Raw genomic sequence first — 233,862 nt, forward strand, 5'->3', positions numbered from 1 at the left:
TTGTTGAATGGAACATTACTGCCTTTAAAGAATTAAACTTAATTCTTAAGATAAGATGGAGTGGCATAAAACAATGTAATCAAAAAACTGTAGGATTGAAAAAGATGGACCAGTCATGGGGGCAAGATCAAGGGATAGCTGGCAGCACATATGATTTACTGGAATTCCTTCAGACACAGGGAAGTCAAGGAGGGTCCCCAGTACCCTGGCTAGGTCACCAGTGACATTTTTTGTTGTTGTTGTTGTTGAGGCAATTGGGTTTAAATGACTAATGTTTGAGGTAAGATTTGAACTCAGATTCTCCTGATTTCAAGGCTGGTAATCTATCCACTGCACCATTTAGCTGCCCCCCCAGTGACAAATTTATGGGAGCATATGAACAAAAGTTGCACAGAATGATCAGACATGGATGAATTGCAATCTCCATCATTGGAGAAAACATCCCTATCAATGAGAGCCCAGATCCATTTGAGTGTTCTTAAAACAGTTCCTAGAGCCTCTTCCTCCTCATCATCACCTTCTAATTCTCTTGTCTTCTAAGTTTCAGCAAAATCTCATTTTCTGCATGAAGCCTTTCTAAATTCCCTTTAATAATAGTGCTTTCCCCCAGAAATTATCTCCACTTTATCCTGTATATAACTTCTTTGGTCATAGTTGTTTGCATGTTATATCCCCCATTGGACTCTAAGCTCCTTAAAGTTTAGGATTATTTTTGCCTTTCCATGTAACCCCAGTGCTTAACAAAGTATCTGGTACATAGTAGGTACTTAGTAAATGCTTGTTTACTTAACTGGCCCCAACTCAGTAATATATAGGGGCTGTGCATAGAGGCAGAAGATAACTCCTCAAAAGAGTAGCCCATGGAAAATGAATGGATGCCCATCAATTGGAGAATGGTTGAGTAAATTGTGGTATATGAATGTTATGGAATATTATTATTCTGTAAGAAATGACCAGCAGGATGAATACAGAGAGAATTGGCGAGACTTATATGAACTGATGCTAAGTGAAATGAGCAGAACCAGGAGATCATTATATACCTCAATAATGATACTGTATGAGGATGTATTCTGATGAAAGTGGATTTCTTCGACTAAGAGACCTAACTCAGTTTCAGTTGATCAAGGATGGACAGAAGCAGCTACACCCAAAGAAAGAACACTGGGAAATGAATGTAAACTGCTTGCATTTTTGTTTTTCTTCCCGGATTACTTATACCTTCTGAATCCAATTCTCCCTGTGCACCAAGAGAACTGTTCAGTTCTAAACACATATATTGTATCTAGGATATACTGTAACCTATTTAACATGTATAGGACTGCTTGCCATCTGGGGGAGGGGAAAAATCGTAACAGAAGTAAGTGCAAGAGATAATGTTGTAAAAAATTACTCTGGCATGGATTCTGTCAATAAAAAGTTATTAAAAAAAAAAAGAGTAGCCCAGGGCTTCTCCTTCTCCTCCTTTTCCTGGTACCCTCCCCCCTTTCCTCTCACTTATGTGGGAGACGAGGCTACTTTAGCTGCTGCTACAGATTGCTCTGTCTCCAGCAAGACAGACAAAGGGATGAAGGACTGAGCAGGTGCCTTGGAGGAGAAGACTCAGGTGGAGACCTAGAGTTGCCAAGTGATATCATCTGTCCTTTCCTTCTATTTTCCTGCCCCTTCAATTATCAACAACTGGAAAAGGAGAGAGGGAGACAGAGACAGAGAGACAGAGAGACAGAGAGAGAGAAGGAAGGAAGGAAGGAAGGAAAGGAAGGAAGGAAGGAAGGAAGGAAGGAAGGAAGGAAGGAAGGAAGGAAGGAAGGAAGGAAGGAAGGAAGGAAGGAAGGAAGGAAGGAAGGAAAGAAGGAAGGAAGGAAGGAAGGAAGGAAGAAAGGAAGGAAGGAAGGAAGGAAGGAAGGAAGGAAGGAAGGAAGGAAGGAAGGAAGGAAGGAAGGAAGGAAGGAAGGAAGGAAGGAAGGAAGGAAGGAAGGAAGGAAGGAAGGAAGGAAGGAAGGAAGGAAGGAAGGAAGGAAGAGAGGGGAGGGAGGGAGGGAGGAAGGAAGGGAGGGAGGGAGGGAGGAAGGGAAGGAAGGGAGGGAGGGAAGAAGAGAGGAAAGGGAGGGAGGGAGGGAGGGAAGGAAGGGAGAAAGGGAGGAAGGGAAGGAAGGGAGGGAGGGAGGAAGGGAAGGAAGGGAGGGAGGGAGGAAGAGAGGAAAGGGAGGGAGGGAGGAAGGGAGGGAAGGGAGGGAGGGAGGAAGGGAAGGAAGGGAAGGAGAGAGGGGAGGGAAGAGGAGAGGGAAGGGGAAAGAGAGGGAGGGGGGAGGAAGAAAGATTGGAAGAATATAAATGCTATTCCAGAAAATTTTATGACTAAGATGTTTGAAGTCAAAACAAGTCAATAATGAATAAATAACATGCCACAAAAATACTGGAAAACAAAGTAAGCCTTTATCAAAGCAGAAAGGAAAAAAATTAAGATGGACATATGATAGCCTTGAACCAACTCCTAGATGCCAAGTTTGAGCTGTTCCACTTTATTTAGAGGACTTGCATGGACCTTCTCAAAATGATTGAACTGCATCAGAAGAGGATGTGTTTCTTGTCACAAGAAAAAAACAAACTGGTGAACTTTTTCCACTCCCAGAGGCCCCAGGAGAAAATGTAAGCAGGGGAAATGATGCAAACAACAGAGCCTCTGCTACTCTTCTCTGCAAAGTCTGGCCTTGCAATCTTGTGTGTTAATTCTAACAGAAAGTGCAAATATTCTGGTATTAGTCCACCTCTGAAAGCTGGCTAATCATAAAGTGCAGTATCCTAAATCATAAAGTATTGGACAGAATTCATCCACAGGATGAAAGACATGTTTCAAGAGCTTGGCTCAAACCTTTTCAAGCAGATGGCAAAGTTTCAGAAGATCCAAGCCCAAGTGTGCCATGCAAAGCTCAGAGTGACAACAGACCTTGACAATCTATCTTGAGCAAGAAGATGCAATTTCCTGTCTCATGCATTAATAAAGTATCAGACTACCTTGTTTCTTTTCTGGAGAAACTCCCATGTATCATGACAATGGACTATGAAGAGTTACAAAGTTTACTGTGTTGAAAAGCTTATAACATCCTTTAAATAAACTAATTGAAAATGTCAAAATGGAGAGAGCCTGGAAGGAAAGCACAGAAAGGGAGCCAGAGCAGCCAGAAAAACGCCTAACAAGAAATCTATATATTTTACCAATGATGGAAAGAAAGCTTTTTTTTTTTCCATTTCAGAAGGGGAATGTTGGACACAAAACTGATAAAGACACCTTAAAGTCAGAAGTGCCTGACAAGTGGGACATGCTGAATGAAATTCTCATTGTACCTTCTCTGTATAAAAGGGACTCCAACCAAGAGTGGACAGCCATCTTTAGGAATAAACAGAAGAACTTAGACTCCATGGCCCCATCTGCACCTGGAAATACAGAACCCAAGCCACCTTCATCAATAGGTATCATCCCTTCAAGAATTCTAGACAAAAATATGCATGACTTAGTCACCTCTACAAGGCTAGAGAAAGAGCCCAAACAGCTTCCATCCCAAAAGCCAGTAATGGCTGCTGGCCAGCTCCACCCCACTCCCCTTTGCCCCAGCAGCCAGAGAAGCACCAGACCATCTGTAAAAGAACCTGAAAAGAATGCTTAAAGCCAGGTTCAAACCATTTTGTCAATCTCTTGACCCATTGTCCAACTCAGAGAAATTGAGAAAGCAGCATAGAACACAAATTTCTAAATTTTTAAGTCTGAAATAGATAGTATTTTGCAAGACATTGCTGTTACCACTTGCCACTTTTACCCAAAAGGCAAACCTCAGTACGCTCATTGTAAAACTCATGCTAAAGAGACGCAAAATGAAAAGGAGAGATCATTCACACAGAGGACGAACCTTAATAGCTATCATAGAACTTTGACAGAATAAAAGTCCTTTGTATAATTAATACAGAAAGGGTTTCAGACAGATTAGATATATTATTACACAATAGAGAATTAATTCCGGAGAGACACTGTATGTAACAAATTTAGAAATATCTTCCATGGGAGGGGATACCTCCTTGCATATTAGAGAACTTATACTGGAAAAAGCACTAAAATGTAATAAATAGAGTTGCACAAAAAAGGGGGTGTGTGGAAATAACACAATGCTTCTGTGCCAGTTGGCAGTGAGATTGGGCCTGTGAGAAACTGCTATTCTGGCCAAGATAGGAAGATTCAGGTTCAAATAAAGAAACCTATAATAAGGAAGGCAGTACCTTGAGGAATTTTAATTCTATTAGAGAAATAGAAGTATAATTACATAATTATAATTATAAATAATTAGAACAAATAAAGTTTCAATGTAGCAACCCAGAGATTCAGTTTGGGGAAGAAGTAGCTAGAATAACTATTCTAGGTTCAAGATACACTGAGGATGCACCCATCATATACTGGAAAGCATGCTGGATTTTCAGGGTAAGAATCAAATCCTAGGTAAAACATTTTACTATCTGTGTGACCTTGAGCAAGTGGCAACTTCTCTAAACCTTTTTCTTCATTTATAAAATGATGAACATGAACTGATGATCTTTAAGACCTTTACCTCTAATCTTATAATCATCCCCAAACAATAGTTCACAAGTTCCCACCAATGTGCTTACTTTTTTCCCCTAGTCATCCAGAGAATGCAATTAGTTCAAAGTAAAGATATTTCATGATAGAAATGGATGGCTTCAATTTCCTTGATTAAGTGTGAGTGTGCCTTGTATAATTTTGACTTTGATAGTACCTTGAACATAGTTTTTTTTAATAATCGTGAATTGAATTTAACTGAATTGTATTGAATATAGGTTGACAGGGGAACAATGTGGTATGAGTAAATGTGCAATGAAATATACCTAGGGTATATATGTGTGGTTTGTGCAGGGTTATGTCTGGCCCAAATTGTCCAATTTAAATAAAAGAAACAGCTCCAAGCCAATATAACTTTATTAAAATGTCTAGACAGTCCCTTCTAACTGAAATGGACTTCAGATTTTCCTCACCCTCTGAGATGTTCCTTCTCTCTGAAGTCTCAGTTTCATAGTATTTGATACCCACATGATACAGAAGAGGCAAAGTAAAAGATATAGCCTCAATGGTTGATAGACCTATATTTTGACCTTCCACAAGAATCTTGAATTCATGTTTAGAAGAGAAGTGATTATTTCTTTCATATTAAAAACCAATTATTAAATTAGGACTAAGGTTTTCTTTTTCTCTTTCCCTATTTAGAAATCAACCCTATAGGTTATTCAGTCAAGCACATTTTGAGTGTCATTTACACTTTGCATTAAAATTAGAGAACTGATGTTTATAACAGCCATTTTGATTATATTTGTAAAATATCTGCCCCTGTAACATAGAAGAGACCATTCTGTTTGATCATTAGTTATCCAGGAAGAACAAATGGGGAAAGCATTTTTATCTAATTAACCCATATTTTGAAGAAACACAAACCAATTTGTCCTCTTGTAGAATTTTTATAGATGAAACAAAATCAATGACTGGGAAATTTGAGGGCATTGTCCCATGTATTAAAACAATTAATATAAATATTGTGTATAATACATTCACAAACAAGTTTTGATACAAAAAAAGAATGCCACAAAAATGGAAAAGTATGTTAGATAATGCTGTCAAAATAATTAATTGTAACATAAAGATCCACTAAGTCTTAATTGCTTACCATTTTATGCAGAGATAGCCAATGAGCAAACAGAGTTGGTAGGTGGTTCTCTCATGTCAGCATTATTACTTATCTACATGAATTAAGAAAAGAGTTAATTATCTTACTCACTGTCCATCTTTTTCATCAGAGTAAATATTCAAGTGATGTGATATGACTACAAAGATGAACATATTTAGCAAATATCTTTTTAAAAAAATTTTTTCCAAAAGTAACAAATTCAATATATCATTACAGGATACAAATGCAAACATATTCAATGTTCAAGACAAAGTAAAAAAATATGATTAAGACACTAAAATTTTGGAAACACATAATTGAGAATGGTACTGAATGCTTTGTGATTCTGCATTATTTTTTTATTAGAATAGGAATTATTTTTGGATCAAACTGTCAAGAAAGAAATCAATGATCATCTCAAAGTTTTAGAAGTGACTTTTAGTGAGTATTTTCCTGAAATTTTTAATAAATTAAATTGAATTTGTAAGCTCTTTGAAATGTCTTCAACATTAGCTGCTAAATTAACAATGAATGAGAAAATAATATTTACTTGATATATCAATGAATATTGGACTACAAATATCACTGAAATATCGCAGCTTTGTAAATTTGGGAGTAAAATCTAAAAATGAAATTTTTCTGTAAGAGAGCTTATAAAATTATTTTACCATTTTCATCACATGTTTGTATAAGCAAGCATTTTCATTTAATTTTTTTTTTAACTTTCATCTCAAATCCCTTTGTACATGACTTTCATCATTGATAGATTGATGCTTCACCTGTATGTGGAACAGAATTGATTAATACTTAAGAAAATAGGTCTTAACTCTGAGATACCACTACATACCTGTCAGATTGGCTAGAATGACAGGGAAAGATAATGTGGAATGTTGGAGGGGATGTGGGAAAACAGGGACACTGATCCATTGTTGGTGGAATTGTGAACACATCCAGCCATTCTGGAAAGCAATTTGGAACTATGCTCAAAAAGTTATCAAACTGTGCATACACTTTGATCCAGCAGTGTTTCTACTGGGCTTATACCCCAAAGAGATCATAAAGAAGGGAAAGGGACCTGTATGTGCCAAAATGTTTGTGGCAGCCCTGTTTGTAGTGGCTAGAAGCTGGAAAAGGAATGGATGCCCATCAATTGGAGAATGGTTGAGTAAATTGTGGTATATGAATGTTATGGAATGTTATTGTTCTGTAAGAAATGACCAGCAGGATGAATACAAAGAGGATTGGTGAGACTTACATGAACTGATGCTAAGTGAAATGAGCAGAACCAGGAGATCATTATATACCTCAACAACGATACTGTATGAGGATGTATTCTGATGGAAGTGAATTTCTTCGACAAAGAGATCAGTTTCAATTGATCAAGGATGGACAGAAGCAGCTACACTCAAAGAAAGAACACTAGGAAATGAATGTAAACTGCTTGGATTTTTGCTTTTCTTCCCGGGTTATTTTTACCACCTGAATCCAATACTCCTGTGCAACAAGAAAACTGTTCGAGACAATTCTTAGACGAAGATGCTCCAAATCATTATTAATCAGAGAAATGCAAATTAAGACAACTCTGAGATACCACTACACACCTGTCAGATTGGCTAGAGTGACAGGGAAAGATAATGGGGAATGTTGGAGGGGATGTGGGAAAACAGGGACACTGATACATTGTTGGTGGAATTGTGAACACATCCAGCCATTCTGGAGAGCAATTTGGAACTATGCTCAAAAAGTTATCAAACTGTGCATACCCTTTGATCCAGCAGTGTTACTACTGGGCTTATACCCCAAAGAGATACTAAAGAAGGAAAAGGGACCTGTATGTGCCAAAATGTTTGTGGCAGCCCTGTTTGTAGTGGCTAGAAGCTGGAAAATGAAAGGATGCCCATCAATTGGAGAATGGTTGAGTAAATTGTGGTATATGAATGTTATGGAATATTATTGTTCTGTAAGGAATGACCAGCAGGATGAATACAGAGAGGACTGGCGAGACTTACATGAACTGATCCTAAGTGAAATGAGCAGAACCAGGAGATCATTATATACCTCAATAACGATACTGTTTGAGGATGTATTCTGATGGAAGTGGATCTCTTCGATAAAGAGAGCTTTAATTGATCAAAGATGGATAGAAGCAGCTACACCCAAAGAAAGAACACTGGGAAATGAATATATACTGCTTGCATTTTTGTTTTTCTTCCCGGGTTATTTATACCTTCTGAATCCAATTCTCCCTGTGCAACAAGAAAACTGTTCGGTTCTGCACACATATATTGTATCTAGGATATACTGTAACCTATTCAACATGTAAAGGACTACTTGCCATCTGGGGGAGGGGTGGAGGGAGGGAGGGGAAAAATCGGAACAGAAGTGAATGCAAGGGATAATGCTGTAAAAAATTACCCTGGCATGCGTTCTATCAATAAAAAGTTATAAAATAAAATAAAATAACGATGTCAGCAAGTTAGAAAGCTGGGCTAACTAATAAAATTTGGAGAGAAGGAATCGAAAGAAAAAAAAAAGAAAAGTGTTCAGTTCTGCACACATATATTGTATCTAGGATACACTGTGACATATTTAACCTGTATAGGACTGCTTGCCATCTGGGGGAGGAGGTGCAGGGAGGGAGGGGAAAAGTCGGAACAGAAGTGAGTGCAAGGGATAATGTTGTTAAAAAAAAAAATTACCCAGGCATGGGCTCTGTCAATAAAAAGTTATAATAATTTAAAAAAGAAAAGAAAAGAAAAGAAAAGAGGTCTTGATCTGTCTTCAAAAGAGAAAACAAATAGTTCTGGGTACTCTTCAAGGAAAGATTGGGAACAAATTAATAAGAATATAATCTCTCTTGAAGCTGGAAACCAGAATACCAGGATCTTTCTTCTCCCAAAATCTCATCCATTCCTTTCTTCACAAGCATAAAGCAGCAAACACTCTCTACAATAAGGAGAGTTATGCAAATGAGCTTTGAGCTGAGAGTTACCCTTGTTTTTAAGTCAAAATATGTAAATTAACTAAAACAGAGACAGATTTAAGATAGTGCTTGATATTGAGGCAAAAACTGTAAATCTTTGTTCAAATAAAGAATCCAACATTGTAATTAAGTTTATATATGATTATATTCAATATATATGATATATTCAATTACACATATATATATTACATATTATATTCAAGCTTTTAGGCTATAACATTTAATTTTAAATATTCATATTCAACAAAACTTGGAAAATAAATTTGCTATGAAGTTGCAGACAATGCTAAGAATATGAAGCCTTATTAGATTTCTTTTTTTTAATTCTTACAGAATGTATCACATAAAATATTTGTAATTATTATATAATTAGAGTGGACAGAATATTTGCCCCAGGAGCAGGAAGACCTGAATTCAAATCCCAGCTAAGATACTTATTAGCTATGTGACCCTGGGCAAATTACTTAAACTCTCTCTGCTTTAGTTTCCTCAAGAGAAAAATGAAGATAATAATAGTACATTCTCCACTTGTAAGAATCAAATGAAATAATATTTGTAAATGCTTAGCACAGTGCCTGGGATATAATAGGTACTTAATAAATGCTTGTTTCCATCCTTCCTCCCTTACTGGTAGAATAAAAGTTTAATTTTATCATCATGATTAGATAATGTCAATTTTAATTCAGAGCTTTTGGGGACAAAATTATTATAATAATAAATAAGTCTAAAAGAATATTATAAGTAATATATTAAAATGCCCTAAGGGTTCAAAACACTTTTTTGTTGTTGAAAGAAGTTCAAGAAACAAGAACTATTGGGAACCACTCAACTGAACAATTTCTAAAGGCATCCTTCCAGTTCTGAAGGGTGAAAAATGAAAGAAAGAAAGAAGAAAAAAGAAAAAAGAAAGCTCTACTCAATCGAGTAGGGTGGTTGAGATGCCATCAAAATCTACGAAGGATGACATTTGGATGATCCTCTTAGAGGAACTCTAGATAACTCATTCTGCTCTTGGGAAATCTGTGGTAGAAGTGGCTGTAATTTCCATATGTACCACTAGATGGCAGACTGACACTGATGGGTCTAAGTAACTTGAATAACACTTCAGTTTTTGTCAAGAAAACGATGAGAGAGAGAGAGAGAGAGAGAGAGAGAGAGAGAGAGAGAGAGAGAGAGAGAGAGAGAGAGAGAGAGAGAGAGAGAGAGAGAGAGAGAGAGAGAGAGAGAGAGAGAGAGAAAGAGAGAGGGAGGGAGGAAGGGAGAGAGGGAGGGAGGGAGAGAGGGAGGGAAGGAGAAAGGGAGAGAGGGAGGGAGAAAGGGAGGAAGGAAGAAAGGGAGGGAGGGAGGGAGGGAGAAAGGGAGGAAGGGAAGAAGGGAGGGAGGGAAGAAGGGAGGGAGGGAGGGAGGGAAAAAAGGAGGGAAGGTGAGGGAGGGAGGGAGGGAAGGAGGGGGAGAGGGAGGGAGGGAGGGAGGGAGAGAGGGAGGGAGGGAGAAAGGGAGGGAGGGAGGGAAAAAGGGAGGGAGGGAGAAAGGAAGGGAGGGAAGGTGAGGGAGGGAGGGAGGGAGGGAAGGTGAGGGAGGGAGGGAGAGAGGAGAGAGGAAGGGAGGGAGAGAGGGAGGGAGGGAGAGAGGAAGGGAGGGAGAGAGGAGAGAGGAAGGGAGGGAGAGAGGGAGGGAGGGAGAGAGGGAGGAAGGGAGGGAGGGAGGAGGGAGGGAAAGATGAGGGAGGGAGAATGGGAGGAAGAGAGGGAGGGAGGGAGGGTGAGGGAGGGTGAGAAAAAGGGAGGGAAGGAGAAAAGGAGGGAAGGAGGGAGGGAGAGAGGGAGGGAGGGAGGGAGGGAGGGAGGGAGAGAGAGAGAGAGAATCCTACCCCAAAAAGAGTTGAAAATTACAGGAGAAAACTTGGTCTTTATATAGTGTGGCCAGCTCCCTAACCCAGTGACCTGTGTTATGTTTGAGTGGAGGTTAGAGAACCACTAAGGATCTTCGAGGCTGTCTTGTCTAACTCCTTCATTTTATAGATGATTTAACTAGAGGTTAAGTGACCTGCCTCAGAATCACACTAATAAGTGTCTGAGGTAGGATTTGAATCCAGGTCTTTCTGAAGCTACTGAGGACTTAGGCATTACTTAACTGTTTGGACGAAGATGAAGGATCAAGAAATCACTTCTAAATCTGTGAGACATTTTTATCTTCCTTTCTATGGACCAGGAAATATTTATCAAGCCTGCTTCTTGCTAACTAGTTCCTACCCTTTGGTGTCCAACCTGGCTCAAAGGGGAAAGCCCTCAGGGCCAGGATTCAGGATATGGTGTGCATAGGAACCACTCTTTCTGGAGCTTAACGCACAACAGGCTTGGTTACTTAGAAGCACTCTTGGACAGAGTTGGTTTCTATAGGACAGAAGATGGGAATCCTTCTCCGTGTTTTCTTTCCTTTGAATTTTACAATAGTTAACACTTATAAACCTCTTCCTCAGAGGTCATTAAGTCATTAGATGCTAGAGTTGGCAGGAATTTTAGAGTCTAGTTTAACCCCCTTATTTTACATAAGAGGAAATTGAAATCCCAAAGGAAGACATCCCTTTTCAAGGTCCTTTTTTTTTGCCTGAGGTCATGGAGACTCACAGGATTGAAACAACTCAATAACAACAAAAAGTCCACGATCCTGAGCATTTTTCAGAATTCCTGTCTGAGTGGAGAGTAGATTGTGGTCATTTAAGGACCAATACCTGTTGTTCTAAGATTGAGTGAAGAGGAGTGTCTAGACTTCTTGAGGAACATGACACTAAATTCCTGTGGAAATATTCTCATTCTTTTCTGTGGATTGGTTTCCTGTTTACCTTCTCCATGCCTAACCGTCCTCCCAGCCTAAGTCCAAAACTCCAATAAACTCTAAACTGCCAACTGCTCCTGGAATAAACAACAGAGCCATTTATAGCCTAAGAAATCCTGCTGCAGACTGCTCCCTCTCAGACTGGACTGGAGCTTCCTTATTCTCTTTTGTTGGGAATCCCTCTCAATCCCTGTATCCCATCTGCCACCTTCTGACTTTAAGTAAATTTTTATTGTGATCTTTTGTTTTTGTATGATCTAAACTTCCCAATATATCACTGCCCTTATAACAAAGAATAGAAGAAAAAAGAGAGAAAAGACAGTTCAACAAAATTAACCAAGACATCAAAAAAAGCCTAACATATTTAGTGTCCCATACTATATTCCTCTACCAATGACTTCTTATAGGACTCATTTAATTTCAGCCCATCTAATTAGATCAACCCAGATATGAAAATCAGCTTAAATCCATAGTCACCACTTTATGTATCTTCTTCACTTCCAAATGAGTATTAATATTAAAGAAATAAAATCATGGAATCCTTGTAATCAAAATGAGTAGATACTCCCTCCTTCTTCCCTAACTGCCTGCTCTTCTCAATGGGATTATGCCTGGTAAAATGGTAAAATATAGGCTAGTTGGCACATCCTCTATATCTTCAAATGAAGTTACTTTGGCTTTCTAGTCTCTCTGCCTCTACCCTTCCCAATTAATTTGAAGAGTAACAGCTTAGGGATAATAGATGTCCAGTGGGATATAATCTTTAAGACCTCCTAAGAATGAATATGTTCCCTTGGGCTTCTCCTTCCTCCCCTGTAAATGGAGTTAGACTAGAAGGGCTTCCAAGATCCCTTCCAGAATTTATTCTATGATCCCTAAATTTCTCCCCTGCATGCATGTATCAGGGCATATGAAATTAACCCAGTTGGAGTTAAGACTTGGAAAGCTGCCACTGTTAAGAAATTTTTCCTTCTAAGGGCAGTTTAGTAGTGAAGAGGACAGCTGGGTATTTAACTACCTTTGTCACTTACTAGCTATGTGACCTTGAGCTGACAATCATTTCTTCTCTCTAAGTCTCAACTTCCTTCTCTATAAAATGAGATAACACTCCTATTACTTATGCCACAGTAATTATTACGAAGATTGTTATGAGGAAAATGATATATGTATACATATTATGTATACACACATTTATTAATAGGATGGAGCAACTAGGTAGTGCAGAGGATGGAATGCAGGCCTGGAATCACAAAGAACTGAGTTCAAATCTAATCTCAAACATTTATTAGCTCTGAGACACTGGAGAAGTCCTTTAATCCTGTTTGCCTCAATTTCCTCATCGGTAAAATTTACTGAAGAAGGAAATGACAAACTACTTCTGTATCTTTGCCAAGAAAACCCATAATGTCATAAAGTCAGAAATACTGAAACAACTAAACAATAACAAGCAAATATATTTCATAATTGGGTTGACCCATTAGCCCATTGCTATCTTACCTGGGAAGACAGTAATGGAATAGGGCTCTTGGGGAATAAATGAGTAGCTAGAGGATGTCTGGATTAAAAAAATGTGAGGGGTCACGATGTGGTGAACAAAATCAAGAAGAGTCTGCTATATCTATTGAGATTTGAGCAATGAAGAATAGCCTTAGAATATCTAGCTGAATAACCTTCCCAGTAGAGGGCCTATGGTCAAGAGGGAGAAGCATGGGGACACCACGGGAAGATTAAGGGAATCAGAGCCTTCCAGTGTCAGATTCATGAGTTGAATTGGTCATATATTCTCATACATATGTGCCTTACTACTAGTATACTTTCTACATGTTCTCACTTTTTCCACCAATGCTATGTATATTTATGGGAGAATGTACCCCAGAAGGGAATGTTTTAATTGCAACTATTTTTGTGATTCTTTACTTTACCTTACTTTCCTTTATTCTGACCTATTTGTGTCTACTAGCCAATTATTAAAGGCAGACTTACTTGTGAGAACTCAAAACTTAGAGTTTTAGGATAACAGAACTACAGAATACCTTGAACCTAAATCAGCAAGCCCCAGGAAAACTGACCTACATTATCTAAGTGACAAGTTGGAGAAGTATTCTAGAAAGTATGCTATAAAAACCTATATGAAGAAAATATAAGAAGGGTATGTGTGTGTGCATGTTTAAGAAAAAATCTGCAACTGAAGGGGGATAAGGAAAGACTTAGAATAGCAAGTGGTACTTGAGCTAAGCCTGAATGAAATGGCTATGGGTTTTTAAGAGATAGAAGTGAGGAGGGAGGATATTATAATCATGGGCCAACTTAGACTAAAGCACAATGACAGGATTTGGAATATTATGTAGAGGGGACAATCAGAAGGCCTGCTGGACTAGAATGTAAGGAAGTAATGTTTTTCCACAAGGCTAGAAAGATAGGGTGGAGTCAGGTTGTAAAAAGTTTTAAATGTTTGTGTGGATCCTAGAGGCGATTGGAATCTTCTTGAGCAGATCATTGTCATGATCAAGTTTATACAATTGACCATGAGAAGAATGGATCAGAGAGGGGAAAGACAGGAGACAGGGAGGTCAGTTAGAAAGCTCTTGCAATAGTGACCAAAGTCTGAGCTAGATGGTAACTTTGTCAGTAGAGAGCAAGGGTTAGAAGTGAAAGATTTGAAGGTAGCAATTCTAAGTCTTGGCATCTGATTGGATATAGACGCTGAAGGAAGGAGAGGAGTCAAGCATCATTCAAAGTTTGAAAATCTGGGTGATTAAGAGAGTGGTAAGCTAGGGGCAGATAGATTGCACATCGCATAGAGCACCAGCCCTGAAGTCAGGACTACCTGAATTCAAATTTTATTTCACTTCCTAGCTGTGTGATCCTGGGCAAGTCACTTAACCCCAATTGCCTCAGCAAAAAAAAAAGATAATTTCTTTAAAAATAGTAAAGTTGGGAAAAAAACATGTCCATTTTGGATATGTTAAGTTGGAGATATCAACGAATAGGTTGATAAGCTAGTGCCTAACTTCTGATTATTTCCAGTTTAGATTGTATGATTTGTTTGTATATAGTCCCTCCTGTTATATTGTGAACTCCATGAAAACAAGTATTATTTTTTGCCTTTCTTTATATCCCTACTGCTTAGCACAATGCTTAGGATGCAACAGATGCTTAATAAATGCTTCTTGACTAATCCACTTACCTCCTGTATCTGAAGTATGCAGCCAGCCAACTATCTCACTTTGATGAGGTCTAGATTTGGGGTACCTAAATGAAATTAGGGTTTAATTGAGGTCTAGTGGCAGGTTTGGGATACAGGGAGTCAAATAGAGCTCCCCTGCAACTCCTTTGGATTCAGCACAAGGGTGGAGAGTTAAATGAGGTCTAGTAGCGGCTCGAGAGTCCCCTGTAAAGCAATTTACAGACCCCAAAATCTAGATTGATAAAAGAGGTTTATTATGGGGTTTGGAAGTAAGGTTAAAGTCTAGTTAAGGAAATAGGTGAAGGTAGAGATAAGAGGGCACTGGAAACAGGATTCCAGTGGGCAGAGAGTCCTTGGGATGCCAAGCATGGAATAGCTGGCATGTTTCGACCCTCTGCAAAGAGAGGACTCCAGCTTGGCTCTTTTATAATGAGACATTTATATAGAGGGGCCTATAGGTGGAGTCCCAAGTTGGTTCCTTGATGGGTTTCAGTGAGGGCTTGAGTTTGCTTGGTGGAGGTTGGGAAACCTGAGCAGATCATTAGAATGGGGGTTGTGACAGCCCAAGTTGGCTCAGATCTGATGGGGGCTGGGAGAGCCTGGATATTGAAATCAAAGGGATGTGAATCAAAGGTCCTAGCTTCCTGAATTGACAAATCAATCTGAAAAGACTAGTTCCTTAAAGGGACCACAACCCACATGAATTTCAGATTGGATTTCCCAAAATTTCTGGCTTTATACAAATAAATCTGTCAGAACAAAAGGTGGACCTTGAGCTCAGTTTTAAAGGAAGTTTAAAAGATTTTAATAGATAAACGTAAAGAAGGTGGGTATTAATACTTTCTTCCTCACAGAATTATATGCATAAAGGGCAGCATATCTAATTCAATGTGTCCATTAGACAGCTAGTGGTACATGATTAGAACCATCCTTTTCCATGATCCCTTTAAAGTCACTTTCTCATTCATCCTTACAAAAAACAGACTTTTATTACTTTAAAAATTATCTTTTAAAATTATTTTTGTTTCATATCACACTAAAATTCAAATATATCCTTCCCATTTCTCAAATTAAAAGATAAATAGTAAAACTAAACAACACATCAACTCTCTGACAATATATGCAATTTTGCATACACATAGTCTTCCACCTCTGCAATAAAAGGACAGAGATGCCTTCTTCAACTCTTTCCTGGGACCAAACTTGATCATTGTAATTATGCACTCAGATTTTTTCTTTTTATTTTATTAGGGACATTGTACATTTTGTACTTCAGGTTCTGCTTACTTCATTTTGTATCAGTCCATATAGGTCTTCCCTCTTTGGATTCTGAATATTTGCCATTTCTTATAGATTTTTGTTCAATGCAATTCAGTAAACATTTATTAAGCATCTACTATGTGCCATACATTGTGAAAACCACTGGAGACCACAAATAAGAAAAGGAAAGACAGTCCCTGCCCTCAAGAAGCTTATCATATAATGGATAATATACATATAATATACAAAAGGAAGCTGAAAAATAGAAAATTGTTGGCATGAGGAACCAGGAGTTATGGTATTCCTTGGAGTCAAAACCAAGCAAGGTATAAGTTTAACTATGTCTCTCCTCTGTTCAACAAGTTTTAATGACTCCCTATTACTTTTAGAAGAAAATGTAAGTTCTTTGGTTTGACATTTAAAGTTTTTTGCAACCTGGTTGCATCCTATCTTTCCAAATTTGTTATATATATATATATATATATATATATGTTATATGTTATTTCTAGTCATACATTCTAAAATCTAGCCAAACTGGCTTTCCCCCCATCCCTCACATGAGACATGCCATCTCTTGCCTCCTTTTCATGTTTCCCCCAATGCGTACAATTCTGTGAGGAAGAGAGTACTAATATCTATCCTCCTCACCTTTGCCAAAGAAGGCATGCCTCCTACCTTCCTTTAAAACTGAGCTCAAAGTCCACCTTTTGTTCTGGCACAGATTCATTTGTACAAAGCCAGATATCTTGGGAAATCCAATCTGAACTGAGATAGTTAGCTGGCTGCACACTTCAGATACAGGAAGTAAGTGGACTAGTCAAGAAGCATTTATTAAACACATGTTATGCTAGACATTGTGTTAAACACTGTAAAGAAAGGTAAAAAATAATCTTTATTTTAATGGAGCCCACATTGGAACAGGAGAAACTATTTCTAGTTCATCCTATATGTGATTTGTTTCTATATATAATCAGAGGTTAGGTGCTAGCTTAATGGAGATTGGCAAGTCTTCTCTCAAAAGGAAGAATTTTAGGTGGATGTGAAGGAAGCTGTGAAGACAGGACACAGAGATGAGGAGAGAGAGAATTTTAACAGTCAGAGAATATGCAGAGTTGGAAGATGGAATATTTTATGAGAGGAGGAGAAAAAAGGTCCATATCACTGTATTGCAGAGTTCATGGATGGGAGTGTAAGTAAGAAGACTAGAAAACAGGAAGGGACTAGGTTATGAAGGATTATAAACCCAAAGAGAAGATATTTAAGACAATACTCAAGGACCAAAGTAACCTAGTGTTAGATAGGACCCCAGCTTCAGGGATAAGAACTTACTATTTGACAAAAATTGATGAGAAAACTGGAAAACAAAACAAATAGGATACAAATCAAGATAAAGTCACAATTTAAACAAAAATATAATCAAATTAAAAGAATAAGGAATAGTCTACTCTTTGGGGAGGGGAAGAATTCAGTACCAAACAAAAGTAGAGAGCATTACAAAATGCAAAATAGATCATTGTGCTTATACTAAATTTAAAAGCTATTGTACAAACAAAACCAATGCAACCAAGATTAAAAGGAAAGCAGAAATCTAGGAAACAATCCTTCCAGCAGATGTCTCTGATAACAGTCTCATTTCTTAAATATATCAAGAACTGAATTAAATTTATAAGAATATAAATCATTCCCCAGTTGCTAAATGGTCAAAGGATGTGAAGAAGCAGTTTTCATATGAAGAAATAAAAGCTTTTATCGGCATATGATGAAATACTTTAAATCACTTTTGATTAGAGAAATGCAAATTTATATATATATATATATATATATATATATATATATATATATATATATATATATATATAAAACCACCTCATACCTATCAAATTGGGCTAATATGATTAAAAAAAAAAAAAAGAAGTGCTAAATGTTGGAGAGAATGTGGGAAAATTGAGACAGTAATACACTATTGGTGAAGTTGATGAGGTCTAGATATGGGATACCTAAATGAAATTAGGGTTTAATTGAGATCTAGTGGCAGGTTTGGGGTACAGGGAGTCAAATAGAGCCCCCCTGCAACCCCTTTGGATTAGGCGCAAGGATACGGAGTTAAATGAGATCTATTAGCGGCTCGAGAGTCCCCTGTAAAGGAATTTACAAGCCCGAAAATCTAGATTGATTAAAGAGGTGTATGTATTATGGGGTTTGGAAGTAAGGTTAAAGTATAGTTAAGGAAAAAGGTGAGGATAAAGAGAGAAGGGCACCGGAAAGAGGCATAAGGCTGGCATGTTTCGACCCTCTGCAAAGAGAGGACTCCAGCTTGCCTCTTTTATAATGAGAGATTTAGCTAGAGGGGGCCATAAGTCCCAAATTGAGTTTGCTTGGTGGGGGTTGGGAAATCTGAGTAGATCATTAGAATGAGGGCTGGGACAACCCAAGTTGGCTCAGATCAAGGTGGGGGCTGGGACAGGCACAGATCTTCTATTGGAATTCTAAGGGATGCTTTTGACCAGGATTTGTGAATCAAAGGTCTTAGCTTCCTGAATTGATAATGCATCAGCTAGGAGGGGTTGGGAATCAGAAAGGAATAAATCAATTCTTAAAACCCACATCAGAGTTACAAACTAATCCAACCATGAAACCATGTCCAAAGCACAACAATATCATTACTAGGTTTGTATCTCAAAATGATCATAAAAAAGGGAAAGGGACCTACATGTGTAAAAATATTCATAGCAGTCCTTTTAGTTGATAGCAAAAAAATTGGAAATTGAGGGAATGCCCATTAATTGGGAAATGGCTAAACAAGTTGTGATATATGAATGTAAAGGAATAATATTATGCAATGAAGAAATGATGGACAGGTAGATTTTAAAATAACAATAACAACCTGAAAATATTTGTATGAACTGATACAAAGTGAAATGAGCAGAACGAGGAAAACATTGTACATAGCATCAGCAACAACGTATGTTGATCATCTATGAATGACTCAGCTGTTCTCAGAAAAAGCAATGATCCAAGAGAAACACAGGAAGAAAAATGCTATCCATATCTAAATAAAGAATTGATGGATTCTGAATACAGATTAAAGCATTTTTTTTCACTTATCTTATGAGGTAACCTTATGAGAAAGATCTCATGGTTTTATTTTTTCCTTTTGATCTGTTTTATTCTTTCAGAATTGTAAAGAATATGGAAATATGTTTTATAGATAATAGCTGGCTGCACACTTCAGATATAGGAAGTAAGTGGACTAGTCAAGAAGCATTTTTTTAAACACCTTATACTAGGCATTGTATTGATGGATATTCATGTGTTAATGCACATGGATAAACTATGTCAAAGTGCCTGCCATCTTTGGAAGGGGGAAAGAAGTAGAGAGAGAAAAAAATTTGGAACTCGAAATCTTATAAAAATAAGTGCTAAAATTTTTCTTGACATGTAACTGGGCGGGGGAAGGGGGAGATAAAATACTATTTATTAAAAAATAAGATAAAAGTCAAACAAAACTATATTTCATCTTAGAAGTAATAGGTTGCCATTAGAGTTTATTAAATGGTGGCTGAGTTGCTATGATGAGATATGTACTTCAGGAAGATCAGTTTGACAGGTGAGTGGACAATGACCTGTAATAGGGAAGAAGGAAGGGCAGACCAATCAAAACATTATGATAATAGTCCAGGTGTGAAGTGATGGGAGTTTATACCAGGGTGGTGGTGATGATACTAGAGGAGAAAGAAAATAGCTATAAGATGTTCCATAAGTTGAATGGACAGGCTCCAGCAATTTAATGGATATGGAGTAAATGACAAATCTGCGAAGACACCTGGGTTATAAGCCTCTCTCATTGAAAATGGTGGTGCTCTCCACAGTAACAGGGAAGTTAAGAAGAGGAGAGGGTTGGGGGATGGGGGGGGAAGGAAGATAATGAATTCAGTTTTAGAAATTGAATTGAGTTTATGATGTCTTCGATATCTAATTCAGGATGTCTAATGCAACCTTAGCCTAGGGGGTAGTTAGCTTTTGTTGGCTGGGTGTGGTGGCAGAGACTAAAGGGCTGTCTGCCAACTCTTATCAGGGAAAGGCTCTAGCTATTATATTCTAGCAGACTGGAGCCTCTGAGTAGGTAAACTCCAGTAATTGATAGATATGAGAAATGTAGACTCTGGGAATAAAAACCAATAAAGTAATTTGCCTAGTGGAGACAACACATACCAAAGAAAACAGCTCCAGTTGAAAACTGCTGAATGACATAAACATAATATGTCATCTTTTAGTTTTGTCAAGGGCCTGAATTGCCATTCAAGATGTGTGCCCTAGATACCTATGTTTCCCATGTGTGTCACTCTATGAGTATCCACTCTTCCCAGTAATAATACATATTTCTTTTGGAGAATGTGCCTTAGACAGACTTTAACGCAGCCCTGCGGCCACATCCTGCAGTTCGGGTCTTTTGCGGGGGCAGTTACAAATCCGCACGGCAGCGGGGCACAGCCTGGGCAGCCTCTAATCGGCACAGTGCGGGGCTTGGCCTGGGGCAATAGAACTTCCCCAGCAGACTGTGCTTCCCAGGCAGACACTTCCTGTCCCTGCAAACCCATTCACTGCTCAACTGCTAACACCCACAGCCCCAGGGCAGGATTTGCTTGGGAAGTAAAACTCTCACTGCTCAGCATCTAGCCCCAGGGCAGTCGTTATCTCACACAGCAGGGGTTCTTTGCAGGGCACTTTCCCAGCTCCGCCCTGCAGGCCTGAGTTACTCCTGGGTGGGGAACTCTTTCCCAGAGCACTCCAGTATCTCCCTGCTTTTTGTAGCCAGCTGGCAGGACAGCTACCCGCCCATACACCTTTCACTGCTCTGCAGAGGAAGCTGGAAACCTCCTGGCTGTGAAGGCAGACCTTACAGGCTTTAACAAAATGAGTAAAAAAATCAAAAGAACGATTGATAGTTTCTATATAGAAAGAGAACAGCTTTTCAACCCTGAAGAAACTAATAGCAGACAGTCTCCAGACAATTGTTGGTCCCCAATACAAAAGGCTCTCCTAGAGGAGACTATTCAAAACCTTAAAAGAGAGCTAGAAGAGAAATGGGGAAAGGAAAGAGAAGCTATGCAAGAGAGCACAGAAAAGGCACATAACTCACTAAAAGAAAAATTTGACAAAGTGGAAAAAGAAATCAACTTCCTGAAATGTGAATTGGAAAAGGTAAAAAACTCCCAAGAAGTGCAGGGAAACAGAATTTATGAACTGGGAAAAGAAAATAACTCACTAAAAAAAAAAAAAAATAGTGAAATGGAAAAAAATTCCACAGAGCAAAACAACTCAATTGGACATATACAAAAAGAAGTAAAAAAAAGCTAATGAAGAAAATAACTCACTAAAAATCAGAACGGAACAAATAAAAATGACTGATTCATTGAGACATCAAGAATCAGTCAAGCAAAACCAAAAAAATGAAAGATTGGGAAAAATTGTCAACTATTTACTTGGAAAAACAACAGACCTGGAAAATAGATCTAGGAGAGAGAACCTGAAGATCATTGGACTACCCGAAAATTATGATGAAAAAAAGAGCCTAGATACTATTTTACAGGAAATCATCAAAGAGAACTGCCCAGAAGTAATGGAACCGGAAGGTAAAATAGGCATTGAAAGAATTCATCGAATACCTTCTGACAAAGACCCTAAAATAAAGACTCTGAGGAATATTGTGGCCAAACTTCAGAATTTTCAGACTAAAGAAAAAATTTTACAAGCAGCCAGGAAAAAACAGTTCAAATACCGAGATGCCACAATAAGGATCACACAAGATCTGACTGCCTCAACATTAAAGGATTGAAGGGTCTGGAATCAGATATTCTGAAAGGCAAAAGAGCTTGGAATGCAGCCAAGAATAAACTACCCAGCTAAGCTGAGTATTTTTTTTCCATGGAAGAAGATAGATATTTAATGAAACAGAGGAATGACCAGCAGGATGAATACAGAGAGGACTGGTGAGACTTACATGAACTGATGCTAAGTGAAATGAGCAGAACCAGGAGATCATTATATACCTCAACAACGATACTGTTTGAGGATGTATTCTGATGGAAGTGGATCTCTTCGATAAAGAGAGCTAATTCAGTTTCAATTGATCAAGGATGGACAGAAGCAGCTACACTCAAAGAAAGAACACTGGGAAATGAATATAAACTGCTTGCCTTTCTGTTTTTCTTCCGGGGTTATTTATACCTTCTGAATCCAATTCTCCCTGTGCAACAAGAGAACTGTTTGGTTCTGCACACACACATATTGTATCTAGGATATACTGTAACCTATTTAACATATAAAGGACTGCTTGCCATCTGGGGGAGGGGGTGGAGGCAGGGAGGGGAAAAATCGGAACAGAAGTGAGTGCAAGGGATAATGTTGTAAAAAATTACCCTGGCATGGGTTCTGTCAATAAAAAGTTAAAAAAAAAAAAAAAAAAGAGAATGTGCCTTAGATTCGGGAATGATGGGGATGAGATTAATCTAGGCATTTCATGCTAAACTATTTAAATCCCCTTTCTTTGAAGCAGTTGTATACTTGAGCTGATAAGTGGGAAAAGTAAACATATCAGTAGGGGCTCATGAACTATGGTGTTTATTGGAGGTATATCTAAAAAGAACTTTGAACCTAGGGTAGCTATTCTAGGATCTCATATATGGGAGGAAGATATCCTAGGCTATACTTAGTTCATTAGACAGGAAACTGTTGAGGTCTAGATATGTGGTATCTAAATGAAATTAGGGTTTAGTTGAGGTCTAGTGGCAGGTTTGGGGTACAGGAAGTCAAGCAAAGCTCCCCTGTAACTCCATTGGATTTGGCACAAGGATACAGCGATAAATGAGGTCTAGTAGTGGCCCAAGTCCCCCAATAAAGGCATTTATTGGCCCGAAAGCTAGATTGATAAAAGAGGTTTATTATTGGGTTTGGAAGTAAGGAGATAGGTGAAGGTAGAGATAAGGAGGGCATTGGACAGAGGGTCCAATGGACAGAGGATCCTCACATAGCTAATATGTTTGGGATTTCTGCAAAGAGGAGATTCCCAGTACGGCCCTTTTATAATAGGAGATTTAGGTAGTGGAGCTTTTTGGGTGTAGCCCCAAAGTTGGCTCAGATCTGGATGGGGCTGAGACAGGCTGGGATCTTCTATTGGAATACAAAGGGACCAGGATTTGTGAGTTAAAGGGTAATTACATTAACTAAGGAGGTTTGGGAATCAAAGATAGGAATCTTTCCCACATCAGAAACCTTTGCCCATATTGGGAGGAGGGAAATGGGAAGAAAGTTTTGTTCAGTATTGTGACAACTTAAGTCCTCTTCTCTTTGTGGGTCATATGAGAAATAGTGGCAAAATCACTCAGACTTTTTGTAATGTCGAAAAAACTGAACAAGACAGAGATTAGAGACCAATTCAATAATTTATTAAATGGAGAGAAATACTGGGACCAATGGATCCATGTTTAATCCCAGGGCTAGCTGAGACTAACATCTCAAAGAGTCTAGCCCGAGTATCGGGACAGCAAGCTTTTTATAGAATAACAAGAACAATGACATAATGGAGGTACCTAGGTATCCCCACCTAGGTACAACCTAATGGAGGGAGGTTACTGATATTCTAATGACATCTAAAATAGATAAATCTTTATCTAGTCAAACATTAAAAAGGAATATCTATAAAACCTTTATCTCAAACATTAAGAGGGAAAGCTTATAACCTAAGGCAGAATAACTACATAGGACAATTGGAGAAACTGAGTCACAACATTAAAAGGGAACTTTGGCACAACATGTTGTCTTCTTAATCACCATCATCCAGCATGATCTTCTTTATGACTGATATTTCAGGATTCTAAGGACCTGGATTGGTGCTTTGATAGCAATGAGATGTAAAGGAGAAGGATTAAGCAATATTAACCTGCAGACCCTAAAGATGTACTCCCTTTATGATGTAGTACTCTAACTGAGGGTCCCCAACAAATAAATTACTTCCAGAGAATAATTTTCAACCCATATCAACCCAGAATCACAGACTAATGAAAAAATGAATACCTCATATTTATAGAAACTCCAAATATCAGAGTTGAAAGAGACATAGCAGATCCAATCCTCTCATTTCGTGACTGGAGAAACTGTGACCTAGAGAGAGAAAGTTACTTGTTCAAGAGCACCCAGCTCATTTGTCTTTTACCTTTTTCCAAGAAGCAGATTCTAGAAGGGAAAGGCTGGGAAGAAGCTTTTAGCAATGGTAAGTTCCAGCATGGTGGGAGGCTTCTTGAGTAGCCAAGGAGGGAATAAGGACATATAATGGGCTACTTCTCACCTTGGGTGTCAGCTACAGAGCTGCAAGTATTCAAGTTTGGCTCTCAGAAGGGTGCTTGGGCATGGGAAGCCCTAGTAAAATGAATTTCCAAGGTATTCCTTAAACTCTTCAGGAAACGGGGGATGTCACATGAATGAACAGCTTTATCCCTGTGAGTAAACATACCTAAATGCCAGGTCTGTCTTTTTGAAAGGGTGTTTTTACCATTGACATAGGAGCCTGTGTGTGTGTGTGTGTGTGTGTGTGTGTGTGTGTGTGTGTGTGAAAATAAACTTACACATAGAATGATGGAATATGCAAGAATAACTCTCTATTTGGAGAAACCTAGGTCTCTATAAATATATGGACACAAGAAAACACTCAGCTGCCTCGTGGTATCTCACTCTATATCAAGATACAAAAATATTTCTCTGAACATCCCAAAATAGTTGCCTTTATAAAGAAATGTGTATATGTACGGAAAAGAAAATCTCAATTAACTAGAAGGGAATGTATGTAAAATACTTTGCATATAAATATGAGCTATTATTATAGAACCATGAATGAATGAGGACATCTTTGTGCTCAGCTCTAAGGACAAAGTAATAAAGGTCAATAAATCAGGGTTAGATCAAAGATTTACTAAAAACAAAAACAAAAAACAAAAAAGTCCAACTTCCAGAGAACTGCCTGGGAAGCCTTCCAGGTCTTCAACTTTCTACACCAGGGGTTCCTAATGTTTCTGTGTCATGGTTCCTTTGGCAGTTCGGTGAAGCCTATGGAATCCTTCTCAGAATAATGATTTTGGTTTTGGTTTGGGGCTTTTGGAAGCAATGGGGTTAAGTGACTTGCTGGTGACATAGCTAGTAAATGTCTAAGACCAAATTTGAACTCAGGCTGGTACTCTATACACTACAAAATGTTTTGAAATGCATAAAACACAAAGAATTACTAAGGAAATGAGCTATACTGAAATGTTATTGAAATAGTAAAAACAATTCCCTGAAATCAATCCTCAGGGATCCCAAGTTATGAAGCCCTGTTCCCACTATTTCCTTCCTCTCCTGCCTCTAATCCAGGTCCACCAGACCCTCAGCAATAAATTTACAAATAGTTACTGAGAACTTGTTGTGTGTGCCCAGTCTTGTGGAAGGACCTACTGCAGGGAAGGGAGAAAGACACAAAATCTTCTACTTCATCGAATTTATGGTTTCTTTGGGGAAATAAAACACATACATGCAGGAACAGAATGACTATCAATGCCAGGCAGTAGGGACTAAGTGACACATAAGGATTTATAGACAGGACCACAGAACAAAGAAGGAATGAGGGGTGTGGTGGGGAGAACATTGGATTGGAAACCAGAAGTTCTAACGGTTTATATCTTAGCTCAGTCACTAGCTACCTTTTTATTTTTTTAAATAATAATAGCTTTTTATTTTTCAAAATACATGCAAAAATAGCTTTCAGCATTCACCCTTGTAAACCTTGTGTTCCAAATTTTTCTCTCTCCTTCTGTACCTCACCTTTCCCCTAGACAGCAAGTAATCCAATATAGGTTATACATGTGTAATTTTTCTGAATATATTTCCATATTTATCACACTGCAAAAGAAAAACCAGATCAAAAAGGGGAAATAAGAAGAAGAAAAAAATCAAACAAACAACAAAAAAAAGTGAAAATACTATGCTGTGATTTACTCTTAATCTCCATAGTCCTCTCTCTGGATAGGAATGGCTCTTTCCATCACAAGTCTATTGGAATTGTCATATATTATCTCATTCTTGAAAACATCCAGGTCCATCACAGTTGATCATCACATAATCTTGTGGTTGCCATGTATAAAGTTATCTTGGTTCTACTCACATCATTTAATAACAGTTTATGTAAGTTTCACCAGGCTTTTCTGAAATCAGTCTGTTCATCATTTCTTATAGAATAATAATATTTCATTTCATTCATATACTATAACTAATTCAGCCATTCCCAACTGATTGGTATCCACTCACTTTCCAGGTTCTTGTCTGGATATAATCTTTTAAAAATATACCTGCCCATGTCATTTCCCTCAATCAATTAATCAATATTTATTTAAAAGCACCTACTTTGTGGTGCTAAATGCTGGGGACACCAAAGAAAAGACCTCAGGGAGCTCATTCTGATATGCAGACTGAAAGAGACAGAGAGAGAGACAGAAAAAGGGAGGGAAGGAGGGAGAGGTGTAAGAAGACTAGAAAGGTAAGAGGCCTAGGTTGTAATGGCCTTGAATGTCAAATAGAAAATTATATAGTTGATCCTGGAAGTGATGGGGAGCCACTATAGTTTATTGAATTATTGAAGGGGACAGGTCCCTTAATTTAAGAAAATCACTGTAGTGGTTGAGTAAAGATTGGACTGGAATGCAGAATTTGTGGTATAGAGACTCATGGGCACGCTGCTGCTATGTCTAGATGTGTGGAAGTGAGAAGAGAAGAGAATGTATTTGAAAGATGTTACAAAGGAGATCATGGCAACAGATTGGATATGTTCCAAAGCCTTTAGTGGTTCCCTACTAACTCTAGGATAAAATTTAAACTCATTTAAAGTCCTTTATAATCAGCCTCTGACCCTCCTTTTCAAACTTGTCACAATACTTCCTTTCTCACATTACATTAAAACCAAAAGGAAGCTGCCCTTCTACCAAAGGTGACATATTTCCTTTCTCTCCAATCACATGAGTCTTGCTCTCATACCATGAAGGTACTTCCTTCTCCTCCTCTCTACTTTACAGAATCCTCTTTTTTTCAAGGTTCAGTTCAGATGCTATCTCTTTGGGGTAGCTAATCTTCCCAACTGAAAATGTTCTGTCCCTTTTTAAATATTCCCAGAGCACTTGATCTGGATCTCTTCTTTGTCCCTAGCACTCTATATCTTGCATTACATTTATCTATGTAATTATATTTAAAATGCTTTGAAAATCTTATAGTGATATATTGTTGGTATTAGTATTGTTGTGGTTGTGACTAGAAATAGTGGAAGAAGTAATAACAGTACAAGTAGGGTTGTAGTATCTTATTGGGGAGAAAGCCAACATCCAGTAAGATTTAAGTTTCTTGAGGACAGGGCTCTATTTAGAGTTTCTTCAGCCTTTTAATTCCTAAATGTTTAGTACATGGCAGGCACTTTAGAAATATATGTTCAATTAGAATTTGTTGACTGTATAGCAAAAAACAATTGGATTAGATTGTTAACTAAATCTTTTTTGAGTTCTAAAAGATGTTTGCATCTGAGGAAGGCTTCAGGAAGAGATGGAGTTTGATCTGAGCCTCTGGGGATGGAAATCTTCAGATCGTTTCAGAAGATTGGGGAAGGAAAACTATATGAATATGAAAAAAACTATGATGAGAATGGTGAGGGTGTTGGGAGAGGGAGGGGAAAGATCATGCCTAGTGTAGGAAGTAAGTGTAGGGCTAAGAGTCTAAGCAAAGAAAAATCCACCCAAGTAGGAAAGTGACTAATAGACTTTAGAAAGATGTACATCAATAAGGGTGGAAACAAGAATGATGTAGGGGTCAACTGTCACCCAGAAAATCAATTAAAGCAGCACTTCCCATCCCCAAAGGTCAGTTAATACAAGTTTACCTACACTGTATATAGTATCCTGTGTACGTACAGACGTGGATATAAACTTGTATGTATAAATATATTTGAGTTGCACACCAGTGTGTAGTTTTTAGTGCTTTGTAAAAAATTTTATTCCTTCTTTGAGGAGAAGGTGCTCCTAAGGAAAGAGACGCCTGGACTTGCTTAACTTAATTACCAAAGACAAAGCTAATTGCCTTTACACTAAAGAGGCCCCAGGCAGCTATTCTGACCCGGTTTTACCAACCGTGAGGCTTTGGGCAGCAAGCCACACGGGAGGAATCTGTGTCATCCTCCAAGCTTCTGGCGGCAAGAAGATGCTGAAATCCTTCCAAGGAAAAACAACTACAATAATAATACGCCCCCAAACAACGCCCTTGTCTTTCCTATTTCTCTTGGGATCTCAGCATTTCCTTAATGTGCGGAATGAAGCCAGTACCCTGAGCCGGCTTGAATTGTACACAATAGACGAAAGGGTAGCGGAGAGTTACGATCTACCTCACCGTGGGGCGCCCCTGCAGGCTGGGGTGCTGCATGAACTGGGCCCAACCCACCCCTCGGTTTCGCTGCGTCTAGTCAAAGACTAGTGTATTCTTTGAGGTCGGCGGCGCCAGCTATTGCGAGAGCAACCTCGGAAGAACCCGCTTGCCAGAGGCGAAGGGTGGGCACACAGCTTTGGGTCCACCAGGAGTGCCCGGACCTGGAGTTGCCTTCCGAAGAGGAGCGTTCCTGCACCGAAAGCGCCCGGGAGCTCCGGTTGCGAACCTTCGGAAGTAGAACACTCCTGCCTCGAAGATTCGGTGTGACCGGAGGCGTGCCAGCTGTGGAGGCTTGAAGCCCCAGAGGTGTGCCAGCTGCTCGTACCGGTGTGGGGCAGACGAACCGCTTCAGCCCGGGTTTGGGAGCTCAACTGAGTCCCCTTAATCCCCCCCAGGAAGCGCTCCGCCTCTCCCTCGTTACTTCCCTCCTCTCCGACCCCCCTCCCCCAGCTGTGGGAGGAGCCCGAGCCACCGCCCGGCCCAGGAGAGGAGGACCGGGTCCCGGAGCTGGAGCAGGACTGGGGTTGAAACTAGGAGGCTGAGCGGTTATGTGGGCTGCGGCGTGAGCCCCGTCTCGGGCCAGAGCCGTGGCCGGGCGTCCCGCGGGCTCCTCGGGCCCGGAGGGAGCAATCCCCTCGGGGATGCCCCAGACGCACCGGTTGGGGGTCGTGGTGATCGCTCGGTGAGGCGGGGTCGGCACTCCGGACCCACGGTGTCTGCTGCGCCCGAGTGTAATCGGGGCTCGGAGCCAAGGAGCGGTAAGTCCAGGCTGGCCTGTCTCGACATTACTGGAGAGGGAGGACAGGACGGGACAGGACGGGACGGGACAGAACGGGACTGGGCTAGACGAAGCGGCATTGAGCTGAGCGGACTAGAAGTTTGGGCCCGCTATCCACCTTATCTCCAGGCCAAGGTCCGAGCTCGAGGGTGCGAACTAGGGAAGTGGAAACCCCTCCTTGAGTGGGAACTGTCCATAGGAAAAGAAACCAACCATGTCTTGGAAGTCCCCAGTACTGGAACTGAGCCCTGGCTCCCATATCCACCCGAGAATATTTTCTCCCTGTATGTTTGGTGATCTTGCTCCGGCCCCGCCACCGGAGGGCGCCCTACTTCCTCCCAAGCAGCGGGATTTACGAGGAGTGAGTTAGGGAGGTGTCCCCTCTAGGGATTCGGCCTCTTCCGAAGCCCCAATCCTATCATGGACTTGACTCTGAGCCCCTAGCGGAATTGGATATAGCATTACTTCTGACCTGTAAAAGGGGGAATCTGGGGAGAGGAAAAATGAGCACAAAAGAACCGGGCTTCCTTCACCCCGTATTTTTGGTTTGGGGTTTGTTTTTTTCTTGCGTGATGCCAGATCTTTGCTGTTCTATTATCCAACTTTCTCCACCCCCCACCCCACCCCACCAGGAATTCTCAGCTGTATTGAAACTCTGGAATCAGAATTCCCTGATTATCTTGATCCTCACCCCCTCCCCCGTCCCCAGCAGAGGCGGGAATGGGTGGAGTCCACGTGGATGGGGGCCGGACTGAGGGAAGGGGTGTGGAGCTTGATTTTCACTCCGAAATCAGTTGTTTGCAGACTTGTCTTACCCTCGCCACCCTTCCCCCCCACCAAAAAAAGAAAGCATCCTGGCACCCATTTATTTTAAAACGGGAAGGGCAATAGAGTCCCGTTTTTCCTTACCTTTGCTCTTTTCATATGGCGCGTGTTCTGCAGAGAGCTCAAAACAGTTCTCCCACCCTGTTCATCCCTTCCTCCCATCTGATAATATCTGATAACTCCCCTGTGAAAAAGGGAGAAGGTTTTGATCGGGGATGGCTTCAAGGTTTGGATATTAAAAGGTCCCAGGATGTTTTATTGAGATGTTAGAGGACAGTACGATTTAGAGCTGATTCAAATCCCAAATTGGAGCTGCAGTTTTAAAATTAAACCCTAATTTAATGGCATACTTTGTATGGTTGTAATGCCTTGTTGGTCAAAGTCGAGCCTGATTTGACACCTTTGTATTATGTTCATATCAAATTCCGGGCTGAAATGTTTAGAGAAGACGAAACATAGGATGAGGGAGGAGGAGAGAGCTGAATAGGGGGATAGTAGTAAAAATCACCAGAATTTATGTGCTTATGCTTCGGGTTGCAAGGATAAAGGAAGCATCATTAGGCATTGTTATTGGCTTTCTCGGGGAGGCGGAGCTGTTATTGAGGTCTGAGGCCTTCTGGCCTTTGAGTTTCCATAAAAGTAGTATCATACATCTGTCTGTGAGCCCCAAGCCTTGTGGTGAAGTGGAAAAAGCCTTGTGGTGTAAATTATCTGGGCGCCTTTCTGCAAATCACAACTTTAGAGTTGTGGGGTCAAAAAGAAGTAGTAATCCTTGTCCTTGTCTCTGGGAAAGATTTGAGGATGAAAGCAAAAAAGGTGTGAAAAAGTGTTTTGCAATACTTATGTAAAGTATTATAGTAATTTTCCCTACCTTGAAGCCCTGTACTTGTGGTGATAAAATGTGGGATTGGCACTGTGTGGTAGTCAGGTAAATAGGACAAATGAGATGCCTTATTGGAATCACATCTTTTTTCTTTATTGAGGACAGACAATGAAGGGGAGTGACTTGAGACTCAAATTCCACTCTAGGTACGTTTCTTAGGATCTTATTCTTGTTGCCCACATTCTCCAGAAGTAGCTGTGAAAGAATCATGGGTACCTCAGTTGTAGAATCCAAATAGCTGTTTGGTAGTAGGAACAAGTGGACCAGACTTAAGACTGGTGTCAACCCATTTTCCCCCTCTTTTACTCCTTCCTACTTTTTAAGACCTTTATTTTGCTAGGCTGAGAGGAGAATGATGGTAAGTCTTGGCATCTATTCCATATGGCAGCTTTGAAGATATGACAATTCTGACATGAGTCCTAATGAAATTCTCTCTTTACCCCAGCCTCAAAGTTTAGTAATTGATGTGGGTTTGCACTCATTCCTTTTACACACAGAAACATACACACACACATACACACACACACACACACACACACACTCCTACCCTTTCCTACCATCGTTATCATTGTCATTGATAATACATGCAACTTACTTATGCCCACATTTATCTCTTTATTGCCCTCTGGGTAACCCATTATTTATTTTTAAAAGTCTGTGATATTTTGAGATTTGTAGCTTATGGCATCACCAGAAGAATATTGAAATTTTAAAAATAAACTTTTGTTTTATGAAGAAATTTGGGAATCATTGAAGGCATTCCACATTTTCCTAAAAACAAAGCAGCCTGCTTTCTTCCTTTTGTTAATTTCTGGACCCAGTTCATTGTCCATCTTTGGGATCCTTCCAAATCTGAGAGACCAGCTTTGTAGGTTGTATGTCCTACTGCATATTATAATCTGGAAAATAAGCAGTTTTTATCCACTTGTTTTTTCCTCCCATACCGCTATTTATGCCAAAATCTTTTGAGTGATTTCATTTAGGAGGCTCTGTATTGTTACAGGACTTGCTTGATACAATCGGCATAGTGTCATCTTCATTAAAAACCTCATCTTCTATGGAAAATTTTACTATTTGAACTTTCAGGTAGACATCTTCCATTACAATGGCATATACATTTGCCAAACATCTATCTTCTTGTTTTATAACTCATTTGGTATTAATAATGAGAGGGTCAAACAAAATTATCCCTGTTGTTAAAAAAAAATCTTGTCTTCCCTATTCCATACAAATATTTAAAAAAATCCAGGAATCTTATCAATGTGGGTACTTTCTTCAATCTTGCAGATTTCAATTCATTCATGACTGCAGTAGTCATATGACTTTTGGCAGGTTATTTAACCCCTATGAATTTCTGTTTCCTAATCTGTAAAATGGTGATCATTTGGCAAGCTTGAAAATGTTATATAAATGTTACTCTTATTGCTCCAAGTAGCTAGTACAATATTCTATCCCTTAATCTCATGATATAATTGAAAGAATATTGAATTTGAAACCAGCAGACCCAGTTCTGGCTATATTATTAACTTCTGTATGAACTTGGTAAATGTATTCCTCTATCTGGACTCCATCAATAAAATATGCTGATCTCTAAGGTCCTTTCTGGAGACTGATAGGACCATGCATGGAAGATGAGTGAATCAATTTCAGACCTGAGTGTCCTTTTGAAACCATTCCAGGACTATTCAAATCCAGCCTCAGACATTTTTCAAGATCTTTTTTCAAGCTAGATCCCAGGATATTCCCTTTGCCTCCTAAACCTTGAGAGAGAGAGGTATGAACAGAGGAGGCTTCACCATCACCGTGACATTCATGGATTCATAAAATGTTAGCACGCTCTTGATAACCAGGATGATCAGTCAGGGAGTGTCTATCCTTCTCTAGTGGTGTTAGGATCTAATTCCCTAATATAATAAAAATGACAATGCTACCTAAATTAATCTATTCAGTGTCATGCCAATCCCAAGAAATTATTTTATAGAACTAGAAAAAAATCATAACAAAGTTCATCTGGAAGAACAAAAGGTCAAAAATTTCAAGGGAATTAATGAAAAAATGCAAATGAAAGTGGCTTAGCCATACCAGATCTAAAACTATATTATAAAGCAGTGTTTACCAAAATTACTTGGTACTGGCTAAGAAATAAGAATAGTGGATCAGTGGAATAGGTTAGGTTCACAAGATACAGTAGTCAGTGACTGTAGTAATCTAGTATTTGATAAACCCCCGAACCTCCAGCTTCTGGGATAAGAACTCACTATTTGACAAATTTTGTTGGGAAAATTGTAAATTAATATGGCAGAAACTAGTCATTGACCCACACCTAACATCCTATAACAAGAGAAGATCGAAATGGCTTCATGATTTAGACATAAAGAGTGATATTATAAGCAAATTAGAAGAACAAAGGATTGTCTACCTCTCATATCTGTGATGAAGGAAGGAATTTGTGGCCAGAAAAGAACTAGAGTACATTATGGAATGCAAAATGAGTAAATTTTATTATATTAAGTTTAAAAGTTTCTGTACAAAGAATACCAATGCAGACAAGATTATAAGGGAAGCAGTAATCTGGGGGAAATTTTTTTGCATCCAAGAGTTCTCATAAAGACCTCATTTCTAAAATATATAGAGAATTGACTCAAATTTAAAAGAATTCAAGCCATTCTCCAATTGATAAATGGTCAAAGGATATGAACAATTTTCAGATGAAGTTAAAACCATTTATAGTGATGGAAAGTGTTCTAAATCGTTATTGATCAGAGAAATGCAAATTAAGACAACTTTGAGGTACTACTACATACCTCTTACATTGGCTAAGATGACAGAAAAAGATAATAATGAATATTGGAGGGGATGTGGGCAAACTAGGATACTAATATATTGTTGGTGGAATTGTGAAATGATCCAACCATTCTGGAGAACAATTTGGAAGTAAGCTCAAAGGGCTATCAAACTGTGCCATACCCTTTGATCCAGCAGTGTTACTACTGGGCTTATATCCCAAAGAGATCTTAAAGGAGGGCAAGGGACCCACATGTGCAACAATGTTTGTGGCAGCCCTTTTTGTAGTGGCAAGAAACTGGAAACTGAGTGGATGCCCATCAGTTGGAGAATGGCTGAATAAGTTTTGTCATATGAATGTTATGGAATCTTATTGTTCTATAAGAAACAACCAGCAGAAGGATTCAAAGAGGTCTGGAGAAACTTACATGAATTGGTGCTAAGTGAAGTGAGTAGAGCCAGGAGTTCATTGTACACAGCAGTAGCAAAATTATGTGATGATCAATTCTGATAATCTTTTCAATAATGAGGTGATTCAGGCCAGTTCCAATGGTCCTGTAATGAAGAGAGCTATCTGTACCTAAAGAGAGGACTGTGAAAACTGAATGTGGATCACAACATAGTATTTTCACCTTTTTTTGTTATTGTTTGCTTGCTTGTATCTTGTTTTCTTTCTCATTTTTTCCTTTTTGATTTGATTTTTCTTGTGCAACACGATAATTGTAAAATATGTATGGAAGAATTGTACATGTTGGATTTATACATGTTGGATTGCTTTTTGTCTGAGGGAAGAGGAAGGGAGACAGGAAGGAAAAAAATATTTGGAACACAAGGTTTTGCAAAGGTGAATGTTGAAAATTATTTATGCATATTTTTATCATCTTTATTATGTATATATTCAGAATAATCCATTATACATTTTTTCCAAACTAGATATTACAAGAATAGTGTACAACATTTTTTTTACTGAGCAAATGCTCACTACAGAAAATCATTTTTTAGAAATATATTTATTTTCCTTTAAGAATTATGCATATATTTTGAAAATAAAAACTTTTAATAAAAACAAAGGAATTCAGTTCCCAAATAAGAGGGGGCTTCTGGGATAAAAGACTAGAATTTACCCTTGGCCTTTACTGAATTGGGAAAATGAGTTATTGAGGAAATAGCATTTGACTTAGGGTCAAACCATAGAGGTTCAAATTCTAGTTTTGTCACTTTGTGACCTTGGAAAGTTATATTACTTCTCAGGGCCTCAGTTTCCTTCTTTGCAAGAAGAAGTCGATAGGATAGCTTCTCTCTCAATTTCTTATCCTCTACTGATCTTTCTTTCCCCTTTTTTTGGGAGGGCCTCACAGCAGAGCCTTCTTGCAGCCCTGGCTGTGATTAGATTCCATATATCACTCTCTTATTTCCCTAGCTACCCTTTACCTCCTCTGCTCCAGCTTGCTACATCTGTGTGATCAGCTTTAGGCATAACTGGCTCCCTGGAAGGGGAAATAACTTCAGGGAGTAAATGAACTGTTGAGTGGTAGGGATTAACTCAGACTGAGATCTCTCCTTCATATGCTTGAACCATGATTTTCCTGCCTGAAATCACAGGTTCAGGTTCTTTTTCTTATTGTGACAATGGCAAGAACACAGGATTTGGAGTCAAAAGAAACCTAGCTCTAATATTTGGCCTCTGGCTCTAATATTTTACTAGTGAGTTAACCATGGACAACCTGTTTGAACTTGAGTTTTCTTATCCCTAAAAAGAGATTATTCAGTATCTATCTTGTTAGATATTCTGAGGAAAATACTCTGAATGCTTTGTATATGAATTGTCTTTCTTGTTATTATCCCCTCAGTAAAACTTTCTCATAGGGACTTTTAGCTAAATGTTAGCAAATATATAGTGCTTTAAGGTTCACAAAGCACTTTACAAATATTATCATATTTTATCTTTACAATCACTATGAAAAGTAGATGCTATTATTATTCCCATTTTACAGATGAGTAAATTGAGACATAGTGATTAGTGAATTGGTTACTTGATTAGTAAGTGTCTGAGACTAGTTTTAAATTTAGATCTTTCCTAAATTCTAAACTCCAGATCTAGAACTGTATCCATTACTAGCTGTAATCTCTGTTGACAGCAACAAAGTGAACTATTAAGTGTTTGCTGTGTGCAGGGAATTTTTCTAGAGAGTTGGGAGACACAGAGTCTACCCTAGACCTGGTCCCTGACTTCATGGAGCTTCTACTCTAACAAGAGGATAATATGCTGACAGTGAAGATTAGTCATTAGTAATAGTCTCTTCCTTCTAGCCACAGGGAGACTTTAGCCTTACTGAATGGGAAAAATCGGTTTCCCATTCCCAGGACCAAAAGGTCCTGAGATCTCTTGACTTAATTAATTTTTCTTGGCCCAGAGGATAGCAATAGAAATTGTGGATTGAAGATAGCAGGTTTGGATGGGTATGATCACAGTTTTCCTTATAATTAGGGTTATTGAACAATTGAGGGGTGGGCATCTGGGAAGATGCTGAGTGAGGTCCTTTTCACTGGAGGGCTTTGGGCATAAGTTGAGTGGCCTCTTGCTGATTCTGCAGCAGGAATTCTTCAGCAAGAATAGGATGGATGGAAAGGCCTCTGAGATTCCAGCCAAATCAGAAATTCTATAATTTTATGACAAAGGTGAAAACACTTCAAGGGTTCCATAGGAAGAATGATCATTCCCTTGAGAGTCAGGCACAGAACTTAGACCTGCCTGATCATAAAGAGAAAATTAACCTCTGGAGGCTATATGTGGGTGAGTGGAAGGCAGCTTCAGAATACCAGTGCTAGCCTTGGAGTCAGGGACATTTCAGTTAAAATTCTAGCTCAGGCATTTAGCCGTTTTGTCTGTCTCCGACCTAACTGTAAAATGGGGATAATTGCACCTACCTCATAGGCTTGGTGTGAAGATTGAATGAGATAAAATATGTAATAATAGCTAACATTTATCTAACACTTTAAATTTTGCAGAGCAACTTATTTATATTATCTCATTTGAGACTTGCAACAACTCTATGAGGTGGGTTCTATTATTGTCCTTGTTTTACAGATGAGGAAACCAAGGCAGGCAGAAGCTACATTTGTCCAGAATAACAAGACTAATAAGGATCTGAGGGAAGACTCAAACTCAGATCTTCCTGACAACAAGTCCGTCATTATCCATTATGTTGGCTGTTGCTGTGCAAAGTGCTAAATGAATGTTAGCTATCAGACTCATCAGTTCTGCTTAGTAGAACATATTCAATAACACATTTGCCATTCTTAGCTCCTTAATCTTTATTCTCAGATACTAGGGGGCAGAGCTGGATTTTTAACCAGTAGCTGGAAACCAAGCAGCCCAACCTCATCAGATATATATACCCTTCTGCTACAGCTCTATGTGACCAGTGTGAGTGAGTGCTAAGGGGTGCTGTTGGCAACCTAGTTAGAAGGGAAGGAAATTGGAAACTGATTTGGTAAATATTTTCCTTGCCTTAGACTAAACCTGGGTTCCTTTACCCCTGGAATCCTGAATGCAGGTTTGGTTTTGAGCCATGAAGAAGAGGAGAGGGTATATTCATTTCAAATCAATACACCTTTATTAAACACATACAGTATATCAGACATTGTGTTAAGTGCTGGAGATACAAAGACAAAAACAAGACAGTCCTTGTCCTGAAGGAGTTAATATCCTAATAGGAAGATAAAACATGTACAGAAAAGTAAATACAAGCTAGATGCAAAATCATACAGGTCATTTTTGCTAAGAGAATTGCTACGAGACCTCATAGAAGGTGGCACTCAATCTGAGCTTTGAATGGAGATAGCACTTCTAAGAGACAAAGGGGAAGAAAAGACAATGTTCCAGGTTTTGATATATACCCATGAAGACATAAGAATTGTACATATATGTAGAATAGTAAGTAGTTCATTTTAATTGAGAGGGAAAATAATGAGTAATTAGCTTGGAAAGATAGACTGAAATCATACTGTGAACCTTAAATGCCAAATAGAGAGGTTTGTTTTTTAATTTAGAATAATACAGAGAGATATTTAATGAGTCTAGGGGATTGATGTGGTCAGATCTGTGCCTTAAGAATATCAATTTGGAAGCTGTGTGGAGGATGGAAGATAGAAAAGAGGAAGATGGAGGATAGAAAATGGAAGGCTGGCTTGGGAAAACCAATACTATTATAGTAGTCCAGATGGGAGGTGATGAGGGCCTGAATGAGGGAGATTGTTGTGTGATTGGAAAGAAGAGAGCAGGTGCAAAAGATGCTATAGAAGCAGAATAAGTGAGACTTGACAAGTGATTGGATATGAAGATGAATGATATAGAAGGTATGGAAATAACTTGTAGGTGTTGAATTTGGGTGACCGGAAGAATGATGGAGGGAAGTTAGCAAAAAGGGAAGGTTTAAGGGGAAATATGAGTTTCCTTTTGTATATGTTGAATTTGAGAAGCCTATGGGATATTGACGTTGGAGATGAGAGTTGTTCAGTCCTTTGATTTTGAAGACGACCTATGACGACACAGTGGTATTTTGTGAGTGAATTGCATTTAAGTAAGTCAGAGAGTCGAACCAAGTCATTAGCCTCAATTGTTTTTCTAGAGTCACCCAGATCCAGTGGTGGGACAAAAATCGGGACAATGGCCCAGAATGCAGTATAACCCTTGTATCTTGGATGCCTGACCGTGCTCTAACATCTGCTTCAGCCATCTTTGTGGCCCTTGGAACAAAATGTTCTCATTGGTCTATTTTGCTTCATATTCCTGCGGTAGTCACCCCCTTAACTCATGGTTTGAGGCTTGTGATGATAAAGTGAGGTACATATGTAGATTTGGGACTCACAGACAAAGTCTGCATAGAAATAAAAGCAGGTGATGGTGCAGTGAACATTGTACTAGGCCTGAGGAAGACCTGACTTTAAGTCTATCCTCAGACACTTATTAACTGTGTGACCATAGGCAAGCACAACTTCCATTTGTCTTAGTTTCTTCAGTTGAAAAATAAGAGCACCTACCTTGCCAGGGATATGAGGAGCAAATGAGATATTTGTAAAAAGCACTTTAGAGCCTAGCCCATAGAAGGCACCATTTGAATACTTATTCCGTTCCCACATGATGATGGAACCCATGGATATCAGGAAAGAGGTAGTATAGAAAGAGAAGCGGTGAGGTCCCAGGACTGATCCATGTAGAAGAAAAAGGACATGGATGATCCATACGGCACAGCAAATTGAGAAGGATTGGTCGAACTGGTAGGAAGAGAACTATGGCAGAACAATATCACATAAACTAGGAAAGAGAGGATCCAGTATGAAGGACTAATATATAATCACTGTTGATCCAGAAAGTTGGATTGATAAAAAGGAGACCTCCTTGGCTGAGTAAGAGAATGACTCAAGTTTTTAAAACCAGGAATGGCATGGAAGTGGGTAGTCAGAGGGGAATTTGCACATGATCATCTCTAGAACTTGAGCATTCTAATGAAGCTTAATAGGAGGAAGTTTTCTGGCAGAAAAAGAGGTAGACTTGATTCACAAAGTAGAAAGTAAACTTAATAACTCATTTCCCTAAGACAGAGGTTTAATCTGGAGCTTCCCTTCACTGACGTTGACAATTTGTCTGCAATTTATAGTCTTAGAGAATTGCTCAGAGAAACTGTGAAAGGTCAAAGGACTTAGTCATGGGCATGTAGATGACATCTGTCAGGAGCAGGACTGGAACCCAAATTTTCTTGACTTCAAGGCCAGCCCTCTATACTTTCAGGGAATATAGGCTGGAAACAAATCATAGGTCACAGGCATTTAGGAGTCTCTAAAGCAGTGTGGTAGAAAGGAAAGAGCCCTGGATTCAGAATGAGAAGGTGAGGGTTCAGATCTTAGCACTACTATTTACTACCTGTGGGTTCCTGTATAAGTCACTTAATTCCCTTGGCTTCAGTTCCTTATCTATAAAATGAGGAGGTTGGGGTAGATGGCCTCAAACATCCCTTCCAGTTCTAAATTTAGTCCATCACCTTCATTTTATTTCTTTTTTTAATTAAAAATATTCCTTTTAGAAATAAAAAGAGCTACACTCATTTCTTGATATATTTCATCTTTTAGTAACAAATTAAAACAAGTAAGCCTGACTCACCAACAAAGTAACCAAGTCTGGCAATTTGTGTGATATTCTGCACCAATGGCCCCCCCATCTCTCTAATGGAATGAAGGCTGTGTTTGTTTTGTCCTCTATTTTCCTGATCTAAAATTATTCCTTGCAATTAATCCAATTTCATTTGCTTTTTAGTATCTTTTTTTTTCTACCATGAAGAAGGCTGTTCTGAACAAATTGTTAAGGAAAAGAAACAAACCTTTGTTAGATACCTACTATGTATCAGGCACTATTGAATCCTCACAACAATCCTAGGAGGCAGGTGTTATTATTATCCCTATTTTACAGTTGAGGAAGATGAGAAAGGCTAAATGAATTTCTAGGGTCATAGAAGTAGTAAGTTCCTGAGATCAGATTTGACTGTAGGTCTTTCTGACTTTCATTATGGACTTCTTTGGGGCATATTTCAATAGTAGGTCCAATGAGTTCAAAATTATAAGTAGCTTAAAAATTTCTAACATAATTCCAGCTTGTTTTTCATAAATAGTTGTACTAATTCACAATTCTACCAACAGAGCATTAGTGTGTCTGTCTCTTACAATCCTTCCAAACACTGAATACTTCCATTTCAAGAATTACCATTGCCAATTTAATGACAATTGCTTCCAAAAAAAAGAACCTGAAATCCAGAGAGTTAGTGACATGGCCAAGATGACAGAACTCAAACCCAGAACTCCCATCTTCTAAATTCTGTCCACTACCTTCATAGTGGCCCTAAGCAGGTTCAAAAAAAAAAAAAAGGTTAAAGTAAATAAACTCTTAACAGATTATTAATGGAAATCTAAGATGTTTAACTTCTCCTGGGCACCCACTTTCATCTCTTGCTTCCCAGATTGCTAGGTTAACCCACCTTGGTTCTCTAAATCTAATAAATGAGTGAAGTTAGTGAAGTAGCCAGGTTCAGGCTGAGTCAGTGTTAATCAGGAAATAGATTCCTCCTCCTTTCCTCTGGTTGGGTGGTTTTCTTGGCAGCAAAGCCTCTGGGGGCTGAAGTAGGAAAATGATTTGGACATAGTTTTCCAAAGCACCAGAGAAAAGAACTTTTGTTCCCAAAAGGAGCCTCTTGGAACTTCTCCAAAATTCTCTATCTTGCCTCCATTCATCTAGCAAGCATTTTTAGAGCACTCATTATGTGTCAGATCCTGGATTGGCCACTGAAAAAACAAAGACCAAAAAAAAAAAAAAAAAGAAAAGAAAAGAAAAGAAAAGAAAAAGCAAGCAAACAAACAAAAAAAGGAAACAATTCCTACCCTGAGAGAGCTTACAATCTATTCGAATAATGATCACCACCCACCTGTACAACTGTAATAGCCTTCTTATGGGAAGCTGAGGTGGCTCCAATGGATAAAATGTTGGCTTGGAGTCAGGAATTTCTGAGTTCAAATGTGGTCACATATCCTTACTCTAGCTATGTGAACAAGTCACTTAACTTCTGCTTGCCTTAGCTTCCTCAGTTGTAAAATGGTGATAATAGCTGCTTTTATCTCCTAGGGTGTTAGGATTCTTACAAGGTACTAAATCAGTGGAATTGATGAGATAATGATTCTCTAATTTACATGTACTTAGTACTTACCATAATTCTACAAGATTTACACCTTTAAGGGAACATGTATAAGGAGGAGCTGTCAGGACCAAGAAGGACAAGTCCACTAGAAAACTCAGAAGAGGAGACAGATTCATTCCATCTTCCACCTTTGTGCTGGCTGGAACCAGAAGGAAGCAGAAACCTTTGGAGTCTGGGAGATTCAGAAGCCAGGATTTAGTCCTGGAGATTTACAAGCAAGAGAAGGCAGCTTAAGCTCTCGGAACCGAGACTAGAGAAGGCCTCAAGAAAAACTAGCCGAGCCCCAAGTGAAGGAGACAACACTTTAAAGGAGACAATAAAGGATTTGGATTTTAATACCTGGCTGCATTTGGGGTAATTACACTGAACTGAAAGGAAGGCTGCTCCCAGAAGCCCCCCAAGAAACCTGCTCCCAGAGAACATTGTATTTTAGAGAAGAATATTACACTAGGGTTTTAGTGAAGATCCAATGGTTTATGATGATGTTTATGAAGCTTTTAACACAGTGCTTGGTACATAGTGTTTCTGATGAGGTTTAGATTTGGGGAACCCAAATGAAATTAGGGTTTCTGGTGATCATGGAGTTAAATGAGGTCTAGTGGCAGGTTTGGGGTTCAGGGAACCAAATGGAGGGGTTTGTCTTCCCTGCAACTCCTTAGGATTCCCCACAAGGGTAGGGAGTTTTAGGGACTCCCTTCTGGTGGCTCAGAGATTCTCTGTAAAGGAATTTACAGACCCAAAAACCTAGATTGATAAAAGAGGTTTATTATGGGGATTGGAAGTAAGGTTAAAGTCTGGTTAGGGAAATAGGAGAGGGTAAAGAGAGGATGGCACTGGAAAGAGTATTCCAGGGGGGCAGAGGCCCTTGGCGTGCCAAGCATAGCATAGCATGGCATGTTTGGAACCTCTGCAAAAAGAGGATTTTAGTTTGGCTCTTTTTATAATGAAAGATTTAGCTAAAGGGGGCCCATGGGTGGAATCCCAAGTTGACTCCTTCCTGGGTTTCAGCTAGGGCTAGAATTTGAATTGAATTTAGTGAGTTTCAGGACTGAGCTGATCCCACCCAGATAACAAAGATGAAACTGTCCTTAGGAGTGGGGTCCCTCACTGTGGCAGAGTTGAAGATTTTCTCCTTTAAGGATTTTCAGAGTTTCAGGGTCCCCTCTTCATTTCTTCTTTTCCCTTCCTTTCCCCTTTTCTGCTTTCATTTTACTACCTTCCATCCATCTTCCAAATGTTTAAAAATCTTCATTGGTTCCCTATTGCCTGTCAAGTATAGCTTAAACTCTTTTACCCAGCATTCAAGGCCTTTCTTTCTAGCATTATCTCATAGTATCTCCATGGAACTACTTTAAACTCCAGAAGAAAGTTGACTTTTCTTTTGTCTTCTGAACATTTGAACATCCCTGATTGCTAGTTTTTGCTTACACTGCAAAATTTCCTCAAATGCCCTCTTTTCCCTCTTCATCTGTTGAACTTCTTCCCAGTCTCTAAAACTAAACATATATACTGGCTCCCAAAACACCTACTCTGTAAATAAATTGGTCAGTTTTCTCCTCCTTAGGCAGCAAATAGCACTTTGTACCTCACTAATGTATATTTTATTTCTTATATAGTGGGGTTTTTTTCCAGTTACAGGACAATTTTTAACATTCATTTTAAAATATTTGGAGTTCCAAATTTTCTCTTTCCCTCCCTGACCTTTCCCCTCCCTCAGATGGCAAGCAATTTAATATAGGTGTTTTATATATATAATATACATATAGGTATACACACATATTTACATATATACACTATTTGTATATGCAATCATGTAAAACATATTTCATATTAATCATGTTATAAAAGAAGAAACAGACCAAAAGAAAAAAAATGAAAAAAAAGAAAGTGAAAATAGTACTTCAATCTGCTTTCAGACTCTATTAGTTTTTTCCTTGATGTGAATAGCATTTCCTATCAAGTCCTTTGGAATTGTTTTAGAACATTGTTTTTTTGACAATAACTAAATCATTCACAGTTGATCATTGTAAAATAATACTGTTACTGTGTACAATGTTCTTTTGGTTCTGCTCACTTCATTTAGTATCAGTTCATGTAAGTCTTTCTAGGTTTTTCTGAAATCCACCTGCTCATCATTTCTTATAGCACAATAATATTTGGTTACATTTATTTACATCTCACAACTTGTTCAGCCATTCCCCAATTAATGGGCATCCCCTCAATTTCCAATTCTTTGCCAGCATAAAAAGAGCTGCCATAAATATTTTTGTGCATATAGGTCCTTTCTCCTTTTTTAATGATCCTTTTGGGACACAGAGCTAGTATTAGTATTGGTGGATCAAAGAGTATGACAGTTTGATTGGCCTTTGGCATAGTTCCAAATTGCTGTCCAGAATTGTTGGTTCAATTCACAGTTTTACCAACAGAATTAGTGGCTCAGTTTTCTCATATCCTCTCCAATATCTAATGTATATTTTATGTATAGGGGTTGGAGTCATCCTCATATTAGACTGTGAATTTCATAATTGAGGAACTATGTCTTATTTAAATATTGTCTCTTTTTTGCTGTAGACCTCTTTTCACAGTCAATTCTTTATAAACATTTGTTGGGTTGGTTTTCTGAACACTAATAGACTTAAAATGCTCATTGGGGGTGGGCTGGGCTGTTAATTGGGAAGCAAATGGATGACTAATAAGTCAACAAGAATGACCAGTAGCAGAGTCTAGGGTAGACCTGGACTTTTCATACTAACTAGGTAATTGGACTTGGTCACTCCTTCCTTCCTCCATATTACCTTTTCCCTAGCTGGAGCGCAGCCTCCTCTCTCCTCTATTTACATCAAGTTTCTGTTCTGAGGCATCTTCTGAAAGGATTGAGTGATTAATAATAACTCAGATTTACATAGTACTTTAAGCTTTCCAGAGCATTTCATTTGCAGATTAAGAAGCAGACAAGTAAGACTCAGAAAACCTGGGTTTGGAATCAAAGGAAGTGTGTTTGAATTACATCTCTCCTACTTAGTACCTGTTGGACAAGTTAGACAAGTAGCTTGATCTCTGTGAGTCTCAGTTTCCTCATCTGTGAAATGAGGAGTGTAGGCTAGGTGAGCTTCAGGGTTACTGACCCTTACTAACCTTAAATTTATGATCCAATGAAATGACTTTGACATGCTCAAGCTACATTATTAAGTACTTGAGGTGCTTTTTGACTCCCAAATTCAGTGCTTTGTCCTCTGCCTCTCTAATCTCATTCACTTAACTTTCTTTTAGTTTTTTGAGAGATCTGCCTGATCAAAGAAGTATATTATTTCATCCTCACTTATGTTATATGAAATCACTTTCACAACTAGTTGCATGGATCCTTTCTGCCGAGAGCTACCTCCCTAAGTTTAAGTACTAAATTGCCTTCATCTCTGTAAACAATGGACTTGATTTTCTAAGACACAACTGAGCACTAATCATTTTTTTTAACCCTGTACTTGTTCCTAAAACCAACTGTCCCCTTTCATCTTAGAAAACCTACTTGGGTCTTAATTCCTTTGAGGCAGGGGTTGGGGGATAATGTGCCAGCAGACTTCGAAATGAAATCATCAGAGGCTAGTGTAAAGTAATGCAGGAGCTGAACCCAAAAGATGGATCGTTAGGAAAGAGGAAAGGGTAAATCTGGTATTTGCATATTAAGTGGAATTTCTTTGTCAGTTATTATGTTCAAGATTCTTTTCATTCCAGCTGTGCGTAAGGGAGAGGGCTTGAGAATGAGGCTGATGAGGGAGAAATGGAGCTTGGGCTAATTGTTAATTCTGAGGAGAGACAAATGAAAAAGAAGAGCTGGGGAAGGATGGAAGTCGGAATGGGCAATAGGGAACTCACTGGGCAGCTAAAGCAATTTGGAAATCTTTGACATCTGGCTTAGCTCCCCAACACTCATTCCCACATAGAATTGAGCCCTTGAGTAAAGCTGGGAGGGGATTTCACATCTGACAGGTCTCTAAGTAGTCTTTGTGTCTAGTGTGGTTACATCATTTTCATTTTTTGTGTGCTTGCTATATGTATAAAGTGCTCTGCTAGCTCCATTCTACCTTCTGAAAAAGAGCCAGTAGGATAGATTCTCCAAAATACCTTCCTCATCTCACCCCCAATGTCATTTGCCTATGCATCTTAAATACCCTTTTATGTCATCTCCACTTCTCTCAATTCCATTAGCTTAGATCATTGAAAACGGCCAGCAAAGTGACCTCTCACATTTCAGCTTGCTCTCCTCCAAAGCTTTTTCATGGGCACTTTCTTGCTAGAGCCCAATCACAGTTCTGGAAGAAAGTTGAGGAAGAGAGAGAGCTGAAATTGGGAGAGACGCGGTTCCTTGCCCTATGTCCCATCATGAATGAATATGCTAGTCAGGAGTAGAACTAAGATCTTCTGAGTGCTGTGATGTGTTTCTTACTGCACCATAGGTCTCCCAATACCCTGCAAATTTGTTTTAACTAAGTTTTTCATGTAATGTTGGTTCAGTATTCTATTTTTTTAAAATAACTTTTTATTGACAGAACCCATGCCAGGGTAATTTTTTACAGCATTATCCCTTGCACTCACTTCTGTTCCAATTTTTCCCCTCCCTCCCTCCACCCCTTCCCCCAGATGGCAAGCAGTCCTTTACATGTTAAATAGGTTACAGTATGTTCTAGATACAATATATGTGTGCAGAACCAAACAGTTCTCTTGTTGCACAGAGAGAATTGGATTCAGAAGGTATAAATAACCCGGGAAGAAAAACAAAAATGCAAGCAGTTTATATTCATTTCCCAGTGTTCTTTCTTTGGGTATAGCTGCTTCTGTCCATCCTTGATCAATTGAAACTGAGTTAGCTCTCTTTATCGAAGAGATCCACTTCCATCAGAATACATCCTCATACAGTATTGTTGTTGAGGTATATAATGATCTGCTGTTTCTGCTCATTTCACTTAGCATCAGTTCATGTAAGTCTTGCCAGTCTCTGTATTCATCCTGCTGGTCATTTCTTACAGAACAGTAATATTCCATATAGGTTCAGTATTCTAAAGATGGGCACTGATTTTCTTAATAATACCATTAATTAGATTTCTGTATCCAGAAAGTGAGGTCCTCCCCTGCATCTGCAATCAATGCTAGGAAGAACTGAATGGGTGGAGGCAAGAAAGGACCTAGGGAGAGAGTAGTTCCCTCTAGTCATCATCCATAGCCAAAAGCATTAAGTCTGAGTCTATATTTATCCCTATAATGGTCTGACTGTAAAAGAGTGAGTGTATTGGCTTGTGAGTGCAGCAACCAGCAATGGTAGTTAAGTGTTTCCAGCTCCTCTTAGTTTCTCCTTCCCCTTGCTGTTAGGTAGTACCTGCAAAATATCTACCTAATTCCTGGAGTGATGTACAGTCTTGATGGAGCACTGAGCCTAGAGAACACAGAGCAGAGATCATCCATGCTTTTCCCATAGGGAGGAGGGCAAGCCATACTTTTAAGTATGCCTGAAGAAATCCCCATCGGATTATTTGAACAGAGGCAAGATAATGTTATAGAAATTTGTTTATTAGGTAGGAGGTAGAGGTAAAGGACCTGAAATTTTTTAAATAGTATTTCATTTTTCCAAATACATGTAAAGATCATTTTCAACATTCATTTTTGTAAGACTTTGTGCTCTAAATTTTTTTTCTCCCTTCCATATCTCCCTTCTCCCCAAGATAGCAAGCAATCTGATATGGGTTAAATATGTGCAATCTTTCTAAACACATGTCCATATTTGTGATGTTGCACAAGAAAAACCAGATCAAAAGAGAAAAAACACCAGAAAGAAACAAATGAACAGACAAAAAGGTGAATATGCTATGTTGTGATCTACATTCAGTCTCTCTTTGGATACGGATGACACTTTCCATCCCAAATGTGTGGGAATTGCCTTGAGTCACTTCATTGTTGAAAAGAGCCAAGTCCATCAAAGTTGATCATCACATAATATTCGCAAGTTTTATTCTAATATACTAATAGCTTTGTGTTTCTTTTTTCCCATCCCCTTCTCCATAATAAACAATTGTCTCTCTCTTCAGATCAACCTTTCTATCTCTTACTTCTTTATCCTATTCCACAATCTTCTTCCCATCCTAACTTATAGGGAGTTCTTTAAGGATTCCAGGAGCCCCTTGTCCCCTAAGAGAAGAACTGGGGGCTGAAATTTTAGGCTCCTAAGGACTTTGTGAAACAGCCCAGCTCTCCTTTGATCTTTCCCATCAGAAAAATAAGTTTCCCTCACATATTAGTATATTTGAAGACTTAGTTGGAAAAATAATTAATTTCTGGTTATTTAGCATATTTTGAGAAATAGAATGTTCTGGTTAATCTTGTTGCTAGTAAGTAGAACACACATAGACAACTATTTGTCAGTGTCATAGAATATAAAAATGTGTACTTTAGTGAAACTTGGACATAATTTATTATCTTATTTTTATGATGCTTTAAAATTTATATCCTAGGTTATAGGCAGTGCAAATTTCACCCTTCCCATTTTGCAGATGAGAAAATTGAGTCGAATAAATGATGAGATGTTCATGGATACACAGCAAGTTAATAGCAGAACTATAAGATAGAACTAGTCTCTTGTCTAGAAAGCTAACTTCACTTACTTAAAGGAAGCTGCAGGTCATGAGGCTGCATCTGGGAACGAAAAGCAGCACACAGCTGGCTGAGGTTTCCACCAATAAGGTTTCTTCTCCAGAAATGGAAGTTTTTCCTGAACTCCCTGAAAGGAGGAGCAAGTACTTTGTGAATCAGACTGAAAGAGTGGAGGATGAAGGTAGAAGACATTTTGTGACCTTGGGTTATTGTTAATTGAGGTTTGTTAATAGAATATTGGATAACCAACAGTTTGAAGGAGATTCCCACACCTCTGACTCCTGTTTACTTGAGCCTCCCAAGATAGATGACTTCCCTCATCCCTTCTTCCCATGCTATGTAAACTTTTCTCAGTGAAGAAGAGCAAGTTTCTTCTTTTAGTTTGAATGCTGGCCAAAAGTCTAGGGGAGGTTGATGAGACCCCAACGATCACTGTCCTGTTGGTCCATCTGATCTCTTCTTTTTCTGTCTGATCTCTCTGATGTCTTCATCTCTCTGTTCTCTCTGTTTCTTTGTGTGTGTCTCTTTCTGTCTCTGTCTCTCTTCCTCTCTCTGTGTGTTCTTCTCTATCTCTGTGTGCCTTTCTGTTTCTGTCTCTCTCTCCTTTTAGAATGCTTAGTCATTTCCATATCTTGACAAATGGATCTACCCCTTTGGGATATGGCTGCAAGTTGAATGGGACTCAACATTGGAATGGAAGGTACAAATTCCTTCGTTGGGCCTGGTGAGAAGGTGAATGTCACATAATTACCGAGTACTGGGAAGGACACTTTTGCTCAGTCTTTGAAGGATCCCATCTGTGTTTTGCTGTGAAAAGAGGTTCCATACTCAATAATGAACTGAACCAGTTATGCCCAGTGAAAGAACTCTGGGAGATGACTAAGAACCATTACGTTGAATTCCCAATCCCTATATTTTTGTCTGCCTGCATTTTGGATTTCCTTCACAGACTAATTGTACAATATTCAGAGTCCGATTCTTTTTGTACAGCAAAATAACGGTTTGGTCATGTATACTTATTGTGTATCTAATTTATACTTTAATATATTTAACATCTACTGGTCATCCTGCCATCTGGGGGAGGGGGTGGGAGGAAGAAGGGGAAAAAATTAGAACAAAAAGTTTGGCAATTGTCAATGCTGTAAAATTACCCATACGTATAACTTATAACTAAAAAGCTATTTAAAAAAAAGAAGAAAAGAGGTTCCATGGGTAGCACTAGTCAGGGCGAAGTTAATTCAATTTTAACCCCCTAAAAGGGCTAGATAGCAAAGCAGGGAAGAGTTTGGTATAGTTGACTAGAGTTGGATAGCTCACTTTATTTCTTGAACTTTGTGTTAATTTCTGCTTTCTTGTTTGTTCATGTGTTTTATGATGTCAATAGACTATAAGCTCTTCCAAAGAAGTGATGCGGGAAAGCTTGCTTTCTAGATTCCCACCCTCTCCTAGTTAATAATGTAAATTGCCCTTTAACTCACAAATCCTGGTCCCTTTGAATTTCGATAGATCTGACCTGTTCCCAGCCCCACCCGGATATGAGCCAACTTTGGGACTACACCCGAAAGCCCCTCGAGCTAAGTCTCCTATTATAAAAAGGCCATGCTGGGAACCCCTCTTTGCAGAGATTCCAAACATGGCTACTATGTGAGGACCCTCTGTCCACTGGACCCTCTGTCCAGTGCCCTCCTTATCTCTACCTTCGCCTATACTTTACCTTTGCTTATCTAATAATAAACCTCTTTTATCAATCTAGCTCTCTGGGCCAATAAATGCTTTTATTGGGAACTCGCGCCGCTACTAGACCCCCTTGCGTCGAATCTGTACCCCAAACCTGCCACTAGACCTTAACCCTAATTTCATTTAGGTACCCCAAAGCTAGACCTCAACATTTGGTTCCCTGACTGGGAACACTGGAAGCTAGATAATTTGGCGATCAAACTGGACCCCAACCTTTTCGGGGCGCACTCAGAACCAATCTGGGTTTTGAGCTGTTCAGGCAGTATTCTTCTGGGAAGAATCTGCATTCTTTCTTTGGTCTCACTCTATCCCTAAAGGTAGTGGGGAGAATATCTGTGTTCTGTCTCACCCTACTTCCATTTCAGGTGAAAAGGCTTCTATTTTGATCTAGACACTCCCCTGTCTCTAAAGTCTTTCCTGGAGCAGATGCTTTGCTTGAGGAAACTCCCTCTGTCCAAATCCTTTGGAGAGAGAAAGGCCCTTCCTTTGCATCTCAATGCATTTCTAATCTTTTTTTTCCAGTCACCAGATAGTCCTGCTCTCCAGCAGGAACTGTTGAGACACGAGAGGAAGTGTCTCTTTAACACCACCCCAGACCAAAGAGTGGTCATGTGGCCGTTCTGGGGACCTTACCCTTCTCGGGAATCCCAGGCCAGCGCTCTCTTTGCTCTGTTCTGGGGAGATAGCCGGAGAAACGTAAGAGGAGCTGTGTTTGAGCCCTTCTCCCATGCCACTGTTAAATGCAATGGAGTCTCTAATGGTCAGGCTGTAGCCACGAGGAGAAAGGTCACTGAATTGGGGTGAGTTTAGAGAATGTCTCTGCCCATGGCAGCTGCTCCTGGACAGGGGTAAGTGGTCTTCCCCTCAGGTTTTGCTCTCTCAGCAAGATTTGGGGGCTTAGATGAGCTGCCCCGCCTTCAAGTTCCAGCGTGGAATCTCCAGAGGAGCCCTCGCCATTCAAGACGCACTGCGCTGGGTAAGATGGCATCTCTTCCTCCCCCACCCTCGCTCTGGCCTTTCCTCCCCCTTCTTCCATGGAGTGGGGAGTGTAGAACTCGAGGCCTGGTTCGGACCTCTCCCATGTGGCTTGGCAACCTGCCGTTTAAATGCTCCTATCCTGCCCCCTCCTTGGGGTTACTGTACAGTGGGGAGATTGGGGACTCAATCTTAATCTTCTCAAATCTCCGGAAAAGTTGTCACCAACTTTTAAAATAGAAATTTGCTAGTAATTTGGACAAGTGGGCCTTGCCCCTCCCAGACCTTTACCTGGCTCTTAAAGCCGCAGCTTCCAGACCTCAGGACGTGTGCTCTTCCCATACATTTTAAACGGGACTCAGTTTCCCTGATTTGGTCATCCTGCGTTAACTGTAGAAGCCTCAGAATTACGCTTTCGCATGCTCACAAGGCTGTCTACAAAGATGGGATTTTAAACTGCTCTCGGTTTTTTTCTTAGCCTCAGGGCACTACTTAAAACCATTTCTTAGCTGCTTGTGGAGAGATAACCTCGGTAAACCAAGCTAGGTCTGTTTGTCTCACACTTTCCTACCTAACCCTACAGGTGGGAACTCTTTTGCTCCTAATTTTCTTAGTCCTAAGACCTTTTTCTCTTAGCACACTTGGTTCTATTCTTTTCTGGATTGGGGTTCTATGTCCCTGCCAACAATTAAAGGTTTGTTTCTGGGCTCCAACCCTGGCCAGGTTGCAGCTTCAAGAAAGACCTTTGGAATGATGGCTGGGAATGAAATTTCAGGTCAAGGCAAATTAAATTCTTTGGAAGATGGCTTTTTATTTCTTTTCTCCCCTCATTCCTTGACTGCAGCAAGAAATGAGTTAATGAGAGAAACTGAAGCCATTTAAGAATTCGGTGAATACCTTTAGGAAAGAAGTCTGTCTTTCCCGTGTGCTTTTCTATGTTCTCTAGACTTGTTCCCTGTTTTCCCTCCCCCATTCTTTGAGAAGTTACTGAGGGACTAAGATGGGATAGTTTACCTTCCTACTTAGATGGTGTGTTTTCTAGAGGTATTGGGTAATTTGTAACTGAGTTATGCCTTAAAATTTGTCATCTCTGTTGGGCAATTATAAGTTATATGAAATTTGGTTCAGTTACTTGTGAACTTCAAGATCTGTGTAATGTTAAATTTAAAACTGTCTACTTAGATAAGAAAGATAGCTGTAGAAGCTGTAAACCCTTTACTGTGATTCTTGAACTAGATTCATCTGAAGTCCTTGATTAATGATAACTGATGTAGAAGATAAAATCCTTTGGGACTGCAGCTAATATTTGCTGGGAGTTTTGAGTTCAGGTGTGACTGCATAGACCAGAAGTAAAACTGCCTTAAGTAGCTATTGTAATTTGTGGCTACACTATGGTTGCTGCTGAACTTTTTACTTCCTGGGGCTAGAGTTTCTTTATCTAAAGGTTTACTTCGCCCAAGTACTTGGGGCCACTCCCACCTTGCCTTTTGAGAAAGAGGGCCTTTTACACTGTATGCTGATGGAAGGCAGGGCTAGGCCCCTGACTTGCTGCTCAAGGAGCCCAGGGCTATGCATACTGTCTAGTGTTAAGAGAAGAGCTGTTGAAAGGAGAACACACCCACTCCACATCTCTCCTTTGCTACCTTGCCCTCAATGTTGGTGGCCCTCTTAGGAGGTTTCCACTGAGGCAAACCCACCATGTCATGCTTCTATAACGGGGGCGGCTCAAATGCCCGGGCTAATTTGAGCTCGCTGGGAGACTCTTGGCAGTCTTGGGGGGATTTGTCGCTCATAGGACGCTGTGAGGTTGAAATCCTGTTTTTTTTTTGGCAAACGGTCCTCTGGGAGGGCCCTTTGTGACACCTTCTAGAGACGTCTAGGAAGGTTACGTTATAGAATGCGAAAGTTTTCGGGTTTTGCCATGAATTAGCTTTCTTAATTCTGGACAAGATAAAAGACTTTTTTTCCTTCCTTATCTTGCAGTGGACACCCAAAGCCCTCGGGTCGGGCTTGGGTCGTCGTTGGGAGCTCTAAGCTCTGGCACAATTCTTTAGGAATTGCTGCGGATTGACAAAAGGCCTTCTTTTGTCGGCTCCATCTCTTAAGAGATACGAGGGAGGCTGCAAGGATTTGGAAGAATAAAAGTTTTTTACCTGTCCACACCCCATCCCTATGGAGATTTTAAACTGTCTCTTAATGCAGAGACACACTGGGCTTGAGAAAAATGCCTCATTCTCAACACCTGAACTCTGAATAGATTAGCTGAATTCCCAATCTCTCTGGACAAGTACATCCTTTAAAGTTTTTTTCTTTCTAATCCTGGGACTGATTAACACTTATGTCCTCAGGCAAAAGCGGCCAGCCAAAACACACCCAGCACTCTTGTCTCTTTAAAAGCTGACTCAGCCTAGTGAAACCTAGGACCCACCCACCATCTCAACTTTTTCGGGGTCCAAACCTCAATGTTTCTTCCATTCTGCTGCTAACAGCTGTTGGTTTCCCTTTAACTCTAACCTGAGACACTGAGCTCTTTTCTCAGGGCAACTTCTGCCTCCTGAAAAATATTTGGAGCGGAAGCGCCGTTTAATACAAATCTCTCCCAGACTTAGGCCCGAAGGTGCCCTTGAAACTGTCCGAGGAGACCCTAGTCTCTGTCCTGAGTTCGAGCAGGAGGAACTACAGAAAAACTGCGTCACACCACAGGGGCTGAATTGGCCCCCGGCGTCCTGCTCCCCGGTAGGGAATTGGGGTCTGGCCCTGTTTCCCTTTTTATCCCAGGACAGTCCCAACACCTCAGGGGCCGGTAAGCTGGGGTGGCAGTGCTGAGATACTTTGCATTCCCTCTGACTCCTTCCACCCCTCCCCCATAAGAGTGGGGAAAGTGGGGGGGAAGGCTTAGAATCTTTGCTTATTAAGGAACCAACTCTTTTTAAAGAAAGGCAGCACAGTTAAAAGATTTCTAAGAGCTTAAATTGCATTCTTATTTTGATTAGATATATAGGCCTCCAGTTTTCTCCTGACTTGTTAGTCTACACCCTGGACCAACACCAGGAGAAATTAGCTTATTTCCTGGAAATTAAGAGAGAAAGGGCTAAATTCGAGGCTACTTAACACTTTTTACTATAGACAAATAATCTTTTGCTCCCAGCATTTTCTCCTTCCTTCTCCTTGTTAGATGGGCCATCAGCATTTTTATAGGCAGCCCACAGAAGGGATCTGATGTATCTCCTGCTGTCGTCATCGCCACTCTGGTTGACACCCCGGTTTTAACCTGCTCCCGAGATCTGGGCTTCAACCTTTGGACTTTTCAACCGCCCTTCAGCCTGGAGAACATGGGACAACTGACTGGGAATGACTGACTGGGACACACACCCCTTAGATGCACAACTGTCATCCCCAAACCCCACATCTCATGCCTCACCTCCTGGCATGAACCCCCAAATCTCTGACCCTTGCCAGCTCGAAGCAGTTAAGAGGAGATCGGCGCCCCTTTTCCCACATGCCTTTGGAGGTGACTGCTTGAGGGGGGATGAAGAGGGGACCCCAAACCTGGAAAATCCTGGAAGGAGAAAATCTTCAATTCTGTCTCAAGAGACTTTGCCCTATTTCTTTTTCCTTAAATGAATTTAAGTTCCAACTGCTTGAGGGGGGAATGATGCGAGGAAAGCTTGCTTTCTAGATTCCCACCCTCTCCTAGTTAATAATGTAAATTGTCCTTTAACTCACAAATCCTGGTCCCTTTGAATTTCAATAGATCTGACCTGTTCCCAGCCCCACCCGGATATGAGCCAACTTTGGGGCTACACCCGAAAGCCCCTCGAGCTAAGTCTCCTATTATAAAAAGGCCATGCTGGGAACCCCTCTTTGCAGAGATTCCAAACATGGCTACCATGTGAGGACCCTCTGTCCACTGGACCCTCTGTCCAGTGCCCTCCTTATCTCTACCTTCGCCTATACTTTACCTTTGCTTATCTAATAATAAACCTCTTTTATCAATCTAGCTCTCTGGGCCAATAAATGCTTTTATTGGGAACTCGCGCCGCTACTAGACCCCCTTGCGTCGAATCTGTACCCCAAACCTGCCACTAGACCTTAACCTTAATTTCATTTAGGTACCCCAAAGCTAGACCTCAACAGAAGGACTATTTCATTTTTGGTCTTTATATCTCTGGCATGGTTTCATACACACAGTAGGTTGAATTTAATTGAATTGGAATACTATGAGTCTTTTAATTAATTCCCCTACCTACTCTGCAAGATATATTTGTTTTTTCCATTTTCATTAATGGAAAGACTGAGGCCCAGAGAAATTAAATTTTTCATATGAAGTTTCTTTGTAAAATAGTGGAAGAACCAAAAATATGAACACCTGCCTTAATTCTCTGTCACTTATTTTGTCTAATAGATCACATTTACACAGCAGCTTTTTGTTTGATTTTTGTCTATACCTGTCATTTCATTGTATGGTGAAGTCCAAAGGAAAAGGAAAAAACTCCCTCTATCAAAGTAGATCAGGAACTTCTTTGCATTTTACAATATTAGAAAGTTCCTTGGAGTACTGAGAGGATTTTTTGTTTTGTTTCATTTTGGGTTTTATACTAAAAGATTAAGGGACAGGCATACAGTCAGGGTGTGTCAGAGACAAAACTTGAACCCAGGTCTTTCTGACTCTGAGAAGCATGCTCTGTCTTGGCTCTTGTATGTAGTTTACTAAAATGCTTTCCTTGTAACAACTCTGTAGGATAAGTTGTGCCCTACTTTAATCTGAAGCTTAGAGAGATTTGTCCCTGGTTCAGTCATTCAATCGGTGTCAGAAATCAATCTTTTGAATTCAAATCTAGTTCTTTGTTCACTATGCCCCTCCCTCCCCCCTCCCAAAGGATCATGAATGAAGAATTGGAAGGTACTGGAGAAGTCATCAAATTCAACAGGGAAAGGAAGGGAAGAGTTGTCTCAGCTAGTAAATATCTCAGGCAGGATTCACACTCAGGTCTTCCTATTCAAAATGTAACACACTATCTACCATGTTTTGGTGGGAAACTCAAGTAGAAATGGATTCCTGTGAGCCACATGTTGACTTAAAAAAGCATAAATATACATTACCTATGTTGTACTGTATTTTTAATTTATTTTTAAAACATTTCCTAATTATCTTTTTAAGAGAAAATTTCAAGTTAAGTGACTTGCCCAGGGTCACACAGCTAATGTTAGAGGTCAGAGTTTAACCCAGAGTCCTTTTTGACTCTGGGGCTCTTTCCATTGTTCCCTCGAACAATGTTCCTAGATGTTCCCGATAACATTTTCATCAGGTTCCAGCTGCTTGCTGCTAGCCTAGATTTTGACACCTCTGTAACTTCTCTCTCTCTGACACTCGCTGTCTGTCTGTCTATCTGTCTGTCGTCTCTCTCTTTCTCTTTCACTCACTCTCACTCTGTCTCTCCCTCCCTTCCTGCCTCTGCCTCTCCTGTTCCCTCTCTCCCCCTCCCTTTCTTTGTCTCCCCTCCTTCCTCCCTCTCTCCCTTCATTTCTTTCTTCCTTTCTACCTCTTTTCCTCTCTCCCTCTTTCCTTCCCTCCCCCTTCATCCCTCTCTCTCCCTTTCTTCCCTTCCTCCCCCCATCTCTTTTTCTCTGTTCTTTGTCTCTCTCTCTTTCTAACTCTGTTCCCTATCTCTATCTCTGTTCTTTTTCTTTCTGTGTCCCTCTTTCTTTCTCTTTCCTTTTTTTCTCTCTTTTCTCTCTCTTCTTTCTCTCTGTCTCCTTCTATCTTTCTTTATTTCTTTCTCTCTGTCCTCCCTTCTTTGTCTCTCTCCCCTTTTTTCTTCTCTCAGTTCTTTCCTTCTACCGAATATTATTTTTCTTCTCAGCAGTTCTCCTGTTCCCCTTGCCATCCTCTAGAGTCTAGACACATGACCTCTTCCCCATCCCTACTCAGGCTCCATTCTGCCAGAAATGGTCCCTGCCTATCCTGTTTCAGGTGTAGAGGTCTCAGCATCCTGGCTATGGGCCACTAAACCTAAGGGAAGATATATGCTCTCCTGCCCAAGTTCTCCCTCCCCAAACTGGGATTAGCCAAACCCCAAATTGCCTGCTGGGCTGCTACAGGAGGTGATTATGGGCTTGGGCTACATTAGGCAGAGTTTCCATCTGGGCCAGGAGGTTCTCTGCAAATGACATCTTGTCCAAGTAGGGTGGGTGTTTTTTTTTCCATTGCGTCAGGCCCTCTCTTCTCTGTGTTCAGCCCGCCCTGTTGGCATTCACAGTGTAGGGGCCTGAGGGCCACAGTATTTGCTTTGCCCCCTAGCCATCGCTCAGAGCCCCCAGGAGCCATGTGCTCTTTGTTCAGATTTCGGAGAGCTGTCCAGGTGGAGGGTGAGTTGTGGGGTGGGAGGTATCCTCTGGGCTTTTGCCCATGATGGGAGTGGGAGTGGGGAGTTGGGGAGGATGGCACACTTCTTAGATTATATCTGCAGGATTCCAGCTTTCAGGTGAGTTCTCCTTCTCCCCTCCCCACACTACAAGTGCCACACTTTGGAAGTAAAGGCTTTAAGGGGTCTCAAGTTGGAGAAAGGTCCATGGCTAGCTTCATCAGCTACTTTTTCCTTGTTCTGGGTCAGGAGTTGCTGCCTCAGTTGGGAAAGGGTGGTAGGTTCCCCACTTCCCATCCTGCCAGTATCTACAGCCTGATTTCATGGCCCAGAAGAGATTCCCTTCCCCCCAGTTCAGAAAAATGTTGGCCATTTCTAAAATGCTATCTAGGGTGGTATTTAACGAAGAATTTTGAAATTGTTTCCACCTTCCTTAATTGCAAGTCCTCCTGTCTTCTCCCTAGCACTGGGTTGCCCTTTCCTTATTTCCATCACTGATGAAACTCCTTCGATTCTGGGCACTTAACCATCACTCTTCTGAGCACTCAATCTGCCAATATTTATTTTTATTTTAAAAAATTTGTATTGATATCTTTTGTTTGGACATTATTAAAATTTTTCCTAGCAATCTTTTCCCTTCTCTCTCTCTATAAAATCCCATATAAAAAATAATATATTTTTTTTAATTAAAAGAGGAAGAAGAAAAAATCAGCAAAACCAATCAATAAATCAAGATAACAAAACCAATCTGAAAATATGCGATGCTTTATACCTGTAGATCCCTCACCTCTTCAGAGGAGGGGAGTGGAGGTACCTGCTTATAAATCTTCCTTTGGCTTTAGTTTGCAAAAATCACTTTTGACTGTTGTATATTTGTCTTTCTTCTTTGTTTATATTGTTGGAACTGCTTACTTCACTATAGATCACTTCATGTAAGTCTTTCCATGCGTCTCTGTATTCATCATATTTGTTGTTTCTTACAGCACAGTGATGTCCCTTTATATTCATCTTCTCCAACTTATTAAGCCATTTCCAATGGACACACTCAAATTTCCAAATCTGCTAAATCAGTGTTTAAAGCACTGGCTATTATCTTGCCCCTAGCCATCAAGAAATGTCTTTAATTAGGTCATAGATGAGACAGATAAGCTTGGGCAAAGATCCTCATGTATCTGTATTCTCTAAAGAGAGAAGACAGAATCCCCCTAGAAGACAACATATAATGAGAAATTGGGGGGAGGAGAGGACATAAGCATTTCTAAAGCACCTACTATGTGCTGGGTACCATGCTGAGGACTTTTTACAAACATTATCATATTTAATCTTTATAGCAGCCCTGAAAAATAGGTATTGTTATTCCTGAGGCAAAAACAGATTAAATGATGTGGTCAGGGTATTCACTGTACTACCTAGCTTCCTAACTGGAGGCATTGGAGATTGCCTCCTGAGTCCTTTCTCAGGGGAAATTAAATAGTCAAAATCCCAGTTCCTTTCCCCTTGTCTAAAGGATCCTTGGGGATGCTCTTTTTTATTAAGATCATCTGTTTAAGTGGGACTAAAGGATTTAGAGCTAAAAGAGAAGAATCCTTAGAGACTAGAATAGGCATGTATCTTGGAGGATCATTTTTCTATTCTCACACAGTTAAATATTAAAAATCAATCTCTCTTCCTTTCCCTTTCTCTTCCCCTCTCTCCCTCTCCTTTCTCTCTTCCCTCCCCCATCTCCACTCTTTTTTTTCCTCTCCCTCTCCTCTTCCCCTATCTCTGTCTCCCCTCTTCCTTCCTCCTTCTAACCCTCTCCTTTTTCCCTCTCACTCTCATCACCACACTCACACTTTTTAATAGCATATATTTGTGACTTTTTTTTCCATGATGACACTACATTGTTGCTTTGTATTCTTTTGACCAACTATGATCCCCAGTCTTTGGATGGATATTGGTTTAGCCATTATTTTTCCTCATATTTAATTTGTAATCTTTTCTTTGGAGAGGGGGTACTAATTTCAAGACCTGTATATCTGTAAGGGAAAGACAAGATCACATGTCAGTTTGAAAATTGCTGGAGAAGGGTCTGTTTTGGCTTTGTTGATTTCATTCTCCGAAGAGTATTTATTAAGTTTTTCCCACGTATAGTGCTTTTGGGCTGAGTTCTAGACAGAAACTTTGTTTAGAAAAGATGGGGTGCCCCTGCTTTCAAAGAGATTAGCGTCCAGTGGGGAAGGGGATACAATGTACACACAGATGCTTTTGATGTGTTTATCCTGTAATATTATTTATAAGAGAAGTGCCAAATCTGTGTGAAGTCTGAGGGGGAAGGGTATTTTATCAACTTTGAAAGGAACAGAAAAGGCCTCCTAGAAGGAAAAATGTTTGAATTGTCTTTAAAGGGTAGGAATTGAGGAGGAAAAGAAGGAGGATGAAAATCTATGCACAGGGAGCAGCATTGAATAAAGACCACACACAGGGGAAGAAGAGATCAGTCCAGCTTGTATGGGTTCATTTGTTGTTCCTGAGAACTGTGTTTTCTGCTCAGATTTGGTACCTGGGGATCTTGAGGGAGCCCCCTGAATGGGAAGAAGAAAGTTGGTAAGTGCCATGGTAGAGGTAGGCAGGAATGGCTGGTTTTATAGTACGTAACATCTTTGCTTTAAAATAGTCTTGAAACTAAAGCCAAAGTACAGATCAACCCAGTAAAAGAGTCTATGTTACTCTAGGCTGCTTTTACAAGCAGAGTTAGTCGTGGGGATTGATCTGCTTTCAGGAAGGAACAGGGTAAATAGGAACTAATTGGGGAGGGGTAGTACATTTGGAAATATTTCTGGTCTGGGTATACCGTGTGTGTGTGTGTGTGTGTGTGTGTGTGTGTGTGTGTGTGTGTTTTCACGCGTGCGCACATCTACTTGAGATCAGAATAACCTTGTTTATCTTGGCATTGATGGGGAAAATAACATAAATGCAGTCTGGCATGTAGAGACTGGAATGAACAGGAAGGGAAATTAAGAGTCTTCTTCCTGCTTTGCTTTTTCCATCTGTATGCTTTGTCTTTGTTCTTTTCACAAAGGACACCAGACTTAAGATTTGTCCAAGTCATATTCAGAGCACTACCCACTGCCACTGTTAAATTATTATCGCCACGACTGTCATCATCATCAACTCCTTCACTTGTATAGTTTTATACTTCCCAAAGCCCTTTTGCATCTATGCCCTCATTTGATCCTTGAAACATCCTTATGAAATAATCAGGACAGGGATTATTCTCTCTGACACATAAAACAGTTGATGTGCGTGAAGGCTAAATGACTTGTATGGGGTTATACCGATAAATAGTGTTAGAGTCAGTCCTAGGATTTAGGGCTTCTGGTCCTTTTCTAATGTCTTCCCAATGTTCTACTCTCATGAGAGATGAAGTAGGTCTTTAACTCCACATAGGAGAATATATATATCCTACTCTGTAATCTGTGGGAAAGGTCTATGCTGCAGGAATCCCAGACCATTTTCCCCATCACTCACTGTCATGTAAAACAAACACTATTAGCTATTCCTGGGATGCCTGTGTTTTAGGTTACAATGGTAAAGCCCGTGAAGCAAGCAAGGGTCTGGTGTTGTTGCCTATCTCTTGTAGTCAAAGATACAGCATGGTCTTGGCCTGTCAGTGTCAAAATGGTTGTCTGGTCCTGTTATTTTTTTTTTCAGATCTTAATAAATTAAATTATTAGAAATTTAGTTTGAGCTATCAATACAAACAACCAAAGTTAGGAATTATATTCAAATGAATCAATATTGCATAAAGTATCATGATACCTTTTGAGTCTCCTTCTCTAAGTCCCCAGTTAGGATCCTTTGTCCATTTGTTCTCATTCGTTTTTCTTTGTATAATCATAGTGTCTCTCTATTCTTCAGGTTCTGCTTTTTTTTTCCTTTTCATTATTTCCTGAGAGCCTGATTTCTTTGTATTCCTAATCATGCTTGCCTGTCTTAATTGCATTATAATATTCTATTGCATTAATATACCACAATTACTCTAACCATTCATCTAATGTTGGACATTTGGATTACTTCCATTTCCTGCCCCCTCTCAATTTCATATAAAGCTGCTACAAAAGCTCTGAATGAATAGCTCTTTTTTGTTTTAAATAATACTTTTAGGGTGGGTTCTGTAAATTCTTAAAATGGAAAATCTAGAGACTCAAAGGAAATGCTTTTTGCCATTATTTGCTCATGTATCTCATTTATTCACTTACTAAATTATCTCTGACAAAATGATGAATCCCATATGAATTTCTTTCTTTTCACCCTTAGCACATTTGGCTGTTCTTCCAACATTATTCTATGTGTTTGAGAAATTTAGATTCATTATGAGATCTGCCTAAGCCTCCCAGAATAAAGAAAGGATGATCACAATCAAAAGAAATATGTGATACTTCCTAAAACTGATGAACAGTGGTAGATTTCTTTTTTAAAAAATCAACACTGTCTTATTCATGCCACTACTTCTCTCTATTAGCCCTGAAGCTTAATTATGTTGGGCCTAAGTTAAGTTAACATAAATTTTCAAATCCTAGTATGGAAATTGATTATCTTACATGGCAGGATAAGTCATGCCTGAAAATTATGCTGTGCCAGTGTGCATTGTACTATAAACCCTATTAAAGTCAGAATTGAAATTCTGAATACACTGAGAAGGATAGGTTGGTTACAGCTCTTAACTGAGCAGTGGCTAGTATTGGCCTTTGAATAGAGGAAAACTAGACTTTTGTTATCATTGTTCAGTTGTGTTCCAACTCTTTATGACCCATTTATGATTTTCTTGACAAAGGTACTGAAGTGATTTGCCATTTCCTTCTCCATTTCATTTTTACAGATAAGAAAACTGAGGCAAATGGATTTAAGTGACTTGGCTAGGTTTCCAGGGTCATATAGCTAGTAAGTGTTTGGAGCTGGATTTGAACTTAGGTCTTCCTGGCTTCAAACTGGTTGATCTGTCCACTGTGCCACCACTTCAAAGTTAGACTTTGCATAGAAGCTAGAATGGATTTCCATTCTGCTCTCTAAACCCACACTGTGCCCATATTGATCCCTAGCTTGTAATGTTCTTTCAATTGTTAAATAAATACCTATTTAAAAAAATAAATTTCAAGGATAATTTTTGCCTTTGCATCACATATAATTTCTCTTTGCATCCCTCCTCATCTCTCCTAGAGAGCCATCCCTTGTAACAAAGAATATAAAAGTGAAGGGAGCAGGGTATGGAGAGGGCAGAATAAGTTTGAAATACTGAAAAAGTTTGGCATTTAATGCAGTATTCCACACTCAGTGCTCCACTTCGACAAAGAAGGAAGGCAGTTGGTTTCTTATTTCTTTTTTAGGGGGTCAAGCCTAGTCATTTTCACAGCATTCAATTTTTATTATTGTTCTTTTCATTTATATTATAGTCGTTGAATATGTTTTCCTGTTTCTATTTACTTTGCATCAGTGCATGTTCTTCCATGTTTTACTGAATTCATCTTATATATTGTTTCTTGTACTATGGTAATATTCTATTACATTTAGATACCACAATTTCTTTAGCCATTCCTTAACTGATGTGTATCTACTTTGTTTCCAGTCTTTTGCTAATGTAAAAAGTATTATTATAAATATTTTAGTGTATATAGAACTTTTCTCTTATCATTGATTTTGGATTTATATGTAGCAATGTAATCTCTAGGTCAAAGAACATGTACATTTTATTTACTTTGCTAGTATAATTGCAAATTGCTTTCCATAATGGTTGGACCATTTCACAGCTCCACCAACAGTTCATTAGTGTGTCTGTCTTTTCACAATCCTTCCACCATTAGATTCTTACCATTTTTTGTCATCTCTGCTAATTTGTTAGGTATGAAGTAAAATATCAATTATTTTTATTTCTATTTCTCTTATTATTATTGATTTGAAGTTTTTAATAATCTGTAGTTTCTTCTGAATTCCTATCAGGTTTCAAAAGCCCAACTCAAATGTCATCTGTTCTTATGTCTAATACTGCTATGTATATACATTTTTGTTGGTTTGTTTTATCTCCATGTGAGTTTCAGAGACTGTCATTTCCTTTCTTTGTAGCTCCAATGCTTAGCACAGTGCCTTCAACATAAGAAGAACTTAAATACTTATTGACTACTTGACTAACTGCTCCTTGAAGAGTTCTTACTCAGTTCTGCATCTTTCTGTAACTCTCTGCCACATTACGATTTAATAAATATTTGACCCATTGTTGGTGGGATGCACAATTTGAGCTGTGTCTGACCATGTGGATGGCCTGCACTGAGCCATATATAACCTCTCACTCTCTGCTGCTTGTGACTAATGGCCTGCATTTGTAAGCAATGTGGACCATATTCCATTGGTCATCAATCATTGTAAGACTAACTGACCAATATGGGAATTGAAGCTATGACCTCGGCCTCCTTTCTATTTGCTTCTCTAAGCCCCTAAGCTCTAACTACCCCAATGTTATTGGTTTACACTGATGATTAAAAGTTTTTGGCTCAAAAGACTGTAGCTAAACGGTGTCACTCTGGAAAAAGACACCTGATTGTCTTGGCCACCCCCGATATGTCATCCTTTTCCAGTCTTAGTCCTAAAATCTTTTATTAAGTACTAAACCGGTTCACAGTGCTGATGTGGTACCAGAGAACTTTCAGGGAGCCAGTCTCTGCCCTTCACGAGTTTATAACCCTACTTAGACACATGTATGGAGCATATAGATAACCAAATCCACATTAAACACACACACGTGACAATGAGAGTGGATTAGGGGCCATTACAAGCAGTTTTGCCATAATTCAACATTTACATTCTCAAAAAGCATCATGCTATGCAACTCTAGCAATAAAAATTGGTAAAGAGGTTATAAAAATACTGTTTAAAGTAGTTACTCCATTCATGGCCTCAGGCTGCTGCTTGACCTGTGCCCTGTAACTGACCTGAGGCCTTGGAACAGGGTAAGGTAGTATAGGCCAGTCCTTCTTTGCTCTCACCTCCTACTGTACCAGAAGATATTCTACAAATGTAGCTCTTTACCTTGACAGAGATCTGAAGTTTGCTTATGGAAGTGGACATCAGAAGGCTTCCAGTTTTTGAGTTATTGTGAAGTGGAACAATTTTCAGCATTCTTCCTATTTCTTGAAGAAGAAATCCCTTTAAAAACCAACTTGAAATTCCGGTTATATTAAAAATATTCCCTAATATGTCAGTTACATTTGAATAAATGTGCATTTTCAAAATTTGTTTTGGCAAAATTATTTGTAATTGGAGTGAAGATTAAGGGGTGATTTGTAGATCCAAGATTTAAAGAAAACCAAATGCTCTGAAAAGTTGGAGGGGTTGTTGTTTTTGCAGAGCCTCACCTTCCCCTTCTTCTCTTCCTATAGATTGTCAGGAACCGCTGCTGCCCCCAGCAACCATGGCCTACACAATGGGCGCCAGCTCCCCTGCAGGGCCCATAGGGTCCCAGTACTGCGTATGCAAGGTGGAACTCTCTGTCTCTGGCCAAAACCTGTTGGACCGAGATGTCACTTCCAAGTCTGACCCCTTCTGTGTTTTATTCACTGAGAACAATGGCAAGTGGTATGAGGTGAGTCTCCCGTCCTCCCAGCCCAAGCACAGGTGGAGTCAGGATCGGGTGGGGATAGAAGAGAGAGAGGATCATTGATCCTTCAGGTCTGGGGATCCCGAATGAAGGCCATGAAAAAGTGTTGTGGTGTGGAAGACTGGATTTGGAGCCAGATGACCTGGCTAGTTATTCAATTTTGAATAAGTTACTTCATTCCCTGGGCTTGTTTCATTATCTGTAAAAAGAAGAGGTTGGACTAAATCATCACTCAAACTTTCTAGCCCTAAATCCTGGAAGTTTCCAAAGAGCCTGAAATGGCTCGTCACTGACACCAAGAGCCACAAGGCTGTGGTCATTTCTATAAAGCCCCGATTTTGTCAGGAGCTGACAGATTCAGCCGCGCCATAGCTTTAGAAACAAGAAGCAGAATAACTTTACTCCCAACAGCTACGGATTGCTTTTCTTTGCTGAGCACTATCCTATCTACTCTGCTTGTAATCTGCTCCATTGCCTTTCCAAGGAGGGCAGAGCATTGTTCTCTTCAGAGTGGCCTCCTTGAGATCACACAGGCAGACTATTCAGCCTGACTAAGAATGGAAGTACATAATTTCCAGACCCTGATACTCAGAAGCAAAGGAAAACAGGGGACTAGGAGTCAGAAGAACGGGCCTATTTGGATTAGTACTTTGAGTCTGCCTACCTCTGACTAGCTACATGACCTTGAATAAATTGTTTAAATTCTTGGGATCTCATCTTTTCATCTGAAAATGGGAGTCATGTTTGCACTATGTATGTACCTTGCTGGATTGTCTTGAGGATCATAAGATTATAGATTTACAATCAGAAGGGACTTTAGTATCTGCTACTGAGTCCAACCCTCTTTTTGCAATTGAGAAAATGAAGCAAAAAAGTTAAGATCCTTGCCTAGGATTACACAACTAGTATATGAGGTAGAATTTTTTTTTTAACTTTTTATTGACAGAACCCATGCCAGGGTAATTTTTTACAGCATTATCCCTTGCACTCACTTATGTTCCGATTTTTCCCCTCCCTCCTTCCACCCCTTCCCCGAGATGGCAAGAGGCCTTTACATGTTGAATGGGTTGCAGCATATCCTAGATACAATATATGTGTGCAGAACTGAACAGTTCTCTTGTTGCACAGGGAGAATTGGATTCAGAAGGTATAAATAACCCGGGAAGAAAAACAAAAATGCAAGCAGTTTATATTCATCTCCCAGTGTTCTTTCTTTGGGTATAGCTGCTTCTGTCCATCCTTGAGCAATTGAAACTGAATTAGCTCTATGAGGTAGAATTTGAACTTGCATCTCCTTGACTCTTAAGAAGTGTCTCATCTACTATGCTCTCCTGCCTCCTGAACATCAACGGCCAAACTTCAAATTAGGTGCAAATACACACACACAGAGTTTCATAAATCTTGAGCCACTCTGTAAAGATGAGTTATTAATGTCTTTCAGTTTCAAGTGGATCATCAGACCAGGAAGAGACTTTGAAATCTTTAGATTTAGAATCCTTAGATTCCTTAAACATGGAATGTCTGAACTGAAAAGGATCTTAGAAATCATCCATTCCAGGCCTCATTTTACAAAGTGGGAACTGAGGCCCCGAGAAGAGATGTGCCTTGCTCAAAGCTGTATAATTCGACTAAACTGAGTGTGAAAACTGGGCCCGCTGACTTCCCCTTCCAGTGCTCATTTCACATGTGGCTGCTCAGAAGTCAGGGTTATGGGCCATCTGGGTGAACAAACCAAGTGGGTTTTTCCCAGCCGGTTTCCAAGGCCTGGATTCTCAGCTGGAGAGTTTCAGCTCTTGGCCCTGGGTCTATATTTAGCCGTGGTGCCAGTGTTAGTGAAAGGAAAGATTGTTAGGGAGGGAGGGCCGGGGTTGCAGTGTTTACTGCTAAGGTCACAGGTGGAGCTGGTTCCCTGGCGTGAGCTGGGCATGTTTAATGAGAGCTTTAGTTCCTGGAGGCTAGGATTTGGGGAGGTCCTGCTGGAAAAGACTCGGGTGCTCGGGCTGGCCTCTTGGGCCAGCCTGGATTGGCCTGTACTGAATGGGAACCAGCTGGACCACACATGTGGATGCTGCTAGAGATGAGACGGTGGGGCCCACACTACAGTAACAAGTCTTGGCCTCCAAGGGACCCTAGCAGTCAATCTACCTGTGCCTCTGCCTCTAGGCAAGATGGTGCCTGAACCATTGCAGGCAAATCACAAATCTTCATCTGAGACTATCAGATTGGATAGTTTGTAGCTGTTTCTGATTATCAGCAGGCTCGCATCTGGCCCTGTGGCCCAGCAAAGCCCTCTGTGACAGCACAGAACCATTCAGTTGTGGCAGTTTTTTGTTTTTTTGGTTGTTGTTGTTTTTGGTAAATAAGAACCCATGGTGCTCTCTCTTTCCCCAACATTAAGATTCCAGGCGGTGAGGGGATTGGAGGGGTGTGGCGAATGCCATGGCCAGCATTCCATGGAGGATCACAAGCTCAGGTTACAGGAGCAGAACCACACTATAACTAACCTACTTGGTATCACACCACAATTTGCCAACTCTGGCCACAGTTGTGGGCTCTGATACAAGCAGGGGAGGGACCACCGGGGACCAGCAGCCGGATGATACCAGGAGTGCTGAGTAAGGCACTGCAATGGGAGAGAGTGGACAGAAAGCCCAATCTCCGTCTCTTGGGAGCTCCATGGTTTATGAGAGAGATTTGACACATACGTAGGAAATAAGCCTAAAAATGTGGGGAAGCTTCACATATCATCTAGGGCTGTGAAGTAGCTCACCACTGTGCAAAATGTCTTTGTCATGTATTTCATGCTCCAGCAAATTCTACCCCCCCAGAATTTTTTGTTCCCTCCTCTCTCAATGAAGCACAAGAAAGTGTGGGTCTTAGGGTCAGCTGTTCCATGTTGGGAATAAGTCCTTGTTTTCCTGGTGATGTCGGCATTCCCCTGGGATTGGAGTAGTTATCGCCAGCCTCCTGGTCTGCACTCTTGCTTTCCTGGGCGGGAACCACTGGTAGAGAATAGCAATGGCCAAGGATTCTGGGGCAGCAACAGAACATAGTTGATTGTGTAATATTCATGTGGGTTTTGATGTCCATGTCTAATGGAGTTTTGATTTCTGAGGGTGACTTCAGGCTTTGGTTTCCAATGGCTGTTTTGGTTTTTGATTAATGATGTTTGATTTCTGCTATCTGGTTTAATTTTTCTTTTCTTATTAACCATGCCTCCTTAGCCACTCATTTTATCCTCTTCACTACTATGTTCTCCCAGTTTGACAGGACAGAAACTGCTATCAACAATCTGAATCCAGCATTTGCCAAGAAGTTTGTTATTGACTATCATTTTGAGGAAGTCCAGAAGCTCAAATTTGCCCTCTTTGATCAAGACAAGTCGAGTCTGCAATTGGATGAGCATGACTTTTTGGGCCAGTTCTCCTGTACTTTGGGAATGGTATGTGTATCTCCACATACTCTCATATAAGTTTCTGTCCCTTTCCCCCAAATATAAAACCATTTTCCTCTGAGAAATATACTCAATGATTATAGTCTTCCAGTTCTTAATTAAGAGAGTAGGTTCCGAGGGTTTAAAACTAAAAAGGTACACTCAGAGATCACGGGGTCTGACCAATCCCTCTAATTTGATAGATGAGGAAACAAGGGTCCAGGAGATAAAAGGATTTAGCCAAAATCACATAGTTGTTAAGAGCTAAAGTTGCAATTTGAATCTCACTCTGCTGATCCTAATAGTATCCTTTCCATTACTGCTTTTCTCCAGTCTCTAAATTCAAAGCTCAAGTAATTTTGCCATATACATGCTTCTTCTTCCTCAGATTCAGGGCCCTGAGGGTCAATTCCCCAAATTATATACTTCCTTGACCCCTTGAGTTTCAGGTCATTCTGGGTTATTAAACTATTCAAAATTCTTACTCCTATGAAGCTAAGAGTAAATATGGAAGATCCTTGTAATAGAAATTATTTCCCCCCATTGGACATTTCAGAGAAAGCTCATCCTGTTTCCACCTCCTTATAACCTAGCTAGTCTCTCCTTATTTTGCTATTAGAAAAATCTCCCAACTGATTCCTTGGGGGTCCTGATTAATCACAGAAACCCAATCCTAGCTTGTCACCTTCAGTTCTGTGGAGGCTTCCTTTGCCTCCATCATTGGGGCCCCTCAGGATCAGAATGCTCTAAGAAGAATTTAGGTTATGTGATTAGTGGTATAGCTGAGTCCTTTGTGGGGCAGGGAAGAGGAAGAGAACAGCAAGGCTGTGATATTTTTAGGGATTCGTAAATAGGACAGGATATCCTTTCTCTAAAAATCTTATCTCCAATCAATTAATGAGCATTTATTAAGCACTTAGTATGTGCCAAATATTGTACTAAGAGTTGAGGATACAAAGGAAAACATAACCCCTGCCCTCAAAGAACTTATACTCTAATTGGGTAGAAAAAAATGCAAATAAGTATCAGTATACCTGATATATTTAATAAAGATGGAAGATAATCTGAGAGAAAGAACAGAAAAGATTTCTTCATGTGCCTCCTATAAAAGGTAGAATTTTTGCTAAATTTTGAAGTCAAGAAATCTAGGAGTAGGAAATGGGGATGGAGAACATTCTAATTATGGGGGACAGTCAGTATAAATACACAGAGATGGGAGATAAAGTGTCATGTGTGATGAATAATGATAATGGTGATAGCTAGCATTTATATAGTGCTTTTAAGGCTTGCAAAGCACTGTACATGTTATCTCCTTGGATCTTTACAATAACCCTATGAGGTAAGTACTCATTATCCCTATTTTATAGGCCAGGAAAATGAGATACAGAAAGATTAAGTACTTGCTTGGAGTTATATAGTCTGAGACAGGATTTGAACTTCGGTCTTGCTGATTACTAGTTCATACTTTCCACTGTTCCACCAAAGAAGACCTATGTAGCAGGATTGTAAACTGTGTGGAGGGCGACACATATGACCACTTCAGGGATTCATTTTTTACTGAAATCCAGGCTTACGTAAAGTGTAAGAATATGGGAAAGGATAGGAAGGTTCTATTGGAGAATACGTACAACCAAGAGGAATGGGACCTGTTGGGAATTGTATAACTGTCAGCGAGAATCTATAGGGACTGGAGATGGGGATCAGGGATAGAAGGCCAAACTAAAATCAAAGGAATGTATTAAACTATTAATGTAAATTGTTCCTTGATAGCTTCCTAGGCTGCAGATTTTGGTTTTTATAACTTTTCAGGCCTATATAGAATCTATGGCTAGTCAGCAACATTCTGTGACAACTTAGGCTAGGTTAGTAAAGCATTTCACATGCAAGAAAGAGTAGAGGAAGGGAAAATCATTCGATTGGGAAAGGGGAGATTTCTGGGAGAATATTTGCCATAAAATGGCAGAACTTGTCATTGGAATAAAAAGACATTCCTTGTTCAAAGATAGGTCACAAGAGGAGATGATCAGATATTTAAAATAATTATCAAAGAAATCCATTTAGACAATACTGCAAATGTTTTTTAGTTGTTACAACAGTGGATGAAAACATCTGCTTTGCTGTATCTTTGTATAGGTTAGTATATTTGATTACTTCTCATTAGTGGTTGGAGCCTTTCTATTATTAGGTCACCAAATAACTGAGAGTCATATGTTGTAAAAATAATTGTAGTTCTTATTTCTCCCCTAACAGGGTCAGGTTGTGAGGTACTCTAAATGCCAGATAGAGAGTTTTGTTTTTGATCATTTAAAGTAGTAGGGAGTATCTTTTGTGAGTGTCTTTATACTACAATCATTTCCCTTAAACCCCACTTCCTCTATAGAATCCTTCCTCATAACAATTATATATGTGTATGTATATGTGTACACGTGTGTGAAATCTCTTACTTATACTCTATAAGTATATATACACATATATACACATACACATATATACATATACACACATGCATACGCACACACAGAGCTCTGCCATTTTATGGAAAGATGTGTATACATGGAGAAAGAGACTGAGAGAGAATCTCAAGAGATGTATCTTCTGCCAGTTACAGTGTATGTGATCTTGAGCACTTCCTCATCCATAAAATGAAAAGATTGAACTTGACAACTTCTAAGGTCCCTTTTTCAATATTAAGTCCTATAATGATCTAAGCTTTTAAAGTTCTTTTTTTAGTGTTTTCAATTAACAAGTATTTATTTTCTCTCTCTTCCAATCAACTGCCTCACACCTCACCAAAGAACAAAATCTTTGTAACAAATATGCTTAGTGTTATAGAGAACAGTGAACTGTGTGATTAGAAAAGAAGCTCTCTCTTTGATCAAAGAATCACCCAGTTTTAGAGGTAGAAGGGGCAGAGCAGTTAGCAGTCTAGACAGGGACCCCAAAAATCCTCATAACAATATGCTAGATCAGTGGTCATCCAGCATCAGCATAAAGGCCTTCAGTGAAAAAGAACCCACCATTTCTGCAGGTAACCCATCCTGTGGCTGTCCTTTTTAAGGAGCTTTTTCCTGAGCATAAATTGGTTTCTTTGAGAGTTCACCTGTGCCTCCTTGTTTTAACGCCCATACCAGAGCTGTCCCTAGTGCTACATTGTCTCAAGCTGTCTCCCCAGGTGAAAGCAGGCAGCTCTAATTACCAGGGACAGGGCTGGCCATCACTGAGTCTTGGAAGCTCCCTGTTTTTGCAGGGATGTGGACATGGGCTCCTGAGAACCTGACCTGGCTGTGTGATTAAAACAGCTTCTTTTCTTCTCTCTGACCTGTGTTCCCGGTCTATATCTGTGTGCATATAAGCTCCTTCAGGGCTTGGATTGTTGTTTTGGGTTTTATTTTATTTTATTTTTTTGTATCCCCAGTGTTTCTTATGGAGCTTGCTACACATGGTAGGTACTTAGTGAACACACACACACACACACACACACACACACACACACACAAGTAAAACAAATTCCCTCACTTTCCATGCCCCAATATATATTCTTATTCTGCATTTTGAGTTCCTCTTCTATCAGAAAGGAGGAGGGCATACTTCATTTTTGATCCTCTGATATCACAGGCTTTTTTTTTAATTTGATGATCTTTTTTTTTTTTTTTTGCTGCTATTCCTGCTGTGATCCTGCACAAATTATTTCTCTCATCCATCTCATTTCCTCCTCATACCTAATGTTCTCACTTTATAGGAACAATGCAAAAAAAAAAAAAAAAGAGAGACATCCAATTCACACATAAACATTAAGAGGCAGGATAGTTTCTCTCTCAAGAACCCTCAGTGATCTCACTCCGGCCTTTCTACTTATACAATTCTGTGATTTTGCGAAGGAAGGGTCCCAGACTGGCCATTCTATGTTTTTCTATACAAAGATAACAAGACAAGTTCACCTGCTCTCAAGTAGCTGATAGTCAAATGTGAGAAGATTCAGAATAATACTTTCATGATTTAAAATTCTGGCTTTATTTAAGAGGATGGGGCTACTTTTGACAGTATTTGACATCCAAGCTTAAAAGCACATTTTTTTTTTTTTTTTTTTTTTGTTCTTTCCCTCAGATCGTCTCCAGCAAGAAAATCACCCGGCCCCTGGTCTTGGTGAATGAGAAGCCAGCAGGGAAAGGCCTGATCACGGTATGACAATTTCTCTGGGCTCAGTGCTCTTTCTTGTTTTTTGATTCTCTATTCTGTCAAAAGTATCATTCTCCCAGTCTTCCCCTTTCTGAAGTCCAGCCTAACATCAATGAGTTGTCTCCCTAGCACATAGATAATCATCAGCTTTGTTTATAGTAAAAAGGAGAGAATTTACAACTTAGCAACAGATCTCTTAGCAACAAGCACAAGCTCTCTCAGATGATGGTATTCCCATTATTGATATATTTTGCAGGTTTAAAAAAATATTCTTCCAAAGAAAGCAGAGGAAGGAGGGAGGTGCACTTAGCTCCTTCCAGCTCCCTTTGTTATCCACTCTGAGCATCTGGAAGCCTCTAGTAAATGCCTTTCTATGGTGGTTCTATGGTGGTGGGACACTGCACATAGAATTAATCTCTGTCCTCTTGAAGCTCACAATCTAACACTCTTCCTAGCTCAGATGTTCTAGGAAACATTAGGAATGTTGTGGTTTCCATATTGGATTTCCTGAGACAATTTTGGTTTAGGGGGTCAAGGTGGGTGCATAAAAGGATAAAAGGAGGGAAAACATTTTATATCAGTTGATCAGTAGATGTATCAAGAAGTCTGAGAATGGATTTCAAATGGTCTATGAATTAGAGATTTTTTTTAAATAGCTATTTCAATATAATTGATTTCCCTTTTTAATCCTATGTATTTAATTTCATTCTTTTAAAAAATATTCTGTGGTCCATAAATTTTGATCAGACTGCCAAAGTGACCAAGATACAAAAACAAAACAAAACAAATAAAAATCAGGTGAAGAACTCTTATCTCTAGAGCAGGACTGCTTTTCATTCAAAATATTTTTTGCATGACCCTAAATATATAGATATATAAAGCAAACATTTGCTGGTAACAAATCATTATTTCATGGTCCCTACCACATTTAATTACACAACCTGTTTAAAGCTGGTTTAGGAGTCAAAAAGACTTGGATTTAAATTCTGCCTCATGACATTATTATTGAAATGACCCTGAGCATTTAAATCACTTAACCTCCTTAACCTGTTTCTTCATCTACAAAATGAGTGAATTGAATCTGATGACCTCTGAAAGCCTTTCCACCTCCAAATCTATCTTCTTTCCCATTTTCTACATCTTCAGTGGTGAAGATCCTACTCATTCCTTCAAGACTTAACTACAATGTCATTTTTTTCCATGAAAGCATCCCAGGTTTCTTCCAGTTCTTCTGCTCCTACCCTGATACCCTCCGCTCCCCATGTCATTTGTTTTTCTTCAGCATGTCCTTGTAGTACCTTCCACCTCCCTCAAGAATACTTAATACCCATTGTCCTGTATTTGCTTATGAGTGTCTTATGCCTATCCTAATTATGGGACAAGGGATTGCAAAGGGCTTTGGAAAATAGTCAGCCCTCTCCATGTGTATCTACTTCCATGCCAGAGTTTACCACGTCTACTTCCCCAGTCTCTCTGGCATATTTCCCCTGCTCTCCAGAAGGTCACCACCTTAGTTCAAGCCCTCATTGCCCCTTGCTTCGACTATTGAATAGCCTTCATCTCTCTTGTCTCAAGTTTATACCCAATTCCTCCACATAACTACCAAAGGGATTTTCCTGAAGTGAATGGCTAATGATGTTATTCAGTAAACTCAATCGAATCCCAATGATTCCGTATTGTCTTAAGAGTTAAATAAAACCTCCAATGTGTAGCTTTTAAAGCCATTCACAATCTGACAACAACCTATCTCTCCAAGCCTCATTATACATTATTTCTCTTCATACACTTCATTCCTGCTCTTGTTTCATCTCTCATTTCTGCCCCTTTGCTCTTGTTGTTCTCCAACAATATACTCCCAAAGCACCTCTACCCTATAGAAATTCTTATTTTTTCCAAAACTTTCCTTAAGGACACCTCCTACAGGAAGCCTTTCCTGATTTCCCCTTCCCTTCTCTGCTACTAGTGTCTCTGCAGTTTAAATTTAAATTAAATACATTTAACTACACATTAAATGTATATATTTCACATACATTTAGGTACATGTTGTCCTCCCTCATAGAATATAAGCTCATTTGAGGACAAGGGTAGTTTTATTTTTCTCTCTTTGAATCCTCAATGCTTAGCATCGTAACCTGGTACATAGTAAGCACTTAAATGCTTGATGATGGATTGGTGGATCCCAAAGATCTCCTGCATGCCCTCCTCTATCTTCTATTGCTTATTACTTTAATGTTTATTCAGGTCTTAGTGTTTTTGTTGTTTTTCTCCCTTCTGTTAGCCTGGATGGACCATCAGGGTTGGTTATGTTTGAAATCCATTTCCATTTATGTAGCCAGAAAGCATTACAGGGGAACAGAGGACAAAGACCTAATTGCTAGGGTGACACTGAAATCAAAGCAAGGGCTTCTTAGAAGCCTGTCCAGTTGAAAGGCCTGGAGAAGGCTTCTTGGATGAGAGGAAACCAAGTTATTTTTCAGCCAAATGATGTAGTAGAAATGGGCTGCTCTATAACCTGAGATCAGCTCAAGAAAAAAGGGGAAAGTAGGGGTTCCTTATAATAAATAAAGATCATCCATTAGAATGTAAACTCTTTGAAAGTAAGCTTCTATTTATATTCATAGTACCTAGTGTAGTACTTAGCATGTGGTAGGTGCTTAATAGATGTTTGTTAGTGGATTCGTTCTCATCACCATCATACCAGCTGTACTTTTTTGGTATCATAGAACCCACAGACTATCATAGCTGAAAGGGACCTTAGGATGCTAATCTAATCTCTTCATTTTATAGAGGGAAAAAAGTCCCACAGAATGAAAATGGCTTGCCCAGGTCTCAAAAGGAATTAGTGGCAGAACTGGGGCTAAAAGGTCAATTCTTGCCCTATCCATTCAGTGCTCTCATTAGAGTGCCAGAGTATCTTTCCTGGGCAGTTAAAAGACTAAAAGGGAAAAAAGTTGAAAGTGCAGGCCCTAATGAGGGCTGTGATACACTGGGAGATTTCCATGATGCTTGCTTCCCCACAGCTGCCTTAGAAATGAAAAGCTCTCTTTCTTCTCTGGTAGGCCTGGCCTTTGATTTTCAGATTGCTGAGCCAGGGAGGGAGGGAGGGAAGGAGGATGGGGAGGAGGAAATGAGTGATTCTGTGGTTCTGTGTTTCACTTCAGGGGCACTTTGATAAAACCAGCTCAATACTCAGACCTCATTTGAAGTTTTAATCCTCCCTTTGCAACTCCCTAATGCTCTCCACAGCAACTAGCTGTGATGTCATAGAGACTGGATGATGAGTGTTCTGGGAAGTAACTGGGAGAACTGAAAAGTTACACCCAGAGTGGGGGAGAGGGGAAGAAAGGGGATGCAATCTTCTCGTCAGTGCTGTTTACATCATCATCTGTGCTTTCTACAGTTGAAAGAAATTAACTACAAGACAATTTAAGAATAAATGATTTTTAGAAATTTATAGGATCATAAACTTAGTGTTGAAAGGACTTTAGAGAACATTTAGTCCAATCACCCTCATTTTACAGTTGAGTAAATCAAGGCAGACAAGGAAATAACCTAAAATGGGTTACTTGACCCCATTTCACAGAAGGGGAAGATGATTCTCACACATGCACACACATACACACACATTCTGACAAGTGAGTAGGAAAACTAGAATCAGGTTTCCTGCCTTTTAGGTCAAAGTTGTATGTAAGAATGAGTGAGTGTGATGATTTATGAGAAGTGACTTAAGAGTCCATTGCTGGAATCTTTAGCCTTTAGGTCCCTTACTTCCTGGGGAGCTTCTTGTCCAAAGCATTTAGGCTCTGCCTTTCAGAACAGTGAGGGACTGATTAGAGATGAGGCATACCAAGCTGCTGCAGGGCTGGGCTATGTCTTTCCTACCCAGGGGCTAGACTCACAATGCTTTCTTTATATGATTCAGAAAATGTTCTGATCCACAGAGCGCTACAGCAGTAACCCTCTTACCCCAGACATAACTCCTTGACTGTGTCCCCTCTGGTCCCTATTCTCTCCATCAGACATGGTCATCTCCCTGAAGCTTTTCAATCCTTCCTCTCCCCTGCTTAAAAGCAATCATTGTCAGTGTCTTGCAGCGTGACTCCATACCTGCACTATTCGATTTGTCATCAAAAGGTCTTCATTTTAGTCCTAGCTTTGCCTCTTTTTGCAGTGTGACTGGTCAAGTCATGGAACCTCTCTGAGCCAAAGGGATTGAACCAGGTGACCTGTAAGCTCTCTTCCCACTCCAGATTCATGATCAAAGCTTAATCTTTGGAGAGAGTTATTCACATTCCTTTGTCCATACTCCCTTGTGATTTCATTGGAAATGTCCAGACTTGGTAAATCATTGCCAAAGATAGTAGGCAGGGTCATGTGAAGGCCTGTCATGTCTGTCAGTCAACAAGCATTTATTAAGCCAGGCACTGGACTGAGAGAGAACTGAGGATACAGAGTTCCTGCCCTTAAAGGTCTTACATTCTAATGTTGGAGAAAACGTTTCAAAAAAAAGTTTCAAAACATGAAAATATATACAAAATGAACAGAAAGTAATTTCAAAGGGGAGGTACTTGAACTGAGTCTTGAAAGAAGCCAGGAGGTGGGATTAGGAGGGAGAGTATTCCAGATATGAGGGACAACTAATACAAAGCAAAAGAGTTGAGAAAGTGAATGTCATGTGTGAGGTACAGCAAAAAGACCATCAACAAACATGAACATGCTTCATCTTTGCTTTTTATTGCTCCCTTCAGTGATTCCTCATTCCCCTGAAGACTCTCTGCTCTATGACATATTATTTTAGATATTTGCTTCAAATAAAGACCTCTCTATTCTTAGACCCCAGAAAAATAGAGTTAGAAGAAATGAAGCTATTTTTGTCTTTTGGTTATTGTTGCTAGCCAGAGATAACAGTAGAAAATCCAATAGTCACACCTATATTTCTGGTCCCAGTAGATATTTGGATCTGTACTGGAAAGCTTGTACTATTCCACCAAAGCAAAGGGTGATGAGACTAAATATAGCCCATCAAATCTATCACCCTGCTCCCTGGATAGAATGGTAGTTAAGTCACAGGCAGATGAATACTTTGCTTTTATTCTTTCAGATAGCTTGGGAAGGAGAGGCTGCAAGCTCATTTTAGTAAATGGATATTAAGTAGAGCCCTGGGTTAAGCTCTAGGGATACAGAGATGAAACTAAATAGAGTGCCTCCCTCAAGGAGCTTACTGAGTAGAATACAACTTGTGGGCAAAGGAATGAGAAACAAAGTGGAATTTAATAGGATAAAGACTTTTTGAAAAGGATTTTAAGAAAAAAGTTGGGGAATTAGGGAGCAAAGCAATTAGGGTTAAGTGATTTATCCAAAGTCATATAGCTAGTAACTGTCATATGTCTGAGACCAGATTTTGAACTCAGATCTAATGACTCCAGGGCCAGTTCTCTATCACTGTGCCACCTAAATGCCCTGGAGTCTAAGAAAATTAAAGGTGGGAGAGGATATAAAATTGTGGGGATTATGAAGGAGGCTAACTCTCAAAGAAAGAGAAAGATCTTAGTAGGGAAAGGTAGGGGCCCTTCACAAATGCACTGAGGTAGAAGAAAACAGAACAAGTCAAGAAATAGCAAGTGGTCCAGTTTGGTTGGAACCTAGAGGCAGTCAGTCATCCAGTACTTATTAAGTGCCTATTATGTACTAGACATTCTGCTAAGAGCTGGGAATACATTAACAGCAAGAATGTGCAATGATCAACTTTGAAAGACTTGGTTCTTCTCAATGATTCAGTGATCCAAAACAATCCTTATAGACTTTGGACAGAAAATGTCATCTGCATCCAGAAAAAGAACTAAGGAGACTGAATGTAAATCGACACATGCTATGTTCACTTATTTTTACTGTTTTTTTTTAAATCTCTCCCATGGTTTTTCCCTTTTGTTCTGAGTTTTTTCTCCCAACATGATTCATAAAGCAATGTGTATCCAAAAAATAGATAAATAAATTGCTACAAAAAAAAAAAAGATTTGGGAATACAAAAAAGGGCAGAAACAGTCCTTGTTTTCTGGGAAGCCCCCATGCAAATGACAATGTACATGCATGATACATTTATATATTTATATATACATATAAATGGAAAGTAATTTCAGAAGAATCTTAGGGGTAATTAGGTGGTGTAGGGGATAGAGCACTTGGAATCAAGAAGACATCTTCATGAGTATATATTCAGCCTCAGACACCTGTTAGCTGTGTGACCCTGGACAAATCACATGCCCTGTTTGTCTCAGTTTTCTTTCCTCTGTAATGAGTTGGAAAAGAAAATGGCATACCATGCCAGTGTCTTTGCCAAAACAAAGAAACAAACAAAAAACAAATGGGATCACAAATTGTCGGACATGACTGAACAACAGCAGATAGCTCAGAGGAAAAACTCTAGCACAGGGGTTATGGGGTGGGGATGAAGATCAGGAAAGACTTCCCATAGAAAGTGGGATGAGTTGAGTTTTAAAGTTAGTCAGGAGGCACTGGATAGAGCATCGGTTCAGGAGTCAGGAGAACCCGAGTTCAAACCCAGCCTGAAACACCTAACATTTCCTATTGTGTGACCCCAAACGCTGTCTTTCAAACCCAGTTGTTCTGCAAAAAAAGTAAAGAGAGGAGGTGAAGATTAGGGGAAAGAGCTTTCTAGATATATGGAAGAGCCAGTATTAATGAAATACACAGTACATAGTCAGAAGATGGAAGTGTCCTGTGTTCAACAACCAGATTATTGTAACTGTATCATAGTGTGTAGCAGGGAGTAAATGCAAGAAGACTGGGAAGTTAGAAAGGGGCCAGATTGTGAAGGACTCTTAAATGCCAAAAAAAAAAAAAAAAGGCATTTTATATTTTATGTTGGAGGGAATATGGAACTATTGAAATATGGGTGTGACATTAGGGAAATCACTTTGGCTGCTGAGTGGAAGATAAATTTGATTGGGGTAAGATGAGGCAAAGGAAACTAAGTCAAAGGTTTTTGCAGTAGTTCAACTGAGAGGTGATGAAGGTTTGGTGGCTGTGGATTGTGGAGACAGGAACAAGATTTGGTAAAGAAAATGTAAATATGGAGTGAATCAGATTGAGAACTCAGAAATGACACAAGAGTTGTTAGCCTGGATGACCAGAAGGATTATAATGTTCTTGAGAGTAATAGAAAAGTTGGGAATAGGGAAGACTTTTTGGGGAGAAAGAAAATGAGCTCTATTTTGAATATGGACAGTTTGACATGTCTAAAAAGGCAGAGGGTGATGTGGAACTAGAAGTCAGGAGAGATATGGCTAGATATATAGGTATGAGGAGTATCAATATAGGAATGAAAATTGAACCCATGGGAGTTGATGAGTTCACCAAGTGAAAGAAAGAAGGAAGCTCAGGGTAGAGCCCAGGAGGATACTAGATATCATTTGGATGTTATTTGTCTTTTGTTCCTGAAGAGAACCGTGACATCAGAAAGGTGATATCTTTTTTTTTTTTTAAATAATAGCTTTTTATTTTCAAAATACACGCAAAGAAACTTTTCAACATTTTCAGCATTCAACAGTCACCCCTGCAAAATCTTGTGTTCCAAATTTTTCTCCCTCCTATTCCCCACCCCCTCCTCTAGGCAGCAAGTAATCCAATATATGTTAAACATGTGCAGTTTTTCTGTACATATTTTCATATTTATCATGTTGCACAAGAAAAATCAGATCAAAAAGGGAAAAAAAAACAAAAGCAACAAACAACAATAAAAAGGTGAAAATACTATGCTGTAATCCACTTTCAGTCCTCATAGTTCTCTTTCTATTGGACTGAATCACCTCATAGTTGAAAATAGTCACATCCATTAGAATTGATTGTCACATAATCTTGTTGTTGTGTAAATCTTCTCTTGGTTCTACTTACTTCACTTAGCATCAGTTCATGTAAGTCTCTCCAGGCCTCTCTGAAATTATCCTGCTGGTAGTTTCTTATAAAAAGGTAATATTCCATAATATTCATATACAACAACTTATTCAGCTTGCAAGTGAATTGGATTTAAGATAAGTCTGTGCAAAGTCACAGCCTCACTACTCCTCCAGAGTCATCTGATTCCAGTGGCAAATTATAGGTCAAGACCACAGGAAATGGCCCTTGATGCACCTTGACCTTTTTAAGCTAAGTTCTTTTACCAGGTCTCTATTGTGGTCTGAGGCAACACCCATTCAATAATCAAAGCTAATCAAAGTAATCAAAGAAATAAGGCAAAAGACAGCCTCTTTTATTTACTCAAAAAAAAAGTCAGTCTGGGACAGAAAGATCCTCCAACAAAGGAGACTGAGTTATGATCACATAGACAGGAGAACCAAGGGAAAGCAGTGTCACAAAAACTCAAAGAAAAGAATGTATTCAAAGACAGTGTCAGGGATTGCAGAGAGGTCCAGAAGAAGCACTACTGAAAAATAGTCATTATACTGGGCAATTAAGAGATCATTGTTTTCATTATTACTTTAGATTATTTGGAGAGCAGAGTTTCAGTTGAATAATATCAGAAGCTAGATGGCAAAAAATTTAAAAGCAGGAGAAGAGGAAGTGGGGGCATTTGGTATAACTGACTTTCTCAAGTTTAGCTGAAAAGAAGAGGAGAGATAAAAGGATGGTAGTTTGAAGGAATCAAGTGAAGGGTTTTTTTTTTTAATTTAAAGATTTAGGAAGAATGAGAGTGTTTGTAGACAGCAGGAAGGGAATAAGTAACTGGGAGAGCTTGAAGATTAGAGAGAGAGTAGGGGGTGATCATGAGGCAAATCTGCTGGAAAAGACCAGAGGAGATAGAATTACAAGTGCATATATAGAGGAATTTGCCTCACTAGAGAAAAGGGCTTTATTTAAAACAGGAATGAAGGAGGAGATAGTGGGGGAACTGTCCAAGTGGTATGAGAAGAGTAAAGAGGGAAAAAAAATTCAGTAAAAATTTTAAGCAGGAATTGCTATGGTAAACTTAAGCAAGAATGAAAAAGTTTGTGATGAGTATGCAGAGAACACTAAACGAAGTGGTAAGAAAAACTGAAACATTGCACCATACTAGGTTGGGGAGGGACTTAAAGCCCAAGTCTGATTCTTCTTCTTTAGGCAATAGGGAATCACTAATAATTTTTAAACGGGCCTAATAGGATCAGATCTGTGCAGTAGAACCTTTCTTGAAAATTTACCTTAGAAAACATTCTTCTGCTGAATTTCAGACTAACCCAAATCTTTCCCATTCATTGCTGGCTGATTAGATGTTACATAAAGTTACTATTAGTTGATTTTGTGACCTTAATATTTGTGCTATATAGTGTATATATATAGTCTCCTTAAAAAGATTCAATGAGATAAATGCCTGTCCCTCCACCTTCTTTTCTGATAATATAAATCTTTCAAGGCTCAACTCAAGACCCAGCTCTTCCATGAAATACTCTAATACAATTTTTTTAAAGTATATTTTGTTTTTCCCTTAATTACATGTAAAAACAATTTTTAACATTTGGATTTTTTAAAAACATTTTTTGTTCCAAATTCTCTCCCTCCTTTTTTTTCTTCCACCTTCACTGAGAAGGCAGGCAGTTTGGTGTCTACCACCACTTTGGATCTATAGTTCTAAGTGGTCTTAGATAGTTTCTCCTGAAGTCCCCAAACCTTTACTCTCTGTATCCCTCTCTTTGTTTTTGCATTTGGCTCATAAAATCTGATATTATTAGTTATCTTTGTGTTAAACTAGTCTGAAATATCCTTGAGAGTAGGGATCATGTCATATTCTTCTTTGTATTCTTTACAGGGATGACATAAATAACCAAAAATAATAATAAAAATAGTTATTGCTCACACATCTAATGTTCTGTCCTTATAAAATTTATTAGGCATATTGCAAGTATTATTGTATCCATTTCACAAATGAGGAAACAGAATCAGAGTGATGAAGTGATTTGCTTAGTCAAAAATCTAGTAAATGTCAGGGCTGAGAATTAAACCCAAGTCTCTTGAGTCTAAAGCTTAGTCCTCTTGACAGTAGAGCATGATGCTTTCTTGTTGTTTTTAAATTTTGACTTTTTATTTTTATTGCTATCCCTTGTTTTTATATCACCTTGATTTCTAAATATATATCTTCTCCTACTCAGAGAATCATCCCTTGTGAAAAAAAAAAAAAAAGAATAAAAAAAGAGGAAAAAGCAGTTCTCCCAAACTAACAATGCACCAACTCAGTCTGATAGTATAGAATCTGCAGTATCATACCCATAGTATCTTATCTCTCTAAAGAAAGAAAAGAGTAAAGTATAAAAAAAGAGAAAGTATTTTTTTCTCATCTGTTCTTTAAGATGAAGCTCACAATAATTAGATAACATTCAGTTTCTTTTTTTCTTTCTTTCCAATAACATTTTTGTAATTGTAATGGTATTTCTTGTACATTTTGTTTTCACAGTTCTTCATTTGTTCATATGTCCTCTTGTGCTTTTCTGAATTCATCATATTTATCATTTCTTATAGTGCAGTTATATTCCATTACATTCCAGCCCAGGTGGAAAAGGAACAGGTCAGAATTTCTTGACCAATCACTGCACTTATCATGAATAATTATTTCTACCACCTTCCACCCCCAAAAAAAGTTTAATGTCAGTTTTTTTTTTTGTTTTTTTTTTTTGGTACAACTATGCCTCTGGCTTTGATTCTTTCTTGTGAGTACTTTCCCATACTTTCTTTATTCTAGACTGCTGGGTCCCATGCTGGGTCCAGTTGGGTTTACTTAACCTCTTTTTCTCAGGACATTGTGTCCATAATTTCAGCTATCTCCCTAACATTCCAGTCTTTCCCCAGAGTTGCCCTTCGTATGGGACTGGGTCAGGAGAAGGTGATCAAAAATCATTCCTCATTATGCCTTTCCCCTTCTTACCTGCCTCATAGATCACTGCCCAGGAACTGTCCGACAACCGAGTCATCACACTGAGCATGGCAGGCAGGAAACTGGACAAGAAGGTATGAGGAGGGCTGCATGGGGAAGAGGTCTTCTGGGTTCTGGGGATATACCACCTGTCCAACCCCTGACAAGTAGGAGTCCTTTTCTTAAGCAGGCCAGATCTCTGGCCAGAAGAAATGTACTCTAGGGAAATGACGAGGGGTCATGGTTAGATTCTCTTCCACTTTCACAAAAAAGAAAAATTTAACCATCTAGCCTTGTTCCATATTCTTGTCATTCTTTGTCCTTATGATCTTGACATCTCTTGGACAAAAAAAATCCAGCTACCTGTCATGTGGTCGTTGTTGCCTCATCTATCCCAGATGCCTCTAAAGAGAAAGGAATTTCTAAAGAGTAGCATTTTCTTTGTCCTAGTCCATGCCCTCCTGGGATTTCCAGTTCAGTTCCCACTCTATGCCCATCTACTACCGAGAATGTTTTTGACATAGGAAATATTGGTAACCTCCCTCTTTTCTCCTTATAGGACCTCTTTGGGAAATCGGACCCCTTTCTAGAGTTTTATAAGCCAGGAGATGATGGCAAATGGATGCTTGTTCACCGGACAGAAGTAAGTGACCCTTCCTGGAGTATGTGAATCCATCTACCACAGACTCATTCATGACCTTGAACGAATGATAGTTCCTGTCAATCTCTCAGTTTCCACTGATGTAAAATGAGTAGGATTAGATTATCTTCCAGGTCACCGGTAGTTGTATGAGTCTTTGAAATAAGTCAAGACTAGTCATGAAATCAGGCAGGGAAGGACAATTTCTCTTAGGCCTTACCTGAGCAAAACTCAGGTTTAGGGACTTTTTCTCACTGTCATTTACGGGCAGTCCCAGTCACAGTAGGGCTGAGTCCTAGTAGGACTCAGCATTGATACCTCATAATTCCACGGTGGGTTTTAGGTGTTGAAGTGCATTGAACATTGGAAATGGAATCAGGAACAGTTCAAATCACCTTACTCCTGTTTGCCTCAGTTGCTTCATCCATAAAATGGAAATATTAATAGTATCTAGCTTATAAGAATGTTGTAGGTATGAAATATAATATTAGTAAAGTATTTTGCAAACCTTAAAATGCTACATAAATGCTAGCTATTATTATTATCATTTCAGTAGACAGAGAAAGTTAATGAGTATTTTTAAGGGCCTATTGTGCCAGGTACTGGGAATAAAATCAAAGCAAAAAAGAAAGAGCAACTCTGCCTTCACAAAGTCTAAATTCTAACAGAAAAATGAGCTGAAAGAAGAAAGAGAGGCAGTGGGAAAGTTGTCCAGATAGACATGTACAAAAATATTTGTAGCGATATTGCAATGGCAAAGAATTGGAAATTGAGTGGATGCCCATCAGCTGGAAAATGATTGGACAACTTGTGGTATATGAGTGTAACTCATACTGTTCTCACACTTTTCAACTATTATGCTATAAGAAAGGATAAGCAGGCATATTTTTTTTTTAAATTGGAAAGGCTAACATGAACTGATGCTGAATGAGGTGAGCAGGACCAGGAGAACATTGTATATACATTTTAAAAAATTTTTTATTTTATTTAATAATAACTTTGTATTGACAGAATCCATGCCAGGGTAATTTTTTTTACAACATTATCCCTTGCACTCACTTATGTTTCGTTTTTCCCCCTCCCTCCCTCCACCCCCCCCCCCCAAGATGGCAAGCAGTCCTATATATGTTAAATATGTTGCAGTATATCCTAGATACAATACATATTTGCAGAACCGAACAGTTCTCCTCTTGCACAGGGAGAATTGGATTCAGAAGGTAAAAATAACTCGGGAAGAAAATCAAAAATGCAAATAGTTCATATTCATTTCCCAGTGTTCCTTCTTTGGGTGTAGCTGTTTCTGTCCATCATTTATCCATTGAAACTCAGTTAGGTCTCTTTGTCATAGAAATCCACTTCCATCAGAATACATCCTCATACAATATCGTTGTCGAAGTGTATAATGATCTCCTGGTTCTGCTCATCTCACTTAGCATCAGTCCATGTAGGTCTCTCCAAGCCTCTCTGTATTCTTCCTGCTGGTCATTCCTTACAGAGCAATAATATTCCATAACATTGATATACCACAATTTACCCAGCCATTCTCCAATTGATGGGCATCCATTCATTTTCCAGTTTCTAGCCACTACAAACAGGGCTGCTACAAACATTTTGGCACATACAGGTCCCTTTCCCTTCTTTAGTATCTCTTTGGGGTATAAGCCCAGTAGAAACACTACTGGATCAAAGGGTATGCACAGTTTGATAACTTTTTGGGCATAATTCCAGATTGCTCTCCAGAATGGCTGGATTCGTTCACAACTCCACCAACAATGCATCAGTGTCCCCGTTTTCCCGCATCCCCTCCAACATTCATCATTATTTTTTCCTGTCATCTTAGCCAATCTGACAGGTGTGTAGTGATATCTCAGAGTTGTCTTAATTTGCATTTCTCTGATCAATAGTGATTTGGAACACTCTTTCATGTGAGTGGTAATAGTTTCAATTTCTTCATCTGAAAATTGTCTGTTCATATCCTTTGACCATTTATCAATTGGAGAATGGCTTGATTTTTTATAAATTTGAGTCAGTTCTCTATATATTTTGGAAATGAGGCCTTTATCAGAACCTTTAATTGTAAAGATGTTTTCCCAGTTTGTTGCTTCCCTACTAATCTTGTTTGCATTTGTTCTGTTTGTACAAAGGCTTTTTAATTTGATATAATCAAAATTTTCTATTTTGTGATCGGTAATGGTCTCTAGTTCATCTTTGGTCACAAATTTCTTTCTCCTCCACAAGTCTGAGAGATAAACTATTCTATGTTCCTCTAATTTATTTATAATCTTGTTCTTTATGCTTAAATCATGGACCCATTTTGATCTTATCTTGGTATATGGTGTTAAGTGTGGGTCCTTGCCTAATTTCTGCCATACTAATTTCCAGTTATCCCAGCAGTTTTTATCAAATAATGAAATCTTATCCCAAAAGTTAGAATCTTTGGGTTTGTCAAACACTAGATTGCTATAGTTGACTATTCTGTCTTGTGAACCTAACCTTTTCCACTGATCAACTAATCTATTTCTTAGCCAATACCAAATGGTTTTGGTGACTGCTGCTTTATAATATAATTTTAGATCAGGTACAGCTAGACCACCTTCATTTGATTTTTTTTTCATTAATTCCCTTGAGATTCTCGACTTTTTATTGTTCCATATGAATTTTGTTGTTATTTTTTCTAAATCATTAAAATATTTTCTTGGAAGTCTGATTGGTATAGCACTAAATAAATAGATTAGTTTAGGGAGTATTGTCATCTTTATTATATTTGCTCGGCCTATCCAAGAGCACTTAATATTTTTCCAATTATTTAAGTCTGACTTTATTTGTGTGGAAACTTTTTTGTAATTTTGCTCAAATAATTCCTGACTTTCCTTTGGTAGATAGATTCCCAAATATTTTATGCTATCAACAGTTATTTTGAATGGAATTTCTCTTTGTATCTCTTGCTCTTGGATTTTGTTGGTGGTGTATAAAAATGCTGAGGATTTATGGGGATTTATTTTGTATCCTGCTACTTTGCTAAAATTATGAATTATTTCTAATAGCTTTTTAGTAGAATCTCTGGGGTTTTCTAGGTATACCATCATATTATCTGCAAAGAGTGATAGTTTGGTTTCCTCATTGCCTACTCTAATTCCTTTAATCTCTTTCTTGACTCTTATTGCGGAGGCTAGTGTTTCTAATACAATATTGAATAATAATGGTGATAGTGGGCAACCTTGCTTCACTCCAGATCTTACTGGGAAAGGTTCCAGTTTTTCCCCATTGCATATGATGCTTACTGAAGGTTTTAAATATATGCTCCTAACTATTTTAAGGAAAAGTCCTTTTATTCCTCAATGTTTTTTTATCAGGAATGGCTGTTGGATTTTATCAAATGCTTTTTCTGCATCTATTGAGATGATCATATGGTTTTTGTTTGGTTGGTTGTTGATATAGTTAATTATGTTAATAGTTTTCCTAATATTGAACCAGCCCTGCATTCCTGGTATAAGTCCTACTTGGTCATAGGAACATTGTATATACATTAACAGCTACATTGTGCAGTGATCAACTATGACTGACCTAACTCTTCGCAGCACTACAATGATCCAAGACAATTCCAAAAGATTCATGATGGAAAATGCTATCCACTCTCAGATTACTTCCCATTTTGTGGAAGGGAGAGGGGAAGGAGGGAGGAGAAACTCAAAATCTTATTTTACATACTTATTCAAATGGAAATTTGTTTCATGGAGAAATTCACCCATCAGAGGCTGAGGTTGCAAAAGTGAAGGCTTTTCCAGTGTGAAGTCACTGGCACAGAAGTAGAAAATGCTAGAAGCCCAGAGCTGATTGAGTTAGAAGTGTATTGATTGGTGGCCTCATTTGTATAATTATCTACCATAGGGGTCCTCAAACTACGGCCCACCGGCCAGATGCAGCAGCTAAGGATGTTTATCCCTCACCCAGGGCTATGAAGTTTCTTTATTTAAAGGCCCACAAAACAAAGTTTTTGTTTTTACTATAGTCCGGTCCTCCAACAGTCTGAGGGACAGTGAAGTGGCCCCCTATTTAAAAAGTTTGAGGACCCCTGACTACTGTATTAGAAGGAAAGCTTTAATCCCTGATTGATTCCCTCCATTTTCAACACTCCCAATGTATGTGCACATCCATATCTTTTTTTTTTTTTACCCTTTCCTTTACTCTAGTACTTCCTGCCTTTATATTTAATCTTCTTGCTAAACTGTAAGCTCTTTGAAAACAAACACCACTTCTTATTTCTGTGACCTCCTTCCCCAGAGTTTAGGTCTGTACTTATCAGCTAACAAATAAATAAATTTGAATGATACATCTTTCTTAAAATCTCACTACTGTGTCACTGAACCTGATTGCCTAGCCAAAAAATATATATATATATAAAATCTGTTCCTTTTCTTGCTAATTCCTCCCTACCTGATTGGGACAGGTGCATCTCAGAAATACACTGACTCTTCTTCTCCTTCCCTGAAAAGGCACTGAGATGATAGAACTCTCTCCTTCCTTTCTAAAGGTGATAAAGTACACTCTGGATCCTGTGTGGAAACCATTTACTGTGCCTTTGGTATCACTATGTGATGGAGACCTGGAGAAACCTATTCAGGTAACATATCTGTCTCTGTTTAATGCTTGTGTTGCATCCTTTCCATTGCCTGTCCAGTTGCAACAGTTATCTCCTTGGGGAGGGAGAGTGACTTCTTTCCCTCTGAGGGTCCTAAAATCCATAGGGCAGAGATAAAAATCCAGTAGTCTTTATAAAGTAGGCTTTAAGAAGTCTTCTCTGGGCTGACTTTAAACCCATTCTGATTCCTCAGGTCATGTGCTATGACTATGATAATGACGGTGGCCATGACTTCATTGGTGAGTTCCAGACTTCAGTGGTGAAGATGTGTGAGGCTCGAGATGGTGTTCCGGTGAGATGGGGTAAAGGGAGTTGGGCATGTGAGTCACCAGTTTTACATTATTTGGATGGGAGGGAAGACTTCTGCAGAAAGTAGTAGGACTTATTTTTCAGGAGGCTGGGGAGAAGATGCCTTACACTAGCAGCACAGTCATCAGTAAAACTTGGGGAGCATATAGAAATAGGACATTCTGCCATTATCTTCAAGCCTTGTCTTGGTGGAAAGAGAACAACCTCATTAATGGGGACTATGCAAAATGAGTAATCAGGACCAAGAAGTACCTGAGTCCTGGAGTCTTTGGGCCAATGGCAGCACATTGCAGGTGTGTAGATGAGAGAGCTTTAGGTTGGGAAGCAGAAAGGGAGAAAGCATTTTAGGTTAGGGGAATAACATGAGAGCAGAGACACAGTCTAGAAAATAAGTGTGATATGGAGGCTATTTTTAGAAGACTAGGTGGGTTTTTTTTTTTTTTAAGGAGATCTTGTTAAAAGTTTAGTTGGGGATGTGGTGAAGAGAGAAATCGTGAAGATCATCAACTTTCTACTTATTGGGGCTGAGGCTCTGGATGGAGTTAATCCAGTCCTACCTTTATTTACCCTTTTTCCTTTGCTTCGTTCCCAGCTAGAGCTAGAATGTATCAACCCTAAAAAACAGAAGAAGAAGAAGAATTATAAGAATTCAGGCATCATCATTATTCGTTCTTGTAAGGTAAGAGGATGGGTGCCTGGATGTTTGGAGGGAGTGAAGAACAGAATATTTTCAATCTGTTATGTGATCAAATAGTCAAGAAATCTACATCTATACCTACTTCTAGGATCCAGTTTTCTGGGGGATAGAAAGGTAAGTGTGATCTAGTGTGGAAGCAGGGAGTAGACTCAAATGATCTGCCAGCTGGAAGAAACTGTGGATCACTGAGTGTTCAGAGGTTTATGAGGTAGAGCCACAACAAGGATGTTTGCATGTCCAAAAAGGATGGTAGAGGATGCTGGCTGAGAATCACAGCCATGCTAGAGATGGCTCTTGAGAACTAGAGTCTTCCTGCTCCCTCACTGAAGGGCAATGATGTTGTACAAGGAAGAAACATCACTAACACTGCATTCATTGATACTTCTCAATTTTCTAAAATATTGTCATATTTTGTGGTCTTTTTATGATCCTCTAAACACACTGCAGGGGAAGTGAGAAAGAAATCATTAGCTTTACTTTACAGGTAAGGAACCTGAATGTCAGAGAGAGAAAGAAATATGCCCATTGTTTTAAAGCAATGGAAAAGCCTGAACTTAGGTCTTCCAATTTTGATGTTTTTAATATTTGCTTGAAATAAACATACCTTAGATTGGTCTTGAACAACATGTTATTTAGAGTTTTAGGTTGTTTAGGTAATAAAACTTATTATAGTGAGATTGTATTTATATAGCGGTTACATAGGGTGGCCAATCACTACATAGCCCCTTCTTATTCTACGAGTGTGGATATTTACTATCTGGGTTGGCTCATTTATCCCAACTTGCTCTCACTGGTACTTCTAGGTTCCCAGAGAGGGACTACCACCAATTGGTTACACTCAAATTCTCTCAAGGTCCTAGGGCTAACCCGCTTTTGGGAGAATATACTCTCTCCAGTCACCATTTTAGCTCTTGAGCTTCCACTGATGTGCTTCTATTAACACAAAACTCACAATAATTTTTTTTAGGTCTGAAATGTAACAATTTCCTTAAAAATAAGGCAAAAATGCTATAGGTACTCAGGTAATATAGCAAATCAATAATAAAATGATCATAATCCATACATAATCATTCTCTCACTAATGCACTTATTATCTCTGAGTTAGAGAAATCTGGTAAGAAGCCATATGAATGAGGAAAATCCATTTACTCTGGATAAATCATAACAAAAGAACTATAAACTTGGGAGCTGTTTTTCTACTTCAGGAGTTGTCCATAAAGGTTCCTTCTTGATCACAGCTTCTCTGTTGAAGGGATGCTTCCACTGATAAACTGAGTTGAAACCGAGTGACTTGTCTGATTCTCTGCTTCCAAGCTGTTCCTCTGCTGAGCCAGACTTACTCCTCAATAGTAACTAAGTATTTAACACTTCTAGATTCAAACTTAGCTGATGCAGTTTTAAAATCTATTCTTCTCTTTTCTCTTTTCTCTTTTCTCCTTCTCCACCTCCCCTTTCTTTCCTTTTCTTCTACCATCTTTTTCTTTTTGTTTCCTGGGTTCAGACTCCAGTTTCCCTCTCCTAATGATGTCATGCTTGTTTAGTAACAAAACTAATTTTTCTATACCCAGTTAAATCACATTTGTCCCATAAACATAAAGCCGTTCTTATGTCCACATCATTGTAGTGTACTACATATAGCTTGTCACATTCAAAATTACCAACAATTGTCTCATAACTGAGGCAGAGTAACTCTGAGAAAACTTAACTCGGGAGCAAACTTCCCCATAAAAAAAAGGAAGGCATTAAAAGGAGAGTACTTGGAACTAATTTTATTCTCCTAATGCCATTATTCATTAATAGGTAAAGTGGGAATTGTTATCCCCATCCTAAAGACTATCCCCTGAATACTTAACAAATCTCTGAGTACTAGACCTAGAAGTGAGGACAATATATCCATTTAGAGAGTCAGTCAACAAGCAGTTATTAAATACTTACTATGTACCAGACACTGTGCAAAGCACTAGATGATACAAGTAAGTAAAACGGCTCCCACCCTCAAATAAGAGACAACCTGCACACAATCATTTGCTTACAAAAGTCATGTTCAGTTGGTTGTATCCAACTCTTTATGGCCCCATTTGGAATTTTCTTGGCAAAGATTCTAGAGTGGTTTGCCATTTCCTTCTCTAGTTTGTTTTACAGATGAGAAATTGAGGCACACGAGGTTAAACTAATTTGTCTGGAATCTCACATCTAATACATAATGTTTGAGGCCATATTTGAACTTAGGAAAAAGACTCTTCCTGACCTGAGCTCCAGCATTCTAGCTACCTGCAAAATATACACAGAGTAGATAAAGGTAATTTGAGAGTGAAAGGCACTAGCGATGTGGAGTGGTAGTACCTGAAAAGCTCTCCTGCCAAAGGTAAGGATCTGAGCTTAAAGAAGACCAGAGAAACCAGTGGTTGAATGTGAGGAGAAAAGCATTTCTGGCATGGGTGGCAGATATTGAAAAGGCACAAGTTCGGGAGATAGAATGTCATATGTGAGGAACAACAAGAAAGCAGATGTTGGTGAATTGTAAAGTTTGAAAAGGGAATTGTTAAGAGTTTTAAATGCCAAGCAGAAGGTTTTATATTTGATCTGAGGTAACAGAAACCACTGGAATTTAAGAAAGAAGGGAAGGCATAATCAGATGGAAATCACTTTGGCAGCTGAGTGGAGGATTAATTGGAATAAGAAGAGACCAACCAGAAGGCCATTGCAATAATCTAGGTGTGGGTAGACTGAAGCAGAGGAGTGGCGTTGTCAGAGAAGAGAAGAGGGCACATATATGTTGTGAAGGTAGAATTGACTGGACTTGGCAATAGGTTGACTAGGAAAAGTGAGAGGGAAGATTTAAGGAGGGAACCTCCTATTCCTTCCTCAATCCCCATCCAGGTTGTTAGAATCTGAAGGGATGCTGGTGCCCTTAACAGCAATAAGGAAGTTTGAATGGGGAGTTGGGCTGGGGGAAAATGAATTTTATGTTGGATCTGCTGAGTTTGAGATGCATATGGGATATTCAGTTTGAGATGTACAAAAAGGAGAGTGGAGACACTTGTGTCTATATACAGCTTTTTCAAGGAATTTAGCTGAGAACAGAAGAGATATGTACAATAGCTACCGGGATTGGTAGGATCAATGAGAATCTTTAAGGATAAAGGAGAAATGAGTAGTTCCCTCCTCCCCCCCCCAAGCAATTGGGGTTAAGTGACTTGCCCCGGGTCACACAGCTAGGAAGTGTTAAGTGTTTGAGATCAGATTTGAACTTAGGTTCTACTGACTTCAAGACTGGTGCTCTACCGCTGCCCCAACATGAGTATTTTGGTTAATAACAAGGAAATAGCCAATACATAGGAAAAGACTGAAGATTAATGAGAGAGTGGGGATGATAGCTGGAGTAGGATAGTGACAAGGATATATGTTTAAGTTGTTTATCTTGGAAAGAAGGACCAACTCTTCATGAAAGACAAGATAAAGGAGGAAAAATACAATATTTAAGTGATCTGAAATGAGTTTTTTAATAATAGTTTTTAATAGCTTTTAGTTTTTCCAAATACATGCAAAGATAGTTTTCAACATTCACTTTTTTTTTAATTTAATTTTTATTTAATAATTACTTTATATTGACACTCGTTTCTGTTCCGATTTTTTTTTTCCCTCCCTCCCTCTCTCCACCCCCTCCCCTAGATGGCAAGCAGTCCTTTATATGTTGGATATTCAACATTCACTTTTGCAAAACCCCGTGTTCCAGATTTTTCTCCATCGCTTTCCCTTTCTTCCCTCCTTAGACAGCAAGCAGTCCATTGTAGGCTAAACATGCAGTTCTTCCAACATATTTCCACACTTGTCACACTGCACAAGAAAAATCAGATCAAAAGGGGAAAATATAAGAAAGAAAAAACAAGCAAACAAATAACTTCAACAAAACAAAAATGAAAATACTGTGCTTTGATCTACGTTCAATTTCCATTGTTTTCTCTCGGTGTGCAGATAGCTTTTTCCATCAAAAGTCTATTGGAATTATCTTGAATCACTTCATTGCTGAAAAGAGCCAAGTCCATCACAGTTGATCCTCATATAATATTCTTGTTGCTGTTTTACAATTTTCTCTTGATTCTACTCATTTTACTTAGCATCAGTTCATGTAAGTCTTTTCAAGCTTTTCTGAAATCAGCCTACTCTTTGTTTCTTGTAGAATAAGAATATTCCATTACATTCATATACCATAACTTATACAGCCATTCCCCAGGTAATGGGGCATCCACTCAATTTCCAGTTCCTTGAAAGGCCTCTGTTTTTTTTTTTTTTAAGTGAAGTGTGTGATGTGATTCATGGGATGCCAGAAGACTTGAAGAGGGAGGAAATGGTTTGCATAGCTGTGTATTGAGTAAAAAAGTGGAAAAAAATTTGCCTTTCTGTAGTGATGGTCCTGTTGAGATTAGTAACAGAATTTTGTAGTAGACTCAATCATTATGGTTTGGTGTTTTTCTCCAGCTCCTTTCAGCAGCCTGTGAATAGGAGTGAAGGCAGCAGATTGTATGAGTAATACAGGACTAGGATTTGGCAAGGTATCATCAGTGCTGACACCCGTGTAGGACAAGCGTTGGGAGCAAGGCATTGTAATTTAGAAGGTAGTATAGACTCAAATTGATTGAAGGGGAAAGGAACCTATCTAATACAGGAGTGTTGGCCTGGGAAAGCAATGAGAAATGGAAGAATAGGAGGTCATTATAAGTACAAAGAAGAGTTGAGGTTTTAAGGAGGATGTTAAAAGTTTATGATCAGATAAAAAAAAAAAAACTGGAGTTTGTGCACATGGAAATCAAACATTTATGGTGGCAAAATCAAGTTTTTGTATGACCATATCTGTATAGCTGAGATTGAATGAAGGAATAAATTATGGGAACCGAATACATTGAAGGGTTAGAAATTTAGGAGTAATTAGTATACTAATTCTTGGATTCTCTTCTTTCAGATAACCCGGGATTATTCTTTCCTCGACTATATCCTTGGAGGATGCCAGCTTATGTTTACTGTAAGCATTTCTGCTTATTCTTCTGTTCTTTCCAGGTCCCAGTGCTATGTGAGCCTTTCTTCTGAGATCCTACACAGACAAAATGAACTGACACTGGAATAGTAGGAATTTGTAGTAGACATTAGGAACATCTTCCTGACAGCAAGTGACACAGAGCCCAAGAAATTGAGAATATTGTCAAACAAAGAAGAAAGACCCAAATTTATTGTGGTCGAGTTAGTTCCAAGGACCTCCTCCAGTTAGGAAATGTAGAATGGAAACAGAGATTTGATTTCTTAAAGAATTGAATTTTTTAGGTAGAAGGATCTTAGGCTGAAGGAAGCTTGAAGTAAGGAATTGGATTCCTTTAAATCACCATTTCAAAGGCCCACAAGTAGAAGGAAAACTTGATCAAGTTTGGTCCTTATTGAGGATAGGTATTGTTGAAAGGAAAGGAATTTGGAAGACAGAGCTTGACCAAATGAGTTCACAGCCTGGCCAACTGGTCTGCAAATTTTCCAGTCATCATCTCTATGGGATTCACCTAACCCAAAGCCCCTTCTGGAATCTCATTTTGGAGTCCCACTAGATCTTAAGAATAGAGCATGTGGTAAAATCCACAGGTATTCTTAAGAAACTTCCCATCCAAGCACCCTTTTTATGCTCCCAAATTCCTTTCATTTTCTTTTTTAAAAAAATCTTTAAAAAACTTTTGAACATAACAATCATCAACAAATAGGAATATTTTAGCATACAAAGAGAATTGTATTTAAAATGAACTTTTTTATGTGTAGTTAGTGGGTTTTGGTTTTTTAAAGTCTACATTAAATTGAATACAGTAGTAACAGCACTGCCCTGTTTTATGCCCTTTTTAAACTTTTTTGTTTTCTTTTTTATTGATGTTATTTTCTCCCCTCTCTCTCTCTCTCTTTTTTTTTTTTTTTACCATCTCTCTCATTCTTCACACATTCAGTCACTACCCACCCAAATAATAGCTTTGGTCATAAATTAGTATTAGTGAAACTAAATACATCAAAGCATTGGCTGTGTCAGAAAATGTATATTTTATTCTTCAATTCCCTATTCCTTAGAACTCCCTTCCCCACCATCCCTGCATCAGGGGAGACGAGCTAGAGAAGGGAGGGTGAGGATGAAGGGAGAGGAAGCCATAGTATTTTAGTCCCTATTTTGTTGTCTTTTCATAAGGGAAAAAGAGACAGGGGGGGAAGGGAAGAGTTGCCATGGAAACTGGAATGGAGTGCAGGAGTTTGATTTTTTTTTAAATTTATTATATTCTTTTTAAGTGATGTGTGAAGAGGCCTCAGGGTAGAGGGTTGGTTTGGGTAGAGGCCTCAGGGAAGGAGGGATAATGTGGTAGATTGCCTTAATGATCTTTAGAGGCTGAAGGTAAGTTGGATCTTTGAGCTAAGACATACTCTGCTGCATCTTCTGTATAGATGTCCATCTTTTTCCCTACAACTAGATGATGAGGGTTTTCCAAGTAGGGACTGTCTCATATGCTTGCTTATATTCTCCACCTCTCTGCAGTACCTAGCATAGAATTGGTAATCAACAGATTGTTTTTGTTTTAAATTTTTTTATTAAAGCTTTTTATTTACAAAACATGCATGGGTAATTTTTCAACATTGACCCTTGCAAATCCTTCTGATCTAAATTATCCTCTCCTTCCCTCCACCCCCTCCCCAGATGGCAGGTAGTCTAATACACATTAAATATGTTAAAATATATATTAAATCCAATATATGTATACATATTTATACAGTTATCTTGCTGCACAAGAAAAATCAGATTAAGAAGGGGAAAAAAAACTGGGAAAGAAAACAAAATACAAGCAAACAATAGAGAGTGAGAATGCTCTCAGTTCCCATGGTCCTCTCTCTGGGTATGACTAACTCTTTTCATCACTGAACAATTGGAAATGGTTTGAGTCATCTCATTGCTGAAGAGAGCCATGTCCATCAGATTTGTTCATCATATAATCTTGTCATATAATGATCTCCTAGTCCTGCTCATTTCACTCAGTTTCAGTCCATGTAAGTCTCTCCAGGCCTTTCTGAAATCATCCTGTTGGTCATTTCTTATAGAACAATAATATTCCATAACATTCCATAACATAACCACAATTTATTCAGCCATTCTCCACCTGATGGGCATCCACTCAGTTTTCTAGTCCTTGGCCACTACAAAAAGGGCTTTTGCACTTTTGCACATGTGGGTCCCTTTACCTCCTTTAAGATCTCTTTGGGATATAAGCCCAGTAGAAACACTGCTGGATCAAAGGGTGTGTACAATTTGATAACTTTTGGGGCATAATTCCAGATTGCTCTCCAGAATGGTTGGATCTGTCACAACTCCACCAATAATGCATCAGTGAACCAGTTTTCCCACATCCCCTCCAACATTCGTCATTATCTTTTCCTGTCATTCTAGCCAATCTGAGAGGTGAATAGTGATGACAGATTGTTTTTGAATGAATTAGAACTATCTCCCCTACCCTGGCCCATTAAATATACTCACTCTTAGCAAGTATTTTTGGGAGCATTTTCCTGTCTTATCCTTTCCCTTGGGGAGAGTAACCCCCTTTTACTTGATAGAAAACAAAATTTGTCTACCTCAAGTCTTTCCAGTGGCTTGAACCCATGGCTTAGATATTGTCTTGAATTCAGGGTTGGAAGAGTCCATTAATGTCATCATGAAACACCTTGCAGAATCCCTTCTAGTTCTGTGAGGCTGTGATCTTCCTACCACATCATCATGTCCTGGGGGTGACCCCTGATTGAGATTTTGATAGAAAAAAGCATATCTTATCAAACTCCAGATTCTAGAATGTCTTAAGATGAAGGGGAATCATCTAGTCTAGTACTATCATTCTATAATATTGAGGCTCAACAAAAAGAAATGACTTGTTCAAATTAGCGTAGTAAATTTACTGGCAGAATTAAGACTAGACTTCAGTTTTTATGATTCTTGGGCCAGTGTGTGACTATGCTAGACATTAAATCAGCAAGCAGCTGACAAGCTAAACCATGTGCATAGCATTGTACCAGATGTTGGGAAGAATACAAAATGATATACCATTCTTGTCTTCAAAAGAGTTATAGTTTAGTTGTTTTGATAATAATTGTAAATAATACCAGATAGGATGTGCCAAATGTCCAATAAAGGGCATAGCTTCTTTTTTTTCCCCCAATGGTATTTTATTTTTCCAAATACATGTAAAGAAAATTTTCAACACTCATATTTGCAAAACTTTGTGTTCCAAATTTTTCTCTCTCCCCGCCTTCCCCTCCCAAGACAGCAAGCAATCTGATATGGAATGTATATCAGCAGTTCTTTTAAACATATTTCTATATTTGTCATGTTGGGCAAGAAAAATCAGATTAAAAGGGGAAAAGAATATGTGAAAGGAAAAAAAAAAACAGGAAACAAACAACATCAAAAACAAAGTGAAAACACTATGTTTTGTTCCACATTCAATCTCCATAATCTCTCCGGATGTGGATGGCATTTTCCATCCCAAGTCTATTGAAATTGCCCTGAATCATCACATTGTTTAAAAGTCAGGTCCATCACAGTTGATCATCACATAATCTTGTTGTTACTGTGTACAATGTTCTCTTGTTCTGTTCAATTCATTTAGTTAGCATCAGTTCATGAAAGTCTTTCAGACTTTTCTGAAATCAGCCTACTGGTCATTTCTTATAGAACAAGAATATTCCATTACATTCATATACCATAACTTATTCATCCATTTCCCAACTAATGGGCATCCACTCAATTTCCAGTTCCTTGAAGGGCACAAATCCTAAGGGATATAGGAGTCAGAAGAGGGAATCATTGCCCTGCGCTAAGGTAGATAGGGAAGGCTGCCTGAAACATAGTAGGACTTGTGCTGAACCTTAAAAAATGAATAGGACGTTGATCATTGTAGGGAAGGGGGAGTAAGGATATTTCAGATACAGGAACAGTCCCTTGAACAAAAATTACGATTTAGGTTACATTGGAGGCATATTGGTGCAACGATAGGGAGACAAATGTGATTGTAATAGATATGAAAGGGGACAGTGGGAGCTAAAGTTAGGAGAAAGGGTCCAGGATCAGATTGCCCAAAGCCTTAACAACTAAGCTGAAGAATTTGGACTTTGTTCAGTAAACTCTAGATAGAAATCACAGTGAGGAAATGACCTAATTGGGATTTGCCTACATTCTAATAAGGGAAAGAAATTATGTCCATTCAAATTATAATAATGATCAATCTGAGGAGTTTTAATGGGATGGTTTCTTTTCTTCTTTTTAATGGGATAGTTTCTTTTCTTCTCTGGGACTGGAAGGCGTTGACTGAGCTGAGAGAAAAGAGTCCAGTGATGGAACAGGTATGCTTCAGGCTATGTGTCTCAGTGCCAATGCTTTCTTACTTTTCCCTCCAGGTTGGAATAGACTTCACAGCCTCCAATGGGAACCCTCGCGATCCCTCCTCTTTGCACTACATCAATCCCATGGGCACCAATGAGTACCTGTCAGCCATTTGGGCTGTTGGACAGATCATTCAGGATTATGACACGTGAGTTAGGTCCCTTCACTCTACGCATCTGCCTGATCCACCAGATGGACATGTCCCCTCAGGGTACCTCCTACCATATGCACTCCCCTTCTTTGTATCTAAGGTACTGAGTATAAAGCAGATGCTCAACAAAAAACGAGATAAGCCTGGAAGCTCTGACTGCTAAGGATCACTAAAAAAATTGTGGGACCTTGGTCAAGTCACTTACTACTCTTGGTTTCAAGTTCTTTCCTCTATAAAGTGAGGAAGGGATGGTTATGGGAACCAGCTGAGACCATGGCTTCATCCCCTGTGCTTCATCAACTGCCGAGGGCTTTGGAGAGTGTAAATGACAGTATAGGTGCAATCTGTTTGCAATGAGTATTTTCCCCTAAGTTTCCCAGCTGAAGGCAGGAACCCATGAAGAAGCCAGGGCCAGAGAAGCCTGAAGAGCAGAAAGTTGGGGCTTAGGGGCTAAGAATGGCAATTTTTTGATACATTGGCAAGAAGGGGGCATTGTAGCAGTTCAATGGAGATCTGTTTCTTTTGGCTTAGACATTACCATCTTCCCAATGTTAGGTGAGAGTTAAATTCAGGGCTCGGTTCTCTCTATAACCTTTATCACTCTGACAAAACACAAGAGAACCTCCTTGGCCTGGGTGCCATTATTGGCCTGGACCACTTAGCAATGCTTTCTGCCCCCAAGAGAAATCAGGCAGAGATAATGAATCTAATGAAGACTTCCAGTGAGTTCCTCCCCCCTTCCAATTTTTCCTTCTTCCCTTTCCCATCCCATTTCAGCTAGAATGGATTTCTTAGGATCTTCTTATTCTCTTTGATTATTTAGGGACAAAATGTTCCCAGCTTTGGGATTTGGTGCCCAGTTACCCCCAGACTGGAAGGTAAGGACAAGTTGAATGTGTGTTTTCTGGTATTGATGTGGTACTAGGGAAAGAGCTTTGGCTTTGGAGTCAGTGATCTCTGATATTTATTACATGTTTGATTGAAAGAATACAATTAATCCCCCTGGGCTTTAGTTTCCTCCTCTTGAAAGTGGAGAGAGGGTCAATTAGATGACCTCTAGGTCCCTTTCAGCTCCAGTTGTTATTTGCTTTGTTTTCAAAGAGGACCATGATAATGGTAATAAAATGGAGAGGTCATTTAAAAAAAATTTAATCAACACTTATTAAATACCTATTATGTACAACAAAACAAGGCAAAAGAAAGCCCCTGTTCTCAAAGGAGCCTAATGGGAAAGACAACAAGCAGAGAAATACATCCAAACAAGTAATGGATAGATAGGAAATACTTAATGGAGGAAAGGCACTAGAATTTGGGAAAAGCTTCCTATAGAAGATGGGATTTTAGTTGGGACTTAAAGGAAGACAGGGAAGTTAGAAGATGGAGATGAGAGAGAGCATTCTAGGCATAGGAAACAGCTAGGGAAAGTGTCCAGAGCTGAGATATAGTGTCTTATTCATGGAACAGCCAAGAGACCAGTGTCACTAGAAGAGTATGTGTTGGGTATAAGGTGGCTGGAAAAGTTATGAAAGGGGCCAGGAGCTGAAGGATTTTTAATGTCCAATACATTTTGTATTCAATCCTGAGGGTGATAGGGAGCTACTGGAATTTATTGAGTAAGGTGGATAATATGGTCAGACTTTTTCTGCTTGGCTAATTGAACAATCAGTATTTCAAAGACATTTAATGTAAGCCCAGTCCTGTGTTATATGCTGTGAAGGATATTAAAGGAGGAGGTAGGTCCCTTTTCTCAAAGAGATTTCATTTTAGTTGAAAAAAAATTGCTGTACACCTGATGGAGAGAAGACATCTTATTCAGTTTGAAAAATCTTTGAAAGCAAGAGGTGGTACATGCTTGTGACATGGAGTTTTGCCCAGAGCTAACTTCCTGACTTATCTATCCCTGGACCCCAGGCTTCGAGTGGTAGGATTAGACTTTTTTTTCCTCTGCATCAGTCCTCCTCTGCCTTCTAGTCCTAAGCTGCTTCCAGACTGAGAATGTCCTTTCCCTAATTCTGAAGAAAGAGGTTTTCACATGTTACTTTAGGGATCAGACATCAGTTCTTCCTAAGCTCTGTGGACCAGGATAGCTTCCTATCTACGTGTGTTGGGAGGGAGGTAAGTAACTATCAGCCTTAACTTAATTGCCCTAGGGGTGCCATTGCTGGATCAGGCGGTCCCTGGTAACAAAAGCCAGACCAGGGATATTGTAGAATTCAACCCACAATGATCTCTCAAGATAAGAGCTACACAAATCATGCTGGCAGCTCAGGATGTGCTGGTTGCTAGGCTACCACCCCATGCTTTCAAAGAACTGAGCTGAATAAGATGTTTTTTAGCACACACAAGTCTCATTGGAAATGTCAATGAACATCTTGCAAGGCAAAGAGCCCTGTGAGCCACAGGGCCCCCAAAAGCCCTGGAAAAAGGGGGGGGGTGCATTCTCAGGGAAACTGTTCAGCAGGGTTGTCATTTGGTCCACTGACAAAACAACAAATCAGTGTGTCTTTCCTGAGCACCTGCTTTATGTCCTGCCCTGTGCTAGGCTTTGATATGGGGAAAGAATGAAAAGACGTAGAAAAGAATGGAACCTGAAGAGTATCTAGTTGAGGAGATGGACGCAAAACCTTGAGAAAACATGGGGTGGGGTAAGGAGAGGAAACAAGATCATCAATCATATTCAGGGCTTTGTGGAGAAGAGGGAATAATTTGTTTTTTGTTTTTGTTTTGGGTTTTTTGGTGTGTGTATGTGTGTGATTCCAAGAGCTGATACCCAATGGGAAGCAATCACAAGGGGTTAGATTTGGGCTCAAAAAAAGGGACAGCTTCCTGTCTATTGGGCCATTTCAAAAACAGAAGTAGTAATGAGCTTCAGTGGATATTTTCAAATGGATGTTAGGTAACCAATGGTTGGAATGGAGAGAAAATTCAGTCGGAGAGGGGAAGGTGAGACTACAGTTAAGCTAGATGACTTTTGTAGTCTTTTTATCAGGCCCTAGACCCAGAATTGAAAGCCTCCTCAGACCATTAATCTAGCCCCTTGAATTTAAAAGGAAAAGAAACTAAAGCCCAAGGAATTGGAATAATTTGTCCAGGCTTAAGTGGCAGAGCCAGGATTAAGACCCAGGGCATTACCTTCATTGGAAGATCCCATTATTTCTTCACCAGCATGGATGCCTCTGATAGATTCCAAACTCCACTGCCCCTTGGAAGATCCTAAAGGTCATAGATATAAAGTTGAAAGAGAGACCTCACAGGTCTAGGACTTAGAAAGGTCAGGCGATTTAGCCATTGTCCCAGAGATTATAAATGGCAAACAGGCTTCAGTTCCAGGTAGAGGGGAAGCATCAGTACTTAAGATAGCTAAGGCTCAATCCTTTGAATAGTAAAAAATAGTGGTTACAAGGGTAAATAGGAGAGAAAAAAGACCCAGTGCTGGCTTTTAAGAAACATTTATTCCATTGGGCATAATTGGAATTGTCTTAGAATATTTGAGCTAGAAGAGCCCTTAGAACATGGAATTCTAGAGGATAGCATTTAGAATCTGGAGGGAATTTAGAAGCTGTCGGGTTCAATCTTCCTTCATTGCAAGAATCCCCTTCATAGTTTCCCTGTAGGGTACTTGTCTAACCTCTGAGGAATAGGGAGCCTATTAATCATCCGCAGAGCACAACTTGACATTTTGCATATGAATTATCCCCTCTGGGGGCATAATTGTGGCTAAAGTTGTGGGCTAGGCTGGTATGTGATTGTTCTCCCCTTTTCCCTTCAATGGGCCTGGAAAATAGATTCACTTTGTCCTAAATTCAAACTTGGGGAAAAAAAAAAAGTTGGCACAAGGAAAGTCCTTGCTAGATAATTGTTTTGCCTGTCATCCAAGAATTACCTGTTATATGAGAACTAAGTCTTATCAAATCTGGGATAGCTAGTATCACCCCTTCTGATTCCCCCCCTCATCTTAAAAACATGACAAATCCAGCTAAAACCTGGACATACCCTCTGTCCAATTCATAACCAGAAACCTTTTCCAGGTAGATGGACAGACATCACCCTCTCTATTCTTAGGGCTTAGAAAAATCAAAACTTATATAACTCACATACCAAGGAGACCCTGGCCCAGTGTAAGAGGAATGGAACCATTAATTGTCTAGAGTCAGCAGGAAGTAACTCTGGGATAAATTCTCCATGGGACATAATCAGCTTGGCATGGAAGGCAGGAGGTTGAACAAGTTTGATCAAGTTTCCCAGGTAACCCACAAGCATACAAAGAAGCATCTGATTAGGTTTCTAAAGTCTGAGCCTTCCTCTCTCTGCCACATTCTCCCAGCCAAGGAAAGGACTTTTCACTTTGGGGGTTATGTGTAGATGGAGTTCTTGGTCTTATTAAGCGGAGAGATGGACAAAATTACTTTTCAATGTTACATCTTCCCCATTCTCCCCCAGAAACAGAGGAAAGGAATCAAGAGGAAAAGAAAGTAATGGAAGAATATTTTAAAAAACAGGAATTTTGATTTTTTTTCCCCCTGTTCACATATTTCAGTTTGAATTGGGTTTTATATTCCTCTTATTTTCTGGAGAAGTCATCCTCAGAGGTGCTTTACTCTCCTGTTGGCTATTTCCCCTCTTCTTGTTTCCTTAGTATCAGTGTCATTCCTTCCCCTGAATTGGTTCCTAAAAGGTTTATGAGTTATCACAGTAAAGGGAATGGGAAATGGACTGACTCCTAATGACTTTCCTAGGTGGCCTGAACATTTTTCGAAAGCATGAGGGGGTGATTGTCACTTGCAGAATGGCCATTGCCCAATGAACTAATCCTTTGCCTCAGCATTGCCCATAAGATAATGACCATGACCCCTGAGGAGGACTGGGCTTTCAACTACATAGATCCTTCTGCTCCAAAAGAAATGGCTTGGATTTGAATCATAACAAACCTCTGGGGACTAAGACACTTTTAGAACACGTTACCATGGTATTTAATAAGGAGATACCGTTGAAGGGAGAACTTTTGAGTGTTAAATTTTGGTTATTCCCTTCCCATGGATTACTAGTCACCTCTTCTTAGAGAGCAAATCCCCATGTACTTGCTAGATCTCCATCTCATGTGGCTAGGGGATAGGCCGTGGGAAGTAGAAAGGGGAGGGGCTACATTAATAGCATTTTTTCCCCTGGGTTTCAGGTTTCTCATGAATTTGCTATCAACTTCAATCCCACCAATCCCTTCTGTTCAGGTAAGTCCTGGTGACAGGATCAAATGAATACAAGTCCAGTTTCTTAATGTTTTATTGGGGGAGGGAGTTTTTCTGGGTCCTTCCTCTTCTTTCTTGTTGGATTCTCTTCTTTATGTCTCTTATCTGCCTGTGTCTCATACACATTAAGTGCCTGTTGTGTACTGAGATACCATGCTAAATAATCCAGATAAGACACTTAACTTCTGTCCACAGGGAGATTACAGCCTACTTAATCTGGGTGAGACTTTAGGCAGACAGCAGCTGACATTGAAATAGCCTTTTAAGGGTTACAAGACATTTGACTCCATGTGTTACCCTCTGGATCACCATAGATACCCTTTGAAGTAGATTCTACAGGTAGTAATCCCATTTTACAGATGAAAAAGCTAAAGCTTAAGGAGTTTGTTCTTTGATGTGGTCTAAAGGCTAGTGAAAGATGACTTAAATCCATGTGTATCTTGACCCCAGGGCTAGGGTTCTTTCTACCACATGCTGCTTCTACACCCCCCTTTCTACTCCACTATATTCTATTCTGCGTTAATATCTCGGACATTATTCTGTTCTTGAATCTCATTTCATACATGATGAGACTGAGTAATACAGAGGAGTAATGATTTGGTCAGGGTTGCATGACTTAGACATAGTCAGGAGCAGAACCCAGATTCCTTTATTCCCAGATCGTTTCTCACATCATATAATGATGCTTTATTCTGGGTGCCCCTACTATGTGCACAGATAGTACCGAACCTTCCTTCTTCCATTGTTTTCTAAAACCACAAACAGAGCAGTTTTGCCTGGCATGATTCAGGCAGAAATGACAATTGTGTCTGTGCTTTTGAGAGCTCTGAACACCCCCTGGGTGTGTCCTGTCACTAGAGGATGAAGACTTTTGATGAGCAAGACAGGCAGCTGGAGAGATTGGTGCCAACTAGAAATATTCTGTTCCCGTCTCCACCTCCCTCTCGGGATCTTTCATCATTTTGTCCCTATTTCCTCTGTTCAACCCTGTCAATTCTAAGCTATCCAAAGTTCCCAAATCCCTGGAGTCCCTAAGAAAAAGGAAACCTGGACCAGGGATCAGGGGAAATAGCAAAAATAATCCTATTTTCCAGCTCATTTTAGCACCAAGTGCAGTACTGAGTAGATGGCAGTTAGTACTTAATGTTTATTGAGTTCAATAAGTATTTGTCAAGTGCTTACTATGAGTGGCCAACTAATGAAGCATATTTTTTTTTTAACATTCATAGTGTACCACTAGGCACTGGGCACACAAATATAAAAGTGAGAGTCCCTGCCTTTTGTATCAGATGATATTGATATAGTTGGTCTTTGTGGAAAAGATTAAGGACAGCCAAAAAATCCTTTTTACATGGACCACAGAAGCTAAGTACCACTAAGAAAACTATTTTGCCTGCATATGGTAAAGTTTAACTCATCTTAATTTAATGCTCACAAAACACCAATGAGATAGAATACAGCAGGTAGTATTTCTCCCTATTTTGCAGATGAGGAAACAGAAGTCCAGATATGTAACAGGGCAACTTGGTGCAAAAGGCAGGAATAGAAGCCAGTCCTACCAGTTTCTGTGGCAGTGTTCCCCCTACAAGGTAAAGCAGCCCTTCTCTTCACTAGGTCTCATTTTCTCTGTAAGAACTGAGAAGGCAGCACAAATAGTATAAAGGGCTTTGAAATTATAAGACTTAGTTACAAATATTGGGCTTAATATCAAGAAAGTCACTTTCCCTTCTGGCTTTCAGGTCTCTCATCTATTAAAAATGGTTGACCTAGATGATTCTTAAGATCCTGTTGCCCTCTCCATTTATGTCTCTATTTCTATCCTTATCCTTAAACTCTTTTCTTTGATTTTTATGATTCTTAAAATGTATTAATGGGTCTCATTCTAGAGACTTAGCACAGGTACCCCTGGCATCTCTTCTCTGAAGGACTTCCAGGGATACACTTCAGAGACCAAGAGAGGAAAAGGCAAGAAAGAATATGGAGGGACAGGAAGGTCATGCAGGAGATTGAACCCTGGAACATCAGATGATGGTGGGTTTCAAGGTGAAGGGATATATAATAGTGAGCTTGACTTTCTCATAAGCAAAATTGTACTCTCTCAGAGAACAATTAATCATGACTAATGGCTGTGGCCTAGAGAGAATAATAAAGTGAGAACCTTTATCATTTCTTAGGATATATAGGTGGGAAAATGTCAGTCCTGGCTTTGGGAGAGGGGTGGGAAAGGCAATATCCTGAAGTAGAAGCACTGGACTTTTGGAATCTGGAAGACTTGAATTCAAATAACACTAGCTATGTGTCATCGGGCAAATGAGATATATGAAATAGAGCATTATTTACATGTCAATTATTATTGCTGTTATTTAAGGCAAGCTAGATGGCCCAGTGGAGAGAATACTGGACTGGGACACTTAAGACCCTGGTCAAGTCACTTAAATGCTGTCTGCCTCAATTTCCTCCTAAGAATTTATGAGGATCAAATGAGATATATCTGTAAAGTGTTTTGCAAGCCTTAAAATGCTGAATTATAATTATCTCTGTGCCTCATTTTCCTCATCTGTAAAATAAGGGTTAAAGTCAAAGGGATTCTAAGGTTCCTTTTGTAGCTTTAAATTTATATTCCTGTAATCTTTAGGAAAGAGGGAAGGGTGAGAGTATGTCTTACTCAAGCTCTCACAAATAGTAAGTCATAGAGCCAGAATTTAAATCCAAGATACAAATCGAGTGTTCATTTCGCTAGACCATGCTTCCTCTTTCTGCCTAAGAAATTAAAACCCTTCTAACTCAGACAACTCAAGTGTTCCTGGGGTTGGGCTTAGTTCCCATAGTAAGGAAGAGTGTTACTTATCTGCTAGGCGGGTAGAAGACCTGTCAGACTGTTCAAGTGTGCTTAAATAGCACACCCACACCAATGACTCCCTGGCTGTTTAAGCTGAACAAAAGCACTGTTAAGTATCCAGCCAGTTACATAACCTTATGTGTATGTGTATTTTTCCCAAATTGCCAATACCTCTCTATCATTTTCCCACAGTGTGTGTCGTTAGGGGGGTTGGTTTGGCACATAATGCAACTGCCTATCTTCCCCAGAGACTACAGATTGAGGCCATTCTGACTCTATTGTCTGCAATCATAATAGAAATAGAAATGCTTCCCAACGTATTTTTTGGGAAATGATCTAACATTGAAACCTTTTGTATTTCTCAATTATAAACAGTCTGCTGCCAGAATTAAACTTCTGATTTTGAGTTAATTTTCCTGGGGCACAAGGTATCAGTTTGCTTGATTTAATCTTGTCTTTAAAATAGGAGAAGGGACTAAGGAAGCTCACAGAGCTGTGTACCATAAAGATTAACAAATTTCAATTTGGAGGTGGGAGACTGAAAACCAGAGATAAAGTGACTTACCTAAGATCACATAATAGCAAGTAAATGTGAGATGCAAGGCTCAGTCCATGGCTTCTGGCTCTATATTCAGTGTTTTTTCTCTTGAACAATCCAGATTATTGATAACCTCCTACATCTAAAGCCTTTCTTTATTAGGACCTATAGTTAGTATAAATCAGAAATCTTCCAATCTCATCCCAAGGCTGCACTGATACAGAAGTTTCAAGATGTACATTTAAACAGATGTATCCATTAAGTAAGTTGTGCTTGCATTGGGTGTCAGCAGTGCCGTGAAGTGCACTTAGTAATTTAAGTGTAAAAGAAGATGGTTTTGGCTATGGCATGTAGGATGAATCGGAAGGAGCAGCGACAGGTAGGAGGCAGTACAGAATGTATTTTGACAGCCTGAAAAGCAGCTCAGCAAGTAGCCACTTACCAGGAGAGAATAAATGCTTGGGAAAATATAGGGGGATGTGACCAACTTGACTGGCATTCTCTTGCAAAAGTTGAGATCACTTTTATTTTTTAATTCTGAATTTACTACCACAAAAGAGACTATTTCCATATACAAAGTAGAACAGAAAAAAGATCACATATGAACCAGTGAATCTATTACATAAAGCTTGTTTTTTTTAAAAAAAAAAAATAAAAGTATATGATAGATTCAACATGTTTCAAGAGTTGTTCTACTTGCTTGTGTTTCTTTTAAACTTCCTTCTATTCAATGTATCTTTAGAAGACGTTTCAGTGACTCTTTTTTCCTTCTTTTTCTGGAGGGAATATTACTTCGAACTCCTTCTCTTCTCTCCTCCACAACCAAAGATAGAAAAACACTAAACTTTGTTGCAAATAAACATAGTCAAGCAAAACAAATCCACACATTCACCATGTCCAGAAACTCATGTCTCTTTCATTCCATTTTCCTTGTCAGCAAGTAGGTGGCACACAATACTCTGGAGTTATGATGGCCATTCCATCAAAGTTAATAAATCTTTCAAAATTGTTTGTCTGTTTAAATTGTTCCTCTGGCTCTGCTCACTTCACTCCATGTTTATACTATATATTTTTCCCAGGTATCTATAAGAAAGCAGAGCAATCTTGGAGCTCAGTGGGAGGACTTGTAATGATGATGTCCTGATATGACTATTCCTCTTGGTTTTTATTTTCATAACCTGGGAGTTAATCAGCAGCACAGCATACTCATTCATTCAGTCCACAAGCATCTCTGTTACAGGCATTGTGCTAAGCAGCAGAGAGATTGTCACACACACACACACACACACACACACACACAAGCTCTTCTTTCTCTCTCATTGTCTCTGTCTCTCTCAAAGTTCCTGTCCTGTACCTTCTTACAGTTTTTCACCATAGGAGAAAAGACCAGTCTCGAGTCAGGAATATTGAGTGTAAATCTTGCTTCTGACCCGGTTAGCTGCATGGCTGAGAGTAAACTACTTAACTTCGTTGTGCTCCATGCATCTCTCTAATTGAATTGCTAACCTATACCAGGATGGGCAGTTTTTACAGTAGAAGTTCCCTTCATTGATAAAATTAGGTCTGGATACAAACATACAAATTACAGAGAAAAAATCCTAGGAAGACCTTATTTCACTTGGCTAACTCTCTGGCTAGCGTGTTCTTTCAAGCCACAACGACCCCAGTGATCCTGAGGTGCTCGTGTCTTCCATAACGAGGCTCTCTGTTTTTCAGGTGTGGATGGTATTGCCCAGGCATATTCAGCGTGCCTCCCCCACATCCGCTTCTATGGACCCACCAACTTTTCCCCCATCGTCAACCATGTAGCTCGATTTGCCGCCCATGCTACGGAGCAACGGTCAGCCACGGTAAATAGTCGACATACATTCTAGTGTTAGGAAAGGAGGAGCCAGGTAGGAGGGGATCTATTCTACCCAAAGACTTGCCCCTCCCCATTTCCTCTCCTTGCAGACTCACAGGCACCAGGGAAGACACAATCCAAACTTACAGCATTAGCCTAGGTGCTGTGCAATGAGAAGCCAGAGCTGTCATTGTTGCTCTAGACCAGTAGGGTCACCTGGCAGGTGAAGGACTGCAGACAGAGGCTCCAAGATCCATCCCAACTTTCCAGGGGAATGAGGACCCTGAAGGCTGGCAGGGCAGCCATGTCCATCTTTTCAGCTACCTTTGTCATTGACAAGCTTGTGACTTTGGACAAGTCATTTCACTTCCCTAGGCCTCTCTAAAATGAAAGAGTTGGAGTAAATCATTTCTAAGCCATCAGTCAGCATGCATTTATTAAATACTAACACTATGCTAAATGCAGGGAATACAAAAGCAAAGGATAAAATACCTACTTTCAATGAGCTTACATTCTAATGGAAAACACAATAACATGTAAAATGCACAGCATATATGTAAAGTGAATATAAACAAATATAAACAAATGAAGGAAGCAAGGGACACTATGGGGTGGCTATAAGGAAGAAGTGATTATAGGCATGTGTTAACAGCCAGTGCAGAGGCACAGAGAGTGGAGATATACAGAAGCCAGTTTTTGGCTAGGCTGCAGTATTACTTAGGATGCAGAAAGGGAAGTAATGTACAATAAAGTCTAGAAAGAAAGTCTGAAGCCATATTGGAAAGGTCTTTCTGTGCCAGACAATGGAATTTACATTTGATTCTAGAGACAATAGGGAATCACTATAGTTTATTGAATAAGGGGATGACATGGTCAGACTTGTACTTTAGGAGAATTACTTTGGCCACCAACTGAAGGATGGACTGGAATAGAAAATATTTGAATTAAGGAGTTCAAAACTATCAGGCCGCTACAATGATCTTTGTAAGAAGTGATGAGAGCCTGAACCAAATCAACAGCTGTGTAAGTGGAGAGAAAGGGTTGGATTCCACAGATATTATAGCAGTAGAAACAGCAAGATTTGTCAACTGTTTGTATGTGGTGGGGAGGAGTGCTCTAGAATAATGCCAGAAATCCAGGAGAGGCTGGTCAGTAGCATCAAATGCAGTATATGAACCAAAGGTGATAAGAATTGAGAAAAGAACACTGCATTTGGAAATTCACAAATTGATAACTTTGGAGAGAGCTTTCAGTTGAATGATGTTGGAAGTCAGTCTGCAAAGGTTAAGATCTGAGAAGAAAGGGGAAGGTAAATATAGACATCCTTTTTCAAGGAATTTGGCTAAGAAAAGAGGAGATAAAGAATAATGGAGGTTAAGAGTAGATTATTTAAGGATGAGATAGATTTAGGCATGTTTGAAGGTTTGAGGAAAAGAACTAGTAAGTAGAGCCTTTTATGCTCCAAGGATGAACTAGCTTTAGGTGTCCTAGCTAACAGCATGACTTTTTTCTGTCTTCTTTCCAAAAAGGTCTGATTCTAGGCTCACAGATAAATGGTTCATGAACATAGCTCCTTTAGGCAAGGAGGTTTTTTTTAACATTTTTTGTATATGTCATAGACCCTTTTGACAATCAGGTGAAATCTTCTAAGAATGTTTTTAGATCCATTAAAATACATAGGAATTCAATTTATTGAAATAGTTATCAAATACTAAAATAAAAGTTCATGGATCCCAAATTAACTTCTGCTCTAGGTCTCCTCTACCACCCAGGTTCTACCACTGGTCGGTCACTCCTCCAATAACAAATCAGTCTCTGAAATATGGATTTTTAGTAACATTCAAACCAAGCTCTTTTACAGAACATAGAAGATGATGGTAGAATGGACCTTTAAAATCATCTAGTCCAGTTCTCTTTATTTTGCAGACAAGGAAATTGAGGCCCAAAGAAGGGAAATCAGTCAACAAGTATTTATTAAGTACTTATGTGCTGGGTACTCTGCTAAGAAAAGCAAGAACAGTCCATACCTAAAAAGAGTTCACATTGTGATGGAAGAGACATGAGAGAGAGCATTCTAAGCTTGGGAGACAGTCAATGAATGTTTGGAGGAAATACAGTGGAGTACTTTGTTTGAGAAAAGACAAGAAGCCAGTATCTCTGCATCAGAGTATGTTTGGTATGAGAAAGTGAAAGGGGGACTGAGAAATGTCTCTTGAAAAAGGTAGGATTGTGAGCGCAGTTTTGAAGGAAGTTTGGGAATCTAAAGAAGCAGAGCTAAATGGGGAAAAGTATTTCTAGCAAAGGCAAAGTTGGGAAACAATATCATGTGAGAAAGAGCAAGTAAACCCGTGTAATCAGATGATAAAATGCATAGAAGAGAATAAAGTGTAAGAAGTCTGTTCCTAGAAGTAATAAAAAGCCATTAGAATTTATTGAGTAGGTGATGGGGCTGTTATAATCAGATCTATATCGGGTCTTTAGAAAAATCATTTGATAACTGAATGTAAAAATTATTTGCAAAAAAGAAGACAATGGAGCTAATGAGATCAGGTGAGGCAGGATCAAGGGAAAACAGAAGAAGGCTAAGAAGAGCTCCTAAAAGGATTCTCAATGGATATGATATGAAAGAAGACTGAGAAGGTTCAGATAGACAGGGAGAATCAAATGAGAGCAATATCATGAAAAAAGCATTATCAAGAAAAGAGTATTCAGCAGGAAAAGGTGATCAGTAGTCTCAGATGTTGAATGACATAAAAAGAAGACTGAGTAAAATCTAAGTCTCTTGATTGTAATTCTGCAATATTGATTTTTAATCAAATGATCTCTTTGGGGTATATACCTAACAGAGTAAATTCTGCATCAAAAAGTCACATATATTTCCAGATATATCCCTTTCCACCCTAGACAGCTATCCTGGTACTAAAATTAACAAAAACAAAAAACAGTCCAGCAAAATCAACTGAAAACAGTGATTTATGGTGGCATATGTATTCCATAGTCTCCCACAAGTTTTTACATTTAAATAAATGCATTATTTGTATACATAAAATATTCTAATTCTTTAAGTTTCTACTGGGTTTCCTTGTTCATCTATTCTCACTTTTCCTTTTCTGTGTTGATTATTAGTATGATAGTTAGACCTCTTCTTCTAGATCTGCTTTTTGAAACTTTTCATTATTTTATAAAAGTCTTTGCAGATTTCATTATATTCCTTGTTTAATTACAATATAACATCCCAGTGTGCATGTTTCTCTGTAACTTGGCCAGTGCTCCTTTAAAAAATCAGTCATTTTACAATAGCACTTCCTCTTCCCTTACCTTCACACTTCTCCCTTATAACAAAGAAATATGGGTAAGCAAAGCAAACTAACACAGGTTATGCTTATAACTATATACCACATTTATTCCACATATATATTCATACCTTTCAGGTAAGTGAAGTATTTATGCTTCATTACAGGCTGCTTGAGATCAGGTACCACGTTATTCAGAGTTCTGATGTCTCCCAGTATTGTTTTCCTTTATATTATTGTGGTTATTTATGATTAACTATCTAAAATGTTCTTCTAGTTTTGCTCACCTCACTGTGCATTACTTAAGTTTCAAAATTCTCTGAATCCATCACTTTTCTCTATTCTTCTGGCATAGGTAGGTTCCATTATTCATGTATCATTCACATACCACAATTTATTCAGCCCTTCTTCAGTGGCAAGAAATCACTACGTCCAATTTTGTGGTACCTACATTCAAAAAGTGCTGAGGATATTTTTGGTATATATGGCATAGGAACATAGATCTAGAACTTAGAAGGGGCCTCATATAGTGCAGCTCCTTGATTTTACAGATAAGGAAACTAACCCAGGAAGGTGATTTGCCCAGAGTCAGCCAACTAGTGAGCATCAAAGATAGAATATGAAACTAGGCCCTCTTGACTCCAAAGCCAGGACTGTTTTCCGTGCTTAGCCTCATACAGGACTTTTCGGAATTTAATTTTCTTAGGATATGTGCCTGCTAGTGGAATGTGCAGTTCAAAAAAGTACAAACAGTTTGGTGACTTTTCTAGTATAATTCCATTTTTTCCCCCAATATGGTTGAAGTTGATCCACCAGCAGTGCTTCCCACAGACCCTCCAACCTTCATTTTGTTTTACGTCTTTGTTCATTTCATAGATATGAGATGAAACCTCAGCGCTGCCTGAATTTGCATTTCTCTTAAAATTAGTGACTTCTGGTATTTATGGTTGCCGATAGCTTACATTTCTTCTTCTGAAAACTCAATTTGAGTCATTTTTATCCTTTCCCTCTCTACAATCTTTTATCACTTCTATCAGATGATTGCTTTTGTTTTTGTGTATTTCTATCAATTCCTCATGTTGCCAGTGCTCTTTCCACTATATCAGCCTGATTCTCACTTTACTTCATTCACATCTCAATAGGAATTTCAAAAAGGGTTCATTCAATATGATTATGTCTATTTATGCCTGAGGTTTTAACAGGTCAGAAGGACTTGGAGGAGAAATATCTGATGTAAATGTAGTACTGACCTAGTAAATTAAGAGGCACCCTAATTTGATTGTACAAAGCAGGGGCACTTTGTCTCTGAAGCCCAAAGGGACTGGGTATGGGTGAATAAAGAAGGCTCCAGGAGCCAATGGATCTTAAGAGACTGACATAGTTAACCTCTAAGGATTCAGCCTCAGGCAGAGCTGAGCACCATTTCCGAGATGAAGCCTTACAAATTGGCAACAACCAGTGACCATCTGTCAATGAGATGGCTCAGCTACATCTGTTCCTAGGGCCTCCGGCAAGATGCCTGGGATGTTAGAAGGGGTGGATAGGGTTGAGGAACATTCTCTCTTGTCTCCAACTCCTTCTAATCCTGTCCCACTTAATTTTCTTCCTGATCCCAGAAAGCTTTTTTTTTTTTTTAATCTTTCTCAATTGACAGCACCATTTTAGAAGCCTTCATACTAGCATCCCTTTCATTACAGCCATACTCCTCATTACTAAGTAGCAGAGTCAGTGGAGCTAGTTCAGCCCCCCTCAACAGCTATTTCCTGACTGGGGGAAGGAAGGGAAGAGGTTTTGTTATGGAATCAGAAAAGTTTGGTTGGTGTAAACAGCAACTCAAGCTGTAGGCTTCCCCATTTCATCCCAGCCCAGGGATGATAGGGAATCAAGGGAATAAAGGAAGCACTTGATGAAGGCCATCTGTGGTGGAATGTAAAGAGTGTTGTAACCCAGTCCTTAGTGCTTCTAGTCCAGCTTTACCACTGACCTACCTGGATCATTGAATTTCAAATATACAAGAACTAGGCCACACATTACCTTTGATAATTTAAGAGGCACTTTTGAATATTTGCATGATCTCAGAATCATCACAAGCATCAGTTCTCCTTATGCTGATGCAGCACAGGATGCTGCTAACAATCCTTAGAACAGTGTTGGGTACATAAGGTATCCAACATGTGGCTCAATTAACATTTGTTTATTATGTAATTAAGGGAATAACCTAAAAGAGAGTGTTCATTTGAATTAACTGAATGGATAGTTCTGATTGAAAGAATGCTGGATAATATGCCAATTATGTTGCCTGTTTCTTTGGGATCTGTGTGTATGTACAATGCATGTATGTACACAGAGAACATTTAGTTGGTTTCTTGAAGAATACTTTAAAGTGAGTATTTAATAATAAGGCAATTTTCATTGCTCTTCTTCATCCTCAGCTTTGCCTTAATGATCACAGGCCCATTGGGAGCAGCCATGTACCACAGCCTACCTAGTACCAGATACCAATGCAGAGACATTCTAGAAATGCTTAATGAATTTAATTGAATGATATAGGCTTGTGAAGCAATCCAGCATAGATAGTAACAAGAGAGCCTTGGTTTCCTTTCATTTAACTGTAACAATATAAACAATTTGTTGCTATGGACTTGGAGGGAAATGGTCTAAATTGATGGGCTGGCTCTGTGGTACCTTTCTGCATGATTCTAAGTGTTCTCTAAGACTCCCAAGATTCTAAGATGATCTCTAAGACTCCTATTAATTTTGCCATCCTAAGATCAATTATGTGCTGCTAGAGAATTAATAAAGAGTATGTAGAAAAGTCAGGAGAACAACAAATTTCTTTCTACTTAGTACCCAAACAATGTCCTTCAAAGACTCGGAGGCCACTGCTCCTTCCTTTTAGAACTACAGATCAGCTAGTCAACAAGCATGAAACACTTACTTTATGCCAGGATTTGTGCTAAACATTCAGTACACAAAGAAAGTCAAACACACACACATACACACAAATGGTTCCTGCTCTCTAGGTGGTCATTTTCATATTTCAATGGGGAAAACTATGTAGGAAAAAACTCTACATATTTATAGATATTGTTGTAGGTACACTGACTTATATTTATCTATCCATATATAAGTGTGTATGTGTATGTTCTGCACCACCTTCTGCAAGAGGCCTTTCCCAGTCTTCCCCCATCTCTCTGTTTATTGTAAATAGAAGGGGGATGGCACTAGTGGGAAAGGCCTCCTGCCAACGGTGGTATTTGAGCCAAGTGCTGAAGTAAGCTAGGAAGTAAAGGTGAGAAGGGCCAGACCAGCTATTAGGAAAATGGAGTGTTTTGTTGTAAAGAAAAGCAAAATAGCCAATGTCAGTGGATTGTAAAGTGTATTGAGGGAAGTATCAAACTGGAAAGGAAAGACAAATCCAGGTTGTGAAGGGTTTTTAAGTTTTTAACTGGAGTTTGTTGGTAGGGGAGGGGAGAATGATATTAGGAAACTCAGCTGATTTGGAGTGGAGACAACTTGAAAGGCAAAGAGACCAATTAGAAGACTACAGCAGTAATCCAGGTGAGAAGAGGTGCTGGGACTTTTACATAGAAACTGTGTGAGTGGAGAGGAGACAAAAAGGAAAGATTTGGAAACAGCTTTGAAATGTGAAGAAAGAGTCAAGGCCTGAGTGACTGGGACAATACTGTATACTCAAAAATAATAGGAAAGTTGGAGGGGAGAAAATAAGTTAGGTCTTAATATTTTATTCATTTCCTCCTTGGCCAAAGGGATAATAGAAATGAAGTCTGTTTGATTACAAGAGTAAAGACCTCAGACTGGAGCCAGCTGAAACCCTAGCTTCATGGGCTCTCCCATTCCAGTTTTCACCACTCCCTGCTGGATACTTAAGCAGCTGTGGTTGGAGCCAAGCCAGAATCAGCTCCACAGCTGCCCAGGAAAAGGATCCTTACCAGCTGCAGCTGCTAAGTATGGCCTCAAGGATGGTATGCAGACAAATTCAAAGTTCTATGATTGGTTTAAGGACCAATGAGAGAGAACTCTTACATATGGAGGCTGTCCTAAGTTCAGCTGCTTCAGTCATGCCTGACTCTTAACCAAGAAAGCTCCAAATGACATTAAAGACACTGGGGTGTCTCTTTGGGGTTTGCCATTTCCTTCTCCAGCTCCTTTTACAGATGAGGAAACTGAGGCAAACAGTGACTTGCTCAGGATCACACACAATAAATTCTGTTGTCTGACTCCAGGCCTCTATCTACTGCACCACATAGCTTTAGATTGCCCATACCTAGAAGATGAGTATCCTTTGATTGTGGATATTGTAAAATTGAGGCAATTTTCCCCTTTTCTCTTCTGTCATTTTTTTTCATGTTAGTTGGGATGAGTGACTTGCCCAAGTTCACAGCTAGGAAATATTAAGTGTATGAGGTCAGATTTGAACTCAAAGGTCTCCCAACTTCAGGGCCAGTGGTCCATCCACTGTGCCATCTGACTGTCCCTCTCCTTTTCTCTTAAAACATTTGTGCATTCCCTGCTACTACAAATAAAATGTTAAGAATAAGCATATTCATATTCCTTTTGTTAGCAGGAAGGATGTAGCATAATTTTTGAGAATACAACTCTTTGACTTAACTTGCATAACAATGATTTTGCCCTTTACCTTAAAAATATCGCAATTATGTATGTATATAAAATTTATGCTGTTTATGTATGCTTCCTTCAAAGTATAACTCTAAAGCCAAAAACTTCTGGGAAAATGCATTCCTACCCCTGAAACTAGATTCTATTATATGTGAGATCCTTGAAAAATCCTTGAGGACGAGTACATCTTATCCAAACTCTATGGGACCTAGCACAATATTTTATACTCATGTGCTTAATAGATATTTGTTGAATAGAAGTTAATGAAGTGATGACTGTCTTAGCAGCAACAGTAATAATTTGACCATCTAAATGGACCAAAGTTAACTGAATTTGTGAAATTTGTATTTGTCTGCGGACTTGGTCCTCGTTCATGGCCCAGTTTCCTGAAGGTGAAAGCAATGTGGTATAGTGGAAAGAGCATTAACTTCAGAGTCAGAAGGTCTGAGTTCAAATTCTGGACATTCTAGCTGTCTGACTTTAGAAAATTACCCTTCTTCTTAGGACCTCAGATTTTCATGATCCTCCAAAAATTTCTTCTAGCTCCAGATCCCACAATTCCAGAACCAATTCCAAAACCTGCCAAGCAGCTCCTTTGTTAAAGAAGCTGCTTTCTTTGCCTAAAACTTCAATGTGAAGTGAAAACAGTGAATTAAGGAGCCCTAAAAGAAAAGGATTTAGAAGGGGGTAACTAAAGGTTTCCACCTTTAAGTAGAAAAGGTCCAATGACATCAGTTCTCCTGGCTTCTTTCACAAACAAGATACTTCCATCTCTTAGTATATTCTCTGACTGTAGAGAACACTCTCCTCCTTATCTTCTTTAGGAAGCCTTTCCCAACTTCTCTCTGAGGTTTACAAGTTATCTCCCCAATAGAATGTGAGCTCCTTGAGGGCAAGAAACTGTCTTCTGCCTCTGGCACACATTAAGTACTTAACACATATATTGACTGACTGATCTTTATGTATTAAACAAATCACAAACAATCTGGTCTCTGCCTACAGATAAAGATGATTCAATTCAACCATCTACACAAGTAAGGCACTAAGCTAGACAGGTATGGAGGATTCATAAAATCCTCTAGTGTGTACACAGATAGGGAGATAGAAGGTAATTTGAGGCAGGATATGATCTCAGTGACCTCCAGTTTCTCAGTCTCTTAGCAATTTTATCAAGCTATCCCTCAACTCATGCATTGGCTATACTTCTCAGTCTTGATCCTTTAATTATCCAGTTCAACTCTCCTATTAGTTTCCCTTATTCTAAAGCTACTCATGCCCTGCCAAATCCCAATTGGAAAGGAACTGATGGAAGCCATACAACTGTGCTGACTGCATCCATTATAAATGTATGTTAATCTAATCTCAATTCATTAAATGATTCTGTCCCACTCTGCTCAGATTCAGTATATATGTCTGCCTTATTTCACAACTCCCTGATCTCACCCCCCCCCCACCACCACCTTCATTCCATTCTGAAGCCTTTTACATAGTCCTGATTTTCATTACCTCCAAAATTATGCCTTCCCCAGTCTAATATTTAATCTCTATTTATTGACTTCTGGCCTATTGCCTACAATCACTCCCAAGTCTCTATCATTTAAAAAACAAACTCACGGCCAAACTAGAAAAGATATCTGTGCTCATTTTCTGCACTTCCACTCATTTCTTCTCAATTCTCTGTAGTCTGACATTATACTTCATCACTCATCTAGAATTCCTCTCTCCAGAGTTACTAATGATTTTTTAAGATGCCAGATCTCAAAGCCTTTTCTCAGTCTCATCCTTTGACTCTGACTGCACTATCCTCTCTGGGTTTTTGTGAACGGCTCCATTCTAGTTCACCTCTTGTTTTTCTATTCCTTTTCAATCCCTTTTCATGAATCATCATTCATATCATATCCCCAAGGCTCTCTCCATGCTAGATCTTCTTTTCCTTCTCTATGTACTCTTTTTTGATGGAATCATTAATTCCCGTGATTTTAAATATCTCCATGCAGATGACTTCCAGATCTATACATCCAGTACAAAGTTCTCTCCTAAGCTCCAGTCCTATTATCATGAACTATGGGATTTCCCAACTAGATGTCTCATAGACACCCCATATCCAGCATATAACCAAAACAGAACTGTTCTTCCTCTAAATCACTCCTCTTTCCTATTTCTGTTGAGGACATCAATCAGTTGCCAAATTTTATTATTTCTAATTCCACACTATCTCTCACATGCATTCCCTTGCCATTACTCAGAAACCATCATGTTAGTTCAGGCCCTTTTCATTTCTTATTTGTACTGCAAAAGGCTGGTCATTAGTCTTCCTGTGTTGAGTCTCTTCCCACTCCAGTTCATCCTCCATATAACTGCCATAAAGATTTTCCTAAAGTGCAGGCTTGAATGTGTCATTAAACTCCAGTAGTTTCCTATCATCTTTTAGACTATTTGTAAACTCTTCTGGCATTCAAAGCTCCTCAACTTAGCCCTTTCTAATCTCTTCAGCCTTATACATACTTCCTTTCAACCCAGCCAAACAGCCTTTTAATTCCTCCCTGCTTCTCCCAATTCCATGCCTGAAATATAATTTCAATTTTTGAAATCATTTTCCTTTAGTTTCCCCATAAAAAGATAGACACACTCACACACACACACACACACACACACTCTCTCTCTCTCTCTCTCTCTCTCTCTCTCTCTCTCTCTCTCTCTCTCTCTACTTAACAGAATATAAGTTCCTTGATGGCGGGGTTTGGTTCATTTTTGCCTTTGTGTCCCCAGTGTTTGGCACATGGTATATGCTTAATACTTGGTTGACAGGAAAGTACTAACAACTTGAAGGATCAGGAAAGACTTCATGGAGGAGATAACATCTGAGTTTTGAAAGATAAGCACTTTGACATTTAAAATGGACAAAAAATAGTCTTAAATTATGGGGTTCAGGCAATAGATGCTATGGAAAGTAAAAAAAAAAAAAAACTATGTTTTAAAATTGTCAGAAAGTTTCATAGGCAAAGTAAGATGATGAACAGTTGTCCCACCTGGAATGAAAAAAGACAAAAGGTGCTACACCCAAAGAAGGAATACTGGGAAATGAATGTGAACTATTTGATTTTTGATTTTCTTCCTGAGTTATTTTTACCTTCTGAATCCAATTCTCCCTGTGCAGCGGGAGAACTGTTCGGTTCTGCAAATATGTATTGTATCTAGGATATACTGCAACATATTTAACATATATAGGACTGCTTGCCATCTTGGGGGGGGGGGGAGGGAGGGAGGGGGAAAAGCGAAACATAAGTGATTGCAAGGGATAATGCTGTGTAAAAATTATTCTGGCATGGATTCTGTCAATACAAAGTTATTATTAAATAAAATTAAATTTAAAAAAAAAAAAAAGAAAAAGAAAAAAGACAAAAGGTGGGAATGGGTTTGGCTGTGGTAGGGACTGGATCATATTCCTAAATAACCAAAGAAGCATGAAAATACAACCAATTCCAGATTTTGAGTAGGATGAAGGGATAAGAATCTGGGGAAGAGGCAAATTGGGGAAGTTTTAACTGTCACCTCATTCCTTGACCTATCTTCCTTGCAGCAATATTTCATCCTCCTCATCATCACTGATGGTGTTATCAGCGATATGGATGAGACCCGTCATGCAGTGGTACAGGCTTCCAAGCTGCCCATGTCCATCATTATTGTTGGTGTGGGCAATGCTGACTTTGCTGCCATGGAGTTCCTGGATGGTGATACTCGTGCTCTGCGTTCCCACACTGGCGAGGAGGCAGCTCGAGACATTGTGCAGTTTGTACCCTTTCGGGAATTCCGTAATGTAAGCCTTGGGCTGGGAAGGAAGAGGGGTACCAAAGCAAAAAAAATGTATGTATAGAAAAATAAGATTCAGACATAAATCTTGGGGTTTTCTACAGAGCAGTAGGTGTTCAGTCTTGAAGAGCTGGGTTCAAATTCCTTTTCAGATACTTACTAAGTATACAATTTGGGAAAGTCACTTAATGCCTCTCAGCCTGAAGTTCTTCATCTGGAAAATAGGTCTAACACATAACTCACAAAATTCTTATGAGGATCAATTGATAGAATTTATGTAAACTGCTTTATAAATCTTAAATTATTTAATTTAATTTGATTTAATTATTGTCATTCCCGCTCTAAACTTATATGATTCTATTTGGCCCAGTTACAAAATGTCTCACCTAAGAATCTATCTAAACTAACCTAATTATATAAATGGGGAAATAAAGGCTCAGAGAAACAGAGAGACTTGATTAAAAGTCATACACAGTTAAAAGCTAATCACTGGCTGAGCTGGAGCTAGACCCCAGGACTCTGATTTCCAGTAACTAATGCTCTCTTATACACTACACTGTCAGGCACTGAATTATTAACTTTATAACCAAAATGGACCATTTTGTCTAATTTCCTCAATTTACACACGAGAAAACTGAGACCAAGAGAGGCAATGTAATTTGCTCAAGTTTTCACAGGCAGCATGGAAGCTCTACTGTGTTCCAAGAGGCCTTGGCTGATAAAAGAAATATTAGACAGCTTACCTGCAAGAATTAAGGCATAACTTTGTGAAACATACACATAACACCACAAAAGTATTTTTAAGCACCTACTGTGTTGCAAAGACAAAATGGAAAAGTTCCCCTCCTCAAGAAGTGCTCATTTTCCTGGAGAAGGGAAAAGAACACGTTATAAATAAGTATGTATATGATAACTTGAAGTAGAAAGGAGGGGAAAGCGTTAACGACTATGATAAATGATAAAAGTATTAATTGCATGATCTAAACAACAAGTAAGAAAGAAGTTAGAAAAAGTAATTGATCCATGTGGTCTGAAGATTTCTTAGAGATCGGTCTTGGAAGGATAGGAATCTGGATAGGCTAAGGGAAGGGAGAACACACCCTCCTCCCCACCCCCACCCCCCTTTGTTGAGAACAACATGAGCAAAGATATGGACAGAAGAGCAATTCATGGCATACTTCACTGGAAGGTATGTAATAAAGAATAGTAGGATGGGGCTTCATAACAAAGTGTATGAGGTAGTATAGTATGGCTTGTAAGTTATTCTCTTGAGGAAGATGATCATCTCCAAGAAAGCTTATATACTATATACCGGGAAGAGTTGAGTTTGATGCATAAAAATGTTTCACAATCATCAAAGTCAGAAAGGTGACCAAAGGGCTGTGAAGACTATAGATCTAAGAGAAGGACTGAATTAACAACAGAAAGGGATGGCATAAATATAGTGCCATATTTGGGTGATGACTTCTGAGACTCCTTTAAGATGATAGCTTATTTTGCTCTCAGAAGCCACACATTAAAAGAACCATCCTAACACTGCTTTTCAGGTGACACTCATATGATATATATATGGTATAATACATATATGTGATATAATAGTGGTAGATGACCTTGGGATCCTTGTCAAACATGAAGTAGAATCCCACTGAGTTAGGGTTCGTGCCTAGACTCCTGCCTAGAACAGTGGCAAAAGTCTTATTTCACATAGCAAGGTACTCTGCTGGCCAAAGAGACCAACAAGGAAAGCTCAAAAGTGAAACTTTTACTGTGCTTCCCCCCCCCAACCTCCTATAAAATGAGGTTCCTATTTAGTGAATAGGCCTTACGTGAGTGACTAAGCACCAAGTCCAGCTTTCCTAGGACTTACTTGCCAAGGTATAGACCAGGGGTCCTCAAACTACGGCCCTCGGGCCAGATGCAGCAGCTGAGGACGTTTATCCCCCTCACCCAGGGCTCTGAAGTTTCTTTATTTAAAGGCCCACAAAACAAAGTTTTTGTTTTGTCAGCCCTCCAACAGTCTGAGGGATAGTAAACTGGCCCCCTATTTAAAAAGTTTGAGCACCCCTGGTATAGACCTTTCCTTCTAGGTCCTCTCGTCTTTGTGTTGTGCACAATGGCTGGGGATTCTCCTTAGGAGATTTAGAATGGTCAGCGGAATTCCTCTAAGATGCTAGAGGTGGGAAGGAAAGGAATAGGAGTACAGGCAAGAAGTAAACATTATTTTGTCTTATCTTTATGGATATCATTAGTTTTTACATCACCTTAATTCTCCAATATAGCTGACCTCATCTCCCTGTCACCTCTATAAGAGAGAGAAAAAAAAATACAATTCAACCAACTCTGACAGTGTAGGTAAGATTTCCACACCCATAGTCTCCCGGCTTCTCCAAAGCAAGGAGGAATATTCTCATATTTATTCTTTAGGACTAAACTTGGTTATAATTTTACAGTTTTTAAGCTTGTTTTCTTTTGTATCATCATTTCATGACATTCTACCAGAGTAATCATTAATCCTGTCTTTTCTCTTTTACTGTTCCTCCAGGCACCTAAAGAAACCCTGGCTAAAGCTGTACTGGCAGAGCTGCCCCAGCAAGTCGTGCAGTATTTCAAACATAAAAATCTGCCACCCAGCAACTGTGAACCTGCGTAAACTCCTGCAGCCTACTTTCCCCTCTGACCAGCATCAGCATGTCAACCAAACCTCATTTCAGTCCCCAAGGAAAATGCACGTGCAACATCGGCTTCCTCACTGGTGGCTAATTTTTTTTTTCTTTTAAACAAATCGGCCTTTTCATTTTTTTTTTTTTTAAATAATGGACAGTTCTCCCTGCTCTCTCCCAAACACAGCTGGACTTCCTTTGTCAAATTTGCCAACCCTGATGATACTACCAGGCCACACAGGGCCACTTCTTTCTCCTCTCTACTATCATTTTCAAGTATTGAATGTACTTTGTATAATTTTAGTGGAATAATTATAAAATAATAAATTTTTACAATCAAAACTGGCTTTTTTCCAAGCAACTATCTGTGATTTAAAAAACAAAAAGGTGTATCCATTATATATTTGTGTTAAGCTTATACCTCTCATGCTTTGTTCATTTTTATACTATGTACATGTTCTATTTGTTATACTCAGGTTAATAAAGAAACTCAGACATTCCCATGAAAGCTGCTTTCCTTGGATAAAGCCTGGGCAGTTAAATATATGAAAAATCAAAGTTTCAATATAACTTGTTTTGCTCTATTCAAACCCTAGTTTGAACCTCCTTATTCTTGTTTGTATGGAGTCTCTCTGTCATAATTTCTGCTTGAGGAATATATTCAAATGACTAGAACTGCGAAATGGACCCATTATCAGCTCCACGACAATCACTTGGACACCCAAATTGTAGAAATAGTAAAAGTACCATGCAAGCTTCTACCTGCAAATGCTTCAGTCATTCTGAGGCTGGTTCTGGGGGAGAGGGAATCTGGTAGCCTGCTGATAAATTCTGAGGAACGCCACATCCACGCTAGCATGTAAAACATCTCCATCCTACAAAACAAACCTTTTGCTTCCATAACTCTTACCCAGGACTAGAGCTTATTTTTACCCTGAAGAGCCACCAAGTCCTGATGGTGAGGCATCTTGAATATTCGAAGAGGGTCCTCAGGAGAGACAACTATGGCTAGCCTGCTGAGAAGGAGATGCAGCACTTTAGCGCATGGGGCAGAAGATGAGAAGAACTCATCTGTAGCAATGGGCTATTTGTTTGATGATCAGACTTCCCTTAAGATTGTTAATAGAAATATGTACACAACAGTCATTGTGTACATCTACTTACTGATTATGCAGGCTACTTGGGTGATGATAGTTCTTTAGGAAAACTACCTGGCCCAGAAAATAGATCATAGCTTTCTTAACTACTGGTGTTTCCTGCAATTGGTACTTCCTGCTTATGCCCACCAAAGCCTAGCAGAGCCTGGTGGAAGCTCCAAATAAATCAGGAGGCCAAACCACAAAGCTGAAATAAAGACACCATATCCAGGACAGCTGAGAAAATCTTAGCTGTAAGTTAACTATCTTACTGCTTACTGACAACAGACTACAAGATGAACTAGAAGACATGACAAGATCTCTTTGGTGCTATCAATGAAGACATTTTTCCTAACCAATACTTCCTGATGAGGAATGGAGGCTGTGCCTATATATATACATTTCAGGGGTCTCTGATTATATGTTACAGAGGACAAAATTAGGAGTAATAGGAACAAGTTCTACAGGACAGCAAAATTTCTGAAGCAGGAGGTTCTGTTATTTTATAAACTATGGAGGCACACACTCTTTCAACTATGTGCTAAGGACACAACACAGCATACTCCCCATCAGAAAATCACTTGTCAAAAGTTGTTGAATTTTTAAAAATACTTGACAATTGTAGAGCATTTTAAAACTTACCAAGTGGTTGGCAGACAATCCCGTAGACACAATTATATCTCTTTCACAATGACCCACACTGACTGCCATTTTCTAACAGCAATTCTTTAATGTCTGGTAGGATATAAAGCTGCAATGGCTTCCTATTAGAAAACGTAGGCCTAGTATGATCACATTCATGTTACTCATAGAAATTGATGCTGAGAGAAGTGAAGAGCCTTGCCAGTGGTCACACAGACAAGTAAAGTTGCCCTTCTGGTCTTCACTACCCCTGCCCAGGATCAACTCAAGCTATGGATCTCCAGGTCTGTTACTTCTGCTGAGGGAGCCACAGAGGGATTTTGTTCTTGTAAATAAACTATTTGTATTGCAGTTGTACTTTTTGGAGTAGTGAGCTATTGTGTATTTTCTTGACAGAAAATGTGGCCAAATTTTTAATATAAAAATAAAGTCAGTGAAAAAAAAGTAAAAGGAAAGAATCTGAACCCAATTTTTCCTGACTCCTCTCCTGTTCCTCTTTCCACTCGGTTCTCTTTTTCTGTAACTAAATGCTACAGAGATTTATTTATAGCTCACTCAGGACTGAACTATAGGATCTTTAAAGTTTCTTCTAATTCTGTGATTCTTCAATTGTGGGGAAGATTTAGATTTAAGTAAAAGGTGGGAAATTTGGGGAGAAAACCTCATTTATTCTCATCCATATCCCTTGGATATGGAATATGGAATTCTCATTCACCCTTTTCAGGCTGACAGGTAATTAATAGGGCTATTTTAACTCCAGCAACTCCAATCCTTGCTACAAAGGTAAGCAGCAAAGCGCCAGTCTTGGCCAGTGTCACCAAAGTTGCACATAACTGTGATTATAGGCAGAAGGCTAAATTTCCTGCCTCCCACTAAGCTTCTGCTCTTAATTCCATGCTGCTCTCAGACCTAAGTGGGCTAAGTGCATAAGGAAATCAAGAAATAACCAAGTCCAAATGACAATGCAGAGCCAGCAAGCTTTTATGTTTTTGTTTTTCCAGAGGAGTTTAAGGCAACAGCTGAGCCACATACCCACAGCCACAACACAGAAGCCACAGAACTATGTGTCCCAAACTAATTAACATTTAGCTCAGAAGGCAAAGAAGTAGAATAAACTGGTCAATTTTGCCCTTTGCCATTTTCTAACAGCAATTCTTTAATGTCTGGTAGGATATAAAGCTGCAATGGCTTCCTATTAGAAAAGATCCACAGCCTGTTATGATGGCTCATCTAAGAATTTGTCCAATCTCTGAATTAAGTAATTTCCCCTGTTAAATTCAGTTGAGGAATGGGGATAGGGAGAATTTCCTGATCTACTGCACTGATGGGATTAACAACTTCCCTGTATTATTTCTTTCCTCAGAGGGTGTGAATCTCACACTAAAGTTTTTCAAAAAGACAAGTCTGAGATACAGATATCTAAATTTATTAACCAGGCTTTTCATTTCTAATTAGTGGCTGAGTAGGATTTGAACATGCACTGTTATTTGCTGATTGTCTTATAAAGTTTATGATTTAATCATCAAGATTAAATCATTAAAGATTATTTTTAAAATTAAAGGTTAAGATTAAATTAAATTTTAATTTAAAAATTTAGAGAGATTATGATTATTTATGATTAAAAGGCTCCCCCCCCCACCTTTGGCTTTTTCCCCACCCATTCATTTTAGAATGAATCAAAATCACAAGATAAACTGGACACTTATCAAGGTTGTTTAAGCTAACCTCACTTGCTATTAATTGTTATTACAAATACTGTATTTTGGTCCAAGATCAAGAATGTGCTTAATGAGTAGAGGAAAAATATAAAACATAGATAATAATTTTATAATCTCTTAATATTATCAAGAGCAAAAAAAAAAGCAGCAGGAAGAATTTTCTTTCTCTTTACACTCGTTTCTTTCATCAAGTTAGAAAATGTTCTCTCAAATGCTAAGTATATATTCAAATTAATGTATTATTTTTAGCAATTGTACTGATCTCTAAGCTTCCTCTAAAATCAAAAGCAGATCCTAAGTATGGGGAGATATCTTAAAGGCCAAACTAGATAGTAACTCATTCTCTAATCTGGCTGGTGACAACTTTCCTGAGGCTGTAATCAGGGCAGTACTACATAAGAACGATGAAATAAACAAAGCAGAAGGTGCCTACACACCATCTTACCTAAACAGCTGTTTATTAAGACAGGGCAGCCACGCCTATGCTGACAGCCAAGGAACAAATAGCACACTGCAGCTCTGTAGAAGGAAAGAGAAGGCATTTACAAGAAGCCAACTTATTGATGAAGAGGAGTTGCCATCTGCTAATGGAAATCAAGAGTGCCATTGTATGAAGAGGGGGGAAATTGAGGGGGTTGCTCTATCCACATCAGAATTGAATGACTTTTCTACCTGTCAACACTGAAACATCAGTATACAATGGGAGTGTGTGTGTGTGTGTGTGTGTGTGTGTGTGTGTGTGTGTCTCAGTCCAACATTTAAAGGAGAAATAATTCACATAGACTAAAGCAATGGTCCAGATTCTTTATGGTTACTCCTCCTTCCTTAGGGCTTCCATAACCAGCGTAATAAATCACTGTAATCACAGAGATTTTCTGATAGGGAAGAGAGTAAAGCAACAGTAGCTGATGTAGTCAGTGATATACTAAACATCAGTACAGGGGAGGGTTAGGGCTAAGCCTTCAGGAATATAAGTCCTAAAAATATCAACAGTTGAATGCCAAAACTAAATCTCACATCAAGGAACTGCTTCAATTGAATCACATACCATTTGTTCACAGTCTAAGCACATGCACCATTTGTGTTTAGCCTTTTAGGGTTTGTTGGATTCTATGAGCTCCTTTAAATGAGCTACTTTTTCAACAGGATTATAGACAGCTTTCATTATTGGGTAAAACTGAAGAAGTTCTATCAATCAATCTCCATGCTTAGCACAGACAGTACCTATTACATAGTGAGGTACTTAATAAATGATTGTTTATTAGGGGAAAAAGTTCTATATTACCACTAAATCCTTTCTATTACAGTACTAGCTAAAAACATTCAAACATACCTCAATTCTGATCTTTTAGACAACAGCCTTCATGAAGTCATTGAACTCCCTAGTGAACTGGGTACTTTGGGGTTTGGGAGGAGGGATAAGATAGGAGATAGAAGGAATAGCTAAGTATAAGGAAGAGCTTGAGAATGAACAATAAATGAGTGATAAGAGCCACCCACTACAGAAATTAATTTAGAATCTTTATTTAGTTACACAACATCAGGAATTAGTTAGTGTCGGGAGACTGCTCCATTTCATCACCTGGTTCAGTTCTCTTCCTCCGCACACTCCAAAATGCAGTGTAACAAAATGATGCTGTAAAATTGGCCTTAACAGAATATTCAAACAATAGCTGTTCAATAACTGTCTTTGCCTTAGTTCTGCTGGGGAAGGAAAAAATAACCAAACCCTCTGCAAACCAGCAGATGTCTTCTGTTCGAGGAGATGCTTTCAGCAGGTCTCTCACTTGCCCTGCCCCTTACCCAGCTGAGTAGAGTGAAAAGACAGCACAACAGGTACAGTCTCCTGTACCAAGAGTGGGAAATGAAAACAAAACATCTAGCTCCCATAGCTAGGATTCTAGCATATTCTTAGACTAGGTTAAAGACGTAGCTGTGTGCACAGGAAGCAGGCAAAGAGGTTTTCAAGGAAAGTAATTCCAAGGGCAAAATGAAGTGTCCAAACCCCCCCATGGGGGAGGAGCCTCCTGCACTGGAATCACAGGCAGAAGGAATTATGGAGCCTCAAGGAAAGTGTTGGTGCGGAAAACCGAAGACACAATCTTCCCAGTAGAGTTAATGGTGCCTTCACTGTCTGAGCTGGACTCAGAGTCACTGCTTCCAGAGTAGGCCCCGAGGCCTGGCAGGATCCCAATGCAGACAGCAGCAGAGGGGCAGTGAATGGCAGAGCCACTCAAGGACCCGCTTCCAAGAGGCACACAGGATGAAGTGTCTGTGGAGAGAGACGCATTAGGGATTGTTACATTTGTTTTGTTTTGTTTCTAAAGTACAGAAATAAATCCATACCCCTGACTTCACCCACCTTCACTCAACACTTCTGTGGGGAAGAGGAGATAAGGACTAGGCTCTGTCTTACCTCTACATTCCCAACATGTCCCACAGTACCTGCCAGGTGCTTTGTGATACTGCATCAAACTGACTTAAGGATGAATTGAGTGAAATAGAGATTAGGAGATTTACTCAAATCTTATGAACCTGGTGAGGTTATGTGGCACGAGTATTATTAATTCTATTTTGCAGATGAAGAAGAAACTGGGGCACAAAGGTGTGGTGACTTTGTATGTAATATTAACTGCAATTCCTCAACATACTCATCTATCCAATAAATTTTATTAATCAACCTATATAGCTATTACTTATATGTTCTCCTAGCCACAGTCATTAAAGTAATATTCTTTATTACAGGGGCAAAGAATTAGAAATTAAGGGGAGCACTCACTGATTAAGGAATAGCTGAACAAGTTATGAATGTAGTAGAACATTACTGTCCTGTAAGAAATGATGAAGGGTTGGTAAGACCTGGAAAAGCTGATATGAACTCATGTAAAGTAAATTGATATAAACCATGAGAATAATCTAGACTATAATAATAATAATATAAAAAATGAACAACTCTGAAAGCCTTAAGAGTTCTGATCAATGCAAAGGCTGTCCACTATAGTGATTAGATACTCTTGCCTATCTCTTGAAAGCTCTAAATATGCAGAATGTAATACACATTTTGGACATGGCCAACTGAGGAATTGGTTTTGCTTAACCATGAATTTTATTTTCTGGAGTTTTGTTTTTCTTTTTTCCAGTGTGCAGTGAAGGCAGGTAAAGGGGAAAAAAAGCCCATTAATAGAAAAAAATAATCAATTGATGGGCAAACACCTTTAGTGTTTCTCCATAGGGGAAATGGGCAGTAAGGAGATATATGGCACTAACTTTCTATTACTGGAGAAAATGAGGCAGATTAAATGACTTTGCAAAGAAAGATAGCATGTTTCATCAACATGTTCTAATCATCCAAATTTAATGGCTTTCTCAAACCTCATCCTTTTTGACTTCTTTGAATCTTTTAACACTGTTTACTATCATTTTTTCTTTGATACTCTCTTGGCTTTAGATTTTCATGACACTGCTTTCTCCTCATTCTCTTCCTGAGCTGACAAGTCCTTATTATATTATTTGCTATATCTTCATCCAGCTTACACCAACTAATCTCTATGAAGATGATTATTAATTCTATTTATCTAGTTATAACCTTTCTCTTGATCTCTAATCTCATTTTTTCAACTACTTGCTGGACTCCTTAAGTTGAATGTCCTATATCTCCCCCTACCAAAAAAAAAAAAAAAACCTTCCTTTATTGGTAACTTCCTTATTGATATATAGTGACAATACCATATTCATAAGCTCATATAAGAGAAGGCTCATAAGCAACCCACATATTATTTCAACTATTCACTGTTTTATCCTTATATTCAATCTACTGCCAAAGTCTACCTTCATGTCTGGTCCCATTTTCTCCTCTGCTTCTGACACACTGGTGATGAAGTGCAGATCCTCATCACTTCGCACCCACACTATTATAAACTTCTCTCAGGTCTCTCTGTACTCCATCCTCCATTCAGCTGTTAAATAAGTGTTCCTAAAATGCAGGTCTGACTACGTCAGCCTCCTATTCAATAAACTCAAAACATAAAATCCTGTTTGGCTTTTAAAGCCTTCACAACCTGGCCCTCTCCTACCTTTCCAACTTTGTTAAAAAACAAAAACAAACAAAAAACTTTAACATACCCTATACATACTCTGATTCAGGCCTCTTTCTTGTCCTTCATATAAGACACTCCATCTACTGATTGTACATTTTTCTTCTTCCTTATCTCTCTATCCTTATAATCGAGTGTCTTACCCCTGAGATTATCTCCAGTTTATTCTGTATACTTTAAGTGTTTGCAGGATGTCTCTTCTGTGAATTCCTCAAGAATAGGAATCCTTTTTGCCTTTCTTTGTATCCCCAGAATTTAGCATAGTGCCTGGTACACAGAAAGTGCTTATGTCTATTGACTCAACTTGATACAGCCCAAATGAGAATTTGTGGAATTTCCCCCTTCTTTCCTCCTTGTCTCCTAGAAGCTACACTGTCTGTCTCAGAAAGGAAGCCATGATCTACACTGAAAGAGTGAAAGGAAAATTGGATAGCAGAAGTAGGATCATTTTAACTGAAAACACCAAACTCAAATAAATTCTGGATTTGGATTTAGAAGACTTGTTTTCAAATCCTGGCCACTTACTACGACTTACTATCTGTGATCTGGGCAAGTCAATTTATTTCTCTGGAGTACAATTTCTTCATCATAAAATGTGTGGGTTGTTGGACCCAGTGACCCCTGAGGTCCCTTCCAGTTCTAAAATCTAAACCAAAAACATCCCTGATGGACTGAGTGGTTCGTAAAGCAAGGGGCAGATATATTTAAGTACCAATCTGAATATCATTTATATCACCAAACTTTTCAAGAAATGTTATCATGTTTCAATTGATCAAAGATGGGCAGAAGCAGCTACACCCAAAGAAAGAACACTGGGAGATGAATATAAACTGCTTGCATTTTTGTTTTTCTTCCCGGATTATTTATACCTTCTGAATTCAATTCTCCCTGTGCAACAAGAAAACTGTTTGGTTCTGCACACGTATATTGTATCCAGGATATACTATAACCTATTCAACATGCAAAGGATTGCTTGCCATCTGGGGGAGGGGGTGGAGGGAGGGAAGGGAAAAATCGGAACAGAAGTGAATGCAAGGGATAATGTTGTAAAAAATTACCCTGGCATGAGTTCTATCAATAAAAAGTTATTAAAAAAAAAAAAAAGAAGAAATGTTATCATCTAAAGAAGGAGTCAGCAAAATATAATCCTCCAGCCAAATCCTGACTGACTAGATAACAAAACTGGTTTTCATATTTTCAAATACAATGTAAAACCAGTTTTATTATATTTTAAAATGTAAAAAATCATTCCAATATTTGACCTTTAGGCTGTAGTTTGTAATCCTTATCTAGGTTTTAGTATTAAATGCAGTAAATACATAATTCATCTGGAGACCATTTATTTGACTACTTCAACTACAGCATAAAGCCAAGATTTAAAAAGTGAAGCCTCTAAGTACCCAAAACAAATGCCAAAAAGCCTACACAGGTTTTCTGTAAATGCTATATATCCAAAGAGTCATGCACTTTTACTTCAGGCTTTCACTCAAGATTACTAATTAGTCTATTAAGGCTTGGTTCTAGCAGAGTGGAAGCAACAAGTTAGCTGATGGGCAGGAGGGATAAATAGAGGACCACTCAGAGGTAGACATAATGATATCAGTAAGAAGTTGCAACTGAAGTGACAGGAGAGACTGAAAAATCATGAAAAATGGATATTAGAATTCAAAAAGCACAGCAGGCTGAGGTCATTCAGTGTAGGAGCAAACAGTTTCTCACATTTCAGTAACACAAGTGAATCACTATGTTAGAGTATAGCAATTAAATATATATAATGATAACTTTGACTCCTCAACAAAAAGCTAAACTATCTTCAGCAAATTCAATCGATCAACAAGCATTCATTACGTGCTTTATTATGTGCCTAGTATTTAGAGAAACAAAGACAAAAATGTCAAACCTCCAGTCTAATGGACAGGACTGTATGTGCAAATATATACATGCAAAATATATGCATACTAAACTAAAAGGAGGGGAGAATATTGGGGAGAAGCAACCCAGTGAAGGCCTCATGCAAAAAGGTAGTGCAAGATACAGGTCTTGAATGAACCTAGGTGGTCAAAGTAAAGACAGGAATATATGCCAAGCACAGGAGACTACCAAAATAAAGGCACAGAAATGGAAATGGAGTGGGCTATCTGAGGAACAGAAAGAAGGGCAGTTTTACTAGACCGAAGAATTCAAGGAGGGGAATAACATGAAATAAGTCTGAAAGGAAGGAAGAGAATAATTTTTAAATGCCAGACAGACAATATTTAAAAAAATAAATAAATAACATTTCAGAAAGATTCCAATCTAAAATGTTTTTTTAAAGGGGCAGTGGGGGGAAAGGGGGAGAGCTAGATGGTGTAGTGGATAGAGCACCAGCCTTGAAGTCAGGAGAACCTGAGTTCAAATCTGACCTCAGACACTTAACACTTCCTAGCTGTGTGCCCCTGGGCAAATCACTTAACTCTAATTGCCTTAACAAAAAAAAAAAGGGGGGGGAGGGGTCGTAAATGGGGGGAGAAGGAATTTGAAACTTAGTAAGGTAAGCTTTAGGTTATTTGGAAATCACCTACATGGAATGCTTCCCAGACAAAAGAAAGGAATATCCGTCTATCTATCAACAAGATCTTGGACATAATGACACCTAACCCAACTAATTTTGAGATTCCATTAATACAATAAAAGGAAAAAACCTTTTGTTTCCTATAGACAGAATAGTAAGAGCCAAATGAATAGCAGCCAGTCATCAAAATTTAATAGCATATAGACTAAAGTGACAATGCCATGAAATAGAGCTTTTGAAAAATGGAAAGTAAGTTTCCTACGTCATCTAGAAAGTTGCTAAAAGGAGGGTGGGGTGGGGAGAGGGTGGAGAGAAAGGGTAGTTAATTGCCCAGAAAGAAATCTGCCCTCTTATCTTGCACATTTGGATGTGCCTCCTGTCAGCTTCCCTCATTTGTAGAACTCATTGTAAAGCCAAATTAACACTGAAAATTACTAATAAAGAGTATGCTCTTGGGATTCAGAGGGATGCGTGACTTGAGAGTAGATGGAGCCAACTTTTGTATTCACTTGTTCTGTTATAGAGCTAAGGAGCCTGAGCACAAAACAGCTCCTGCCTTTAGCTGTAGGGCTCCATCCATTGCTCATGCTGACAAGGTCCTGGTTAGAAGGATTTATCTCCAAAAGATTCAGAAATCAAACAACAATGACTAAAACTTTAAGGCAGTTTTTAGGATGTTTTATTCTATGTTTCCTTCCCAAGTCCTATTAGAAAGAGCTAATGGGTGGAAGAGGAATGTAGTTAGACCAATACAACTATAAAGCTGACTTTGTTATTGGATTTGCAGTTCCTCCTACATTATTATATCTGATGAGTTTTTATACCAGGTTAAATAAGTGGTCAGTACTTCCTGATACTGTGCTAGATGTTGGAAATACAAAGACAAAAAAGAAATTGTCTATAAGGACTTTACACTCTTCCAAAGGAGACAACACATACACATATTAGTATAGTACACAAAATAAAGAGAAGGAAATTATAGAGAGAGACACTAAGCTGGGTGAGTCAAGAAAGGTTTCTGGTAGAAGATGGCCATGGAATATAGCTCTGAAGGAAAGTTCCAAGGAGGGCAAGCATACCAAGTAATGAGGACAATCAAGGCAAAGGCCCAGAAACAATAACAAGGACAGTCTGGTTCTACCACACAAGGCATAAGGAGGCTGGAATTGTCACCTGAGGTTAAGTTATGAAGGGCTCTAACTGAAGAAATTTGTACTTGATTTTAGAGGCAATACAGAAAGGCTAGAACTTATGGGCAGGGGAATAATGTGGCCAGAGCTGTGCTTCAGGAATCTAGCAGCTATGTGTAATTTCTCTTCCAGAGAAGAGAAATGAGATGTAAGGAAACCAATTAGAAGATTATTGCAATATTACAAGCAAGAGGCGCCAATGGTGCAAACCAGTGGTGGTCAGGGAAATATGGAAAGAAGTCAGTCAACTAGTCCAATCTCCGAATTTTAAAGCTAAGGAAACTGAGAAAACACAAGTTAAGTATCTTGCCCAAGATCACAAGCAGCTGTGATCCCTGGGCCCCTGATGCCAGGACTGCGCCTGCACAAAGTGTCAGAGGGCAGAAGTTACATGAGACTAGCACAACCCTGGGCAGGCGACACTTACTGGCTGATGGTGGGAAGTGCCTTGGTTTCCTCTTCTGTCAAATCAAGGTGATAAGAACTGTGCCCTTACTCAGAGGGTTGTTGTGAGGAAAAGATATAGCTTAGAAGGGCTAGAAGAATTATTGTTGTTATTAGAGTGTGATGGCAGCCTGGGATGGTTTAAGGAAGCCACAAAGATTTCATTTATAGCTGTGCATGTGTCTGTGGCTGAACCTACGATTTCACCACTGCAGGAAACACCCAATATGGAAACTCCCTCCACAGATGCAGACTGCCAATTCTTTTGCATCCTACAGAGTTGGTAGGAGAGGTGAAATGACTTTCCTATGGTCACACAGCCAGAATGTATCAGAGGAAGGACTTGAACCCAAGTCTTCCTGAACCTGAGGCCAGTCCAATGCTTTATCCACTGTGCTACTGAGTTGCAAGCACCAAAAACAAATGAGTCACATTTAATAGAACTGTATAATCAGATAAAATGATGAGAGAAGAGAACTATTTAGCAATCCTGTCAGCTCTGCAGTTGTACTGGTTCTCATTAAATCAGCGGATTCACCTACCAGAAAACCCCAAAATGCTGTAGACTAATGCTAGACACATTTCCACTCAATACCAGATATGGGCACAACATTTCCCTGATGGACAGTAAGAGAGCCATCTTTGGCGATTCATTATTTTTGAAGTATTTTATATCACTTTGGGGCTTGACATTAGGGGAAAATATTCAGTAAAATAGAACGAGCTATATCACTGGAGATCATTAAGTAAAACTTAGGTGACCACTTTTAGGGATATTACAGAAAGGATTATTGTTTAAATACGAACTAGTTCAGCGACATGACCTTTGAAGTCCTTTACAACTCAAAAATTCTATTTCTACTTAGAAATAAAAGTGGGACTTATCAATAAAGGCTTATAGATGACTTCTATGATTAAAGGCATGTGCATCATTATCATAAGGAATTAAAGAAGTCGTAAGTAGAAAATGAGAAATTATTTCCAATTCCTGACAACCACCAAAGCACATACCTTCATTTGTAATCACATGTGACTTAAAAAAAATTTTCACCAAATAAATAGTAGCCAAATTAAAGTTTTACCAAAGAAAATATACTGGGAACTACACTAAAGGCAGAGGTTTTAAGTGATAAAATTCAGACCCAGACAAATATTCAGAAGCACTTGGACATTCTACTGCCAAATGGTTGTAATACAAATAGAAATTACAATTCTTGACATTTAAAAAAAAGTAGCTTGCAAATTAAGCTATGCAACCAATACTGGGAGACCACAAATGGTATTTCTCTGCTCTAATGGTCTAACATTTTTTAGTAGGGCAGTTATCAAAACATTTCAGTAAGTTATAGGTCTGTTTATAAGCATCATACTATTCTCAATATATCCTTATGGTATAAATGTGCTATAAGTAAAATATTTATGCTAATACACACCTTGATTCTGGTCATCTTGTTCAGTGTCAAGTTTCAGCCTCTTCACGTTGTTGCTGCCCTCTGAACTGTAACAAGAAAAATGGAGACTTCGTGTTATATCAGTACAAAATGATCATCTGTTCCTGAGAGAGCAATGTTTCAGTAACTATATGAATAAATTGTGATGAAGTTTCAAAGAACCAGGGGTGGGGGAAGGGAAGGATATTTTATTTGGCACATAATTGTGCAATCTCTGGATTGCATAATTATTAATAAAATTGTTCTTCAAAAAACTAATAGGTATATTAGTTATATACAATATAATGGGTATAATATTATGGAGGTATATAAAAATTTTATACCTTTAATTTTTGTTCAAATTCTTGATTATTTAAATGGTTATCAATGAGAAAATTTTGATTATGCCTAAAAGTAGGCTTTAAAGAATATCTAGACCTACTAAACAACTATTCAAAGATGAAGTGTGTGTGATAAATTCTACAAAAAACACTGACTTCATGTCACCAGAAAATGAGGTCGATGTCCTCATTTATAGCCTGCAAGAAGAGGTCATAAGAACTCCAAACACATATATGCAGTTTTTTGAAAAAACAGGACCACAAAGAAATGTTACCAGTACTGCTACTGCCCCAAAGCATAGTGTAAAAGTAAGAACCATAACCCAATGTAAATACTCCAAAAAATCCTGGTCACTAGTTGAGTGATTTGTAGGAAGAAGCATAGGTTCTTACCCTTCTTAGCAAAGATAAGAATGAGAAATGTAAAAATATGGCACATAATAACAACAGACTTTTTTTGATGTGCTGGTTAGCTTTGCCAAACTGTTTTCTTTCTTTTTTTATTCACTGCTAGGAAGAATGGAGAGGGCAGCGATATATTTGAAAATGTAGATTATATTAAAAAGATATACAAAAATGTATCTTAAAAATAACCAGTGCAGACTCAATGAAATGCAAAAGGGATCAAATTAATTTTCCTACGGTAGCTTCAACTTCAGGCATCAGTGAACAATTAACAAACATTTCCCAGGCCCACAGATTTAGAGCTAAAAAAGACCATGGAAGCTTTCTTTTCCAATATGCTCATGTTATAGATGAGCTTGAGAAAGTAACTTTAATAATACAAGTCATAAGTGACAAGAGGATTTGAACTCAAATACTTTGACTCCCAATCCAACACTCTTTATTAGAACATACTGGCTCCTCTAAGATTTGATAAATATGACTGATTCAGTCATAATTACTAAGAAATAAGAACATGAATCAATTGCTGATTTTATAAGGAAAAGAATTATACTGTTAATTGCAGATGTATGACCACCATCAGTTTAAAATCTTTAAACGTTAAAATTATTCCTTAAGCAATCTCATCTTCATGGCAAAAAACCATAATTAACCACATTCAGTATGGCACACAAGCTAGAAAAAATTATAAATGTTTAAATAAACTCCATCAACCACAAAAAGAATAAAACAAAAGGTAGTCACTTACATATACATTATTTACATATACATACACAACTTTACATTAATTATCCCTGCCAAATTTCACAGACAAAAAAATAAGGTGAAATTTGGTGAAAATATATAATTTGCTAGGAAAGAGATGAGGTACATGTTAATTCCTACTAAAAGTACTATTTGCTATTCTAGATAAGATAATCACACTGAAAGGGGATAGAAATAGAAACCTGAGTTGATCCCCAAAATAACATTACTCAAAGAGGTAACCAACAACTCTGAAGGGTCAACTTTCTAGGCTCTTCCCTACTTAGTTTTGCTTTTAGATTGTTCATATAGTTTGGGTATTTTGTGAATTTTACTTGATCAATAATTTTACCTTTAAATGGAAGGCACTCTTTTTATATTATTTGAATTATACAGTATGATTTATGGATATAAATGAATTTCTATTTAGTCAATTTTTTTTTAGATTTGAAGATAAATGATTTTTCAATATTTCAGTTTCCATTTCATTACCAACTTTTATAAAATGTAGTCCTTTTCACCATATTTTAATAAAATACATCAAAAAATAGTCACTGATAGCCTCTTTTTGAAAACAATGAAGGAGATTTAGAAGCCATATAATCAGACTTGTATTTCACATAGTCCCTAAGTCCTCATCATTATACATGATTCTTCTACCACATTTTGCGGCAGAATAGGGATGCCCAGAGTTAAGAACTGGGTTCAAACCAGCATCATAGCATCTTCCAGAGGGAACTAAACCTTTGAGTCAAAATCCAGAGCTCCAACTATGGGGTTACACAGAAAAGATATGGGACTTGCCCAACCAAGATCAGCAGCTATTATGATGCTATGAATGTCCAAGAAGCAAACCCAGAAGAGAAGAATAATTTCCAAACACCTATAAACAAATCCTCAAAAGAAAACAGCTTGGCCACGAGTTCAATTAGAATTCCCAGAAGAAATGATGAAAGGATTTTTTTTTTTTAAGTTTAAAATGATGTGAAATAGAGCTCTAAATGAAAGAATTAAAAAAGAGATGAGATCCATAGAAAAGAAACTTGGAAAACGGACTTAGCTTAGCATAAAAGGTATAAAATCTTAACTAAAAGAAGCTCTAAATATTAGAATTGGCCAATAATAGCTTAATGATATCATGAGATAACAAGAAATATTAAAACAAAATCAAAATATTGAAAAAAAAGAAAAGAAAATGTAAGGTACCTTATATTAAAATACAATAGACATGAAACAAATCAAGGAGAGATAATTCAAGAATCACTAAACTACCTAAAAGCTAGAACCAAAAATAAAGGGGAGAGGGCACTTAGATATATTTCAAGAAATCATGAAATAAAATTGTCCAGATCTCTCACAGAGAGAAAAATAAAAATACAATCCACTGGTCATTCATCTCCTAAAACCCCCATATGAAAACTTCCAGGAAGATCATAACCAAAATTCATAGTTTCCACATCAAAGATATAATAGTTAGAAAGATTAAAAGCACAGTTAGAAAGTAAGAGTACTAAAGTACTTTTTAGTACTAAAGTACTAAAGAGTAACAAGCCAAGAAGATTAAGCAGCTACAACAATAAAGGAGGAGCAATATGACAATCCAAAAGGCAATAAGAATATAGCAAAACTGAATATAATGAAAAAAGTGGACTTCCACAAATTCCTGATAAAAAGACAAGAGATGAATGGAAACTCTAAGTTGCAAAAATGAATGTAAAGAAAAACATAATAAAGGTAATTACAGGTAAACATTAGGAAAGACAACATAAGGAAAAAGTGTTTAGATTTTAATGGGAAAAATTGGGACAAGGGATCACAGAAGCATCTCCTCAGAACTATAATGCCATAGAAGTCAAGAGTCAAATAAGATGGAGAGCCTGAGAATGATTTCTATGATATTTTGTGATTTTTTTTAAAAGGGAAGAGAAAAAAAGATATACTAGGGAAGAAAAGGGGGAAAATGGGAAAGGGGCTTATTACCTTATATATATATTACATGTTACTTTATATAATTGGGGGCACAAGTAGAATTTGTTCTCACTTTCTTCTCAACTGGTCAAAGAGTAAAATATACAAATACAATACCATAATGAGTTTGGTATAAAAATACATTTGACTCAATAGTAACAAGAAACAAGAGGAAAACTAAGTACAAATGAATTCAATGCAGCCTAACATTAGAAGGGAAACAGATAACTGAGAGGAAAATTGCAAAAGATTTCTCTGGTAAAGGTCTCATTTCCTAAATATATAAGGTAGAGAATCAAACTTATTTTTAAAAAAAGTCATTTTCCTCATTTGATAAATTGATAAAGGATATGCTATCAAGTAGTTTTCAAGCGAAGAAAAAGCTTCTATTTCCTTATTTTCAAATGTTCCATATCACTCTACCTCACACCTATCAGACTGGAAGTGATGACAAAAACAAAGATAAATAAATGTTGGAAGGACTATGGGAAAACAAGTATAAGGATATACTGTTGATTTAGTTGCAAATTGGTACAACTGTTGTGGAAAGCAATTTGGAATTATGCCTCAAAAGTTACTAAACTATATATATATATATATATATATATATATATACCTTTTGCCTCATCAATATCACTACTAAACCTATTCCCAAGGAGATCAAAAAAAATTTTTTTTAATTTATATACTTTTTTTTTAGCAACTTGGTGGCAAAGACCTGGAAAACTAAGGGTAAACATAGCAATTAGGGCTGAACAAATTATGGTACATTAACATACTGCAACAGTATGCTGAAAGAAGTATGGAAACATGATTTCAGAGAACTTGGGAAGATGTGTATGGACGAAAGCTGAGCAAAGCAAGCAGACCTGGGAGAACAATCTATAATATCAATTTTGCAAAAGGAATAATTTTGAAAAATTTAAGAACTCTGATTAATATAATGCTCAATTATGATTCCAGGGGGACAAAAAGGAAGTATAGGGGGTGCTTACCCCACCTCTTGAAAGGGACACATTTTTGGACATAGCCAAAAGAAGATTTGTTTAGCTTGATGAAGCTTATTTATTACAAGATCATTATTTTTCTTTCTCCTTTTAAAGTAGGAGAAGAGATGAGAGAGGGAAGGAACAGAAAAGATAAATTATTGATATTTGAAAAAAAAGTTTTACTTTAAAAAATTAAAAAAGAGGGCTGGACAAGATTCCTTTCAGCTCTTGAAAAAAGTGAATTCTACTAGACTCAAAGAATTATAAATTAACTATAAAATTAATATTTTAATTATATTAATACATAACAAATTAATTATAGAATCTATTCATTCTGGCCAAGTAGGCCTAAAGTTGCACCTATAAAATATGGAAATAAGTATAATATGTCAGGTACTAAAGGACATCCTTCATAAAGCTAAAAAGTTTCTCTTGTCAACACAACTATCAAAAATTCATGTACTACTTCATACAATGGATAGATTTTTCCCTATCCATCGAGAAGTTAAAAGCATACAAAAAGCTGTAAACTACAGATGTCAAACATGGCCTAACTGCATGGCAACACTGCAATACTTCTGAGTGCAGGTCCAAATTAGATTTAATTGGGAAATATTTAACAAAATAATTATAAAATAAAACACAGATAACATTACATTTTAAAACTTAGAATAGGTTTTTTTTCTGAGTGTGACACCGCTGCTCTGAAAACAACTAGCAGACCAATTCCCAGGTCAAGGGAATCCATGCTGTATGAAGTATTCTTATTGAAAAGGGAACAATATGCAAAGGGCTCGTTTCTTTGGCACATCACTGGGGATATTTTCCATTTTGCATCAAGCAAAAGTAAGATGAGTCCTTTTGAAAATTTTTCCATAGGGCCCAAAAATTTTGAAATAATTCATTCAATGAAAGCCATTCCTCTTATTTCTAGGGGCTCATCATTATGAGAATACTGTAAACAATCCAAAGATCCCAGAAGCAAAAGTAGAGATTAATCCATTACCTATAGCAACAGAAAGTACCCTACTATGAGACACAAAACAGTTATGAATGAAGCTCACTTAAAATGAATTCTCTCCCAAATTAGAATTATGAATAAACAATAAAGATTCAGTTAGTTTGTATATATACCTAAATAATGAAAATTCACTGGTGATCAGTATGTTATAATCTAAACACAACAGTGATGATATGCTTTTTCTGATATGCTCCTTTTGTTCATTGACATCAGCTTCAAAAAATCACTCTAACATTTTTAAACCTTAGAAATGCTGCTATGAATATTAGATTTTTTCCCCCTAGAAAGTTCCTTCCACTTCCTTCCAACATGTGATCAAATGGCAATACACATTAATTTATAAAATAGACAAAATAGAACTTAGCATCATCGTACTTCATCAGTACTTTGATTTATCAGGTTGACATAACCTAATAATCAGTCACCTTAGTGTCTAAAGTAACACATTACAGATATCAAAGGATCTTTATTTTGCCTTACTCTGTGGATAGACGGTAATACTATTTTTTAGGATGCAATTCTGCTATCCTGCTCCCAAGTAGTTACAAAGGCTAGGTATCTAGTGGAGCATGATGTTAGAGGACCAAAGATCAAGAATACAATTCCAAGAGCTATTGTTCTTGCATAGAGTCTGGAGGGAAGATAAAGAAATTCAGGGGACAGACAGCATAAAAGGCTAGCTTGAAGTTAACTGTCACTCTTGGTCTCCATCTGTGAAGTCAAAGGAACAATTTGTAATACGTGCAAATCCCCATACCTTTTGTGTTTTACAGCTCCCGCCAGTAACTTTGCCTGAGAAAACTTGTTCTTGGTTTCTAATGGCTTCAGAGACAATTTTTTCTCTCCTTCCTTTTTGGTATCTGAAGATACTCCAACTTTGGCAAGAGTGCTGTGAGTTCAAGGTTAAGGATCAAATAAAAAGCAAAACAAACAAACAAAAAATCCCTGATGACTTTCAGAAGATTGATCCCTCTCCTTCCCTCCCCTCTCATCCTAGTTGAGTTTCAAATGGTCTGATACCATATAACAACTATCTGGCCTGACAGAGTAAGAAAGAAAAAGAAAAAAAGCCTTCCCCCTTTTCACTCTAAACTATTCTCATATCACCATTCCACTTGGTTTTAAAAAATAGAACCAGAGGGGAAAATTACATAAAATCTAAATCCTACCTCAAATTTCCAATCATTAACTACTGAGTAAATCCAAAGTTACCCCCCAAATCCCCAAAGATACTTAATGCATGACACTTAGAGGTCTTAGCAATAAAACACTTGTGGGAAGGACACTTTTTTTCTTGCTAAGTCACAGAACAAATGATTTTTCCTAAAAGAGCCTCCATAGACAAGAGGTAGAATTTAGGGAAACTAGATGTAGCTGAATTCTTTTATAAAAACTAACATATTAGCCAGAAGACTACAACAATACATCACAAAGATTATACATGGTGACCAGATAGTGATGAAGAAGTACAGGGAGGTTTAACATAAGGAAAACTATTAACATAATCAATTATATCAATAACAAAACTTAACAAAAATCTTATTATCAACAGATGCAGAAAGAGTTTTTGACAAAATACAACACTCCTTCCTACTAAAATCACTTAAAAGCTGAAGCATAAATGGATTTTTCCTTAAAATAAAAAGCATCTATATAAAACCATCAATAAAACCATTATTTATAATGAGATCAGCTGTGAAACAAAGTTCCCATTATCATCAATATTTTTCAATATTGTATTACAAATGATAGCAATAGCAATTACAAAAGAAAGAGAAACTGAAGAAATCAGAATGGAAAATGAGGTAATAAAACTCTTTTTGCAAATATGATAATATACTTGGAAAATTCTAGAGATTCAACAAAAAAAATTCGTTACAACAATTTTATCAAATTTAGCAAAGTAGTAGGATATATAATAAACTCACATAAATCATCAACAAAACCTTGCAAGAAGAGATATTGAGATGCCCCATTTAAAATAATGCAGAATGCAGAAAATAACTGGGAGTATAACTCCCAATACAAACCCTAGAACTAAATCTGTAAAACACTTTATATACAAATAAAGTCAGATTTAAATAGGAAAATAGTAATTTTTGTGTGTAGGCAGAGCAATCCCAATTATATTTATTAATGCCATCCATCCCAATTATATTACTTAAAAAATTATTTTTCCGAGCTAGAAAAAAATGTTTTAAAAGTTCATTTGGAAGAACCACAGAGCAAGAATACCAAAGGAATTAATAAAAAATGTAAAGGAATGAGGTTTAGCAGTACTATATAATAAGTATGTTGTATAGTTATTAATTATATAGGTAATAATTATGAAAATTATCTGGTACTAACTTAAAAATAGAAAAGTGGAGCAGTGGAACAGAGTAGGCATACCACATACAGTAGTATGTGGTTATTATAATCTTGTATTTGACAAATATAAGTATTTAAGCTTTGGGGTTAAGAATATACTATTTAGAAAACATTGTTTGCAAAACTAGAAAGTAGACTGGCAGAAATTAGATATGGATCAATATCTTACACCATTTACCAAGATAAAATCAAAATAGATATAAAGACATGACAGATATAAAGGGAGATATACGAAAATTAGAAAAACATGGAATGCATTACCTATCTGACTTATGGATAGGAGAATTTATGACTAAGCAAGAAAGAGAGCAAGCATTGTGAAATATAAAATTAGTAATTTTGAATATAATAAGATTTTTAAAAAATTGTACAAATATAAACAATGTAGCCAAAATAAAGGAGATTGGCAAAAAAATTTTACTGACAGTTTCTGAGATAAAGGTTTCATTTATTAAACATATAAAGAACTTTGTACAATTTGTAAGAATAAGTCATTCCCCAAATGATAAATGGTGAAAGAATATGAATAGGCAATTTTTTCAATTAAGTAATTAAAACTATATTTACTAATAAAATGCTTTAAATCATTATTGATTAGAGAAATGCAAATTAAAACAACTTTTGAGACATCTCTCATCCATCAGATTGGATGAGAATGACAAACATTGGATGGGATGTGGAACATAATACTCTTGGTGGAATTATGAACTGTTCCAATTATTTTGGAGAACAATTTGATGTTATAACCAAAGAGTTATAAAACTGTATCTACCTCCTTTGACTCAGCAATACCATTGTTAGATCTGTTTCCCAAGATGATCAGGAAAAAAAATAAAAGAACCTCTGTTCTAAAATCTCCCTACTAAAATCTAGTATCTCCCTTTGTAATGGTAAAGAACTGAAAATTGAGGAAATATCCATCAATTATTGAATGACTAAATAAGTTGTGGTATATGATTGTGATGGAATACCATTGTACTTGAATAAGTTGAGTGATTTTAGAAATACATGGAAAGACATACAAATTAATAAACAGTGAAATGAGGAGAACCAAAAAAAAAAAAAAAATACACATACACACACACCACACAGTAAACAGGATTATTATTCAAAAAATAATTCTGACCAACAATAAAAAACCTATGAAAGAAGATGCTATCCACTACTGAGAAAGAACTGATAAAAGAAAGTATGCATTAGTATGATTTTGCATATTTATTAAGTTGTGTTAAATGGTAGCTTTCTCTAGTGTAGGGTTAAGAGAGAGGGAGACCATTAAACACTTAAAATATAACAAAATAATTTTAATTTTAAAAAGGAAAAACATTAGTTTATAAAATATCATTAAGTCTAGCAAAATGTACATTCATAAATGTTTATAAAGCAAATCTATAGACTATTTCTTGCCTTTAAACTACAAATCTTCCAGTCATAATGCAGCAAGTTTTTAACATTAGCTACTTGATAAGTGAAATGTTTATGTTTTCCAGAGAACAAATCACAAATATTCTTTAATTTTCTTTCTGCTCTCTCCCAGAAATTATTTAGCTAAATCAGTTTTATAGAATGGAACAATAGTGACATCTAGTGCTCAATACACAGATGAAATTCATCACTAGGGTTATTTGCTTAAGTTCATTACAATTAACTTCTTTACTGAGAATTATATAGACTACATATATGAATCTCCTAACAGTAAATTAGTTCTATTGCTAAGAGTAAAGAAAAAAAGTAAATATGGTCTATTCATAACAGGTACACTAATTCTAGTTGCTCTAATTCTCTGAGGCAGAGTTTGTATTTAATTTCATTTTTATTCTTCAATAATTACCCAAATAATATGAACACATCCAAAAAGGAATATAAAAAGTAGATTGCACATGAAATTCTGAATTTCTATTATTTACAGTTTGCTTTTTCCTTTTATGTATATAATAAAATCAACATGTAAATGAAACTTTCAAAGTTGTCAAAAAGAAAAAAAACAACAAATTTGTCCTGTCTGTGTTTCCTTCTGTTGTCTTCTATGCCTTTTTAAAAAACTGTTTGAATGATGCTCTTTTTTTTTTGGAAGAATGGGATGGGCCTACCCAATTCTAATCCTTTCACTCTCAATGAAAAAAACATTGTAACAAATATGCATAGTTAATAAAAAACAGAATTCCCACACTAATTGTATCTAAAAAAGTATGTCTTATTCTGCAACTTAAGTCTTTCTCTCTCAGTCAGCCTATTTCACCACGGGTCTTAAATAAGAGCTCTTAAGTCTTTCAAAGGTTTTTTATTTTTTATAACTTTATGATTCTACTGGTTCTGCTCACTTTACTCTGCGCATCAGTTTATGTCTTCTCAGTTTTCTCTGAAACTAATTTCTTTTTGGGGGGAGAGAGAGGAGACAATTGGAGTTAAGTGACTTGGGGTCATACAGCATAGGAAGTGCTAAGTATCTGAGGCCACATCTGAACTTAGGTCTTCTGACTTTGGGGCCGGTGCTCTATCCCCTGTCCTCATCATAGCTTCTAATAGCACAATAATATTCCACTGCTCATAATTTGTTCAGCTATTCCCGAATTGGCAGGCATTCCACTAATTTCCAAATCCTTGCTATAACAAAAAGAATCGCTATAATTGTTATTGTACATAAGAGTTCTTTTCTTCTTCCTTTGATTTCTCTGAGGGTACAAGTCTGGTATCACTGAGTCAAAAGGCAATTTAGTGATTTGAGAAGCAGAGCTCCAAAACACCTTCCAGAATGGGTAGACCAATTCATAGCTCCATCAAAAGTACACTGTTTCTTTTACTAATACATGGATGTCACAGGCATTAGCTACCACAAGTCTTCTCATTTATAAATAAGAATTATATATGACTTCAGATTTCAAATTAATTGGTTGTTGTCCCTCATTTTCAGAGAGAACCAAAATGACATCAATATGCTGGAGTCAAGATACAAGGTGTGTCTAGCTGATCAGAACAATATAAGCCTGGAAGGCTCTACCACAGTTCAGGAACAAATAATCCATATGAACATTTGGAATAGAGATGCCTCTAAATTTACACAACAATCTAACTTTTCTTTGGAATTACTACAATTCTGCTTCAAAGAGCACAGCATCTTCTTTGGTACAGGGATGCCATACTGAGCAGTCCTTTGTCAATGTCTCCTATGTCAAGCAGTTGATTCAAAAGTTCTTCAGAGACCTTGAGTGTCCTTGTATTGCTTGTGACCTTCATATAAGTCTTGTTTGTCTTGTCTGAATTCTCTATAAAATAAGTCTTTTAGACAAATGTACATTTGGCCACAACATGGCCTCCAACAGAATTTTGCTCTCTGCAACAGTGTTTGAATGCTTGGCAGTTCAGTTGAAGAAAGGATCCCAGGGTCCATTATTTTATCTGATTGATGATCTTCAGAATCCTCCTAAGACAATTAAAATGGAAGCAATAGTGCTTCTTGACATGGCGTTAGTAAGACAGCCCAGGTTTCACAGGCATATAACAATTGAGGTCAGCACAATGGCTCTGGTAGACTTTCAGTCTACAATATATTCGATAATCTAATACCTCTTCTTCCTTCAGAGCTTCCTAAACACTAAGCTAGCTCTGGCAACAAGTGCAGCAATCTCAGAATCTATGTAGATATTTCTGGAAAGTCTACTGCTAAGGTAATTAAACTTATCTACAGCATTCAATATTTCTACATTTGCTATAATCAATGGTTCCACAAATGGCTGGTATTATGCAGGCTAGTGTGTGTTTCCTTGGTCAAATAGGCCAAAATTAGCACAAGCAATAGAGAATCAATCCATATTTTTTTGCAACTAAGTCTCAGAAGTTGCACTGAGTGTGCAAACACCAACTCTTCCTCCTTTAGTCTTGGCTTATAGCCTTCTCAAGTTAAATAATTTATTGTTCAGTGCAGCAGTTGACTTGGTTGCTGTTTTTGTCCTCACTGATAGTGTATAACAATATTACAGAAAACATCAAGCTACAAAACATGTTTGCCTCACTCTATTGGTGACTGGGAAAGTGCAAGAGCATCATCCGTTCTCCAGAACTCACACAAACATGCCATTGTGAAAACTGAGGTATAACACCAATGAACTTTTCTGGGCATCCAAATTTTACCATAATTTTCTACAAAGTCTAACAACAACTGACAGCATCAAAAGCCTTGCTCAGATCAATGGTCATTGTGAACAGATCTCTGTTCTGCTCCTGGCATTTCTCCTGAAGTTGTCATACAGCAAACATCATATCAACTATTCCTTGGCCCTTTCTAAAGCCACTTTAGCTCTCAGATAGATGACCCTTTTCAGGTGAAGGATCAGCCTATTAAGGAGGACTCTTGCAAAAATCTTGCTGGCAGTGACTAAGAGAGAGGACCCACTTCTTTCTCGCCTCTTCATCATACAATCTATCTCCATCTTTATAGAAATGGACAATGCAGACATCTTTGAACTCCTGAGAGATATCTTTTCTTGCCATGTAACCTAGAAGATTTCAGTTAGCTTTTACATGAGCAATGAAACCCTGGCAAACAAAGGCCAGTTTAACCAAAGTCAGACCTAGATACATGTTTCTCTGGAGTGGCCGTAATGAAAGGCAGCACTGTGAAGATGGTGAAGGTTACAATTAAAACTAATCTAGTCAACAAGTTTGTATGCCTACCAAAAGAAGCGAATGACAGGCCCATAGTGATATGACTGCCACTTGCAGGAACACACCACCAGCTAAGTGTATATGCTTCCACCATGATGAATCCTGATGAGGTCAAAGAAAAATTTATCAGAGACCCTAATCATCAGTGTCTAAAGAGGATAAGCTTATAATTCTGGATGACTTTAATTTAAAAATGCAGGCACAGACCACAAGACATGATAACAAACCCTTGGGAGAAATGGAATCAGAAACAGCAATAGCAATGGTCACTTACTACTAAAAACTTGTGCATCTCATGACCTCATTACCAACACAGTCTCTCCTAAACACAATTAAAAACTTTGTAAATACACCCTGCAGCAAACACTGGCATTTAATAGACTATATCAATGTAAGGAGAAGAGACAGATTGTAAAAATGACAAAAGTAATGTGTAGTGCTAAGTGATAAGATTGATCATAGACATCCTCTCCAAGCTAAATTTTCACATTCAACAAAAAAACAGACACCCCAAGATAAAATGACAACCAGAACACAATGTCAACAGACTAAAGCACTTCTCCAAGCAGGAATGAGAAATTGCTAACTTGTAGGGAAAGCCAAAACAACATACAGTTGGGCAGCAGTGGAGCAGAAAAGAAGTGAGTAGCTTTTAAAAATTTGGTGTATCCTATCATGTCTACTTCTCTACTGGTTTGCTAAAATGATGGGGAAATTCAGAAGTTGCTAAAATTAAAACAACAATTCCACAGGGTTTACTAGCAAGATAGTTCATAAATCTCTAAGAAGAAAGCATTTAACACCATCAAAAGGAAGGTGCAAATGACGCTTACACAGATATAGGATGCTTGGGTCAGTAAAAAGGCCAATGAAATCCAGTTAAACACTGATAGTAATAACCCAAAGCACTTTTATGATGTCATAAAGGGTATTCATAGCCCAAAAACCTATGCCATCTCAAATACTTTGTGCTGAAGATCCACACTGATAATTGTAAGGAGATGATCCTAGAAAGATGAACTGAACACTTGCATAGTATTTTCAACAGACCTTTTAAAGCAGGTGTTATCTCCATTTTATTGATGAAGAAACTGAATTTGAGGGGGCAGCTAAAAGAGAATGAATAGGGGCAGCTAGGTGGCACAGTGAATAGAGCACCAGCCCTTTAGTCAGGAGGCCTTGAGTTCAAATTTGAGCTCAGACACTTAACACTTCCTGGCTGTGGGATCCTGGGGAAGTCACTAACCCCAACTGCCTGAGTAAAAAAAAAAAAAAAAAAAAAAAAAGAGAAACGGAAATTGATCTTGCTTACTGTTCCCAGCAGAGCTTGAAATGTTTGAGGACTATGAATGTAGTATTATAATACGAAGATACTATGAGTGCTAAATGTATAAGGCAGGACTTGAATTCAATTCTTAACTTTAAGGCCAATGCTTTATCCATTTACAATACCTAATTAACAAAGTAAATACCCCTTACATTTTTATTGTTGTTTGGTGGTCTCAGTATAATCTGCCTCTTTGTGACTCTATTTGGGATTTTTTTGGCAAAAATATTGGTTTGCCACTTCCTTCTCCAGCTTGTTTTATACATGAGAAACTGAGACAGAATTAAGTGACTTGCCAAAGGTCACACAACTAATAAATGTCTGAGGATAGACTTGAACTCAAGAAATTGAGTCTTCCTGATCCTAAACCCGATGCTCTATCCACTGCATCACCTAGCTATCTTTAGATTAGGGGACGCCTAAAACAAATTCTGTTATAAGAAATTAATGAAAGCAGCTACATGGCGCAGTGGATATAGTACCAGCCCTTGAGTCAAGAGGACCTGGGTTCAAATTTGACCTCAGACATTTAACACTTTTTAACTGTGTGACCCTGGGGCAAGTCATTTAACCCCAATTGCCTTGTCCCCCAAAAAATCAATGAAATATCAATATATCATAATAAATGAATATGGAGAAATTTACAAAGATATGAACTGATTAAGCATTATACATATTATTCACTATAAATATAGAAATGTAAATGGAAACAAAAAAAAAAAGAAACTGAACACTATAATTATAACCAAGCTTGGTCCCAGAGACTGAAGTAAAAAACTATGGGGAGCAATTTCTCTATTATCTTTTTTAGTTGATGTATTAAATGATATTGCCAAACTGTTTTCTTTCACTTTGGAAATGAATATAAAAGTAAAAACAAATGATACCAATAAAATTTTAAGATAAAAACAATCACTCTTAAATAAATATAATACCATGAATTTTTTTTCTCCCAAGCTAAACAAATTGTTTTATGTAAGAACATATCAAAACTAAGGGAAATTACTTATAATCTGAATTATTAGGAAAAGTGTTATGAAAATTATCCAAATAAATAAAAAAAAACCTCTTAATTTAGAGCTTTGATAAGCAAATGTCTACTCTTCAATTCCTATATCAACATCTATCCAGCTATGTAAGTGTTTTAGTATTAATGTAATATCTATGAGCTGATTGAAAAATCTGCTTTTCATCCCTTTCCTAAACAATCAGAATTATCCAAAATACCCATCAAGAGTAAACACCCTTAAAGCTTCCAAAGTATGTTTCCAAACAATGTCATAGAATTAGATATCAATTCTTTTGTATCTTGTTCATTGGGGACCGTATTATATCTCTGTCATTTAAATTTTAGTTCACAGTTTGGCAGATACAATACCACCAGTGATTGGGAATGTCACTAAAAAGAGGTCTTAAATGATTCACTAACAAAGTATGTAAAATACATTTCACAACTACATGTATGAGTTCAACTTAGCCACAGTGAGGTCTGAAATTGTTACCTGTTCTACCACAATACCATATCGAGATATCAAGAAGCCTCTAAATACTAATGTCAAACTAAAATAGATCTTTCATTAACTAGTCTAAATCCCTCCTGGGGAAAGTGAGCCCCAGAGTTAAGGAAATGGTCTTTTTGGCTTTCCTAATTTCTTAGATACAGCTAGGATGAACTCAGGTCTTCAGATTCCCAGACCAATGTCCTTCTCCACTACTAATTATACAAAAACTTTTGAAACTTAAAAGACATTATTTTCTGACTCCTTGAGACTCGAGGCTCAATAGTTCAACATTCAGTATAAAGGATATTCTGTACTCCTTCAGTTCTTTCAGTTCTTCTTCCCTCCGTTGTTTTTCTATTAGCTCTTGCTGCCGAGAAACCTCATCAAGGAAGTTTGTCTCATCTTCATTTAAGCCTCTTACCATGTTTTCTGAGGAAATAATTAGAATGAGGCACATTTAGTAAACTAAAGGGAAAATATTATCAACTAAAGCCTTTTCTTTAATGAACAGCAGATTCTCTAGAGGAGGAAGTAGTAAATGACTGTGTTCTCTGAATAAAAAAAAATGACACAAAAACATTCTATTGCTCCTTTATTACCAAATATAAGTCCAGAAACATGATAGAATAGAGATTAAACTGGACTTCTTGAGTTTAAAACAAAAAAAAAAGTTTAATACTGTATGAATGGCAAAGGCCACAAATTTCATTTCCTTCTAAATGAGACTTTGAAAGCTGTAAAAAACTAGTCATATAATATTATGGAATCTCTGATGCAAAATATCACATGAGGCAAAGAAGCACAAGACAATGACCAAACCTCATGAGTTACGTAACTTTCTCAGACTTACTGAATTTAAACTGTTCCTCATATTCCTGCTGCTTCTTGTCCTTTTGTTCCTGGAGTCTTTCATACAGAGATCGAGGGTCATATACCTCCTCAGGGCATTCTGAAAAGAGTGAAGGAAAAATCCAAAGGTACTTTACAATTTCTTAAGAAAAAAAAAATGATTTCAATGCTCAAGGAAGCTCTTATATAGAATGGAGGTGACATTAGTCTCAAAGGCCATGCTATGGACATCTAAGTTCTGAAAGATCCCAATAAACTGGAAAGGCTTTGTATATAGGCCCAGAAAGAAACTAGGTTTCTTTCTAATGACTAGTCTGTTGGAGAGACCAAGGGCTAGAAAGCAACAAAAAGGTCTTCACTCCTTCACTCTTATCATGGTGACAATGGAAAAATGCTACTTGGAGAAAATCTACTAAATGTTAACATAACTCTTCATACTTTCAATGTTCACTATATCCAATGACCAAACTGATATATTAAAATCAATGAACATTCTGTGTGTGTTGGAATGTGCATTGGATTTGGAGTCAAAGGACTTGGGTTTAAAAATCCAATTGGTTTCTCACTAATTAATCTAGTGATCTTGGGTAATGAAATAACTTTCTTGGGCCATGGCTTCCAGTTACAGGACTAGACTATTAAGTGATCTCTAAAGGTCCCTTTGGTTTTCAATCTATGATTTCTACTGCTGAGATTCCTGCTCTAAATAAATATAAAAGTTAAAAAAACTAGCTAAATGGAAATGACTTGTGAAGGGATCTCCTTGAAAAAGTATACACTGAAGTGCCAGTTTAATCATGCACCTGAAAACAACAAGAAAAAAGTGATTTTTGGTCAATTTACCTAACAATGTTCAAGATAAATATAAACATTCAAAATAACTGTTAAGATTATTCTGAACCTTACAGATCAACATTTTTAAAATAAGAAAATAAAGAAGTTCTGTGAAGAACCAGGCAGAATCTTGTAAGAAGGGAAGGTGCTTGGGGAAGCAAAAAGGTACAGTAGAAGAATGTCCTCTTTTGGTCTCAAGTTTTATCATCTGTAAAATAAAAGGATTGGACTTGATGATATCTAAGATCCCATCCCACTCAGATCCATGATACCATGGATCTATGATCTTTGAATAACTTCAAGATATATGACAAAGACAACAATTACATTGGAAAACGGAATCTATGAAAAAGTTGTTTAATAATCTCAAATCATCAACAACTATCAATCAATCAAGAAGCATTTATTAAGAACCTACCTGAACTATATGAAAAAATGCTCCAAATCACTACTATTAAGAAAAATAGAAATTAAAACAACTCTGAAGTTTCACTTCATATCTTTCAAAGGAACAAAAATGATAAATGATAGAAACAGTGCTGGAGGACTATGAGAGAACGAATACTTTGATCTGTTATTGATAGAGCTGAAAACTGGTTCAACTATTTTTGAAAACAAGTATTTGTAATTGTGTGAAAAAAGTTGTTATACTGTTTGATCTATAATGTTAATGACTGGGCATGAACTCTAAAGAGATAAAAAAACAGACTTAATTTCCATATATACCAAATATTCCTAGCAACATTTTTGCTACAAAGAAATGGAAAGAAAAATGCCCATTAATTGGAGAATAGCTGAACAAATATATTAAAGTAATAAAACATTACTATTTAATAAGAAGACTATAAGGAATTCAAAGAAACAAAGGAAGAATTTACATGAATTTGTACAGCAGAAAGAAACCAAAAGCAGACATGCCTGTATATGATGTGTGTGTGTGTGTGTGTATACATGAATAATTACTTGTAAAATATATAACTATAATCATACAAAGAACACTAAAAGAAAGCTGAATTTAGACTTATTCTAAAGTAATGACTAATATTGATTCTTCCTTTGATTAGAGAAGTGAATCACTCATTGATGCTGAATGATGCATAATTCAACAAATATGGCCAAGTTGATTTTTTTTTTATTCAGCAGTTTTCCTTTATGAGAAATAGTGCATGTGGGTGGCAGGAAGAGGGTAACCAGGAGATGTCTGTGGTGTAAAAAACAAAAGGCAAAATAAAACTTATTTTAAAAAACAAGACTCAGGATCAAGGAATGACAGAGACCAAAGTCTCACAATAAGGAGCCTCACATCTGTTTGTATCATGAATAGTTTCTTTTAAAAAAAAAGATTAGAGACAGTATAATATAGCTGTATCCACTATTCCACTACCTCTCATGGTAGTGAAATCTCTTACAGAAGGAATTCAAAGAAATATAGGAAAGCTTATTTGAAGTAGCACAAAGTTAAAGAGAAACAAAGAATATATATAGTGACTTGCTTTGATAGATTTCTGATCTTCATAGTGCTATACTTCTTCCTTTGGTACAGACTGAAATACCTTCAAGGCTTTTCACAACTCTTCCAATTCCTGTCCACATCTCTCTTTTCAGGATGAGATCTACTTACATGCTAGGAACGTTTTAGATTCTTTGCACACATAACAAGGCAGAAGATAGGGTGGCACAGTAGTAGAGCGCTGCATCAGTAATAAGGAAGACAAGAGATAGGTTTCCCTCTCAGAAAACCACTAGCCATGTGACTCCAGGAAAAATACTAGAATTGGAAGTTGCAGAAAAGGTGATGAAGTAGGGCATCTCATAACCACTACATTTTGGCCCAACCTCAACATCTTCATTTCACACCCTGAAAACATCACTGGCTCTAGAATCAGAGAACCAGTTCAAATCTTCCTTGGCACTTTATATTTGTGCGACCTTGGCTTAGTTTTCTAATTTATAAAAATAAGGTAACAAGTTTGGATTCTAGATCTATAATCTTAAAACACAACCTTTCTGACCTAGTTTCCTCATTTATAAAATGAAATTAACAATAGCCCCTTCCATATTTCATAGCGATGTTGAGAAGCATTTGAGATAATGTATGTCAAAAAATAACAACAACACTCTGCAAACCTTAAAGTAATATATAAATATGAGTGATTAGCTAATATTATGAGTTCCTCCAGATATTCCTGTTTGTGAATGACGGACCTGGTTGTGCTGTGCCCCAGAACTTTGCAGCATCTCCTGCAACAGACTGCTCAAAAGAGTTTAGCCTGATCATCCACTAGGAAAGGTCAAGTGGTTGAAGGATATCTATTTGTTTGGATTATAGCATTATGACAACTCTAGAGAGCTTATCCACCAATGTGTTCATTTAGGACCAACAGTCAAACAGAAGAGTTGGAGCCACAATTAAATACAAGGAAAAGAGCAGCTTGGATTGACTTCAAGAGATTGCAAAACTCTATAAAATAAAATTTGTCAAAGTGTGCTTGGTTTTTGGTTGTTGTTATGTGTATAGATTACTTTCAAAGACTCTTCTAAGAAGAGAAAATAGATATACTTAATTGCCTTTTTTTCAATAATATATCATACTCCAAATCTAATGATAACTAAGAATAAATGCAATGAATGGCACCAACACAATTACTTTAGCCTATAAAGTTTTCCACAACATGTACAAATCTAAGTCAATTAAAAATGGTATCAATCCTAGTGGTTTCAGAAATCTTAAATCTTTTAAACTGTATCACAGAATCACACAAGAGTTTGAAAGGGTCTCAGAAGCCAATTAGTCCAATCCATACCTAAAAAAGAATCCCTCCTTCAGAAACCTTTCAAAGTAGTTATCCAGACATTTAAAGGCTTCCAGGGAGAATGAACCCAATGGCTCAAAGTATTCCATTCTGTTTTTGAATAGCTGTAACTGTCAGTAGTTTTTCCTTTTTCCTTATATCAATCCTAAATTGGTATCTCTCTGCAATTACACCCACTGTTCCTAGTTCTGTCATCTGGAGTCTAGCTGAACAAGTCTAATTCCTTTTTCTATGTGAGAGCCTTCCAAATATTTAAAGATTATCATGTGCTATACAAAAATATTTGTAGCAGATCTTTTTGTGGTGGCAAGGAACTGGAAATTGAGTGGATGCCCATTAATTGGAGAATGACTGAATAAGTTGTGGTACTTGAATGTAATGGAATACTAATCTATAAGAAATAATAAATAAGCTGATTTCAGAAAAGTCTGGAAAAAACCTACATAAACTGATGCTGAGTGAATTAAGAAGAACCAGGAAAACATTATACACAGTAATAGCAAGACTGTGTGATGATCAACTATAACAAACTTAAGTCTTTTAAGCAATACAGTAATCCAAGACAGTTTCCAAGTATGTTGGAAAATGCCATATGCATCCAGAAAAAGAACTATGGAGACTGAATGTGGATTTTAAGCATACTAATTTTTTTCCCCCTCAGGGTTTTTTTTCCCTTTTGTTTTGATTTTTCTTTCACAACATGACTATTATGGTAATGTTTAAAAATGATTATACATGTATAACCTATATCAAATTGCTTGCTTTCTTGGGAAGAAAAGGAGGGAGAAAAAAATTGGAACTCAAAGTCTTATAAAAGTTAATGTTGAAAACTATTTTTATATATAACTGGGGAAAAAAATACTATTCAGAGAGATTATCATATGCTCTCCTAATTCTTCTCTTTTGCAGATAAAAATATGCAGTTTCTTTAATTGATTCTTACATGATATATTCTCCAATCTCCAATCCTCCCCATCCTGATCACTTTCTTCTGGACATACTCCAATTTTCTTTATTTTTTCTTTTTTCTAAAAAGTGGTACTCAGAACTGAAAATTATGCTAGCTGTAATTTGATCAGGGCAGGACAGTGGGACTATTACTTCCTATGTTCTAAATCTCTACTTTTTTCCAGGAAGCCAAAGAGAAGACTATTGTTTAGGCTTTTATTTCAAACTGCTAACTCAGGAAACTTACAAATTTACCTTTTTTATAGAAAATGTTTTCTAGCCACAACTCCTCTATTTTGTATGTATGGAGCTGTTTTTTTCAACTCATGTAGGACTACATTTGCCATTGCTAAATCTCATCTTATTATCCTGTCATTCTCACCTTAAAATTTTTTTGAATCCTATCTGTCATCCAACATATTTAGCTCTCCTTGGCTAGCTTTAGTCATTTGCAATAAAGTCAATGACAAAAATATACCAAGGACAGATTCCTGAAACATTACATTTGGGATCTTTCTCCAAGTTAACATGAAATTATGTTCTGCATTCTGTTATGCCACAAATCACAAACTAATAGAGCTGGAAAGGATCTTAGCAACAATTAAGACCAAATTATCATTTTACAGATAATATGAGTCACCAAGAGTTAAAGTGATTCAACACAAAGCAATACTCAATGAGCTGGTAGCTAGCTTCCCAGTCAGATATCAAACCATACACTTCTGTACCTTCTGGATCCTCAGGTTTTCGAACTTTTTCCCATTCTTCCTGTCTTTTTTTACGCCGTTCATCTAATTCTGCCTCAGACACAAATCTCTTTTTGATAACAAGATTACCATCATCTCCTCCATCCATACTGGAACAGCCTGTGCAAAAACAAGAGAGAGAATCTGTGCTGAAATTCAAAAGATTTACATGATTATTAAGTTATATCATATCTAACTATACAAGATGTCCCAAAAATCTTAGGGAAGTTTTAAGCTTTAATAGCCTAAGACTTTTGGAACACTCTGTAACCTCTAAATTTTTCTAGAGCTTAAAAGGAGAACAAAAAAATGAGGATGATTTATTTAAAACAGGTACTCGCCAAAAGCATTCAGTAACATGTAACATCTTTGCTCTTAAGGAAAGCACTCAAAAAACCAGAGCTGGAAGCAATGGAACTAGCTCTAGCAATACAGTTTTGACAGTGCAATCTAGATTTACAATCAGTATTCTTGGGTTCAAATCCTTGGTACTATTTATCAAATAGTATCTGACTTTGAACAAATAGCTTAAACTCTTTGGGATTTGCTTTTCTATCTAGAAAAATGAAGAATTTGTATTAGATAGCCTCTAAGATCCCTTCCTAACGCTATATAGGAATGATTCTACTTCTGGTTAACAGACTAAACAGTTTTATCATCATTTGTTTTCTTCATTGGTTACAAATGAGTTGACCTAATTACAAAATACATTGGTCTTCCAAAGTTCTTATTCCTTTCCTTGACTTCTCTGTAACAATGCTCCTCACTCCTTCCTTCCTGGTTCTTCTAGATCTGATAACTAAAGATTCCTGATTTTAACATTTCTGTTTTAGTATCCACTTACTCTGCAACCTAATCTAAAGGTACAATTCAGCAAAAGAATTGCTCATTTTCTATAACTATGCGAGATATTTTGAAAATTCTAAATAGCGATTTCTTAATGAAATGAAAAGCAACATCATTTAAGAAAGCAACATTTCACACATGAAAGATGTAATAGGATGGAGAGATGAACTGAAGTAATCTGGACTTTACCTTTCCCCCCTTCCACCCCCCGCCCCCGACTTCTGTTTGTAATGAGTAAAAGTAATATTTTTTTAAGAAGGAAGGAATCACATTTGATTTTAACATTAGGAATGAGTACAGAGTATAAAGGAGCCAAAATTCCACTCAAATTCTATTAAAAAATATTTCCTCAATATCATGTAAATCATGGATACTTCAGCAGAAAGACTTTTATTGAAGATTGCAAATATTGGAAGATTCTTCCAATTGAATCAGAGAATTTAGGGCTAGAAGCACTTTAGAGATTTCTTAGTTTAAACTCCTTCATTCTACAAGAAAGAAACTAGAGCCTAGAGAAGTAATGGTCACATAGGTGAATTAGTGGCTCCAAAGGAGTATTTCTCAGGACCCCTGGGGCCCATCCCCATCCCACAAAAGGATTCTGAGGTCATACAAATTCAATCCTGCAGGGGTCTCTAACCCTAAAGGACCAATTTCTTTTCACTTTGTGCTTCATTATCCCCACTTAAAAGTAAATCTAGGAAAATCCATAATAAACAATAATTTTTATTTAAATTTCCCCAAATATGAGCTTACTCCTTAAATCTACTCTCTTCTCCCCAATTTTCAATTTCTCTTTATCCATTGACTCTGCCTCTTCCTCTTTCAAAATCCAACACCTAGAAAAAGAAGTTTATACTTATTGCTTCTATTTTCTGACTCATGCTTATTTTTTCAACCTTGCATGCAATGTGGTTTTTTGATCTTACTAAACTGAAACTACCAATGACTATCAATTGCCAAATTCAATGGCCTTTTCTTTTATCCTTATCTACCACCTCCAGCTAATAACCTTTTATAACGGGTTTTTATAATCTTTTTTTTTTCTTCTGGTTGATTTGTTTACTCCTTTTTAATCTCCTTTGAAAGGTCATCTTCATCCCTTTCCCATTTCTGTCTTAAATGTTGAACCCCAAGTTTTCTATCATTGGTCCTCTTTCTAGTCTTTCAACGATCCTCATTGTCACCCAAAAGTACAATTATTACTACTACAATTACTACTGTATTGTTATTACTACTATAAGTATTACTGTTATAAGTGAGGTTTTGTAAATTAAAATGCCTAAAAAATAAGAATACTGACTGATCTTTCCAACATCTATGGGCAAAAGGTAATTTTATAAGACATCAAGATATCCTTTCTCTCCAATCTTTCTAGAAATCATAATTCAACTTCTGTTCAGCAGATAGTTTAAAAAATAATGTAACACTAAGTTTAGTTATGACAATATTATTTTAAACAGAGGGCTTGAAATTATGAAAATTAATAGAATTATATAAAAAGGAAATGACTTCTTAGTCTGGACAAAGATACTTCATTCATTTGGTAGTCTCTAGAGAGCAATCAACCATCCATAATTAAAGGATGCATATAAATTGAATTCATCTTAAGATAGTTTCAAAAGTTTGTAATTCCCTTGGAACCAAATGAACAAAACTAGATAATCATGAGATTGTACAAATAATCTCTGGAAATTATAAGATTAACAAGCTAAAAGTTAACTTCTTTCACAAGCCCTTTTTTATTTGAATTTTCTTTCTACTTCTAACTCCATCAGTGATTAGTAATAAACTTACAAAAATTAACAGTCCATGTCACACTCCCTCGAAATTTAGTTTCATATTCTCAAAACTCCATCTTCCCCATGATTTACTTTATAAACACAAAAACATTATCCAACTAAGAGCTTTAAAATTTCTTAGTAGTTATTGTTGAAATTCTCAAGAAGTTCTCAATAGTTGAAGCTCCCCAAAGCCTCATCCACAAAAACAACAAAAACATCAAAACAGCCAACAAAGAAATTTAATCTGAGCCTTTAGCAAGGACAGCTCAGATTTAAAGATAGTTTGGTAATTTCTATATTTCTAAGGTAACAGGTTTTTCTTACCCTAATTAGATCTTCATCAATATCAGTATTTACTAAAAAATACCCAGTACTGTTGGGAGGGAAAAAATGAGTAAAAAAAGAGTCCTTATTCTCAAAGAGCTTATAATTTATTTCCTGACTTGCAGTCACTTAATATACTTTCTACTATATCATGATTTCTTCCTTTAACCCCTACAATTTAAACCCTGTTTCTTTGAATGAAATGACAATCCAACGTAAACATCTGTATTTATATGAGGTAAAAACTTCAAAAAGACCAGCACAGATGAAGCATTTAAACAATAGATACTAATATATAATTGCCAGCAGTGATAATTACTAAGAAAGATAAATGTTTAAATTCTGTCACTCTCCCTACTCGCCTTTAAAATTTCGAGGAGAGTCTCCATATATCATACCTAACCATGATAAGAGAGTTATCTAATGTTATGAGATCCATTGCATAGCTTTTCTTGGGGAGCATTTATAAATAACAAAAGAAAACACAAATAGGGTGTGATGGTATTTAAATGTGTAACAATACTTCAAAGATCATTCTAAGTCCACTATATATTATTCCAGGAACTTGAAAGTAATTAGAAGTCAAGTTAGGAATGTAAATAATTTGCTTTGGAAACTTTAATTTCATTTGTACTATTATTTTGTTTACATTATATTTTGTTCTGGAAAAAGAAAGGCAAATATTCCTCTCTTCTCCCTTATCATCCTTTTTCACTCACAGGATTTCTTACCCCTCCCCCCCACAATTCAATTGCCCAACTAAATATAATCACAAAAAGCCAATTCAGGGAAAACCAAGCATTTATTCACAGAAAATTCGGTTCAATTTAAATTAACATGCATTATATGCCAATGTGATTACCTATATTTTAAACCAGAGTAACTATAAAATATTATCTGATCATTATACTAATATGGATGAATCAGAATACAGGATTTTATTTCCAAATTATTACAATATACCTTAATTCAAGATCTTATGCAGCCCGCTCCTCAAAACATAAAGATATTTAATTGCTAATCTTACTATAATGCTAGCTCTTGATTTTCTCTCCCCCATCTCCCAAAACCCCAGCCCCAGCCCCACATCCTGAGGGCTCACCATGTTAATACAGTGCAGATACCAGGCCAGCATAGCCCATGACAGTTCAGAATTTCTAGCTCAAAGAATCCACTAGCTTTAGTCTCTCCTCAGTAGCTGGGATGATAAGTATCACTAAAAAAAAAATCATTCTATGGAATCAATTCTACAATGCTTTATAGAGTATGATACTATTCCATTATTCCTATCAATGAGCATGACCCTGTTCAAACTTGGGAAGGGCTTTCTAATATTAAGCCTATATGTCAAAAAATATTTGGAAAGGGATTAAGAACTAAAGAGTTCTCAGTTTCAACTGTGGTAGCCAAAGAAACGACTCCATTTATTTGGATATATACTTTGGAAATATTCCTATTTCTCCCAGTGTTCTTTGGATCTAATCACTTATCCATTTTAAAACGCAAGATAACAACTGAGACAGATGGTAAACAAAATTTTATCCCAAATAAAGGTGAATCCTAATTGGAAGATATTTCTATTGAGCTATAACCATTTTACACATTAACTATTTCTATATGACATCCTGCTTCATTAATCACTTTTCTTGATTAGCACTTAAAATAGACAAAGTAAAATTCTGCTAATCATACAATCCTACTAGGTATGTAGGATACTCCAAAGGCCTAAAGTTAGTTATAAAAGTAGGAGATCAAATCCAGAAAATGAATTGTGGCCTGATAATTTTTAACATAAAGGGCATTTTTAACAAATATAAGATGCTTACAGTGTAGTACTCAAGAAATGCTAACAGAATTCAGAATAAATCATTGTTTACATGATACAAAATTTTCCATCATTAAGAATGACTGAAATTATTTGCAATGTTCTGAATGCTACTAAAAGTCAACTAACCAGTAAGAAATAAGGAAATATCTAAGAAGAACTAATTTCTATGGAAAACATGTAACAACTATATATTCAATAAAATGAATAGTTCAATACTGTTAATTATTTAATTATTCATCATAATAATGTTGTTAATAATAAAATTAAATTATATAATCTTTATCCTTAAGGAGTCTGACAATCTAAGAAGGTAAGATACAAAAATATAACTACAACACAAGACAGAAAAAAATGTAGTCTTACAATAATAGATATTTCTAGTTAAATATTATGAAGATAGAGAAACTAAAGGAAGAAGGTTCAGGAAATACAAGATTTGGCAACAAGGATAAGGCAAATAAGGTTAACTACTATGACAGTTTATATAGTTAAGAGAAGGTAGCTATATCCATGATATTTTGTAAAGAACTTTTCATTCAAGTTGTATGCTATGATATCCTGGAGAGTAGTAAGTTGTTTTGTATTGCACATTACTAAACTTTTATCAGAAATGGCATCAAGGGGCTTTTCAAAGAATAATTCAAGATCGAACACATAGAACTGAGTAAGAGGTCACAAAAGCAGTAAGTAGTCTTTGCTTCAGGATCTTGAAAATAATTAGGGCTCAATCTGGAAGTCGACAAAAGTTGCTTTTATCTAAGCTTAATGTCCTATGCCCAAGACAATATAGTCTTCACTGACACTGCCCCTTTTCTTTCAGGATTTAAAAGGCTTAATAAAAATTTTAGTAAACTCTTTCTATAGCTACTTTATTTCGCTACAAAACAAAGTCAAGAAGGCAAAAGGCTTCAGTATTACTAATCTGTATCAGACATGGACATATAAATTATGACTTCTGACTTCCAAATGTGCTGTTTATGAAGCTTCTATATCAGGATGTATTTTATTCTTTGTAGATCTTCCAGCTTCTAAAGATAGGTGGAACAGCAACAAGGTGTAGTATAAGAATGTATCTCAGACTTAGTCAGAAAGACCTACTTCTAAGCACTTCTTAGTAGTGGGCAAGTAGTCATTTAACCTCAATGATTCATCTGTGAAATGAACACAATGCTATTAATAATCTACATTGCAGAGTCGTTATGAGATTGAGATAAAATGGTTTCAAGAAAGTAGGTAACTGTAGGTAAGAAAATTCCCTTTATAGAGATAAACTATTCTAGTGAATTAGTTGCCTGGGAACCAGAAAAGTTAAGTGACTTGCCTAAGATCACATAGCCAATACTTGGGCCTGAGGCAGGACTTAAACTCAGGTCTTCCAGACTGAAGTACTTCTACTTCCTAATCCAGGCAAATACTTTTTAAAGTCTTCTTTTCACCTTCACCCTTCTCCTTAGCATACAAGCCAAAATCAATAATTTCATCCTAATCAGTTGACATGTCATTTACTATTAATTTTACATTAGTATAGCACTTCATGATTACACAAAGTGTTTCCTTATATCTATGATCTTTAGCCTCATTTTACAGATGTGTAAACTGAGTTTCATAGGAGGTTAGCTAAGTAAATTGCTCTGGAAAAGTCCTCAAAGAAAGAAATTCAAGCTTCTAAACTCATGGGAAAATACTCCAAATTATTAACAGAAAAATTTAAATTAGAGCAACTCTAATTTAGAAGTTGTACCTCACTCTTATCAGATTGAAATGGGCAAAAAATGAAAATAACAAATGTTTTAAGAACTGAAGAAAAACCACACATTAATGTTAGTGAAGTTATAAATTGATATTCTGGAAAGCAATTTAGAACCATGCTTTCCAAATACTGGGCTTATAGAAGAGGAAAAATATTTCTAACAGTTCTTTTTGTGGTGGCAAAGAAGTGAAAATTAAGGAGGCACCTATTAAAAATGGAATGGCTCAATAAATTACGTAATATGAATGTAATAAATGTAAGGGAATATACCATAAGTGAAAAAAGATACCTGAGAAGATGTGTGTGGACTAAGAGGTAAAGCATAAGTGAACAGAAAAATTATTATAAAATTAAGCAACTTTAAAAACTTAAGAACTCTAACCAGTGCAATAATTAATCATGATTCCAGAGGACTGATGATGGGAATGCTGTCCATCTCCTCATAAAGAAGTAATGGATCAGTATGAAGAATGAGATGTTTGGGGGGATGATCACTATAAAAATCTACTTTGTGTGACTATGCTTATGTGTAACAAGAGTTTTGTTTTTTTTCCTTTTCTTTGGGTAGGGGAGTTGGGGAAGGGTGATGTGTAATGGTTCATAACTTAAAAAAAAAATTATCAAATATGGGGGGGGAAGGAATTTGCCTTGGCATTTACGTGCTATTCTGAATCTGAATCCAGATATTCAAGGCCCTCTATAATGGGATCACATAATTTCCACATACAATTAATTTTCCTTTACTCTAGGTTCCAGCCCCCCCTATATATATTTTTTTAATCTCAGTTCTTCAACTGTTTCCCTAGTCCTACAGTGGAATTTCTATCTGTTATCCTTTCTTAACACTAATGCCTGCCCTCTATTATTTCCAATTTATTCTATAAATGGCTCATTTGTACTTAGTCCTTTGCATGTTGCCTCCCCAAACAGAATAGGAAGCTTCTTGAGAGCAGGGGCTGTCATTTGCTTTTCTTTGCATCTCCAGCACTTTGCACAGTGCACAAAGCAAATCCTTAATGTGTACTGACTGACACCCCCATTCCGGTCTGCTGAAGTCTTTTTCCTTGAAGGTCCAGGTCAGATGCCACTTCGTCTATGACGCCTTTTCCCTGCTTCCCACTCCCAATATTTTATCTCTTCATATTTATGACTCCCTCTCTAGTCCGCCAGTATATTGGTGCCCAGACCTTGCTCTTCCCCTTGCTCGGGCTCTTCCTCCTCCTCTTCCCAGCAGTTTCTGCCTATGTACGCCTGGGTTGGGCACAGGCGCGCTTGGCTCTGGGATAAATGTTTAATAAACCCTGACTGAGCTCAAAGCACCAGGACCACGCTCATAAGGCCCAGGGCCAACCCTGGAGCCAGTGGGAGTTTTCAGGAGGTACAACTAGGGAACTGGGTCCCCAGCCAGGCGGCTCTCCGCGTTCTCTGGGCACTGAGATGCCTCTTCCTGAACTTCCTCCCCTCCTCCCCAAGGTTCCGGACCTCCTCTGTGCCCCCTCCTCAGTCAGGCAGTGACCCCCGTTGGGACTCGACTGTCGGACGATTCAGTGAAATCGGTTGCAGGAGGACATTCAGAGAAGCCTGCCTCCATCTAGCCCGTGACTCACACACCCTACGAGGCTGGGGTGGGCTTCCCGCCTCTTCAGGAGTCCCCGGTCACAGCATCCCCCTTCCAAATCCTAGTTCCTAACCCTTAATAACACTGTCTGCTCTTTTAAAAAAAGAGGCCTGGAATGCAGGCCTCTCCGCCCAAGAAGCCTCTGTCTCAAGACCCGGCCACACTCACCTACCTGCACACCTCAGCCGAAACCCCCTCAGCAGCGACCACCCTCCTCAACCGCCACCAAGGCCTCACTTTTCCCCACCGAGTTTGCTTTTTCAATGATTTTGACCCTTCAGGGCTTCCACTCCCTCTAATGCACCGTAGAGCCCGCCTTCCCCGAGACAGATTGGCCAATCTTTTTCTCTCTTCCTCCTCGGCTGCCGCTGATTGAGCAATGGGAACCCGGCTCTTCCATACAACAATCCAAAGCCCAGACAATCTGATTGGATTTGTCACACTTTTAGCGTGAGCATTGGCTAACTAAAGTGAGGGAGGGGCAAAAACGGGAGGAGAGTCACCTGATCATGCTACCTGGATACCGATTGGTTAACTCTGGAAAAGGCCAACAGGGAGTGAGGTGGGTGTTTCCTAGGGGACGGGAGGGAGGGCGGACCTGGGCGTTACGGAGCGGGGGAGGGTTCAACGCGGAATGGCAGTGCCGGGGCTGTGCGTCCATCTTTATCGCCAGTCCGGAGCTGTCACAAAGGAGTCGCCGCGCCGCAGACCGTGCCTCCGTCCCACCGGAGACCACGAAAAGTCAGTCACGGGGCCCCAGCCGCCTGGTTTGCGGGAATCTCCAAGGGGAGCCGGAGGGCGGAAGGAGAAACTGGAGGGGCACCCGTCGGGGAGGGGAGCGGCCCGAGCCGGCCCGGGGGAGGGGCCGCTGGGGAAGCTGAAGGAGGGAGACTGGGGGGCGGGGTGGGGCTTGCCGGGGGCGCAGTGGAATGGGCGGAGGGATGAGGTACCCTGGGTGCTAGGGGAGAAGGGTAGGATGTTTGGGGGGTGGGGAGCGCGAAGCTCCTGCAGGTGGGAAGCCGCTGGAGCGGGAAAGGGGGCATCAAGATTGAGAGCTAGAAAGAATCTTAAAGACAGGTAACAGAATGTTAAGTCACTAGGTTTAGTGTCCGAGGACCTGGGTTCGAACTTTATTTTTGTTACTTACTATTTCTATGACCTTGGTCGAGCCCCTTCCCTTCGTTGGGCCTCTGTTTCTTTTTCTGTAAGATGAGGGAGGAGTTGGACTAGGTGAACTCTAAGGTTCTGCTCGTTCTAAATTCTAAGATCCATCTAACCCAGGCTCCGCATTTATTTTGCCACTAGAAAAACTGAGGCCCTGAGAGATCTGAGGGGTATTATCCAAGGCTGCATCAAATTATGAGTGACAGAACTGGGGCTAATTCAGTTCTGCTTCCCTGGCCAGGATTTTTTCAAATAAATTTATAGGACTTACACCTGGAAGTGAAAAGAATAAGAGTACGGTACATTTTATAAAACATTTTTAAGATTTGTAAAACATTTTCTTTACAATAGTTCTTTGAAGGAGGTACTGCAGCTGTTCATCCCTGTGATGATGGAAACGAAGGCCCAATGAAGTGAAGTTATTTTGGCCAGTTGGTCTCTTTATTTGAAATCTGAATTCATTACTCTTCCGAGTAGGCCATGTGTCCCCTCATATCCTTAATCCAAACCCCCCTTACTTACATATGAGGAAATTGAGGTGCAGAAAAGCGCAGTCTTCTGTCTAGGTCACACAGATGTTTCTAATCCATGTTAAAATAGTGGATAAAATCATCTGGCTTTAACTTCATTGGGTGTATAGTGACAAAATCTTGTACTGTGAATCCTTTAGGATCAAAAGTTCATAGTTGCTTGAATATTCAGCATTTTTGATCTACTGTATGCTGGAAAAAAGAAAACACTAGTTTCCTTGCCCTCAATGATATTTAGTGTTGAGGCTGAAGGGGGAAAAAAACAAAACTAAATAGATTGCTTTAAAATGTGTTTCCCACAACTTCATTTTAAATATCCATAGTGATGCTTTATTTTTTGCCAGGAAAATGGAAATATATATATATATATAACAATATACTAAATATTGAGAAAGCTTTTCTAATCCTTTTTCTTTCATACATCTTTAATTGTGTGCAGATAACTTTAATGTTTCCCTTTATAGTTGTAATTTTGCCAAGTGATCTCAATATTTATTGAAAAATAATCATTTAATAATAATAATAAACATCTTTATAACAGCTTATGCCAGGCATTGTGCTAAATGCTTTTACAGTTATTTTAATTTAATCCTCTCAACAACTGGGATATACATATTATTGTTAACTATTTTACAAATAAGGAAACTGAGGCAAACAAGTTAAGTGACTTGCCCAGGGTCACATAGCTATTAAGTGTCCAAGGCAGGTTTTCCTGACTGGTGCTGTATTCACTGCTCCATCTAGATGCTCTGTCTAGTATCAGACACTTGCTAATTTTTGAGAATACCAAGAAAGTCCAAAGACAGTCCCTACTCTCAAGGAGATCACAATGTAACAGGGGACCCAAGGAAAACAACTAAGTACAATCCAGATATACATGGGATAAATTGGAAATAAACAGAAAAGCTCCTCAGAGAAGATAGGACTTTAGCTGGTACTTGAAAGAAGCTAGAAAGCAGAGATAAGGAAGGAAATCATTCCATGATAAGTCCTCATAAGAGGACTGGAAAGGCAGAAGTGGCCAGGTTGTGAAAATTTTAATTGTAATATAGTAATATAGGAGCTACTGGAGTTTATTGCATAATGGATAGTGACAGAGTCAGACATGTGTTTTAGAATCATTAATTTGACAGCTGAATGGATGATTAGATTGGAGGGATAGAGAATTTGGCAGAGAATCAAGCTGGAAGGTTATCCAGATGTGAGGTGATAAGGATGGATACCTGGGTGGTGGCAATGTCAGAGGTGAGGAGGGAAAGTATTATTCTAGAGATATTACAAAGATGAGATCAATAAATCTTAGCAACAGATTAAATATGGGGAATGAGAGTGAGGAGTCAAAAGTGACATCTTGCTTATGAACTTGGATAACTTGGGGGAGGATGATTTCTTCATCAAGGGAAATTTTGAGGAGGAAGATAAAAAGTTCAGTTTAGAGCATGACGACGACTGTGGGACATCTAGGTTCAAGATGTCTAATAGACAATTGGACATTCAAGTCTGAACATTTGGAGAGAGGTTAGGGCTGGATAAATAGATCTGGGAATCATCACTGTGGAGATCATAATTAAAAGCATAGAAGCTGATGAAATCATCCAGTGAAATAATTTAGAAAAGAAAAGAGTACCCCAGAAAGAGTACTGGTGAATGGGTAAGAGTAACTTGACCCAAGAGACTAAGGAGGGGAGTGTAAGGTAGGTGGAGGATCAGGACAAAATAGTATCATGGAACCTAGAGAAAAGAGGGTTATCAAGGAGATGGAGAAGTTTTGATTTAAAAAGTTAGTATTTGAAAAAAGAGCATGGCTTTCAGATTCTCTATTGTTTTTCCTGGTCCCTCTCACTTCTGAATCTCAAAATTTCTACTAATATATGTTGATATTTGGTTGTTTTCTGTTCAATTAAAAATTGTGTTTTCCTGAATCAAATTTTTGTGGCAGCTCACTGTGGAAGATACTGATCTATCATTTTCTGAATGTATAACATTTTCCTATTTTACTGTTACTGGGTATGGTTTTACATTTGTAGAATTATTTTATATTCAAGATCTTTCTTTTTTTTGAAAATCTGGGATTCATTAGCTTTTTCTAAAAAAGTGCCTTTAAGATGTGAGATTAGTTTTGAAGTTGGAGGTGAGGAGAGAGAAAATTCCAGGAAGGAGGCCCAGCTCGTGCCACTTCAGGCAGATGGGAAATGAATGCGTGAGGAATAGGAAGTGAATTAGTGTCTAAGTTAAGGTATATTTGGTAGTAGAATAGTAAAAAGACTAGAAAGATAGACAGGGGCCAGTTTGTGAAGGGCATTTAACACCAAATAGAGCATTCTGTAATTAATGTTGGAGGTGATATTGAACCAGGAGTTTATTGGGGAAGTTAGGGGGCTGACATGGTCAGGTCCACACTTTTGACAGCTGTGTGGACATGGATTTATTTGGGAGATACGAAGCAGGGAGACCAATTAGAAAGCTATTTCAATAGTTGTGAGATGAGAGATGATGAGAACTTTTGCAAGGAGAAGGCTGTGTAAGTACATAGAGAGGGACATATATAAAAGATATTGTGAAGGTAAGAAATGAGGAGATTTGACAACAGATTAGTTATGTGGGAGGAGGGCAAGTGTGGAATAAAGGAAGACATGAGTGCTTTGAGCTGGCATCACTGGGAGGGTCTACATTAATAGGGAAGTTGAAAAGAGGAAGTTTTGGGGGAAAGGATGGAGTCTGTTTTGGATATGTTGAGTTTGAAACATCTAAGAAATATCTAGTTTGAAATGTGTGATGGTGATTTGGGACTGGAGCTTAGCAGAGAAGTTGGGATTGTCATATATATGACTTTTTAATGATAATTGAACTCATGGGAATTAATAAAATCACCAAGTAAGACAATGGAGAGGGTGAAGAGAAGAGGACCCAAGAAAAGGTCTTAGGGGATAACGATGTATAGCAAAAATGACATGGATGAAGATCCAGCAAAGGAGACAAAAAAAAAAAAAAAGTGCCTTTAAAAAACCAACAGCAATGTTAGTCATTTGTTAGTTAGTCCAGAGATTGGTTATTTTAAATTATTTTAAAATTATGATGTATTGTAGAAAATATGTCCTTTTTTATTTTATTTTATTGCTGAAGCTATTGGGGTTAAGTGATTTGCCCAGAGTCACACAGCTAGGAAGTGTTAAAAGTCTGAGGCCAAATTAAAACTCGGGTCCTCCTGACTTCAGGGCTGGTGCTTTATCCACTGCACCATTTATCTGCCTTTATATTTCCGTGTTTTAATGAACATGCTCTTTCCTCCATGTCAACAAATCACACATTCCTTCAGTAGTTAATATTTAAATTACATAAAGAAGTACCATTTTAGCATTCTTCATAGCAGAATATTGGTTACTTTTGAATGGGAAAAGTTAGAAATATTATATATATTGCCAAGAGAACCTAAACTGAAGAGTGTTTTATGTTTAATTGTCAGTGTATGATTACACCTGCCCCAGTTGGAGTTGTATGAGCTATGTAAGTCCCTTAGTGACTACCTACATCTTGCATATGACAAAATTAAATTAGATTATTATAAAGAAGAATATACTTTATCATCTTTAAATTTTGATTATCATGAATTTTTTCTGAATATGCTCTTAACCCTATTTTAAATGGAGCATTTTAAATAGTAATAACACTCAAGATCACATGTTGTGTGTGGGTGTGTGATTTTATGATTTTATGATTCTCCAGGGACATTTTTGAAGAAGAATACAGTAGTGTCACTTGCAGTATTGTGAAATTGAATAGAAATTAAAAGCCAGAATGTACTTGGAATGGAAGGATACCATTACTAGTAATGGCAAATTGCAGGCACATGTTATTTGACAGTTATTTAGCTTCATTTCTTTTAGTTTTCCAGGGCCAACTATAATAATCAGTTAAAATGGTTATTTCTGGTACAAAAATTGGAAATTTGATAAGGAATAGTTAAGTATAAGACTAGAACTTGGGCTCTGAAAGTTAGACCTAAAGGCATGTGCTCAAAATGTATCCTTCTGAAAAGGAATATTTTACTTTTATCACTAAGGAAAAAGAATGTAACAATATGATTATAATCTTCCCAGTTTAACCATTGTCAGTCAACTTTTAGCCTGGATGTATTCCAGATGAATAGACAATTACACTAATGTATTATACTATAACATGTCAATATTATTTTCCATATATTGAAATATATTAAAATTAGAATATATTCATTAAACAAATGTTTGAATTTCTATTATGTTCGAGATACTGTACAAGCACTCACTATTCCCAGGTCTGATTTATTGCACATCATTTTCTAGTGTATTTAATTATCTTCAGACTTCATCTTAAGTGGATCTCATTATATTCAGAATGGGGTCAAATTATTCATGCAGTCCATTCAGTTCATGTGCTGTTCTCATTAACAAGAGAATTTTCCTGTATTTTAGAATTCCTTTTCTTGTGGATTTTTACCCATGGTGTTTTAAGAATAAAAGATTCTAACTCCTTATTATCTTTTTTTAATCATTTTTATTGTTTGCTGTGTGAGGGAAATGACCTCTTCAACATGAAATCATTTTTTTTTTCTGTTAGAAACTTTATGTGTTCAGGTACATCTCCCCAATTTTTGAGGAGACTTCAAAAATTAATTACTTATTAATGATACTGTTCCTCTCTGATTCACTTATTTCAATTAAGTCTGGTGATTCTGTCTTTCTTTCAAAAAGTATTTCCCCTGTGGTCAGAGGTTCAAATCCTACTTCAGACACTACATTTTTATCTTGGGCAAGTTATTTAACCTCCATAAACCTCAGTTTCCTGTCCACAAAATGCTGAATTTAAACTAGAAGTACTGAGGCCCCTTCCACATATATAATCATGGGCAATCAATTTGAATTTGAATGGGGGGTATTTTTATTTTTAAAAAATGTTTTTTCAATTGTTCAAAGTCAAAAATGATTCAGAGTCACTTTTCTCTTCTCTCTCTTGCCAGGATTCTCACTTACCACCTGCATCTCAATACTATCATAACTTTTCAGCTGCTCCTATTGTTGTGGTCATCTAAATACTGTTTCAGTTCAGAAATTCACTAATTCCTTACCCCCAAAGTCAGTCAGTCCAGGAGCATTTATTAATGGTTTACTATGTGCCAATTGCTGAGGATACAGAAAAAGTCAAATATAGTTCCAGCCCAAAATGAATTTACATCCTAGTGTAGTATGCAGAAAACTTAGATGCAGACAAGTTCCACACAGATAAGTAGAAAGCAGTCTGAAGGGGAAAGACTAGTAAAGATGATTTGCAAAAACTAGAATTTGAGCCAAATGTCAAAGGAAGGATAGGAAAGGAAGAGATGGAAGTAAAGAGACAGAGCATTCCCTCCAGGTATGGGGAACAGCCAGTGCAAAGCTTGGAGACTTGGTTGTCATGTTTGAAGAACTATAACTAGACCAGCATTGCTGGCTCAGAGCATGTGTGAAGGCTTGGAAAGTGTAATTGAAAAGGTGGGGAAGGATCAGGTTTTGAAGAGCTTTAATGTCAGGCATTTACCTTTGATCCTGTAGATATTAGGGAGCTTCTAGACCTCGTTGGTGGGAGGGAAGGAAGTGTTACATACTTAATCTTCCACTTTAGAACATCATTTGGCAGCTAAATGGAAAATGGTAAAAGAAAGATGAGTCAGGGAGACCAATTAAATGGCTGTTGCAATAATCCTGGCAGGATGTGATGGGGCCTGAACTAGGATTATGGTTGGGTGAATTGGAGAGAAAGGGAGTTGTGAAATGTTCTGAATGGAGAAATGGACATGATTTGGAAACAAATTGGTTACTTGGGAAAGTGAAAGTAAAGGAGTCAAGGGTGATAGTAAATTTATGAAATCTGTGTGATATGGTGATGCCCATTACAATAATAGAAAAGTTAGAAAGAGGGAGAGCATTTGGGGAAATGATCATGAGTTTTGTTACAAACATGCTAAGTTTTAGATATCTATAGGATATTTATACTGAGATGTCCAAAAGGCAGTTACTGATAACTGTAACTCTGGCTAAAGATGTGTAGAGATGATAATTTGGTCCCTAGTAGCTAATAGGAGGAGAGAAGAGGACCTAGGATGGAACCTTGGGTTGCATCCGTAAATACTGGGCATAACATGAATGAAGAATCAGCAAAGTAAACCCAGAAGGAGTGGTTGGACAGATAAGAAAAGAACCAGGAGAGGGTAGAGAATTAGAAGTCTGCGAGTTAATTACCTAGCTGCCCCTGATATACTCCATTTTTAAAACTAAATCTGTATATGACCCACAGTGATCTTTATATATGGTTTAATGACCTCCATTTCTATTTATTTGACTCCACTAAAATAGTGGAACATACTTGTAGAAAAAATTGTCCTCTAAGTTGTCTCTAAAATGTGGATTGTGTAAATTCTAGGAGGCCATAGAATGATCCCAAGGGCCCTCGTTATATTTTCTTTTCCTCTAAACCACCACCACACCCCTTCCAAGGGTAATACTATCCTTCCATTCACCTAGATTTTACAACCTTAATGTCATCTTTTGACTCTTCCCTTTTCCTAAATCTATTTATCAAATCACTTGCTGAACTTTACTGTTTCTGCTACTACAAGAGCTCTCAAATCTATTTTCTTTACTCACATAATCACAATCCTATTTCAGGTCATGATTACCTCTTGCTTGAACTATTGGAATAGTTTCTTAATTGGTCTCCCCTCAACAAGCCATCCTCCAGACTCTGGCAGTTGCCAGAGTGTTTTTCCTAAAACATAGGTCTGACTGTCACTTCCTTGGATCCATTAAACTTTGGTTGTTCTTGCTTTATTCTGGGATCAAATTTTATCCTTAGCTCAGGCTTTTTAAATTTTTATTTTTATATAAGTTTTAAAAGGTACATCATTAGTATAGTATCTATATCATTTATATGCACATAAGTAGTCATATACATGTTGGTACACACGCTCAAAAATTCTTTACTGATGAGGTGTGCAATCCAAAAAAAAAATGATTATCATCCTTATCTCAAAGCAAAAAGAGCCAAGAACTTGATTAAAAGGCCTAATCAGTTGAACACTTCTTAACAGTGACAATATATTAATCAGCACCATTGGACTATTGTTTTGGGCTTGTATACTGAAAAAAAAAAGTCAAATTATAATAAAATGTTTCACATTTGTTCTTCCTTTCTTTTCCCAGATACTCAGGTTTTTTAGTTAAAATGTGTCCAAAAAATGTGGTTGTGCTTCAAGAATACTTTTGACTTGAAGTTTTTTTTTTCCTTCTCAATTTTATTTATTAAATAAAATTTAATAAACTTCTTACAATTTTATTTATTAAAAACTATGATAATATATCATATAATGTCAGGAGGTTTCAAGTTGACTAGTGCAAATTTAGTGTTAGTGTAAGTTCTACATTTTGTTTATATGGAAGCTGAGACCCAGATACATTTAATGATATCTCAAAATCATAACAAATAATAATAATGAAGTAGAATTTTGAATCTAGGTTCTCTAACTCAAAACTAATGCCCTTCCACTTCATATTACTTAATTAGAAATTTATTTTCTTAATTGTGACAATTTGCAATATGTTATAAAAATTATTGCTTTTTGTACTATTTTACTTTCTATTGACTTATATGCACATTACAGTATCTGGTAATGAATGGAAACTGAAAGGAAAAGTGTCTATTGTCTGAAGTCTGTTCTTTCCTTCTTGTAGTTATTCATTTAGCAGTTCCTTGGCATTATGGTATCAAATTATTATTTTCGGGGAAAAGAAACTTATGCTGTCACCAGACAGTATTATTATCAGTTATCAGGAAATATTTGAGACAGTGAATCATTGATTCCTGGATCATTTGTTTGAAAGAGCTAGACTATTACTTTTCTTGGCTAAGTGTTTCAGTGATGATCTGTTTATGATGGAGAGGTCGATGGTTTGTACTGACAGCAAAATAAAGAGACCTCACTACTTTAGGATCTGCTTATATTTTAGGCCAGGCTTAAAATTCCCCCTCCTTTCCTGAAAACAAGCTTCCATATTTTTTCCAGCAAATCCAATGCCCCAGTATAAAAAGAAAGGTCTAATATTTCCTTTTCTTTAAAAATTAAAAGTACTTCTGTAGTTTGAGGAAATAGAAATTTTAAAATCTTTTACTCTAATTGTGCTTTTGACCTTATCATTCTCCTACGTAATAAACTTCAGTGGTTCCATATCACCTCCAGGATTAAGTATAATCCTGTTTGCATTCAAAGTCTTTTATAACCTGGCTTCTTACCTCTACTTTTCCAGTCTTCCCATATTTTATATCCCCTCACACATGCATTTGTACTCTAGGATCTAGTACACAGTCTCCTTGTGTCAAAGTGTCTGAATAAGATACTTCATCTTTTACACAGGGAATGTCCTCCCTCTTCATCTCCACCTTCTGACTTCCCTCAAGTCTCAAATAAAATTCCACCTTTTACAGAAAGCCTTTCCCAGGCTCTTAATATGAGTTCCTTTTCTCTGTTAATTATTTCTCTCTTATGATGAATGCAGTTTGTGCATAATTATTCCTGTACTGTTTCCCCCATTTGAGTATGAGCTCCTCAAAGTTGAAGTCTTTTTTACCTTTCTTTGTATCCTAGTACTGTGCTGGCACATAGACTATTTATCAACAGTTGTTTTCCATAGTTTTGTAATGCTAAAATAAATAAAAATAACACTGAAATGCAATTGAAATTTGATTAATTATGATGACCAATCTTGCTCCAGAGAACTCATGATTAAATATAGCATCCTCTTATTTGAGTATCTCTATGTTACTAGGGAAGGTTGAATTGAATAGGGAGGGAGGTGAATATTTTAAGGGAAAAATGACACTTTAATGTGGACACTTTAATGTGGTAACTAGGGGACAAAGTGGATGATGTTGGCCCTGAAGTCAAGAATATCTGTGTTCAAATTCTATTGAAGACACTAATTAACCGCAATGAGCAAGTTACTTAACTTCTGTCTTACTGCTTCCTCACGTCCAAAATAGAGGTAATGATAGCATACACTGCCCAGGGTTGTGAGGATCAAATGAGATAATATTTGTAGAGTACTTTGCAAACCTTGAAAAGTTATATAAGTGCTATTATTATTTCTAAAAACTGAAAGGAAACAAAATGTCAACAATATTCCCTTTTTATTTTCAAAAACATGAAAACCATTTCTCTTTCAAAATAGCAAACTGGTGGCAAAATCCTCACTTTAAAAAGCCAGAGCAGAATTAAGAGAATGTTGTATATAGTAACAGCAATATTGTTGGAAGAATAACTGTGAACAACTAAGTTATTATATTATAAATACTCAAATCAGCTACAAAGGATCTATGAAGGAAGATGCCATTCACCTCCAGAGAAAGAAATAATAAATAGTTATACATTATATGGTTTTACATATAAATATATCTTCGTTAGTAGTTGCCTTCTTTAGTGGGTAGGGAGGAAAGGAGATAATTTGGAACTTAAAATGTAACTGCCACCACCATCCTCCATAAAAAAATTTAAATAAATAAGAAATATATTTCCCTGATCTAACCACCCACTCTATAATCCAATAATACTTTAACTTATTCGATGTTGTATTCATTTCTTCGAGTAAAAATGGAAACTTTGATCTAGCCATTCTGGAGAGCAATTTGGAACTATGCCAAAAGGGTTATGAAACTGCATAATACCCTTTGATCCTTTGGTGCCACCACTGGAATTGTATCCCAAAGAGATCATAAAAGAGGGAGAAGAGGACTTACAAAAATGTTTATAGCAGCTCTTTTTGTGGTATCAAAGAATTGGAAAATGAGTGGATGCCATTCAGTTGGGGAATGGCTAAAAAAGTTATGGCATATAAATGTTATGGAATACTATTGTTCTATAAGAAATGATGAACAAACTGACATCAAAAAAGTATGGAAAGACCTACATACAGCTGATGCTGAGTGAAGTGAGCAGAACCAGGAACACATTGTACACAATAAGATTGTATGATGATCAGTAGTTACTGATTCAATATTCAGTGATTCAAGGCAGTTCCAAAAACTTTGAGTGGAAAATGCCATCCACATCCAAAGAGAGAACTATGGAGCCTGAATGCAGATTGAAGCATACTATTTTCACCATTTTTTCCTTTTGTTTTTTTCTTTCTCATGGTTTTTCCCTTTTGTTCTGATTTTTCTTCCCCAACATGACTCATGGAAATAATTTTTAAATGGATGTAAGCTATTTACATGCAACTAATAAAAAATTTCACAATTAAAAAATAAATATAGAAACCCCTTGAGAGCAGCGACTGCTTCATTTTTTTATCTTTGTATCCCCAGTTCCTTAAACCATGTGTTGAACATCTTTGAGACTTAATGAATTGTTACCTCTCTGACTGATGAATGAATAAATCCTGAAGGAAAGAACAGGGTCTTTTTCATCATTGTATCTCTCTCCAGCATCTACCTTCAAGGGCTTACACATAGTAAGTACTCAGTAAATGTTGAATAAATGAATTTTGGGGTGTGGATCCTTTAAAAAAAATACATACATATATATATGTTATGCCTTGTATATTCACAAGTAATACCAATGTCCAGTTCCATACAGCACGTGTTTCTTTCATTTTAATTGCAGTTAGAGTACCTTTTAGTATATATTTTATTGTGAAGCTTGAAGAGGTAACTCTGATAGTATTATTTTGTTGTGATAATATATTTGAACAGAATTCTAGATATCTCAACTGTTTTATCCAAAGCATTTCATTCACAATCAGTCAGTTTAGTGGAAAGTGTAGCATTCTATAAAGGTATGCCAAGTAGAAGAATAAGACTTGTTTTTTTTATGTGTTAAACAAATTTTAATTTTTAAAAATGTTTTCTAGAATTTGTGGGAACTGGTACATAGAAGAAAATATCAGTCCTTAAAAAATTCTCTTTGATATAGCCTTTCCAACCTAAAAGTAGCTCTGAATGTTAGGACTTTGAGCTGTATATTAAAGAGTATGGCATTTATTTATTGTTTTTGAAAGTTTTGAGTTCTCCACTGAAATAATCATTGTTCAACAGATCCATTATTGAGTTGTATTTAAATTGAACACCTAGGGATTTGACATTGGCACTAGCAGTTCTTGGTGTTTTGTTTTTGTTTTTTATTGGAACAGCAATCTATATCTTAACTATTTTTAAAATGAGGATCCTGAGAAAATGTTTCATTGAATATTTATAAGACAGGTTTAAAAAAATTAAGATGAAGTATATAAAATGTGTTGTTGAATTATCAAAACTTGTCTGCTGTTCCATTACTTTTAAACTTTTCTGTGTCATGAATTCCTTTGGCACAGCCTACTTAACTGTTCTCAGAATATTTTCAGATGCATAGAATAAAATAAATAAGATCACAAAGGAAATGAATTTATTGAATTCATTGTTGAAACGATTTTCTTTTAAAGTTCATAGATACCATCTAATGGTAACAGTAATTTATTTACCTGGTGAAATGTTCCAACTCTTTGGTGCCAAGTAAAAGTAGAAAATTTCGTTATTTTCCTTTTATTCTATCTTGTGCCTTCCTTGTCCCCTCCACTCTCATTGGCTTAAGTTCAGGCCCTCATCACTTTTGTCACTGTAGTCACTTTCTGATTTCCTTGGGTTCAGTCTCTCAGAAATGCATCAAGTAACCTTCTCAAAGCCCAGCGCTAACTGTGCCATACCCCTGTGCAACAGTTTTTCGTAACTCACCATTGCCTATAAGATTAAAAAAAATACTCTCACCTGGTATTGCTATCTTCAGCCTAATTTTCTAGCCTTTTTTTTTTAATTAAATGTCTTATTTATCAATTTTTTAAACATAACAATCACTTCTCATAGATTTTCCTCCCTGATGTCATTTTTTACAGCAGGCAAAAGACATTTGAGCAAAACCATCCAGTAAAGCAACTGGGAATGCTATTATTTAAGATTCCGCAGCTGTAGCCTATTACTACTTATTACTATTTGGTGAGAGGAAGGAAATGTGTTTCAATATCATTTACCTTTCCATGTTTATTTCATATTACATGCTTTCCATACAGTCTAGCTTCTAGTCAAACTACAAAACTTTTCCCCATTCTTGTCTTGCTCACTTCCTTTCTGCATTCATATATAATAATGCAAATTTGAAATACAATTTAGCTTGTTTCTCTGTGTATTGCAGTGCTTTCCCTTCCTTTAAAACAGTGGTCTTCAAACTTTTATTCTCAATATCTTTATCCTATTAAAAATGATTGAGGATCTGTCCAAAGAGTTTTTGTTTATGTGGGTTATAGTTATAGATATTGAACACATTAAAAATAAAAACCAATTATGAATTTGTAGACTCTCTGAATGGATTTCAGAGATTCCAAGGATGCTCTGGACCAGACTTTGAGAACCACTGCTTTAAAACATAATTTAGGTGCCTTCTCGATTTTTCTGCAGCTAAAATTGATCTTTCCCTCTTTAGACTTTAGTTTATTTAAATGTTTGACTTTTTTTTTTCATTTTTAAAATTAAATTTTATTTTTTAGGTCAACAAAAATTTGCTTTTCTCTTTCGCTCAACTCCTTCCTATCGTCTATTAAGAGAGAAAAACAAAACCCCTATAGTCTAAGCAAAAGAAAATTCCCACATTGATCATGTCCAAAAAAAGTTTTGAGGTGTTTTTTGTTTTGTTTTGTTTTTATCTAAATCTTTTAAGTCCATTATCTCTCTGTCTGGAAGTGGATATGTAGTCCTCTAATAGAGTCCTATGTAAGTCCCATAGAATTGTGTGAATAATCATTGCTTTAATCATAGTTCCTAAGTCAGAGTTGTTTATCTTTACAATGTTATTGTTATTATTTAAATTGTTCACTTGGTTCTGGTCACTTCACTCTGAATCAATTCATATAATTTTCTCAGGTTTCTCTGAAACTATCCCATTCATTAGTTCTCAAAGTACAATAGCATTCTATTATGTTCATATACTTGTTTACCTATTCTTCAATTCATCTCCTTAGTTGCAGATTTTTTTGCCACCACAAAGAATTGCTATAAATATTTCTCTACTCCCTTAGAACTTATTTTGCTTAATCTCTTTTTCTTAATCTTACTTACTTCCACTTTCCTCCCCTTTTCTCTCCAGTTTCCCTGTCAAATGAAATATATTTGTTTACCTGTCTGTGTACATTTCCTCCTATTATTCAGAGAAGGTTCAAGTGTCATTCATCCTCTGCAAGTTTGCATTTCTTCTTTTGCATATAGCGTCTGTCATATCCTCTGATTTGTATTGTATTGTATTTGTATTTGGAAATGTTTCTTAATCTTTTATATTTGTTTCAATTCTTTGTATTCCTTTGATGTCTTGGTGTTGACAGGTAGATGTCACCTTGGCTATAGTATTGGCTCTGGAGTCAGGAAGGCCTTAATTCAAATCCAACTTCATTCAGCTAGTTATTAGCTATGTAACCCTAGATAAGTCACTCAGTGGACAGTGAGTTCCTTGAGGGCAGGAGCTATCTTTTGCTTCTTTTTATAGCCCCGGTACTTAGCACAGTACTTGTCATATAGTCAATAAATGTTTACTGACTCTTGCTTTTTAAAAAAGTGTGTTATTTTCAACCATGTTGTCACATGGTTTCAAGGAGGCCAAACATGGCATCCAAAGCCAGCTACTGCATTGATGGTAAATTCTCCAATTTGAAAAGGCTACAAGATAAAAGTACAGTAGAGGGACTGTTGTTGCATAATTTTTTGTTTGTGGATGATTGTGCACTCAGTGCAGCGTCCAAAGCTGAGATGCAACAAAGTATGGATTAATTCTCTGTTGCTTGTGCTAATTTTGGCCTAACAATTAACACCAAGAAAACAAAGGCTCTCTATCAGCCAATACCAGCACCACACCATCCATATGTGGTACAATTGAACTACAAATGGAGACGTTTTGAATGGTGTAGATAAATTCACTTCTCTTGATAATATACTTTCCAGGGATATACATATTGATAATGAGGTTGACACATGCCTTGCCAGATCTAGCTTAATCTTTAGGAGACTCCAAAGAAAAATGTAGGAGAGGAGAGGTATTAGACTGACTACCAAACTGAAAATCTGCACAGCCATTGTGCTGACCTCATTGTTGTGTGCCTGTGAAACCTAGACAGTTTACCAGTGCCATGCTAGGAAACTGAATCACTTCCATTTGAATTGTCTTATGGAAATTCTGAAGATCATTTGGCAGGATAAAATAACAGACACCTAGGTCCTTTCTTGAACTAAACTGCCAAACATTCCAACTCTATTGCAGAGAGCACAACTCCATTAGGTTGGTCATGTTGTTCAGATACCAAACGTTCACTTATCAAAAAGACTGTTTTATGGAGAACTTACATAGGACAAGAACTCACAAGGTGATCACAAAAAGTACTACAAGGACACACTCAGGATCTCTTTAACAACTTCATAATTGATTGTATGGCATGGGAGACACTGGCACAGAACCCCAGCATGGTGTGCCTTCATCAGAAAAGATCTTCTATGAGCAAAATTATCTCAAATGTTCATAGAGACTGTTTGTATCAGAGCACTCCAAGCTCATAGTGGTCTGATTAACCACAGTCATACACACTAACTTGACTCTAACATAGTAATGTCATTTTGGTCCTCTTCCATTTTACAGATGAGGAAATTGTGGCTGGTTGGTTGCACCTTCTTCCTAGGTGTGTTGTGAGACTCAAATGAGATATTAATAGTAAAGTGCTTAACATGATGCTTAGTCCGTGGTTGCTTAATAAAGTCTTGTCTCTTTCCTCCCTTAATCAGAGATATTTGCTGTGTAGATCCTTTCCTTCCCTTCCCACCCACCCCCATCTAGCATTAGCTTCTTGTCTTATTCTAACTCTACAGTGTTTGCATACAAAATCTTTCTAATTTGATGAATTCAAAATTACCTTTTTTTTAAAAATAAACATTTCTGTCTCTTACTTGGTTGAGCATTACCCCCTCCAACCATAGTTTTGCAAAATACCTCTTTTCCATTCTCTTTATTTAAAAAAAAAGTGTATATCTTTATATACTTCCTTGAATCATACTTTTGTGTTTGTCTCATCATCATCTTAGATTGTAACCTCCTGAAAAATAAAGGGCTGTCTTTCCATCTTTTTATAGCATTCATTGCCTAGAGGAAAGAGTTAGTCCTCTGAAAATTGGATTGGTTACTATTGTTACACATAGAGGATATGGTGTTTGTTGAATTGCTTTGAGTTGATATAGTATTTTTTTTTTTTCAAATAACCCTTAAGAAGAACAGTATATTTGTTGGCTTATTTCAAAAGAGATGCAATCCAGGATCTCTTCCAGCTCTAAAGCCATGAAACTATATGATTTTTAAGTGCAGTAAGATCTTTTTTTATTATTTGATAATTCCTTTTGTGATCTGCCTATTTATTCTTTTGAATGTTTCTTTATTGATTTAACTTTTATTCAGATCATTATCTTGTCAATAAAAACTATAGTCTTGATAATTAAAAATCTTTTAAAATTATATTTCTTGATTTGATTGTTGAACATTTTCTGAGTTATTAGAAGAAAGATTAATCTGTGTGGCATGAAGATAACAATTCAAATCAGTACTTCAACACTGAAATAATAATAGTAGGGTTTGTTTGGTTTTTTTAACATTCTCCTATAAATTATCAGTGTACCATATGGTAAAAACAAACAAACAAAAAACCACCTTATACACATACGTGTGGTAACTCATATTTGTAATCCTAGATGTGAGCCCTCTGGCACAGGGGGCTACCTAGGGAGTGATGACCCTGTTAAGGCTTCCATATCTTTAATGAGATTATATTGATTATAGCTATATTTCCAGGTGTTTAGAGACTTAGTCCGGGCAGAGATTTGTCTCAGATTTCTTTCAAAAAACTAAAAATTTTGTACATATATGGGTAACTCCCAAATACCATGAAACCTAAATAAGTTAAAACCTATGTAGCTTAACTCATTGATTTCCTTTATCTACCAAACATCTTCAATTCAGAAACTTTTTCTTTGCTAAGATGGTTTTAAAAATTGAAAGCAAACCAACTTTATTTTTTAACAAATTCTAGTTTCTGCCACCTTAAAAAAATGCATTTTTAACTTGGATTCAGCCATTAGCAGCTTAGTTAATTTTTATAGATACTGTCTAGTGCTAAAACTAAAAACCAAGTTGTAATATTATAGCCTCCCTTATTCTTTCTTCCTTCAAGATATAACACTTCCTAGCCCTACTCTTACCTTGAAATTCTTCAATATTTGCCTAATATTTTGGCATTTGTTTTCCTTTCTTTCAATTGCCTTCCCATTCTTCTTTTTTGATAGGTAGACTGAATTCCTACAGTCAGCTTGTGATTATGTATCTATCATCATCCCAGATGATGATGGTAATGATTTGGGGAGCAGTACTACAACCTTGAAGCATTTGGGGATTACAATAGTGGATACTGGGGAGACCTGTAAGAAACATCCCTCAACCTGCTATACAGTGGTCACGTATGTGTTACAGTTGTTGTTAATCACCCTAATAGAATGCCATACCACCTTAAATGATAGATACTAGATTTCCTGACAGCTAGGAGATGAGAAATTGTGTCCCATGCAACAGTGTATGCTCAATTTAGGATTCCCTGTTATATAACCCAACAAGGTCTAGGCCACTCTCCTGTTGTAACCCCAAAAGAGCTCCATAGTTATCAACAGACTTGAAAATTTTGAGACAGTCTACCTAGCATCTATTTCTTCTCCTCAGGTAAAGAACTTCTAAAGTTAAAGAACCAAGAAGAATGATTTTAAATAAATACTCCATTGATATATGGGCTTAATTTACTGACTAGTTGCAGACCTGTCAGAAAATCTGATGCATCCCATCATTGTCTTCTTGTCCACAAGCCAGTCAGCCAACCTGATCTTTAAAAAAGCCGGAAAGGTTTGTGGTAAGTGTTTTTCTTTCCCAACAATCAGTGTAACCTTTGAAATCACTAGAAATCCATAGCAGGAACTCCAAAAGGTAACTCCTTTTGTTTTATGTCGTATCTGGCCCTTGAGTCTCTTAGTATTCTGCCTTTTTTTTTTTTTTAATTAATTAATTAATTAATTGATTTTATTTATTTTTTTATAACTTTTTATTGACAGGTATTCTGCTATCTTGCAAAAAATAATGCCTTGTGCCCTGTGGGGAAGAGAAGGTGGAAGTGGCATTTCTAGACTTATAAAAGATATCCTTTCCACTTTCCCCTCACAACTCTTTTAGTCATAAGTTATAAAAGTACAAATGGACATTGCTTGCTTGCCAGTGATAATTAACTCTTAAGATTCTGCCTTGTGGAGGTGATCTAATGCCTTTTGTCTCTAATGAACAGAAATGCATCATTTTTTTTCCTATGATTCATCATTTAATCTAGAACACACTTTGCAAGGCACACTGGTGGTACAAAGGCAGAACTAAAGATGGTTCCTACTTATTTTAATACTGAACTTAATTATTTTCTGTTACTTTCCATCCAAACTAATAAAAATATTTCTCCTCATGTTGTTGTAATACAACTTTTTAAGCTCTTAGAGTGCCTATTAGCTGCCGTGAAATATTCCATATTTATCCTGATCTCTCAGACATGGCCAGATTGTCTTCTATTTCTTTCCAATGTCTCTCTAACAAGGCTTCTGGAGTCTATGTATTTATTAAAATATGTATATTTTAGCTATATTTTAGCATAGTGGTCTCCTCTGTATTTTATGTATTTATGTATTTTATGCATTTATGTTAATTTTATGTATTTATTCTAAGAAGAGGTCCATAAGCTTCACCAGACTGACAGAGGAATCCAAGATAATAGAAAAAAGTTTATGAACCCTTGTTCTGGAACCTTACTGATTTTTATCAGTTGTATTAAATCTCTGGTTGCATCATAAAGATTACTAACTACTCACCTTAAAATTGCCAGCAAAGAACTTTTCTGCAAAGATGCAAATGCAACAATGACAACATCTTATTGTGTAAATGTCACTAATTGGCATAAAACTGAAAAGGTTGTTACACATCCTTACTTATATGACCAAGAAACCTTCTCTCCAGTACTCTCCTTACTGTAAATTATTGATATAGTCTACAAATCGGGTTGTCTAAGAGTTGGGTTGTTAATCTGGGTTCACTTTTAATCCTCTTAGAAGTATAGACTGAGTTACAGTAGTTTTACCATTGTGTATAAGAACAATAGACAATCTTTTAAAAAAACTTTTATAATTTCTCTTCCTTCCCCCAAAAAGAGAGAAAATGACCTAATTATAAAAAGGTTTTCCATTTTAAATAAACAGTCCTTTAGATCAAAGTTTCTAAAACTGTGGGTTGTGATCCCACATGGGGTCGCATAACTGAATGTGGGAGTCATGATAAATTTGGCAACAGCAAAAGGTATCAAATATTTTGCCAAGATTTAATTCTTTATGTAAAAATAAACAAGTACATCCATCTCATTAGTATTCAAATTTGCTTTTATCTTTAGTAATTGGTAAATAAATGGTAAAATTATATGTATACAAAGAATTGTTTTAAAATAAATTTCTTTATGATTTGTTATAATTAAATGTTTGATTTGCATACCTATTTTATATATCTAGGATTGCATAAAAATTTGTCAGGCAAAAAGGGATTGTGAGTGGAAAAAGTTTAAGAAATTATTTAGATAATTTCTTAGGTTTTTCTAAAATAGTATTTCTGTATAGATAGAAAGGAAGAGCTCAAGTTTGAGGCTCATATCAATACTTTTTCTTAAGTTTCACTAAACTAGATTATGAGTTACTGATTGATTTCTTTTAATGTAAATAAGGAGTTACTATTTAACAATTAATTACTTTCCTATTATCCAAATATACCTCTTTGTGCTGGTACCTCTTGAGAAAATTGCCCCAAAATGAACTAATTTTATTTATGAAGCCTCTAAAATCAGGATTAGGAGACCTTTAAGTAGATCAGTGGCTAAAAATCCTTAACTCCTTTAACTATTTCTTTTTTATTTTGTTTTTTAGACCTGCTTTTGGATGATCAGAGTTTATTTTAGGTGATAATGTTGGATACCGAATCTACAACTTCCTTTGGATTCCAATTGTTGATAACAAATACAATGCAAATACCTCAATTCAAGATTATGAAAACAGTACTTGGAAAACTTTCTCAATGATTGTCTTTGCTTGGGTTGTGTTTTATGCTAGCAGAAGCCTTGTACAAGGTTTGCTGCTGACTCTAGAGCAGCATATATCAAGTTTTCTGGGAACTTTGGGAGCCACCAACATGGGCAACTCTTGTATTTGTCGAGATGATAGTGGCACAGAAGATAATGCAGAGTCCCAGCATCAGCAGACTGAGAACAGTATATTACCAGCAGCTGAAAACAGAAGCCATCTAAGGGACCCTGTGAGACCACCTAGAAGGGGCCGAGGACCACATGAGCCAAGAAGAAAGAAACAAAATGTAGATTGTTTGGTGTTGGATACACTGGCAGTAATTCGGACACTTGTAGATAAGTAAGTATCCACCTATCAATGACTACAGATTTAAAGAAAATTTTTCTGCTGGAAACTTCTAACAGTTGCCTTCATTTTGTTTTTACATGCTGCATCAGGATAACAATGAGCCTTGTACTTTTAGGGAAAGGGAGGATATTTTTGTTGGTATCTCTAATGGCAGTATAAATTATATGTTTTGTGTTTTCACTTGCCAGCATTGACTTCAGCCTGAATTTGTCTAAAATTATTGTAGGAAGAAAACACTAATTAAAGAAAACTCTGATTTCTCTTAGTAGAAAAGTAGAAGATGAGCAAGTTTGTTACTGGTGATAATAGGAAGTACTTTTAAAAGATTCATTGCCATTAGTACATTCTCATTCATGCCACTGACCAGAGATTCAAGTTGTCTCTTCTATATAGCATATATGTAATTATTAGATATAAAGGGTTTATCTTTTAACTTCTTGAGAGAAAAGACTGAGTAATTTTCATCTTTTCCCCTATATTTTTCATCCATATCCTTTTTAAATGTGCTTGATCTGCTTGTGAATATGTGAAAAATACTACATACATACTCCATTTTAAGAAAACCAAAATAAACCCAGAACGGTGGAAGGAACATTGGATTTGGAGTCAAAGTACCTGGGACTAAAGCCCAGCAAAGTAACTCCCTACCTGTTTCCATAGAAGGTAGCATAATGCAGTACAAAGAAAACCAATTCTGAAGGCCTGGGTTCATGTCCCACCTCTGACATTTTCTACTTGTTTGACCCAAGCCTCATTCTCATACTGTAAAGTGAGGCATTGTAAAGTGCTTGGTTAGATGACTTCTAATTTCTCTCCCAGCTCTAAGTCTATAATTCCATGAAAATTATGGGATTGGATTACACTGCTGATAAAATCCCTTCTAGCTCTGTGATCTACAATCCCCTGAAAATTCAAATCTGCAAAAACCTATGTGTGTAAAATAGCAATATAAGTGATAAGGATCATATTATTTTTAAAATTTTCTATATTTTACAGAATTACTTTAGCATTCCTTTAAATAGGATTTTTAGTACATATAAATTATCTTTTATTTATAAAAATTCATTGAAAAAAGTTAATTTTGTACATTTTTCAGAAACACATTGAATGTAACACTGAATGACATTACTTCCTGTTTCTCTATATTGGTATACTATAAGTGTGACTACTCCAGGGAAATAAACTTTTGTTTTACATTTTTCCCTAGGAGAGAGACAGAGACAGATACAGAGACAGAGAGACAGAGACAGAGAAAGATTCAGAGAAACAAAGGGAGAAAAAGAATTTGTGGGTGTGTGACTGGATTGATCTCCAGGTATCTGTCAGCAATTTTATTAGGGGGAAAAACATAACTTCAGGACTAGCCATTTAAGGAACAGTGAGATCAAAATGCCTTTAATGATGGTGTACATCCAAAGAAATACATTTTAACCTTAAATTAACTATATGTGGCTACTATACCACAGTTGAATATAAGGGGCTGGGGGCTTGCATTAAAAGTCCCTCTATACAGACATAAAAATAACTGGGAGTATATAGAACTTTGTTTTGAAGAACTCCAACTAAATATTGAGTTTGGGAGTCTTCCAAGGCAATAATTAATTTTTTTAAAAACACCGTTTTCAAGATTATAAAATTATTATGAATGGTTGTGTTAAAGAAATAAGGAAATAAATAGCAAGCCAAGTTAATTGCAACCCATTGAAAAAGCAGGTGCAAAGCAGCTTTTGCCAGTTTTAAAAAGAATAATTAATGGAATGGCAATGGGTAGAAGCTTTATTTACAAGTTTCAGAAGATATCACCGATAATGAGTGTGCTTTTTGTGAAAGCATGGAGTTTACCACTATTTATTTAAATAAGACAAGTAAAATGTATTTGAAAGCACAGAAAAGATCCTCACATTAAACAAAGGTATCGGAGTCATAGAAATAGACCATTGAAATAGGCCTTCTATGAAAGGAAAAGCAAAAGCAAACATGGAATAAATGATAACAGAATACTACAAAAAATAGTGTAACGCTTTAAATAGTTTTTATGGACCTGGAAATTTATTCAGCAATACTTTGAAGAGTAATACAGTGACTTCTTATGAAGTTTAACAGGCCATTGAAACAATACTTAAAGCAAAAGATAATAGGCTCAAGAGAGTCTAGTAGGAAGAGTTCTTTTCCCTAAAATTAGTTCCTTACCATACTGCTAAAACAATTTCTCTACATGCCTTTATTCAGGAAAAGAGTATTTTTGATTTTTCTAGAGAAGAACACAATTCTTAATACTGCATATATTGAGCAAACTTGATACAGAACCGAATGCTGCTTTTGGTCATATTTTTTTTTCCTCATTTTCTTCATGTCATTTTTACTCTGAAAGAGCTGACGATTATTAGCATACGGCTCTACCTCTAAGAAAAATTTCTTAAGATATAATCATTTTCTGCTTTATGTGAAAAACTAAAATAAATCTTCCTATCTATAACATGACCTTAAAATTTTGGGGGGTTTAGTCACAGTTTAAAACTATTTAAGTTTTTGTCATTTTAAAATTATTTCACTTTAAATCAACTGTGGAAATAACCACTTAAAGCTGCTTTTTTATTAATTTGATTAATTGCTCATGTGCTTAGGCTTTCCAAAACTGTGTAGGTAGATAGATTTGAAATATTTATTAATAAGGGTACTTTAAACTATTTACTGTAAAATGTTTTGGAGAAAGGATCATTCTTCTTGTTTAGCCATTTTATCCACCTTGGAATTTAGGTATTGTACAGAAATTCTACTGTGACGTCTACAAGTCAGGTCATTTCCTATATACTGATTTGAACTTCTGTTCTATTTACTGTCCTCTCATTGTTGTCTCTTGATTTAGCTAGTTTTCTTTATTGTGTAATTAGGAAGAAAATGCTTCTAAAGAGGTTAACAATATACATCCATAAAAGATAGGTAATCTCTTATGGCAAAAACACCAAATTAAATATTAGTAAACCTGGTTCCAGTTTCTACTGTGCCACTAATTACCTCTTTAACCTTGAGTAAGTCCCCCTCTCTGGGCCTGTTCCCTCATTTGTAAAATGAGAGGCTTAGCCTAAATGATTTCCAAGATACTATATAGCTCTAAAATACTATATAGCTCTAAAATTGTATAATTTATTTTCTTCCATGGAATTCCACCTTCCCTTTTATCACACTTCCCTTTTTGTATCTCTTTCATGTGTCTCTGAAAAGCAGGCTGGTTCTTTCTAGTCACCTTTTCTTTAATAGCTAGTTAATTCCTTAACAGTTTAATGTTTCTTGACTTGGATCAGGTGAACTCTAAGGTCCCTTCCAGTTCTAAATCCTTTGTCTTAGAAGAAATTTTTCAAAAACACAAATTCCCAAAATATCTAGAGTTGGATGGGAACCTAGACTATCTGGTCTACATGAACAGAAATCTCTGTAACATTACTGACAAATAACCATCTAATATTCATTTGATGATATTCAGCAAAAGGGGAACCTACCACCATCTAAGATTACTCATTTTACTTTTGTACAGTTATAATTATTAGGAGGTTTTTCCTCATAGTAAATCTAGGTCATCCTTCTAATAATGTCTACTGCTCCTAGTTTACTAGGCCAAATAGAGCAAGTCTGGATCCCTTTTCTATATTATCAGCCCTTCAGAGACTTGAAGATAGCTATCATGTTGCTCCTAAGACTTCTCTTCTCTGGACTAACTATCCCCAGTTCCTTTAACCAGTTCTAGTATGGCTTAGTCACCAGTCCTCTTACCATCCTGTTTGCCTTTATCTGGATATTAACTAGGTAAACTAACTGGGCCTGCAATATATTCAATGTTTATCACATACATTGCTTGTGACATTCAGATACAGAAAATATCACCTAGACATTTATCCTATCTCCCAAACTTCTCTTTCATTCGCTAGAGATAGCTGGCTGGCTATGTCCGTAGTAAGAATGTTCTGCAAGGTTATTTATAAGGGTGTTATATGGGTTGAACTGTGTCAACAAATGGGTAAAACAAAGTGTCTGAAAGGACCAGTTGGATATTGCCACAGCCTCCAAGAGAAGTATTAAAAACTCAGCTGGTGAAGCTGTTTAGCCAGAGTCCTTTGTGTTGCCTGATCTTGAATCCTGATCAATCTGAAGCTCATTGCATCTTCAGAGATAAGTGAACTATGAAGTCTGAGTGCTGTGCAGAAATCCTCCAGCTAACAACATGTGAGAGAAAGATTGTCAGACCTACCATAAGAACAATCACCATGTAAGGCTATACAAGGGACGTCTTTTCAATTCTCTATGGCCGTTATACTTGTCCTACTATGGCTCATCCTAGATATATTGGTAGGATCTCAGTACTTACATGAGTTGTACACTCAGTTTTCAGTATAGCCCATCTTTCTAGTTCTAGTAGGTGCTCAACAGTATATGGGAACTATACTTGTAGTACTCTATTTCCATTGTCTATTTATACCTTTTGGGAGCCCCAATAAATTCTTTTTTGGATTCAAAGGTGAATCTGTTCATGTCTTTCTATGTCATAAACCTAAATAAAAACTAATGGAACAAGGAAGACATACTCTATCAGTGTTCTTACTCATAAGTGGCAACCAGAACTGAGCACAATTCTCACTTTTTATGAATGGCCTCTTTCTCTCGATTCATGTCTTTTCAAACGGAATATTTCTTCTAAATCTTAGAATATTCAGTCATCACTATTTCAGTATTTTCTGAAAGGGACCTATAAATTAAACAGAAACAGCAACAATTATGAATTTGTGTTGATTCTTCCTCTAGCACTTCATTTAGATTTCTTTTTTGTCTTCATAAAATCTCTACAAGGACGTCATGAAGATGACATTTACCTTCCTGGGGTTCAGAAAGGTTAAATGCTTTGCCAATGTTCCTTCCATCTAATGAGATTTCATTTTATAAATATTCATTTCTTCTTATTTTGTTTAATTGCCATCATGGGGAGACTGACTTTACAAAATGGCCATTTAATATGAGCATTGATTCTTTAGGTTTGTAATGGTTTCTTATCTTCCTTCCTCTATATTCAGTCATTTAAGTCTCCTCTTTCTCCTTTCCACAACTGAATTTTAATTCAAAACTTTCATTTATAATTTTCCCAAGCTTGACATTTTAATTGTCTATTTTTCAGTGACCAGGAACCTCCTTATTCAATGATCACATTGCACGAAATGGCAGAAACAGGTATCATAACATTTTTGTTCAGAAAGAATTATTAGCCTAAAGAAATGCTCTGTTGATTTTTTTCCAGAAAATAAAATAAGCAATTATTCATGTAAAATAGAGTTCCTATATGAGAAGTTTGAAATGGTAACATATAGTTTTGAGTGTACTAAATGTGTGTATTTTATATGCAGTGAAATTATACAATGTCCACTTGCCATTTTTTTCCTCCAAAACATCATATTCTTATCTGCTTTAAATATATTAACTCATTATCAAATGAGAAGCATTTTAGGTCTCAAAATGCTATATGCTATTATTATTATTATTGTTATTTCATGTATAAATCTTTTAAAAGCTTTTAGTTTACAAATTTCTTCTCTACATGTTTTCTTCCCTTCTTGTGCCCTGCCCTATAGAATGAATATGACTACTAAGCTTGAATATCTCGTAGTTATAATAATCATTTCCTATAGTTATTTCTTAAGTTATTCTTAATTTTTAATTATATGGATATTTTTGTTTTCTTTTAGTTTTTATTTGCTATTATTGTTTTATATCTCTTGCATTTCCCAGTATGTCCATTCCCCCATCTCTTCCAGAGAGCCATTCCTTAGAACAAAGAATGGAGGAGGGAGGGAGGGGGAACATCAATAAAAGTAACAAATATATCAGCCAAGCCTGGCAGGGGATATGTGTATGTGTGTGTGTGTGAGAGAGTGTGTGTGTGTGTGTGTGTGTGTGTGTGTGTGTGTGTGTGTGTGTGTGTGTTTTGTAATGATCTGAGGTGTGTGTGTCATGGGTAATGTGTATATATGTATGGGGATGGGTGGGGGTGTGGATGTGGTGTGGGTATAATATATAGAGACGTAATAGGGGGAGAAAAAATTCAAAAACTTAGTTTTTAATAAGGTTAATTTCACATACAGACAATTCCCTTCCTAATTTAAATACATTCAACTTTATTATATATCAATAGCCAGTCACCCAGCCAAATGACTTGTTTGTCACAACTCTGTCCCCTTTGATTTCCTGTAATAATGGGACCTACCCTGTCCTTGACCTTAGTTATCCTAGACCCTAACCTGAGCTCAAGGTTGTTGAACTTGTGGTGGCAAATTTTCCAAAAGTGCTTTTCTCCTTAACACTGCCTGACCCAGCTCCTTGCTCCTAGCCATTCCCCAGAGGTCTTTCCCTATTCTTTATTTTAAAAGCTAAAGGCCCCACCCCTGCTCCAGTTCCTATGATGAAATGCCCCAAATAGCTTGAGTCAGCTTTTGCCCTGAAATGTAGAAATATCTTACTTAACACCCTGGTATTCCCCAAGAATTCATTTGGACCAAAGTCTCACTTTCCATATAGAGTATAACTGAAAAAAAGAGAAAGTGAGATTTAGAAGGAAGTCTTCCAATTACAAGCTATACTTATATAGCACTTTATAGTTTACAACTTTCTTACTAGTGGTCAAAAACAAACAAACAGACAAAAACCCTAAGAAAAAGCAAAACTCCAAAGTGCTGTATATACACTTCAGCAACGGGAGGGGGGGGGGGGGGGGGGGGGGGGGGAGCCAGAATACTCCATTGTCTTCCACAATAGACCTGGGAGGAAAGAAAGAAGCAATAAATAGAACTGGAAAAGGAAATAGGCTAGTCAAGAATACAAAGAAAGGGGTTGTTTGTGTAGTTAGCTAATTCAGGATGGTTACCCACCCTTACTGTCTGGTCTCCTACTCTAGTTTTACTATGTGATTTAATCCAGACTGCAAAGCCTACTAGTGCCTTGGACCTAAGAAAGTTATTCCCATTGCTTAGTAGGAAAGAGAAAGGGAAATCCCTGTTCAGATTCTTCTTGCCCTTCCAAGTTGGAATATAATATGATTAGGTTCAATGCTACTTCTCATATGCTTTAGCTTTGCTAAAGAATCTACAATTTCTGTCATGTAGATATTATCTTCAGAGCATTCTGATTTTGTTTTCATCCATGATGTTTTACAAATCCTTCATAAAGTCTCTGTTCAACATACTGATGAGTACACTGGATGATTCTTTTAATATCTTGAGGATGCCAGTGGACTTGGACTATCCATTTTGTAATATCTCATTCTTGCAATGTGATCAGTCCACTCATATGTATCATTGTTTTTCATGTCACTTATTTTATATAAAACCACAGCTACATCATGAGTTAAATAGGCCTTTGTAGATTCACCTAGATACCTTATGGTGATATAATAAACACTATCATAATATATATATTTTCCTTTCTAAGAAAGAATTTTTCCCCTAATTTAAATAATTCATTTATGACTTTTGGGGAAAAAGCCTATTTACAAATTGACAACAAGCAAATTTAAGTATTTTTCTTTCTCATTTATATGAAAGGATCTGAATTTAGGTTATAATTTATTTTTTTATTTTTGCTGAGGCAATTGAGTTTAAATAACTTGCCTAGGGTCACACAGCTAGGAATTGTTAAGTGTCTGAGGCTGGATTTGAATTTAGATCCTCCTGACTTCAGGGCTGATACTCTATCCACTGCACCATCTAACTGCCCCTTAATTTCTTTTGAAAAGAAAACTTTGTCAGATTTTATTCATGGCGGATAATTTTTCATTTTACCTTTTATCCTGTAAACAATTATGCCAGTCATCTTGACCAACAGGTTCCAAAGCTACCTTTCACATACTAGAGAAAAAAATTTTCCCTCCCTGTCTGGTTCCCTAAGCATTTGTGCCGAGAATTAGAATAACTCACAAAGTCTTCCACTTATGATTTGTCTCATTTGGAAGCAGAAAATGAGATTTAATTCTTCTAATTGACAGACAAAAAAGCAGCCTTTCCATATAACTGTTTTGGAACTGGAGGGAAAATGTCTATTATTGTTCTTTCAATTGTTTACTAATTTCTTAAGCATCACTGTGATGCTATACCCTATTTTTAATCTTTGTCATTAATTCTCATGTGAGAAATCATTTAAATACATTTCAGAGACAACATTTAAATATAGTTTAAGGGGCCATGGCACAGAATATGCAACCTTTTAGAGCTACCAGATTTGCGAGTTAAAGTTTTTGGATTCCAGCTATCATAAGATGGCTATTTATCTCTAATTGCTTTAAAAGCCTCATATTAAGGGCCAAAAAGGTTTTCCCATTTCAATGTGAGGTCATCTTATATTACTTTTGTTGTGACTTGTCTACCTATTCTTGAGTTTTAAAAAATGGTAACATCACCCTCTGATAATCTCCTTGATTTGGTCACAGATGAAGGATGGTTGGAAGTTGTCCAGTCTTTAATTAGAGTTATACCATTGGAAGATCCATTGGGACCAGCTGTTATAACGTTATTACTAGACGAGTGTCCATTGCCAACTAAAGTAAGTTAACACATATTTAACTTATGCAACTGCCACCTACACATATGCTCAAGGATGAATAACCAGAGGGAAAGTTTGATGTGAGCTATTTCCTCTTTATGCATTAGAGTCAAAATGTTGTTCATTATTAACATCATCTCCCAAATTTAGCATTTGCTAAAAACAAAGTGCTAGATCTTATTTCCATGAAACGACTAAATTTAATTAAAGATTAGTAGAGTTATTAATTTAAACAACAACAACAAAAAATTAAAGGAGTGGGCAAATAAATATTACCTGATACAGAAGTCTTTTTTAAACTAGAACTTTGTAATCTTGTTTCTTATTTGTTTCTACCTTAATTTTTCCATATAAAATGATTTTTTGGAAATCTTTTTTTTTTCAAATTTAAAGTGAAAACTACACACCTAAGCAGCAATTTTTAGTTTTATCATAGAATTTGATTTTTTCAGTGTTCCTTTATGATCACATGATGGAAAAAGTATTCATAGTTTAGAAGTGATTACTTGGCCAAGATTCTGATCATAAATTATTTTGTTTGCTGCATGTGAGGGTAGAGAAACTCATAAATAAATTGCTAGAATAAAGTACAAGATGGAAAGGAGAATTGAAAAGAAAACTGGTCAGATTTCTTTACTGTAGTATCAAAATACCCTAATTCATATATAATCTACAGTTCCAACAGGGAGGAAATGTGTGATCTTCTTCCAAAATTCTGTTTTCTTTTTCTTCCAATTCTGGATCAGAGCTTTAGCTCACCAAGTTAACAAATGTGAAATTGGCCACATTTATACCTTTGTTACAATAAAAATGACAGTGAAAGTCAGTCATATAATCAGTATGACACTTGACTTGTTCCTCTCATGTCATTAATTTATTTTACATATCCCAGTGATTCCTTTGACTTCACTATTTTTTTTTCACAAAAAAAAAAAAAATAGAGTTGGCTTTTGGTTTGTTTTATTGTGCCTTGTATGAGTTTCAGGTATTCAAATCCAACATGACTGACCCTTATGACAGAAAGGAAAACTTTGTGACAGCTATTAAAGAGTTGACTAATTTAGGATTCTCAGATTCAGTTTCAATTGGTGCTGTATTTGTTTTTAAGAGGAAATAGAGCCACTATTGAAATAATGAAATTTCTTCATCCCATTATTACTTAGTGTCTCTATTGATTCCTGTTGTGTTGGCATCTGTCTGGACTCGGCTTTTTAATATCAGCAGCATAATAAGATGCATTTTATATATTTAACACAGTAGCTACATACTGAATGATACTTTGTATGGCAAGCTGCAGTTGTTGAAATAGTATTTCAGTAAAGTTGCTCTAATATGTGATAGTATATTATGTATTATTTATCATATGATGTTAATTTCCATTTCTTTGTTGCTTAGTTGTTCTTTGCAGACTTAGGTGCAAAAGATGTTAAGAAGTAAATATATTAAGTCCACTTCATACTTTTTCTTTTAGGATGCACTCCAGAAGTTGACTGAAATTCTAAATTTAAATGGAGCTGTTGCTTGTCAGGATGCTAGTCATCCTGCCAAACACCGAAACACAACAGCAGTACTGGGCTGCTTAGCCGAAAAACTAGCAGGTAATTATGAGAAATTTCATATTTTAAAAATGTGTTTGATGTCTCCAACTAAATCAATTATATGTTTATGAACCTAGTTTGTTTTGTTTTGTTTTTTGTAAAAGGGAAAGTAAGATCCATATTAGAAAAAAAATTAATCTAGGTGGTTAATTTTTAGAGAATATGATAAAATATTTCATTTAGCTTTTAAAATTAAGAAAAAGACATATAAAACTGTACTCAAATACTACAGCAAAAGCAATTAAAAACTTCTAAAGTATGACCAGTTAATAGAAAAGAGAAGAACATGTAATGTGAGGGGAAAAAAAGAAAAATCTGATATTTCCCAAGATTTGGTGTTAAAAACAAAAACAAATCCTTAGATTGGGGGTTGGGTGAGGAGATTTGAAAACATTGTCACAATGTTTTAATCCCTGCTTAAAGTTTGAAATTATAATCATTTTTGAAATTTCTCTCTTTTCCCTCTCTATTAATGAATAAAAACTTTTTTTTTAACTTGAAAAATAGAACATAGAGATTTTCATTTTAGGAGAGGATAAGGTTTTCTATCTTCATATCTATATGGAACTTTTTAGGATATGGCTATTAGAACTGTTAAACTCTTGTGTTTATTCAGCTAAAGACATAAATTAAATAAGTACTAAACCTGTCCTGTGGACTAGAAGTGTCCCATCTTGGCAAGCACTATGTGATCAGAACTCTTATTTTTCTTTCAGTTCATTTTAATGAGAACTTAAAAATTCTTGTTTTTCCATCCCTTTTGAAACAAAAGGTTTGACTATTGATCAGTGGGTTTTTTTTTTTTTTTAACTTATCATGGCTTATGTAATTTCTTACAATGGTGTTTGAGTGCTTATAGTTGAAAGATACTGTTTTCCAGAGTTTTCATTTCTTTTAGAGTAGAACTGTCATTAATAGGCCTCCTAAAATTTAATAATTACATGGAAAATGATAGATTCAATTTTGATTTCAGTTATTATGATTTATAACTTTATATAGTGTCACGTATTCGCCTAACATGGTCTTACAACCTTGTACAAAAGAGAAGCCCTTTTGATTAAAAAACCTAATCTGCCCATTCTAGATCAAGCCACAAAATAGGTTTGGATCTAAGAAGTGATCTAGTCCAGAAGTCCAGATCCTTCATTTTATATCTAAAGAAATTGATGTTTAGAGAGGGGAAATTATTTTCCCAGAACTCCACACCAGTAGCAAAACTGGAATTGAAACTCAGAGTTCTTGATTCCAAACCTGGGCCTTTTTTTAAAAAAAACAAACCAAACAGAGAGTTAAACATTATCTTCCTTTTTGGTACAACTTAAAACTGTATCTTAAAGGGAGTTTGGAAATTGTTCCTGAATATTCATACAGGAAACTTGAGGATTAACTTCCAAGTACATTTGGATATCTTGTTTATAAACCAGATGACTTTATATATAACCATGTAGTTGACACGTTAGTACTTACTAATAGAAAAATGCAATACACCAATTTTAGAGATGTGTCATTGTAATGATATATAGTATATTTGTTGTTACTCTACAGGTCCTGCAAGTATAAGCTTACTTAGTCCGGGGATATTAGAATATTTGTTACAGAGCCTGGTAAGTGATATATCAAAGACAGTTGTTGTTGCCATTCATCTAATTCTAATGTATAAAAATAATTTTGTTGTTAAAAAGCAAAACAAAAAATTTTAGATTGGGAGAGGAGGAGGAGAATTGGAAGCATTATCAGAATTTGTTTCTTACAATGCTTTGATCCCTTCTTAAAATTTGAAAACCAGTCCTTATCAAAATTCTCTCATTTCCCTTTTTACTTTTATATATATTTTTTTAATTTCTAAAAAATTAAAAACCTTTATTTTTTAATCTGAAAAACAAAACACAGAGCTTTTCATTTTAGGGAGGATAAGGTTTTCTATTTTTATGTCTATATGGAACCTTTAAGGATATGGCTTCAGAATTGTTCAATGCTTTTATGTTAAATATTTAAAGACATATAACATGGATTGACATAGGAAATGAAAGCAATCATTTATTTGCATCTATTTCCCAAAGTTGTCTTTATTTCAAATTGTGTTAAAATTTTTAGGGCAGAAGAAAGTATAATGCTAGAATTAAATATTTTTAAAATTATCAGAGCAAAAATTTGATGCTCAAAAAAAATCTAGCATATATTTAGCAAGAAAACAGTTAGCACATGTAGCTATATAGGGAAGAGAAAGCAGAATTCAAAATGAAAATTTTGTCTTTTTTTTTTTTCCCCAGAATTTCCAGTCCCATCCTACAGTCATGCTTTTTGCACTAATCGCATTGGAAAAGTTTGCACAGACCAGTATGTATACAAATGCTGTGAATTCTAACATATATACACATATTCTGTTGTAGAAATATACATTGATGCTTCTGAACTGTTGGCAATTTATTTAAATTTTAAACACTACACGAAAAAAATTTGTTTAGTTTTAAAAGCTTACAGGGTGAATTTAGGCCATTGGATATGCCACAGAAATATATCTACACATGTGTAAACTGAATCAAATTGCTTGCCTTCTCAGTCAGGATAGGAAGGAAGAGAATTTGGAACTCAGTTTTTTTTTTTTTTTTAAAATGCTGAAAGCTTTTTAAAATGTAATTAGAGAAAAATAAAATTGTAAATAAATGAAAAAATGGAAAAAAAGAAGTAATATATACCTTGACCATTTTAAGTCCAAGTACCTTGGTTTTACCTGCTTCTGTTGAAGGACGTTCTGTTTACAGTGCCTCTTTTTTTTTTCACCTCTACAGTTGAAGGATTGTTGTGAATTTTTTTTTTTTTATTATTATATATGTTAGCATGTAGCATCTCTTTTGAGTACCTATGTTTGGATTTTTTTTTTTTTTGAGATGTTTGACTATGGATACCTTCTTGTTCTTAGTCTGTAGGTGTTTTAACTGATTTCAGGGAAAATGTTAACTATTATTTGACTATGTAGTTGCTAGCTAATTCAAGTCTTGCTTCTTTCTTGCTAGGTGAAAATAAAATGACTATCTCTAAATCCTGTATTAGTGACCGTCTTGTCATGTTGGAGAGTTGGACAGAAAATTCTGACTATCTGAAACGTCAAGTTGGTTTCTGCGCTCAATGGAGTTTAGACAATCTCTGTAAGTTAGTGTATTTTATTAAAATGATTTCTACTTTTACTGAAAAAGTTGCTTCCACTTTATTTCTTTTTCTAACAGTCATTAATTTATTCATTCAACAAATATTAAGTGCTGTCTGTGGGCAAGGAAACATTAAGATAAAACACACATAAATCCAATACAAATTAGAATGTGATAAGTATAGGAGAAAGATGGAATACAAAGTATTATACAGATGAAATAATATTAAAAATGATAATGAGAAGACTGAATCTTTCCCTAAAAGATCCCCATCTGAGAGGAATACAATTACTGGCAGAAAGACTTCTCCTGGAATCCTCCAAACAAGGCTGCCCCAACATTCCCCTGCTCATAAATTCTCACTCTTCTTTCTTGCTGTGTCAGATCTGCATCCTTCTACCTGACTTTAAAGGCCTCCTTCACCTGGCTGTACTTTACATTTCAAACTGTCTTGAAGCACATTCTACCATAGGCCAAGGTGGTCTCCTCACTGTTCCATGACTTTGCCATGCCTATCCCAGTCTCTTGATTTGATTCTCTTTTCTTCATTCCTCTGCATGTTAAAATCCTACCTGTTCTTCAAGGCCCAATTCAAATCCTACTTCTTCTATAAATGCTATCCAAACTATTTCAACCAATCCCTCCTCTGAACAGAAATAGAGCATGTATAGTCTGAACCACAAAATTTGGGCTCAAGTATTTCACTGTTTTGTATTTGTTCATTTTATATTGTTGTCTTCATCTCCTGTCAGTTGTTCATTCTTTCATGTGACTATCTTATCCTGACCTTACCTCTCTGTCCAATCAAATTGAGAACAGAGACCCTTTTCGGTGTCTAGAACAGTGCTGGTCATATACTTGCCATTCAAGAGATAACTTGTTTGACCATAGTGACAAGAAAAGATTTGTAGATATATCAGTCAATCAACAAGCATTTCTGAAGCTTCTGCTAGGTACTATATAGTTTGCTGAGTGCTGGAGATAAAAAGACACAGAATGAAATAATTCTTTACCAAGCATTGTCAAACGACATTCATAATTCCCAAATAATAAAAATTCAGGACATTTTCCCGCATGAAATAAAGAGAATTGTACTTTGTATAATGTGTATATATCTGGTGTATAGGAATTGTGTTCTTTAGATGTAAGGAACTTAATATTGAAAATCATAACACTTTCCCTGCCTTCTAGCAAGGCACACTCATTTATTATAATGTATAAACAGAACTGCCGTTCAGCATGACTAACTTGGCCTTACAGACTATTATCACAACTATTAAACTTTGTTGATTTTGTTCTTTTCCAGAGGTGTGTGATTTAGCAACATATGGTTTATTTTTCTTTTGCAGTTTTGAAAGAAGGCAGGCAGTTTACTTATGAGAAAGTGGATCTGACCAACATTAGGGCCATGCTGAATAGCAATGATGTCAGTGAGTACCTGAAGATCTCACCACATGGATTGGAGGTAAAAAAAAAAAAAAAAAAGCATTAATTTAGAGTTTTGGAAACCTTATTTAAAACTTTTTTCACCTGTGGCTTAGTACCAATGCTTAGAGGCTTCTCAATAATTATTTCTCTTTGTCTTATACTCCCACTTAGGGTTTCACCTAGAAAATCAGAATTTGGCTTTTGTCAAGGTTTCTACACCCAAAAAAATAAGCATTCAGATTAGCAAAATATCAGCTATAAGAAAGGTTTAATTTAATCCAACAACAACAAAAAAAAACCATAAAGAACTTTTACCTTAGCCCATAAAACATTGAGACAACTCTCCTTTCCCTCTCTCGTGGACCTCTGTCTTCCCCCAAATACCTATATAGTCTTCTAGACTTAAAGTTTTACCCTAAGTAAGACTCTTATGCCAAGGAAAATGACTTGAAGTTTCAAAGGAATCAATACTATGTCATTGTCCTACCCATGAGTTCCTGCTGCTTCCAAAAGCTTGTGCTGTTCTTTAGAGTCATCCCATTGTAGTAAATCACTCAGGAAGTTTTAGGGAGTTCACCAGCCCTCCCTTCTGATAGGGCCCATATTCCTTTGGTATCTACACACAGGACTCCCATCAATCTCCTCTAATTCTGTGTTTTGTGCATGGCAAGGAAAGAAGGGTCTCAGTCTTCAATGAGAACTTTAAATGTGTCAGGGAGTGACTAAACTGAGACTGTATTTTACCGAGGCTATTGTCATCCGTCAAGTAACCATTGTTATGTTTGTCATGCCATTTGGTTTGCCAGGCTCGATGTGATGCTTCCTCCTTTGAAAGTGTGCGTTGTACATTCTGTGTTGACTCTGGGGTATGGTACTATGAAGTTACAGTGATCACTTCTGGAGTAATGCAGATAGGCTGGGCCACCAAAGACAGCAAATTTCTCAATCATGTAAGTACATGAATGAAATGACCCTAAAGCACAGTGGCTTTCATTTTTCTCTATGTTTTAACATACAGAAAAGTAGTTTCTTGGTTTATATTGAATTAAAAACTATTTAGGTGTTGAATCTCAATGATCATAAATCATCCCCCCAAAGAAGTTTGCCTTCAATCAGTTAATCAGCAAACAGTTTTTAAGCTTCTACTTAACTTTTGTCAGGCAATAATTTATGGGTAGGAAAGAAATAAGAAGTTTCTCCAGATTTCATCATTCATTTCAGAAGATGAGCATGTTTATGTGGTCTTATCTATAACCCTTACTTCTCTGTTTCTAGCTCTGCCCTAGCTTTGATCTTTTGTGATTTATATTGTGACTTGGCCAACAGTTTATTTCTGCCTTGCTTTGTAGTTTTGAAAGGTTTTAATAGCTCCTCTCCTTCTGAAATATTGCTACTTCATTGGTTCAGCTATACAGTCTTATCTTAAAATTTGTCAATAGCACCAACATTTAAAAAAAACCAATTGTTTCCAAAAACAACAGTATGAAATTTTAGAAGAGCTAATGGTATATGTAATCAGTATGATTGACTGGTAACTTATTAGTGCAGAACTTTTTCCTCTTATCTTTTTTTCTTACAAATGACTTTTTTGGTGCCAGTTTGTCAGTCTCACTCTATCATCCTTTTTCTGATAATTAGGTTATAAGCCAGTTGTGATAGAATTCAATCAGAAATGTGATTTAGAAACTCATTTTCAATTTTCTTTGTTGTAAAGTCTTGACTTTTAAAAATTGGCTTTGATTGGGAAGAATCATTCTAAATCCTAACCCTTGATGCTAAATCCCCATTCCTGGTTGCGATCAGCCTTAGAAATGACAGTGTAGCCACAAATTGAACATTTTTCTCATGACCACATAGTTTTTCATGGAACACCAAAAGTGCACTTATCAGAGTCAACCTGAAACTCTTGGCTAAAGGATCAATTAAGGAAAAAGAACTAATGGGGCAAATCAGATTGACCTGGAACTAGGAATAGACAGGATATTCAGTTTCTTTAGGGGTATAATCTAGGATATTTTTTCACAATCTTTTTATTGATGCATATTATTAATGCCCTAAAGTAATAACAACATTTATATGGCATTTGAAGTTTTACAAAGCACTTTCATTTCATCTTCACAACAACCCTAGGAGGTAGGTACTATTATTATCCTCACTTTACAGATGAGGAATTCAAGAAGACTAAGGTTAAGGTCAAGTTCATACAGCTAGTAAGAGTCTGAGCTGAGATTTGAACTTAAGTTTTCCTGATTCTGGTGCACTGGATAAACTATCAGGCTTGAAGTGAAGACTCATCTTCCTGTGTTCAAACCTGGCCTCAGACACTGGTTAACTGGATAACATGGGGCAAGTCACTTAATCCTGTATGTCTCAGTTTCCTCATCTGTAAAATGAACTGAAGAAGGAAAGGGCAAATTACACTTGTATCTTTTTGCTAAGAAAATCCCAAAGAATTGGACACACTGGAATGAGTGAACAAAACTTAATTCCAAGTCAGTACTCTGTGTACTTTACCACTTAGCTGCTGCTCCATGGTTTGTAGCTTTTTCCTGAATTCAGGTGACTTGATATTGTTTTGGAGACTCTAAACCTATTGGTGGACATTAAAAGCAAGAAAGGCAGGTTTGGATCATTGCCTGGTATGCACAAAGGTCTTTTAAAGGCTAATAGGGTCAAGTGAAAATCAGTCAGGATCAAGTTCCCAGTGAACTTCTACTTCTGTCAGAATTACTCTTATGTGATTCTTCTCTGTAATGCACTGTCTGAATTCAGTTCCATCATGGCTCAAGTTTAATCTGATGTTTAACAGAGCAGTTCCACTGGGCAGAGAAGACCAAACTGTGTAAAATATTCCTGTGAGATGAGAAGGGCAAGATTGGTTATCCTCATTTTACATATGAAAAAACCAAAGCTCATAGAAGTGGATTTGTCTGTGATTACACAGTGCTAATAAGATCTAGGTCTAAAACCTATGTTTTTACTAAGCCATGGTACTTATTCTTTTGACCTCAGACACAGGGAAAAGCTAAGAGAGAAAATTATCCTTTCTCCTAATTTGTCGGCAGAATTCACTTCAAGACTGGAGGAAATCTAATAAATATGTCTGTAACTGAGTATTACAAAATATTTTTAAAACTTAGCCAGTCAGTCTAGAATGCCAGAGTTAAGTACATGATAGATATATATGCTAGTTTATAACATGTAATTGCATATGGTTGGCTCTTAAAATTAAGAGACTTAAAAAAGAATTGGGAAGAGTTGGGGGAGGTGGAGAAAACTAAAACAGTCTATTCTTTTAAAGCAGTGTAACAAGCTTTGGATTTCTTTTTATACATTTTTCTTATCTAAATACTTAGTTCCCTGTTAAAAGGTGATAAAGTCTGAGTTAGTAGTTAGTCTCTTCACAAATGCAGGATTCTGAAAACATTGCCACAAACACAATTTTGCTGTTAATGGATATTGTTGTTATTGTTTTAGAGACTAAAAAAAAAGTTACAGTCATACAAATGCAGTATATACTTTTACAAACTAAGTAATTCCAATTATATACTTTGTCTCTTAGAATTAACATTTTTTATAAAATAAAAAGTCCTTAAATCCCCCAGTATGGATGTTTAGTTTAGAAAGGATAATTATATTCTAAAGACATATTTTTAAAATGTGCCTTGGGCTTCTAATTTCTTCTTATTGTTGGGGATTCCTTTTCCTTGATTATCTATGCTAGTGAGAGAAGTAAATATAACCTAGAAAACTGATACTTCAGGAATCTGTGATTTCATCGATGTTAGTTCGTCCTCCTCCAGTGTGAATCATAATATCTGTCCCTTAGAAAATTCCACACAATCTCTTCCCAAATTATATCTATTTTTTGTTGAAACAAGTGCTATTTGCAAAACGTTATGCTAGATGTCAGAAGATGCAGAAACCAAAGTAAAACAGTATCTATCTCAAAAGTTAGATCATTTAGGCAAAGACAGTTTGAGTAAGGAAAAATACTGACTTAAAAAGATTTCGCCTTGGAAGTTCACATCTGAGCAAAAAAAGGAAAAAGTTGACAAGCATTTCTTAACTCCTTATTGTGTTAGATACTGTGCTAAAGACCTGAAGATAGTTTTTTTTTGTTTTTTTGGGGGGTAAAAACATCTCCTGCTCTCAAGTAGCTCAAATTATAATAGGGACAACAGTATGTAAATAACTATAACTACACACACACACACACACACACACACACACACACACACACACACACACACGTGCACGAAGATGAAGAGAAGAGAAAGACACAGCTGAGAGAACTTAGAGATTTGTGGGTCTGCAAGTGGGATTTCAGTCTTGAAGGAAGCTAGATAACTAAGAGATAGAGATATGAAAGACAGCATTCCAGGAATGGGACACAAGAAACAGGATAGGGAATATTATGATTGAGGAATTGTAGTTAAGCCAGTGCAAGTGGATCAAGAAAGTCAGAAGATTGCAAGTCAACAGAGCAGTAGAATGATGGGCTATACCAGGGCCCCTTTCCCAAAAGGCATGAGCTGTTGAAGGGACCCAGGAAGGTAGAGATTGACAAAAATGCTGAATTGGTGGCCCAGTTGGAATTACTGTGAGCCAGTAGTTCTCAAATTTTTTGGTCTCAGGACCCCTTTCTTCTCTTAATTATTGAAGAACTTAAGTTTGTGTAGATTATATCTATCTGTATTTATCAGATTTGAATTAAAATTAAAATACATTATTGTGAATCACCTTTTGACCTCATGGATACTCTAAAAGGAGATGAGGGACATTCAGGGTGCCTAAACCAGATTTTAAGAAGAACCACTGCTTTAAGCCATGAATACTAAGAATATCTGTGAACTTGGCAGACTTTTCGGCAAAGATGTCTATTGCACAAGACTTCTGACAAAGCCCTTGGGCAGGTAGCATCTCATTTTAGAAATATTAAGAAAATGATACAGCTAAATTTTTATAATCCAGTCTGGGATGTTGATAAAGGAAATCAAAAGGTGATAACGATGGTAATCTCCAGTATGCCTGATTTATTTGCTTTTTTTTTGTTGACTTGGAGATGAATAGTCAGTAGAGGTTTTGCTCTTTATGTGGTTGAGTATTTTCTGAACTACCTTTGAAAGAAGTAAAAGTTTATTATACCTGTGGTGCCTCTTTTCAAGAAGATGACATTTAATGGCTATTAAGAGAATGTGGAAATGCCTTAAAAAAAAAATGATGGAGGAAAAAAATTAAACACAAGGCAGCAGAATCAGTTTCTAACCATTTATCACTGAAGAATCTCTAGACTATCAAAGGTTAGGAATAGAACAAGTCTTAATTCTAGAGAGAAGACACTTAATTCTCCTTAGAAAAAGTACCTTCACCTGTTCTATAAATATCTTTTTTTGGTAAGGAAATAGAAGCAATGATTGTAGGTGAGTTTCAAGACTATGAAGAGGAGAGTAGAAAGGGACAATAGCTTGAATGTATGTAAGGGTCAAAAGTAGATTTTTTCCCCAAGGACAATGAAGACCAGGACACATATATAGACATCAAAAAAAAGCACCACTAGATAAAGAGAATTTGAAAGTGAGAGATAGGACAGTGATAGAAGGGGCAAATCCTGAAGGAATCAAGTGAAGGATATAATCAAGAATACAACTAGAATGGGGCAGATAGGTGGTGCAGTGGATAGAGTGCTGGCCTTGAAGTCAGGAGGACTTGAGTTCAAATCTGGCCTCAGACCCTTAATATTTCCTAGGTGTGTGACCCTGGGCAAGTCACTCAACCCCAATTGTCTCAGCAAAACAAATAAATAAATAAACAAAGAAATAAAAAGAATACAACTAGAAGTGCTGACTTCAGTTGCTCTTACTGTCCCCTCAAATTATTAGCCATCTATTCATTGAAATCCCTAAATAGGAAGACAAATGTTGTAGAGAAGAAAAGGACCTTGTATAATCCATTCACTAAACTTGTTGAAAAGCAATGATTTGGGAGCTGGTAGGTGATTGGGAAAAGGATATAGATGGACTGATAATAAGAATGAACTTTATGGTACAGTTTGCTGAATGATGACACAACACCTGTCTACTTTTCTTCTGGTCTATTGTTTCAGGGAAGAAAAAGAACTTCCAGTACTAAAGAAAAAGTCTAGTGATATGTTTCTTATGTCCTGTATTCATTTCATCCTCAACATGTGAAAACTAATTATCTTTCCCCTCTAGAGCTCTCCCCGGTTCTTAACTTCCCTAATTCTGTCCAGACAACTACCATCCTTCCTGTCATTCAGGTTCACTATCTTGGAGTCACCCTTAACTTGTCACTGCTTCTCACCCCTCTCCCATATTTGGTTATTCTTCTAAGTCTTGTTGATTTTGCCTCTACTATGCTCCTCACCAAAATTTTATTTCATTTGAATTTCACAACAATCTTATAAGATAGTTATCATAGTGTATTATGTCCATTTTACAGACGAAGTTCAGAAAGATTAAGTAACTTGTCTATGGTTTCAAAGTATCAGAGGCAAGATTTGAGTCCTGGTCTTCCTGACTCCCCAAGTGTGCTCTATCCACTATCATACACAAGGATGAAGGAAAATTTGTTAATGGGGGCTTTTTGACTCTGGAGATGGTAAGCAAGCCTGAATGAATGGCAGAAATTTGAGAAAGAAGGAAGGAATTGGCTAGCATAGCATGAGGAAAATACCGTTAACAGGGGCTCCCATTCTAGGATGTTGTGAGTTTTTTCTCCAGTACTAGGATGAAGGTGTTGAGCCAGCAAAGAGATCTGTTGGGCCTGTCTGACTTAGTAAATAATACCTTGTGATCATTTTCTGTAATCAGTAGCTGGCCATATCTCGTAGCTGATCTTCTGATATTGAACCTCTATGAATTCAGCTAGGCTGGTCCTCCAACAACTAGCACACACATCTGTGAGTCACAGAGTCACCCTGTATTCAAATCCTTTGCATTTTGAAATGAACTGTGGGAGCTTATAGTCCACTAGCACAAGGTGTGCCCAGGTTCATTCTATACTATGATAAGTTTTCAGAGGAAGTCTGAGAGGCAGCTGACAGTGCAGTGGATAGAACTCTGGGCATAGAGTCAAGAAGATTTAAGTTCAAATCTGATCTCAGGCACTTACTAACCGGACAAGTCACTTAAATCTTTGTCTCAGTTTTTTCAACTGAGTAAAACAACATAAAACGAGAATAATATCACTTATCTCATAGAATTGTTTTGAGGATTAAATGAGCTAATATTTGTTAAAAGCACAATGCCAGGCACATATTAAGGGCTATATAAATTTTTATTTTCTTCCTTTCCCCTTCCCCGTTAGTGAAAGTGGATAATTGATATCCACAAATAGTGAAAAAAATCTTCTTTTAGACAAAATCCTCAGAAGTCTCATAGAGAACTTAAAAAAATTCTTGTTCTAGATTTTTGTCATAGACCATGTCAAGTCCAATCAATATGGGATGTGAACTAGTGTTTTACTAGAATTTTTGTTGTGATATTTGTAACAACAGGATTTCATATGTCTTTTGAAACTCTTCCACAATAAAACTTTTCACTACTGGTTTTAAAGAGTAATGTCATTGTTGGAATTGAATATCATTTCTTTTCCCCTGTCAGTACTCTCATAAGAACAATAAAGTGTTTAAAAACAAGTAGGTAAAAGGAAGAGAAGATATCATGGACATGGATATAGTCATTGTATATATAGAATACATACAATCAACAATATGATGATATAGTAATCAACTAAAATTGATTAGTTAATTTCTTCTCTTCTTGCTAAAGCTAGTATTTCTAATACAGTATTGTATAGTAATGGTGATAGTATACAACCGTGTTTCACCCCTGATCTTATTGGGAATGCTTCTGGTTCATCCCCATTACATATGACAATTTTAAATAGATGTTACTGATCATTTTAAGGAAAACTCCATTTATTGTTATGCTCTTTCATGTTTTTAACAGGAATGGGTGTTGGACTCTGTCAAATGCTTTTCTGCATCTATTGCAATAATCATATGATTTCTGCTGTCAATTTTGTTAATAGTTTTCCTAATTTTGAACCAGCTCTGTATTTCTGGTGTAAATCCTACTTAGTGATGGTATATCATCCTGGTGATAACTTGCTGTAATCTCTTTGCTAATATTTCATTTAAAATTTTTGCATCAGTACTCATAGGAAAATTGGTGTATAATTTTCTTTCTCTGTTTTGACCTTACCTGGTTTAGTTATAAGCACCATATCTGTGTCATAAAACGAATTTGGTAGGAGTTAATTAATTCCATGTCATAAAAGGAATTTGATAAGAGATTATTTAATTCCTTAAGAGAAATGGATATTGATTTCAAAGAGTATCCACAACTTTAAACCAAGCATGTAAAAGTCTTGCTATTTTGCCTTCTCTACAGGAAGGCTATGGTATTGGAGATGATGAATATTCTTGTGCATACGATGGCTGCCGGCAGCTGATTTGGTATAATGCCAGAAGTAAACCACATTCACATCCTTGTTGGAAAGAAGGTATTCACTTAACTTTGGATTTTGGGATCTGGCTAAAATTGTTGTCTACTATTAAATTTCTAATATTGTGGTTTGAGGTATTTTTAAGTCATAAAGAATAAAAGGGGAAAGATAATTGTATTCTAATAGCACTTATTATAAGAAATTTTTTGTAAATTTTGGATTTTTAAGAATTTTCCTTTTCATAAAATTGCATTTTCTTTAGCATTTTAATTCCAAGTATGTTGAATATTATATTAAATTAAACTATACTGACATTTCAGCTATCCTTGAAGTTTGTTTGAATTCTGGTATCCACTGTGGTGATGTTTTGAACAAAAACCATTGCACAAACTTGGTCCCATGAATACTGAAATTGATTTCCCTAAAAATCAGCATTCATGAAGTTAAAATGGCCAAATGCTCTTTACTTAATGGTATTCTTGGCACAGTAAAAAGCAGCCTTTCAGGTAGATGGATACAAAAAAAGTTTTCAGCTTAGAATTGTTTGTTATGATTGCAAAGTACCCTAACAGCAAATAACATTTAGGAACAGGTAGATCATTAGTGAATCAGGATTTCATTTTTCAAGAGAAATACTTATTACCTACATCTTGATATTCTATCTTGTTTTTTCTCAGGCTGGAATGTACCAGCATGTAACACATTTGGAAATAAAAGCATTTAAGTGAGGTCCCCATTGTTGGAATAACAAATAACACTAGAATTTAAAATCTATAATCTTAATGTGTTTGTTTTATCTTCTAGGAGACACAATAGGGTTTCTTCTAGACTTGCAAGAAAAACAAATGATCTTTTGCTTAAATGGCAACCAGCTTCCTTCTGAGAAGCAAGTCTTTACATCTGCTGTGTAAGTATCTTTCCCATTCAGACTTGTGGATCTAAACAAAGCAAGATCCGTATTCTTTTAGAAAAATCTGTATTTATATTGTCTCTTTCTATGAAGTTTCTGTGCTGGCAAATTGGAGTATCTTTGGCGTAGTGTTTGAACTAAAATTTGCCATAAATTGGAAATATATGACAATATGATTAAATTTAAAAGAAAGTAATAGATAAGGAAAAAATAAGACACATATTACAGATAAACCTTGACATCTACAGTATAAAAAGAGCTATTGAAAAGTCAGCTTGGACTACAGGATAAAATGAATAAATAGTCAAAGTATTTGAACAGAAAACTTTTAAAAGATTATTAATAATCTCTTGAAAAAATAGTCAATCTCAGCCTCACTAATAATCAGAGGGGATACAAATTAAAACAAATTTTTAAGACCACTTCAGACCCATCAAATTGAAATTTGATTTTTTTTTCTTTAAAAAAAAATATTTAAATTCTGAACTTAAACTTCAAATACAATAGGCATTTCTTTATTAGATATTAGCTATAAAAAAAAGATTGTAAATGAAACTCCAGACTCTATTAAATAGAGATAAATTAAAATTATTTTAAAGTATATAACAAATTTATTAATTAACTTTCAAAGATGAATTTGGGATTCTTTTTTGCCTTTTATTCTCTTCTGTTCATTCAAAAAAAAAGTTTTAATGACTTTCCTTTCTTCTTTCTTTTGTTTTTCTAGCTACCCTATCTCTCCACTTTCCTTTCCCTTCCTACCCCACACTGAAAAGAAAAAAACAAAAAGGAAACCCTTGTAACAAATAATATGCATAGTCAAGCAAAGCAAATTCTCATATTAGCTGTAAATTAAAATAAGGAAAAAATTTTAAAATTCTGAATCTTTGAATCTGTTACCCTTTGGGGCATGTGAAGGTACTCATCTAGAATTGTGGTTGGTCACTGCATTTTAAGGCTTTTAGAATTACTTCTCTTTATAAATACCAATCAAATTGGCAGGGAAAAAAATATCAAAAGCAATGAAACTGATGGTGTTTTTGAATGACAGAGACACTTGTTCATAACAGGTATTATTACAAACTTGTAAGATCTTTTTAGGAAACAAAACAGCCAAACATAGTAAAATTTTCTAAAAAATAATCACATTATTTGATCCAATAATTCCATTAGTGGGATTACAATTCTAAATGTGTTATTTTTATTTAAAAGAAGTTATCTATTCAAAGATGGGGGGAAAGGAAGCAACCAAAATACAATGATATACTATAACACAATTAAGACTGACGAATATAAGGAATATCTAGAAATCTGGAAAAACTTTTTTTTTTTTTTTGCTTTTTTTTTCTGAGGCATTTGAGGTTAAGTGACTTGCCCAGGATCACAGAGCTAGGAAATATAAAGTGTCTGAGACCAAATTTGAACTCAGGTTGCCCTGACTTCATTGCTGGTGCTCTATCCACTGCGCCACCTCACTGTCTTGAAAAACTTTTATGAAAGAATGTAAAGTGGAGGGAAAAGATTAAAAGACTAGAAACCAAACTATGACTGCATATGTAAGAGGAAAATTGAATGAGAGCAAATAGAGAATATTGATGAGAATAGAATAGGAGTTCTATAACTTATGGTACATGAATTTGTTTTATTAATATTTTCATAATTGCACTAGTATAATTAGTTGGTTTTCTTTGTAATCCTGTATATTTTATTTTATACATTTAAAACATTGTTATGTCCCTGTTTTTATTCAGTCATTTTTCAGTCATGTCAGATTCCATTTGGGTTTGTGGGGTGTTTTTTTTTTTGGGGGGGGGGGACAAAGATACCAGAGTAGTTTTTCCATTTCCTTTTTCAGTTCATTTTACAGATGAAGAAACTGAGGCAAACAGGTTTAAGTGACTTGTTCAGGGCCATACAGCTAGGAAGGGTCTGAGGCTAGATTTGAACTCAGGAAGATTCATCTTCCTGACTGCAAGCCTAGTACTATGTGCACTGCGTCACTAAGTTGCTCAGAGAGGTTGGTCCATAAACTTAACTAAATTGCCAGAGAAATCTATGACACAAAAAAAAAAAAAAGGTTAAGAATCCCCCTAACACTGAAAAATTATTATGGATAAGGCAATGTAGGTACAAAGATGAAAAAATATAATCCTTGCCCTCAAATAAATTTATGCAAGGAATGGTAGACTACTACATATTTGCGAATAACAATGGGGTCATAGAAGAAAAAGAGCTATACAAAGTGATCATGGAAAATTTGAGGGTGGAAGGATCATTTTCATCTGGTCAGTCAGGAAAGGCTTCATGGAATAGGATAGCATCCTATTGTTGAGCCTTCAAGGAAGAGAAGAATTTCAGCAAATGGAAACGAGGGAGTACATTACATAATGGAATGAGGAAGTGGTCTGTGGAAATGCAGATACCAAAAACATAAAAGTTAAGAGAATCGCTAGTAGTATCTTTCAATTGTAATGGGAAATAATGTAAAAATACTAAAGTAGGCTGAAGCTAGAATATCAAAGTGCTTAAATGCCAGTTTGTGTCTTGTTCAGTGTGTGAAACAAGAAAACACCAAGTCAGATCTTGGCATGAGGACACTTATATAAGGAACAGATCAGAAACATGGAAGCCAATGATGAGGCCATTACAGTAGCCACAGGGAGGGCAAAGGCAGTGATTTTGTAAGGAAAGAGGAGGTTCCGTGGTTAAGGTCAGTAGGCAAAATCATACCAGGCTTCCTTAAAAGGGCAGAAGATGTCCTGGGCTACCAGGAATAACTTTTTGAAGCTTAAAATTTGCCATGATAACCCTCATTTTTTAACTTTGTATGTATTTTTACTCTGCAGATCAGGGTTTTTTGCTGCAGCAAGTTTCATGTCATATCAACAATGTGAGTTCAATTTTGGAGCAAAACCATTCAAATATCCCCCTTCTATCAAATTTAGCACTTTCAATGACTATGCCTTCTTGTCACCTGAAGAAAAAATCATTTTGCCAAGGTAAGGGATGTGCCCAGACTGGGCACTCTATGTGTATCTGTGTATATGTCTGTGGTGTGTGTGTGTGTATGTGTGTTTGTGTTGGCCTTCTACAGATTTGCAGACACAGAATCACAGAATTTGAGAATTAGAAAAAATCTAAGCAACTAGTCCACCTATACATACACAAAGGAATACCCACTATATCACACTCAACAAGCTTCTCAGACATCTACTTAAGACTTTAAAGGAAGAAGAACCTCTCACCCATCTTCTTCTAGTTCTCCCCTCTGGAACCAATAGAAAAGTATATTTTTTCCTCCATATGACAACCCTTCAAATTATAAAGACAGCTGGCCTTTCTCCCCTAACTTTTCTCTTCAGGCTAATAAACATGCCCATTTCTTTCACGTAATCTTCATATGACATAGTTTAGTTGTCCTTCCTTTAGTTGTCATTTGTAGTTTTCCTCTTCTGAACATTCCATTCTATCAATGCCTTTCTTAAAGTGTGGGACCCAAATTGCAGAACGAATAGCTACTTTAGTACACTGTTGGTACAACTGTGAATTTTTCTGGTCATTTTGGAAAACAATTTGATTTTTTTCCTAAAAACACCCTTCAACCCAAAAACCTCACTCTTGGATATGCTCCCTAAGGAAGTCAAAGAAAAGAAAAATTCACCAAACCAAAAAATAGCATTTCCCATAAGAACAAAGAACTAGAGACAGAGTAGATGCTTATCATGCTTATCATGCTTATCAGTTTGGGAGTGGTTAAACAAGTTGTAGTAGACGAATGTAATAGAATATTAGAAACAAAAAATAAAGAGAAACATAGGAAGACTTTAGTGAACTGATACATAGTAAAGAAAGAAGAACTACAAAAACAATATACCGTATATACTCGAGTATAAGCCGACCCGAATATAAGCCGAGGCCCCTAATTTTAACCCAAAAATCTGGGAAAACTTATTATATCAGTAGGTTTAGAGCAGGTGCCCACAGAGGAGGAGAGTGGGTGCCGGTATATGTATGTAGAGCGGTTGCCAGCATTAGTATACAGTCCAGTTACGGACTGTGATACTACAGGAACAGCCGCATCACCATAGCAACGGCCGGCCCTGTAGTATCATAGTCGGCATTCGCGCTGTATACTACACAGCAGAGGGGCATTCAAAGGGATATTTACACATGTTTTATCTAGTGACTCGAGTATATAATGACTTCAACAATATAAGTGGGAAGTACAATAATACTACAGTTGAAACTGATTGTTAAGAAATTATAATGACCACACTTATTCGTTTGAAGACATAGAAAACAATAGCCTCCCTCCCTTCTTTGCAGAGATGGGATAGTATGAATGTAAAGCATTACAGATAATCTTTTTTTTTTTGATGTGTTAGTTTTGCTAAACTGTTTTTTCTTCTTTCTTTGTTATTATGGAGGAGGGAGGAATAAGTTAGGAAATATAAGTTATCCGAAAAAAATATATATATATTGATGTCAATACAGTTTACTTAAAAAAAACTAAAAACAAAATTTTGGTGCTCTTTGCTAAACAAAATTTTTTAAAGGAGGTCAGAGAAAAATAAAACTATCATTTCTTTATTACTCAGATCTATTTCTCTCTTAATGAAACCCAACAGTACATTAGGGTTTGTTTGTTTTTTAATTTCCACATCTTATTGCTGATTATTATTAAACTTATAATCCAATAAAACCCCTATATCTTTTTTTCATAAAAACTTTTTTCTGACTATGCTTCCTCTGTCTTGTGCTTATGAAGTTGAAATTTGTTTTTCATTCAAATGTAAGGTTTTATTTTTATCTTTATTGAATTTCATTTTATTAGATTCAACCCTATTCAGCTTTTGAGATCTTTTTATGTTAACCATTAACCAATATATTAGCTGTCCTTTCCAACTTTGTGGTATTTAAGAAATCTGATGAGCTTTCCATTTATGCCTTTAAGTAGCTTGTGACATAGAAGAGATGCCAACAACATTCAGCAACTACGAGGACAATATCTACCTTCTCAGTACAGTTTTCACAGCTGTTAATTTGACAAGAACTGATTAGCATTAATTGTCTCACAATTGCTGAAATTTTTTTCTTGGGGAAAGAACAAGGCTTCCATAAGTTGGTGTAAGAATCCAGCTGCTTTAATAATTACTTCTAGTTTAAGGCCAATTCACTGTAAATGCTTTTTATTTTAAAGGGAGAGACTGCCCTAGGCCTATGTCATTAAGAATATTCCTACTGTAAATGCATTGCTTGCCATTACTACAAAGCTCGTTGTCTCATAACTTTAGACCTATAAGTCTCTAAAGAGATAGAAAATAAGGAAGTATGGTGAACTCCTGCTTTGATTGTGAAAGCAGTTCCATCATTAATTCCTCTACACTATGTCTCACCTTTTGCCAAGCATTTGCTAGTACTAAAACTGCCCGGTAGTTTGGGGACATATAAAAGAAAACTAATATTGGAGGAAGGAAGACTCAAGACCCAATTTTTACAGCCTCCTCAGGGTTCTTCATTAAATCCTTCATTCATTCGTTTGGTTGTTTGAGTGTTTGGGGAGAGGCAGGGAGAAAAGTGAGCACTTCCCTCTATCTACAGATTTTTTGTTTTGGGTCTTTCTGCCATTTAAAATGCTATATTGATGCTTTTTATTTAGAATACTAATCACTTTAAAATGATACCCACCCAGCAGAACCCTCCCTTATAACAAGTACAGTCAAACAAAACAAATTAAGACATTGATCATATCTAAAAACATATGATTCATTTCTTACCTATAATCCACCATCTCTGCAAAGAGGTCAAGGTGAGGCATGCATCACCATTGTTCTTCTGAAGTCAAAATGGGTCATTGCTTTGATCAATTATGAAATTTTTAAGTGCTGGTTTCTTATTGTCATATTGTTGTATAAATCATGCTCCTGGTTTTGTTTGCTTCATATTTCATCATTCATAAATATCTTTCCAAGTTTCTCTGAATTTTTCATCATTTTTTATAACAGGTATTTTTCTGAACATACATCTGAAAAAATGACCTGATTTTTGTATTTTGTTTTTTTCTGAGAGAGAAATTTAGAAACATAGGGTCATGGATTGTGTTCTGGAATCAATCTTAGTTGATTCTAGTCTAACCTCCTCGTTTTACAGACAAGGAAAATGAGTCTTAGAAAGAGGAAGGAACATGGTCAACTCTTTTTTTTAAAGAGTTTTTTTCTTATTTAAGAAGCACATTCTCAGCAATTTGGAATTACACTAAGAAGATAATTAAAGGGAGGACTCTGGGAAGATGCAGAGTAGGTTGTTAAATTTCAAAGTCTCCTGATTTCTCCCACACATAAAACAAATTTGCACCTCGAGGCAAAAATAGATTCGTGAAAAATCCAGAAGACTTGGGACAGAACTGGGAGTCCTCCTGATAAAACCCAAGAAGATCTGAAGAAAGACCAGGAGCTTAGGATTAATCTGAGTGAAGTGCAAGCATCTCTGGGGTAGCTGGGTGTCGTTGGAGCCTAAGCAGTAAACACAGTCACTTTCACCTCCCGGACTGTTTGTGGAGTTGGAGTCTGAGTCCAGGAAGACTGAGGGAACCTCCGTTGATTAGGAACACCAGTCTCAGCTGTGCTGTAGACGCGGCTTTGGGTGAGAAGGAACCAGTACCCTGTGAGTGCAGAGGCAGTAAAACAAAGATGCTGCTGGCTGCAGGCAGTTGCTGGAGGGGACAGCTCTTAGGTTGAGGTTCCTGGTCAGAGGAGAAAGCTGAAGTAAAGTCAGAGTACCATGCCCTGCCCAGGATCAAAAGTGCTTACTCTTATTTCCTCTTATTTTAAAAAATAAAAAAATGAACTGGCAAAGAAGAAAGAACCTTATCATAAAAACATATTATGGGAACAGAAAAGATCGAGGTTCATCTTCAGAGGAAAACACTGAAGTAAAAAATACTTCTACCCCAAAGAATAATGTGAAATGACTCCCTGTGCAGAGAGAATTTATAGAAGAATTCAAAAAAGAATTTAAAAATCAAATGAGAGACATTGAGGGAAAACTAAAAAAGAAAATACAAACCATCCCAGAAAAACAAGAAAATTATGGGGGGAAAAATTAACCAACTAGAATAGGAGATACAGAATCTCAAAGATGAAAATAACTCTTTGAAAATTAGAATTGGCAGAGCACCTAGGTGGCACAGTGGATAGAGCACCAGCCCTGAAGTCAGGAGGACTTGAGTTTAAATCTGGTCTCAGACACTTAACACTTCCTGGCTGTGTGACCCTGAACAAGTCACTTTACTCAATTGTCTCAGCAAAAAAAAAATAAAATTGGGCAAAGTGAAGCCAGTGAAGCTATGAGAGACCAAGAAATAACAAAACAAATTATAAAGAATGAAAAAAAAAGAACACTATATAAATATCTTCTAAGAAAAATGAAAGATGCAGAGAACAGATCAAGAAAAGAAAATCTTAAGAATAATTGAACTGCCTGAAAGTTGTGACCAAAAAAAGAACCTTGACACAATAATGCAAGAAGTAATTCAAGAATCAAACCATTCTCCAATTGATAAATGGTCAAAGGATATGAACATACAATTTTCAGATGAAAAAGTAGAAACTATTTCTAAGCCATATAAAAAGATGCTCTAAATCATTGTTAATCAGAGAAATACAAATTAAGACAACTCTGAGATACCACTATACACCTGTCAGATTGGCTAGAATGACAGGAAAAGATAATGCTGAATGTTGGAGGGGATGTGGGAAAACTGGGACAATGATGAATTGTTGGTGGAATTGTGAAAGGATTCAACCATTCTGGAGAGCAATTTGGAACTATGCTCAAAAAGTTATCAAACTGTATGTACCCTTTGATCCAGCAGTGTTACTACTGGCCTTATATCCTAAAGAGATCTTAAAGGAGGGAAAGGAGGCAAAAATGTCTGTGGCAGTCCTCTTTGTAGTGGCTAGAAACGGGAAATTGAATGGATGCCCATCAATTGGAGAATGGCTAAATAAGTTGTGGTATATGAATGTCATGGAATATTATTGTTCTATAAGAAATGACCAGCAAGATGATTTTAGAAAGACCTGGAGAGACTTACATGAACTGATGCTGAGTGAAATGAGCAGGACCAGGAGATCATTATAGGCTTCAACAACAATACTATATGATGATCAATTCTGATGGGCGTGGCTCTCTTCAACAATGAGATGAACTAAATCAGTTCCATTTGTTCAAATAAAGAAGAGAACCAGCTACACCCAGTGAAAGAACTATGTGGGAAATAAATATGAACCACAACATAGCATTTCCACTCCTGTTTTTGTCCGTTTGCATTTTTGATTTCCTTCTCAGGTTATTTTTACCTTATTTCTAAGTCCGATTTTTCTTGTGTAGCAAAATAACTGTATGGATATGTATACATGTATTGTATTTAACATATATTTTAATCTGCCATCTAGAGAAGGAGGGGGTGGGGTGAGTGGAAGGAGAGGAAAATTTAAAAAAAAAAAAGTAATTCAAGAAAACTCTCCTAGAGTGATAGAAGAGGAAGGGATAATAGAAATAGAAAAAATTCACTGATTACCAGTTCAAAGACATCCTTTGTGGAAAATACCTAGGAACATTATTGCCAAATTTCAAAACCCCCAGATCAAAGAGAAAATTTTGCAAGAAACAAGAGAAAAACTATTCAGATATGCTGGAGGTACAACTAGAATTGTATAGGATTTATAAGCAGCTACAATAAAAGACTGCAGATTCTGGGATCATATCTACCAACAATTAAAAGAATTAGACATGTGACAAAAAAAAAAAAAAAAAGATGACTAAAATGTCATACCCTTTGACTTAAAGATCGAATTGAAAGGCACATACCTCCCAAGAAATGATGAACAGTTCCATGTATACCAAAATATAGCAGCACTTCTTATAATAGCAAAGAACTAGGAAGAAAGATGATGTCCATCTTTTAAGGGATGGCTAAATAAATAAATGATGGTATGTCAATGTAGAAGAAAATCACTACAGTATACAAAACCATGAATATATGGAGCAGCATGAGAAGACTCATGAACTGATAGAAAGTAAAGTAGGGAGAACTAGGAAAACATTTTATTAAGTAACTACAACAATGTGAATGGAAAAAGCAACTAAAAAATTAAAATTGAATTCTGAGGAGTGAAATAAGGGCACTTTTCCCCATTAGTGTTTGATATAGGGTTGGAACAAGACAAGAGAAAGTAATCAAAGACATAGAGATAGGTAGAGATGAGATTGAATCATCTCTGTTGATGACATGATGATATACATGGAAAAAAAGAAATCAGTAAAGATGATGCTGAATGAGAAAACATCTTCAGCAAAGTTATAGGCTACAAAAATCAACATTTCTACATAATAATAAAGAAGCAATAGCAGAAAGAGAAATCTCATTCTAAATAACTTCCAAATATATAAAATATCTGAGGATCTACCTACCAAAGCACACAAAACACTTGTATAGTTTCAACTACAAAGGTTCCTTTAAAAAAATTTTTAAATTGGAAAATGGAGGAATATTCATTTCTCATGGTAACTTTTAATGCTATATTAGTCAAATGACCAAGTAGATACTTAATAGAATTTTGTAAAACAGTAGCAGGATTCATTTGGAAAAACAAAACATCTAGAATATTCAGGGAAATGATGAAAAGAAGTGGGAGAAAAGAGAAGAATAATATCTTCAGCTCTAAAATTGTATTATAAAGCAACAATCATCAAAATTATCTAGCATTGGTTAAAAAATAAAAGAGAGAGAACAGTGGAACAGACTGAACAAGGAGAATCAAAAACCAATGGAACTCAAGAACCCAGTGCTTGATAAAGTGGAAAATGGAAATACCTAAGAAAAAACTCTTAATCTGATTAAAAACTACTGGAAAAATTAGAAAGCAGTTTGGCAGAAATGAGGCTTAGACTAGCACTTTAAACCATATACCACAATACATTCTAAGTGGATTTGTGACCTTAAAATTAAAGATTATACTTTTTAAAAATTAGAGGAGAAATAGATCATAGACCTCTCACTATTATGAGTAGGAAATGTATTCTTACAAGGTATAGAAGCAATTTCAAAAGATTAAAATCGACAACTTTGATTACATAAAATGGAAAAGTTGTATATAAAGTTAATGCTCATAGGATAAAGAAAGAAAGGAAATGGGAATCATATAAAATTTTTCTGTTAAAGGTTTGTCAACTAAGATATATAAATAATAAATTTACATAAGACTAATAGCCATTCTGCAATAAATGAGTCATCAAAGACTATGAACAGTTTTCAAAAGAACTGCAAGCTATTTCTGATCACATGAAAACTCCAAATCTCAAATAAGAGAAATGTCAATCACAACAATTCTGGGTTTTGCCTCATATCCTATAAAGTGGCAAAAGTGACAAAAAATGGGCATAGTCCGTGTTGGAGAGATTATGGAATGATAGGCATTTTAATATATTGTTGGTGGAATTAGGAAAAAGTATAACCATTTAGAATTCTGCAATAAAAATGACTAAAATCTCTATACTATTTGAACAGAAGCTCCATTAGGACATACACTCCAAGGAAGTCAATGAAAAGCAAGTCCCCATATACACCAAAATATTTATAGCAGCATAGATCCCTATTAATTGGAGAATAAGTTTTAAAAAAATGTGGTACATGAAATAATGGCATATTACTGCAATGTAAAAATGATGTATGATGAGCATGGAAAGTTCTTTATGAATTGTTGCAAAGTGACAAGCAGAGCCATATATATAGTTACTACAATATAAATGGAAAGAAACTGCACAAAAAAATAAAAAATAAATGTAACAAAATTACAAAAGTCAAGCAGGAATCAAATGAAAATTGATAATGAGAGGACACCTCAATTCATTCCTTAGTGGAGATGGGAGGTCCACAGATGTTACATGTTGCATAGATTTTCAGAATTTTTCAGTGTATTAACCAGTTAGCCGATTTTTTTTTCCTTTTGTAAAAAGTATAAGATGATTCTGGAAGCAAGAAATCAGAGGAAGAGGGATACTTGAAATAATTGTGATAATAGAAGAAACAGAATTCATCAATTAAAATTTATTTTTTTTAAATATAAATCCTATGCCATTATGTACCCAAGCTTGGCCCCCCAAAAAAAGTATAAGAATATAGCTTCTTCCCTTTTTTGCAAAGATGGTATGGAATGCTAGACTTGGCTGATGTGTTGGTTAGTTTTGCTAAACTTTTTTTTTCTAATAGTAATAATAACCAGCAGTTGCATAGCACTTTAAGGTTTGTAAAAAAACATTTTGTATTCTTTGTTAAAGGGGATGGTCCTCTGTGAGGGAAAGAAGTGAGAAATTCATTAGAAAATATAGGTCCAAATCACTATTATCAGAGAAATGCAAATTAAGACAACTCTGAGATACCACTACACACCTGTCAGATTGGCTAAGATGACAGGAAAAAATAATGATGAATGTTGGAGGGGATGAGGGAAAACTGGGACACTGATGCGATGTTGGTGGAGTGGTGAACGAATCCAACCATTCTGGAGAGCAATTTGGAATTATGCCCAAAAAGTTATCAAACTGTGCATACCCTTTGATCCAGCAGTGTTACTTCTGTGTTTATATCCCAAAGAAATACTAAAGAAGGAAAAGGAGCTGTATGTGCCAAAATATTTGTGGCAGCCCTGTTTTTAGTGTCTAGAAACTGGAAATTGAATGGATGCCCATCAATTGGAGAATGACTGGGTAAATTGTGGTATATGAATGTTATGGAATATTATTGTTCTGTAAGAAACAGGATGGATACAGAGAGGCTTGGAGAGACTTACATGAACTGATCGCTAAGTGAAATGAGCAGAACCAGGAGATCATTATACACTTTAACAACGATATTGTATGAGGATGTATTCTGATGGAAGTGGATTTCTTTGACAAAGAGACCTAACTCAGTTTCAATTAATAAATGATGGACAGAAGCAGCTACATCCAAAGAAAGAAGACTGGGAAATGAATGTGAACTATTTGCATTTTTATTTTTCTTCCCGGATTATTTTTACCTTCTGAATCCAATTCTCCCTGTGCAACAAGAGAACTATTCGGTTCTGCAAACATATATTGTATCTAGGATATACTGCATATTTATATATATTTAACATATATAGGACTGCTTGCCATCTAGGGGAGGGGGTGGAGGGAAAAATCGGAACAGAAGCAAGTGCAAGGGATAATGTAAAAAAATTACCCTGGCATGGATTCTGTCAATAAAAAGTTGTTGTAAAATAAAATAAAAAATAAAAAAAGAAAGAAAATGTAGGTCATGTTATAAAAGCAATTATGTCAATTAAAAATTGTTGATTTAGAAAATTACTGTTCTAAAGTGCTCTATAAAAAGTCACACAAACACAGAAAAACTTTCACAGAAAGTTTCTAGATTTGTATTTAAAATACTTTTTTATACTTTGCAAATTAGGTTCATTGTGTAAAAAACAAAGATCTATAGGATATAGACTTCATTTAGGTGAAACTCTGGAATAAAAGCATCCTCCTTTCCTTAAGAATTGTTCTTCTCTAACCATGATGTTCATTTTTTATTGTTTTTCTTCCTTATGTTCTTTTTTTTTTCTTCTTTTTCTTCTTTTCCTGAGGCAATTGGGGTTAAATGACTTATCCAGGTCACACAGCTAAGAAGTATTAAGTGTTGAGATCAGATTTGAACTCAGGTCCTCTTAATTTCAGAGCTGGTGCTCTATCCACTGCACCATTTAGCTGCCCCCCTTATATGCTCTTTATTCAAGTTTTAATTTTTGTTCTCCTTGCCTATGACTCTGGAAACTATTGATATCTTAACTTCTAAAAAAAAGCTTGCTTTGTATAAATGTGTGGCATGATTAAGTCAGAATCATATGTTAACCATATGATCTAGTATATAAAACCATTGGGATTGTAGCACTGAACCAGCACTGGAGTCTAGCCCAGAATTTTCTGACAGGGGCACCAAGGGTCATGTTATGGGGCAAGCAAAATTATTCTCAATGTCATCTTTCTGGTTAGGAATTTATTCCAAACAATTCCAATTTTCCTTAAAAGCCTACATGAGTAAATCTGTCATCCATAATTTTTAAGCTATATTTTCATCCTATACCCTATCTAAATTTAATAGATTTCAAAAGTTTATTATACACTGTATAGAACAAGATTGCCTTTTATTTATCCTAAATTTTCTTCTTCTCAGCTTCAAGTTAAAAGCAAAAAGGAAGGATAGATATATTTCTAATGTCCTCTGAACAGTCCTTTGTCTACCTTGGCTGTTTTTTTTTCCCCTTAGGGCTATATTTGCAACCCAATTTTGCCAGTCAGATTTTCTATTTATTGACTTTACTGGATGTTTCCAGTGTGCTGTTGTTCCACATAAATTGTGTATTCTAAGTGACTTCTTCATTTTGCTTTTAGGCACAGGCGTCTTGCTTTGTTGAAACAAGTTAGTATCAGAGAAAATTGCTGTTCACTTTGTTGTGATGAAGTAGCAGACACAGAACTCAAGCCATGTGGACACAGGTATGACTAGTTATCAGAAGTCTATTTATCTGAGTTTGGCAAACAAAAGTTTCAGCCTGTTTCTTTATGACTCTTAAGAATAGTGTTCTATAATCACTTTCCCGTTTGTTCTACTCCATGTAAGGAAAGTAAAGGACTAATAATATAGGGAGACAGTACAATATAAAGGAAAAATGACACTTGTCATAATAATGGGCAAGTCGTCTCTCTGAACCTTGGGTTCTTCATCTGTAAAATGGGGATAATAGAATTCAGACAGATGTGACTTTTGAATATATTGGTGCCAAACTGGCTCCTGAAATCTTCCTGAATCCCTGAAATTATATTTTAAAATAGATGGTTCATCCTAATTAACATAAATTCCAATTTTTCAAGATGAAAGGGAAAGAGAAAATTTTGATATCTGCTTCTCAAAGCACTTTCCACTATACTATAACCACCCTGATAGAGGCAGCCTGGAATCCAAGGGCCAAAGGCAGTAGCCTTTAGAAAGAGTCATAGGCACAAATGTTTCTGGGGAAAAGAAGCAATCATAGGAAGGTATATGCACTGGAAAAAACAATGTCTGTTTCCTCATTGGCAAAAATTGGGGACAGTAATCATTTTCAATGTCCATCTTGTAGGGAAATGAAGAATAAAGTACTGTGCAAACTGTTCAACACTATTCAAATGTGAGCTTTTGTTACTATTTTAAAATGACAGGAAAACTGATCCACCTATGTAGTTATAGGTTTTCCTTAAAGGCCTAGAATTGAGATCAACCTAGCAGAGTCCCCTCCTTGAGATTTTAGCTACTGCACAAAAGTAGAGGTGTCGCTGAAGGAATGACTGCTGTCCATTGTGGTTTCTGTAACGTTGAATTCAATTCCCCAGTGCTCTCTAGTGACACATGTCCATATAAAAAATAAGCCCTTGGTGAAATTAGAGAATATGATCAGACTCTACCTAATCCTTTGAATGCAATAAAATAAGCATAGTCTTAAATGGTATTTCTTTCTTTTTTCAGTGACCTGTGCATGGATTGTGCCTTGCAACTGGAGACTTGCCCATTGTGTCGACAAGAAATAGTGTCTAGGGTCAGACAGATTTCTCACATTTCATGACACATGTGGAGAAGCAACAAGGACTTACTTGTAATCAATTCCAGCCAATGTCTGAAAAGGAAAAACATCTCTAACCAGTTGTGCACACATTGAAACTATAGCCATGGCCAGATTTTATGCTAAGCAGTAGTTTGTCGTAAGACAAAATCCTTTAGAATCTAACCCAGGATGCCAGCACTGGGACATTCTTTTTACGAACAAGGAGAGCTGAATGCTATGGCTGTCTTGGGTCCCTCTGAGAAAGACACCAGGAGATACTGCCCACATGAGTGCCGAAATTGAATTTGCACTGGAATCCTACATGTTCAGTACATTCAGTTATTTAAAACAGGATGTTTTGTCTCATACTCGAAAGTCTTTATTTTTGGCTGAAACCATTATGGAGAAGTAGTCTGCCAGTATTTCTTGGTTAAGTGTAACTTCCTGCTGGTCAGAGACTATGTTAACATTGAACTGCAAGACTTGAATCCCTAAAATTAAAAATAACACGTCTTACTACAAGCTACATGAAGGACCCTAAAGAAGGTGCATAGACTGTAAAAAAAAAAAAAAAAATCCAAATTTTTGATATCTCAGTGATTCCAAAGAACATTCTGATTTTTTTTTAACACAGAAAATTGGTGGTATTTTCACATTCATAGTGTTTCTATCCAATTTCAGTACCCGCATTTTGTGAAAGAAATAATATGTTTTACCAGTGCAGGAGGAATTCTTACATTAATTACAATGCTGGACTGGAGAAAATTTACTATTTAGGGTATTTTTTAAGGTACCATCAATCAGGTTTTTTTGTTTTGTTTTTTGTTTTTTTTTTTTTTCCTAATCAGTATTGTTTTTGAAAGTAATGTACATTTGAAACTTTTGAACTAATTAGTCTCAAAAGATCTGGAGGAAATTCTGAAAAACATATTAATATTGTTTTTAAATAAATACATGTTATTTGAATAGTAAATTCAATCATGGATTGCTGACTTATGTCTTCATCAAAAGTACAAGTCCCTCTCTGGGTCTCTGGTGAAGATCTTCAAGAGTTTGTTTTGTTTTTCTCCCAGAAAATTGGAAGGTAGAATTGTAAATTCACAGTACTTATTTAATAAGGGTGTACCTCAGCAGTTGCCTTTTAATTTATGCCAACTACTTACTGAGTTTATACTTGAATAGTAAAGGTGTCTTCTGAGCTTTACAATGTCTTAAAATGGATGCATATTATTTTTTCCCTTTCAAGCTCCCCTTCTAGATTATAAAGTGACAGTAACCTAAAGCCTGTGCTATTAACAAAGCTCATTTCTTCCTGTAAATTGGGTTGATGAGTTTTTCCCCCATGCTTTCAGTCTTCCATAAACTCTTAAAATACCATGTTCTTCCCTTAGCTTTTGGTGAATATGATAATTTGTATTAAATAAATAAAGTATTTGTTGCATTTTTTTCAGACAAAAGGTCTGACAGCCTTCACTGGTACTTGCTGCTAAGGTTGAAATGTGAAGTTCTTGTCCTTTTTTTTTTTTTTTTTTTTTTTTGGAGGTGGAAGAGACAGGTGCTAATAATGGCTGCTTTCCAAGACCTTGCATGTCCTTGGAAAGGAGAAAGAGAACAGGTTTGATGCAAGGGATGATGATGATGATGTTAGCAGCTGAGGTGAGAGGTTAATCAAAGAAACTGCTATGCTTTTTGGAAAAACCCATCCTTGAGCTTTACTTTTAATAGAATCTGCTTTTCCTAGTTGTAACTCAACCCTTAAACCAAGAAGCCTTACAGCTAAGGTTGAGGTAAGCATTGTAACTAGGAGAAAATGATAGTATTGGAAGCACTTCAGGGGACACATTTTAGGCAGAATGTGTAAGCCAGCTCAAAGGTGCTAATAAGAGTCAATTGTTAGATTTTCAGTGTGAGCCTTCACATTTCAGAAATAGGCAAATGCTCCTAAAGACAATTCAGAGTGTGTCATGCTTATATTTTTCCTCACAGAGAGCCAGTTGTTAAATACTTACCAATATACTCCTGATTTTAGAAGTCTGTTCTTTCTACTAGAGAGAGAGAGGCAGAGAAGGAAGAATTAAGCCTTGTAGTAGAATGAAATACAAATCAATTTGTGTTCAGTATTCAGTAATAAGGAATTATTCACAATAACATGGCATTTTAAGCCATGAGAACTTAAGAATTTTATCACCTAAATACTAATATTTAAATATCCACTTGAGAGGCAACATTTCATAGTGGATAGAGAAAACTCAGAAAGCATTCCAGTCCTTCCTCTTCCACATACTAGCTATCATCTAGCCTCTTAATGGCCCAACCAGCAATCAAATTCTTTGAAATTTCAAAAGGAGGTTCCTATGTACTTTGGTAGAGGGCATTTATAACATACACCATAATGCAAGAAAAATACACACATAGATACAATCTTTATCCAATGGGCCCTGGTGTAGATAACTGTAGGCAGTGAGGTAACAGTGGACAGAGCAACGGTCGTAGAGTTGAGAAAACCCAAGTTCAAATCCAGTTTCAGATATCAGCCACGTACGTGCTCCTAGGCAAGTCAACTTCCATCTGCTGCCTTAGTTTCTTCACCTAATCACCTATTTTGAAGGATTGTTATGAGGATCAAATACAGTATTTGTTTTTTGTAAATAGCATTTTTATTTTTCCAAATACATGTAAAGACAGTTTTTAACATTCATTTCTGTAAGACTTTGTGTTCCCAATATTTTTCCCTCCTCAAGAGAACAGTCTAATATAGGTTAAATATGTGCAATCCTTTTAAACATGTCTTTATATTTGTCATGTTCAGCAAGAAAAATCAGACCAAAAGGGGAAAAAACCACGAGAAAGAAAAAACAAAGAATAAAATTAGTATGCGTCGATCTACATTCAGTCTCCATAGTTCTCTCTCTGGATGTGATTGGCATTTTCCATCTCAAGTCTATCAGAATTGCTTTGAATCATCGAATTGTTGAAAAAAGCCAAGTTCACCACAGTTGATGACAATCTTTTTGTTACTGTGTACAATGTTCATTTGATTCTCACTTCATTCAGAATCAGTTCATGTAAATCTTTCCAGGCTTTTCTGAAATTAACTGCTTCTCATTTCTTATAAAATAATATTCCATTACATTCATATACCATTACTTATTTAGCTATTCTTCAACTTATGGACATCCACACAATTCAAATACAGTATTTGTAAAGCATTTAGCACAATATCTGGCATGTAATAAGCACTTAATAAATGTTTTTTCTCTTCCTTCTCTCCCCCCACAAGTGGAAGTCAAAAAAAAAAAAAAAAATATATATATAATATATATATAATATATATATATATATATATATATATATATATATATATAGTAAAAGGGAGAAATGGAGTTTGTTTTAAAGAAAAAAAACTGGACTTATAAAATGATATTTTATATATATATAGTAAAAGGGAGAAATGGAGTTTGTTTTAAAGAAAAAAAAAAACTGGACTTATAAAATGACTGAAGTAGACTGACTGGCCTCTGTCAGTGCCCAAAAGAAGTTTAATTAAGAATATGGGGAGAAAGAAATACTAAAGAAGGGAAAGGGACCTGTATGTGCCAAAATGTTTGTAGCAGCCCTATTTGTAGTGTCTAGAAACTGGAAAATGAATGGATGCCCATCAATTGGAGAATGGCTGGGTAAATTGTGGTATATGAATGTTATGGAATATTATTGTTCTGTAAGAAATGACCAGCAGGACGAATACAGAGAGGACTGGAGAGACTTACATGAACTGATGCTGAGTGAAATGAGCAGAACCAGGAGATCATTATACACTTCGACAACGATATTGTATGAGGACATATTTTGATGGAAGTGGATTTCTTTGACAAAGAGACCTAAGTTTCAATTGATAAATGACGGACATAAGCAGCTACACCCAAAGAACAAACACTGGGAAACAAATGTGAACTATCTGCATTTTAGTTTTTCTTCCCGGGTTATTTATACCTTCTGAATCCAATTCTCCCTATGCAACAAGAGAACTGTTCGGTTCTGCAAACATATATTGTATCTAGGATATACTGCAACATATCCAACATATAAAGGACTGCTTGCCATCTAGGGGAGGGGGTGGAGGGAGGGAGGGAGAGGGAAAAAAAAATCAGAAAAGAAACGAGTGCAAGGAATAATGTTGTCATTATAAAGTAATCATTAAATAAAAAAAAATGTATGAGAGAAAGAGAAAAAAAAAAAAGAATATGGGGAGAGAGATCCATTACTCTGCTGCAGAAAATAAATTATTTAATTGATGAGATCTGTGAGGGAACTGGCTCATTCTGAGATGTGCCTGCAGTGGCACCAGAAACCCGTGGTGTATGTCTCCAATTGTACAGATTACTTGTTGGTATGACATTATAGAAATCAACCAATTGCTTGCTTTTTGGAATATTCTCTGGACTAAGAATCACTTGGGGATGTTTCAAATTGTTCATTTCAATCTATACACTCACAGGTCTTAGACTTGTGTCAATTCAATTCAGTATAGATTGGGGGGACAAAGTAATCCAGTTTGATTAAATAGAGGAAAGATTTTCTGGATTAACTGACTTTACCCTCTTCTACACTGAAGCAGTTTTCAGTTTTAACCATTTTTGTTGTTGGTTAAATGACTTGCCCAGGATGACACAGCCAGAAAGTGTTACCTTGTCTAAGGTCAAATTTGAACTCAGGTTCTCCTGACAGTAAGGCTGATGCTCCATCCATTGTGCCATCTAGCTGACTCAATTTCTTCCCATTTTAAAACTGAGGGCACTGTACACAAATTCCTGATGACTAATGGTCATCTTACAGAATGCCAATTACTGTATAAAGTGATGCAATGCAATTAGGTCCTCAGGTTCGTGGGGCTATGTTCCCCCACCCCTGACCACACTGTGCTTTATAAAGTTCTATGTCTGGTCGTTTTACCTTTTTCTCTCTGTCATATGTAGGTGCTTGTCAGTGAGTCTTCCATAGCCAAACCCATCCTTCTAATCCCCAGACTTTAAGAATTGTATGTAAAGGGATAGAATGTCACCTCTGCATGAGGGTTCAGTGAAACTTAACTTTAGTGCTTGAACTCTGGGCTTTTCAGAAATTTGCTTTGTGTTTCTTGCCTATGTTGCATATAATTTAAAATAGTTGAATTTCTTCCAGATAGGTAGGCAGAACTACATTTATCAAAGTATGAATTTACCTCCCCAAGGTAATTTACTGTCCCCAAGGACAGGTTCATCATAAGACCCTAAATTACCACTCCCTACAGAAAGCAATTTAACTTTGAGAATTTGCCTGCACCTCCAGATCTAGTTTGAATGGTCATGTCTCAAACGTTGCACAGAAGAGTTGTGACCATGGTATATGGAGAGTTTGAAAGGGTGGGTATTTAAAGAGTTCCCCTCAGAGATCGAGAACAGATTTACACATATCCTTATCAGTCATTGATATCTGGAATCTTAGGAACTATAAAATCATTCCAATGGACAATGATGTCAGAATACAAAATAGAACTTTTTTTTTCTTTTTATAAACCCTTTGAGGCAAGAGGAAAAATGTGAATTAAACAAATGAAACATTTTCATGCAAGGTAGTGAAGCTTCAGAAGGAGCTCAAACCTTAGGGTCGTGCAAATTCCTCTTAATTGAGAGCCAAAAATACAAGAAGGTAGTGCTGGCCAGCTCGCTCTATATAGGACAGAATCTCCTAAATGATTCTCCTCTTAAGAGCTAGAACAGACATCTTGATAGAGGCAGAGTTCGTTAACAGGAGCAGAATGATCATTACTAGGATAGGGTGACTGGAGCTTTGCCTAAGGATTCTGACATGGAAGTAAAGGCTTCTTCCTAATAGTGGTCCTTTAGGCCTGCTGTCATCATCCCTCCCAGCTTCCTTTGCCTCATCTCAGAGTGAGGTCTTCAGCTACATTAATCAATAAACATTTAAGGGGGCCCTATGCCAAGCACTGTTCCAAGTGTTGGGACTGCAAAAAGAGACAAAAAACCAGCCCCTGTCCTCAAAGAGCTTACAGTTTAATGGGAGTGACAACATGCAAACATACAAAAAATGAAGGATATATCTTGGGGTTTGGGCTGACTCTGCAAAACTAAAAATGGATTCCTCATTTTATTATTGGTTGAGAATTGTATCTAATCATTAGAATTAATACTTATGGATTAGAGTTAGATGTTATGGTAGGCTTTAATTTAACTTCCCTATTTCTCTGGGCTACAGATCGAATTCAATCTACCATACCCTGAAATGGTGAAAGGAAAGAAAGGGTGATAGGTTGACAATTTTTAGAGAGGTTTTGCTTAGTCATAAGCTCCCTGGTGTAGGGAATCACTGACATGGGATTTTTCCAACTTTCTGGAGAACAAGAACTAACTCTCTTTTCCCCTTACCATGGATTTTGAAAACTCCCTTTTGCAAGCCATCATCATTAGACTAAATTGTAAAGCCTACTTTATACCTTATGTAATCAATTCTGTAAAAAAAAATTGCTCTGATGCATTTTTGATTGAGGGTCCTTGGATCTCTCTTTATTGGCAATTGCTAGCAAATTCACTCGTAGCAACTCTGAAGAATGAGCCCCAACCTCTTTTTCTAATAACCAACTAGGGACACTATCCTCTGTATCTTATGTTGCCACACAGGGCCTGGGACCCTATGTTATACCTTCACAGCTAAAACTAATGCTATTGGGAAACTATGTTACTAAGAACGTCATTGTAACAGGAGCCAAAGCAGAAGAAAAATTCATTGCCATTTTTTAAAAATGAGCCTGTGTAAAATGTAACAGCACTGTCTAAAACATAAGCTTCTTGAGAGCAGGAATT

At 37.1% G+C, this 233,862-nt stretch overlaps 3 protein-coding genes across 5 annotated transcripts; 2 read left to right on the forward strand and 1 right to left on the reverse strand.

The window, feature by feature from the left end:
• The first annotated feature begins 28,987 nt into the window (after positions 1-28,987).
• Positions 28,988-124,649, forward strand: CPNE2 (copine 2). Its single transcript, XM_051979894.1, has 16 exons — positions 28,988-29,223; positions 64,600-64,802; positions 68,080-68,259; positions 72,355-72,429; positions 83,347-83,418; positions 83,883-83,966; positions 88,495-88,584; positions 88,796-88,894; positions 89,504-89,590; positions 94,569-94,628; positions 99,056-99,189; positions 100,016-100,070; positions 104,366-104,417; positions 109,529-109,662; positions 121,170-121,406; positions 123,942-124,649. Exons 2-16 carry the CDS (start codon positions 64,632-64,634, stop codon positions 124,047-124,049), a joined length of 1,638 nt encoding a protein of 545 aa, XP_051835854.1. The 5' UTR covers positions 28,988-29,223; positions 64,600-64,631; the 3' UTR covers positions 124,050-124,649.
• Positions 124,650-129,063: 4,414 nt separating this feature from the next.
• PSME3IP1 (proteasome activator subunit 3 interacting protein 1) lies at positions 129,064-167,217 on the reverse strand. The gene is made up of 7 exons (XM_051979898.1): positions 167,106-167,217; positions 158,766-158,903; positions 153,444-153,542; positions 152,900-153,022; positions 143,490-143,622; positions 137,268-137,332; positions 129,064-129,827 (listed from the first exon to the last, which is right to left on the reverse strand). The coding sequence occupies exons 2-7, from the start codon at positions 158,890-158,892 to the stop codon at positions 129,610-129,612; spliced, it is 765 nt and encodes a 254-aa protein (XP_051835858.1). The 5' UTR covers positions 158,893-158,903; positions 167,106-167,217; the 3' UTR covers positions 129,064-129,609.
• Positions 167,218-167,401: 184 nt separating this feature from the next.
• Positions 167,402-228,462, forward strand: RSPRY1 (ring finger and SPRY domain containing 1). 3 transcript variants are annotated; one of them, XM_051979895.1, is made up of 18 exons: positions 167,402-167,674; positions 178,993-179,138; positions 185,017-185,187; positions 185,444-185,627; positions 187,717-188,211; positions 193,382-193,434; positions 196,679-196,791; positions 198,263-198,389; positions 199,935-199,993; positions 200,660-200,726; positions 201,404-201,535; positions 202,885-203,000; positions 203,770-203,913; positions 211,381-211,492; positions 212,240-212,342; positions 215,192-215,344; positions 225,819-225,923; positions 226,930-228,462. In XM_051979895.1, the coding sequence occupies exons 5-18, from the start codon at positions 187,865-187,867 to the stop codon at positions 227,024-227,026; spliced, it is 1,728 nt and encodes a 575-aa protein (XP_051835855.1). In that variant the 5' UTR covers positions 167,402-167,674; positions 178,993-179,138; positions 185,017-185,187; positions 185,444-185,627; positions 187,717-187,864; the 3' UTR covers positions 227,027-228,462. The 3 variants fall into 3 exon arrangements, with proteins under 3 accessions (XP_051835855.1, XP_051835856.1, XP_051835857.1); XM_051979896.1 differs by lacking the exon at positions 185,017-185,187; XM_051979897.1 differs by lacking the exons at positions 178,993-179,138; positions 185,017-185,187.
• Positions 228,463-233,862: the final 5,400 nt, after the last annotated feature.

The sequence above is a fragment of the Antechinus flavipes genome, chromosome 2, assembly GCF_016432865.1.
Source record: "Antechinus flavipes isolate AdamAnt ecotype Samford, QLD, Australia chromosome 2, AdamAnt_v2, whole genome shotgun sequence".
Lineage (NCBI taxonomy): Eukaryota > Metazoa > Chordata > Mammalia > Dasyuromorphia > Dasyuridae > Antechinus > Antechinus flavipes.

Bases quoted from the DNA above. Each gene is read 5' to 3' on its own strand.
- CPNE2 (XM_051979894.1), top strand. From the start codon at position 64,632: ATGGCCTACACAATGGGCGCCAGCTCCCCTGCAGGGCCCATAGGGTCC. The intron at 72,430-83,346 runs GTATGACAATTT...CCTGCCTCATAG, and splicing joins CAGGGAAAGGCCTGATCACG to ATCACTGCCCAGGAACTGTC. The intron at 99,190-100,015 runs GTGAGTTAGGTC...TTGATTATTTAG, and splicing joins ATCATTCAGGATTATGACAC to GGACAAAATGTTCCCAGCTT.
- PSME3IP1 (XM_051979898.1), bottom strand. From the start codon at position 158,892: ATGGATGGAGGAGATGATGGTAATCTTGTTATCAAAAAGAGATTTGTG. The intron at 137,333-143,489 runs GTATGGGGATTT...TTCTTGTTACAG, and splicing joins GGAGCTGTAAAACACAAAAG to TTCAGAGGGCAGCAACAACG. The intron at 129,828-137,267 runs GTGTGTATTAGC...CTCTCTCCACAG, and splicing joins ACAAGATGACCAGAATCAAG to ACACTTCATCCTGTGTGCCT.
- RSPRY1 (XM_051979895.1), top strand. From the start codon at position 187,865: ATGATTGTCTTTGCTTGGGTTGTGTTTTATGCTAGCAGAAGCCTTGTA. The intron at 199,994-200,659 runs GTAAGTGATATA...TTTTTTCCCCAG, and splicing joins AATATTTGTTACAGAGCCTG to AATTTCCAGTCCCATCCTAC. The intron at 211,493-212,239 runs GTATTCACTTAA...TTTATCTTCTAG, and splicing joins ACATCCTTGTTGGAAAGAAG to GAGACACAATAGGGTTTCTT.